This window comes from Pseudophryne corroboree, chromosome 2 (assembly GCF_028390025.1).
Source record: "Pseudophryne corroboree isolate aPseCor3 chromosome 2, aPseCor3.hap2, whole genome shotgun sequence".
Lineage (NCBI taxonomy): Eukaryota > Metazoa > Chordata > Amphibia > Anura > Myobatrachidae > Pseudophryne > Pseudophryne corroboree.
This window is the reverse complement of record NC_086445.1, coordinates 249,274,635-249,562,992: the sequence shown is the minus strand read 5'-3', so window position 1 is coordinate 249,562,992 and position 288,358 is coordinate 249,274,635. Positions and strand designations below refer to the sequence as shown.

General features: G+C 45.8%; 2 protein-coding genes across 9 annotated transcripts in view; one reads left to right on the top strand and one right to left on the bottom strand.

Annotated features, from left to right (window-relative positions):
- The window catches only part of ANKRD52 (ankyrin repeat domain 52), a 148,692-nt gene extending 140,425 nt beyond the window's left edge, over positions 1–8,267 (top strand). Inside the window, exon 29 of one of the 2 annotated variants that reach the window (XM_063952649.1) lies at positions 1,436–8,267. In XM_063952649.1, coding sequence (XP_063808719.1) covers positions 1,436–1,668 — 233 coding nt within the window. In that variant the 3' untranslated portion in view covers positions 1,669–8,267. Of the gene's footprint in view, positions 1–1,432 lie in introns of both variants that reach the window. The other variant, XM_063952648.1, reaches the window with a different exon arrangement.
- A 96,671-nt stretch (positions 8,268–104,938) lies between these two features.
- SLC39A5 (solute carrier family 39 member 5) lies at positions 104,939–231,187 on the bottom strand. 7 transcript variants are annotated; one of them, XM_063952646.1, is made up of 13 exons: positions 231,052–231,187; positions 221,618–221,917; positions 201,534–201,685; positions 183,009–183,213; positions 153,089–153,269; positions 151,838–152,007; positions 150,306–150,452; positions 150,152–150,227; positions 149,493–149,549; positions 127,824–128,039; positions 127,059–127,139; positions 118,025–118,215; positions 104,939–105,878 (listed from the first exon to the last, which is right to left on the bottom strand). In XM_063952646.1, the coding sequence occupies exons 2-13, from the start codon at positions 221,915–221,917 to the stop codon at positions 105,738–105,740; spliced, it is 1,917 nt and encodes a 638-aa protein (XP_063808716.1). In that variant the 5' UTR covers positions 231,052–231,187; the 3' UTR covers positions 104,939–105,737. The 7 variants fall into 7 exon arrangements, with proteins under 7 accessions (XP_063808716.1, XP_063808715.1, XP_063808717.1 ...); XM_063952645.1 differs by lacking the exon at positions 231,052–231,187 and adding an exon at positions 229,104–229,189; XM_063952647.1 differs by lacking the exon at positions 231,052–231,187 and adding an exon at positions 224,515–224,536.
- Between the last annotated feature and the right edge of the window lie 57,171 nt (positions 231,188–288,358).

Sequence of the window (288,358 nt, the reverse complement as noted above, 5' to 3'; positions counted from 1 at the left end):
CTCAAGATGTCTGCATGGATCATAAATGGTTGCTGTTTTAGGAATATGGATTGTCTAAAAAAAAAAAAAATTATAAAAACTAAAGTTAAGAGGCGATAGAAATGACTAAGGGGTTATTTCTTCAGAAGTTCTTGATGTATCCCTCCAAATCATCAACTCTTTTTTTAATATTTCTATACATATATCAACTTTTTTTTTTTGTTTAATAGATGCATGGTTTTCTAGGAGATTAAGGGCGATATTCAAAAAAAAAATTTCACAGACAGTCAGTAGATAGTGCCCCAACAGAGTGCCATCTACTCATGTTACTTTAGACAAGAGATCGGGCACGAAAAAAATTGAATATCACCAGTAAGATGGCGCTATTCAATTGTTGCCCTGTTTGGGTGTGATCAGCTGTCAGCGTCTGCATTTCAGCTCACATTCCCCAGGGGGCGAGCTAAAATGAGTAAAAAGGGACCAGGTTTGAGCACTCAGGTTTTTTCGCTTTGCGCCCATTAGTTTGGTGGCGTTTAGCTGCTTGACGCAGCTAAACCTGACCTCTCTGAGTGTGACAATAGCAATAATTAAGCACAATTGAATATTGCCACCCCGATATCCCATCACTTTAAACAGGAGCCCAGGAGTGATAAGCAATCAATTAAATATAACCATAAGCATGTACTAATATATTATTGGCCAGGGTGATAGCAGTTAGAAGATTCCTTGGGCACGATTCAATTGTTTCCTCCTGATCTCCATTCTAAAGTGATGGGGGGGGGGGGGGGGGGGGGCGGGGGCACTTGGGCATACCAAGCTAATGGGCGCAGCGCAAAAAGTCCTATTTGATCGCTTGAATGGGGCCCTCCTTCATTTCAGCTCACCACCTCCACTGAAATGCATGTGCCAGCAGACGATAATTAAATGGCTCCATTGGGTGCCATCTACTGGCTGCAAGCAAGAAAAACAATCGAATATCTCGCCTTGTGTTAAAGTTAAACCATTATCAACTCTTCATGGGAACAGACCTTCCCCCACTTGCGTAAAATCTCATCAGAACTGAGTTTTTCTAACATCAATCATTAGTTTACTAGATTGGAAGTTCCAGGAGTTTACCATACAAACCTATATGAATAGGTGTTCATAGATAACAGGAGTTGGCTTTTCAAATTTCTTACCCAAACTCCCAAAATTCTAAAAAAGAATTATCCTGTTGCTTAGGGGTAAGCATTTAACTTCACAGATTATTGAAAGCGCACATAGCAGAGCGGGTTGAGCTTTGAATTTTTAACTGCTCAAGAACCTAGGTGAGTGGGGGCCAAATCTGATGGATGCTGTCCTAGTGGTCGTCTGTACAATGGTAACTTATGATTCTGTTACTGTTTTGTAGATACCAGGACCCTGCGACACTGTTTGACAGTTACTTTTTGTTTGTTTTGTTCTTTCTTGACAGCAGGTCACACCCCAGCCTTGGCCTGTGCTCCCAACAAAGATGTAGCGGATTGCTTGGCACTTATCCTATCCACCATGAAGCCTTTCCCACCAAAAGACGCCATCCTCCCATTCAGCTTCAGCCTCCTGAACAACTGCGGCATCGCTGCCAAGACTGCCCTCCCTAATGGTGGTGGCTGTGCCTACGCAAAGGATCGGCATGGTTCCATTGCCATGGATGGCTGCTATTCTGAGTAGCTCCTCCTGCACTGCGGTTACCCAAAACCTTACTTTAATTTATTTAGTGTAATACTTATAGGGCACTTTAAAGGAGAACAAGACACAACAATTGCAGAGGTGTAAGCTGTGCCTGGGCTTTCTTCCTACGTTCACCTGCTCTCTTGAGCTGTCCTGCCCTGCACTGAAGCTTATGTAATATTGTACCTTCCTTGTATATGGGAAGAAAGCCCAGGTTGGGCTTCATGGAGTTTACTGATGAGGTACATCCTTTATTCTGTTCTTAATCAGATTCCCTCGCTTTCACAATGTCTTGTAAGAAGGTGAAAGAAGGGCATCTTCATATTTTTCAAGGTTCAGTTAATGTATTTGCTGCTGTAAGGTCCTGAAAGCCATTATACAGTTTAAGGGTCACAAGGCCTTAATATGAATTTCAGGGGCAGCTTAGCAATTCTGTTTGGGTGGCAGGGACTATACGGGCAAGCAGCACCTTAATTTTCTATTCCGGTCACAAGACTGGAAGCACTCATTTCTATATACAACACTTTGAAACTGTTGCTTTAATGGTTCTCTTACGTAATGCCTAACAGAATTTGGGCACTGCAAATTTGCTTGCTTCTCTTTATGCAAATGAGGTGCTGTAATTTAGCCAGCTGACGGATCTTTAATTGACATTCCCACTATGCACTGCTGCAAGATACCCCTGCCAGTTAGGCACTTTAGTAACCCTGTGTTTCTATGGCTTTTATTCCTTTTTTGGGCTTCCCATCATCTGACTCCACTAGATGTTGTATCTGCCATGTCATCAGTATTTGAATTATTTATACTAATCTTTCGTACTCCTAGGGGGCTGTAACTTTTTTGCAGTCTGTCCTGTGGCTTTCTAGGCTGCATACTTTGTTTTTCCCATCTCTCCTGTCTGGGATCCACATTGTTGCAGTCTCTTCAATTCATAGTATAATTTGCACTTGAATTACACTTTTTAACCTAAAACGATGTTCTAATAGTGGAGTGCGTTTATGTATGAAAGGGTATTTTTAGTACTAGTTGTTTACTTGAGCTTGTATGAATTGAAAGGTTTTTGCATATGTGTTTTAATTATCAAAATATATAAAGAATGGTGCTTTTTTTTTTTTTTGCTTTTTATATATTATTCATGCAATTATTTTAGTATTCATAGAGCAAATATTAGAATGCATTAATCCTAACCGTTCTTCTATATAATGCAATAAGGTAAGGCGTATAGGGACAATTTCAGCTTTGCAAGTTTCCATGACTGTTACTAGGTTTTTTGGGAACTATGGCATTAGCTCCGAAATAGTATTTTATTTTACATCCCCATTCTGGTTTTATGTGTGCCCCTACATACTTGCCCATTTCTGACTTGGTACGTATTTAATGGATCACTTTTTTTTTTTTTTTTTTTGACTTTTTTTGTTTTTGTTTTGTTTTTTATTCTAAGAAAAATATTTAATATTGTGGCTTGTTACGGTTGCCGAAAGAAAAGTAGGTGGCAAAGAGATCAATTGTTAATGTAAGAAGGAATGTACGGTGCTATGAATTTTGGATTTACTTTATTTTTTATTCCTTTTCCTTGCCCATATCCAGGCCATATTTCATTACTTTTTATTTTGCTGTATGATGATATATTTATTTTCATTTCCTTCAAGGGTCCTACTACATTTCATACTTGATGGGATGATACAGGTGAACAACCTTAGCCAGACTTCTGATCAGGCTTTCTATAGTATAGTAGGGTATGGGTCGTTGGATAGACACAACTTAGGTCGATAGTCATTAGGTCGACCATGGAAGGTCGACATGCATTAGGTCGACAGGGACAATAGGTCGACAGGTCAAAAGGTCGACATGGGTTTTTGACTGTTTTTGGCGTTTTCTTCGAAAAGTGACGGGGATCCCCAGTTAGTACACACTGTCCCCTTGCGTGGCGCTTCGGGCAGGGTGCCCTGCTTCGCAGAGGTTACCGTTCCAATCGTAGTACACGTGGATCGTTAAGTATGAAAAAAATCCAAAAAATGAAAAGAAAAAAAGTGAAAAACTCATGTCGACCTTTTGACCTGTCAACTTAGTACATGTTGACATTTTGATCATGTTGACCTAATGTATGTCGACCTAATCTGTGTCGACCTAACGACCGTATCCCGTATAGTAAGACCATAGATACCATAAAAAAATTTCAGCTAGGTCAGATGGAGTACATTCCAGACCAGTGTTTATATAACCTATACTACAATAGCTTTAGATCAGTACAACATATACAAACGCTGTTGTAGTCTTGAATGTAGCTAACATTAGGGACACAAGTTCTTTTTCTTTTTTCTTTTTTATAACCTTTTGTATAACAGGGTTTAGAGAGCCTACAAATCCATGTGACGTTGCCATATATTGCGTACAATGGCTTTCAATGGATCTATAACCCAGAAATCTAATGTTCTCATTTTATTTGCTATAGTCGGTTAGTGTATTCTGCTTTTCATCATGGAAAATCTAACTTCCATTACATCTCCCTTTATAAAAATGTATTCATGTTCCCGATATCATGATTATTTCTATTGCACACTTCATAGTTTACTGCTGTTCTACCATATTAGACCTCTCCTCATTAGATTTAGCTCTTTAAGGGCTCATAGAAACCACACTTTTTTTTTTTCTATCTATAGCCGCAATTAACACCATATAACGGCTACTACAGATTCCATTAAAACCTATGAGCAATGTACAGTCTTCAGTATGAATGCTGGTAATGCCCTGGCTGTAGCAGCAGTCCCACCTTCATCAATGCTGCATTTACACCACTACTTGTCCATTCCTCATAGTTCCATGAGCTCTGACTGTAAGTGCCAGTTGGACACTGTTCTCCAAGTTACAAATTTTTTAAATGGGACATCCATTTATTTTTATTTTTTTATCTTACTGCTTGACTTTTGACAAGACAAGTAGGTGTACCAAAATGTATGGTACCGTGGTGTTAGCACGTTTGCTTTATATATTAAAGAAAAAACATTGAGAATAGGAGTTGCCAAATATGTATTTTAGTGTCCAGGGCCATGACTGTATCAGGTTGATAAATCTACAATGTCTAGGCCGACATAATGGTCAACATGTTTTAGCAACATTTGCATGATTTGCTATCCATGTGGACTACAATTGGTAATAGTAACCTTGCTCGAAGTGTGCCCGCGAGGGTAAAGATTTGTACTGATGATGGTCACATAACATGAAATATAAAAGATGTGGCCTAAAAAACCCTCATTGTCATGTCGACCTAATGCATCTTGACCATATGTTGCTGACTATTGACTGTCTAACTAGACTTTATAGATCTGTTGTACCATACCCGGCCATGACATACTTTTAATTCTGTGGTGTCTTCACAAGTGAGGAAGGACAGAGCCTCATATTCAGACTACACCATGTTCTCAGTAAGAGCTCATGCAACAAAGATTAATAAACACATCTCTTTAATACACATTGGCCACCTTCACCTGATTATACCGGCTATTGTATAGCCTTTAGCTGCTTTCAATCCTCTTATGTTTGTACTACAAGAGACCCTGCCAAGTTGCCTTACTTTGCACTTGCGTGAGGAGCGTCTGGTAATGTCTTATTAGACGTTGCACTAGCTCAGTTATATGAATGATCACAGTAACTTTGGATTAAACAATATCTGAAATGAATGAAGAAGGAAAAACACTGGATTTTAAAGAAAATAAGAGTCATGCACACAAACTCAAACATTGATTTGGAAATATAACATTGAACTTAATTGGACATGGGGGGGGGGGTACCCAATTACCCGCGGTACTGCTGCGGGCGCAAAAAACTGTTGTGTTTGCATTTTTATCACCCTTTCAAATTAGGTCATCCAAAAAGCTGTGGACCACTGTATTATTGCAGGTCTAATTGGCACTTATCGCGGATTATGCACATAATCCCCAATAAGCGCCAGCATCGGGAATAAACTACCGGTTTATCAGGGCTGATGGGATAAATCCCAGTGAACCAATTAGCTGCGGTAAATTTCCGCTAATTGGATGCCGCCCTTTATTTTTCCTAGAAATAACTCTCGCTTCAGGAAATAAAAACGCAGCCATATTTTTATTTGAACATTTTATTTTTTATCCGTTCTTACCTTTTAAAGACGACGTATGCTGTTGAACAGTGTTAAATTTATTCTGTGAAGAAGAGACCGTTTTTAAGATACCACTTTCTTGAACAGTACTGGTTACTGTTATCTGTGCACACCCCCAGTAAAAAAAACAAAGCAAAAAATAAACACTTGTGCATCTACATATGAAGTAGTAGACTCCTTTTTATTTTTATTTTTTTGTCACTCAGACACATGATGATATTACAGTTTTCTTTCCATTTTTTTTTTTTGTCTCTATTTTTTGGGCTTGGGCAGAGGTTTTTGCACTAATTACGACACAGGACTTTCTGAATATTCAGTATTGAACATGTTTGGTCTTGGCAGAATAAAAATAATAATGACAAAAAAAATGTAAGCCACTTCTAATGTTGCAGTTTGGCATGAAACCTGTAGATGGCAAAATCTTATTATCAAGGATTGGAAGTTTCAATTTCCAAAAGAATACGTTTACCAAAAGCACACGCACTGTAGTAAAAATCCTTTCACATATCTATGCCCTTTTATTGATCGTTAAACGAAAGTGTTACTATATTCAGTCAACACAGATTACCTCAGTTTGCTGTTGGTGTTAAAACTTGAATGGCTTCCCCCTTAGTATTTACTGCAAGGGAGAGTCACACAGGCCAGTTTTCATGTTTGCATTTAGTGTTCAATTCCCCCCTCCCCCTCCCTTGCATATAATTTCTACTGTGTGCCTTCTTAAGATGTAGCATTATCTGTAGATTTCTCTTTGTGCAGAGCGGAAGGCCTAGGAATATGTCTACTCTGACTGGATAGATAGGACTGTATTTAAGGACTGCCTCCAGCAATGTTATGTGACATTATACATTTTAAGCTTTTGTCTCGCGTTAAAACGCGTGGGTCCAAAGATGCTGAGCGGTAGTGAAAAGGGCTAAGATGTTTTGTTGTGCAGAGTTTTTGTTTGAACACAATAAATTCCTTGCCCCTCCCATGTTTTTCGCATTACTTTATTGTAACGTAGTGTTCTAGATTGTTGAACCCTTAAATTGTTGGCATTATGTCATGTATGTTAGAGTTTTGCACATAATGATGGGAGATGAAACCCTTTAATGTGGTATTTTGCACTCTATTACTGCCTTTGTAGAATCTGCTAGTCGCTTGTTTAACAAGAGGAACCCACAGTGCTAATTGTTGAATCATTTCACATGTATTTTCTCATCTCACCGGCTGCTTGTTTGATTGCTGTGTGTTTTACATTTATTTTATTTTTATATTCCTTTTCATTTATTTCTTTATCTTTTACTTTTTATATATATATATATATATATATATATATATATATATATATATATATATATATATAATTTATTTATTTTTTTTCCCTGTAGCTTTTTTCCCCCTTCTTTCTGCATGTTGAGAAAATGAGACAATCAAAGTTCTGTGAAAAGGGCTTTTAGCAGATTTGGCCTGGCTGTGCAAATTCTTTCTGCCCCTTCTTTCACTGGTGGGGGCATGTTGCAGCAGTTTTTCCCCTCTACATTTCCTTACACATGTTAAGCAACTCTGCTTGGTCTTGTTCTCCTTTAATGTTTATAAAATGTGCATTGGCAGCACAGTGTGACAATTCCAAGTAATAATTTTTTAGTGTTTTTTTTTTTTGGGGGGGGGGAGGGGGGGGCGTTGCCGGGCGAGGGATAAGCAGCGGACGGTGCATTATATTGCTATTGGAGGGGTCATGTCCGGTTACCTAAGTGCGTTGTTTACAGGGCTGTCCTGAAACTTCCATTCCAATATCCCTGATCCCACCCTACCTCCAAACTGCGCAGCCATTTTCCTTGGGTATTATTTATTCGTGAGAATGGTGACTGGAGTTTTTACACAGCAAGTTATTATGCCAAAGTACCCCCTCCCCCTCCTCGCCCTGTATTCACTCCTGTCCCAATGTGTTCCAGTCCTTCATCTGTTCAGTGAGCATTGGAGGCCAGAGAACTCTTTTCTGGGCCCTATTTTGGGTCTTTCCCTTCTGTGCCACTCTTATAATGGAAGTTTCTTTCAGCTCCTAATGCAAAGCACTTGCTTCATTAATAAGCACTTTCTAATGACTCTGCCACTGCTGCTGGTCTCTGTAGCACTTTGCTGTTACAGTTCAGTCCAAGATCAATGCAACAGTGTTAGGGGTAAGGTGTGTAAGGGTTTGATTTCCCTTAACATGAGTAAAAGGTGAAGGGAGGGAGTGAAGGTTGATCTTTCCTTCACTGCTGTGCTCACTCCTGATTGGAGAAGATGGTATTGATGTAAGGTTAAGTTAATATTTTAAGTCAATTCTTAAAAAGAAACAAAAACAGCACAAATGCATTTCACAAACAGGTTTACTTGCACTGCCACTGTATAAAGAAGGAGCTACATCCATTTTGGATAGCTGTCGTGAGCCATATTGCTGAATGTATCCTCTGACGTGACATACCAAGTTATTAAATGGAAATTGAAACATGGTTGGCACTTATTGGTTAAGCAATGGTTGGTTGCCATTGATTTGAAATATTATTATTTTTTTTTAATCTCTCTAACCACTAACTGTTGTCTTGAGTATGTTAATACACAGGCACACATGAAATGTTCTCACCTCTGGGAGCAAGCTAATATTGGGTACAGGCAGTATCCTGCTCTCTTATACATAGGCTTGTTGAGCTTTGATGTACAGTTACACCTCTTGAGAAGCCAAAATTGTGATCCTCTTACATTTTCTATAGGGGTGAGGCTGCAGATTGATTTTGACCCCATTCCCATATTGCATTAAACTGGACCAAAGCAGGAAAACTACTGGTGTTTTTTGTTTTCGTTTACCCATTCCCCCCCCCCCTCTGAAAGCCTAAACTAAACAATTTAACCTCCTAGAACAGGTTCAGAAGCACACTGTGGATCTAATGAGTGGGCAGATGACAACGCTTGCATTATATGGTCATTCTAGTGTATAAAGCCATTGTAATGACTGTAGCCAATTTTCTGATCTTAACATTTGTTCTAGCAATATATTCTAATTTCCTGATGCGTAATTGGTGGAATTACGGGTGAATTATTTTATTTTTGATGTTTTCACAACTGCAATAAGTAATATACAATTTAAAGGTAACCAAAAGTAAATATTGTAACAGTGCTGCCCTTACCCACTTTCTGCATTGCATAATGTGTGTTTGGGGTAACTGGCGGAGTTTTTCACACCAATTACTGGAGGGTTTTTGATTTTTTTTTTTTTTTTTTATAAATCCCAGCCTGGAAACCAAAAACCACACGCCAAAACTTGACCCATGAAGAACCCTTGTCCTTTATCACAATGCTGGAAGTTCAATGAAAAAGTATAGTGTGGACAAACTATTAGTGCTGTTAAAATCTTCTATACAGTATGTCATTAATCCCATAACGGTATAGTATGCGGAATATAAAGAAGATATCAGTCATCAGGCTCCGAAGGTCTAATATTCTCCTTTAAATGTGAATATTCAACTATATGTATTCAAGACATGTAAAGGAAAAAAGGGGACATTTACTAAGCAGTGATAAGAGCGAAGAAGTTGCCCATGGCAACCAGTCAGCACTGAAGTAACGTCTAGAATTTGCATACTATACTATTCTACAGAGCTGCTGATTGGTTGATGGGGCAACTTCTCCACTGGCTTACTTCTCCACTCTTATCACTGCTTAATAAATGTCCCCCAAAGTCACATAGCATAACTGTTATAACAGTGGGATATAGATTTCCAGCTTGTCCCTCTTATAAATACTCCTACCGAATATGGTGATCTACAACTCCAAACAGACCAAGCATTTCAGAGATGGCAAAGGTGACCTAATTGATCTTCATATGCTCCTCCCCAATTTCAGTTTCCACACAATGTCCCTCAGGGAAAATTGGAAAGACACTCCCAATAGTGTAAACACTTTTTAATAAAATCACACATGCATATACATATAAATACAGCTGTGCAAATTGAACTCTCACCTGCTGAATGTGTCTACAAGTAATAGTAGTAAATGAGCATAGATGGAACTAACCAAGGCATGATGCTTTGAAACAAACACCATTCTGATGTTGAAACACGTTGGAGAAGGAGAGATATCCAGGGTTTTGTGGACACACATTTGGCTGAAAGCATCACCATCCAGGGATGCCTGCTTTGTTTCATCTATGCACATTTGTCTACTATTGTAGACCCTTTTAGCAAGTGAGAGTCCAATTTGCACGTTTTTTTTCTATGTATATGCATGTGTGGCTGTATTAAAAAGTGTTTACACCATTGGGAGCATCTTCCAATTTTTCCTAAGGGATGTTGTGTGGAAACTAATATTGGGGAGGAACATATGAAGATCTGTTTGGTCACTTTTGCCATCTCTGAAATGCTTTATTGTCTGTCTGGAGTTGTGGGCCACTATATTCGGTCGGAGTATATATAAGCGACTGCTGGAAATCTGTTATGCGATGTGACTTTTTCCTTCACATGTCCTGAATACACATGATTAAATATTCACATCTAAAGGGAATATCAGACCTTCAGCGCCTCATGACTCGTGATATCTTCTTTATATTGGTTATGTTGAAGTGTTGGTGATCATTTATACTCACTGGGTCTACGGGCTGTAAATTTGGCACACTTATCACTACCATCTATTATAGATATAGTATACGGAGCTGACCAGTGACTATGCACTATAGGGCAGCCCTTTCTTTCCAGGTCGGAAAAGGAGTGGAAACCGTTTCAAATGTGAATTTCCTTTTATAGTTCCCATAGCACAATAGTAGACGTATTATACAGTTATCCTAGATCAAAGGTCAAAGGTTGATTAAATGCACAGTTTTGTTTTATTGATTGGACAGCTCATAATGTCTTGTAAGAAGAAGGTACTTTCAATGTGAAGTGGTCTTCAATGATCTGTGCTTCATAGCTAGATCCCACCTCACACGTTTTGTATAAGCTTCATACAGGACAGAAGATGTGGCTTCTCTGTAATACACAGTAGTTTGGGGCCCACCCAGAAGTAAAACAGGAGATGCCTTTTGCATAGAAACCAAAGTAGAACACTGAGCTGTTATAAAGTATATAGACTGAATGTTTCCTTTCTGAAAATCTCCTTCCTATTTGTTCTTGCTGCTGCAGGGCCAGTAACCAGTCTAGACTTTGTTTGTTTTGTGCTTCTATTCTTAACTTCAGCAAAAATGTTGTCTTTGTTGGGTATAGTGTGCTTGGCTGTGGTTAAGTGACTTCATTAGCAAAAATAAAACTAGACGCCTCAAATGATTTTAGTAATGACATTGGAAGCACAAATACTATTGTATGGGTGTGTGGAACAATTTATTAATACAAGGAGTTTTGCAAAAATCCAACCTAATAATTGCCTCCGGTCTCCTGCAGTAAGAGGTTTCATCTCTTTTGGCTACCTCTGTTCCTTGTCCTGTTGCCACTGCTGTTATGTTTGCACATTGTCTCTGGTGTAATCCAGAGTTATGGACTGTGGCAATAAAGTCATAATGAAGCTGTATTTGCAATCATATAGTACTTTTATTTGTAATGGAGGCTTCCTGATGGAACCAAACTGGAGCAATCCAGCTTTTCTTTACCCATCTGTATATATCTCATTACCCTGTCTGTAAATGCTGCACCCTTCATAAGTGTTGTAATTAACCTTGAGACCCCTTAGCTGGGACTGCGGTTAATGCAACAGACCTCGTTTTCACAAGTCAGGTAAATGACACTGAACTCTTAGTACTTTCCTTCTACACCTGACATCACATATGCACGACATAATAAACACTAACTGGAGTCTAGTGCTTCCAACCGCTTCCATTGTGTGTATTGGTGGTGACAGTGCAAACTTCCCACATTTGAACCCTTTGATTATTGCAAATGCTTTTTCTTTAGTATTTCAGTGTGTGTGTTTTGTCTGCTGTGAAATCTGTATGCTTGTGGTTTTTCACTAATCTCTTCCAATACGCAAGGAAATAAAGCCTTTTTTTTTCTGTTTAAATTTTTTTGTTTCTTTTAGTAACAAAAATGGCCCTAGTACTTCAGTTGCTATGAGTGAATACGTGTAAGAAAAAAGGGCCACTGAATTGTGGCTTTTACAGTCCTTTCCTCCTTTACATAGGCAAATACTGTTTTTATGTCCCTTTTCAAGTTAGTATCCCACTTCAAGTTGTTGGGCCAATGAAAGATGACTTTAGAAATGTATCTCACTGGTGTTGCATGCCCCAGTGCTTCCATGTTGATCGCTTACATTTTCTGGGGGGGATGGGGGGAGAATAAGTGCTCATTTTGTGTGTTTCAGACCATGCATTGTGTGCGTTGACTCATTTATTACCCTCATTCCACAACTTTAGATATCTGAATCGTACCATAGAAGAACAACTCAGGGATGTTTAATGGCAAAGAATATGGATAGAATCTCACATGTGGCTTACATCTGTAAGTTGTAATAGACTTTAGTACGGTGTGAGTAGTGGAACGCCCAGTGGTGCTGGAAATCCCAACAGTCATATCCAAAACCTGAAAGGTGGAACAATGACAGTATTGCTTGTACCTGTATCATTATTATTTTTTTCTTTAGTCTCAATATGGTTAGTAGTAATAACTTCAGCATAGTTTTATTAATACAGGTTGAGTATCTCATATCCAAATATTCTGAAATACGGAATTTTAGATAGTGAAACCTTTTGTTTTCTGATGGCTCAATGTACACAAACTTTGTTATAATACACAAAGGTATTAAAAATATTGTATTAAATGACCCTTCAAGCTGTGTGTGTATAAGGTGTATGTGAAACATAAATGATTTGTGTGAATGTACACACACTTTGTTTAATGAACATTAATTAAAAATATTGGCTAGAATGACCTTCAGGCTGTGTGTATAAGGTGTATATGAAACATAAATGCATTCTGTGCTTAGACTTAGGTCCCATCACCATGATATCTCATTATGGTATGCAATTATTCCAAAATACGGAAAAATCCGATATCCAAAATACTCCTGGTCCCAAACATTTTGGATAAGGGATACTCAACCTGTAAAACTAAACACTTGCATAGGGTTAAGTGTCCATATTAGGTTCCAGGTTGAAAAGGAACGCATGTCCTAAACCTGAATTAAACTGTTCATTGTTTACACCTAGCATTGATCAGTGTCTTCAGTCTGTCGCAGACATGAAGCATTTATCACATGCCCATATCATATAACTGATCTAATGGTTTTTCACTTCATTTGGTGTTGTAGTGACATTGAATGTAATTTACACTAAAGATGTCTGTATAATCATCATTGTATATTCTAGAATACTTAGTGCATCAATTATGTTCTAATGGTTTTTATGTCTGATATGCATAAAAATATAATAGCTTCAGGCCATTCAGTCTTTTTGTTTTCCCCCCTCCTACCTCTAACATCCTGTATTTGTACGGTTTGCCTTTGGCATTACAGACTATCAATAGGTGAAGCGCAGGGTATCAGTGGTTACTTTGCCTAATAGATGACTGTGGAAAGTGCTTACTTCAAAGGATGGTGACACCAGGAAGCTGACTGGATGTTGCAAGCAGTGTGTTCTAAACTGAAGTGCTCTCATTCGGGAGGGGTTTCATTGTTTAAAAAAAAAAAAATTAAATGCAGTTTTCCAGAGAATGATGTGACACCATCCTTAAGCTTTATATAAACTGATGTTTGAGATGTGTAGTGTGTATGTGCGAGTGTGGCTTTGTTTTTATTATGCTATTAAAATAATCACTTATGCCTTTTGATACTCAGTTTTACTAGTGCTTTATAGATCTTTTCTGTCATTCAATGCATTCAAATCATACAATGCCAGGAATCTGAACAAGTAGTGTTCAAAATAAAAAGTGCTTCAAAGCAGCTAAACATGCAGAACTGGGCCTTCAGGGAACAATAACATGTGAAAACGTCATTCAAACGCTAGTAAGTCTTTTCCACACTTATGCTGGGCTTACACTGTCAGATAAAATGTCTTGGACGGATATTTTATACACCATGCTGACACCATCAGATACCATGACCATACACTGAGAGACCTGCTTTCCTCCCCTGTGAAGAAGCAGGAGAACTGTTGGGTGGGCGGGTGTCTATAGCAGCACATACACTGTTATAGATGCGGCCAGCCAGTGATTGGATCAGTCTGGCATATAGGGAGACTTTTCATGTTTGACTTTCCGATAATCGCAAATCAGCCACAGCCATACGCTATTCAATTACCTGCACAATCTGCGGATTATTGTATAATGCATGCCTGGCTTTAGATGGAGCTGACAACCATGATTTTCCCTAGCTCAGCACTGAGCTGGGAATGTTAAAATGACGTGTTTAGGTGAGCTATATAGCCTACTTTTTAAAACATTGTCTGCAAATTGAATGGGGGAGGAGTTTTCTGTCAATGATAAGCACATGCACGCAAATTCTCATTCAGTATTTGTGCCCATGTTATTATGAACCTCTTCAATAAGAATATACAGAGCTTGCCGGTATAATCCAAGATGCTGCTTCTTACATAGCATACAGTTATTGGGAAGAGGGAGAAGTTGATGCTCTCTGTGGGACACCAGCAGTAAGCTGGTAAAATGTCACTTACTGAACCCGCAGGACAGCAATTTCCCACCTTATGGAATTGTGACACACTTGTCAACCCACATGCCACTATGGCACAACATTGTGAGATTATTGTAATACATAAAACCAGAGTTAAACTTACAAATCAAAAATGTAAAATATGACTAATTTGTTTTCATTTAGGGTTAGGGTAAATATATAATATTGGGATTACATGTAAATGGGATAGGTCGACATGAGTTTTTCACATTTTTTTTTTTTACTTTTTCATACTTTACGATCCACGTGGACTACGATTAGGAATAGTAACCTGTGCCAAGCGCAGCGAGGCACCTTGCCCGAAGGTTCGCTCGCCATGCGAGAGGACACGGTGCACTAATTGGGGTTCCCCGTCACTTTGCGAAGAAAACGACACCAAAAAAAGTAAAAAACAAAACAAACCATATCGTCGACCTAGTGACCATGTCGATCTAATGCATGTTGACCAATAGTGGTCGACCTAATGACCCATACCCCATGTAAATTTTAGTTAAAGCATTGCAGCAATTACTGTAAATTTATGCTCACTATCTGGGCTTGTGTCATGGTCCAAAATTTGTCCTGAAACGCTGGGTGGGAACCACTGCTGCAGGTCCTTACACTTCCGTATGCAGCATGTGAAAGCTCATGGCCTTTCCAGCCATGTTAGTGTGCTGTTTGGAAACCTCTGAGCTGCATACAACTTATGGGGTTCCTATGTTGCAGATACTGTTATCATAAGTCTGTTTTTTGTGTTTTGCTTTTTTTTTCTCCCTGTTTTGAGAATTTGTAGTACTCAATGACAAATCCCATGTCAATCATGCTTTGCACAGTGGGAGTTTCACCAGCAAACCCCTTATCTATAGTTATGTGGGGTGTTGTTTTTTTTTTATTTTATTTATTTTTATTTATATTTGTCTGCTTTTTGTAGGCTGGGCCGAAAGCAATATAGCCTATCCATTGGCTAGTAACTTCACTGCATCAATAGACGTTTTGAGCCTCGTAATGTCATTGCATGACTTTCAGTTGAGCTTACAAAATGGCTGCTTTCATAGGCTGACAACAATTTTTCAGCACAATTTGAGTTTTTTTTTTTTTTATTACTTTCTAGTCTTGAGCTTAGTGGTAATTTGCCATTTCTAAAACAAGTATGGTATGGGACATTTGATCTTTTTTTGCAAAATGTTGTTGAAGTGCTGTTTTTATTTTTTCTTCCCTTTCTATAATAATTGGTGGTCAATTTGGCTGCAACTTACCCATGAGCTTGAGAATCAGGCAGCTATTTATACTTGGTGTGAGAGTGAGACGTTTTAGTATTGTAGTGTTTGTGTGCTCGTTGATGAGGGAACCATAGTTGCTTAGGAACATAGCTTAGAGTACCATTCGTTTTCTATTTTTGGGTTCAAGTCCAGTCTTTCAAACCTAGAAGGGACACATTGTACTGTACCATGCAGATGTAGTAGAGACTTTTTTGCACAACACCTAGACCTCTTGAGACCTTTACATTTCTGTGCGTGTGAGTTTTTTAGGGCATTAATGGCTGTAAGTACTTAACATGTCTCTATTGCTGTTGTCTATTTAGTGATAATGAATAGGAGTATTTCTCACTGAAGTTGCACTTTTATGGCAGGAAACAAGTCTCCGCTGGATGTAAAGTTTGTTTCCTTAATACAAGTCCAGGTATTAATGCGCTTCTGTAACTATAGTGTTGTAGGCTTCTTCTGTAGCTGTAGTTGTCTGCCATCTCCATCCAGCTTGCACAAGTCAACATATTGTGAATAGTCCTCTCCATTCTTTAGATAGGCATGTTTAAACTTTCATGACACTTTTCTCTGGAACAGAGTTTAATTCACAGTAATCGTGTAAGTGCCTATGAGAGAATTCTGTCTGTCGTGCAGCTGTCAGAATCTAACCAGGCAACGGCCAGGTTTCAGCCAGACCGGAACAAAGTAGAAAGTGTTGAAAATTGGTTCTGACAACTGTTCACTGTCCACTGGGCCGGTTTTCAGGAATTCATAAAAATTTTTCCTTTTAATCGAGCAATTTAAATGCAGGTTCCAAAAGAAAGAAAATTCTTTTGCCGTCTCCTCTACAGAGACTGTAATATATTAGATTAAGAATGCACTAGGTTTTTTTTTTTTTGGTTAAGTGAATTTTGCTTCAGCAGTCACTTAAAGCAATTTGTTGTAAATATTCATTATCTCGGAATGGAGGTCAGAATGACTTAACAAGTATCTAACATTTGCGCATCTTTTACTAGATGTTGGCTAGATAAGCAAGTAGTAGGTGTATTATTTTGGGATGAAATCCTGTTTTAAGACTGCAGATGATATGTCATTATACACCTCTAGAAGTACCTTTTATGTAATTGTGGATTCCCTTATTTTGGGGTTAGAGAATAAAGATATTCTATTTTGCCTCAAGCAGAACATTTTAATGTTTGCTGTTAGTTTTATTGTACAGTATTAGTAGTAGTGATAGTAGCATAAAATCCATTACTGACTTCAGAGTAACTTACCCAAAACTCACTCTCGCAACACCACGAGATATTGCCAGACACCTTTTTGCCTTGACTCCCACTAACAGGATAAACCTGGGGAAGCTAAAATGTTTTTGTGTTTGTGTTTTCTTCTCTTTGGAAGAGGTGGGTTCTTGGTCACCGCCCAAGCTCACTAAACCCCTTATTACCAGCTGAAATACTTTAATTTGTGAATGGGGGTTTTGTAGTGCATATTGGTTGCAAAATTAGATTCTTCTGTAATCCGATCGGTCACATGTTTTGTTACAGCTGGGTAATATTGCTGTGATGGCTGTTCACTGCCTCATAGTTATGGTATATCATAGTAACGCAACTACGGAGTGCCTCGTGGCCTCCCTTGCTGTGGCTGTGCCTTTCTACCCCACTTGCAAATGTTCAGTCTTCAAACAATATTACTCTGTTTGTTAGGGCTGGGGTGGGGGGCAAGGGAGAATGTGTGTGCAGATCTACATTTATTTTGTTTTCTGACGCTGTGGGAGTTATAAATTGGGGATCACAATACAGGAGAGTGCATTCAAAACTTGATCTCTTTTCTAGAAAGTTCACTGCAACCAAGTCCTGCTGCTCATATTGTGGCTTTGAATCGATTCTGTTTATTAAAGAGCTTTAGCTTCTAATGTCAGTGGTTTGTGCCTTATTTGTTCTTTATGTATAGTTTGTGAAAATATGACAAAAAAGTAATCTGACTTGAATAAATGCCATCTAGAGAACATAAATATATAATTTGAAATGTCATCTACAAAACACAATTAGAGCAATATTTAAAAAAAAAAAATAATAATCCATAGACAAGACGCATATATATCTTTAAATGACCATTTTTAGAGTTAGACTGAAAAGTGCCCAGCACATTTAGGGGCAGATATATTAAGCCTGAGATGGCATAAGGAAGTGATAAATCAGTGATAAGTGCAATGTGATAAATGCACCAGCCAGTCGGCTCCTAACTGTCAAGTTTGCATATTGAAGCTGATTGGCTGGTGCGTTTGTCACCTTGCACTTATCACTGGTTTATCACTTCCTTACGCCTTCTCCAGGTTAATACATCTGCCCGCTTATGAGGTGTTATTTCACTATCTCATAGGGGCCTCCTCTACATCCAAAGGGGCTCTTTAGCTGTAAGGGAGCTATACCATCTAGCGCTGTGCTATACTAAATGGAAATAAGTGGATTCTTTACCCAAAAAATATATATACAGTACTGTGCATACGTTTTAGGCAGGTGTGTAAAAATGCTGCAAAGTAACAACAATGCTTTCAAAAATAGAAGTGTTAACAGTTTATTTTTATTAAAATGCAAAGGCAATGAACAGAAGATAAATATAAATCAAATCAATATTTGGTGTGACCACCCTTTGCTTTCAAAACAGCATCAATTCTTCTAGGTACACTTGCACACAGTTTTTGAAGGAACTCTGCAGGAAGGTTGTTACAAACATCTTGGAGAACTAAGAAGCATTTTTCATTGGACGCACTCAACCACTTATCCTTTTTTTCTAAAATGTCTATTCTTTATTGGGTATGCATTAAGATAATTCGGGGAATTTGATGAAATATTAAAATATAGTGTGAATAAGAAACAAAGCGTGATATTAAAAACTACTAGTTTCCGATTGGTGATCCCTCAAAGTATGAAACCAAATAAAAGGCTCATTTGCCTATGAAAGAATCAATATTTGTGTCTTTCTTGGTGTTATCCTATAAACTGCCTTCTTTATATAACAGGCTAACAGTATTGTTAATTCTTATTTCTCTGTCAGGCACATTTGCAACACTAAATAAACTAGAGATTATCCCGGTCCAGACTAAAACATAAAAATAGCTCAGAGAAAACCAACTAATACAAAATAGACCCTAATGGATAGCTATCCGTTATGTTGGAGGTGCTCCAGGAATAATGTAACAAGTACACAATTGATCGACGTGTGTGGTAGAACCCACAACTCACCGATAGAAGAAAATTCCTTTGGAGCACTCTTTTAAATAATATGTATGCGATGATGAAATGTTTATTCAATATTAAAACGTAACCTTTATTTTTCAAGTTTAGACTATAAAATACATGGGGTAATGCAATTCAATTAATCTTTAAAGAATTCCCCTAGAAAAAATAATGTTGGACATAGAATTTGTCTACCCATGTCTGTCCCTATGTCACAGAGACCTTCAGAGTCTCACAATGCTCACTATCCAAAATAACAAACACTGGTATCGACATGGAGTTTAACTCCACTGTCGACTACGATAATGCAAAGTTACAGCCAAGATGGCTAGAAGGTATTCAATATATGATTATTGAAATAAAAGATGATTTGCATATCACTGACTCATCTCTCCCTGACACGAGAGTACACATGTTTAAGGGGAAGAATGCTGAGGTAAATTTCCCTCCTCTCATGAGGAAAAAGAGCGGGAATCTCCAGACAAGAGACAGCAGCTTCCCACAAGAGAATTCTCAGGCTGTATCCTTTCCCCACTAGGGCCAGGATATGTTGAGAATCTTCCCCTAGGGTGTCCTGTTTGCACTAGCTATTCTCAGGGATCCTGCAGATAGCGTGCACATTCTAGTATACTACCCAGACCGGCGATTGTGTCGGCATGGGTTTATAGTGCTGTGGCAGAGTGGACAGGTACCTTATCAGCAGAGATTGAGACCCTAGTAAATATATTAAAGATGCTGTCTTAAGTGATAGATATATAGTTATAAAGCATGCCCAAAGAGACATGAGTATACTGGGTCCTAGAGTCAAAGCTATGTCGTTCTCTGCTTGACGTGTCCTGTAGAATATGCATTGGACAGATGATGCCGACTTAAGAGGCATATGGAAGGCTGAGGATTGTGTGGAGAAGGGTTCTCGGGCCTGGTCTCCACAGCTATAGCTGGTAATTCTGCTAGTTTGCCTTATATTCCTGCACAGCCTAAGAAAGCACAACATTATTAAATGCAGCCTTTCGAATAAAGAAACAAAGTCTGAGGTGCGTACTTTCTTGTCCGAGGCGGGGTCAGAGAAAAGAAGCTGCACAACACAGCTAGTTCCCAGGAACAGAAGTCCTCTCCGGCCTCTACAAAAATCACGCCTTCGTAAGTTCAGCCACAAGTGGGTTCACTCCCTGTTAGGTCCCTGGGCAATAGATATTGTGTCTCAGGGATACAAGCTGGACTGTGAGAAGATGCCCCCTCACCGACGGCCCTGCGGGCTTCCCCCCAAGAGAGGGAACCAGTGTTAACTGCAATTCACAAATTGTATCTTTAACAGGTGGTGGTCAAGGGTCCCCTCCTTCAACAAGAGGGTGTTATTATTCGACCATGTTGTAATCCCGAAACCAGACGGTTCGGTCAGACCCATATTGAATTAAAAATCCCTGAACATATACCTGAGAAGGTTCAAGTTCAAGATGGAATCGCTAAGAGCGGTCAGGGCAAACCTAAAAAGGGGGAGACTTTATTGTGAATCGGGACATAAGGGATGCATACCTTCATGTCCCCATTTATCCACCTCATTAGGCGTACCTCAGAATTGCGGTACGGGATTGTCATAACCAAGGTAATGGCGGATATGATTGTGCTCCTGCGGAAGCAAGGTGTCACTATTATCACGTACTTGGACGATCTCATAAAAGCGAGATCAAGAGAGCAGTTGCTGAACAGCGTATCACTTTCTCTGGAAGTGTAACGGCAACACGGCTGGATTCTATATATTCCAAAGTGGCAGTTGGTTCCTACAGCTCATCTGCCTCTCCTAGGCACGATCCTAGACACAGACCAGAAAAGGGTTTATCTCCCGATAGAGAGAGCTCAGGAGCTCATGACACTGGTCAGGAATCTATTAAAACCAAAACAGGTGTCAGTGCATCACTGCACTCGAGTCCTGGGAAGGATGGTGGCATCATACGAGGCCATACCCTTAGGCAGGTTCCATGCGAGGACCTTCCAATGGGACTTACTGGACAAGTGGTACGGATCACCTCTTCAGAGGCATCGGTTAATCCCCCTATCCCCCAGGGCCAGGGTGTCTCTCCTGTGGTGGCTGCAGAGTGCTCACCTTCTCGAGGGCCGCAGATTCGGCATTCAGGACTGGATCCTGGTGACCACGTATGCAAGCCTCCGAGGGTGGGGGGCAGTTACACAGGGAAGAAATTTCCAAGGTCTTTGGTCAAGTCAACAGACTTGCCTTCACATCAATATCCTGGAACTAAGGGCCATGTACAACGCCCTAAGTCAAGCGGAGATCCTGCTTCGCGACCAACCGGTTCTGATCCAGTCAGACCGCAGGGGTTCATGTAAACCGCCAAGGCGGCACAAGGAGCAGGGTGGCGAGGGTAGAAGCCACCAGAATTCTTCGCTGGGCGGAGAATCAAGTAAGCGCACTATCAGCAGTGTTCATTCCGGGAGTGGACAACTGGGAAGCAGACTTCCTCAGCAGGCACGACCTCCACCTGGGAAAGTGGGGACTTCATCAGGAAGTCTTCACGCAGTTTACAAATTGATGGGAACTGCCTCAGGTGGACTAGATGGCGTCCCACCTCAATAAAAAGCTAAAAAAAAGGTTTTATGCCGGGTCAAGGGACCCTCAGGTGATAGCTGTGGTCGCACTAGTAACACCGTGGGTGTTCCAGTCGGTCTATGTATTCCTTCCTCTCATACCCAAGGGCTGAGAATTGTAATAAAAGGAGGAGTGAGAACAATATTCTTTGCTCCGAATTGGCCAAGAAGGACTCGGTACCCGGAGCTGCAAGAAATGCTCTCAGAGGACTCAGGGCTTCTGCCTCTCAGACAGGACATGTTGCAACAGGGGCCCTGTCTGTTCCAAGACTTACCGCGGCTGCATTTGACGGCATGGCGGTTGAACGCCGGATCCTAGCGGAAAAGGGCATTCCGGATACAGTTATTCCTACGCTGATAAAGGCTAGGAAAGACGTGACAGCAAGACTTTTTCACTGTATATAGCGAAAATAGGTTGCTTGGTGTGAGGCCGGGAAGGCCCTACAGAGGAATTCCAGCGGGGTCGATTCCTGCACTTCCTACAGTCAGGAGTGACTATGGGCCTAAAATTAGGATCCATAAAGGTCAAGATTTCGGCCCTATCCATTTTCTCTCAAAAAGAACTGGCTTCACTGCCTGAAGTTCAGACGTGGTTTCGGGGGTGCTGCAATTTTCAGCCTCCTTTTGTGCCACCGGTGGCACCTTGGGATCTTAACGTTGTGTTGGATTTCCTGAAATCCCACTGGTTTGAGCCACTTAAGACCGTGGAGCTAAAATGTCTCACGTGGAAAGTGGTCATGCTATTGGCCTTAGCTTCGGCTAGGCGTGTGTCAGAATTGGCGGTTTTGTCATGTAAAAGCTCTTATCTGATCTTCCATATGGACAGGGCAGAATCGAGGACTCGTCCCCAATTTCTCCCTAGGGTGGTATCGTTTCATTTGAACTAGCCTATTGTGGTGCCTGCGGCTACTAGGGACTTGGAGGATTCCAAGTTGCTGGACGTAGTCCGGGCTTTGAAAATTTATGTTTCCAGAACGGCGGGAGTCAAAGTCTGACTCGCTGTTTATTCTGTATGCAGCCAACAAGGTTGGCGCTCCTGCTTCGAAGCAGACTATTGCTCGCTGGATCTATAGCACGATTCAGCTGGTTCACTCTGCGGCTGGATTGCCGTATCCAAAATCGGTGAAAGCCCATTCCACAAGGAAGGTGGGCTCTTCTTGGGCGGCTGCCCGAGGGGTCTCGGCTTTACAGCTTTGCCGAGCTGCTACTTGGTCGGGGTCAAACACGTTTGCTAAGTTCTACAAGTTTGATACCCTGGCTGAGGAGGACCTTGAGTTTGCTCATGCGGTGCTGCAGAGTCATCCGCACTCTCCCGCCCGTTTAGGAGCTTTGGTATAATCCCCATGGTCCTTACGGAGTTCCCAGCATCCACTAGGACGTCAGAGAAAATAAGAATTTACTCACCGGTAATTCTATTTCTCGTAGTCCGTAGTGGATGCTGGGCGCCCGTCCCAAGTGCGGACTCTCTGCAATACATGTATATAGTTATTGCTTAACTAAAGGGTTATTGTTATGAGCCATCCGTTAAATGAGGCTCAGTTGTTGTTCATACTGTTAACTGGGTATGGTTATCACAAGTTGTACAGTGTGATTGGTGTGGCTGGTATGAGTCTTACCCTGGATTCCAAATCCTTTCCTTGTTGTGTCAGCTCTTCCGGGCACAGTTTCCCTAACTGAGGTCTGGAGGGGCATAGAGGGAGGAGCCAGTGCACACCAGATAGTACCTAATCTTTCTTTTAGAGTGCCCAGTCTCCTGCGGAGCCCGTCTATTCCCCATGGTCCTTACGGAGTTCCCAGCATCCACTATGGACTACGAGAAATAGAATTACCGGTGAGTAAATTCTTATTTTTAATATTCACACTATATTTTAATATTTCACCAAATTCCCAGAATTATCTTAATGCATACCCAATAAAGTATAGACATTTTAGAAAAAAGGATAAGTGGTTGAGTGCGTCCAATAAAAAAATGCTTCTTTCTTCTTTCTATTTTTGGCATGTATATATGGGTCTAAGACTCGCAAGCATTTGGAGAGCACCTGCATATAAGAGTATATAAGGTTAAAAACCGAAGATATTTTCAGTAAAGCAGAGAATACCACGATATATTTAATCTGTATGTACAAAAGAACGTATCAGAAATACTGGTGCGGGATTATTTAAATTTTGTGTGCATCTTGGAGAACTAACCACAGATCATCTGTGGAAGTCGGCTTGCTCATATCCTTCAGTATCCTCGTGTAATCCCGGACAGACTCTATTTTATTGATATAAGGGCTCTGCAGGGGTCATATCTTCACTTCCTCATGTTTGGGTGTCGTACTGCTGCAGAATAAATTTGGAGCCAATCTGATGCTTCCCTGATGTCCCCCCCCTTCCAAATGTGTTCATTAATAATTTCACACAAACAACAATACAGACGCATTAAAAGTACATAATACCACAGAGAACCACTGCAGTGACAGAATACAAAGACAAGGCACAGATATGACTGAACAAGTGCAAAAATAAGTCATGGTGGTTATAGTAAGTGTATAAAAGGAATAGTGTAGACAATATCACATTACCAACTAGAAAGGTGGAGATCTCTGTGTAAGCAGTTCCATGTTGTACCAAATAGTGAGTCTGATCACTTTATGTATGAGATCCCTGGTGGGCAACGGGAAGGTACCAATATATGGCAGCCAGATAGCAAAAAATTTGGAAGAGTGTGATTCCGCATCCAATGAACACTCCACCCAATGCATCTGATAAAGGTAGGATAATTGGGGGAGCATAAGGGTAATAGACACAGGATCCTTATGTACCCATTGGGACAATATAGTTTCTTCGTGGCTGCGCTAATACGTGGCAACAACAATTTGGTTCCTTTGGATAGTGAGGAAGACTGAGTATCATATTGGTTCCAAAAAGCCCAAGCTAGGGTAGTAGTAAAGGAGATATTCAAATCTACATTAATGTAATCACAAACGTCTTTCCATAATGTTTGAATAATTATAGGGAAAGCCCAGAGACAGTGACCAATATCTGCATTAGGTGAGGAGCACTTAAAACACAGGGAATCATCAGAGACGCCAGTAATAAATCTAAGGCGAGGGGTATAATATGCCCTATGTAGAATCTTTAAATGCATATGAGGAAGACACCAAATATTTATTAAGTAACCTATGCCATCTAAGGACAGTTTGGAGATCAGTTCCAGGCAATATGTCTTTCCATTTGGTCAATCCAGTTGTAAGCACCTGGACAGATCAGGAAAGTGCAAAATGGTCAGTAAATCACCATGTGGCAACATAGATTGTGCAAGTGTCAGATTAACATAGTTGTCACAGCCCCCTATCCAGTCTATCGCGTATCTATAATTGGCCGCCAGAGAATAGTTTTCTGGCAAGGCAAGTTTACACCCCCTAATAAAGTTGATTTGTTTTGGTTTAAAAAGTGCGATGCGTGGGCGTTTATTCGACCAAATAAATTTGATGAGAGCCCTGTTGATCACGTGTATATCTCGTTTGGATAGTAAAAACGGAAGCATATGCATTGCATATGCGGAAGCATTGGGTAAAACAGGCGAGGAAAATAATTTCTCCGGCAGGGTTCACAGGTTATCCACAGGATAACAATGGGATATGATAGAGCACCAGCAGATTTGCACCAATCAGTCAAAGCTTTCCGGCCTCCCAGCATGCAACGGGCCCGTCCATATATCCCCGCCCCCTGGCTCAGGAAATCAGTTTGGTGCGGAAGGAGCAGATGGACAGACGGCTGCTGGTTTTTGTGGACCCTGCTGGTCTAAGCAGCCCTAAGCTTTCTTGTGTTATTTTTCTCTTACGTCCTAGACAATGCTGGGGACTCCGTAAGGACCATGGGGTATAGACGGGATCTGCAGGAGACATGGGCACTCTAAGACTTTGAATGGGTGTGAACTGGCTCCTCCCTCTATGCCCCTCCTCCAGACCTCAGTTAGATTCTGTGGCCAGGAGAGACTGGACACACACTAGGGAGCTCTACTGAGTTTCTCTGAAAGCCTTTGTTAGGTTTTTTAATTTTCAGAAAGACCTGCTGGCTACAGGCTCTCTGCTTTGTGGGACTGAGGGGAGAGAGGTCAGACCTACTTCTGAGTTAAGGGCTCTGCTTCTTAGGCTACTGGACACCATAAGCTCCAGAGGCTTCGATTACTTGGTGCGCCTAGCTATGTGTTCCCGGAGCCGCGCCGTCACCTCCCTCACAGAAGCCAGAAGAAAGAAGCCGGGTGAGTATTAGAAGAACAGAAGACTTCAGTGACGGCAAAAGACTTCAGAGTCTCAGAGGTATGCTCCCACACACCAATGGCTTTACAAGGGCGCAGGGGGGTACCCTGGGCAGCAATATACCTCTCCATTAAGCCTGACTAAACATGTATACAGTGCATAGGCACTGTATACGGACCCCTGCCAGCATAAAATGCTAAAATAATAGCGGGGCTGAAGCGCGCAGAGAAGGGGCATGGCTTAGCCCTCACAACATGATACAGCGCCTTTTTCTCCACGGTCCCCGCCAAAACAGTGTGTACAGTGTAAACGAAGGGGGGGACACACAGTGATTAGTGCAATATAGAATGAAATATAGCACTGTCTTAGATAATGGGCATGTAATTATTGAGTTGTGCATATGTCTGTGTTTTCCCTGTCAGATATACCCACTATAGCTTTTTAGTGCACATGTGTCGACGTGTGAGTGCTCTGTCGCAAACCGCTATAGGAATCTGTCGGCATCGCCGACTCCTGTTGATACTTGATTCAGTAGATGCAGTGTCGGCAGGTCGGTAGTTGTATGCTTTTCAAAAGTAAACACTGTAGGGGAGACAGTAGTATGTGGGTGACCCTGTCTGCACCAACTGTTATTACTGGGTGTAAATTAACATGCTGTAACTAACCTGTATATATTTTTATATGTATGGTACTGTTCCCATGGACCTGTAGCTCGAGCACAGACATGGTAGTATTTGTGTGGAAGTGAGATTAAAATTATATATGTATACTTCCCTTGGGGTCACAAGAATGTTATTTTGCCTGGTTACTACTCCCTGCTGTCGACGAATACTAGGTTTTTCTGTCGACCATAAGGTTGCCTGGTTAGATCCACAACTTGGGCATTCAGTACATGGTCATACACATTCAGAACACATTAATGTCACTAGGGACCCGACGGTTCCGGACAATCTGCTTATATGTATTACATACATACATACATACCAGTGGCGTGCGGTGAGGTCAGTGGCTGGTGAGGCACTACAGCCATAATGTCCTCCGAATCCTGCCGATTACCCCTACCGCCGCCGAGCCAATGCCCACTACTGCCCCTGCGTCGATGCCTGCTGCCACCGCCAATGACTTACAAACTCGCCCACCATCAACTGACCCAGCCCTCCGTCACTAATTTGCATCTCAGTCCGATGCCACCAATGCCCGCTGTCTGCCTGCTCATCATACTTGTGATATATTGTACATTTTTATAGAAAAAAAAAATTAGTGTTTGGAACTGGGAAGGGAGTGGGAGGAGGACATGAATGCAATTTTGTTGTCCAGGGCTTCTATTAGTCAAATTACGCCGCATAGTAGCGCCACTTACACAAATTACGCCATGCAGAGCTCCCTTTTACACATTACGGCAGGTAGAGTTCCCTTTTACACATTACGGCAGGTATAGCCTCCTATTACACATTACGGCAGGTAGAGATCCCTTTTTTCTAATTATGGCAGGTAAAGCCCCCTATTACACATTACAGCAGGTAGAGCCAGTGGCGGAACTAGCGAGCGGTGGGCCCAGGTGCGACAAAATGCTTTGGACCCCCTTTCCCATCCAAGTCCACCCCCTCACCCCTGGAGAGGATATGGTGAGGGAGAACTGCTCAGGGCCAGGGAAATGGACACCTAGCAACAGTGCCGTAACTAGACATTTTAGTGCTGTGCGCAGAAACGGCATCGGAGCCCCCCTTATATGTAAAACAAGAGCAGTGCGCGCTGCAGGCACACACAAAATATATAGGGGCGTGGCTTCGTGGGGAAGGGGTGTGGCCACAAAATTATACCAATTCATATAACGGTGCATAGTAGTCTCTATTCAAATTACGCCGCACAGTAGTACCATTACACATTACGGCAGACAGAGCCCCCTTTTTACATATTACGGTAGACAACGTCCACCTTTTTACACATTACAGCAGACAACGTCCACCTTTTTACACATCACGGCGGACAGCGTCCACCTTTTTACACATCACGGCGGACAGCGTCCCCTTTTTACACGTTACGGCCAACAACGTCCCCCTTTTTACACATTACGGCAGACAGCGTCCACCTTTTTACACATTACGGCGGACAGCGTCCCCTTTTTACACGTTACGGCAGACAACGTCCACCTTTTTACACATTACGGCAGACAACGTCCCCCTTTTTACACATTACGGCAGACAACGTCCCCCTTTTCTCTGACGTCCTAGTGGATGCTGGGGACTACGTAAGGACCATGGGGAATAGACGGCTCCGCAGGAGACTGGGCACATCTAAAGAAAGATTTAGGACTATCTGGTGTGCACTGGCTCCACCCCCTATGACCCTCCTCCAAGCCTCAGTTAGATTTCTGTGCCCGGCTGAGCTGGATGCACACTAGGGGCTCTCCTGAGCTCCTAGAAGAAAGTATAGTTTAGGTTTTTTATTTTCAGTGAGACCTGCTGGCAACAGGCTCACTGCAACGAGGGACTAAGGGGAGAAGAAGCGAACCTACCTAAGTGGTGGTAGCTTGGGCTTCTTAGGCTACTGGACACCATTAGCTCCAGAGGGATCGAACACAGGACCCGACCTCGTCGTCCGTTCCCGGAGCCGCGCCGCCGTCCCCCTTACAGAGCCAGAAACAAGAAGGTGGTCCGGAAAATCGGCGGCTGAAGACTTCTGTCTTCTCCAAGGTAGCGCACAGCACTGCAGCTGTGCGCCATTGCTCCTCATGCACACCACACACTGCGGTCACTGATGGGTGCAGGGCGCTGGGGGGGGCGCCCTGAGCATCAATAATAACACCTTGGCTGGCAAAATTAACACCATATATAGCCCCAGAGGCTATATAGGTGTATATTAACCCCTGCCAGAAACGATAAAATAGCGGGAGAAAGCCCGCCGAAAAAGGGGCGGAGCCAACTCCCTCAGCACACTGGCGCCATTATTCCCTCACAGCTTCGCTGGAAGGAAGCTCCCTGGCTCTCCCCTGCAGTCCTGCACTACAGAAAGGGTAAAAAAGAGAGGGGGCACAATTTAGGCGCAGTGTGTGTGTGTGTATATATATATATATATATATATATATATATATATATATATATATATATATATATATATATATATATATATATATATATATATATTGGTGCAAGAGGATGAGGTGTTTGCAAGCGACCACAGGTGTCAAAATTAATAGTATAAAAACCAGGTATTTCTATAAAAGTATATAAAATTTTAATTTCAGAATGCAACACACTAAGAACAAGAGGAGGGTGTATCATAAAATATAAACAATTTTTCAAAAAATGTAGCCTAATCAATAAAATCTGGTATAAAAATGACAGCGGTGAAATTAAAAAATTAAAACACATATACCAAGATTATTGAAAAATACGTAAAAATATGAGAAAAATATATACAGAGTTTACAGGATAAAGGTAAAAAAATATAAAAATATTTGTGAGAGAGGTAGCTTAACTTCAGTAGTGGAGGTATGATCAGAGTAGCACCCAACGCATTTCGTCCCTCAAGGACTTCATCAAGGGGTGGTGAGAGGCTAGAGACAGAACCTATTTATACCTCATGTCTATGGGAGGTATTAACAGCATCACTTCCTGTTTGTAAATTGGTTGATTAATGACATTTAATCAAAATGCATGTATGAGTATATGAACATAAAACTAGTAAGATAGAAGAGCCCACTAATATGTATATATAGGCAGCTATAGGGGAAAACACTCTGTATAGTGATATCCTGTGTTATATAGCACCCTGGTGTGTGCTGGCATACTCTCCCTCTGTCTCCCCAAAGGGCTTTGTGGGGTCCTGTCCTCTGTAAGAGCATTCCCTGTGTGTCGGTACTGCTATGTCGACATGTATGATGAGGATAATGATGTGGAGGCGGAGCAAATGCCTGTGAATGTGATGTCACCCCCTGCGGGGTCGACACCAGTGTGGATGGACTTATGGAAGGAATTACGTGACAGTGTCAGCTCCTTACATAAAAGGTTTGACGACATAGGACAGCCGGCTACTCAGCTTGTGCCTGTCCAAGCGTCTCAAATGTCATCATGGGCTATAAAACGCCCGCTACCTCAGATGACAGATACAGATGTCGACACGGATACCGACTCCAGTGTCGACGATGATGAGACGAGTGTACCCTCCAATAGATCCACCCGTTATATGATTGAGGCTATGAAAAATGTATTACACATTTCTGATGATACCCCAGGTACCACAAAAAAGGGTATTATGTTTGGTGAGAAAAAACTACCAGTAGTTTTTCCTGCATCTGACGAATTAAATGAGGTGTGTGAGGAAGCGTGGTCTTCCCCAGATAAGAAATTGATCATTTCTAAACGGTTAATGGCTGCGTACCCTTTCCCGCCAGAGGATAGGTCACGCTGGGAAACTCCCCCTAGGGTAGATAAAGCGCTGACACGCTTATCAAAGAAGGTGGCACTACCGTCTCCGGATACGGCCGCCCTAAAAGAACCTGCTGATAGAAAGCAGGAAAGTACCCTAAAAGCTATATACACACACACGGGCATTATATTGAGACCCGCTATTGCATCAGCTTGGATGTGCAGTGCTGCTGCTGCGTGGTCAGACTCCCTGTCGGAAAACATTGATACCATGGATAGGGACAATATTTTGCTAACGATTGACCATATTAAAGACGCGGTCTTATACATGCGTGATGCACAGAGGGATATTTGCCGGCTGGCATCAAAAATAAGCGCTATGTCCATTGCCGCCAGACGGGGGTTATGGACTAGGCAATGGTCAGGTGATGCCGACTCCAAGCGGCACATGGAAGTTTTACCCTATAAAGGGGTGGAACTTTTTGGGGAAGGTCTTTCAGACCTCGTTTCCACAGCTACTGCTGGGAAATCGACCTTTTTGCCACAGGCTACCCCACAGCAAAAGAAAGCACCGTATTATCAGGTACAGTCCTTTCGGCCCCAGAAAAATAAGCGGGCTAGAGGCTCATCCTTTCTGCCGAGGGGCAGAGGAAGGGGGAAAAAGCTGCAGCGCACAGCTAGTTCCCCAGAGCAGAAGTCCTCCCCTGCGTCCGGTAAGTCCACAGCATGACGCTGGGGCTGCTCAGGCGGAATCGGGAACGGTGGTGGCGCGTCTCAGGTTTTTCAGCACACAGTGGGCTCTCTCACAAGTGGATCCCTGGGTCCTTCAAGTAGTATCTCAGGGGTACAGGCTGGAATTCGAGACGTCTCCCCCCCCCCCCCCCCCCCCCGCCGTTTCCTAAAATCTGCCTTGCCGGCAACTCTCTCTGCCAGGAAAGCAGTGTTGGTGGCTATTCAAAAACTGTATTCACAGAAAGTGATCGTCAAGGTACCCCTCCTTCAACAAGGAAAGGGTTACTACTCCACAATGTTTGTGGTACCGAAACCGGACGGTTCGGTGAGACCCATCTTAAATTTAAAAGCCTTGAACACTTATATCAAAAGGTTCAAGTTCAAGATGGAATCGCTCAGGGCGGTTATTGCGAGCCTGGAGGAGGGGGATTACATGGTATCCCTGGACATCAAGGATGCGTACCTGCATGTCCCCATTTACCCTCCGCACCAGGAGTACCTCAGATTTGTGGTACAGGACTGTCACTATCAGTTCCAGACGCTGCCGTTTGGGTTATCCACGGCACCGAGGGTCTTTACCAAGGTAATGGCCGAAATGATGATACTCCTTCGCAAGAAGGGAGTTTTAATTATCCCGTACTTGGACGATCTCCTGATAAAGGCGAGGTCCAAAGAACAGTTGATAGGGGGGGTGGCACTTTCTCAGGAAGTGCTACAACAGCACGGCTGGATTCTAAACATTCCAAAGTCCACAGCTGGTCCCGACGACACGTCTTCTGTTCCTGGGAATGATTCTGGACACAGACCAGAAAAGAGTGTTTCTTCCACTGGAAAAAGCAGAGGAACTGTCATCTCTGGTCAGAGACATCCTAAAACCAGGAAAAGTGTCGGTACATCAATGCACACGAGTCCTGGGAAAAATGGTAGCTTCGTACGAAGCAATTCCATTCGGAAGGTTCCACGCAAGGACGTTCCAGTGGGACCTGTTGGACAAATGGTCCGGGTCCCATCTCCAGATGCAACAGCGGATAACCCTATCGGCCAGAACCAGGGTGTCGCTGCTGTAGTGGCTGCAGAGGGCTCATCTACTAGAGGGCCGCAGATTCGGAATACAGGACTGGGTCCTGGTGACCACGGATGCCAGCCTTCGGGGCTGGGGGGCAGTCACAAAGGGAAGAAATTTCCAGGGACTGTGGTCAAATCAGGAGATTTCTCTTCACATAAATATCCTGGAATTAAGGGCCATTTACAATGCCCTAAGCCAGGCAAGACCCCTGCTTCAAAACCAGCCGGTACTGATCCAGTCAGACAACATCACGGCGGTCGCCCATGTAAACAGACAGGGCGGCACGAGAAGCAGGATGGCGATGGCAGAAGCCACAAGGATTCTCAGATGGGCAGAGAATCATGTGTTAGCACTGACGGCAGTGTTCATTCCCGGAGTGGACAACTGGGAAGCAGACTTCCTCAGCAGGCACGACCTCCACCCGGGAGAATGGGGACTTCATCCAGAAGTTTTCCAAATGCTGGTCAACCAGTGGGAAAAACCACAGGTAGACATGATGACGTCCCGCCTCAACAAGAAGTTGAAAAGATATTGCGCCCGGTTAAGAGACCCTCAGGCGATAGCGGTGGACGCTCTAGTGACACCATGGGTGTACCAGTTGGTTTATGTGTTTCCTCCTCTACCTCTCATACCCAAGGTACTGAGAATAATAAGAAGGCGAGGAGTGAAAACCATACTCGTGGTTCCGGATTGGCCGAGAAGAGCTTGGTACCCGGAACTTCAAGAGATGCTTACAGAGGACCCTTGGCCTCTGCCGCTCAGACAAGACCTGCTGCAGCAGGGACCCTGTCTGTTCCAAGACTTACCGCGGCTGCGTTTGACGGCATGGCGGTTGAACACCGGATCCTGAAGGAAAAGGGTATTACGGAGGAAGTCATCCCTACCCTGATCAAAGCCAGGAAGGATGTCACCGCAAAACATTATCACCGCATTTGGCGAAAATATGTTGCTTGGTGTGAGGCCATGAAGGCCCCGACGGAGGAATTTCAACTGGGTCGATTCCTGCACTTCCTGCAAGCAGGGGTGACGTTGGGCCTCAAATTGGGGTCCATAAAGGTCCAGATTTCGGCTCTGTCGATTTTCTTCCAAAAAGAACTGGCTTCACTGCCCGAAGTTCAGACTTTTGTCAAAGGAGTTCTGCATATTCAGCCTCCTTTTGTGCCCCCAGTGGCACCTTGGGATCTCAATGTGGTTTTGGTATTCCTGAAATCACATTGGTTCGAACCACTTAAGACTGTGGATTTAAAATATCTCACGTGGAAAGTGGTCATGCTGTTGGCCTTGGCGTCAGCCAGGCGGGTTTCAGAATTGGCGGCTTTGTCTTGTAAAAGCCCTTATCTGATTTTCCATATGGATAGGGCAGAATTGAGGACTCGTCCTCAGTTTCTCCCTAAGGTGGTCTCAGCTTTTCACTTGAACCAACCTATTGTGGTGCCTGCGGCTACTAGGGACTTGGAGGATTCCAAGTTGCTGGACGTAGTCAGGGCCCTAAAAATTTATATTTCCAGGACGGCTGGAGTCAGAAAGACTGACTCGCTGTTTATCCTGTATGCACCCACCAAGCTGGGTGCTCCTGCTTCTAAGCAGTCTATTGCGCGCTGGATTTGTAGCACTATTCAGCTGGCGCATTCTGCGGTAGGCTTACCGCAGCCTAAATCTGTAAAAGCCCATTCCACACGGAAGGTGGGCTCATCTTGGGCGGCTGCCCGAGGGGTCTCGGCTTTACAACTTTGCCGAGCAGCTACTTGGTCGGGGGCAAACACGTTTGCAAAATTCTACAAATTTGATACCCTGGCTGAGGAGGACCTTGAGTTCTCTCATTCGGTGCTGCAGAGTCATCCGCACTCTCCCGCCCGTTTGGGAGCTTTGGTATAATCCCCATGGTCCTTACGGAGTCCCCAGCATCCACTAGGACGTCAGAGAAAATAAGATTTTACTCACCGGTAAATCTATTTCTCGTAGTCCGTAGTGGATGCTGGGCGCCCGTCCCAAGTGCGGATTGTCTGCAATACTTGTACATAGTTATTGTTACAAAAATCGGGTTTTGCTGTGAGCCATCTCTTCAGAGGCTCCAATTGTTATCATACTGTTAACCGGGGTTCCTATCACGTGTTATATGGTGTGATTGGTGTGGCTGGTATGAGTCTTACCCGGGATTCAAAATCCTTCCTTATTGTGCCAGCTCTTCCGGGCACAGTTCCTAACTGAGGCTTGGAGGAGGGTCATAGGGGGAGGAGCCAGTGCACACCAGATAGTCCTAAATCTTTCTTTAGATGTGCCCAGTCTCCTGCGGAGCCGTCTATTCCCCATGGTCCTTACGGAGTCCCCAGCATCCACTACGGACTACGAGAAATAGATTTACCGGTGAGTAAAATCTTATTTTTACACATTACGGCAGACAGCGTCCCCTTTTTACAAGTTACGGCAGACAGCGTCCCCCTTTTTACACATTACGGCAGACAGCGTCCACCTTTTTACACATTACGGCGGACAGATTGCCCTTTTTTACACATTACGGCAGACAGCGTCCACCTTTTTACACATTACGGCAGACAACGTCCCCTTTTTTACACATTACAGCAGACAGCATCCCCTTTTTTACACATCACGGTAGACAGCGTCCCTTTTTTACACATTACGGCAGACAGCGTCACCTTTTTTACACATTACAGCAGACAGCGCCCCCTTTTTTTACACATTACGGTAGACAGCGCCCCCTTTTTTTACACATTACGGTAGACAGCGTCCCCTTTTTACACATTACGGCAGACAGCGTCCCCTTTTTTTTACATATTGCGGCGAACAGCGTCCCCTTTTTAGACATTACGGCAGACTGCGTCCCCTTTGTATACATTACGACAGTGTACCCTTTTTTACACATTACAGCAGACAGCCCCCCTTTTTTGTACACATTACGACAGGTAGAGCACTTTACACACACACACCCTCTACCCTTAGGGTGTGGTGTAGTGTAGGTGAGTGCAGTGTAGTGTAGTGTCAGCCACTTACATGATTTCTTCTTCTGGCTGCAGGCTCCTGACCCGGCGCTCCCTCGGTCTGTACATTGTACTGCAGGCCAAGGGGAGTGGGGGGGGCGCGGGAGCTCAGCAGTCAGCACGGGGGTCCAGGAGAGGAGGCAGGCCATTGAGCACAGGGTGGACAGAGCGGGGGGCCGGGGCCGAAAACACAAGGGCTAAGGGAGCGGGGGAGGGGGCGCGGGAGCGCAGCTGAGTTTGCGGGGGTTAAGGGAGGGGGGGCCGAGACAGCGCAGTACACAGCGGCTCCCACTGGTCCTGCAAGAGCGGATCGGGGACGGGAGGAGCTGCTGAAAGCAGTGTGGATACGCAGCCACTAGGAATGGGGGCATCTGACGCTGCCCATCTGTTCCAGCCCACCCGCTGCTGCTGTGCAATGATTGACAGGGGTGTGCCTTGATGTGAACTCAAGGCACAGCCCCTGTCAATGAGGCAATTGTGATGGTGCCGCTTTTCATTCAATTTTCAATGGGCTTTTCCAGCCCGTGATTTGGCTCCGCCCCCCTCTTCAGACACTTTATTATTGTCACTGGGAGGCAGCGCTCTCGCTGCCTCCCATAGAGATTTAGCAGCATTGTCAGGTTAAAAATGATTAAAATAATACAAAGTATAATGTGTTATTATCTTTGTATTATTTTAATCATAATGACAGGGGAGGCACTGCCTCCCCTGACTGCACGTCCCTGATAGATACATACATACATAGATACATACATGCATACATACATACATACATACATACATACATACATACATACATACATATATATATATATATATATATATATATATATATATTTATTTTTTAGTATATGTGTATTACAATTTACAATATGTATTTTCATATTACGATTTCTAATGAATGCTGAAGTAAAAGTATTCCTTCTCATGTGCTGGTCGCTCTGTTGATAAAGCTCTAGGTCGGCCGTGACGAGTTGGTCTCAGATCCTCACGAGGAGTCCGAGTGTTTATTCTTTTCCCGCCGCGGATAGAATACTGTGAAAGTCAACTACTGGTCGGCACGGGGCCCTGTCACAAAGGATCGTATACAGGAAGCTAAGTGATATTTTATTTATATGCTTTGAAGTTATTTGTATTACATGCGCATGGGGGAGTGCTTGTATTCGGAAAGGCATCCGATAGAATTACCCTAGAGAAAGAGGGGATGTTTCTTATGTTGGTTCTTCTCTATAACATTGCGGCAGGCTGCCGTGCGTATACAGGAGGTGTGGCCGGGGGAATGCTGAGGCTGACTCCGAGAGATACTGGAGTTTTTTCCCTGTGACTGTGTACCGCTGTTTGGGGATGCCTCAGTTAAGTCACTCTCGGCGGGTACCACTGGTAAGTCTACCTTCGTGAGTTAGATTCCCTCACAACGGTTGGTGACGCATTCTTTTGTGGGATGCAGTCATTTTAACTGGTTCAATACTGTTCTTTTTTCCCTTTCTGTGCGGATAGTGGAAGGTGAAAAGGTAAGAGGTCTGCAGCCTTGTTAGGTTCACAGAAGCGGATATTGTCTTCTGTTTCTACCACATCCACTGCATGTCGCTGGGTCTATCTGGCTGGAGCCCACACCGGTGGGAACTCGTCTAAGGCTCTTCCGTCAGTCCGGGAATGGACCTGGACCTGGGAGTTAATAATAGAATCCAAAGGTGGTCATACTGAAGTTTACAAATGATTCCCCTCACTGATTTTTTAAATAGATCTTACCGATTACCCTCTGGAAGGGGAGGTAGTACGCGACGCCATACCAGAGTTGCGTCAGGACTTTGTCCTGCTGTCCCTGTTAAAAAATAAAAAAAAATAAAAACATTTCTACTTACGAAGTTGAACTACAGGATGGATTCTCTCAGGCCAGGGAGCTCCAGCACGTAAAGGTAGAAAAAGGGTTTAAATGCGTTTTTCTCAGCATTCAGCCTACCTGGGTTGATATCCAGGATTGTCTTTGCCATTTCACCGGAGTGTTGGCAGTATGATGGTTTACTTTCAATAGTAAGAGCCATTGTTATTTTGTACTGAGACGCTCTCCTGATTATGGCGAGGTCAAGAAACAAGTGGTTCAAATCGTTGTTTCTCTCTGACTGTTCTTCAACACAGGGAATGGCTGTTGTTCCCAACGACACGGATGTCGGAGGTGGGTATCAGAGTAGATACTGAACGGTTGAGGTTCTGCGTGTTCCTGTGGAAAGAGGTCTCAGGATCCAGAGTCGGATCAGATTTGCAGTGACAATCCATCAATATGTTCCGTTGATGAAGAAGATGGGTGCGGCCTAAGAGGCCTGTTCGGTGAGCAGGTCAAATGCCAGAGTGGTTTTCACGGGACAAGTTGAAAATGTGGTCCGGGTCTCACCTGTACCGGAATATAATCCTAATGGCCAGGATATCGCTCCTGTGGTGTCTGCACAGTCTAACTTCCTAGAAGGACGAAGGTTCGGGATCCAGGATTAGATCCTGGTGTCCATGCATGCAGATCTCAGAGGCTGGGGAGTAGTCTTTCCAAGGGAAGTATTTCCAGAGGAAAAGGTCAAGCTGGGAAGCTTGTCTGCAATAAGCTTTCTTGAATTAAGAGCTATTTTCAACGAACACATTCTTCGTGATCTGCCCGTGTTAATTCTGTCGGACGACTTGACAGCAGTGGTGTAAGTAAGCCGCTAGGGCGGAACAAGGAGCAAAGCGGCAATGGCAGAAGCCAAAAAAGTTTTCCGCTGGGCGGAAAGACAGGTAAACGCTATAGTAGCAGTCTTCGTCCCGGATGTAGACGACGGAGAAATGAATTTCCTCTGCAGACGTGATCTCCATCCGGGAGAAATAGTAGTCATCGAGAAGTTTTCACAGATGTGACAAGTCTTTGAGGAGTGCCTCAATTGGTCATGTTGGCGTCTCGCCTCAACGAGAGACTTCAGGGATATTGTTCCAGGTCAGGGGACACTCAAGCTATGGCAGTGGATGCCCTCGTGACACCTTGGGTGTTTTCAGTCAGTTTGTGTCCCCTCCGCTTTCACCCTTTCTGAAGGTGATAAACGTCAGAAGAACAAAGGTTCAGGTGATCCTCATTGTTCCGTTCTAGCCAAGGAGGGCTTGGCATCACTCATAGAAGATCCCTGGCCTCTTCCTCTACGTGAGAAACTGTTACAGCAAGATCCGGGCGTGTATCAAGACTTACCGCGGCTGCGTTTGACGGCGTGGCGGTTGAACTCCTGAAATCTTAGCCCGACAGGGTATTCCCTATGAAGTAGTTTTCCACACTTCTTCAGTCTAGAAAAGAAGTAACGGCAAAGGCCTTACCACCGTATTTGGCGTAAGTATGTGTCTTGGTGTACATCCGAGAAGGCTCCTACGGAAGACTTTCAGCTGGGTCGTTCTTCTCCATTCTTTGCAAGAAGGTGTGGATGCAGGCCTAAAGTTAGGCTCCATTTCAGTGCAGTTTTGGCCTTATAAATTTTCTTTAAAAAAAAAAATTGGCCAACTTTCCAGAAGTTCAGACTTTCGTGAAAGGAGTATTGCACATCCAACCTCCAATTGTGTCCCATTGGCACCGTGGGACCTTGACATGGTGTTGCGGTTTCTTGTGTCACGCTGATTGGAACCTTTATAAAAGGTTGTGTTAAAATTACTCTCTGGGAAATTGGTCATGCTATTGACCTTGGTGTCCGCAAGGCGGGTGTCGGAAGTAGCGGCTTTGTCTCACAAGAGCCCCTGTTTGATCTTCCATGTGGATAGAGCGGAATTGAGAACTCGGATAATAGTTCTGCCAAAAGTGGTTTCTGTGTTTCGCAGAAACCAGCCTATGTTGATGTCTGTGGCTGATTCAAAGTCTCTCGATGAAGTCAGGGCTTTGAATATTTAGGTCGTCAATTTGGCTCTGATTGGGGAAACAGAGGTTCTGTTTGTCCGGTGTGCTTCCAGCATGTTTGGGGCGCCTGCGGCTATGCAGTCTGTTACACGCTGGATCTATGATACGATTCGGCGTGCTCGTTCTACGGCTGGATTGCCGTTACCGAAGTCGGTGGAAACCCATTCTACTAGGTAGGTGGGCTGCTCTTGGGCGGATACCCGAGGAGTCTCGGCGGTTCAACTTTGCCGAGCGGCTACTTGGTCGGGTTCAAACACTTTTGCTAAGCTCTACAAGTTTGATACCCTGGCTGATGGGGACCTCTTGTTTGCTCAATCGGTGCTGCAGAGTCGTCTGCACTCTCCCGCCCGGTCTGGAGCTTTGGTATAAACCCCATGGTCCTTACGGAGTCCCCAGCATCCTCTAGGTATGAGAAAATAGGATTTTAATACCTACCGGTAAATCCTTTTCTCTTAGTCCGTAGAGGATGCTGGGCGCCCGTCCCAGTGCGTACTGTCTGCAGTTATTGGTTATGGTTACACTCTTGTGGTGTTTCTTTTCTGTCAGGCTGTTGCTGACCTTATTCATGCCATGGCATGCGGTATCTTATTATTGATTGGGTTGACACACAGGTTGTGTTACATATTTTATCAGCATGTGGCTGTGTATTTTTTCATGCCGTTGGCTGGTGTTCTATTGAATGCCACGTTCTGCGGTATGTTCGTGGTGTGAGCTGGTATGACACTCACCGTGTTTAAACAATAAATTCTTTCCTCGAAATGTCCGTCTCCCTGGCACAGTTTTCTAACTGAGGTCTGGAGGAGGGGCATAGAGGGAGGAGCCAGTTCACACCCATTCAAAGTCTTATAGTGTGCCCATGTCTCCTGCGGATCCCGTCTATACCCCATGGTCCTTACGGAGTCCCCAGCATCCTCTACGGACTAAGAGAAAAGGATTTACCGGTAGGTATTAAAATCCTATTTTATAGTCTTAACTAGTTTTTTTGAGCAATCTTTCTAAACAGCGTCTTATACGCTTAGAAAGAGTCGCTCCAATAACTCACCGCCGGGTCGCGACAACGCTTACCCATGAGTACAGTGCTGTTTCGGCGGGCGTCTATGTCGGATATACTAGCAGGTCCCGTAGACGTTACCAGGCTGTCGCCGGAGCACGGGGAGAAGGTAAGGCATCGATTCTGCTTAGATGGAATGCGGACACAGCCGCACTGTATTGGGAGGAGACTACCACATGGGTGCACCAGCGCTAGGTCTTAGGGATCATAGGCACCAGGAATAGCATGAGGCCGCGATCCCTAGGGTTGATGTCAGCAGGGGGAGTCAGACGCTCTCCTGGTCGCCCCTCCCCCCCGGTTCATGACCAGTTTCTGCCGTGTCTCCTGCCATGAACTGTTTCCTCGCTTCCGTCCCAGACGCTACCACGAGGGGACCTGGTCGCAGCAAAGGTGGCTGTGTGACCGGTGTCTGTTCACTGAGCGCTACCATGAGGGGACCCGGTCGCAATATAGGCGACTGTGTTCACGGAGCATCTGTGTTCACTATAGTTTTATGGAGTGGTAGTGTACACTAGTAGCATCTGGATCCACTCAGCGTTTGCTAACATATTGCTCAATCCTGAAAGCGGGTTCAGTCTCCCTTATCCCACTCTACTGAGTATGGGCTATACAGCACTAAATCTCTATCTACTTAGAGTACGAATAGTTAGATTAGTGCCTATTGCATATGAGTCTATACCATTACTGTTGTTTCTGTCGCATTGCGTCTATACATTAGATATGTTAAACATGATTCAGTAAATGTGTTCTCCTACATACTTAAAGTATTATTGTAGTTATGTACTCATATTGCTTATTATACTAATGTATAACATGTGACTGCTAGTATGATGCTGACTTTACTATATGATTGTCAGTTTGTTTTGCAGATCCTCAATGCTGGTGCATGAGTAGGGTCGGATGGATATCACTTTAAAGAAAAAAAAGGTTAAAGTGATAGACACAAAATTGTGTAGTACACTATGGAAGTGCTGATTATTTATCATGTATTAAAGTGGCAATGGTGAGGACACTCATACCATATTTGAAGCTGTATTATCCTCTTATGATCTGGTTCAGGATGGCTTGTATGCATAATGTTGTAGCTCAGCAGGGATACAAGGCGGATACAGGTACGAGTGTATCCACCTTGGGCTATCTTGGCACAAGCTTTATCCGGTAAGTTAAATGGATAATCCCCCCAAATCCTGTACCAGGAAAAGGGTTACACTATTGGCCCTTACATACAGCAGCTTCACAGAACCAGTGGTAAGTAAACCTTCACCCTCACAGGCTACACATTGCTTAGATTCATCAGAAGATGAAAGCCCAATTTATTCTACTTCATCATATGAAAAAGAGGTAGGTCTCAGCTCTCTAATATAGTGGAGTTGATTAAAGCAATAAAGCCATCTTACCTTAGAGGAACAGCAGAGCTTGTGTTAAAAACCAAGGCATCTGTGTTGAAACATCCTAAAACGGAAATCATGGAAGAGGCTTAGGCTACGCCCAGTAAGAAGTTAGAATTCCTAAGAAATGGAATTCCAATGATCTGCTTCCAGCTGGAGATTGTTTAAAAAAGGGGAGATGGCTCCTAAAGTAGATAAGAAAAATTTAAAATCGAAGCTAATGTAGATTATTCTTGTCTAGGGCTGTTATGAGGCCAAGCCTTGGCTTCGGCTTGAATGACAAAGGCAGTGGTTGCCTGGGCTGATGCAATGGAAGGAGATTTTCCAGTAGAGCAAGAATCTCATATGGCCAATAAAAAACGTCAATGTTCCTGGAAGCATTGGATATGAGCAAAATATTTACTCAGGGGCATCAGTCCTAACTGCAGTATACCTGCTTATAAAGCAGTTTAGCTGGGTACGTGGAAGATCTACAGCCACACGACACTGGATATGCCCAATCTCGCCAGAACTTGGAGGCTATGCAGTGTGGGGGCTCGTGAGTACTTGGATGGGAAACATCTGCGAATACCAGGTGCTGTAGGTGGAATTATTGTCTTTTTCTGAAAATATTCGTTTTGGTAAGAATTGACAGATATTCTGAAATCAGAAGCAGACTCCAAGAAGTTCAGGTTCCTTCCACATACAGTTCAAACCTAAAAGTTCTGTATTTCGGCCCTTTAGTGGTATCTAACAGGTCGTGTTGGTCTTGCACTATCAATGGAAGCCTGTCACAGGTTTGAATCCCACGTCTGTGTGATTGGAAACTAGGAGAGCATTGGGCTACCAGAAGATCTACAGTGTTGGGCCGGGTTAGTACTCGCATGGGAGTCCAGTATCAGTTTTTTGTTTGGTGCTGCAGGAGTCAGACCATGGTCACAGGGCTGCTGTGTTTGGCAGCCCTAAGCTTTATTTTATTTTTATAGTCTTACTACATTGTTTTTGAGTGATCTTTCCTAACAGCGTCTTACACGCATATTGGAAAGAGTCGCTCCAACAACTCTCCGTCAGGCCGCAACAACGCTTACCCACGGTACAAGTGCTGTCTCGACAGGCGTCTGTGTTGGATATACTAGCAGGTCCAGCAGACATTACCAGGCTGTGGCCGGAGCACGGGGAGAAGGTAAGGCATTGGTTTCGCTTAGAAGGGGAATACGGACACAGCCGCACTGTTTGGGGGGAGACTACCAAATAGTAGCTGGCACGCTGCCACCACATGTGCTCCAGCGCTAGGCCTTAGGGATCATAAGGTACCAGGATTAGTTTGAGGCTGCGATCCCTAGGGTTGATGTCAGCGGTGGGGAGTCAGACGCTGTCCTGGTCACCCCTCCCCCCAGTTCATGAACAGTTTCCGTGCGTCTCCCGCCATGAACTGATTGCCTCAATTCCGTCTCAGACGCTACCACAAGGGGTCTCTGTCACAGCATAGGCCTCTGCGTCTGTGTACACAAAGGTTACCGCTAGGAGATCGGGTTGCAGACGGGTGCGTCTGCATGCACTGGCGTTCACTGAGCGTCTGTGTCCACTAAAAAGTTTCCAGAGCGGCAGTGTACACTAGTAGTGTCTGGATCCACTCAGCGTTCGCGAATGTATTGATCGATCCTGGAAGTGGGGTTAGTCTCCCTGTATCCCACTCTACAGAGTAAGGGTTATACAGCACTAAATTTCTATCTACTTTTGTTAGTATGAATAGTTAACTTTAGTGCCTATTGCATATGAGTCTGTGTACATTACTGTGGTTTCATTCGCAATGCGTCTGAATATGTTAAATAACTATAGAACATAATGCAGTAATATGTACTCCTACATACTTGAAATGTGTTCGTAGTTATTATGCTCATATGTCTAATATATAACGTGACTGCTAGTGTGATTGCTGACTTTATATATGTTTGTCAGTGTTTTTCTGAGCCTCAATGCTGGTGCTTGGGTTGGGGTCAGATTGATATCACTTTAATACAGTAAAGTGATTACAGTCACAGATTGTGTAGTATACTGTGTAAAGCTGATTATCATGTCTAAGAGTGGCAAAAGTGACAAGGTTACAATAACTGTAACACCAACACTTATAACATGTTTATCCTGCAAGGTGGGGTTATCCGCTCAGCATCTGGCACATGATGGGTTATGTGCAGATTGCAAGGCAGATCCCTATTCAACGACAAATAGATCCACCTTGGGCTATGTTTGACAAACCTTATCCAGTATAGCTGACAGGTTGGTCCCTACAGCTTCAACCTCAGGATTAGGGTACATTATTAACCCATACATGCAGCTCCCGTCTTATGGTATAGCCCCAACAGCTTCTACAAATCAACAAGCTGATAAACCAAGGGTAAATATATCCTCAAATTCACAGGCTACACAGAATGATACATCAAATGAGGATAGCTCCATTTACTCTACTTCACTATATGAATCGGTAGAAGGTTTTAGCTCAGAGGACATAGCTGAGTTAATTGGAGCAATGAAGGCTATTCTGTCTCTAGAGGATTCAGCAGAGCCAATAATAAAAACTAAAGCACGTGTTTAAACGTCCCAAAACAGTTAGGGTTGAGTTTCCAGGGTCAGAAGAACTGACGGAAATTATGGAGGAGGCTTGGGCTACACCCAACAAAAATATAGAATTCCCAAAAAATGGGATTCCTATTACCCTTTTCCAACTGGGGACTGTTTAAAAAGAGAAGTGCCTCCTAAGGTAGATACACACGTCATTCGATTAGTACGAAAATCTATTTTGCCTTTACCATCAACATCATTAAATTATGTCACAGACAGAAGAGTGGATGGGTTTTTGAAAAACATTTTTTCTCTGTCAGGGGCAGTCATAAGGCCAGCTATGGCCTCGGCCTGGATGGCAAAGGGGGTAGCTGAATGGGTTGACGAACTGGAAAACGGGTTTTCAGCACCTACTAGGGAGCAGGAATCCCATATAGCTCATATGAAACAGGCTGCGCTATTTTTAGAAGAAGCAGCAATGGATATGGGTACTATTGCTTCCAAAGCATCAGCCTTAAAGGTAGCTGCTCACATGGAAAGCTGATTCAGAATCCAAGAAGGTTCTGGAAGCTTTGCCTTTTGTTGGGAACATTCTCTTTTTGGTAAGGAACTAACAGATATTCTGGAGTCAGAAGCAGAATCCAAGAAGGTCAGGTTTCCTGTCAGTTCTAGGCCTAGAGGGCTCAGGGTTTCGGCCATTTCGTTGGCAAGGTAAAACCAAAGGCAAAAATGATTCTAAACAGACCCAGTACAATATGTCTGGTAAAGCAAAGAAGCAATGGGCCACCTTCTAAACCAGAACAGAAACCATCAGCCTGATGGTGCAGGCCAACACCTGGGGGACCTCAAGTTAGGGGGCCAACGACTTCAGTTTGCACACACAGGCATCAGTCGACAACAGATGTTTGGGTGCAAGAAGTGGTATCTCTGGGTTATGGTTTCCCTTTCAAGAAACAGCCTCCTCGAAGCTTCTTCTGCACCAGCCCATCTCAGTAGAGATGAAAGCCAGGGCTTTGCAAGAAGCAGTTCAGAAATTGCTTCAGTCTGGGGTAAATATTCCAGTACCCCCGGCACAACGGGGGCAGAGTTTTTACTCCAATATTTTTTTTTGTTCAGAAGCCAAATGGGTTATTCCGGCCAATTCTCAATCTCAAAATGTTAAACAAATACATTTGGGTCCCAAGGTTCCACATGGAGATGTTACGCTCCATTGTTTTGGCCATGGAACCAGGGGATTACATGGTATCTCTGGATATACAGGATGCTTACCTGCATGTGCCTATAGCATTGTCCCATCAGTGTTACCTCAGGTTCGCCATCCTCCAGCAACATTTTCAGTTCCAGGCCTTACCCTTTGGGTTAGCCACAGCCCCCAGAGTATTTACCAAGATCATGGTGGTTATGGCAGCTTATCTCTGCAAGCAGGGGATAAGGATTTTTCCATACCGCGACAATCTTTTAATCCTGGCACAATACCAGGAATTGCTCTTGAGCCATCTCCAACAGACAATAAATTGTCTACAGAATCACGGATGGCTCATAAATTGGGCAAAGTCGTCTCTGATTCCGTCACAATGGATGATTCACTAGGGGGCAGTATTGGATTCAAGTCTGCAGAAAATATTTCTCTAACGTCCTAGTGGATGCTGGGGACTCCGTAAGGACCATGGGGAATAGACTGGCTCCGCAGGAGACAGGGCACTTTAAGAAAGAATTTGGATACTGGTGTGCTCTGGCTCCTCCCTCTATGTCCCTCCTCCAGACCTCAGTTTGAATCTGCCCGGACGAGCTGGGTGCAACTTAGTGAGCTCTCCTGAGCTTGCTAAAAAGAAAGAATTTTGTTAGGTTTTTTTATTTTCAGAGAGATCTGTTAGCAACAGACTCTCTGCTACGTGGGACTGAGGGAAGAGAAGCAGCCCTACTCACTGAAGATAGGTCCTGCTTCTTAGGCTACTGGACACCATTAGCTCCAGAAAGATCGTACACAGGAACGCACCCTTGGTCGTCCGATCCCGGAGCCGCGCCGCCGTCCCCCTCGCAGAGCCAGAAGACAGAAGCCAGTGTCAGAAGCAAGAAGACTTCGAAATCGGCGGCAGAAGACTCCAGGCTTCATATGAGGTAGCACACAGCACTGCAGCTGTGCGCCATTGCTCCCACACTAAACCCACACACTCCGGTCACTGTAGGGTGCAGGGGGGGGGGCGCCCTGGGCAGCAATTAGAGACCTCTTGGCAAAAGTGGGCATATATACAGTTGGGCACTGTATATATGCATGAGCCCCCGCCATATTTTACACAGAAACGCGGGACAGAAGCCCGCCGCTGAGGGGGCGGGGCTTCTTCCTCAGCACTCACCAGTGCCATTTTCTCTCCACAGCTCCGCTGAGAGGAAGCTCCCCAGGCTCTCCCCTGCAGAATCACGGTAGAAGAGCGTAAAAAGAAAGGGGGGGGCACATAAATTTGGCGCAAAAACAATAGTACAGCAGCTACTGGGTTAACACTAAGTTACTGTGTGACTCCTGGGACATATAGCGCTGGGGTGTGTGCTGGCATACTCTCTCTCTCTCTCCAAAGGGCCTTGTGGGGGAACGGTCTTCAAAAAGAGCATCCCCTGTGTGTGTGGTGTGTCGGTACGTTTGTGTCGGCATGTTTGACGAGGAAGGCTATGTGGAAGCAGAGCGGGAGCAAATGAATGTGGGGTCGCCGCCGACGGCGCCGACACCCGATTGGATGGATATGTGGAAGGTTTTAAATGATAATGTTACTTCCTTGCATAAAAGGTTGGATAAAGCTGAAGCCTTAGGACAGCCGGGGTCTCAGCCCATGCCTGATCCTATGTCGCAGAGGCCGTCAGGGTCTCAGAAGCGCCCACTATCCCAAATTGTTGACACAGATGTCGACAAGGATTCTGACTCCAGTGTCGATGGCGATGATGCAAAGTTACAGCCTAAAATGGCTAAAGCCATCCGTTACATGATTATAGCAATGAAGGATGTGTTGCACATCACAGAGGAAACCCCAGTCCCTGACAAGAGGGTTTATATGTATGGGGAAAAAAGGCAAGAGGTGACCTTTCCCCCTTCACATGAGTTAAATGAGTTATGTGAAAAGGCTTGGGAATCTCCACATAGGAAACTGCAGGTTTCCAAACGGATGCTTATGGCGTATCCTTTCCCGCCAACGGACAGGTTACGCTGGGAATCCCCCCCTAGGGTAGACAAAGCTTTAACACGCTTCTCCAAGAGGGTAGCCCTGCCGTCACAGGATACGGCCACCCTAAAAGATGCTGCGGATAGAAAGCAGGAGGGTATCCTGTAAGTCCATTTATACACATTCAGGTGCCCTACTAAGGCCAGCGATTGCGTCGGCCTGGATGTGTAGTGCTGTAGCAGCATGGACAGATACCTTATCTGAGGAACTTGATACCTTGGACAAGGATACTATAGTACTGACCCTGGGGCATATAAAAGACGCTGTCCTGTATATGAGAGATGCCCAAAGAGACATTAGCCTACTGGGCTCTAGAATAAATGCAATGTCGATTTCTGCCAGAAGGGTCCTGTGGACTCTGCAATGGACAGGCGATGCCGACTCAAAAAGGCACATGGAGGTTTTACCTTACAAGGGTGAGGAATTGTTTGGGGATGGTCTCTCGGACCTGGTCTCCACAGCTACGGCTGGAAAGTCACATTTTTGCCATATATTCCCTCACAACCTAAGAAAGCACCGTATTACCAAATGCAGTCCTTTCGTTCACAAAGAGGCAAGAAAGTGCAAGGTGCAACCTTTCTTGCCAGAGGCAGGGGTAGAGGAAAAAAGCTGCACAATACAGCTAGTTCCCAGGAACAGAAGTCCTCCCCGGCTTCCACTAAATCCACCTCATGACGCTGGGGCTCCACAGGCGGAGCTAGGCCCGGTGGGGGCGCGTCTCCGAAATTTCAGCCACAAGTGGGTTCACTCCCAGGTGGATCCCTGAGCTATAGAGATTGTGTCTCAGGGATACAGGCTGGAATTCGAAAAGATGCCCCCTCACCGTTACCTCAAGTCGGCCCTGCCAGCTTCCCCCTTAGAGAGGAAAATAGAGTTAGATGCAATTCACAAATTGTATCTTCAGCAGGTGGTGGTAAAGGTTCCCCTCCTTCAGCAGGTAAGGGGTTACTATTCGACCATGTTTGTGGTACCGAAGCCGGACGGTTCGGTCAGACCCATATTGAATTTAAAATCCCTGAACATATACCTGAAAAGGTTCAAGTTCAAGACGGAATAGCTCAGAGCGGTCATCGCAAGCCTGGAAGAGGGGGATTTTATGGTGTTCCTGGACATAAAGGATGCTTACCTTCATGTCCCCATTTATCCACCTCATCAGGAGTACCTCAGATTTGTGGTACAGGATTGTCATTACCAATTCCAGAAGTTGCCGTTTGGTCTCTCCACGGCACCGAGAATATTTACCAAGGTAATGGCGGAAATGATGGTGCTCCTGCGACGGCAAGGAGTCACAATTATCCCATACTTGGACAATCTCCTCATAAAGGCGAGGTCCAGAGAGCAGTTGCTGATCAGCGTAGCACGCTCTCGGGAAGTGTTACAACAGCACGGCTGGATTCTGAATATTCCAAAGTCGCAGTTGATTCCTACGACTCGTCTGCCCTTCCTGGGCATGATTCTGGGCATGATTCTGGACACAGACCAGAAGAGGGTTTATCTCCTGATGGAGAAGGCTCAGGAGCTCATGACGCTGGTCAGAGACCTATTAAAACCAAAACAGGTGTCAGTGCATCACTGCACGCGAGTCCTGGGAAAGATGGTGGCCATTCCCTTCGGCAGGTTCCATGCGAGGAGTTTTCAGTGGGATCTGTTGGACAAGTGGTCCGGATCACATCTACTGATGCATCGGCTGATCACCCTGTCCCCCAGGGCCAGGTTGTCTCTCTTGTGGTGGCTGCAGAGGGCTCACCTTCTCGAGGGCCGCAGATTCGGCATTCAGGACTGGGTCCTGGTGACCACGGATGCAAGCCTCCGAGGGTGGGGAGCAGTCACACAGGGAAGAAATTTCCAAGGTCTGTGGTCAAGTCAGGAGACTTGTCTTCACATCAACATCCTGGAACTAAGGGCAATATACAACGCCCAACGACAAGCGGAGACCCTGCTTCGCGACCGACCGGTGCTGATTCAGTCAGACAACATCACCGCAGTGGCTCATGTAAACCGCCAAGGCGGCACAAGGAGCAGGGTGCAATGGCGGAAGCCACCAAAATTCTTCGCTGGGCGGAGAATCACGTAAGTGCACTGTCAGCAGTGTTCATTCCGGGAGTGGACAACTGGGAAGCAGACTTCCTCAGCAGGCACGACCTCCACCCGGGAGAGTGGGGACTTCATCAAGAAGTCTTCATGCAGATTGCAAGTCGGCGGGAATTGCCACAAGTAGACATGATGGCATCCCGCCTCAACAAAAAGCTACAGAGGTATTGCGCCAGGTCAAGAGACCCTCAGGCGATAGCGGTAGACGCACTAGTGACACCGTGGGTGTTCCAGTCGGTCTATGTATTTCCTCCTCTTCTTCTCATACCCAAGGTGCTGAGAATCATAAGAAGAAGAGGAGTGAGAACGATACTCATTGTTCCGGATTGGCCAAGAAGGACTTGGTATCCAGAGCTGCAAGAAATGCTCACAGAGGACCCATGGCCTCTACCTCTAAGACAGGACTTGTTGCAACAGGGGCCCTGTCTGTTCCAAGACTTACCGCGGCTGCGTTTGACGGCATGGCGGTTGAACGCCGGATCCTAGCAGAAAAGGGCATTCCGGATGAGGTTATTCCTACGCTGATAAAGGCTAGGAAGGAAGTGACGGCTAAACATTATCACTGTATATGGCGAAAATATGTTGCTTGGTGTGAGGCCAGGAATGCCCTTACGGAGGAATTCCAGCTGGGCCGTTTCCTTCACTTCCTACAGTCGGGAGTGACTTTGGGCCTAAAATTGGGTTCCATTACGGTACAGATTTCGGCCCTATCCATTTTCTTTCAAAAAGAACTGGCTTCTCTGCTTGAAGTTCAGACGTTTGTAAAGGGAGTGCTGCATATACAGCCCCCTTTTGTGCCCCCAGTGGCACCTTGGGATCTTAATGTGGTGTTAAGTTTCCTGAAGTCACACTGGTTTGAGCCATTTAAAACCGTGGAGTTAAAATGTCTCACGTGGAAGGTAGTCATGCTGTTAGCCTTGGCTTCAGCTAGGCGTGTGTCAGAATTGGCGGCTTTGTCATATAAAAGCCCCTATCTGGTTTTCCATATGGACAGGGCAGAATTGCGGACCCGTCCACAATTTCTGCCAAAAGTGGTGTCATCTTTTCATATGAACTAACCTATTGTGGTGCCTGTGGCTACTCGTGACTTGGAGGATTCCGAGTTACTAGATGTGGTCAGGGCTTTGAAGGTTTATGTAGCCAGAACGGCTAGAGTCAGGAAAACTGAGTCGCTGTTTATCCTGTATGCATCTAACAAGCTGGGTGCTCCTGCTTCAAAGCAAACTATTGATCGCTGGATCTGTAACACGATTCAGCAGGCTCATTCTGCGGCTGGATTGCCGCTTCCTAAATCAGTAAAAGCGCACTCCACAAGGAAGGTGGGCTCTTCTTGGGCGGCTGCCCGAGGGGTCTCGGCATTACAGCTTTGCCGAGCAGCTACTTGATCGGGTTCAAACACTTTTGCAAAGTTCTACAAGTTTGATACCCTGGCTGAGGAGGACCTTGTGTTTGCTCATTCGGTGCTGCAGAGTCATCCGCACTCTCCCGTCCGTTTGGGAGCTTTGGTATAATCCCCATGGTCCTTATGGAGTCCCCAGCATCCACTAGGACGTTAGAGAAAATAAGATTTTACTTACCGGTAAATCTATTTCTCGTAGTCCATAGTGGATGCTGGGCGCCCGTCCCAAGTGCGGACTTCTTCTGCAATACTTGTATATAGTTATTGCTTAAATAAGGGTTATGTTTGGTTGCATCAGGGTTGATCTGATGCTCCGTTGTTGTTCATACTGTTAACTGGGTAAGTTTATCACAAGTTATACGGTGTGATTGGTGTGACTGGTATGAGTCTTGCCCTGGATTCCAAAATCCTTTCCTTGTACTGTCAGCTCTTCCGGGCACAGTTTCTTTAACTGAGGTCTGGAGGAGGGACATAGAGGGAGGAGCCAGAGCACACCAGTATCCAAATTCTTTCTTAAAGTGCCCTGTCTCCTGCGGAGCCTGTCTATTCCCCATGGTCCTTACGGAGTCCCCAGCATCCACTACGGACTACGAGAAATAGATTTACCGGTAAGTAAAATCTTATTTTTTACCTCAGGAAAAGATATCCAAGGTGCAGTTAATGACTTAATACACAGTCAGACAATATCAATTCATGCAGCAGTGCGACTGATGGGGTTGATGGTGTCAACATTCGACATGGTGGAATATGCACAATTCCACTCAAGACCTCTGCAGCAGCTGATTCTGACCAGATGCAATGGAATACATCAGACAATAAAGAAACAAATTATGATACTTCCAGTAAAGGTAAAAAGGTCATTAGCCTGATGGCTGCAGACATCCCATCTAGACGAGGGAAGACCCTTTTGGATATCCGATTGGGAGATCCTAACAACGGATGCCGGTCTACAGGGCTGGGGAACAGAGTCAGGAAGAATATGGTTCCAGGGCCAATGGACCACAGAAGAAAGTCGCCTGCCAATAAACCTGTTGGAACTCCGGGCCATATACATGGCACTGATTCAGGCAAAGGACATTCTGCAAGGAAAACCAGTCCAGATCCGTTCAGACAATGCAACAGCAGTAGAGTACCTCAACCATCAGGGAGGTACTCGCAGCCAAAAAGCAATGAAGGAGGTAAGTCACATACTAAGGTGGGCAGAACTCCATCTTCCAGCATTGTCCGCAGTGTTCGTTCCAGGAGTCCTAAACTGGGAAGTGGACTTTCTCAGTCGCCACACCATTCAAGCAAGCGAATGAGCTCTACACCCGGAGGTCTTTCAGACTCTAGTAGACAAGTGGGAGTTGCCAGAGATGGACCTCATGGCATCCCGTCTGAACAACAAAGTTCCAGTGAAATGGGACTTTCATCTGGCATACCGGTTTCCTCCAATCTCCCTGCTATCCAGAGTGGTGAGGAAAATAAGCTAAGCAAAGGGTGCCGTAATTCCGATAGCTCCGGCTTGGCCCAGAAGGCATTGGTACATAGATCTGCAGAGGATGTCGTTGAATGTTCCAATTCTGCTCCCTCAACGTCCAGATCTACTGATACAGGGTCCTTGTTATCACAGGCATCTGGATCTGCTGTCTTTGACGGCGTGGCTGTTGAAACCTCTATCCTGAAGTCAAGAGGATTCTCATAACAGGTAATTCAAACTATGCTCAGAGCAAGGAAACCCTCCTCCGCTCGCATTTATCACCGAATATGGCAAGCTTATTATTTATTGGTGCAGTGAAAGAAGTATGGATCAAAAATCTTTCAGAGTATCCAGAATCTTAGATTTCCTTCAGGCAGGAATGGATAAGGGTTTGAAGGTGGCTTCCTTGAGAGTTCAAGTATCAGCATTGACTGGTTCCAAAAGAAATTTGCCACTTTACAGGATGTGCGTACTTTTTTCCAGGGAATGCTGCGCTTTCAACCACCCTTTGTTCCTCCTGCAGTACCTTGGGATTTAAGTCTGGTCCTCAAAGCACTTCAGGGTGCTCCGTTTGTTTGAACCACTTAATAAAGTGGATCTTAAATGGTTGACAGCTAAAGTACTCTTTCTACTGACTATGACATCAGCTAGAAGAGTGTCAGATTTAGGAGCGCTGTCGTGTTAGTCTCCTTTTCTGATTTTTTTTTTTATCCAGATAAAGCAGTTCTCAGAACTAGGTCTGGGTATCTTCCTATGTGGTATCTAAATTCCACCTTAACGTAGAAATTGTAGTCCCGACTTTTCAGGTATTGGGACTTTCTGAGGGAGAAGCATCGCTGGACGTAGTCCGTGCATTAAGAATCTACGTGGATCGTACCAGTGCCATCAGAAAGACAGATTCTCTCTTCATCCTCTACGGATTTCACAAGAGGGGATGGCCTGCTACTAAACAGACACTAGCAAGATGACTGACTATTTCAGAAGCATATTCTCGAGCTGATCTCCCTGTTCCGGCTAATGTCTCTGCTCACTCTACACGTAAGATAGGTCCTTCATGGGCAGCACAACATGGGGCTTCAGCAGAACAGATATGTAAGGCAGCCACAGGGTCTTCCATTAACACATTCATTAGACATTATGCCTTGGATACTTTTGCCTCTCATGATGCTGAATTCGGGCATAAGGTTCTCCTGTCTAATCAGGAGCGTCCCCACCACTGAAAATTGCTTTGGGAAATCCCATTGTTATCCTGTGGATAACCTGTGGACCCAGCCGGAGAAATATGTTATGGTAAGAACTTACCGTTGATAACGGTATTTCTCCTATGTCCACAGGGATCCCACCCTGACGCACCTGATTTGAGAATCTTTATACTCACTAACCTCTTCCCTCTTGCATGGAAGGGTGTGCATGTGTGTGCTTTTTGCCTGAATAGGGTTCTACATAATGCTCCTGCCTAAATGCTTTGGAATACAACTAATTTGATAGCCAGTGGGCGGGGTTATATGGATGAGCCCGTTGCATTTTGGGAGGCCTGAAAGCTTGTGATTGTTTGGTGCCAATCTGCTGTCGCTCCATCATATCCCATTGTTATCCTGTGGAAACCTGTGGACATAGGAGAAATACCGTGATCAACGGTAAGTTCTTACCATAACGTATATTTCACCTTCAAAACAGCCTATCTCGGCTATAGATGAAGGCCTGGCTTTGCAAGAAGCAGGTCAGAAATTTGCTTTGTCAGGAATAGTCCTTCCAGTTCCTCTGGCAAACAAGGACAAGGTTTCACTTCAACCTGATTTTAGTCGGAAACCAAATGGGTCATTTCGGCCCATGCTCATTCCTAAAATGCTGAACAAATACATTTGGAAACGTGGAATCGTTACGTTCCTTATGTGTGGAGCTAGGGCTTTATGGTATCCATGGATATACAGGATGCTTACCTACATGTTCCTATACCACTGTCCATCAGTGTTATCCAAGGTTTTCTATCCTCCAAACAGCATTTTCAGTTATAGGCCTTACCCTTTGGGTTAGCTATAGTCCCCAGAGTATTTACCATGAATATGGGGGTAATAACACCTTTGCTTCGCCCCAGGGATTAAGGTTTTTCCCATACCTAAACGATTTTTTCCTGGCACAGTCACAGAGATTGCTCTCTGTCATCGGCAACAGCAATAACGTGTTTTCAGGGGCAAGTGACTTAAATTGGGGAAAATTGTTTCCAGTGTCGTCACAGCGGGTGACGCACTTGGGGGCTGTACTGGATCAGGTCTACAGCGAGTAATTTTTTACCTCCAAAACAAGATATCCAGGGTTCACTATAGGATCAGGACTCGCCATACAGTCAAACGGTATCCATTCATGCAGCAATGGGGGTGATGGGTTTGATGGTATCTGCATCGGCAGGAGAGAGTATGCACAATTCCACTCTAGGTCTCTGCAGCGTCTGATTCTTACCAAGTAGAATCTACAGTCGCACTACACTGGATATGCCCAGATTTCATTTGATCATGGTAGATCAGCAATGTGAGCCAGGTTGGTGCCTGGAGGGACCAGCTGGGAATACAAGGTGTTGTAAGTATTAATTGATTGCATCAGACAATAAAGACGGACTATGGTACTTATGATAAAAGTAAGAAGGTCGTTAGCCCGGTGGTTACAGACATCCCAGCTGGACAAAGGGAAATTCATTTGATATCAGATTGGGAAGATTCTGACACTACGATCAGAGTCAGGAAGATTGTGTTCCCAAAGAGCTGTCTACCGATAAAGGCTGAAAACCGGTGTAGGCACGGTACAGTCTAAAGTGAAAATCAGTCCAGTTCTGCTTAGACAATGCTACAGCAGTAGTGTACCTCAACATCAGGGACGAACTCTCAGTCGAAAACTGATGGTTAAGTCACATATCTAAGTGGGCAGGACTTCATCATCCAACCTTGTCCGCCGTTCTCATTCCCGGAATCCTAAACGGGTAACGGACTTTCTCAAGTTGATACACCATTCAGGGAAGTGAATGGGCTCTACACCCAGAGACCTTCCGGACTCTAGTAAATAAGAGGTGCTTGCTAGGGATATCTCATAGCATCTTGGTTGAACAACAAAGTGCTCACATACGGGTCAAGAACAAAGGATCCCAGGGCGATCGTTGTGGATGCCTTATCAGTGAGATAGGACCTTCATCTGGCGGATGGTTTTTCCTCTAATTACCCTATCACCCTGGGTGGTGAGAAAGTTTAAACAGGAAGACCAGCAGAGAACGGCAATGTATGCTCTACTTCTGCTCCCTCAACGTTCAGACCTACTAACGCAGCGTCCTGGTTATCACAGAGATGTGGATTGACTGTCTTTGACAGCATGGCCATTGAAACCTCTATCCTGAGGTCAAGAAGATACTTTCAGTGTTCAGGGCAAGGAAACCTTCCTTGGCTCACATTTATCACCAAATATGGCAACCCTATATTCATTGGTGCAGTGAAAGAAAATCTACAGCCACTCCACATGGGATATGCCCAATCTCACCAGATCTTGGAAGCTATGCAGTGTTGGGCCTGGTGAGTACTTGGATGGGAAACATCTACGAATACCAGGTGCTGTAGGTGAATGGGACCCTAAAAAAATTTCAGAGTTTTCAGGGTCTTTGCATTTCTTCAGGCAGGAAGGGATGGCTTCCTTGAGAAAACAAGAGTTCCAAACGTAAATGACTAACTTACAGGATGTGCGTACTTTTTTCCAGGGTATGCTGCGCTTTCAACCTTTGGTTGTTTGTCCTACAGTGTCGTGGGACTTGTTTAGTCCTGAAGGCCCTTCAAGTTGCCCAGTTTGAACCACTTAATATGGATCATAAATGGTTGACAGCTAAAGTGTCTCTTCTACTGACTAGGGCGTCAGCTAGAACAATATCAGACTCGGGGATATTGTCATATGTTCCCCAGTTCTGATTGTTTAGATAAAGCAGTTCTCAGAACTAGATTGGTATCTTACTAAGGTGATGACTAAGTTCCACCTTAACAAAGAAAATGTCCCAGCCTTTTAGGTTCAGGGCCTTTTTTGCGAGAGATGCATTGCTGGACGTGATCCGTGCATTAAGGATGTGGATTGTACCAGTGTCAACAGAAGAGCATATTCTCTCTCTATTTTCTATGGATTTCACAAGATAGGATGGCCTGCTGGTAAGCAGACACTGGCAAGATGACTTCGGATGACGAAGCATATTCTCAAGCTGATCTCCCTGTTTTGGCTAATGTCTCTGTTCACTCTACTCCTAAGGTAGGTCCTTCATTGGCAGCACAATGCGGTGCTTAAACAGAACCGGTATGTAAGGCAGCCATGTGGTCTTCCATTTACACATTCCTTAAGACATTATACCTTGGTTACCTTTTGCCTCTCACGATGCTGAATTCGGGTGAAGGCTTCCCCTGGGCATCAGGAGCGTCCCCACCACTAAACTGCTTTGGGAAATCCCATTGTTATTCTGTGGATAACCTGTGGACCCTGCCGGAGAAATATACGTTATGGTAAAAACTTACCGTTGATAACGGTATTTCTCCTAAGTCCACAGGTTCCACAGGGATCCTACCCTGACGCACCTGATTTGAGGATCCTTTTTACTTACCAACCTCTTTCTTCTTGTATAGAAGGGTGTGCATGTGTATTCTTCTCGTGTGATTAGGGTTCTACATGATGCTCCTGCCTTGAGCTTTGGAATACAACTGATTTGCCTGAGCCAGGGGGCGGGGATATATATAGTCAGGCCTGTTGCATGCTGGGAGGCTGGAAAGCTTTGACTGGTGCAAATCTGCTGTCGCTCCATCATATCCCATTGTTATCCTCTGGACTTATGGTAAGAACTTACCGTTGATAACGGTATTTCCCCTAACGTATATTTTGTATAAGTGACACCTTCCCAAATACGAAATCGGCAGATGTTGTCACTTTGCAAATCATCCACCATTTTATTAATAAAGTAAGAAAAATTCAGAGTATAGTTTAGTAAGTTTGAACGAAAAGTGTAACCCAAAATGTGTAATGTGATCAGCAGCCCATTTAAATGGAAAAGTAGAATCCCAACCTCGTTTCGCCTGCGGACCCAGAGCCAATGCCCCAGTTTTATAAAAATTTGTTTAAAAAACAGATATTGGGTTGAAATCCTTCAACACAGTAATTAAGGAAAAGCCGCAGTGGGATCATTAAAGTAAAGCAAGAAGTCATCTGCAAAGGCGGATACCTTCACAGAATACGGGCCAATTTCTATCCCATTCCACACGACTTCCTGTATTCATGTACGAGTCAAGGGCCAGATTAAAGAGCAGGGGAGAAAGGGGCCATCCCTATTGTGTGCCATGAGACAATGTAAATCAGGTGTGTTCAATTCATTAATCATGAGGTGTGCCTGTGAGCTGGCATAAAGCAATCGGAACACTAACAAAATCTACTCCGAATTGTTGTGTATGAAGGACCCTGAGCAAATGAGACCACGCTACACGGTCAAACGCCATATCAACGTCGCAGCTAACTGTAAGAGCTTTGGCAGCTGATGAAATATTAGAACTATATATGGCTGCTGTCAATGTACGAACATTGTGCACTGAGGTTCTGGATTTCACAAATCCAGTTTGAGCCGGATGTAAAATATGTGGTAATGCCAATTGGAGGCGAGATGCCAACAACTTAGCGACCAGCTTTAGGTCCTGATTCAGAAGAGAAATGGGCCGATATGATTGAACATACTGAGGGTTTTTACCAGGCTTCGGGAAAACAACAATTCGAGCATTTGTAAATCCTAGGGTGGGAGGGTTCCCTTGTAACAAGGAGTTAAACAGAGCTAATAGGTGAGGCACCATATGAGGAGCTAATATACGGTAATACTCCGCCCCAAATCCATCACAACCCATGACTTCCCATTATGTAACAATTTAATTATTGCTAACGACTCCGGTTCTGTCACGAGTGTCCGTTCCTCCTCAGTCAACGCAGGTAAACCTTCTTTTTTGAGAAATTGCATCCGGTGGTGCAGCGTATAGGGTTTCATAATAGTTTAAGAAAGCTTCAGATATAGCCTGGGTATCTATGACCGAAGAGTCAGGACCAGTACGTAAGTGTGTGATGTGGGAAGGAGCCGAGCAAGACCGAACCAGATTGGGTAACAATCTGCCTGATTTGTTGCCTCCACGGAAAAATTTGTTCCTTTTGTATATAGTATTGACCTTTATCATGAGGCGTACTGTGACAAATGACATGGCCCAATGTGGGCACTGCTATTAAGTAGTTAGGACTGCTGTATCAGAGAAGCCGTGAAGTGGCCAGCAGCTTAAACATGTGTTTGCAAACATTTGTGACAAATTCTCTGAATTTTATTACCAGATAGATTCAGGGATGGTTACAGGTAATTTTCAGTGTGCGGAAGGGAATTTGGGGGTGGGGATTTGCACCCCCCTTCCTCCTCTTTGTTTGTCTGTCTATGACCCCTCCCCCTTCCAGCACCTGATATATAATTATCTCCAGGTATGATTGAGCAGCTTCCAAATTGTTTGTCTGCTTGTGAGCATGAGGCATTGAATGGGAGCAGCATTTGGAAGGCATGCTGTTCCTTGTAGTGCCAATGGGAGATCCTGGGGGTGGCTCCCTGGTAAGTTAGCTCTCTGTCTGGAAATGTTTTAGTATTGACCTTTATCATGAGGCGTACTGTGACAAATTACATGGCCCAATGTGGGCACTGCTATTAAGTAGTTAGGACTGCTGTATCAGAGAAGCCGTGAAGTGGCCAGCAGCTTAAACATGTGTTTGCAAACATTTGTGACAAATTCTCTGAATTTTATTACCAGATAGATTCAGGGATGGTTACAGGTAATTTTCAGTGTGCGGAAGGGAATTTGGGGGTGGGGATTTGCACCCCCCTTCCTCCTCTTTGTTTGTCTGTCTATGACCCCTCCCCCTTCCAGCACCTGATATATAATTATCTCCAGGTATGATTGAGCAGCTTCCAAATTGTTTGTCTGCTTGTGAGCATGAGGCATTGAATGGGAGCAGCATTTGGAAGGCATGCTGTTCCTTGTAGTGCCAATGGGAGATCCTGGGGGTGGCTCCCTGGTAAGTTAGCTCTCTGTCTGGAAATGTTTTAGTATTGACCTTTATCATGAGGCGTACTGTGACAAATTACATGGCCCAATGTGGGCACTGCTATTAAGTAGTTAGGACTGCTGTATCAGAGAAGCCGTGAAGTGGCCAGCAGCTTAAACATGTGTTTGCAAACATTTGTGACAAATTCTCTGAATTTTATTACCAGATAGATTCAGGGATGGTTACAGGTAATTTTCAGTGTGCGGAAGGGAATTTGGGGGTCGGGATTTGCACCCCCCTTCCTCCTCTTTGTTTGTCCTTTTGTATATCATAAGGAAAACTCGCCCTCTCCGTACATAATGAGTCATACAGTCGTTTAGCATCAACATAGGCATTTCTATTTTCAGGGGAGTCGCGCAACACCAAAGTATTATAAGCTTCCGTCAATGCCCAACTAAGATCATGTAATTGATTATTCAACAATTTACGCTTCCTAGAGCCATACTCTATGATCTGTCCATGAACCACCGGTTTAGAAGCTGACCAAAACAAATTAATATCATCGATCTGTACTAAATTATCATCAACATAATTAAGAAAAGCTTGAGTGAGAAGTGCATTAAAGTCTGAAGAATGCTCCAAATAGGCAGGAAACCACCAGTCATGTGACCGGGGAATAGGAGAGTCTAGGTCAGGCATTCCCAACCATGTTCCTCAAGGCACACCAACAGTGCAGGTTTTAGTGATATCCAGGCTGCAGCACAGATGGTTAAATCAAAATAACAGCCACTAATTAATTCACCTGTGCTGCAGCCTGAATATCACTAAAACCTGTACTGTTGGTGTGCCTTGAGGGGTTGGGAATGCCTGGTCTAGGGAAATAGAAATCCAAATTAGGGCGTGATCAGAAAGCAAAATAGGTTCTATTCTGGACTCAACAACATGGTGTAATAAAGTATCGGCAACCAGCCAAAAGTCAAGTCTGGAGGAGGAATGGTGGGGATGAGAATAAAATGTGTATTCTCTAGACTCAGGATGACAGAGCCTCCATAGGTCATAGAGCTGTAGGGAGGTCAATAAAGTCAATGATGAGGGAATGAGGATACTAGATAAACCGGCCGATGTAGATCTGACAGCAGTGCTAGCAATTCCCCCATACGTAGGATCAAGTATTTATAAGATACAAAACCAGCAAGTAGATTAAATTAGTAACCTGAATGTTCAGCACAAGAGGGATAAGTAACCAACAAATAAAGGATATCTCAATCAGCATCATCCATTCCAGAGGAGGGAGCTGCAGCTAATGAGTCCACAAAGTTCGTAGAGTTAAAGTAATATGATTTTCCATTAAGAGAGACCCGCAGCTTGGCGGGATACAGCAGTGCAAAATGATGACCCAGCTCAAATAGGCGCTTACAGGTCTTTGAGAACTCTCTCTGTTTCGCAGCTACTAGGTAAGAGAAGTCCTGGATCAACAGAATCTTAGTGTCTTGGTACCGTAGATCAAGGTGTTTTCTTTTTTTTTTTCCAAATATGTTTATTAAATACCTCCAAAACATGGTACAGAAATAAGGAAAGAAAAACCGCATACATATCAGACATATCGACATCAAAGTAAGCAGATAAGAAAGGTAAAAGTACACAGCATATATGAGTAGGTGGAGGAAATTTTCCAATTTTCCATAACAATCAACAAGAACAAATTGTAAACCACCAGAAGAGCGGCGGTCAGGCTATAATATATTGAGAATGGGACTGAATATAACTGACTAAAAACTGACACTCAATTCCGGCAGTTCAAATTAAGAAAAAGAAGAGGTAAAAAAGAACATCACAAAAACGTTAGAACAAAAATAAGCAAAAACACCTACCAAGAGCCACAGGCCACCGATCCGTCCATAGAAGTGTCCATCCAATCCGCCAGGGAAGAAACAGCAGAAATAAGAAGAGAGGGGAAAGAAAAGAAGAAGTGTGTGGAGAGGGAAGTACGGATGAAGAAGAGGGAGGGGGGAAGATAGGAAGCTCAGTCAGTTAGAGAAGCTTAGTTATCAAGTTGTCGGAGAGAGTACCAAAAGTTAGATTGGAAACATTTATGTATTGCTAGTTTAGTGTGGGGAGGGAGGGTACAAATGTATTTATCCCAGCACTTAAAGAGTGCAGGAGTCAGGGTTTCCTTGTGGATAGAGGCCTCCAGCCAGTCCATATTAAATAAGAAGAGTAACCTAGAAGTAGCCATAGGGAGAGTCGGAGAGGTAGGATGGATCCATTGTTGCAATATAGCTTTTTTTCCCACTGCTGAAAGTAACACTATCAATTTTTTATCAGTGCGTGGAATTCCAGGCTGGTCCGACAGATGACCAAAGAGGGCCCAGGGAGCAGTGCATTGAAAGGGGATGCCTAGTGTTGAGGTGCCATAATGGTGTAAGGTATGCCAGAATTTTTGAATGACAGGGCAGGCCCAGAGACAATGGAAAAGGTCAGCTTCTACCGTTGAGCATTTATTACATCCGGCCCTATCTGATATACCCATTAGAAAACCTTGTTTAGGCGAGATATATGCCCTGTGTAGCAGTTTATAGGCCATTTCCTGATATATACTAGCCGGTATTAGTTTAAGGGTCATAAAAAAAGTATCTAATAGGGTGTCTACTGTGAGTGTAGGAACTTGGGAGATCCATTTAGCTAGATCAGGAAAATCAGTGTGGGGGTCCAGTTCAGTGCGGATACGCGCATAGATAGAAGATATGGAGTATGTGTTGGAGCGTAATAGGGAGTCTAAGGGGTTAACAAAGTCTTTTCCCGTGAGGTGAGGGAGAACGGATGTAAGATAATGTATAGCCTGGGAGTAGTAAAATCCATGCAGGGGTGAAATTGCATATTTCTCAATAGCCTCCTGGAATGGCAAAGGAGTGTGAGTAGGTGTCATCAGATTATGTAGAGTCTTTAAACCAGAGGAGCACCAAGCACCAAAAGGCAAAGAGGCAGTACCATTTTGGAACTCCAGGTTTCCAAGCAAAGGTAGAGATACTGAGTAATAATATTTGAGACCAAGAGCTTTCCTAGCCATTTTCCACGCTCTAATAGTGGAAGACAATAGCGGGTTATCAAATTGTGAAGATTTTATTTGAGAGGGCCGGGCATGTAGGAGGTAAGCAAGAGAGAGAGGAGCACAAAGCTGAGATTCTAACTTGGTATCTGTGAATACATCGTTGCCACTGAGCCAATCCATAGCGAAACGTAGTAAGCAGGCTAGATTGTATTGTTTAATGTTTGGTAGGTTTACACCCCCTTGGCGCACCGATTGCGACATTTTTTTTAGACTTATCCTGGGGCGCTTACGGTTCCATATAAACTTGGAAAGCAAGGTATTAAGTAAAGAAAAGTCGGAGTTAGTGAGAAGAATGGGAGTCATTTGGAGAATATACAGGAGTTTCGGGAAGCTTGCCATTTTAAATAGGTTGCATCTCCCTAACATATTAAGGGGAAGGTTTTGCCATAGGCTAAGTTCAGTCTGTATTTTATGTATGATCGGGGTAATATTACGTGCATAGAGGGTGGAGAGATGTTGTGGTAGAGCCACTCCTAAAAAGGTGATATGCGAGGGGGCCCATCTAAACGGGAAGGGTCTAATCCAACCCAGTCTCGCCTGGCCAAATATGGCCAGGGCTTCAGACTTGGCAAAGTTAATGGAGAAGCCAGCAAAAGACGAAAATTTGTCAATTGCCTCTACCAATACAGGAAGGGAGCGTTTAGGGTCAGAGGTACATATAAGTAGGTCATCTGCGAAGGCTATAACTTTGAGTACGCGATCCCCAACAACAATGCCTCTAAACCCAGGTAGCAGTTGGATATAACGAATAAAAGGTTCCAAGGCCAAATTAAAAAGCAAAGGGGAGAGAGGGCATCCTTGTCTGGTGCCTCTCTCAAGAAAAAAGGAAGAGGAGGCCACATTATTAACTACCACCTGGGCCATCGGAGCAGTGCAGTGGGTCCGCATTAGACTACAGAAATTAGTGCCAAATTGCTGATGGGAGAGCACTCTAAAAAGGTGTGGCCAAGCGATTTTATCGAAGGCCTTTTCGGCGTCTAGATTAATAAGAATATTGTCTTCCAAATTATGAAGGCGGGTATGGGAAATAGCAGCTATCGCCGATCTAATACCTTGTACAGATTGTCTGCCTTTAATAAAGCCTAACTGGGCCGGGGAAATGAGATGAGGCAGACAAGACTGTAGACGGTTGGCCATTAGTTTGGTAAGCAATTTGAAGTCTTGGTTAAGAAGTGAGATAGGGCGATAGGAACCCACGAGGGAGGGATCTTTACCCGGCTTGGGTATTACGATTATCCGTGCCTCATTGAAGTATAAGGGTATAGTTCCGGAGGTAAAGATATGATTATATAATTTGGCTAGAGTGGGTGTGAGTTCAGCATTAAGTAATTTATAATATTCAGCCCCAAAGCCATCGGGGCCTGGGCTCTTGCCGTTTGGTAAAGATTTGATAGTTGTGAGTATCTCTTCCTCAGTTATAGACATCTCGAGAAGGTCCCTGTCCTCTCGAGAGAGGACAGGAAGCTGAGCGTCATGCAAAAAGGATTCACCTGTCTCCACGTTATCTGGCTCTGCTGTATATAGGGATTTGTAAAACTGCATAAATTCGGCGCAAATGGCTGTCGGATCTGATATAATAGTGTCTGAAGATTTAACCACCTCAACCCATGTGTGCGTGCGGGGTCCCCGAGCGAGGTTTGCCAAGAGTCTGCCCGATTTATTACCCCATCTAAAAAATTTGTTCCGCTGGTAATCATATCGTGTCTGGGCCTGCTCTGTTAGGAAGGTATCATATACTTGTTTAGCAGTCAGGTATGCCTCTTTATGTGCGGGAGTGTCGGAACGCTTATACGTTCTATAGGTTGAGGTGAGAAGGGAGCTTAGCTCATGGAGGCGGGAGTTAAATGTTTTGCGTTTAGAATTTACGTATGAGATAATGTGGCCCCGGATAACAGCTTTAGAGGCGCTCCAGAACAGTGAGACATCCTCCGCCTGGGTCAAATTATCAGCAACGTAAGTGTGCCAAGTGTGTCTAAGGTGTAAGAGAAAATCCTCAGAGTGAGTAAGATAAGCAGGGAATCGCCAGCATTTGGAAAAGCATTGGGGCAACGCAAGCTTAAGAGAAATCATAATAGGGGCATGGTCTGAGATAATAATATTTTTAATCGATGTGTGAGTGACTTTAGGGAAGAGATGTCGGGATAAGAAAATATAATCAATACGGGAGTGCGTAGAGTGGGGGTGAGAGTAGAAAGAGTAATCACGAAGAAGAGGGTGATGGATACGCCAAGGGTCGGAGAGAGCAAGTTGTGAACAGAGGGAGGAAAGAAGATCACAGCCGGATTTGGAGGATGAAGTACTCACCCCAGACCTGTCCATGGACGGATCGATGACCGTGTTGAAATCTCCTCCTAGGATTAGATTAGAGCTCCCCCAAGAAGAAAGTTTCTGTAGGACAACTGCAAAAAAATCCTGTTGAGAGACATTTGGGGCATATAGATTAAGGAGAGTATACAAGACATTATCAATAATCACATCTAGCAAAATAAATCTCCCATTAGGATCGAGAAACCTTCTGCGTATCGAATATTGTAGGGACTTGTGAAAAAGGATGGCAACTCCCCTGGTCTTATTAGAATAAGGGGCCGAGATACAATCCCCGATCCAGGGGGCACGTAGAGTGTTACGGGGATCGTCCAGCCAATGTGTTTCCTGTAGGAAGGTGATGTGAGGGGTCAAACGGTGGAGGTGGGAGAGCACTTTCTTGCGCTTCACTGGAGCGTTAAGGCCCTCCACATTCCATGATACTATATTGAAGGCAAGGAGTGGGGTATCCTCCGCGGCGGGGGGAGTAGGAGCAGGGTCAGCTATATCAGCCTATACCGATGGATGGGAATGCAAGAAAAAATATACTAGAGGTAAAGTAGGGCCCCTGCCCGTCCCAGCGAGCGGGAAGGGGTTGACCCATGGAGGATCGGGGTCGGCAGGTCCGGCAGGTGCAACCAACAATATTAAACAGTAACATAAAAAACAAACAAGAAAAACAAGAAAATTTACAGCTCATTGTATACACAGAGCTGCGCAATTATTCCTCTCCACGTGACCTACAGATGGAGAAAAACATAAGAGAGAAAAACATGTATGCAAGCAATAATAACAGTGCAACAGTCAAGTGGGTAAACTCGAGAAGTGGGCCTTGGCGAGTGTTATGTCGTCGAAGAACAACGGCTTGCCGTCCTCGAAGACCCGCAGCCGGGCCGGGTATAGGAGAGAGAATTTGATTTTGGCATTAAACAGTTGCTTGCACAACGGGGCAAACTCCTTGCGTTTAGCAGCGACAATGGTGGAAAAATCCTGAAATATCAAGAGCCGATCTCCGTTGTAGGTTAAGCTATCCGTCTTCCGGTAGTGGTCTAGGAGTCGAGCTTTGTCGGCATAATTAAGGATTTTCATGATCACCGGGCGAGGGCGACCAGAGTTTGTTTTACGTTCAGGGCCGATTCTATGTGCCCGCTCAATAGCCAGAGGGGCACCTTTGAGATCCATGGCCAGTTGTTGCGGTATCCAGTTAGAAAGAAGATCAAGTAACTCATGGCCTTTGACCGATTCGGGGATACCCACCACCCGGAGATTACTTCTGCGTCCGCGATTCTCCAAATCATCTAGCTTCTGGGTCAGATCCGAAATGTCACTTTGCTGTGAATTAATGGTGAGTTGTGCTGCATGCAAATCATCCTCCAGGGTAGACACCCTCTGTTCGACGTCATCTAAGCGGCCAGAGTGTTGAGTTAATTTGGATAGAGTAGAGTCGATAGCTTCTCTAATGCCCGCCAGTTTTTCATCTAGCAGAGGGCCCAGCACCGCCGCAATATCCGCAGGTTTCATTTTGGGAGGCTTACTGGCCGGAGCAGACTTGCGTTTTTGTAAGGACCTGGAACGGGTGACAGAGCAATCTGAATCAGACGAGTGTCCCCACACAGTATCGCCTCGGGTTGTAGAGGCGGGGTCAGCAATTGACATCGGGGTGGGTATGAGAAATTTTTCCATAAAAATAAGCGGGCAACGGAGGACCGATTTATACAGTAGGAGTCGCCTCACGCGAGGAGTAGGCTATAATGAGGTCACATGGAGAGGAAAAAAAAGGGGGAAGTATAACAGGTTACATCCCAACGAGTAATAGCTCAGGACCGGTAGGCATCAGTCCGTGAACAGCGCACATGGGCGAGGAGAAATGTCACACAGGTGTAGAAGCCGGCATGGGTTTATGGGTGGAGCAGGTGGAGCGAAGCCGTCAGCCGGAGAGTCAGATATGCCAGAAGGCAGTAGGGGGAGAGCTGGTTTTATAGTGATAGGAGCAGCTGAGATAATCAACACGGTGTGTGGTCCAGGGGTAGTGGGCAAAGCAGCTCCCAAGTGTTGTAATCCTGCAGCAAACAGAATAAGAGGAGGTCTCCCAGCCGAGAGAATATCTGGGTACCTCAGGGGTCACAGCAGTAGGTAGCAGGTTCCGAGATAGAGGTGATCGCAGCAGCACCTATTCCAGCAGGGGTGCAGGGTCAGCTTTCTGCAGGGTGAAAGCCCCCGGGTAGATGGCGGCAGGGCTGTTAAAGTTCGCACCTGTTGTTTCAAGGTGTAATATGATGACTCCCCTCCGGCCGCTAAACAGGAGACATGAGAAAAGGCAGAAGTATAGAAATATATTTATAGTGGCTGTGAGTTGTCTAATCTAAAAGTCGCCACAAGAGGGAGCTAGAGTTACAGCCATTTCTAGCTATGGAGTGAAGAGAGAGTTGTGCCAGTCACAAGATGGCCGCCGCCTGTGAATGAGACACGGATCCTCCGGAGGTCCCCGGGTCGTTAATCCCCGCCAGTGAGGGGGGGGAGATCTGTCTTGTAAGGATGTGTGAGGTGGGGGTCGGAGGGCAGGCGCCCGGAGAGGCCGGGGATCGGCAAAGCAGAGCTCAAAGTCCGGGCGGCGCCAACCACAAGATGGCCGCCGGCCGCCAGTCACACTCGTCCCGGCTCTCACCACCCGCAGATTGTCCGGACGCCGGTCTCCTGTGAGGGTCAGTGCCTGATGGGTGAGCTCTTGGGTGCCAGGGAGCGCCGCTCAGGTGGGGGAGGGGGTCCGCAGAATCGCCGCACCAGGTCCAGCGGACCGACGGCTCCACTCTCAAATCGAGGCCCCGGCTTCTTGAGGAGGGGAAGGCCGCAACCTGCAGAAGCCCTGATAAGGGCTCCCCGGCTCCGCAACCGAGCCCCTCTGGTGCTTAGCGGTCAGGGGGGCAGGCGGTCCAGTACAGAGGTGTTTGGGGACCCGTGAAACAGGTTTTAAATAGGTTTTATGAGCGGGGCCAGCAGGAGCTCACAAAGAAGGCTTCCTCTCAGCTTGCAGGCTAGGCCACGCCCCGATCAAGGTGTTTTCTATAAGCTTCCAGCAAACGGACCTTATCAGCATAATTGAGTATTCTCATGATGACAGGTCGAGGCCTATCCCTAGTGGACTCGCAGTCAGGGCCGATACGGTGAACACGTTCCACCAAAATGGAGCCAGTGTCTGAGACACAGCCAAGTTCCCTAGGCAACCATTGGGAGACTAACTTCGTAAGATTTCACAGATTCCGGAAGTCCAATAAGACGAACATTGTTCTGTCTATTTCTGTTCTCCAAATCTTCAAGTTTTTCTTGGAGGGACACCAATTTATCTTGTTCCGTAAGGGACGTCTTAGCCGTGGTTAAGCCATTCTCTAAGTCAGAGATTCTTTGTTCGGCCTCAGAGATACGCTGATCATGAGGAGTCAATTGAGTGAGCAGAGTCCAGGGAATCCTTTAGAGGGGCTAATTTTTGATCCAGCAACGAGGAGAGGATATACCACTTTATCTACGCTTTTGACTCTTTTCATACTAAATCTACACCCCTTGAGCCTACACTGCTTTTCTCACCTGCATTTCAGCAAATCTTCTGCTTGGATTCACTTGCAGTCTCCTCTCCTACTTCCACTTTCCCTCATCCTATTTACCTACTTAACACTATGTCAAGGCTTTCCTATACTCCCCACATCACTCAGTGTCTACCTAATAATGTATCTTTATCCTTCCCCCCTAGTCTCCTACACCACCTCCTCTCTCCCCTCCTCTGTCTCCCCTCCATCCCTCTGTTTCCTACCCCCACCTTTCCTGTTACCCCACTTTCATTCACCTCTGCCCCATAGTCCTGCTACCCCACAACTCAGCCCTGCTCCCTCTCTCCCTTCCCTGTCACCTGCCCACACCCCCATCCACATCACACTGACCTCCCTCCCTGCCCACCTCCTGCAGTTTCCCCTCCTAGCTCAGGCACCCGTACCATCACTACTCTCTCATCATCCCTGCCTTCAAAGTTAATCCCACCTCATCGCTACAGCAACCCTGAAAATCTCATTCACATCTCTCCCACAAACTCATACCCCCTATCCTGTGCACTCTGGAATGCCAGATCTGTTTGTAACAAACTGGTCCCCACTCATGACCTTTTCATTTCCAACTCCCTACACCTACTAGCCATTACTGAAACTTGGATTACACCCTCTGACACTACTTCTGCTGCTGCTCTCTCTGCTGGGGGCCTCACATTCACACACACACCCCGACCTGGGGGTCGCCATGGGGGTGGTGTTGGGGTCCTTTTACCTTCTAGTTACTCCTACCAACTCATACCACCAGAACCATCCCTTATATTCTCTACATTTGAGGTCCACGCCATACGCCTCTTCCAACCAGTCCATCTTAGAGTAGCTGTCATTTACCGCCCCCCTGGCACTGCTTCCAAATTCATCGACAACTTTGCTTCCTGGCTTCCTCACTTCCTCTCTTCTGACATTCCCACCATTATTCTAGGCGATTTCAACATCCCTATTGACATCCCCACACAATCCCCTGCCTCTAAACTCCTTAACCTCACCTCTTCACTTGGTCTCTCCCAGTGGACCTCCTCACCCTCCCATGTGAATGGGAGCTCACTGGATCTGGTCTTCACTCACCGCTGTGATATTTCTGATTTTTCCAACTCCCCATTTCCCCTCTCTGACCACCACCTGCTCTCCTTTAACCTATCTCTCTCGACTTCCCCATCTCTACCTCCTAAGGCTACCATCACTAAGCGTAACATTGAAGCTATTGACACCACATTCCTTTCCTCCCTGTTTGACTCGCTTCTCTCTCCTATTCTCTCTCTCTCATGCCCTGAACAAGCCACTTCCACATACAATGCTTCCCTTACTTCTGCTCTTGACTCTGTTGCTCCACCAACCACTATTCACCCTCGCAAATTAACACCTCAACCCTGGCACACCAAAAGCACCAGATATCTGCAAAAATGCTCACGTACTGCTGAGCGACACTGGAGGAAATCACGCTCTAAGGCAGACTTCCTCCATTTCAAACTTATGCTTTCATCCTTCAGTGCTGCCCTTTCTCTTGCTAAACAGTCATACTTCAAGAACCTCATCTCCTCCCAGTCTTCCAACCCCAGGCGCCTCTTTGCCACTCTCAACTCACTCCTCTGCCCACCTCCACCTCGTCTCCCTTCCTCACTCTCTGCTCTTGACTTTGCCACTTACTTCACATCCAAAATTGACTCCATACGTCAGGACATCACATCACACCAGACCATCAGTAACCAGCCTTCTCCCATCCCTTACCAACCCTCCCCATCCCTCGCACCAACTCTGTCATCTTTCTCCCATGCATCTGGAGAGGAAGTCATGGCCCTCATTCGTTCCTGTCCCCTCACCACCTCCCCATTTGACCCTATCCCCTCCCGCCTCCTCCGCTACCTCTCTTCTTCTGCTTGTTCCCATCTTTCCCACCTTCTCAATCTCTCCCTATCATCAGGCACTGTCCCCTCTGCCTTCAAGCATGCACTCATCTCTCCTATTCTTAAAAAACCTACCCTTGATCCAAACACTCTCTCCAACTACCGACCCATCTCTCTCCTCCCTTTTGCCTCCAAACTCCTTGAGCGTATTGTCTACAACCGCCTTACTTCCTTTCTTTCCTCACACTCACTGCTTGACCTATTCCAATCTGGCTTCCGTCCTCTCCACTCCACTGAAACTGCCCTTACAAAAGTATGCAATGACCTCCATGCTGCTAAATCTAAGGGACACTACTCTCTACTTATTCTACTTGATCTCTGCTGCTTTTGACACTGTGGACCATCCTCTCCTACTGCAAATCCTTCACTCCATTGGTCTGCGTGACACTGCCCTCTCTTGGTTGTCATCCTACCTTTCTAACCGTTCATTCTCTGTCTCCTCTCATGACTCCACCTCCCCCTCACTTCCACTAACTGTAGGGGTACCCAAAGGTTCTGTCCTTGGTCCTCTTCTCTCTCTATACGTCCTCACTAGGTAAGCTCATTAGTTCTTTTGGTTTCCAATATCATCTTTATGCTGATGACACTCAAATCTATCTTTCCTCTCCAGACCTCTCCCCTACTCTCCTCACTCGTATCTCCAACTGTCTCTCTGTTATCTCTTCCTGGATGTCCCAGCGCTTTCTTAAACTTAACATGTCTAAGACCGAGCTGATCATCTTCCCTCCCTCCCGCATAACCTCACCTCCTACAATCTCATTATCTATTGATGGCACTACTATCTCCTCTACCCCCCCAAGTGCGCTGTCTTGGAGTAATCCTTGACTTCTCCCTCTCCTTCAAACCTCACATTCAGCACCTCTCACAAACCTGCCGTTTTCATCTAAAAAATATTTCCAGGATCAGACCCTTTCTGACCCAGGATGCTACTAAGACTCTTATCCACTCACTGGTCATCTCCAGACTGGACTACTGTAATCTCCTCCTGACTGGCATTCCTGACAAATACCTCTCTCCACTCCAATCTATCCTCAATGCTGCTGCCCGGCTCATTTTCCTCACCAAACGCACTACGTCCACCTCTCCTCTCTTACTAGACCTTCACTGGCTCCCCTTCCCTTTCAGAATCCATTTCAAGCTTCTCACACTTGCTTACAAAGCCCTCACCCACTCCTCTCCCATCTACATCTCTGATCTTATCTCGCTTTACACTCCCACCCGTCCTCTTCGCTCTGCTAATGCTCGCCGACTCTCCTGCCTACGGATTACTTTCTCCCACTCCTACCTCCAAGACTTTTCACGCGCTGCACCACTTCTCTGGAATTCCCTACCTCTCCCCCTTAGACTCTCCACCTCTCTACAAAACTTCAAACGGGCTCTCAAGACCCACTTCTACACCAAACCCAGCCAAATCTCATCCTAAACCTCTGTTTCACGCTCTCTATGTACCCCATCTGTCTCACCCCTGTCTGTCTACCCCTCCCCGTTAGAATGTAAGCTCTCACGAGCAGGGCCCTCTTCCCTCATGTGCTTACTCTTTTCTTACTTTAATAATCTTCAACTGCACCAAATCCAGCAGTCTTCTGCCACCTGATACTTATTCCAGTGTCATCTGCTGATGTAGCTATGTTTATTTACCCTGTACTTGTTCTATATTGTCGTCAACTGTAAGTTGCTGTTTTCTTGTTTGATTATTTGTTTATGTATTCTGTAATTGGGCGCTGCAGAACCCTTGTGGCGCCATATAAATAAAGGATAATAATAAATATACGTGATTTCGTTTGTAGAGAAAGATTTGGCGGAATCCATTATAACAGGAAGCGAGGATTGTCCACGAGGACTGGAACTCTGACTATGTGTTGGAGAGGGAGGGTTACTACCAGAAGAATTTTCACAGCCTTTACCCTTGCACGACTGGTTACCCATGAGGGTCTTGGGTATTTTAGACATAAATTTGTCCATAATATAGATAATACACAATGCTTAGGTGGCTATTAAAGAATCAAGTAATATAAGTGCAGTAATACAGGCTAAAGAAAATAGCCGCAGTATGATGGGCTGCCAGTGGAGGAAGTCTGCGTCATGCAAACAATTACATAAGCATGATTTGTGACACCAGACGATATAAATATTACCTTGTGTCCAAAATAAAAATCCAAACACTAGAAAAAAAATCTGGAAAAAAAATCAAAACATTTACAATATAAGTAATACAGAGGGATCCACTCTAAGCATAATGGTCCCAATGTGGAGGCAGAGAAGGAGAGAGATGGGGGCCTCAGACTCGCCACTTTCCTTAAGGATGTCTAGGTGGCAAGACAAAAGGGGTCACTTGTGTCAGCGTATACAGTCCAGCCAATATCCGCAGCAATCCAGTAACAGCTGGAATGAGAGACAAGCAGTCTCTGTGTGGCCATCACTAGATGGCCACCGGGAGTAAGGTGCTGTGGAGCAAGAGTCTCTGAGCCTCACAAGTAGATGCAGCAGGATCCGGAGGAGGAAGCTTAAGTGCCAGCAGCTGGAGGGGTTTCCCGGGAGGGAACAGACCAGCATTGTAGCCGCGATCCCAGACAGAATGGGGGTCTCTGTCCCGCCACCCTGGAAATTCCGCAGCAGGTGCCCAGCGCACGGCTGGTCCTGGCTTCAGGAGAAGTGCAGGGTCGCAACCCGCAGAGACGTGAGTAACAACTCCCGCCCCCGCAAACCCCGCACCACAGTCTCTGGTCACTACAGCAAGGGGGGGCAAAGTAGGGTAGGAGGCAGGCGAGCCGATATTTAAACTTCAGGTTGTATTACAGTAGACGCCAGGCACGAGCTGCACCAGGGCACGTCTTCTCCCTCAGCCTGCCAGCCGGAAGTCCCCTGATGTTTTTTAATGATAGATAAGTACCTGCCTGTATTTCTCAGCATTGAGGACACCATTAATCCTGACCAAATCCCCAACTCAATTTGCTGAAATGCAGCCCAAACTTGCACGGAACCTCCACCATACTTCACTGTTGCCTGCAGACACTTATTTTTATTTTATTGTTTAATTTTTTAATTGACCAGATTACATCATCATACATCAGCCAAGAAGTACAAAGAGTACCACCATATTATAGATGGGTTTGGTATGTATTACCGGTAGACGGGATGGGTGGTATACCATTGGTTGACAGCACGTGCCCCGATGCTGATATTCTGGTGGGTGGTATGCCGCTAAGAGTCCTTGCGGGCTCGATGGCTTGCTGTGCTCGCCACAGGATCTATTCCCACTCTACGGGAGTTGTGGACATCCATGAGTGGGAATAGCCCTGTGGCGCTGGGATTCCGGCTGGCGGGTTTTCAGCTTCAGTATCCTGAACGCCGGGATCCCACCTGCCGGCAAGTTGACTGCATTCCATTATAGAACATGAATAAGGGCCTATAGGCAGTTTAATCCATGAGTATTCAAATTTTTAACATATTGAGTAGTGAGGAGAGTATTCACACATAAAATGGCATGGCTAACCGCAAAGGAAGAGAAATAGTCAAGGGAAGAAGTGAAAGTGAGACAGTAAAAAAGACAGACAGATGGGAGAGAAGAGCCGATGAGGTGTGGCACCTAGTGAAAGATTATATAAAGCTAAAATAGTAGTACATAGTTACCTACAGAACGGGGAGTCGGCACTTTAAGAAGCTAACCAGGACAACCATATTTTATGAAATGACTTAGCCAAATTTTTAATTATGCTAGTCATGACTTCATTTTATATGTATACCAAATGCGAGAAATGATCGACTACAGCGTTGGTGGAGTGGTCGATTTCCATTCGGCTGCAATTTGGTAGGTCATTGCAGAAGCAATATGGCGTGTGAGTTTGTTTTGGTGGCAAGACAACATTGGAAGCCACAGTGGTAGAAGGAAATACTTTGGATCGGAGGAGACAAAGGTAATAAAAGTGAGAGGAGGTTTATGCCAGAAGGATGCTATTTTCTGACACGCCCACCAAATATGAAGAAATGATCCATCTGTGGAGCAGCCCTTCCAGTACCTGTCCGAAAAGTCTTGGAACATTGCCTTCAGACGAGAGGGACCATAATATCAGCGCTACAGTAATTTATATACATTCTCTTTAATTCTAACACATATAGAGCTGGAAGCCGCGTTTCCCATATTTCGGACCATTCTTCATCTATAATAACACCAAGGTCTGCTTTCCAAGCTATATCTTGGAACAGATCTATTATAAGCAGAGCGTAGAGATTAGAAATTAGACTTAGATGAGGTGTGTCTCTTACAGATGGTCTCAAACATAGTAAGAGGTCTGCTGAATACAGTAGGACAGAGGTCCCCAAATTCGGTCCTCAAAGGCACCCAAACAGTCCACGTTTTAAATGTATCCATGCTTGGCCACAGGGGACTTAATTAGCACCTCAGTCAATTGAATTTAACCAATGTGTGCTGAGCCATGGATATACCTAAATCCTGGACTGTTTGGGTGCTTTTAAGTCACCTGTGGCCAAGCATGGATACATTTAAAACGTGGACCGTTGGGGTGCCTTGAGGACCACGTTTGGGAACCTCTGCAGTAGGATGAACCGTAGAGTGAAAATGCCTAATTTGTAAATAGCGAAAAAAGTGTTTTGATCTCTGAGAACAATGGTAAGTTGCTGTCCGTGGCGATGTCACTGAGATAAAGAAAATCCCCCTCTTTACACAAACAAAAAGATGACTGCATACCCCGAATCAAGTTGGGCTGCATAATAATAATTCTTGAAGTTAGGGATGCCTAGGCCTCCGCACGGAGAGGGATGCTGTAATAGAGTCAATTTGACCCTGGGGTGTTTATTAGCCCAAATAAAGCGTTAGATTTGGAATCTTAAAAATGTGAAAATGGAAGGGAATATATATTTTGAGAGTTTGGAAAATATATATAGAAGCAGAGGGAGTATGTGCATCTTTACAGAATTTATTTGGCCTATCCAGGAGATAAAGTGACTGGATTCAGACACATTATTGTACCTCTCTCCAGCCCTTTGGCGAACAAACTGCATTCTGTTACAGCTAAATAGTTAAAATTTTGACTCATTAGTCCAGAGCATCTGGTGGCATTTTTTTTTTTTCACCCCGGTTCCTATGTTTTCGTGCATAGTTATTTGGGATGTAGTTATGTGACCGGTGGTCAGGAGACTGCCGGTCACAACACCTCCCCATACATTCCGCCCCCTTAAAATCCAGACGGTTGTCATGCCAGCTAACATGGACTATTCCCACTTGTGGGTGTCCAAGACACCCATAGAGTGCGAATAGAACCTGGTCGCCACCAAGCTCGCAGCGAGCCCGCAAGATGCTTCTTGTGCTCCCTCCCCACTCTTGCTGGGCACACATACCCACCCCTTGATTTGTTTGGCCTTGTTTCACGTCCAAAGTATGGCTTTTTGGCTACAATTCTTCCATGATAACCATTCTAGCAAGACTTCTCCTAATAGTAGTTGGGTGTGCATGGGTCCCATTGGTTTCTACCAGTTCTGAGCTGATGGCACCTGGATATCTTTTGATTTCAAAGGGAAGTAAGCATGATTTGTCTTTCATCTGATGCAATAAGTTTCCTTGGCTACCTCTGCATCTACAGTCCTTAATATTGCCTGTTTCTTTGTGCTTCTTTGAAAGAGTTGGGATAAGGTTGGTTTATTAACCTAACTGCGCTATCACCCCTTGGTGTCTGATGCATGTAGTCTGGCTTATTAAAGCCTCTGTTGTGTAATGACTGATATCTAACAATGAAATGCAAAGAAAAGGGGAGTGGATATCCCCCTTAACTGCAGCCCCCCCCCCCCCCCCCCTGTCCATATTAACAACCCAGTGCGCAGACCTGGTTCCATCCCGCTTCTCTGAAGGAGCTTTGAAATCTTTGCCTGGGAGAGACTTTGTTGATGCAGTATAACTACCTTGTGTCTTGTTGCTGTGCTTTCTTTCCATGGTGTATGACCTGAGACATGAATCTTCCACGACCTCACCTTTGTAGCAGAGTTTGGCTGTTTCCCACCCAGTTGTAAGCCTCCTACACAGCTGTTTCTATTTCAGTTTATTACTGTTTCAACCTACATATGAAAATGGTGATCATTATCATCTGTTTGGTATGATTGGCTAATCATACATCTGACTATTTCTTTAAAGTCCCTTTGTACAAGTGTACCTAGAAGAATTGATGCTGTTTTCAAGGCAAAGGGTGGTTACACAAAATGTTGATTTGATTTAGATTTAGATTTCTCTTCTGTTCATTCAGTTTGCATTTTGTTAATTGATAAAAAATAAACTATTAACACTTCTATTTTTGAAAGCATTCTTACTATGCAGCATTTTTTCCACACCTGCCTAAAACTTTTATAGAGTATTGTAATTTTTTTCTTTTTGAAGTGTAGGGGGACATTTATGTAAAACCAAAGAAAAAAAATGAAAACCCATAAGTAAGCTGTTATGGTGGAGAGGTGTTCGTTTATTTGTGTTTCTATGCGCCCTCATGAACGCTAAATCATAACTCTCATGCATTGATCTTCAGATTGTTACTACTGTACACAGAAGTCTGAGACCTGTCCCAGGTGCTGTGTTGCTAGGCATCCAGTACCGCACAGCACACCAATTTTTGGCTATAACAAGTGCATAAGGTAGGAAAGTTGCTAAAGAATTCATGCCTGCGTACACACTACATACACTATTCTAATTTTGCCTGGAAAATGAACCCCACACTTTCAATATAATTTTGCTTGACACCCTGGTTGCAAAGTGTCTGCATACACTTGGGCCTCTCCCCTGGTCATTCCAAGACTTTGAGGGACTTATTTTTGATGGATTACACATTTTTCTGGCGGACTCTCAGCAGTCGGCCTGCTACGCGAACCGAACCTGCACATCAAGTTAGGCAGCTTCCCGGTGCGCCTATATTCAGCTCTGAGTAGTGATCAGGGAGTTCCCTTCTTACCTCTCTCCTGGACCAGCTGGCTCTGCTGCTGCTGCTCCCAACCAGTGGTTCCCAGGTACCTGATTTGCCAGTGACTGCTGCGATTCTGGTGCTCCCTGACGAACCTGGCTCACACTGGAATCTTCTGTGGCTGCTGGGGGTGTGGATCATTAGGTCAACCCTGTTTAGGTCGGCAGTGACTAGGTTGACACTGAAGGTTGACACATGACTGGGTCAACGGTATGGAAGGTCGACATGGTCATTAGGTTATCCTGTGGGGTCCTGCTTCTCCTCAGGAAGCCTCTGCTGATCTGCAGAATAATGCTGAGCACAGACCATGCAACACGTCTGCCATATTATAGGAGTGGTGGGTGATTCCAGCATAGACTTTCAAACTTTCCCTCTGCCATAACTCTATTATAGTGAAGAATTGCATTCTCCATTAAGTGGCCTGTAAAATTAGTGATCCCCTGGCTGTTGTTTCCTCATTCATAAGTGTTTCCTCCATAACTAAGTTTTGCAGTTTATGTTGTCACAGATTTGGCCCTAAATGCAATCCCACTACAGGAACTGTGTTTTCTATTTTCCCTCTATTCCTGGGACTGATTATATGGTTTCGTATGTAGATAACCTGACTGCAGTTGTATTTATTTTCTACTATATTATGCTTTTCGTTGAATTGGGGTTCCACCTAGTGGTTCCCTGATGCAACTGCACTTACATTCGTAATCCTTTTTTTTTTAACCTTTTTTCATGTTATCTTGTTCTAAATTTGTGGGCTAAATGTAAAAGCCTGTAAGGTGATGGATTTTACTAGTCTGTCTTTACAAAAAAAAATTGATACTCAGAATGTCTGCTTTGTTCTAAGTAGTAATGTGTTTACCATTGTGATACACTCCATAACAGGCATCTCAAACTTGCAGCTCGACTTGATTAGGATTCATAGTCTTCCTAATCCTGGATGGGCAATGTCCAGGAAATTCCACAGAACTCCTTCATGCCCTTCTATCTGCTGCTGCAGCTCACCTCCTCTGAATGTTCACGCTGGGGGACCAGTGGTGGAGACTTGTGTGGATGGTTGAGTGTAGCCCCCCCCCCCCCCCCCCCAACTGATTTCTGAAGGTAAGAGGGGGTCTCTGGGTAGACAGGAGGTCATGATGGGGTTCTGGGTTAGAATATACGGGCATGAGAGCTTTATCAGAGTGGCAAGAAAATGCCCATTACAATATTGTGGTTTTGGCCATGCCTCCTTATCACACCCCATCAAGAAATCCAGCATAGAGGGTGCGTGTTTAATAAGCTGCCCTATGATGCCTCTTTCAGACTCTAGTTAGCATGGAGAAATAACCATTTGAAACCCTATGACCACATCTGAAAGAGTCTGGTTTGTAATTGAGGCCAAAATACTTGGTTCCTATTCCCTTCTAGAAACCTTTTCTGGTCCTTCGAATATTTCTAAATTCTATCACTCACCTTAATTTTTTACATATTCAAAATTGCAGGAGAAATTCCATACCTCTCTTTCTACCAATCACTTAAACTGAGTCAACTGCATAGTGTTATTATGAAATGTTTAATCCACAGACCTCTCACCCCTTGTGAATCCTTGATCCCATTAACTATAAAGGCCTTGTGTCAGTACAATAAGTACTTCAGTCTTCATTTCCAATCCACGGGACACTCGTGAATCTGCATGGGAGATGGACTTGAAAAATCTCTGGATGATGTGGTCAGGGAGGAGGTCCTATTCTCTCCTAAGTGCTTTTTCCTGCAGACTTGCACCCCATTATATCAGCCACTATATGCCATGTTGCTTTAGATTGGAGGAATTGTTTCTCTTTCACTGTACATCCCTATCCTTTTTCAAGATGTGGGATATATGCTTATCAGTGCTTAAAGTGGTCCTGGAGAGGTGGTGGAACTCACCCCCCCCCCCCTAATCCCCAAATTTGTGTAACAAAGGGATTGTGCATGTCGTAGGTAAAAGGGGGCATGGTCTCAAAAATGGGGCGCACTCACCCAATAGTATCTCCAGTTCAAATTATGCCTCTGTGAATGCCAAATTGTTTCCTCACAAATATTTAAAATGCCCACTCTAATATATACTGCAGACGCCAGGTGCATCTTATTACCATATACGATAAAAGTGCGCTGTACATCGCAAAACACTGCATCCCATAAGAGATAATACACCCACACATTATCTGAGTTCCAAAGCTCATTGATGTATATATTTGTTATTAAAAGGATATGTATTCAATATATTACAATGTACCGTATACACATAATTACATGGTTACAACTCACAGTAAGCAGTTAAAACATACAGTTACAGGCCAGCAAATACATCACCATATCTTTCTCGTATAAAAGTCTCTCCATATCACTCTCTCTCTCTCTAAAATCATGCAGGAACTCCATCATCGTCTGAGACAGAACAGCAACTGGCTTCCTGTGTGATCAGCAATGTGTTATCTAGTTTGGGGGAGGGAACTTACTCATTCATGATGAGTCACTAGTCTCTTTGTATATGCTAAACAGGTTCAGCCTTGGGGATGTCCAAAGGGGCTGGCCTTAGCTTCCTGTCCACTACCTGTTTGGAATATCTAATGTTCTAATAAAAGTGATTTTAGCTTTTATACATTTAATCATAATTATTTGTTGCAATGTCCTACAACTTAATAACAAGTATCAAATGAATCTACACATTAATCTGCTTGCTTTAATACCAAATATGACAGGTGTATCTGGCTTCGTTCCCATAATACACATACATGACATTACTTCATTATATATCATTTTTAAATCATCATGATGTCTGGCGCTTGATATTATAATTATGTACTGCATGAAATAAGTGTCGAATCCATCTCTGTGGCATGTCCGTGTAAATGCGTGTGTTACCATATATTGCTGTGCTCGCTGCGTGTATTTGCAAGTATAGCGACTCATAATGTGTGTAGTTTGTATGTTCTTTTTATGTAATATTTTTGACTTTGACAGTCCACCCTTTGGCAGTAAACAATAACTGCCATCAATTATTGATATAAGAAAAAATATTTCATACAATAATCAGTGACCTAGACACAAGTATGTATGCATTTCGCAAATCAGACACTTGACTATATTTGCGGAAGACAGGGAGGAGGACGAGACATCCTCTATATGCACTCGGCGGTCACAGGACCACTGGTTGGGTGTGGGACAACATTCAACCTATAGAGTATGCTGGGACAGTGCTTTGGCCTATTATGTCTGATTTGCGACGAACATTTCACACATACATGTACCTACGTCTTTGTACACTGATGTTTGGATTTGATTGAGGTTCTGCTGGGTAGATGAAGAAGACACAAACAAATCGTGACAGTGACATATAAAAATTTTATGATCTACATATTCCTATCATTTTCTGAACATTGTTTCCATTTCTGGAATGTATGCTAGGTCTGTTTAATCATTGAACAAGGGTTATAAGTAGTGTCCTTCCTAAATAACATAAACCTTCGGAGTTTGGGGAGAGACACTCATAAACCTTTCTTCCACATATATTAATGAGCTCTTTATCTGCAATGTGTGAATAGCCATTGTCTGATTGTTCCTGATTACCTCTGAACAGGGCCTGTTCTTGCCCTTGTGGCGCCCCGGGCAAAAGTTAGGGGCGTGGCTTAATGTGGGGGCGTGGTCACTCATGCCCCCATTTGTAGCGCCGCTGAAAGGAAATTAAAAAAACAAAAAACAAGGTATACTTACTATACCCCGCTCCTGATTCCAGACCTGCAGACCTCCCCCCGGCGCCGCTCTTCTCCTCGGATCTATGGGAGAGACGTCAGTCATGACGTCTCCCCCATAGCACAGAATAGGCACTAGAGGTCAATTATGACCCCTAGCGTCTGTGCTACAATGCTGTGCGGTGCGCGATGACGTCATCGCGCACCGCACAGCAAAGGTCCTCTCCATGAAGGGAAACTAGACGCTTAGCGTCTGATTCCCTTCACAGCAGGGGGGGGGGACCAGCGCCACAAAGGGAAACTAGACACGTAGCGTCTGGTTCCCTTCTCACAGCGGGGATAGGCACAGCGCGGGGGCACTGCTGGGGGGCACTCTGCACAGTGGCGGATCTTGCCATGGTGCGGCACCCTCCAGATGGCACTGGCGCCCTCCGGAAGGCGGCGCCCCAGGCAAAAGTTCTGCTTGCCCGTGGCAAGATCCGCCACTGCCTCTGAACTCCATAACTACTAGACCTTTAATTTTTCTCTGATTTTAACAAACTGATCGCCTAATCCTGGGATCCTATAAGGAAATCACTCCTTCCTCCAGAACCAGTTCCAGTCCCACACTCGACTCCTCATAAAAAAAACTTGCAAAAATAGAATATCCTGAAAAAAAATGTTTGTCAGCTGGAAAGAGAGAAAAGAGAAGTAGCACAAAACAACTCTTGTTCATAACAAATCAATTACAATGACTGGTCTTTCTGCAATCCTTTAGTACGCTCAGGTAGTGTTCAACAGTGCCGCCTCTCAGTCTTCACGTAACAGAGTCTCTGGTGATACTTTTGCGATCGCACTCCATTTACGAGTTCCTTCCGGACTACCGACTTTCCTGCAATGGGAATCGTTGACCCAAGTCTCTCTCTCGGCTACTTTCACTGGGATAGTGCTGTCAACAAAACTTGGTATGGTCCTTCCCACCTGTCTATTAGGCAACCTGAGCGTAAGAACAATCACACAGTCTCTTGGTTCACAATCAAGACAGTTAGTATTTGGCATACCAGCAATCAACAGTTTCATAGTTCTCTTGTCAAGTTCTCAAATGCTGGCTCATCTCAACAAGGTACAGATGTAGCCACCTTTATCTTGACCGATTCTCCGCCTAGACGGATGTTTAGTCACGCTAAGGCGATAGCTGAGTTTAATCACAGGCAGGCGCGTTGAGGCGGTTCTAGATACTCAGCATGCATTACACATCTCCATCACGGGGTTGCTAATGCTCCACTAATCCAGTACTTTCTATCGTACAGTATAGCGGCGGATTGATCTACAGCTCTGGCAAATGGTCAGTGACGACTGTAATGTTAAAACTGTAGGCATAACGGGAGGCGGTGGAAAAAGATGGTGACCTACTGTAGAGTACTGTATGTGTATGGAGATGCAACTAATTGTGTAAAAGGAAGAATGTACAGTACAATGTATAAACACTGTGCTTTTAAAATACATGTACAGTACATGAGCGTCTGAGTTCCATAAGGCATAATGGGAATGGTGGGCTAGCGGGAGGCGGTGGAAAATACCGTGCTTTACAAATGCGAGCGTCCGAGTCCCCTAAGGCATAAACCAACACCAATGGGGAGGGGGCCGGGTGCTGTTTGCTGTACTTTTACACATGAAATTGGGAATCTCTCATGAGGCGTCGTGGGCTAGCAATGAAGGCTCCCACGCTGGGGGTCCAGGGTTCGAGACCTGATGTGCCTTCTTTTTTTTTTTCAATTGTAATAATATACTGTATTATTTTATTTTCATTGTAAGACAGTCAATGGAAAGGTGCACACAAGTTACATATAAATCAGATTACATCTGCAGGAGCGATTCTTTATGCTAAATGCAACTACACAGCATGCAATGAGTAGAAATGAGTGTATTCTGACGCAACGAATTGAGCAAAACAGTACTGTAGATCTTCGGCATTTGTGTATTGCACAGGACCTGAATTCCCTCCCTGTCTACTGCATGATCTGTGCAGGCTCCCAGGGGGGAAGGGCGATGGGGGTAGGGGGAGACGATGGAAAATACCGTGCCTTTGAAATGCAATTATATGAGCGTCCGAGTCCCCTACGGCATAAACCAACACCAATGGGAAGGAAGTGCCAACCTTTTTTTTTTGTGTTCCCGTGACATTCACTTTAATATTATTTTTTTCTCTCTAATACATCCAATGGAAGGATGCACACAGGTTTCACATAAATTAGAGTAGATCTGCAGGAGCGATTCTTTACGCTAAATGCAACTACACAGCGGCAATGAGTAGAAATGAGTGTATTCTGACTGAGCAAAACAGTACTGTAGATCTTCGGCGTTTGTGTATTGCACAGGACCTGAATTCCCTCCCTCTCTACTGCATGACCTGTGCAGGCTCCCAGGGAAGAAGGGCGATGGGCTAGCTAGCGGGAGGCAGTGGAAAATACCGTGCTTTAGAAATGCGAGCGTCCGAGTCCCCTAAGGCATAAACCAACACCAATGGGGAGGGGGCCGGGCGCTGTCTGCTGTACTTTTACTTTACCATATTCGTGGTATATTTTAGATTGCCTTATGAGACACTCCTGCAGCATTGCCAATGATTTAAGGAAATCCTGTGTGCAAACAGTATCTCTATTGAATGCAAAGTACAGTAAGAGTGCAGTATACAGTATTATCAGAGCCATACCTGACCAACATGATGCCCTTGGCTAGATTTTGGCTGATGCCCTCTTGCACAGATGCTAGTTCCGCCTCTAACCCTGCACCCCTTTCCCAGCACCATCACCCATTTTGGCGCTCCTACCCCCTATAATTTAAGAACAATGTGCACATTTAGTGCCGGACCAAAACAGTGCATGTTCTTGCTGGAAAGGGGCATGGTAACACAATAATACCCCAAGATGAAATGACACAACACAGTACTGCAACTTTATTCACATTATATCATGCAGTAGTGTCTCTTATTCTTGTTACATCATATGATAGTACCACATTACTCCTAACAGTATTGCCCCTTATTCACATTACACCCCACCACATTGATCTTTATTTACATTAGACCACAGGTTCTCAAACTCAGTCCTCCGGACCCCACACAGTGCATGTTTTGCAGGTCTCACAGAATCACAAGTGAAATAATTAGCTCCACCTACTGTATGGACATTTTAAAATGTGTCAGTGAGTAATTAATACACCTGTGCACTTGCTGGTTTACCTGCAAAACATGCACTGTGTGGGGTCCTGAGGACCGAGTTTGAGAACCACTGCATTAGACCATGCAGTAGTGCCCTTTCCTTATGTTACGCCAGAATATATTGTAGTACACCTTATACACATAATGCCGCACATTAGTAATGCATTTCATATTAAAATTTTCAGATTTCATTTCATAGAGCCGCAGTCACACTCAGAATATAGGCATGTACTGTAGCATCTCATTTTATTCAGCAGAAGCTGATTAATCCCGTTTGGTTAGTTTGCCACCTCTGTATATTACAATAGAAAAACATAATAGTGTCAGTGAAAAAAACACCTCATGACAGATACTGTACACAAGCTCATGTCTAAATATACTGTAAGCAGTGATATTAAGCCTTAATGGCTAGGGGACTTGGCCGCTGACTTACTGTACTGTACCACATCCCTGACTTTCATGAACCACACTGTTGCTTAAGCTCCTTGTTTTGGGTCTGTATACTGTACATTATACAGCATTTATTATTTGATCATTCTACGGGACCTCATTGCCTCTGTGTACTGTTATTTTAGCGTGGGGATTGTGACGCTCCTTCAGCATTGCCCCGTAGCCTTCAAGACTTCTGCTATCTCTCACTCGATCTCCGAGCGCTGCCTGCCACGTAGTGGGGGTTCAGGGGCGACAGCCATTTTGACAGTGTGCTATGCGATCGAGTCCGGTGTACCGTAATGTGCATAGACCTCGCTTATCCCTATCGCCCCTGTGTATTTTAGCGAGGGGATTGTGACGCTCCTTCAGCATTGCCCCGTAGCCTTCAAGACTTCTGCTCTCACTCGATCTCCGAGCGCTGCCTGCCACGTGGTGGGGGTTCAGGGGCGACGGCCATTTTGACAGTGTGCTATGCGATCGAGTCCGGTGTACCGTAATGTGCATAGACATCGCTTATCCCTATCGCCCCTATATATTTTAGTGAGGGGTTTGTGACGCTCCTTCAGCATTGCTCCGTAGCCTTTGACGTCCTTGTGTGTTAGCGAGGGGATTGTGACGCACCTTCAGCACTGCCCCGTTGTCCGCAAAATCTATGTTGTCACTCGCTCCATAGCTGAGGGCCTCCATGGGGCAAGGAGTCACAGGCGGTAGCCATTTCGATTGAGTCTGCCCTGCTACAGAATTGTATGTGTACCGTATGGTGCAAAGACCCTTAACAGTACATCCGCTCCTGCAGCTTTGCCTTGGTTTATGTGAATAAAAAAAATTATAACGTGTCTGGAAAAAACTAACATGCGTTCGTACTGTACAGTACTTTAGGAATCGAACACGGGACTCTGAGTATAGGAAGCGGAACACTTCACCACTTTGCCGCAGACAGATGAATAAATCTGTTAGGATGCTAACATACTGTACAATATTCCTAATATCATTAGGCAATAATGAACTTCTAACACGTCCATTTGCGTCAGTGTACACTACTGGGTTTAAGTTGCTTTGCCTGCGGGATTCAGCGTAACGAGACGCACTAGTAAAGTAGTCCTTACTATACAGTATACAGTATTTCAGTATTGTATTTTACGGGAGCCCACATGCATGCGCAGTGGTGATTGTAAAAAGCGACATCTGGTGGATGATCGCAGGTATTACACATAAAGTAACGCCAAACGTCTGTCTCCGTGCGATTAGATAGCCTCTCTGTGACTAGGCGCGCCTCCCTACGCCCCAGTACGCTGCGTATGCTCGATCGGGACAAACGCCTCAGCCACTCAAGATAAAGGTGGCTACATCTGTACTGTACTGTCACCTCATTGGTGCATCTCTGATCATTGTGCTGATCAATCATGACATGAAGTTGTCTTCCAAAAACAACCCAAAAAGATACAAATACCAAAACAAAAACAAATTTCGAAGAAGGTGATTAGTTGAGTGAAGATCTGGGAGTGGTTTCGATGCTACATAATACCAGTGGCAGTATCTATGATCACAATGGTCCAATTTCAAGCTTTGCTCCTACTTCTAGGGGTACCATTATCTACACACAAATTTCTGCACAATTTTTTTCTTTGCGGTAAACACAGCAGCATCCGTGGTGGCAGGAAATGCCTCTACCCAGTTTGAGAAAACATCAGTGCACACCAAACCATAACAATAATTCCTAAGGTGTTAACTGTACGAAGTCAATTTGTATTTCCTGAAAAGATCCGTCTGCAAGAGGGATATGGGATGGCTCTGTTGGTATTGCTTTACCAATATTCTTCCTCAAGCAAGCAAGACAGGTCATTGCTCTCTTACCTGCATAAGAATAGAATCCTGGCGCACACCAGTAAGCTCTCATCAGCCTGCACATACCCTCTTTGCCTAGATGAGTCAGACCGTGTACCACCTCAGCTAGACTTGGAAGGTATGCTCTGGGGGCTACTGGCTTACCGTGTCCACCTGTCCACAGTCCTGAGGACTCCTGGCCATACCCCTTTGTCCTCCAGACTGCCTTTTCCTGTAGGGAACACAATTTTTTTCATTTTAATTTACTATCGTGTGTTTGCAATGTAGAGTACCATGAGCATAACTCAAACGAAAAAAAGAAAAAGAAAACATCTCTCGAGGAGAGAAAGAAGAAGAAAATAAAAAAGAAAATGTCAGGTTTGCCATTCACCAACAGGCATATCAGTGTCTATACAAAATTTCCCTTCACCAGTATTCCCATTCTCCACCCTTTGTGCATGACAAGGCACACTGCAGTAATACTGGTGTTATCGTGCTATTGAGATATACTGGGTTTGGGCAGAACTCTGAAGGACCTAGGCATATGGAGTTTGAACTGTACTTGGGTCCATGTATTGTACCACCCTGTGTGAACGCAAAAGATGAAGAGGAAACTGTAGAGAAACAGAATAGAGGTTGGTGACAGATGAGTTTGTAGAGGTGAAGATTTTATAAAAATGTGACAACTGGATTGGGCACTACGAGGAAGTGATTCTCTACTTGGTCTACTCCCCTTAAAAAATTCTGTGTTTATCGTATCGCTATTGGGACTATCCCAGCCATCAATCCAGTGTCCTGTCCAGAGGCAGAACTCTGGGAGGCAACGGAGTCATCTGCCGCCGGGCTCCTGCTCTGAAGGGGGGCACCTCTCCTCCCATTCTGTGACACCATTCAATTAAGTTTATTGATAGCTGTCACTGTCTTTTCAGTGGCCGACTTCCTCACTGGTCCCTGCACCTTACAAGTCACACCCTCTTTATTATACTGAATATACACATTTTACAAGTGTTACACCCAGGATTAGAAACCACAACCTATTACACTGAAAGAAGACACCTTACTGATGAAACTGTTTGCTCCTGTATAGGAAATATGAGAATTCTAACTATATGAAGATACTTCTCTCACAATTACACGTAAGTTCACATAGTTAGAATTCTCATGCTTCCTCTACAGGAGCAAATAGCTCCATCAGTAAAGTGTCTGCTGTTAGTGTAACAGGTCATGGGTTCTAATCCAGGGTATGACTGCTAAGAAATGTGTGATTTAAAATAAAAGACAATTAAATGTATAAATACAGTATATAAACAATTTTCTGAACACTCCATATACACACACACACACACACACACACACACACACACACATACATATATATAGAAAGGGGGGGTGCAAGTAGCGCTACGACCTTATCTTCAGAGGGTCGCCAAGGTTACAAATAACAATCAGAAATATGATTTTAACAAGTGCACAACTTATATATGTGTATACTTGTATATATACAGAAAAACACTCCTAGAAAGTCCAGTGGCAGCTGCCAGATTTCAAACAGTCCAATTTCCAAGCAAAACCAAAATCTAAGTATTGATCAAGGGTAAATCAGCTACGCCTTCAGTGTTTTTTTCAAATAAGTGACTCAATACAGTGTCCTCTAATACCCAATATGCATACCAGATATAAATGACTGTATGCTTGTAAAGGGATCTTTACAGCTCCGTCTTCATCCTCACTCCACTTTTCCTCTTATGTCCTTCCGGATGTTTGACGTGATATTTTGCGTGGATATGGGACGGAAGGCAATGTATCAGAAAAAAGTGCACAGCTCAATAATAAGGTGACTCTGTGCTAAAGTGCATGAAAAGTGCAATAAACGTGCAAACTGGTGCAAAAAAGTGCTACAGTGCTATGCTGTGCCAAAAATGCTCAAAAATGCTTAAAAAAGAGAGAAAAAGCACCCTGCCATTAATGTGCTTATTTTACCGATGTCAGAAAGGTGCAGCACAAAAAATAAAAAAAAATATATATACAATAATAGATTTAGCAACTGGGCAGCACTCACATTTTTTACTCTTAAGGTGCAATGAATGGGTGGTAGTCTCAATGTTGTTTGTCCCACCACGAATACCTTAAAATTAGAATGCTCCCAGGGGAGAAAAAGACTCTAATAGTGTGATACTATTTGAACACACATTTATTATAATGAATAAAAAACATATAGGTGGACTCGTACAATTTAATAAAAATACAAATGCTTATCTGTCAATCACTGTAAATAGTGGAAAGTCATCAGGCGTGTCCAACGCGTTTCGTCCCATAATTCTATGCTGGGACTTCCTCAGGGGTCATAGATCCTATACATATATTTATCTTAATATGGGAAATAGGGGGGCACCAATACTTATCTTGCCTCCGCGCAACTGTGACAAACTTACGCCACTAGTCCTGTCCATCCTAAGTTCATAGGGAACCCGGTATCTGTGAGATAATTTCCTTTACCTGTGATGGACATGCATCTAGAACAGTAGAATGCGACATTAGTCTTCGTGGGTGTCTAACATACTTTGTACTTCCTGAGCAGGAGCACAGTATATGTATATCATATCTAACAAAATTAAGTTAATCAGGGGCCATTTCTGCTAGGAAAAAGAAGCAAAAGTTTAGAGGCCCCATCTTAACCCCAGCAAGTTTTGTCAAAGGGTAATGTTGCATTTATTTTGTTCTTCCCATTAGCCGAATCTGTGTTTTCTATATGGGTTATGATTCCTTACTATATGTCCCTTGGTCCCGTCCATGTGTTTAATAATGTGGCTTGTGTTTTCTGTCTAGGGGATCTATATTGACTATGTGTCCTACTACTCCTACAATCTCTGGCAAAATGCCCTTCCTTCCTACAAGTGTAACATATTATTGATCATTAGGGATCTGGGGTTTGGACTGATGGGTCTTTCCTGTATGTGCCAGTATACTTACCGTCCTCAACCTCTCCACCTGTTGTTCTCTGCGCCTAGCACTATTCTTGTGATGTTCAATAGCACACTATCTAAGATTAGCTACTGTGACCCCATTCCAATTTTGCAAAGAAGTCTGCACCCTGACACTCAATGTCTTATTGAGCCCGTCCATTTGCACAGAGACAGCCACCTCCCATTTGCCGAATTAGTGTTTACCAGTGATTTTATCCAGATGGAGAGTTTTCTATTACTGCAAGAGACAAAAACAAAAAAAAGTTTAACAAGCTTCTAGGTCATGCAAAGTATTTCATTCAATCCTTCTCATCCCGTATTAAGGGTCTGTACATGGTCCAACAAACATTTCCGAGCTCATCTTGACTAGGGGCATTACTAGGAATGAATACTTCTTATATGGTAACTGAAAGAAATACCCGGGGGTTACCTTGTCTCTGTCCGCTTTCCTACTGGCCAATACTAATGTGCGGGCAGGTTTTTCTCCATTTCTGACGTTACTTTCTTGATTTTTTTTGTTTTATTTTTGGGTTTTACTATATATGTACACAAATGATACCATACTTACTTGTTCCACTGGTCTCAGCCACTTCCCCCACAGGCTACTGCTCTTCTTTTACCGGTTGGATACTCCTCTGGGTACATGACAAATGGCAGAAAACAATCAGGTCACCTTCTCCTCCTAAATAAAACTTCAACATTCATTAGTACATTTATTGGTTACAGTCATATTTTTCATATTTTTATTATTTTCTATAGTTTGTATGCTGGCCGTAACTGCTTCCACATCTACATAAGGCGGTGTACTTGCATTCTCTTTTTTTTCTTCCTACTTGTTTATTGTTGCTACAAGTTCAAACAGTTCTTATATTTCCATTCTTGTCTTGTATGACTTTGGTTAGACATACCACCTGCAATACCTTAGGATCAAACTCACCAACCCCTCTTGCTGGGATCAGTACTAAATGCCGCCGGTCGGAATCCCGGCGGTCGAAATACCGACGCCGGAATCCCGACCACATAATCCCGACAGGGGTGGTGAGCGGAACGCAGCCCCTTGCGGGCTCGCTTCGCTCGCCACGCTGCGGGCACGGTGCCTCGCTACGCTCGGCACACTATTATATTCTCCCTCTATGGGTGTCGTGGACACCCACGGAGGGAGAATATGTCGGGATTGTGGCGGTCGGGATTCCGGCGTCGGTATTTCGACCGCCGGGATTCCGTCCGGCGGCATCTTGACCGCATCCCCTCTTGCTACCACAGGTTTAAACAATTTATATGTCTGACACTTTGTTTTTTGGGATTTTATCAGACATATCCTTATCCTTAAGTTCTGCAATACCTTTGGTTCAAAGCTGCCCACCTTAGGGAATGGTACCCTATCTTTGTCAGTCATACATACCCATTCAGACAAAAAGTCTTCAGCGTGTGGGCCATACCTCGCTGACCCCTTGGGCCGCGGCTCTTCAACCTGAACCCTGGCTACCATACGTCCACCGATTGTGCCATTGGATCCCATTGCGGACTTTTTCCTTTTACGCAATCCCCAATGCACGACACGGATAGACAGTGAAAATTCTCAGAGCTCTTTCACCCACTCCTTCTCCGCTGAGTACCACGACTCACTCCAATAGTGAACACCGCGTACCCAGTGAGGCCCTATTGGTTTCTATTTACTGGAAGTGTTAGGAGTGACTTACCTTTTCCAGTAAATATCTGCCGCTGGAGATTTTCCTGAGAGAGACCAGCGAAAACTCCCTATACACTTATACACAAATCACGCTTGCTTATGCTCTATACAGCACTAATGATACTGTGGTTTTACGCAAAAAGCTCGTAAAAATGGTATCAAGTTGTGCTATATATCACACCCACAAACGCGCGGTCCAATCGCACAGCGTATAGGTACTTGTTACCTATCTGCCGTACAACCACGGGTCAATGTACAAACTGTGACCCTCAGCTCGGAGCGTAACAAAAAACCTTTTTACTTCAATACTACACAATGCACAATTCCCTATTACGCTCCTCTGCAAATCTCACGATTTGCGTATTAAACCTTATACTAACGTGAGTCAGCCGCCTCACGCCACCAAGCCTCCACTCACTTGGTGTACCACACTACGGGATCCCGAATTCCCTGGGTTCAATATCCACTCACTCCTACGTTCACTCAAATACACTGTGGTTTTTCTGTACAGAAAATTTCAATTCATTCAGATAGGCAGCTTTACCCCAGAGGCAATACAGTTTAAACAAAAGTTTTATACTAATCTGCTTTAGAAACCGGGTAGTTTTGTGCTATTGTATTAAATGTCTACTATCCCACCTTTGAACTAAACAACACTATTGTATAATTTGTACTTAGCGCCCGCACTCTTACGCACTTTGCGTAAACACGCGACCGTGCGTGTCTCTTACGCTGCGTGCGCAGTCCTGTACTTTGTCCGAGACACGTGTCCAAAACCCTGCGTCCACAATAAAACAAATCACACAGCTCTATAAATGTGAACAATACTAATTACTATTGCCCACTAGACACAACTTGTTCTGTATAAACTTTTATGCAGACCTGCGTTTGTGTCTTTACACTTACTTCCTTAAAATACGGTTATTTCAAATTTACCTATATAACAACAAATGTATCCTATTTCACACAGATCTATAATGACTCTAGCAATAATCAATAATTTAAATGATATGATTCAGATTGGATAGCTATCTTGCAGAACATACACTGATATAAATATACACATAATTATAATAATATTATATATATGTATCATTCACTGGTCTCCTATGAGACACCTTACCTCTTATTTGCATATCAAAGCCATTTGGTTTTCACTGCTAAGAAAAAGCAGTTACACAGGTTAATTTGCATTTCAGTGGCCATCCTCCCTGTACGCAGATTCTACAAGTCTTGGAAGGAAAAAAAAAAAAAACACCAACTCTTTCTTTCCTTTTTCTATCTGTGTGCGACCCCCTCACTTGATGTAAAGTAATTACGCACAGACAAGAAGGACAGGAGAAAAAAAACTTATCTCACCATTTACTCTCACTAGGCCCAACTGAAACTATTTGTAATTGACTATGGCATGGGTTAAATAAATGCATTGGTAACTCATAAATTGTGCTTGATGTGACCAAGGAAACTGATTATTCGGAGCAGACTGGAAATCAGCTATTTAGAAAATGACCTTCCTAAAATGGCCACTGCTCGTCCCCCTTCCACATCCATGAGGTTTACACAAAATGGTGGACAGGCCATGTGGTTAGTCCAAAATGGAGGACAGACCATGCGGCTTCCTTTGTCACAAAGAAATCACCCATTATACAAGCACCAGAAGTTATTTTAGGCCTGAGTTAAAAAAAAACTATATCTAGGCTATGCAGCAACTTTTAAATTTACTTTTAAACCTACTTAACAGATAAACAATCCAATCTGAATCAAACACAATATGACTTATTTGAACTTTGTTTTGCAACAATAAAAATAAATTTTAGCATCTTAAATATTATGAGAAACGCATTGTCCCCTGAAATTTCATATCATTGGCTTACTGATAACACAACAATACACGTGGATGTTATTCATCAGCGTCGCAATGCGTCCATCAGAGCCGGTCGATCACAGCTGCGTTTGTAATGTACAGTGCATCATTAAGACCCTGATATCGCGGACCAGCCCCCATCTGTGAATGCCAAATTGTTTCCTCACAAATATTTAAAATGCCCACTCTAATATATACTGCAGATGCCAGGCGCATCTTATTACCATATACGATAAAAGTGCGCTGTACATCGCAAAACACTGCATCCCATAAGAGAAAACAATACACCCACACATTATCTGAGTTCCAAAGCTCATTGATGTATATTTTTGTTATTAAAAGGATATGTAATCAATATATTACAATGTACCGTATACACATAATTACTTGGTTACAACTCACACAGTAAATAGTTAAAACATACAGTTACATACAGTTACAGGCCAGCAAATACATCACCATATCTTTCTCGTATAAAAGTCTCTCCATATCACTCTCTCTCTCTCTCTCTCTCTGTAAAATCATGCAGGAACTCCATCATCGTCTGAGACAGAACAGCAACTGGCTTCCTGTGTGATCAGCAATGTGTTATCTAGTTTGGGGGAGGGAACTTACTCATTCATGATGAGTCTCTAGTCTCTTTGTATATGCTAAACAGGTTCTGCCTTGGGGACATCCAAAGGGGCTGGCCTGAGCTTCCTGTCCACTACCTGTTTGGAATATCTAATGTTCTAATAAAAGTGATTTTAGCTTTTATACATTTAATCATAATTATTTGTTGCAATGTCCTACAACTTAATAACAAGTATCAAATGAATCTACACATTAATCTGCTTGCTTTAATACCAAATATGACAGGTGTATCTGGCTTCATTCCCATAATACACATACATGACATTACTTCATTATATATAATTTTTAAATCATCATGATGTCTGGCGCTTGATATTATTATAATTATGTACTGCATGAAATAAGTGTTGAATCCATCTCTGTGGCATGTCCGTGTAAATGCGTGTGTTACCATATATTGCTGTGTTCGCTGTGCGTATTTGCAAGTATAGCGACTCATAATGTATGTAGTTTGTATGTTCTTTTTATGTAATAATTTTGACTTCGACACCACACAGTAGCACAGTCTTATTCACATTACACCACATAGTAGTGTCCCTTATTCATGGTATGACACACATTAGTGCTCCTTATACACAAAGCCCACAGTAGTAGCACCCAAATACACAATGCCCACAGCAGTAGTGCCCCTTATACAATGCCCACTGTAGTGGTAGTGTCCACAGTTGTAGTGCCCCTTATGTAGAGCCCATAATATTGGTGCCCCTTATACAGTGCCCCTTATGTCCTTATTAAATGCCCCTATGCAATGCCCCCTGTAGTTATCCACTAGATTTGCCCCCATTAGATATGCTCCCACTAGATGTGCCCCCAGCTGTGCCGCTGACACACACACACACACACACACACACACACAAAAAAAAAATACAATACTCACCAGCCCCGCTCCTGCTTCTGGACCGCTGCTGACCTCTGCCTGGCACCCGCACCTCTGAACTATGGGAGAGACATCATGACGTCTCTCCCATAGTTCACTCTGTGGGACTCGGGAGCCGGAGCTCAGCAGTGAGCTCCTGCACCGCCTGCCGCTGAGAGGAATTTGCCAGGCGCCCGCTGGTAACACAATCTCAGCAGGCACCTGGCATTTCCCTGGGTTAGGTGAGGCGGAACTGCATTCCTTCTCCAAATGGAACTGACAGAACGCAGTTCCACCCCGTTCCAGCTCACTTTAACCTCTGCCTCCCAGCACTTATAATATACAGCACACAGATCCCCCCCAACACATTTTACCCGCCCCAGCACATATTGTACAGCACACATATCCCCTCCCCCGTCACATTTTACCCCCCCAGCACATATTATACAGCACACAGATCCCTCCCAGCACGTTTTATCCCCCCAGCACATATAATACAGCACATTTTACCCCCCAGCACATTTAATCCCTAGCATTGTGCACATCTTCCATTGTCCACTCACCACCACATGCAGCTCTTTCCACCGGGTCCTCCCGTCTCTGACAGGTCCTTATTATGTAGTGATGAGCGAGGTTCGGTTTTACTCGGTTCTCAAAACGGCATCTTATTGGCTATCCAAAACACGTGACATCTGTGAGCCAATAAGATGCCGTTTTGAGAACCGAGTAAAACCGAGTAAAACCGAGTAAAACCGAATCCGCTCATCACTATTATTATGTGGCAAGAGAGACGGATGTGCAGTGAAGGCACCACTTCCTCTCATTCCCGCAGCCGCGGCCAGCAGGGGGACTTGCAGAGGCGGACTAAGGAAGCGGAAGCCTGTCCAGTGCTGCCCGCCCGCCTGCCCCTTTTTTTAATGTGGGTGGCGCAGCGTGGCGTGCAGCGCTGCCTGAATGTCTAGTGTAGTGGCTGGCTAAAGTGGGCTGGTTCCGCCTCCCAATACAACTGACGGAACACAGTTCCGGCCCACTTTAACTCCTGCTTATCATACTGCTTTCCACCATTCTACATACTTTTTTTTTTCTTTTTTTTCCTTTTAATCCCAACTGTACATTTTTATGAACCTGACTGGATCCCCGTTTCTTTCTACTCCCCTGCCTCATGTGAATTGCCATTCCATCATCAAATTTCTTTCCATCATCCCAAAATGGACCACTACTGATCTTGTTGACTCTTGTTCTATTAGACTTATGATAAAATAGAACACAAAATCAAGATGAGGGGGTCTGATAACAAACTTTGGTAATGAAACCATATATGGGACACAAAGTTGACTCATAGCGCCCAAAGTAGCTTGAGCTCAGTCTCGCTCAGCTAGTGAATAGCCACATGGCACTGGTCAGATCAAAGACTGCATGTCACTGAAAATCCTATGGGGCTTGTCTCATAGCCTGTGAGATGCAGAAATGGATTCAATTCCGGCGAGTTAGTCCATATATTTAAAAATTCAACACCAGGTTAGTTTTGCCCTTTAAATTATTGCTGCTTTGAAAATACAGACTAACTTGTCGGCATCATGCCAATGCTTGCCACTCGGAGGCTATCACATAAGCCCCATAGTCTTTTCTATGGCATACAGGCTTTGATCTGACCAGTGCTGCCAGTGCCATGTAACTGTTCACTAACTGAGCAAGAATCTCTAAGTTCTAACTACTTTTGGGTGCTATGAGTGAACTGGGTGTCACAGTTATCGTAAGTCTTGGTAGATACCTATGGATTTAAGTAATCGTTACCCTAGAAACGAACCTGGCAACATTTTAGAACTGTAAATACAACATTTTCAGAATGCATACTGTAGACACACTACCAGTCAAAGAGTTTTAGAACACCCTCATTTTTACTGGTTTTATTGAGATTTAAGCAACATAGGTCCAGTGAATAACCTCAAATTAAACAAAGGTAAGTGGTAAACTGCTTGGGTTTAGGTTAGCAAACCGTGAAAAACAATGTTTATTTTAGTTATAATATAAAGCCTTTTTATGGGAACAAGCAATGGGTTAGAATTTAAAAAAAGATGCTTGCCTAGGCCATGACATACTGCCAAAGGTCTACTGTAGAATGGAAGAAGGTCTTTTGACTGATTCATCAAAATTAGAATTTTTGGGAAGGACATGTATCAAGCTGTGGAGAAGTAACTCAAAGTAATCAGAATCTGTCATGTATCTAGCACAGTCTTTTAAATTCAAGAAATTGTTTAGTTGCTTTGGACTTTATCTCCCTCCAAGGCTTGATACATCTCACCTTGACACATTACCATAGGATATCTGTTTGTCTTTGATTAGTCGATAGGGTGGTTCCTCAGCGTGAGAGCTTTATTTACATAGAGGCAGCTTGTAAATGACTCCACTTCCTGATGTGTTTAGAACCAAGAGTAATGCTTGGAATAGCAAAATACACAATGTTCTGCTATTAAAAGCATTGCTGTTTTAATTAGTAAATAAACCCATGTAACACAAACTGTCAAGCATGGAGGATGAAGCATGATAGTCTGGGGCTTTCTCCATAGCCTGAGTCAGCGACGTTCCCCCTGAACCAAAATGGCTACCACAGTATTTTACAGCCTCTATGCAATACCTTCTGGTCAATGCCTAGTCCAGTCCTGGACAATCTATGGCTCTGGAGCTGTTGTGAAACAGCATGCCATGCCATAGTTTTGCTATTAGGGAATGCTAAAACTGTGGGAGGGCATGCTGGGAAGTGTAGTTTCACAACAGCTGGAGTGCCACAGGTTGGCCAGGCCTGGCCTAGTTGGTCAAAGGTTCATCTTACAGCCCGAGAATGTCTCAATACCTACCACCAGGCTATATCAGAACTTTTTCTTTAAGTAAAAGATGACGATAGGCTAGAAACCAGAATTATACCCTATTGAGCTGGCTTGGGAAGAACTGTACAGAAGGGTGAAAACAATGCAAAATTACAAGCACAAAATGTTTGTGGAAACTTCTGCAACAAGGAAGTTGCAGACATTGGGCCTAATTCTGAGTTGATCGCAGCAGCAAGTTTGTTAGCAATTGGGCAAAACCATGTGCACTGCAGGGGGGACAAATATAAAACGTGCAGAGAGAGTTAGATTTGGGTGGGGTGTATTCAAACTGAAATATAAATTGCAGTGTAAAAATAAAGCAGCCAGTATTTACCCTGCACATAAACAAAATAACGCACCCAAATCTAACTCTCTCTGCAAATGTTATATCTGCCCCCCCTGCAGTGCACATGGTTTTGCCCAATTGCTAACAAACTTAATGCTGCAATCAACTCAGAATTAGGCCCATTATGTGGTTTCCATGGTAAAAAGAATTCTGCAAGTGTGCTTGGCAGTATATATGCAGTAGGCTGCGTTGATGAGTCACCTATTAACCTATGTAGAAAAATCTGATTGGACATTCCCCCACGCAAGCGATATTATGTGCTCCTGCAGCATACAAATATTCGTGAAGGTATAAAACCAGTAGAGAGGCACTGATTAGATCATTTGCTAATGAACAGCTTGCCTGAAGAGCTAACCGATTTTGAAAAGGGGATCATCGTAAGCTGCTCAATCGGAGGTATGAGTGTAAAAAGCATTGCGGATTTTAGGAAGGAATGCACCTCACCCTGAAAGACCCCCGAAACTGCAACCCAGGGACTAGAGAGTGATACCAGGGAGCTAAGAAAGAACGGGTTATCCCATGCATACCATTGGGCACAAGTTCCAAATGGCGGGGGAGGGGGGGGGGTGTCTGCAGTAAGCACTGCACATGGTGGACCTACACAGTACTGACGTCAATAAAATCTTGGTGATTTATTTGCTGCCAGTATCCAATCACTTTTGTCTACATAGTGTAGATCTGTTTCATTGTTTAACATACCTAAAGGTAAGATGTATTTTAATATAAGACTGACTTGTGTGTGTCGTTCATTGTGCTCATCAAGTGCATCACATCATACATCAATATTTAATTTTTGCACTACTACCCCAGGACCACAGATGTTCCTTGTACCCTACAGTGCACCTAGTGTCTGGAGCTCATACATCACCCACACCATGTGCTTATTTGGGCATGGGAACTCTGTGCCTCTGTTGGTAGGAAAGGGGATTTTCTGCTGCGGGGTACACTGGGCTCCACAGGGAATGACATTGGGGATCTTGACCCGAGGCACCAATAGGCTCAAAGCTTTGACTGTTCCCAGAATGCCTAGCGCCGCCTCCTCTATAACCCCGCCTCCGTACACAGGAGCTCAGTTTTGTAGTTTGTGCCATGCAGTAAGCAGGCATACAACAAAGGGCTGCTTCTGCAGCCCTGAGAAGCTTTTAAAGAAAAATGAAGACTTCAAGGGCTGCTGCAGAGACACTGTGTTACTTAGATGTCAGTCAGACATCTCCTGCTGCAGCTCCATCACCTCCCCCAGCAGTGCTGTACACTCCCGCGCCCTGGTTGCCAGGTACCTACAGCGGAGGCTCCGGTTTTCTTCCAATTAGTCATACACACACGATCGCTGTTCTCTTGGATCGCGTGGCTGCACTCAGGGAGGAGGTAAGTGGGTCCCCCCGGCGGGACCCGCTGTAAATCGCGATCCCGCGTGGCCGGTGACACTGTGGTAGTACAGGGACCCCACTAGATCACCAGGGCAAGGGCACAGGTCGGTTTTCCCTCATAAACCGTTTATTTAAGCCCACAGTACCCGGTGGTGAAGTCCAGCAGGGGGATAAGGCTTTGACCTGTAGACCCTCCCCCAGCCCCAGGGCGCCATTCAGAGTAAATGTTCCCACCCTGGAGCTGCATCTCTCTCCCTCACTCCCTGTCAGCGTTTGGGCGCCATTAGGACAAGCTGAGCTGATCCTGGGACTGTTTGGGCAAATCCTCCTCTGTAAAGCTGCCTGCATGTCAGCGCTGTGCACTTTACAGGACACTGAAGTATTCTACATGTCTGCTGACAGTGTTCGTTAAGAAATAGTGCATTTAGTCAGCGTTATGTAGTACAAGAACCCTGTGATATACATCCAGTCTTTACTGTGCATTGTTATATCTAGTGTATAGCTATACATAGTACTACTCTGTATTGCTAGCCCAGTGCAGTTTTATTGCATGTCATAATTTCTACATTGTACATTGTGACTATGTGTGTGTGCATATAGCTGCTGTGTGACCTCCATTTCGTGTATCTCACTCAGATTGCTATCCCTATATTCTGTAACCTGAGGGGGCTAAGTGCGTCAGGTTTATCATTTAATATAGGTAATTCACAGGATATATTCAGTGTGTATCTTTCTCTGTGATTTTTAGTAGTGATGAGCGGACTCGGTTTTACCCGGTTCTCAAAACGGCATCTTATTGGCTCACAGATGTCACGTGTTTTGGATAGCCAATAAGATGCCGTTTTGAGAACAGAGTAAAACCGAATCCGCTCATCACTAATTTTTAGTCACCATATACCTCTTGAATTCCCTGTTTGTGCTGATACACTGCACAGGGGGTTCTTGTCAGGTATTGTGCTGCTGATATTGGCCCTCATTCCGAGTTGTTTGCTCGCTAGCTGCTTTTAGCAGCATTGCAAACGCTAGTCCGCCGCCCTCTGGAAGTGTATCTTAGCTTAGCAGAATAGCGAACGAAAGATTAGCAGAACTGCTACTAAATAATTCTTTGCAGTTTCTGAGTAGCTCCAGCCCTACTCCTAGATTGCGATCAGCTCGGTTCGTTTAGTTCCTGGTTTGACGCCACAAACATGCCCTGCGTTCGACCAGCCACTCCCCCATTTCTTCAGCCACTCCTGCATTTTTACCTGGCACGCCTGCGTTTTTTAGCACTGAAAACGCCATGTTGCCGTCCAGAAACACCCACTTCCTGTCAATCACACTACGATCACTCGAGCGTTGAAAAAACGTTGCTCGAGCTTGTGTAAATCTACTAAGTTTTGTGTTAAATAACTAAGCGCATGCGCGCTGCGTTTTCCACCTAATCGCTCCGTTGCGAAAAACGGCAACGAGCGAACAACTCGGAATGACCCCCATTGTATGGTGTTGCCTTGCATTGAGCTTTTGGATATGTCAGCTACAAAGGGCAGTGGTGCTGGGGCTGATCCCACATTTCATGGTGGTGATGCTGCAGACACATTTGAGGAAAAAATAGCAGCTGAGGGTTCAGGTTCAGGGGGGCTCCTTACCCCCAAGTGGGACTGTAGCAACGGAGGTTCAAAATGACCCACCTTGGGCTACCTCTCAACGCTTTAGAATACGCTAGTAACTAGGCTAACGCCCCCTATGGGACCTCCTATGCCGGTACAACCGCTTATGGTCCCCGCAGTTAACCCACTATGGGCAGATCAACTGTCCGCTCAGTTACAGCAATTGAACCAATCACTGACTACTCAGAAGTCTAACCCTCGCCCTTCTAAGACCAAGGGGTCCTCTAAATGGGCCATTACTTTCTCACAATCCACCAACGTCCCAGACACCTCGTCTGATGAGGATGGCGTTTATACTGACCCCACAGATTCTGATCCCAACACTTCTTATGGGGAAGCTGTTTCACTGGTGGATGTCGCTGACTTGTTGGAGGCTATCAGGCTTATTCTTCAAATTACTGATGACCCGGAGCCTGATGCTGCCCCTAAGAAACCGGACAGTCTTAAACGTCAGAAAGTGGTTAAACAAGTTTTACCTCATTCTGACCGTTTAGTTGACATACGTCAGGAGTCCTGGGAAAATCCAGGAATGAAATTCACGCCTCACAAGAAGATGCTGGCTCACTACCCCCTCGCAGTGGAGCTAAGTAAAAATTAGGAAACACCCCCGCCAGTGGATTCGCAGGTGGCGCGGCTGGTGGTATCCTCGGCTCTGCCTGTAACTACTGTCACGTCTCTGAAAGAACCGAAGGATAAGCGTGTGGAGGGTTGTTTAAAGGCAATTTACACCCTTACTGGTGCTGCGCATAGGCCCACCATTGCAGCGACATGGGTTGCAGAGGCTGTTGAAGCGTGGGCTCAGGCGCTGGAGGCGGAGTTGCCTTCCAATGATTCTGATCATGCTAGACAATGTCTGTCGTATATTGTCACAGCATCTCATATTAAGGAGGTGGCTTCTGATGCCGGTATTCTGGCGGCCAAGGCTTCTACTACGTCCATTTTGGCTCGCCGGATTCTCTGGTTACGGTCCTGGTCTGTGGATCTGGACTCAAAAGGGAGTACCTCCAGGGTTTTCTTAAAGGGAGACATTCTTTTCGGAGAAGACCTCAACAAGATAGTAGCTGACTTAGCTTCTGCTAAAACAGCATGTCTACCTAGTACTGCTCCTTTGGTGCCGAAGGCCAAGAGTACTCCCTTTCGCTCCTTTCGTCCTTCAGGGAAAGCAAAAGGTCAGGCGTACCCGAAACAGATGCGCAATTCCAAACCCAATAAGTCCAAACCCAAACGGGCATGGGCTGCCCGTCAGCCTGCTTCCAAAACTGGCAAGCCTGCCACATGACGGGGTGGGCCTCCCTCTGGGGGATCCCAGGATAAGGGGCCGACTTTTAGGGTTTACCCAGGAATGGTTGAAGACCACTTCCGATGTCTGGGTACGGCAAGTCGTCACTCGAGGTTACGCCGTATCCTTCAAGAATCGTCCCCCTCATCGATTTTACCTGACAGACGTCCCTTCAGATCAGGTGAAGTCAACAACTCTTCATTCTGTGGTACAGTCCCTCCTAAACACAGGAGTGGTAGTACAGGTGCCTCTGGCTCAGAGAAGCAAGGGGTACTATTCACCGCTGTTCCTAGTCCCGAAACTGAATGGGTCCTCCTGGCCCATTCTCAACCTCAAGTCCTTGAACAAATTAGTGAGGGTCTCCAACTTTCGTATGGAAACTCTTTGCTCTATTGTTCTGGCATTGGAACCTGGGGATTATATGGTCTCCCTGGACATACAGGCTGCCTACCTGCATATTCCCATTGCAGTGTTGCATCAGCAGTACCTGAGGTTTGCGGTTGGCAAACTCCATTACCAATTTCGGGCGTTACCTTTTGGTTTGACCATTCTCCGCGAGTCTTCACCAAGGTCATGGCGGTAATGACGGCTGTAGTCCACTGTCAAGGGGTCAGGATCCTACCGTACCTGGACAACTTGCTGATCTTGGTGAATTCCCCAGAAATTCTCCTACGCCATCTGGATCTGACTATCCAGTTTCTGCAAGCCCACGGGTGGCTCATCAACTGGAAGAAATCTTCCCTGGTCCCTGCTCAGAGCATGGTGCACGTGGGGGCGTTGTTGGACACTCACAAACAGTGGTTGTTCTTGTCTCAGGACAAAGTCCAGAAGCTTCAGGACAGGATTCGATGCTTCCTATCTCGTCCGCAAGTGTCGATACATTCGGCAATGCAAGTGCTAGGTCTCATGGTGTCGACTTTCGACATGGTGGAGTACGCTCAATTCCATTTCCGCCCTCTGCAGAAGCTGATTCTTGCAAAGTGGGACGACCTGCCTCACCGGATCAGGTCTCAAATGATCTCCTTGTCTCCGGAGGTCCGTCTGTCACTGAGCTGGTGGCTTCAGGACCAACAATTGAGCAGGGGTCGTCCCTTCTGGATCTCCAACTGGGTCCTTCTGACGACGGATGCCAGTCTGAGAGGTTGGGCTGCAGTGTTGGAGCAACACTCCCTTCAGGGTTGGTGGACCAAGGAGGAGTCTCTCCCGATAAACATTCTGGAACTGCGGGCGGTGTTCAATGCTCTGAACTTGGCCCAGCATTTAATACAGAACAGACCTGTTCAAGTACAGTCGGACAACGCCACCACGGTGGCGTACATCAATCAAGGTGGCACTCGAAGCCGCATGGCAATGAGGGAAGTATCACGGAATCTTCAGTGGGCAGAACGCCATCTGCCAGCCATATCGGCAGTGTTCATTCCGGCTGTCCTAAATTGGGAAGCGGACTCTCAGTCATCAGGACGTACACACTGGAGAGTGGAGCCTCTATCCATAGGTGTTTCAACTCCTCGTGGACAGGTGGGGCCTTCCAGATGAGGACCTGATGGCGTCTCGACACAATCACAAGGTTCCGGTCTTCGAAGCAAGGACAAGGGATCCTCAAGCAGCGTTCGTGGATGCACTGGCAATTCCATGGAACTTTTGGCTGCCATACGTGTTCAATCCGGTGTCACACCTGCCCAGAGTAATAAGGAAGTTCAAGCAAGAAGGTGAAGTCTTACTTCTGATAGCTCCCGCATGGCCCAGACGGCATTGGTTCTCAGACCTTCAGGGTCTCTCGATAGAGCGTCCTCTTCTACTTCCACAGCGCCCAGATCTCCTCGTTCAGGGCCCCTGTGTATATCAGGATTTAGCCCGGTTGGCTTTGACGGCGTGGCTCTTGAAGATTTCGTCTTGAGGGCCAAAGGATTTTCTGAGGCGGTCATTCAAACCATGTTGAAGGCCCGGAAACCTGCTTCTGCTCGGATTTACCATAGGGTCTGGAATTCTTACTTTGCTTGGTGCCCATCTAACAATCATGACGCTTACAAGTTTAGTACGGCCATTTTACAACAGGGCCTGAACTTGGGCCTTCATCTGGCCTCCAGCAACGTTCATATTTCTGCCTTGTCGGTTTGTTTCCAGAGAAAAATTGCGACTTTACCTGATGTACATACGTTCACTCAGGGTGTGTTGCGGATTCAACCTCCTTATATCCTGCCTGTGGCCCCTTGGGACTTGTCGGTGGTTTTGGAGGTGTAGCAAGGGTCTCTGTTTGAGCCTCTTGAATCTGCAGACCTTAAGTGGCTTTCTCTTAAGGTATTGTTTCTGCTGGCTATTGCCTCTGCTAGAAGGTTGTCGGATCTGGGTGCCATGTCTTGTAGGTCACCATATCTAATTTTTCACCGTGATCTGGTGGTTCTTAGAACACGTCCCAGGTATTTACCTAAGGAGGTGTCTTCTTTCCACCTTAATCAGGAGATTGTGGTTCCGGCCTTAGCATCTCCTGAATTGTCTTACAAAGAGAGGTCTTTGGATGTGATACGGGCTCTCCGTATCTACGTGAAGAGAACTGCCTCCATCAGAAAGTCGGATTCTCTCTTTGTTCTGTTTGGTTTTCACAAACGTGGCTGGCCTGCTCACATGCAGACCCTGGCCAGATGGATTAGAATGGTGATTGCACATGCTTATGTATAGGCTGGCCTTCCAGCTCCTGCTACCATAAAGGCCCATTCTACTTGGTCGGTTGGACCTTCTTGGGCGGGTCGCCGTGGTGCGACCCTTGAACAATTTTGCAAGGCGGCTACGTGGTCCTCAGTGAACACGTTCATAAGGTTCTATGCCTTCGATACTTCCGCCTCCCAGGATGCTACCTTTGGACGCTGGGTTCTTGTGCCCGCTACAGTGCATCCCCTTCCATAAGGAACTGCTTTAGGACATCCCCAATGTCATTCCCTGTGGAGCCCAGTGTACCCTGCGGCAGAAAACAAGATTTATGGTAAGAACTTACCGTTGTTAAATCTCTCTTTCTGTGAGGTACACTGGGCTCCACAAGGCGCCCACCCTGATGCACTTAGCTTCATTGGGTTGGTATGGCATTAGCCGCTCACAATTTCTCCTGTCGTGAGAATGTGGTGTATGTGGCTATTAACAGTTGTCGTCTCTTTTGCCTGCTACTGCAGTGGACTGGTTAACAAAAACTGAGCTCCTGTCCATGGAGGCGGGGTTATAGAGGAAGCGGTGCTAGGCATTCTGGGAACAGTCAAAGCTTTGAGCCTGTTGGTGCCTCGGATCAAGATCCTACTCTACACCCCCAATGTAATTCCCTGTGGCGCCCAGTGTACCTCGCAGAAAGATTTAACAACGGTAAATTCTTACCATAAATCTCGTTTTTGTCAAAACAGACAATCTGCATGGCATTCTTCTTAAAAAATTAATAATAAAACTTAAATGATTTGTGCGTAAAATAAATACATGAACACAAAATATAAAATTTTATTCTTATATATAAGTAGACAAACATACACTTTTTTTTTCTTGCCACTTATATTGAGTGTTTTTCATCAAACTCAAGCATGACAGCTACATTTTGGATAAATACACAGTATTGTGTTTTTTGTATGGAGTGCTCAGAACATGAACTAGTTTATAACTTAAAATGAGGTTTGGTTACTCTTAAGGTGGGTAACACTAATAGATATATCTGCAGATCAATTGATCTGCAGATATATCTATGGACGGATCGGGCAGTGTGCTGTGCATACACACTGCCCGATCCGTCGGGGACTGACGTCATGAACTGGGCGGGCGTGTACACAAGCCCGCCCAGTTCAGCTGTCAATCACCGCCGGCCGCCGCAGCATGTGTACGGGCGGTCGGCCGACCGCCCCGTACACACACAGCGACGCGCCAATATATCGGTAGATATATTGGCCGTCGGCTGTGCTGCGCGGCTGATGCGATACGTCTGTAAACGACGGAGTTCACAGACGATTCGGCCATACAAGAGAACGACCGATATATCGACCAGTGTGTACGGGCCTTTAGATTTGAGAGATTGACATGATGTATAAAACACATATGTTTTCCTGTTCATGTGAGAAGACAGGTATTTTTAGGGAAAATTACTTTAGTCACTTTCTACACATTGCATGATACTAGCTTGTATATGGTATAGGTGGAAGATGGAAGATGTTATGTTCTCAGTACACCCAAGGCTGACAACAGCAGCCCCTGTAAAGTGATTCATTCAAATTTTCATCTCAAGTTTCTAAAAATTCAACACCATCTGGTCCTGGAAGAGAGCGATGCACAGCATTATGCCACATCCTAGCAGGAATCCGGCACTGTGGAGAACGCAATCCACTCCCTCGCAGAGATCCGAGGTATCACCATGTAACATTTGGGGAAGCTGAATACAAACAGACAAGGTACAATGTTATACTGGTTTCATATATAATTCTAGCAGAATAACAATGCAATATTGTATAAAAGAACACATATACAGGTATCCGATTTATGATCTGTAATGCTTAGGGTTGATCACTGTGTATAATAAGGAAGACATAGGACAGATTTATAGATGCTATTTACTATAGTGCTGAAACAAAATAAGGAGAGTTATGGTCGACTTTTGTTAACTCTCTTTCTTCGAAGTCCTTATGGTCTACAGGGGAGACAATGGAGTGTAGGTGGTAGTAAGGACCAGGGCAGCAAATACTTAAAGTTTTAGGTATCCTAGGATGCTTCGGCCCTATACCCCACCCACAGCTCAGGCAATTCAGTTTTGTAGTTTTGTCAACAAGCCCAATGCAGGATCAGGAGAGAAGGAAAAATTGGTACACACAAGAACACACTCTTAAAGACAAGAGAAGGGGGCCGGTAACCAAGGAAAGAAGCCCACAGAAGCCAGGTGCATCAGGGTGGGCACCCTGTGGACCCTATGGATGCTAAAGAGTTAAAAAAAGGTAAGTCTATCAACTCTCCTTTTCTTCTTCAGGGACCATAGGGCTACACAGGGGAGACATGGGGATGTCCCAAAGCAGTTCAAGGGAGGGGACGTTAAGCAGAGAGGAGAATCCGGCGTCCAAATGAAGCATCCTGAGAGGCAAAAGTATCAAAGGCATAAAACCTGAAAAGGTATTGATAGAAGACCGTGTAGCCACCTTGTACAATTATTCGGCAGATGCGCCAAGAGACTTAAACTGGCACAGGAAGGTCAGCCTGCATATACGCCTGTGCGATAGTCATGCAAAGTCATCAGGCCAGTTTGTCAGCAGGTCAGCCTCTCTTGTGGAAACTGTAAAGGACAAAGAGGGAATCCGATTTCCAGAGGGAACTGGTATGATGAACGTAGATTCGGAGAGCCCAGACCACGTCCAGGGAGGCCTCCCCTGCCAAGAGTTCCAGTGAGTGGAAGGCCGGTACCACAATTTATTTGTTAAGGTGGAAACGGGACCCCATCTTTGGAAGGTAACCAGACAAGTACAAAGAACAGCCCTGTCGTGATGAAAGATCAGAATGGGAGAGCGACAGGAGAGCGCCCACAAATCTGACACCCTTCGGGCAGCTGCAATAGCCAGAAGTAAAAGAGTCAACGCTGTTAGCCATTTGAGGTCCACTGATTCCAAGGGATCAAACGGGGGCTCCTGAAGTGCTTGAAGAACCACTGACAAATCCCCCACTGAGCCACTGGAGGGACAATGGGACGTTGAATACAGGGAAAACCCTGAAGAAAGGTGCGAACATCCAGCAGTGGAAAAATTCTGCTCTGAAACCATATTAAGAGAGCAGATACGTGCAATTTCAGGGAGGCCAGACTGAGTCCAAGAGCCAATCCAGCTTAAAGAAAGGCAAGGATTTTGGAAACTCTAAAAAACAGATGGTCATAACGTTGTGCATTCAAATATTTATGCCACACCCGGTAATAGATATGGGCGGAGGCCAGCTTCCACGCTCTTAGCATGGTCTGGACCACAGAGTGAGAGAAACCTTTGGACTTTAGGAGGGCTGACTCAAGAGCCACGCCGTCAAAGACAGACGAGCTATGTCCAGGTGTAGACAGGGACCTTAAGACAGCAGATCTGATCATAGTGAAAGTGGAAAGGGAGAGTCTATGGAGAGAATCTGAAGATCAGAGAACCAGGCCAGAGCTACCAACAGGATGGTGCCTCCTTTTTGCTCGAACTTCTGAAGAACTCACAAAAAAGAAGAGAAACCAAAGAGAGGCAGATGGAAGATCCATTTCAATGTCAGGGCGTCCACGAAGGCTGCTTGGGTTCTTGTGTACTGTACCCATACATGGGAACCTTGTCATGTCATGAGGCAATGAGGTCCACATCCGACAGGTCCCACTTGTCCACCAGAAGCTGGAAGACCTATGGAGCAGGTCCCGTACTAGAGGGAGGGCTCTGTAGACAGCTCATAGCTCCAGGAAGTTAATTGTTAAGCAACTTTCTGCGGGAGTCCAAAGGCTCTGAAAAGAGTGTTGTCTGGTCACTCCGCCCCCTCCACAGAGACTGGCATCTGTTGTATGAAGGACCCAACCTAGAATCCAAATAAGACAGCCTTTGTCCAAGTGCGCCGTCAGAAGTCACAACATTAGAGACAGACAAACTTCTGGAGAGAGGACCATTGTCTGAGACTTGATTTAGATGTGGTAGTCTGTTCCATTTGGACAGGATCAGGTATAGCAGGGGCCTGGAGTGGAACTGGGAATATTCTACCATGTCTAAGGTGGAGACCATGGACCTGAAGACTTGCATGGCAAAGTGGATGAACACTCGATGACTGTGCAGCAACTTGCATAGTCATTGCTGTAGTGCTGAAATTTTGGCTGCTGGCAGAAAAAGCCTCTGGACCTGAGAGTCCAGGAGCGCTCCCAGATACAGCATCTGTTGCGAAGGTGTCAGGGATAACTTTTAGGCTGCAGATGGCAGTGAAGGACCTTCGCAGAGTGTGCAAGGATCAGGTATGGGACTATTCTGATCGTCTGGTGATGCAACTGTGCCGCCATAACTGCCATGATTTTGCTAAAGACTGGGAGCAGTAGAAAGACCAAAGGGTAGTACCCAAAATTGGTAATGCTTCTGAAAGATAACAGATAAGCATCCTGAATGTCCAGGAACACCATAAAGTCCCCACGCTTTATAGCCAGGACAATAAAGTAGGAGGTTTCCAACAAAACCCGAGTACCCTGACAAACCTGTTGAGGGATTTGAGATTGAGAATTGGGCGAAGAGACCCATTAGGTTTCTGAACCAGGAACAAGGTAGAGTAGAAACCTGCCCTGCATTGTGACCAAGGGATTGGCACTATTACCCCTGTTCACTGTAGGGACTGAATGACCAACTAGAATGCCAAATCCTTACTTGGTTCTGATGGGGGACCTGTACAAAAAATAATTGCTGAGGGGGTTGGCTCTGGAATGAGACACTGTACTTGTAAGAGACAACTTCTTGCATCTAAGCATCTGTGGTGGTTAGATGCCAGGACTGTGTGAACTGAACAAGCCGGCCTCCTACCCTGGGATCCACCAGGAGGAGGGCCACATCATCAGGCTGAGTCCTGCTTGGTTCTGGGCTTTGTGTTCTTTGTAGAGGTTGACTGTCTGGAAAAGGACTGACCTTTAGTCTTGCCTTGAGGGCGAAAGTACCAAAAGGTGGACAACCAGAAACATGGAGTAGAGTCTGAGGGCAAGAAAGCAGTCTTCGCGGTCACCAGCGTAGCCACGATTTTGTCCATTTGTGTACCTAAAAGGATAGTGTAAGGCAACAATTCCAAGGCCTTCTTGGAATCTGTTGTTGCTTTCCATGAGCGGAGCCAGAGAATGCGGCAGACTATCACTGAAGTAGCAGATGCCCTGAACGCCAGGAGACCAGTATCTAGAACTGCTTCAACGAGGAAAGATGTAGCCTCCCTGATTTGAGTGATGTTGGAGAGATATATTCCCGGGAAACATCAGGGGTAAGGCCTTCCTCCAGAGCCTCTGACCATCACTCAATAGCCTTGGCCACCCAGGCAGCGGCCATAGCAGGCAGAGTAATAGCTCCTGTAAGGGAATAGATGTATTAGAGAGAGGCTTCAATCCTCGTATCCGCAATCTCCTTTAAGATACATGTCATAACGATAGGTAAAGCAGAGGTTTTAACCAGGTGGGCCACATGAGAATCCATCACTGGGGGAACCAACCACTTGGCACAATCAGCTGCTGGAATAGGGTAAAAGGAAGCCAGGCACTTGGCAGTTGAAACTTTTTACCAGGGGTATACCAAACTTCACGCAGGAGCTCTGTAACATGCGCAGACTGAGGTAATTCAGCTTTACCTATATTCTGGCGCGTAAATTGCTGGGATTTCTTTGGTTGAGGAGCAGGCTCCTCCTCCTCAATATGAAGGAAAGATTTGACAGTTCTTACTAACATAGACCCATCTAAGGTAGACTGACGCTCCTCCTTCCCTGAGGGGGACTTCAGTGAGAGAGACATCAGCCTCCTCTGCCTCAGAATCTGAAAGCTGCATAGACAGAGGAGGGTTTAGCACGCCTAGTGAGTTTAGTGAGCAAGGGTCTTTCACCCTGTAACATCTGCTGAAAAGCAGTATAGGTAAGTAGCCAGACTCTGCACTGAGGTAGAGAGCACATCCACCCAGGAAGGGGGCATAGCTGGGGCTGGCATAGCAGGATGTACCTGCTGGGAGAATTCCATAGAGGGAGCAACCACAGGGGCTGCATGCTATCTGACCCAGAAACTGTGAAAAGGAAGCTCACAGGGCTGGAGGAGCTGGCCGGATACAGCAAGATGCACATAAACATCCTGTATAATGTCCTGAGGAGAGAAACCCGCTGAACAGGACCTGCATGATACCAACAGAGGTGTAGCAGCCTCCTTGTGACCCCTGCCTTTGCTAGACATAGCTACAAATTGTGGAACAAACACACAAAATGGCTGTACTGAGAGTGAAACAATGGCTGTACTAAGATACATTTCACAAACTCAGGTAGCTGCGTAATATTAGAAACCCCTAAACACCTGCTCATAGGGTTGAAAGAAACAAAATAAAAGGTATAAACTGACCAGTAGAAAGATATCAGACAGCATAGCTAGCACAAGTCACAGTCAATGAAGATTATAATATAATGAATTGCAATGGCACTAAAGGTGCATACACATTAGTTTTACCAGCCGAGTGAACCACTTTCCACAGTCTCCTACTGTGGAAAGTGGTTCACCCCTGTGAACATCGCAGGGAAAGGTGAAAATTGGTCACTGTGGATGCACTGAGCGATTTTCCTGCCAGCGATGTTCACATAATCGCTGTGCATACACACTGGGCAAAAACACCCAGTGTGTATGCACCTTAAATCAACTATACAGACCGTAGTGGTCGTTAGGAAATAGCACTGTATAACCTGGCTACATGAAGAGGTATTCACTGAGACTGGACACAGCATTCCCGGAGAACTTTAGCTGCAGAGTGAAAATAGTTACTGTAGGTGTCACGATTCCCGGCGTGCCGATCCTCCAATCTGAGAATTACCACCCGTGACACCTTTCCGGTTACCTCAGCATGCGTGGTAAATCAAAACGATCAATGCCACCAGTAGAAGTACCTCTCGCTAGGCCAACCAGGCCTGGGATCACGCCCAGGGCGAGCTTCTGCTCTCACTTGCACACACAATTATTAATACTTAAAAAATATATCGTTAACACGGGCCACTTGGGCTCTTGGGTTAAAAACACAGAAACCAGAGCTAAAAATGACAGGATTTCATTTAAAAAAAAATCTTCAAAGCTTATAGTTACAAAAAAGGTTACAAGAATATAATAGTTTAAATAGTCACACAAGTTAATACAATTTCAAGAAATAAAAATAGGGAGAAATCACACTGTACAAGTCACCTGCAGTACAGGATGCTGTAGAAGTGAGGCCGCTTCGGGTTTCTGTGTCAGTATAGGACAAAGTTGTTTCCTTGACCCACCTCAAAGATAATAAACAATTTGCATAGCGAGTTTCCTATATTTAAACCTACTGCAATTAACACGCAGCCCCACCGCCTTGGGATTCATTTTTAACCTTTCCAAACCCAGATTTGAATGAATCTCAGCTTACACTTTGGGGTTTCTGATCCATTCTAGCAGGGGTGGATTCCCTTAGCTTTAATTGCTTGTTTGAAGTTGGTGAACTGGTCCTGTAATCAGTCTGGACTAGTGTTTACAACATGCTCTAAGAATACCAAGCAGTACTGAGTCAAAAAACTCTAGCAGTTCCGGGCAGAAAAATTCACACCTTGATAGACATGGGCCAGTATTTACTAAAAATCCGAGTTTTGACGATTTGTGTTTTTTTTTCTAACTCCCAATCCGGGAATTCACTAAGCAGAAAACTCTGCAGTGTCTGGTCTATTTGTAATGGTTTGATTGGCAAAGTTCTGAAATACGACTGAATAGACCATCGGTCAAACGCGGCTGTTATTTCATACAATACGGGTATTCACTATTCATTCGTATTTGGGTGTTAGTCTCTGAGTGCTCAAGTGCGGGTCTATTTTTTTTCGATTCGTTAAAAAAAAGCAGGAAAAAAATAGACCTGCTTTTTCCAGTCGAGTTTGGATAACCATGCACGGATCAGTGAGATCTGTGCATGGTTATCTATGGGAAAGGGTGTGTTTAGTGTCAAAAGTGGAAAAAAAATTGCGTGGGGTCCCCCCTCCTAAGCACAACCAGCCTCGGGCTCTTTGAGCCGGTCCTGGTTGACAAAATATGGGGGGGGGAAATTACAGGGGTTCCCCCATATTTCATCAACCAGCACCGGGCTCTGCACCTGGTCCTGGTTCCAAAAATACTGGGGACAAAAAGCGTAGGGGTCCCCCGTATTTTTAAAACCAGCACCGGGCTCCACTGGCCAGGTACATAATGCCACAGCCGGGGGACACTTTTATAGTGGTCCCTGCGGCCCTGGCATTACATACCCAACTAGTCACCCCTGGCCAGGGTACCCTGGAGGAGTGGGAACCCCTTAAATCAAGGGGTCCCCCCCCCTCCAGCCACCCAAGAGCCAGGGGTGAAGCCCGAGGCTGTCCCCCCCATCCAAGGGCGGCGGATGGGGGGCTGATAGCCAAGTGTAAAAAATGTGAATATTGTTTTTAGTAGCAGTACTACAAGTACCAGCAAGCCTCCCCCGCAAGCTGGTACTTGGAGAACCACATGCGGTGGAAAACCTGGGCCGCTGGTACCTGTACTACTACTACTAAAAAAATACCCCCAAAAAAACAGGACACACACACCGTGAAAGTATAAGTTTATTACATACATGCACACCTCCATACATACATACATACATACTTACCTATGTTCCCACGAGGCTCGGTCCTCTTCTCCTTGTAGAATCCTTGGGGGACCTGTGAAAAAAATTATACTCACATAATCCAGTGTAGATTCTGTCCTTTGTATAATCCACGTACTTGGCAAAACAAAAAAATGGAAACCCGACCACGCACTGAAAGGGGTCCCATGTTTACACATGGGACCCCTTTCCCCGACTGCCAGGACCCCCCCTGACTCCTGTCAAAGAGGGTCCCTTCAGCCAATCAGGAAGCGCCACGTCGTGGCACTCTCCTGATTGGCTGTGTGCTCCTGTAGTGTCTGTGAGGCAGCACACGGCAGAGATACAATGTAGCGCCTATGCGCTCCATTGTATCCAATGGTGGGAACTTTGCGGTCAGCGGTGAGGTTATTTTCGGTCAACCGCTGACCGCAAAGTTCCCACCATTGGATACAATGGAGCGCATAGGCTCTACATTGTATCTCTGCCGTGTGCTGCCTCACAGACACTACAGGAGCACACAGCCAATCAGGAGAGTGCCACGACGTGGCGCTCCCTGATTGGCTGAAGGGACCCTCTTTGACAGGAGTCAGGGGGGGTCCTGGCAGTCGGGGAAAGGGGTCCCATGTGTAAACATGGGACCCCTTTCAGTGCGTGGTCGGGTTTCCATTTTTTTGTTTTGCCAAGTACGTGGATTATACAAAGGACAGAATCTACACTGGATTATGTGAGTATAATTTTTTTCACAGGTCCCCCAAGGATTCTACATGGAGAAGAGGACCGAGCCTCGTGGGAACATAGGTAAGTATGTATGTATGGAGGTGTGCATGTATGTAATAAACTTATACTTTCATGGTGTGCGTGTCCTGTTTTTTGGGGGGTATTTTTTTAGTAGTAGTACTACAGGTGCCAGCGGCCCACCGCATGCTGGTACTTGTGGTTCTCCAAGTACCAGCTTGCGGGGGAGGCTTGCTGGGACTTGTAGTACTGCTACTAAAAACAATATTCACATTTTTTACACTTGGCTATCAGCCCCCCATCCGCCGCCCTTGGATGGGGGGGGACAGCCTCTGGCTTCACCCCTGGCCCTTGGGTGGCTGGATGGGGGGGTACCCCTTGATTTAAGGGGTTCCCACTCCTCCAGGGTACCCAGGCCAGGGGTGACTAGTTGGGTATGTAATGCCAGGGCCGCAGGGACCACTATAAAAGTGTCCCCCGGCTGTGGCATTATGTACCTGGCTAGTGGAGCCCGGTGCTGGTTTTAAAAATACGGGGGACCCCTACGCTTTTTGTGCCCCGTATTTTTGGAACCAGGACCAGGCGCAGAGCCCGGTGCTGGTTGATGAAATATGGGGGAACCCCTGTCATTTTTTTCCCCATATTTTGTCAACCAGGACCGGCTCAAAGAGCCCGAGGCTGGTTGTGCTTAGGAGGGGGGACCCCACGCATTTTTTTTTCAGAATTTTAAAGACTTTAAACACCTTTTTAAGGTACACAATGAAGCCCTGCTTGGCTCTCACAGATCCGGCAGGGATTCCTTGTGTTTTGTCAGGCAGTGTTTTACTCATCACTCCCGTAAAACACTGCCTGACATTACGAATCACATCGACATCGGAAAATACGAATTGTGAAAAGTCGGCAGCTTAGTGAATGACCGTATCAGGATTCAAAAAGTTGCAGTAAAATGCGCCTGATACCATTCGAGATCAAACACCCTTCAAAACGGCAAAAACACGAATCTTTGTAAATATACCCCATGGTGTCTTCCTTGGATTGTATATCCAACAGACCCTGCCCCAACACTTTAATCATGACTTCATAGAGAATTCCAGGGCCATTATAATTTTGTCTCTGGACTCCTGGTGTATATAAGGAAACACTAGCAAGGCAATTAGCTTCCAAACCATTTGACATGCAAACACATTTAATTTGTACAATACACTGAAACATCAATACACCACTCAGAATAATACAAATTCTAATCATGCCCATTCCAATATAAAATTGGGCGTCCCTTACAGTAGGTCACTGAGGAGGGTGAGAGAGGAGCTGCTCAGTAGAAGGAAGACTGCAGTGGAATGGCACTCTGAGCTGGGGAGGGGCCGCAGGGTGGGGGCTGACCTAGCCTATGCTGACATAAACCACAGGTACCCTGGCCTCATTTAATGTAGCCCTGTACCAGTATAATTAGCCATCACGGCCTAGTGGTGTCCTGGACGAACCGTTGTCCACATCAGCCCCTTCGGTCTGTCTCCTGAGACCGGAGGTAGGATTGTGGGGAACCCACCTTACCTGTCCCCACCCTGTGCCAGCTGTAGTCCGGGGTTCTCCTGCGGAGCCGTGCTAGCTGCGCTCCCAGGCAACCCTGCTGGAAGTACCAGACCTGGGGCCAGAGTTTTGGCGCTGACGGGGGGTGATGGAGTAGCAACACCAGTGTCCAGGGGACTGTCTAGCACTGTGCTCAGTCCTGAAGTAAAAAAGAAAAATAATAAACCCTAAAATAAAACTTGATGGTGAACCGGCCTCCTCTTGCCGGCACCAAAACAATACTGAAGTGCTGTGGGTGGGGTATAGAGGGGGAGGGACTGGAGCATCCTGGGATACCTAAATCTTTAACTATTTGGTGCCCGGTCCTTACCACCACCAACACCCTACTGTCTCCCCTGTGGAGAACTATGGACCCTGAAGATGAAAATAAGTATAAACAACATTACAGATTTAATGACTAAATATCTATGGCTCACCATAGCTAATTAATTCAAATTGACTGAGGTACTAATTAATTCACAGGTGGCCAAGCATGGATAAACTTAAAAACTGGACTGTTGGGGTGCCTTGAGGACCACATTTGAGAACCTCTGGACTAAATAGTCTGTACTTTAGAATACAGCCATACATCCAGAAGCAATTGAAACCCCAAGTAGCATATGTTAACTTAAGCAGTGGCACTAATTTAAAAACCATACCTGTAATCAGGGCTGCCAAGAGAAATCCTGGGCCCCCTTGTTCCCCCTAGAGGGGGTCTGACCACAACATGCTGGGGCCATGGCCACACCTCTTTGGAGGCGTGTCTATCACATAAGAAACACCCATTCCAGGGGCACGGCATGCCTCCCAGCCAGGACAGCAGAGAGCCTGTCTGGATCCAGGTACTTTTCAAGGGGCATGGCCTAATCACAGGAGGCGTGGACATGAGCCCCTCCATCAGACCTGAGCCCAGGTAATTTGTACCCTCTCCCCCCTGTCTCGGTGCCACTGCCTGTAATTAGAGTCCTCCAGAAAGATATACTGTATAATTGGGGAAATAAGGGTTGGATCTGGTTAGTTGAATAACATGTCCTACTGCTATTAAAGACTGTGGTCCTGATGCATGATGTGTGCCACACAAAATCCACATTTGCACTGCACATCCCCACAGACACAAAGGCACATATAAATTTTCTCACATCTGACAATTGTGCCTGGACAGTGGAGGGATAAGGCGGTTTAATATGTGCCAAAACAATAAGAGGGTGTTTGTGTAACTGAACAGATGCATCACCGCCCGGTGACTCGTATATGCTTGCTAATAGTCATAGCAATTACCGGACTGATGATTATGACAGTCACCAGCACTAGTTATCCACTTCTGTTTGGAGTGAGAACACATCTCTGAAGATAATAGGTGGCTTCATCACTGAACATACATATAATATACTGCAGTTCTCTTTTTTTGGCTACTTTAATTCTTGGGGAGAAGGCAAGGATGAGGTATAATGGGTGCTTCAAGGTAGCTCGGGTTCAGAAAAGGCACACAGAGGTACTTTATATGAGTGGGCATTATGCGGGGTATATTAGGTAAGTGGAGGCATCAATGGCCTATGGCAGTGGTTCCCAAACCTTTTATTTGAATCATGATGCCCTAGAGCAGGGGTGGGGAACCTTCGGCCCTCCAGCTGTTGTTGAACTACACACCCCAGCATGCCCTGCAGCAGTTTTAGCATGGCCAAATAGCAGAACTGTAGCAGGGCATGCTGGGATGTGTAGTTCAACAACAGCTGGAGGGTCAAAGGTTCCCCATCCCTGACCAAGAGCATCAGAATTTATTTTACGACACCTCTAGGTCAAAAGTTTCTTACTGAGAAATTCTGAAAGAAATATTAAATTAAATAAATCGTGTTTATATGTCAAATTGTGTGGTGAGGGACAGGATTCCCTTCTGTTTGTCCACATATGTTATGACTGACAGCCATCAGCACTGGTTTTGCTTATTACGTTGACCACAAATAATTTGAATTGGTCCTGGACCACCAATTCAAGGGTGCCTAGGATTGAGAACCACAGGCCTGTGCTAAAAACAAGTGGTCTCTCTCTGATTAATAGTAGTGTTTAACTGTTACTGTGTTTGGCAGTTAGAAGGTTGCACACTGAGGGACTGACTCAGATGTATGCTGATGAACACTGACCTTCTGAGTAGCCCTATGTTAGCACAGACTGGCCGATGGAGCCATCTGGATGGTGTATGGCAGGCCTGGCCAACCTGTGGTTCTCCAGATGTTGTGAAACTACATATCCCATTATGCCCTGACACAGTTTTAGTATCCCCTAATAGCAGAGACTTGTAGTTTCACAACAGCTGAAAAGCCACATATTGGCCAGGCCTGGTGTACGGCATCGCAGTAACAGGCACTTACACGTCCCCATAATGGTCGCAATGCACCTATGTATTAGTAGTTATATAGAGTAGTGGATACGGATGTCAGATACCAGTTATTGGGCTAAATAAAATATGGGCTCATAGGGATGATAGATACTTTTAAAAGCAGATGCATGGAGGTGGGGAGGTCTCATAGATGCAGCCATCTCTGAATATGGGCAAAGAGCTGCATTTTATTTATGGCAATGCGGCCAACCTGTGTGCAGCTCTGAATTAAGCCCCTACATATGCGGTATAATTAGAGTTCAGAGATTACAGTGTCAGTAAAATGGAGATGGAAGAGATGACCAGAGATGGGAACAGTGTGTTGTAGGGCCCCATAGCAAAATCTGCGGAAGGGCTTGGGAATGGTGATCCCTCCTCCCCATCCATGTTCTCTTTGCAGATGGTGGGACCCCAGCACCACTGAGCAAGCATTGGTCCAGACCATGTACAGTGAAGCAGAGGTGTAGTACCACCACTGCCAGGTGCACAAGGAAGCCCAACTAATAATATCACAATATAGGACACTAAATTATCACAGAAATAACACTGACGTACCATATCTACAAGTGCCACATATAGAAATATTCCAGCAGTAGCAGAAAATATCCAGGGAGTGACCTGAGCTGAGCTCTGGCTGGCTACTGCTCCAACCATCATACCCAGGTATGACAGAAATGCTGATACAAGGCTGAATAACAGGACCCTCCTCACTGGCACACCAGTCTGCAGCAAGACTGCAAAATCACCTAGGAAAGAAATGTCAGTCATTCACAAAGCAACAAGAACAGGCACCATCTAACACTGCAGTGAAGAGAGACCGCAAATCTAAAGGAATACAGTGACAAAATGTGCTCATCAGATATATTTAGTACATTCAATTCTCAATCTCTACAATTATACAAAGTTATTATTTATTCAAAATTGTACATGGGGGGCGTGGCTTCGGCGGACATGGAGTAGCACACAGGCTGTGTGACTCTCCAGCATCTAGATCCTGTTGCCCCATCCTGTGTCCCCCCCTGGGCCCGAAAACCGCCCCAATACCTGGGTGAAGGTGTGGAGGTGCCCCTGTGCTACTCTGGGATCAGTTCATCCCTCTCCTGCTGCGGCCGGACCGTTCCTGTGTACGGGGATCCTGGACCTGCTGGGTCACGTGGGACGCCGTCTCTCCGCGCTGGAGCTTTGCCGCCGCCTCGTACGCTACACGCTGCCTACATCTGCTTCAGCTGTTCCCCCTGTGCGATACCAAAGCCAGGGAGGCTCCGGTGAGCGTTCCTCCTACCTCTGCCCGGGTGCGTGTCCGCGGGGTCTCCTGCTGTGGCACTGACACGTGTCCCGCCGCCGCTATCCTCCTTCACTCCCGCGGCTCCAGCCTTTGATCTCCGGCTCCCTTATTAGCCTCCTGAACTCTGCTGCTGGGGAGGAGGTGTACAGCATAGGTGGGCTGTTTAGGACTGTATTCCCTCTCTATATTATCAGTGCGGTCCTGCTCTGCTTTGATTTACATTGGGGCTGAGAACCATACTGCATTAACCCCTGGAGGGCCTACTTGTTGCTCTGTCTCAGTGTCTCACACCCTGGGATCCCCTGGGGCTCGGAAGGGCAGGCAGCTATAGGGCATGTTCACACATAATACATGCTGCATGCGATTCCTATGCTGAGGAATACCCTGCTGCGGCTTACCTTCCGGGACACGCAGTGACTGGAGGCTTCTGATATATCTCTACTTTCACAGGCAATCACTGGTCAGTTTTGATATACTACACCTACTCGCAGGCAGCGACTGGACAGTTTTGATATACTATATTGCCCTGCGGGCAGCAACCGCACACTTTTGATATATTGCATTTCTCGGATTCCCGCCATCAGCAGGCTATGATGGTTAGCACCAGAACACTGCGGCCGCAGCGAAATTAGAGAAATATGCCAGGAACACTCCGGCGCGGTCCCAACGTGGGAAGTAGGCACAATCGGCCTAGTTTCCGCCACCACCGTCGCCTTCCAATAGCTCCTCATCCGTTGAAGCTACGGACGCTGCCTTACAGAAAGTACTGGAAGCAGTCACTGCCAGCGAAACCCGCTTGGCCGACAGGATCGGTCAGGTCCAGGCGGACCTTTCCATTATACACCAAGACCTTCAGCAGGTGCGGGAAAGGGTCGGTGAAGTTGAAACTCCCATTTCCACACTGGAAGACACGGTGTCACCGCTTGGTAGACGTACCACTGCTCTGGAGTCCCAAATGACGGAGGTGCACAAGAAGATGACGGATATGGAGGGGAGATTGCGGCGGAACAATGTCTGCTTCGTCGGCCTGCCTGAGAAAGAGGAGGGTGCCTCCCCCGAAAACTTTCTTGATTGCTGGCTGTTGGGTTCGTTTGGAGCGGAGGAGTTTACCTCACATTTTGCAGTGGAGCGCGCTCACAGAGTCCCCATGCGTCCATTACCTCCGGGGGCGCCCCTCCCGTACATTCATAGCCAAGCTCCTTCATTATCGTGATAGGGATGTGATTTTGAAACTGGCCCGCACTAAGGGTCCTCTCAAGTGGAACGGCTCTCCGATTTCAGTTTTTCCAGATTTTGCTATAGACGTTGAAAAAGACAGAGCTCATTTTGTCCCTGTGAAACGCAGGCTGCGAGAACTGAATATCCCCTATGCTATGCTCTTCCCGTCTAAAATGCGGGTGGTTTCAGATGGAGAAACTAAATTCTTCATGACTCCCCGCGAAGCATCGGTGTGGCTAGACAGACGCTTTCCGGCTCGGCGGGCGTTAGCCGCTGATTGAACTCTTGCACTCAGTTTCTCTACTAGCAAGTATAATGCTCCCTGATTACCTATTGCGGTATATATAAATGTGATTTCAGGAGGGAGGTTTTTTTTTCCTGTTGGTGTCTTGTGCTGCGTTGCCCTGCCGGGTCTGTAAAGGCTTTCTGCGGCTCCATGCAAGTCATCGCTGAGGTCATATGGCCATGTGTAGACGGGGAGAGTACTACTTGATGCTTCTGTATTATTGTTATGCTCTATGTTATGGGTGCTTGTTCCGCTGTATGATCCCAGAAATTCTATCCAGTTGGGGTTGGTGTGGTGGCCTAAGGGGGATTCTGACCTTAGCTGGGAGTTTCTCCTGCCTTAAGGTCATTACATTCTTGGCCCCCTTTTGGATTTTGGGATAATGGATTTTGGTTTTGTTTTCTACTGGTAGAACATGTAACGGTATTTTATGCCTTAGTCGTTACTGTTAGCGTTTAGGAAGTTTTGTTCGTTAAGGGAACCAGGTATGCTGCAGGTTTTAAGTGGTATATGGGGTGGGGGTTACTTTAGGATAATGTTATTGTTTTGTTCTCATTTCCTGATGTGCAATGTGCTTGTTCCTGATATGCTTGTGTCACAACTACTAATGGGCATATTTTTCCTGATGTGTGCTGGAGTTGGCTGGTCGTGGGTGATCTGCTTTATTAACATGATGCTTTGTTATGGCTTTGGTTAGATTTCTGTCGTGGAATGTGCGGGGATCAACGACAAAATTAAGCGACCCCTAGTACTTCGACAGATCAAGCATTATGCATCTGATATAACCTGCTTGATGGAAACTCACTTAGTGGGTACTAAAATGATGTCTCTTAAAAGGCCATGGGTGGGCTGGGCTTTCCATTCCATGCATACTGCAGTGTCCCAGGGAGTGTCGATCCCAATTAAAAAAATCTGTTCCCTTTTCGCTTGATAGTGTACAAACAGATCAGTGGGATAGATGTGTGTTCCTAAAAGGTAAAATTAATTCCGTCCCCCTATTGTTGCTGGCTGTATATGTGCCCCCTCCATACTCGCATGACGTACTTAAAAAGGCGTCTGCTTTTATCGCTGCATCCCCTGGGGTAGCTGTTATCTGTATGGGTGACTTTAATAATGTCTTGAACTATGGGATGGATAGGCTGTCTGCGGAATCCTCCAACCCTCAGCCAAAGCGATCTCCGTTTGCAGACACTGTCTCTGAGCTGGGTTTGGTTGATCCCTGGAGATTGAAATATCCCGATTTGAGGCAATATTCGTGTTTTTCACACTCACACTCTTCCTTCTCTCGGATAGACATGGCTCTCCTCTCCCGGGAGCTTGTGCCCAAAGTTTGTGATGTTAAATATGAAACTAGTGGTATTTTGGATCACTCCCCTATATCGTTGCATATTGACTTAGATTGGCAGCGGGGACAGGCAGTGTGGCGATTTAACCCTTTTTGGCTGACGCATATGGGTGAGGGATCAGAACTGGAGGCTAGCTGGCTAGTATTCTTTGCTCTGCATGGAGACACCCCCGATGTGTCTCTGCTCTGGGACACCTTTAAGGCTTCTCTGAGAGGGACTTTGATCAAGAGGGTGGGAAGTCTTAAATACTCCTTTAGAAAATGTGAAGCTGAGCTGGAGGCTCGGGTTGATGCTTCAGAGTTGGTATATTTGCAAGACGGTTTTGATACCTCTAAGCTGGCTTGGCTCCATGCTCAGGGTGAATGGAAGGAATATCTGTGGGGGGAAAACCCAGCACAGGCTTCTCTTCTCCTCGTATGTCCAATATGCTACTGGGGACAGACTGAGTTCTTATTTGGCTAATCTTGCAAAAGGGGACCAATCCTCTCATACAGTAGTGGAGGTTGTGAATTCAGCCAGGACAGTCCTAGACCACACCCCCCAGATTGTAGCGGAATTCGTTTCATTCTATCGGGCGCTGTATAGTTCCAAATTGACCTGTTCCCTGATAGAACTGTGTGATTATTTAAATGGAATTCAACTGCCCTGTGTTTCCAGTTAAGTCAGAGCTCTTCTTGATGCTCCTTTATCACTAGAGGAGATTGAGGTGGCGATCTCTGCCTCCCCTGATGGTAAGGCCTCTGGCCTTGATGGCATTCCATCAGAATTGTTTGTATAAGAAACACGCTAAATTTTTTGCCCCACAATTGCTTACCTTATTCAACACACTCTTTGCCCAAAACATGCTCCCCCCGTCTATGGCGGAGGCATTAATCATAGTGATTCCTAAGCCTGATAAAGACCCCAAGAGGGTTGAATCATACCGTCCTATTTCCCTACTGCCCACTGATATTAAAATCTTAGCCAAGGTTCTGGCCTCCAGACTTAATCAGGTTATAACCCAAATCATTCACCCTGACCAAACAGGTTTTATGCCTGGTAAATCCACTGCTGTTAATTTAAGATGCCTGTTCACTCATTTCCAGGTTACTCGGGGGGAAGCCTGCTCTTCCGTTATAGCCTCCTTAGATGCCGCAAAGGCCTTCGATTCGGTGGAGTGGGCCTTCCTATGGGAAACAATGAGTAGATTTGGCCTGGGCCCCAACTTTATCAGCTATGTTAAGTTATTATATTTCCTGCCCATGGCCAGAGTCTCCGTGAACGGGTATGTGTCGCACTCCTTCCCCCTGTCTAGGGGAACGAGACAAGGCTGCCCTCTTTCCCCAACCCTGTTCACCATTGAGCCTTTGGCATGTTTGATTAGAGCTACTCAAGACATTGTGGGTATTAAAGTGGGCGCACAAGAGGACAGGATAGCACTATACGCTGATGACCTGCTATTATTTGTTGATGATTATGTTTCCTCTATGCCTAAACTCCTCGATTTGATAAATACCTATGGCCACGACTCTGGGCTCAAAATTAACTGGGATAAGTCTACCATTACTCCACTTAGGGGTCCAGTCCCGGTAGCCCCATTGAACCATACCCCGCTTAAATGGGTAGATTCTTTCAAATACCTAGGAGTATGAGTGTCGAATGATCCCTCTACCTATGTTTCTCTTAATATTTTGCCGCAAATTGAGTATCTTAGCTCGAAGGTCAAGGTTTGGGGGACTTTGCCTCTGACGGTTACTGGTAGGGTCAACTTGGTGAAAATTATGTATTTACCTAAGCTTCTCTACGTCCTCCAGCAATCCCCTATATATATTGGCTTAAAAATATTCAAACAGATTGATAGTCTGCTATCTTCCCTGATCTGGGCCAGCAGGAGAGCACGGTTGAGGCTTGACATCTTGTCCAGACCAAGATTGCTGGGAGGTTTAGCTCTCCCTATTTTTAAATTCTATTACTACGTTGCACAGTTGGTACTCCGATACCCTCATTATACACTCACAAATGCTTCTACAGGAGTACCCTAATGGCACTCCCCTACAAATGCTTCTCTGTGGGAACTTTAGATTGTCCAAGATCCCTATAATAAAACAGGCCATTCTTGTATGGAAGCAAGCAGAGCCGGCCATAGGCATAGGCAAACTAGGCAATTGCCTAGGGCATTTGATATGCCTAGGGGCATCATCAGCTTCTGCTGATTAAAATGATATGCGGCATGCCTATATTCTGTATGTAGCATTTCATATGCAGATACAGCCACAGTCTCACACAGTATATAGGCATGCTGCATATCAGTTTAATCAGCAGAAGCTGCTTGTGCATCCTAGCCACATAGCAATGCAAAATGAGATGCATTTTAATTAAAAAAAGGTGCCCGACGTTAGCATTGATGCAAGATTTGTGAGGACACATCTGTATCCAAGCAGAGGCAGAGGTCACAGTGTTAGTGGAAGTGTGAGTGCTGTGTGCATGTGAGTGGGTTGGTTGTGCAGTAGTGTTCAGAATATGTGTAAGGAGCATTATGTGTGTCATGTAAAAATTAATTAATAATGTGCAACATATGTGTAACAGGGTACTACTGTATGTGTGTCATTATGCGTATAGGGGCACTAATAATGTGCAGCAAATGTGTAGGGGGCACTATGTGTGTCATTATGTGTATAAGGGCATTAATAATGCAAGAAGATGCTCCTTTTTGGGCTGTGCGTCAAATGTGCGAACTGTTCCTATTTAAAATATAGGGGGTACAAGGACTGCTATGGGTGAGGGGTGATGGTGCTGGGAAAGACGTGCAAGGTCAGAGGCAGAACCAGCGGTGGTGCTAGGGGGCACCAGCCAAAATCTTGCCTAGGGCATCATATTGGTTAGGGCCGGCTCTGGAAGCAAGTACATGTTATCTTATTAGGCCAAGGTATAGACCCAGATACTCCATTGGACAATGTCCTTAGTTTCCCAGAATTGGCCTCGCTGCAACCTGGGGTGTGACATCCCTGGGTCACTTGTATAATGGCGTTATTGAAATCCTTCCAGCAGCTCCAACAGGAGTACATTATACCCTCTTCTAATTTCTACCGTTACCTGCAATTGAGACATGCGATTAACGCACAGTTTCCCGATACCCCTACAAAGATTATTGACTCCCCAGTCAAGTCCCTTTTACAGAATCTGGGGAATCGACATTTGGTATCCAATATCTATACAACTATACTTCGGCCTCACTACTCTGACCCGCTATTCCTTCTTAGGAATAAGTGGGAATCTGATCTGGGTTTCGTTTCTGATGAGATATGGGAGTCTGTTCTAGGCTCTCCACGACTATCTACCACCACCACTAGATATCAACAAACCCAACTGTTTATTATACATATATGACACCAGTGCGATTATGCCGCATAGGGGGTACTCACTCCACCAGATGTTCTAAATGTGACAATTTAGATGCAGATTTCTGGCACACTCTTTGGCGTTGCCCCAAGATAGCTATATTCTGGTCTGGTGTTATTAACGCCCTGGTGTCGACTGGAATTCTATCATCTGTGTGCTCCCCAGTGACATGTGTGCTATCAGCTATGGAGGAGGATGCTCTAGATCCCCCAGCCAGACGTTACGTAATTAATCTTTGTGGCTTGGCCAAGGTGTGTACTGCCAGACTCTGGTTGGCCAAAGAGGCTCCCACATTGCAGTCCTGGGTTTCGCTTGTTAATGATACGGCCGCTCATGAGAAATATGTATATTTAGCCAGGAAAGCAAGGAAAAAATATCAAGACCTGTGGGGTAGATGGCTTGACTCCCCGCAATCGATGAACCGGAGTGCTTGATTACTTGCCACTGTGTGTCCAAGACCCAGGTGTGTAGTGTATTAAGATATGTACCAGGGGGCTTGAATGAGACTGTCGAAAGTAGATCTGCACCGAGAGAGATGCCTCTCCTTCTTGTGTGTTGTTCCCTGGCGCCCGTGACCAGCCACTCCTATGCCTGTATTTAATGCTGTGTGTAGTGTTGCATAAATATGTTTCATTAATATAGGCGATTCTATGTAATGTGCCTGAATACCATACGATGACCCGTGACACTTCTTAGAATTTATAGATATATGCTTTGGAACTTAAGCCTGCACATCTCTAATGTTATAATTGGAAATTGCTAGTGATGGGAATCTGCGTATTCCTTAAGTTTAGGTAATGTTTATGTTTTAGTGCTTTGTCTCTTTGTTTATTTGAAAAAATGGAAAATCAATAAAAATTATTGAATTTAAAAAATTGTACATGGGGACTCATTGACAAAATGCATGGCCACCTTATACAGTACAAGCACGCATTGGAACATCTCTAAAAACATTACTTCCAACAGCTTGGTGGATCTGATTTGGGAAAATATAAAACTAAGTACATTTGTCAACCTGAGCTGAACAATTTTGATGTGCATTGATGTGGTTGCCCCTGATGCTATTTACTGAGGGTTTTACACTTAAATAAATTGCCACTTTAATGAACAAAAAATAAATAAAATCGATCTGCTAATATGGTTGGAGGGATTAGAGGTACAAAGCTTAAGGGAAGTGTTCAGGTGGATAGATGAGTGTAAGTATATAGTGGGGAATGCATGGGGCCCAGGCAGGGTCATGTTAACGTATAGGCACACTGGGCAAATGCCCAGGGCCCCACGATTTCTGCCTCCCATGCTGGAGGCTCCGGAGCTTCTTGGGAAGCAGGTAGAGAATGCTGCCTGGCCGTTCTGATTGTGAATTACACCCATTCAGGGCAGCCAGGCAACATTCTCTACCTGCCTGCCTGACACTGAATGGCTGTCTGCTTGCTTATTAGTGGATGGCTGGAGCTATCCACCAATCAGAGTGCAGCATTCTCTACTTGCATCCAGCAAGACAGCAAATGGCTGTCAGCTTGCTGATTGGTGGATGGTTGGAGCTCTCCAGCAAAGAGTGCTGACAGCCATTCACTGTATGGAAGCATGTGGAGAGACGGGACTCGGGAGGGGTACTTTAGGATTTATTTATTTTTTATTCCTATGACTGGGTGGGTAGGGACCCCAGTGCATTGCTTTGCCCAGGTTTTTCAATGCTGGGCCCAGGGTTGGGTAAGGTGGTGGCAGCAGCAGCCATGAGAAGTAGCAAGGCAAGAAAGAAGGACACGTGACAATGATCTGTAGATGTGAAATTATTTTTCTCCCATGCTCCTTATGTAGCACTGAAGAACCCCAAGGTGTCTTACAAATCAACTACACTAATATTAATATGTTCAGTGAGTATATATATGTATATTTACAATTATTTATTTATTTATTACTTTGAGAAGCACAACTTTTTGTGTAGGAGAATGGCAGGGAATATTTTTGAACTTTAGTGTATTTGAGGCTCAACGTTCCAACTACAGAAGACAAGCCCTTAGACCCAGGCATTACAAATAGTAGTTCCCATACCTGTTTATTATATGCATCACTCACCAAGTTCATGAGGCAGCTCGTGGCAAAAGACTGCTACTGTGGTGCTGAGGCCACTAGAGAAGCCAGCAGAAAAGGCGGCACCTACAGGAAGCAGGAAACATTACATCTTCTCCATATCTGAGCTTAGCAAAGATAGACATCCACTGATAATAACATCCACTGATAATAACATCCACTGATAATAAGCTCATTATTAACAGGTGTGTCTTTCTGCGTGGAAATATTAACAGTTCTTGAAAATGTTAGGACTGTTATTGTTAAATTGCTCAATACTAATAAGTTCCCTACTGTCAAATGCCATCACTGAAACGCAAGGGCAGTCACCAGAATGAGAGTCACCGGCTGGGCCATCTGAGCAGCTCTTTATAATATGCAGTTCTGGGGCTACAGACCCATCAACATTGTTTAGATGAACACCCCCATTCCCTTACTACTAGAGCCAGGATGGACCCATGTGCGTGGCTCAGGAGTTACTCATGCCTAGCAGTACTTGTAATGGTAACATTTCCCTGCCAATATTTTTTAGAGACAAATTGAAATATTGAATGTAAGGCCGTCATGAGCATTACCAGCGGCTTCTTATGCACAAGAGACATCTGCACACAGAAATGGTAAATTACTATACATAGTGTCCTTAAAAACTTCCTACTGGATTTACCGTTCTTCTACCTTAGTAGAACTGAAGCAGTCAGTCAAAAATAGTTTTACATAATTACTTGGTAGACTAAAGGTCGGAGAGGGTATTACTTATTAGTGGTGCCTCACCTATAGACAAACCATCTGTAAAGTTGTGTATCCCATCTCCAAGTAGAACCATCCATACAAATTCAGCAATGCCTCCTCCTGCTGCACTGTGTGAGTGGCCGGAGTGAGCATGGTGTGAATGCACGATGTAACCACTGGTCCCTGATACCTCTACCTGTCCCTCATTGGTCTGCAGGCTGTCATCCGCTGCTCCCGATTCTTCACAGAACTCTGCTTCTGAAAGAAATACCATTATTCAGCTTACATTTTTATGTTCAATGTGAAAGAAAATATAATAGTCACCTCGGGAAATTTACGAAAGCTCGATTTTGATCAATATAAAATCTAAATCAATTAAAATCGATTCCATTGATGTTAAGTTTCAGGGACTGAAACACACATTTGGGTGATTTATTATTTATTAATATTAATTTCTCTAACGTCCTAGAGGATGCTGGGGTCCACATTAGTACCATGGGGTATAGACGGGTCCACCAGGAGCCATTGGCCCTTTAAGAGTTTAAGAGTGTGGGCTGGCTCCTCCCTCTATGCCCCTCCTACCAGACTCAGTTTAGAACTTGTGCCCGGAGAAGCCGGTCACAGCTAGGAGAGCTCTCCTGAGCTTTCCTGGAAAAAGTTTACTTTAGAGTTTTTTATTTTACAGTGAGACTGCTGGCAACAGCCTCCCTGCAGCTTGGGACTAAGGGGGGGAGCAGTGTCCGCCCTGCGGGGTCTGAGCCACTGACTCCACTGACTGGACACCGAGCTCCAGAGGGGCTGATTGGTCTCCGCAGCAGAGGCACCGCACACCCCAGCAGCATGCCGCGACCCCTTACAGAGCTGAAGAATGTGGTGAGTTAGTCACCGACCCCCCTAGCAAGCGGGGGGCCGGTGTGAAGTGGCGGCAACAGGGGTGGGAGCGCGGTATTAACCGCGCTCCCGGATGGTAACCAGAGGCACACTGTGTGGCGCTGTGAGGGGCACCCTGGGCCAGCACTTACGCCTCACACTTGGTCAGTAAGCCTGTCGGGCCCCAAAGATCCAGCAGCACAACTCCTCAGACCAAAACTTAAACACTGTTGAGCGGGAAGACAGCGCCGTGAAGGGGGCGGAGCTTCTCCTCAGAGCGGACCTGCAGCGTTCCAGCGCCATTTTCCTCCATGCTGCAAGCTGAAGGAAGATCATTATCCACTCCACAGCAGCTCCAGTTACTTTACCGGTACCAGGGGGTTGTAGAAGGGGGAGAGGCTGAATTCTTGACTGTGTGTCCTATTAAGGAGCACAAGTCAGCGCTGGTAAGAGGTGTCTCTTAGTTTAGAAAGCGCTGGTGTGGGTTGGCTCCAATCTCTGTCTCTCTCTTGCCATTCTTGAGGGGGAAACTCTGTCTTACCCCATTGTGTGTGTGTGTGTGTGTGTGTGTGTGTGTGTGTGTGTGTGTGTGTGTGTGTGTGTGTGTGTGGTGTGTTTGGTGGTCACTAGCAGCGTTGTGCAGGGATACAGTGTCATATGCTGCAGAGGATTTATCCTCCCAGGATGATCCCATTCCATGCAATCAGGTTAGCACTGGTTCGGCACAGATTCCAGCAAGGGAACCAGAGTGGTTTTCCTCTATCGGCACTTGGATTTCCCAGATTTCTGACAGGGTTACCAGTAATGAGTCGGCAACCCAGGTCTTACAGTCCTCTATGGCTGTGTGGCCCTTGTCAGGTACCTCGGATCACCCCGCTATATATCCCCACAAACGTGCGCTTGTGCAGGTAACACAAGACGACACGGATACCGATTCTGACACTACAGATGGGGATGGGGATGTGTTGCGGGGGTCCGCATCTCTTGCAAGGGGGGTGCAGCTGTTGATAGAGGCGATCAGGGATGTGTTAAATGTTAATGATACCACACCTGAGCAGGTTGGGGAGGCTTTCTTCACTGAAAACAAGAAAGCTTCGCTAACCTTCTCTGTGTCAAAAGAGCTGAATGCTATATTTGAAAAGGCCTGGTTGAATCCTGAAAAGAAAATTCAGATCCCTAAAAGGGTTCTGGTAGCTTTTCCTTTCCCTGAGGATAGGAAAAAGTGGGAAAAAACGCCTATTGTTGACACATCTGTATCCAGACTCTCGAAGAAGGTGGTTTTACTGGTACCGGGATCTACTGCTTTAAAGGAGCCGGCTGATAGAAAAATTGATAATACTCTGAAGTCAGTGTACACTGCTTCAGGGGCCATCTTATGTCCCACTATTGTTAGTGCATTGATTGCTAAGGCTATAGTGAAATGGTGGCTGCCTTGATGGAGGATTTGGATACGATGGGTAGGGATGACGTTGCATTGCATTTGCGTAACATTCATGATTCTGCAGGTTTCATGGTGGAATCTATGAAAGACCTGGGTTCCATGGCTGCGGGAATTTCTTCCATGTCTGTTTCAGCTTGTTGGGGACTGTGGCTCCGCCAGTGCTCGGCCGACGCGGAATCCAGAAGAGTGTGGAGTCGCTACCCTATACAGGTCAAGCTCTCTTTGGGGAAGCCCTGGATGCGTGGATATCTACCGCTACTGCGGGTTAGTCTCCGTATCTTCCCTCAGCAGCTCCTGCTCCGAAGAGATCCTTCTCCTCAGCTTCGCAGCAGTCCTTTCGGCCCAACAAGCCCAGAAAGGCCAAGTCTCCCGGTTCCTTCTTCAGGGAAGGTAAGGTTAAGTCCAAGAAGCCTGCCACTGCAGGTTCCCAAGAACAAAAGCCTGCTTCGGGTACCCCTAAGTCCTCCGCATGACAGTGGACGGGACGGCCCGGAGGTGGGGCCCGTGGGGGCGAAACTCAGGCTGTTCAGTCATATCTGGGTCTCCTCCGGCCTGGATCCCTGGGTGGTGGATATTGTCTCTCAGGGATACAGGCTGGAATTTCAAAGTCTCCCTCCTCATCAGTTTTTCAAGCCGGGCTTGCCAACTCTGTTGGAGGACAGCACAGTACTACAGGAGGCTGTTCAACGACTGGTAGAGGCACAGGTCATTGTGCCAGTACCGCCGCACATGATGGCAAAGGGTTACTATTCGAACCTTTTCGTGGTACCGAAACCGGATGGTTCGGTCAGGCCCATCCTGAATCTAAAATCTTTGAACCCCTTTCTAAAGGAGTTCAAGTTCAAGATGGAGTCTCTCAGGGCGGTGATAGCAGGTCTGGAAGAGGGGGAATTCCTGGTATCCCTGGATATCAAGGATGCATACCTTCACATTCCAATCTGGCTGCCGCATCAGGCATAACTCTGATTCGCATTGCTGGACTGTCATTTTCAGTTCCAGGCTCTGCCGTTCGGCCTCTCCATGGCACCGAGGGTGTTTACCAAGGTGATGGCGGAGATGATGATGCTACTCCGAAAACAGGGTGTGAACATCATTCCTTATCTGGACGATCTCCTGATAAAGGCATCGTCCAGGGAAAGGTTGCGGCAATCCATTGTTCTTACAACACGGCTGCTTCAGAGTCATGGGTGGATTCTGAATTTTCCAAAGTCACATTTGGAACCAGCCCGGAGATTGTCGTTTCTGGGAATGATCCTGGATGCGGAAGTACAGCGGGTGTTTCTTCCGCGGGACAAGGCGTTGGTGATCCAATCCATGGTCCGGGATGTCTTGAAGCCACCCCGGGTGTCGGTTCATCAATGCATTCGCCTATTGGGAAAGATGGTGGCCTCTTACGAGGCTCTCCAGTATGGGAGGTTTCATGCTCGGACCTTCCAACTAGATCTCCTGGACAAGTGGTCGGGATCTCACCTCCACATGCATCAGAGAATTTGTCTATCGCCAAGGGTGAGGATTTCACTCCTATGGTGGCTCCAATTGCCTCACCTGCTGGAGGGCCGCAGGTTCGGAATTCAGGACTGGGTCCTGCTAACGACGGATGCGAGCCTCCGGTGCTGGGGAGCAGTCACTCAAGGGGTGACCTTCCAGGGAAGATGGTCAAGCCTAGAAGCCAGCCTGCCAATCAACATTCTGGAAATAAGAGCCATCTACAATGGTCTTCTTCAGGCGGCCCCTCTTCTAAGAAACCAGGCCATTCAAGTACAGTCGGAGAACGTAACAACAGTGGCTTACATAAACCGACAGGGCGGAACGAAGAGCAGAGTGGCGATGTCAGAGGTCACAAGAATACTCCCCTGGACGGAAAAGCATGCGTTAGCGCTGTCAGCCATCTTCATTCCGGGAGTAGACAACTGGGAAGCAGACTTCCTCAGCAGACACGATCTCCATCCGGGAGAGTGGGGCCTCCATCCGGAGGTGTTCAAGGAGGTAACAGATCTTTGGGGTCTACCCCAAATAGACATGATGGCCTCTCGTCTCAACAAGAAGCTTCGGCGTTATTGTTCTAGGTCGAGGCACCCTCTGGCAGTGGCGGTGGACGCCCTGGTGTCTCCGTGGGTGTTCCAGTCAGTGTACGTGTTTCCACCACTCCCTCTCATCCCAAGAATCCTAAAGTTCATAAGGAGAACAAGGGTTCAAGCGATCCTCATTGCCCCAGACTGGCCAAGACGGGCTTGGTACACGGACCTTCTGGATCTACTGCAAGAAGAGCCGAGGCCTCTTCCTCTTCGAGAGGACCTGCTGCAGCAGGGTCCGTTCGCCTATCAAGACTTACCGCGGCTGCGTTTGACGGCATGGAAGTTGAGCGCCTGATTCTTGCTCGGAAGGGTATTCCGAAAGAAGTGATTCCTATCCTCATATAGGCTAGGAAAGGGGTAACGTCTAAACATTACCATCATATCTGGAAGAGATATGTCTCTTGGTGTGAGTCCAAGAAGTTTCCTGCGGTGGAATTTAAACTGGGACGTTTCCTCCTCTTCCTGCAGGCAGGAGTGGATATGGGGCTGAGATTGGGATCTGTGAAGGTCCAGATTTCAGCCCTATCCATTTTCTTTCAGAAACAATTGGCTGCCCTCCCTGAGGTTCAGACCTTTCTGAAGGGAGTTCTGCATATCCAACCTCGCTTTGTGCCGCCTACGGCGCCTTGGGACCTTAACGGGGTATTGCAGTTTCTCCAGTCGGATTGGTTTGAGCCTCTACAGGAGGTGGAACTCAAGTTTCTTACGTGAAAGGCGGTCACTTTGTTGGCTTTGGCTTCGGCCAGGCGTGTCTCCGAGCTGGGGGCTTTGTCATGCAAAAGCCCTTACTTGATCTTCCATGAGGATAGGGCTGAGCTCCGGACTCGTCCGCAGTTCCTTCCAAAGGTTATTTCAGCATTTCATATCAACCAACCTATCGTGGTGCCAGTGGCTACTGACTCCTCAATTACTTCAAAGTCCTTGGATGTCATGAGGGCTCTGAAGAGTTATGTGAAGAGAACATCTCGTGACAGCAAGTCGGACTCTCTATTTGTTCAAAAAAATTGTGTGTCCTGCTACTAAGCAGTCTATTTCTCGCTGGATTAGGATCACTATCCAGCACGCATATTCTACGGCGGGACTGCCGTGTCCTAATTCGGTTAAGGCCCACTCTACTCGTAAGGTGGGGTCTTCCTGGGCGGCTGCCCGGGGTGTCTCGGCAACGCAGCTTTGCCGAGCGGCAACTTGGTCGGGGTCGAACAAGTTTGCAAGGTTCTACAAGTTCGATACTTTGGCCTCTGATGATCTGAAGTTCAGTCAATCAGTTCTGCAGGAGCCTCCGCGCTCTCCCTCCCGTTCAGGGAGCTTTGGTACATCCCCATGGTATTTATGTGGACCCCAGCATCCTCTAGGATGTTAGAGAAAATAAGATTTTACTTACCGGTAAATCTATTTCTCGTAGTCCGTAGTGAATGCTGGGGACTCCGTAAGGACCATGGGGAATAGACGGGCTCCGCAGGAGACAGGGCACTCTAAGAAAGAATTAGGACTACTGGTGTGCACTGGCTCCTCCCTCTATGTCCCTCCTCCAGACCTCAGTTAAGGAAACTGTGCCCGGAAGAGCTGACAGTACAAGGAAAGGATTTTGGAATCCAGGGTAAGACTCATACCAGCCACACCAATCACACCGTATAACTTGTGATAACTTACCCAGTTAACAGTATGAACAACAACAGAGCATCAGACAACCTGACGCAAACATAACATAACCCTTAGTTAAGCAATAACTATATACAAGTATTGCAGAAGAAGTCCGCACTTGGGACGGGCGCCCAGCATCCACTACGGACTACGAGAAATAGATTTACCGGTAAGTAAAATCTTATTTTCTCTAACGTCCTAGTGGATGCTGGGGACTCCGTAAGGACCATGGGGATTATACCAAAGCTCCCAAACGGGCGGGAGAGTGCGGATGACTCTGCAGCACCGAATGAGCAAACAAAAGGTCCTCCTGAGCCAGGGTATCAAACTTGTAGAACTTTGCAAAAGTGTTTGAACCTGACCAAGTAGCTGCTCGGCAAAGCTGTAATGCCGAGACCCCTCGGGCAGCCGCCCAAAAAGAGCCCACCTTCCTTGTGGAATGGGCTTTTACAGATTTTGGATGCGGCAATCCAGCCGCAGAATGAGCCTGCTGAATCGTGTTACAGATCCAGCGAGCAATAGCTTGCTTTGAAGCAGGAGCACCCAGCTTGTTGGATGCATACAGGATAAACAGCGACTCAGTTTTCCTGACTCCAGCCATTCTGGCTACATAAATCTTCAAAGCCCTGACTACATCTAGTAACTTGGAATCCTCCAAGTCACGAGTAGCCGCAGGCACCACAATAGGTTGGTTCAAATGAAAAGATGACACCACCTTCGGCAGAAATTGCGGACGAGTCCGTAATTCTGCCCTGTCCATATGGAAAACCAGATAGGGGCTTTTACATGACAAAGCCGCCAATTCTGACACACGCCTAGCCGAAGCTAAGGCCAATAGCATGACCACTTTCCACGTGAGATACTTTAACTCCACGGTCTTAAGTGGCTCAAACCAGTGAGATTTCAGGAAACTCAACACCACGTTAAGATCCCAAGGTGCCACTGGTGGCACAAAAGGGTGCTAAATATGCAGCACTCCCTTTACAAACGTCTGAACCTCCGGAAGAGAAGCCAGTTCCTTTTGAAAGAAAATGGATAGGGCCGAAATCTGGACCTTTATGGACCCTAATTTTAAGCCCATAGTCACTCCCGACTGCAGGAAGTGAAGGAACCGGCCCAGCTGGAATTCCTCTGTAGGAGCCTTCCTGGCCTCACACCAAGCAACATATTTTCACCATATACGGTGATAATGTTTTGCTGTCACGTCCTTCCTAGCCTTTATCAGCGTAGGAATAACTTCATCCGGAATGCCTTTTTCCGCTAGGATCCGGCGTTCAACTGCCATGCCGTCAAACGCAGCAGCGGTAAGTCTTGGAACAGACAGGGCCCCTGTTGCAACAGATCCTGTCTGAGAGGCAGAGGCCATGGGTCCTCTGTGAGCATTTCTTGCAGTTCCGGGTACCAAGTCCTTCTTGGCCAATCCGGAACAATGAGTATTGTTCTCACTCCTCTTTTTCTTACGATTCTCAGCACCTTGGGTATGAGAGGAAGAGGAGGAAACACATAGACCGACTGGAACACCCACGGTGTTACTAGTGCTTCCACAGCTATCGCCTGAGGGTCTCTTGACCTGGCGCAATACTTTTGTAGCTTTTTGTTGAGGCGGGATGCCATCATGTCCACCTGTGGCAGCTCCCATCGATTTGTAATCTGTGTGAAGACTTCTTGATGAAGTCCCCACTCTCCCGGGTGGAGGTCGTGCCTGCTGAGGAAGTCTGCTTCCCAGTTGTCCACTCCCGGAATGAACACTGCTGACAGTGCTTGCACGTGATTCTCCGCCCAGCGAAGAATTCTGGTGGCTTCTGCCATCGCCACCCTGCTTCTTGTGCCGCCCTGGCGGTTTACATGAGCCACTGCGGTGATGTTGTCTGACTGAATCAGCACCGGTTGGTTGCGAAGCAGAGGCTCCGCTTGACTCAGGGCGTTGTATATGGCCCTTAGTTCCAGGATATTGATGTGCAGACAAGTCTCCTGACTTGACCACAGCCCCTGGAAGTTTCTTCCCTGAGTGACTGCCCCCCACCCTCGGAGGCTTGCATCCGTGGTCACCAGGACCCAGTCCTGTATGCCAAACCTGCGGCCCTCGAGAAGGTGAGCACTCTGCAGCCACCACAGAAGAGACACCCTGGCCCTGGGGGATAGGGTGATCAGCCGATGCATCTGAAGATGCGATCCGGACCACTTGTCCAACAGACCCCACTGAAAGTTCCTCGCATGGAACCTGCCGAAGGGAATGGCTTCGTATGACGCCACCATCTTTCCCAGGACTCGCGTGCATTGATGCACCGACACCTGTTTTGGTTTTAAGAGGTCTCTGACCAGAGTCACGAGCTCCTGGGCCTTCTCCTCCGGGAGAAACACCTTCTTCTGGTCTGTGTCCAGAATCATGCCCAGGAAGGGCAGTCTCGTCGTAGGAATCAGCTGCGACTTTGGAATATTCAGAATCCAGCCGTGCTGTTGTAACACCTCCCGAGAGTGTGCTACGCTGATCAGCAACTGCTCTCTGGACCTCGCCTTTATGAGGAGATCGTCCAAGTATGGGATAATTGTGACTCCTTGCTTTCGCAGGAGCACCATCATTTCTGCCATTACCTTGGTAAATATTCTCGGTGCCGTGGACAGACCAAACGGCAACGTCTGGAATTGGTAATGACAGTCCTGTACCACAAATCTGAGGTATTCCTGATGAGGTGGATAAATGGGGACATGCAGGTAAGCATCCTTTATGTCCAGAGACACCATAAAATCCCCCTCTTCCAGGCTTGCGATGACCGCTCTCAGCGATTCCATCTTGAACTTGAACCTTTTCAGGTAAATGTTCAGGGATTTTAAATTCAATATGGGTCTGACCAACCGTCCGGTTTCGGAACCACAAACATTGTGGAATAGTAACCCCTTCCCTGTTGAGGGAGGGGAACCTGTACCACCACCTGCTGGAGATATAATTTGTGAATTGCCGCTAACACTACTTCCCTTTCTATGGGGGAAGCTGGCAGGGCCGATTTGAGGTAACGGTGAGGGGGCATCACTTCGAATTCCAGCTTGAATCCCTGAGACACAATCTGTATAGCCCAGGGATCCACCTGTGAGTGAACCCACTGGTGGCTGAAATTTCGGAGACGCGCCCCCACCGCTCCTGGCTCCACCTGTGGAGCCCCAGCGTCATGCGGTGGATTTTGTGGAAGCCGGGGAGGACTTCTGTTCCTGGGAACTAGCTGTATTGTGCAGCTTCTTCCCTCTACCCCTGCCTCTGGCAAAAAAAGACGCACCTCGGACTTTCTTGCCTCTGTGCGATCGAAAGGACTGCATTTGGTAATACGGTGCTTTCTTAGGTTGTGAGGGAATATATGGCAAAAAATTTGACTTCCCAGCCGTAGCTGTGGAAACTAGGTCCGAGAGACCGTCCCCAAACAATTCCTCACCCTTATAAGGTAAAACCTCCATGTGCTTTTTTGAGTCGGCATCACCTGTCCATTGCCGAGTCCACAGGACCCATCTGGCAGAAATTGACATTGCATTTATTCTAGAGCCCAGTAGGCAAATGTCTCTCTGGGCATCCCTCATATATAGGACAGCGTCTTTTATATGCCCCAGGGTCAGTAATATAGTATCCTTGTCCAAGGTATCAAGTTCTTCAGACAGAGTATCTGTCCATGCTGCTACAGCACTACACATCCAGGCCGACGCAATTGCCGGCCTCAGTAGGGTACCTGAATGTGTATAAACGGACTTCAGGATACCTTCCTGCTTCCTATCCGCAGGATCTTTTAGGGAGGCCGTATCCTGTGATGGCAGGGCCACCTTCTTAGATAAGCGTGTCAAAGCTTTGTCTACCCTAGGGGAGGATTCCCAGCGTAACCTGTCCGTTGGCGGGAAAGGATACACCATAAGTAACCGTTTGGAAATCTGCACTTTCCTATCAGGAGAATCCCAAGCTTTTTCACATAACTCATTTAACTCATGTGAAGGGGGAAAAGTCACTTCTTGCCTTTTTTCCCCAAACATATAAACCCTCTTGTCAGGGACCGGGTTTACCTCTGAAATGTGCAATACATCCTTTATTGCTATAATCATGTAGCGGATGGCTTTAGCCATTTTAGGCTGCAACTTTGCATCATCGCCATCGACACTGGAGTCAGAATCCGTGTCGATATCTGTGTCAACAATCTGTGATAGTGGGCGCTTCTGAGACCCTGACGGCCTCTGCGCTGTAGGATCAGGCATGGGTTGAGACCCTGACTGTCTCAAGGCTTCAGCTTTATCCAACCTTTTATGCAAGGTGTTTACATTATCATTTAACACCTTCCACATATCCATCCAATCAGGTGTCGGCGCCGTCGGCGGCGACCCCACATTCATCTGCACCTGCTCTGCTTCCACATAGCCTTCCTCGTCAAACATGTCGACACAATCGTACCGACACACCACACACACAGGGGATGCTCTATTTGAGGACAGAACCCCCACAAGGCCTTTTGGAGAGACAGAGAGAGAGAGTATGCCAGCACACACCCCAGCGCTATATAACCCAGGAATTACACAGTAACTTAGTGTTTACCCAGTAGCTGCTGTATTAGTGATTTTGCGCTAAATTTATGTGCCCCCCCTCTCTTTTTATCCTCTTTCTACCGTGATTCTGCAGGGGAGAGCCTGGGGAGCTTCCTCTCAGCGGAGCTGTGGAGAGAAAATGGCGCTGGTGAGTGCTGAGGAAGAAGCCCCGCCCCCTCAGCGGCGGGCTTCTGTCCCGCGATTTTGTGTAAAATAATGGCGGAGGCTCATGCATATATACAGTGCCCAGCTGTATATATGCTCTATTATGCCAGGAGATACTCAATTGCTGCCCAGGGCGCCCCCCCCTGCGCCCTGCACCCTACAGTGACCGGAGTGTGCGGGTTTAATGTGGGAGCAATGGCGCACAGCTGCAGTGCTGTGCGCTACCTCATATGAAGACAGGAGTCTTCTGCCGCCGATTTTGAAGTCTTCTTGCTTCTCTCGCCGGCTTCTGTCTTCTGGCTCTGCGAGGGGGACGGCGGCGCGGCTCCGGGATCGGACGACTAAGGGTGAGTTCCTGTGTTCGATCCCTCTGGAGCTAATGGTGTCCAGTAGCCTAAGAAGCACGACCTATCCGCAGTTAGTAGGTTTGCTTCTCTCCCCTCAGTCCCACGTAGCAGAGAGTCTGTTGCCAGCAGATCTCTCTGAAAATAAAAAATCCTAATAAAATACTTTCTTATTAGCAAGCTCAGGAGAGCTCCCTAAAGTGCACCCAGCTCTGACCGGGCACAGATTCTAACTGAGGTCTGGAGGAGGGACATAGAGGGAGGAGCCAGTGCACACCAGTAGCCCTAATTCTTTCTTAGAGTGCCCTATCTCCTGCGGAGCCCGTCTATTCCCCATGGTCCTTACGGAGTCCCCAGCATCCACTAGGACGTTAGAGAAAATAGGATTTTGGTACCTACCGGTAAATCCTTTTCTCGTAGTCCGTAGAGGATGCTGGGCGCCCACCCAGCGCTTCGTTTTCCTGCTAATTATTGTTTGGTTAAGTACCACTTCGTTTAGTTGCGTAATGCATAGTTACTGGGTTAGTAACGTTTCAGCCGTTTGCTAATTAGTTCAAGCTAGTTGTCTTGACGTGCCTGTATGTGTGAGCTGGTATGAATCTCACCACTATCTGTGTTAAGTCCTTCTCTCGAAGTATGTTGTCTCCTCGGGCACAGTTTCTAGAGTGAGTCTGGTAGGAGGGGCATAGAGGGAGGAGCCAGCCCACACTCAAACTCTTAAAGTGCCAATGGCTCCTGGTGGACCAGTCTATACCCCATGGTACTAATGTGGACCCCAGCATCCTCTACAGACTATGAGAAATGGATTTACCGGTAGGTACCAAAATCCTATTTTTTAAATTATAGTAAATGTGTGTTTTGACCCTTGAAGTACAACATCGATTTTGAAAAAAATTGAAGTCGAGCTTTAGTAAATTTCTCCCATACTCTTTACCAATATGAATGGGATGATATGGAAAACGTATGTATTAGACAAGTGGCTCCAAACGCAACCCTTAAGGACAACAGTTCATGTTTTTCAGGTCACCTATTCATTACTCACTGGCACATTTTAAAAGATCCACAGGTGTAGCTAATTATTTCACTTGAGGAGACCTGGAAAATGTGAACTGCTGGGGATCATGGAGGACCGAGTTTTTAGATTAGACAATCACTTTTCTGCAGCAGGTTACATTGGTTTCCACAGGGAAACATCGAGGTGTAGAGTGGATCTTGATCCAGAGGCACAAACAGGCTAAAGCTTTAGGCTGTCCCAGGATGAATTAGGGCCTCCTCTATAACCCCGCCTCCAGGCACTGAGAGCTCAGTTTTGAGTTGGTGCCTGCAGCAGCAGGTCACCTAACAGGAGGGCTGCACTGGGCAGCCCTGAAATGCTTTTTCTGAAGAAATTTCCCATCTTGGCTGGGTTGTCAGTGCTGTATGTCAGTGTGACTATTCAGCGCTACAGCTCCATCCCCTCCCAAGCAGCGTCACATACTCCCACGGCCTGGTTCCCGGGTACATGCGGCAGAGACGTCCCGACTTAAGCTGGGTACATACTGGCAGATATATCTGCAGTTCAATCGATCTGCAGATATATCTGCAGATGGTGGTTGTTCATACACACAGAAAGATGCACCAATATATATTAAAGATATATCTGCTGTTAAATCTATCTGCAGCTATATATGCAGATGGGGACTGTTCATACACACTGAAAGATGTACTAATATATCTGCTGTGTTGCACAGGAGATGCAATATATCTGTGAAATACGTCTTTCACAGACATATTGCTTGTACACACCTGCAGATCAGCAAAAGATATATTGTACAACCAACTGACTGGCCAATATATCTGCCAATGTGTACCCAGCATTAGGCACACAGTCGCAGACCGCTCTCCTGGATCGTGTGGCTGCTACGGGAAGGAGGTAAGAGGCTCCTCCAGACGGGACCCGCCATTAAATCGCATTCCGTCCGTGACCTAGGGAACCGGCGCTTGACCTGTAGCCCCTCCCCCGGCCCAGGACGCCATCTCCTCGCAGATTTTCCACCCTGGAGCCGCCTCACGCTCTCCCTTATTCCCTGACTGAGACGCTGGGAGAAATCTTCTGAGCACAGCGGCTGCTGGTCTCCGTGATTGCAGGGCAAGGTCTCCCTTGTAAAGCTGGAAACACTTGAGTATTCTACATGTTGTGTCACAGACAGCGTTAGTTGAGAAAGTGCGTACCTGTTACAGAATATATTGTACGAATATTCTGATATATCCTCCGGTTCACTATAACTCCACACTATTGTCCCAATAGGAGTCCATACACAAATTAAAGGAGCAATGTCCAAATATTTCAGTGTTCCTGAAGAGACTTGCTTGGATTGATACATTTTTAAGTTTTTAAGTCTTTACAGGCAGGCTCTTCAATAATATGCACTATACAGCAAGGATGGCCAAGTTCTAACAAAAATTATTATATGGCTGATGGGGGAAGGTGTCAAGTAATTCACTTTGCCAGTGGTGCCCAAACACCTAGGTACAGCCCTGATAGTAAATAATAGCAGACTCCAGTTGCGTATAGAGAGGGTTGCTGCTGCACACCATTTGCCCTATAGGCAGTGAACAGTGCGTGAGCATACCCATTCCTATACCTGGGTGTGAGATGGAAGATAATATGACATCTGCTATTGGATCTATTTCTGTGGTGAATCTGATGTTTACAGTGCAGATTCACACAAACAGAAATATGGGGTAAAAAGTACAACATGTTTGTATAAAAACCACATTGCACAGCTCTGTGAGTGACATTTAATGAATATCCCCAATCAGGACATGAGATATAGATTGGATATCCAGTGTGAATGTGCTAAGTCTTCCTGTGACCCCTGATGTTAGATACAGTGCAGGGTGACACTAAGGAAAGTACAGACATTTGATAAATCCAAGGAAAAAGATACCTTATGAGATCCTGTAGATTACTTGCTGGATGATGCTGCCAGTGGAGCTCGCCATGTGCACTATGTGAGCTCCAGGAACTTGTGCCAAGATGCGCGTTTCGCCAGGGGGCTTTCTCATTTGAGAGACCAGGAACAAGTATTGTCATACACATTGTGTAAAATAGTGTTTGTGCCCTTTAATGTTCACTCTGAAACTATATTGATTTTTGTTTTAATTATCAGTAGGCTGATTGCCCTAACACAAGAGAGTACTTATTCTTTTAGGCACATGACATGATTTTACTCTCATCATGGGTGCACTTCCACAGTGTTGTTTCCTTGTACATTTTAGGGCCTAATGCGGTGGTTCCCAAACTTTTTTTTAATCATGGTGCAATAGAGTATCAGAATTTTTTTGCGGCACCCCTAGGCCAAAAGTTTCTTTGAGAATTTTAGAAAACAATAATGAAATGATGTTTGTGTCATCCTTAGTTTCTTTAGTGTGTTGCTGGACAATATTTGCTTCTGTTTATCCTCAGATTTTATAATTGGCAGCCACAAGCACTGTTTTTGTCTATTACTTTGACCAACAATAGTTTGAATTGGTCCTGGACCACTAATCCAGAGCACCCCTGCTAGTGTCCTGAGGCACCCCAGGGTGCATAGGCACACAGTTTGGGACCCACTGGCCTAATGTTTTCTATATGTGGATTTGCCTGCCATGATCAAATCCCAGTGCTTAGAATTCTTTTTGCCCTTTCCTTGGTTTAGTTTTACCCTAACACTGTCATTCTTTACACTATCTATGTGCTGTTGCAGTGTTTACAGCTAGACACATATTGAGCTCTTCAGTAAGGTTAATGCTAAAAGAATACAGATTATTTGAGTGCTACAAAAATGGGTTGGTTGTGATGAAAATAGCATAGGTAAAAGTTTGCAAAGGGTGTAAAAGATGCGGCACTCAAGATACAGTCACGGAGACACAGTGTGTAGTCAGCGTTTCAGACCTTTATCATTTGTCATAAATGATAAAGGTTTGAAACGTTGACTACACACTGTGTCTCCGTGACTGTATCTTGAGTGCCACATTTTTCAAAGGGATCTGTATGTTGCCCGAGGGCTGTGATGAGGGCACCGGATCAAGTCATGTAGCAACTGGGAGTGCCGAGTCTCTGGAAATATTATATATATATATATATATATATATATCAGCATATTATACATAGTGAGTATATAACAACCTCTTAAATATTATCCTACAGTCTATTTCATTGACATATCTATATATAAGTTAATATCTGTATTAACTTATATAATACATTAAATAAAAAAAAAAAGAAAGGATATGACTGTATGCTTGCATAAGGTAGAGTTTGGCAAGCATATATCCATAACCCTTTTACTGTAAGCATAACCATATCAAATTACATTAAAGACATCTACAAAAACAAGTCAGATAAATATTGCTTGTGAACGCTACACCTGTGACTACGTTAATCAATCCAAAAATGTTTTCAGGTGGTTTCCTATCTTGTAAACATTACCATTTTATTTGTACCAACCAGAAACCATTCCACTCAATATGTGTTTGTTGCTGTGATGTCCTTATTATAATTTACTTTCATTTAAAATGTTGCTCATTTTATTAATTATTGAAAATCTTAGTGCGTTTAATATCACTACTCGAGTGACTGATTGCTATTATAACCTCATACAGTACTACATTTATCTATTATGACTTATATGTATTACGTTTGTGAGGATACGGATTCTCTGATCACTCAGGTAAACAGTTTAGTAAAGTGGCAAACGCCATTTATTGTAAATATACACACACAGTACACTAAAACAGTAACTATTACATGCCAGGATGGTATCTTACTTACTAAAGGTGCATACACACGGAGCGATATAACTGAGCGATTTTGACTATATAGTCAAAATCGCTCAGAAAGTTAGTGCAGATCGCTCCGTGTGTATACAGGCAGTGATAGCGATGCGCGTCCCCGCTAAGTCGCTATCGCTGGGAAAAATAGTCAGTGCCGGCAAGTCAATTTTGGCTATGTCGCTGGTAAAGTTAGTTAAAATCGCTAGAGGCCAGCGATTTTTCCCAGCGATAGCGATGTTGCAGGCGGCGGTGGTGCGGGCGGCGGCGGGTTGTGGCGGCGGTGCGGGCGGCGGCGGGTTGCGGTGGCGGTGTGGGCGGCGGCGGTGCGGGCGGCGGCGGGTGGCGGTGTGGGCGGCGGCGGTGCGGGTGGCGGTGTGGGCGGCGGAAATTTACCTTTCTCTTGCAGAGTTTGGCAGCGGAGCGGTACCAGTTTCAAAAATGGCGCCTCAGCGTCATTTTTGAAATTCAAGATGGCCGCCGCGAGCCAATCACGGCTCGCCGCGTCATCGCCCCGCCCCCTCCCGCTGACTTATATAAGTCAGCGCGAGGCAGCGGCTTTCAGTCCGACGGCGGAGGAGGAGCGGAGAAGAGCTCCTGAAGACGCCGTGGAAGTCCTGGATGGGCGGCGGCTATGCAAAAGAGCTTAGCAGCCGCCGCCCACCAGGTGAAGACGCCGGAGCAAGACCCCAGAAGCCCTGGGGAGGTGGCGCCCCCCCAGGTGAAGACGCCGGAAGCCCTGGGAAGGCGGCGGCCATGCAAAAGAGCTTAAAGGCCGCCGCCCCCAGGTGAAGACCCAGTTTAATAAAGGATTTTTAAAAGAATGTGTTGTGTTTTTTTTTTTATATTTTCTTTACAGGTGGACTACAGGTGCCAGCGGGCCCTTTATGTCCGGGCATGCTGGCACTTGTGGTTCTCCAAGTGCCAGCATGCTGGGGCAGGCTTGCTGGGACCTATAGGCCTCCTGTAAAGAATAATATTACTATTGAAAGGCTATCAGCCTCCCATCCACCGGCCCACGGATGGGGGGGGACAGCCTCGGGCTTCACCCCTGGCCCTTGGGTGGCTGGAGGGGGGGACCCCTTGATTTAAGGGGTCCTCACTCCAGTGTACCCCGGCCAGGGGTGACTAGTTGGGGGGGTAATGGCACGGCCGCAGGGACCAATATAAAAGTGTCCCCCGGCTGTGGCATTATCTCCCTGGCTAGTGGAGCCCGGTGCTGGTTTTAAAAATACGGGGGACCCCTATGTCTTTTGTCCCCCGTATTTTTTAAACCAGGACCGGACGCAGAGCCCGGTGCTGGTTGTCTAAATATGGGGGAACCCTACTCATTTTTTCCTCTGTATTTTAACAACCAGGACTGGCTCAAAGAGCCCGAGGCTGGTTTTACATAGGAGGGGGGACCCCACGCAAATTTTTTTTTTTTAACTTTTAGCTATTTAAATACCAGCCACCCTGTAAATTCATCCTATATATGACACTCATCCCCTTATTTAAATGAGATAGTCAAAATCTCTTGCATAGTTAGACAAAATCTCTGGTAAAGTTAGTCAAAATCTCCTACTGCCAGTTCAAGGGAAAAGTTAGTCAAAATCTCTCATAGCCAAAATCTCTCCGTGTGTATGCACCTTAAGTCCCCACAGTAGTTTAGAATTACAGTCTCCTGATGTCACATGCCAGCAGTAGTTCTGTGTCCCCTGGTCTTGGATACCAGCTCACACAGTGCCCTTTGCCACTGACAGCAACGCAATGCCTAGTCAGTGTCTCCACTCCAGAGATACATCCACTCTCTCTGTCCTTCTGTGTAGATCTCTCCCTCAGTGCACGTCCAGTAGCCTCTTGAAACCAGCGGATCCCAACAATGCTTCTAGGCCTCAGCACACTGGCAGCACTCTCTTACCAGTAGCTTTCAGAAGCCAAACACATCACTCCTCTCAGGCCAGGAACTTCCATGCACTCTCTGTTTCCATAGCCTCTGTTATCCTCAAACCTTTGTCTGTCCTACCATAAGGCGACACCTTCTGGCTCTGTATTGGGTGGGTTACATTAAAGGGGCTGACTACAGAACACTTTCAGATAGACCTACTTTCACATGCCCAGGCATGTCCTCTAGCACACAATAGATGTTAATTAAATGAACCTTAATTAATCTGATTGTGTGGCCTGGAATCCATTGTCTGGGGAAGAATGAGGGGGGTGTATGGACTGACATCTGAGACTGGCTGTATCTCCAACAGCAAACAAACAGGTTATCAAAGCAGTCACATAGGGGGGAGGGGACACACACATTATTTTACAAACTATAATACAATAACCAGTACATTCATATATATACATCTTCATATGCATTCTGTACAAAATATCAGGCTAGACATATTATTCCCTGATAAGCACAAACACATATAACAGGGGGATAATGTTTCACAATAATATGTGATGTCCAGTTCTATTGTGAATCCAGGCAGCATGCTGTATAGGTGATAACCAAGTTCTGTCCTGTCTCTTTACACTAACGCACTGAATCCAGAAACAGGCTGGCAAAAAGTACTCCTCATGAGCCAGCTGGGCTGCGTCCGTTACAGACCTCCCCTACTTTTTCCAGCCGCTGCGATTCAGTGACAAGAGTAACCCATTTGGGATGGGCAGACATCACATCTGGACCGCCTGGGTCAAACAAGTGTGGGCTTACGTTTCCATCTGGCGGTAGAGGGTCTGGGCTCAGCAGTTCACAGTTTTTAAGACCCCCTCCAGTATTCCAGGCACTGTGTTTAAACAGCCTGATTAGTGGTGGGTAACCCCTATCATCAGAGGTGCTTCCCTCGCCACCCTCCTTTTTGGGTGACAACACTCCTTTTATATTTGGCGCATAAGAGTGGGGAGTGAGCTGCATCAACAAAATCTGGTCTCTGGGGTCTTCACTCTCCCTCCCCAACACTATATTCCCTGGGAACTCCACCTCCATCACCTCTGGTGCATCTGGACAGTGGCTTGCCTCCCCCTCCCCCATTTTGAGAGACGTTACTCCCTCTACTTCTGAGGTATCACAGGGTAGCACAATCTGCATCACCAGCCTTGCATCAGGAAACCTGGCAGGGATAGTCAGTGGCTGGGGCCCTTCTTCTGCACTTAACCACTGGGATGAATTTGGCTGCAGGGGAGCAGTGAGTAACTGTAATTCTTCTCCACGTGCTCCCCCCTCAAAAGCCTCTACCCCCTCCCTTGGGTCTGAAATGTCTTCTACGCCCTCAATTGATAATTTCTGGGCCTCCCCTAGCATAGCAAACTGGACAGATGGTTCAGGTGCCACTGACAGACTAGACCTCACCTGCAGCGTTGAGTCCTCGGCCCTTATCAGCTCCTTGGTACCCTTGACACCAACATGTTCTTGGTACTGGCATTCATTCACCAGTTCCTCATCTTCCATCTCTGAAAATGGAAAGCTTGGAAGCTGCACTTCTCCCAGGTCTATTGCTGTATCAAGCAGATCACGACTCTGGGTCTTGTCCTCTGTGTGTGGTGCATTGAGCCCTCCCACCACAGGCACCTTAGCTGACTGGTTAGTACTTTGTAAAGGAATGCTATAACTCAGCTGTTCCTCAGATATTTCTTGCATAGAATAGCACAGAGTAGCATTCACTGCACTTACCCGCACAGTATGGTCCAGACTCCATGTACGCCTTTCTGGGGATAACTGCCTCCTGGAGTCATCCAACACACCTTGCTCCCTGGTCTGTTCACGCCACCTTAGAGTGGATTCCATCAGCCGACTGTTCGAGCTCTCCATCCTCTGACCCAGTCGCTGGCTTGGCAAATCTCCTCCATGCAAATTTTCAGACACCAGGTTGAGTTGCTGGCCCATTTCCTGGGGCACATCCTGATGGGACAGGGGAGTCTGTAGAGTATTGGACACTGTAGGACTGTTTTCTGGTAATCCCAGCATCTCCTTTATTACCCGCATCCGATCCTCGGGTGTCGCGCCATCTCCCAGCGCTTCTAGACGGGCCTGTAATACCTCCGGTGTCCTTTCAAACGTTTCTCCAACCTTCCCCTCTCCAAGGGCTTTCAGACAGGGTTGTACTAACCCTCGGGATCCCACCTCCGATCCTCCGCTCTCCCTGCGGTTACTGGCATCGAATGTCCCGGCTGAAGGTCTCAACCATTCCGTCACTTGTTCCTCGTCGTCCGACTCCTCAGAGTCCTCCTCCTCATTATCAGGATGTTCTCGATCCCATAGAACCAATCTTGCAATTAGGAATTCCTTTACATCCGTTACGGTCACCTTAATACCGCGCGCTCGACAGACCATATGCAGGAATCTCTTGTTGAGGTTTTTGTACACCTCTGTTTCTGCCTCCATAGTGCTGACTTTCCAAACGTACTAACAACTTTTCAGCAAGATACCTGGCTACTGTGTGCCAAACTGTTTACAAGGCTCTTAGGTGTACTCCGCTGACACCTCTCGCAGCCTTACCCAGGGTAAACTGGGACTGAGTGATCCCACTGCTTGCCACCAATTGTGAGGATACGGATTCTCTGATCACTCAGGTAAACAGTTTAGTAAAGTGGCAAACGCCATTTATTGTAAATATACACACACAGTACACTAAAACAGTAACTATTACATGCCAGGATGGTATCTTACTTACTAAGTCCCCACAGTAGTTTAGAATTACAGTCTCCTGATGTCACATGCCAGCAGTAGTTCTGTGTCCCCTGGTCTGGGATACCAGCTCACACAGTGCCCTTTGCCACTGACAGCAACGCAATGCCTAGTCAGTGTCTCCACTCAAGAGATACATCCACTCTCTCTGTCCTTCTGTGTAGATCTCTCCCTCAGTGCACGTCCAGTAGCCTCTTGAAACCAGCGGATCCCAACAATGCTTCTAGGCCTCAGCACACTGGCAGCACTCTCTTACCAGTAACTTTCAGAAGCCAAACACATCACTCCTCTCAGGCCAGGAACTTCCATGCACTCTCTGTTTCCATAGCCTCTGTTATCCTCAAACCTTTGTCTGTCCTACCATAAGGCGACACCTTCTGGCTCTGTATTGGGTGGGTTACATTAAAGGGGCTGACTACAGAACACTTTCAGATAGACCTACTTTCACATGCCCAGGCATGTCCTCTAGCACACAATAGATGTTAATTAAATGAACCTTAATTAATCTGATTGTGTGGCCTGGAATCCATTGTCTGGGGAAGAATGAGGGGGGTGTATGGACTGACATCTGAGACTGGCTGTATCTCCAACAGCAAACAAACAGGTTATCAAAGCAGTCACGGGGGGGAGGGGACACACACATTATTTTACAAACTATAATACAATAACCAGTACATTCATATATATACATCTTCATATGCATTCTGTACAAAATATCAGGCTAGACATATTATTCCCTGATAAGCACAAACACATATAACAGGGGGATAATGTTTCACAATAATATGTGATGTCCAGTTCTATTGTGAATCCAGGCAGCATGCTGTATAGGTGATAACCAAGTTCTGTCCTGTCTCTTTACACTAACGCACTGAATCCAGAAACAGGCTGGCAAAAAGTACTCCTCATGAGCCAGCTGGGCTGCGTCCGTTACAACGTTAATGAAGTATACTATCCTATATATTATATATAAAATATAAATCTTGTATGTGTTTCACTATTCTATAGACAAATGTCTCTACTTTATGCCTATACCACAGGAGTAACAAAGGGATCCCCAAACTGAAGCTTCCAGTCAGACACAAGCTCCCAATATTCGGTGAGAATCTTCTTGCATCAAGAAGACATTCTCAGAACTAGTACAAATTCCAGAATCTCCAATCATGTACTTACTTGTACTCATTTGTTTATCTAGTCTTAATGGGCGCTGCAGATCTCTTGTGGCGCCATCTAAATAAAGGAGAATAATAATAATAATAATAATAATAATAATAATAATAATACTACTACTGCTATGTGTCTTTCCAGGTATAGATAACCTCTCTAAACTACAACTTTAAATTGTAACAATCATTCATATTGAGGGATTGCGCATGACTTGTATTATTGTCAGACATGACTTTTCTACTTCTGTTAGAGTCAGGGCAAAATGTATCTAGGGGGTTATTCAAGTTTGTTAGCAAATCAAAAAAGCACACTAATGGGCCAAACCATGTTACACTGCAGGTGGGGCAGATGTAACATGTGCAGAGAGAGTTAGATTTGGGTGGGGTGTGTTCAAACTAAAATCTAAATTGCAGTGTAAAAATAAAGCAGCCAGTTACCCTGCACAGAAACAATATTACTCACCCAAATCTAACTCTCTCTGCACATTTAACATCTGCCCCACCTGCAGTGCACATGGTTTTGTCCAGTTGCTTGCTTTTTTAGTTTGCGAACGCTGAATAACCACCTTAAAACGGTCACTGTAATGTGTAATTGACTATAACTACCTTGCTTGAACAATCTGCCTTTCCATATGAATTCTCTAAATGCAGAACTCTATTACTTACCAACAGGGAGGCCAAGGTCCCATAATACTGTGGTGCAACCTTCATCCTGAATGGGCTTTTTTGTCCGAGGATGTTTCTAAAGGTAAAGCAATTATTAATACATACATTGTGCAGAGCATCAGCATGCATGTAAATCTGTTACGAGTCATGTCACCTTCTGCCTTCTCTGTCTCAGGAGACCTAACAGATTTTCAATGAGGAAAAGTACGTAGATTCCACACAGTACACACAACCCTTTGAAAACAGGTGCCATAGGGTGGAGTCCATTATGATGCTTATCCTCTGTCTGATCTTCCTGTGCCTGTAACAAGATCATAGTACATCAGGTATTGGAGTGTCAGTTCTCTTAACTACTTCTCTCAGCCTCAAGTGCTAAGAAGATGGAGAACTATCTCACATTAATTTAGTGTGTAATGAAGTTGCTACATATTCCTCTGTTGCGTGCATACAAAACCATATATTTTCAATGTCATGTCAATTAACTGGCAAATAGTCATTTTGTTGCCATTGGGATCAGTGATTTTCTATTCTAAGTTACCAAGGTTGGCTTCTTACTTGTGTGGCTGGGGGATCTGTAAATGTGCACGTGCACGGGTCACGGTTCTGAGCATGCATACAAATTAACAAGCTTGGCTGCAGCCCCTGGAAGCCGGGTAAAGTAGCCGTGATATCAGGGTAGTGGCTTCCTATTGGAAGAGCTCTATTCTCAACCACCATCATTAGGAGTTGCTATGAAAGCTATAGCTCTCACTGGCTGTCTGACACAGCCTCTTCCCACCCCACCTCCAGCGCTTTGTAGATATGGCACCAAACTACTCCCTCCAGTCAATGCCCAAAGCTTGTGCCCTCACTGCCATAAGCCCTGGGATTGTCGTGCACCCACCCGTCAGAAAGAGAAAAAGAGACAATGGCCAACGTCAGGCACAACATCTAGAGACACTAAGAATGACAGGTCTGTAATACTAGTCTATGTTCAAAAAGTGATATGTTGGTGCTGCATAAAAAAAAATGCTAATAATGCTATTGTGGATCCTATTATTAAGGTTTCTAAATTTACTACTGCAGCTCCTAAAATAACTCCCAGAAAACGGTCACTTGCAACCAGCACCCCCCCCCCCCCCTCCACCCCCGGAACGCCTCCCTCCTGTCAATCTTCTCACAGGGCAACAACGTGCCTGCGCATTGCGTCCACCGCGCATGCACAGTACCGACCCGTTTGCACTGCTGAGAAAAACAGCAGCGTGCGAACGGGTCGGAATGACCCCCAAAGTCCCACAACTCAGGCAGCTCGCAGGCTATTACATTTAGCCTAACAAATGGAACACAGTTTGCCCTGATAATTCTTGGTGTGATAAGTTATATAATGTTAGTCAATGCTATTGAGGATGAATTAAGCAGTATTGTATAAGAAAACGAGAAGTTCCAATTAATTAAAGGATGTGTATGTGACTGTAAAGTACAGGTTTCTGAGGTAATGTATGTAGCTTTATAGGATGGTTTAGTCATGGACAAAAACTCCAGAACATATTGAGCAGTGTCTTTATAATGAAACATACAAAGTCCTTATGGTATGTGCAACAAAGTAAGCAGAACAAAAAAATACAACATAGGCTATGCCTCTGCACTTTTGTGCTGTGAGATGTAATTATGTAATCCAATAATAAAGTTTAAGAGAAGAAGACATACATGTGGCAGAAGGTGCAATAAGGCATCACCGCAGAGGGTCCCGACAGCTAAGGCCACCAGGAACCTGAGTAGGTAGCGGAACAGCGGGCGTCTGAGAAGTGGCATAAAAGCCACAGCAAGAAGAGAAGGGGCAGTGATCGCTGTAACCGCAACTGCCCCCCAAGCCAGGACTGGAAGACAGAAAAGATCAGAATCACAAGGTGCAAAATACATCATGACTTTATAGACTGGACTTCTCGTACTTTGCTGTACACAGAACAGTGACAAAAAGTTACTCAAACATATCAGTATTCTGCCCATATTAAATATATCTGTTGTTAAAAGAATGGTATTACATTTATGAAATCTTGCGCTTGACTTGTATAAACTGGTCAGACAATGTAATGGTACAGTTTAACCTGAACATGTACGTGTCCCCCTCTGGGTGAATTTGCTAAAAAGTTCCGTAAAGTTGTGTCTATGTACACAGAGAAATACACTTACAGCACTATACAACTTGTGCTGCCTCAGCGATTAGACTTCTCTCTGGGAATATGTGTCACTCAGTAAGATCATCTCAGATCTAATTGGGGATTAATAAAAAAAATGATTGCCCATGTACCATACCTTTATTAAGACTATTGACTGCAACCTGAAGTTAGCATACCGTCAGGTTGGTCTTCAGTTTGCCGGCTGTCGGAATCCCGGCGCACAGTATACCGGCAGCGGAATCCCGACAGCTGGCATACCAACACTTTATCTCCCTCTTGGGGGTCCACGACCCCCCTGGAGGGAGAATAAATAGCGTGGTGAGCGCAGCGTGCCCGCAAGGGGCTCATTTGCGCTCGCCACGCTGTCGGTATGCCAGCGGTCGGGATTCTGGCGCTGGTATGCTGGTCGCCTGGAGTCCGGCCGCTGGCATATAATACTACACCCTACTTTTCTTACAGCTGGAACACAAATCCCTTAGGAAGGTGGTGATTATTGGCCCAATGAACCACCAGTTCTAGATGTCCCACTACAACAGCTTGTGAGCATGTGATGTTTCTAACAGGATAATATCTGAGTAATACAACTTTATCAGTCTTGGCAGGGGCAAATTTAGGGATCTGGCCGCCCATAGACACATTATCAGTCGCCCCAGCAACTATCATCCCTAGGCACGCGCCTAGTGGGAAATCCACCACTGAGTCTTGAGTCTATGGGGGACATTTACTAAGCAGTGATAAGAGCAGAGAAGTGAGCCAGTGTAGATTGTACTACATACTGTACCTGTTAGTAGTGACTGCTGGGATTGTGTCTGATCTGGGGTCAGCTGATCATTGTGCTGAATGCACACACCACTGTCAATCTGGTATAGTAATGCTGGGCACAGAAGGGTGAACTGCTGAGGTGTGATTTCTGACACCCATCCAAGGCCAAAGTTCAGGAGCAACTGTGTTACATTCAGGCACTGTAGTGGACATACACATGGCAAGTGATTAAGAGGAGCAAGGAAAACCATGAAGCAGTGATCTCCGCATATTATAAATATATATATATATATATATATATATATATATATATATAAATCTTTTCTTTTTTTTTACCAAGTTCTGGTTCACACAAGCTGGCAATACACACTGTAATTCAGGTTGGTTGACACTACTATTGAATAACCGATTCTTGGGACAATAAGGTCTCCAACACGGAAAGCTAGACACAGATCAGGCTCATTTAGAAGGAAGGACCAAAAAAACAAAAAACAAACCCATGACAAAAGTACAACATTCCTTTCCCCCAAAGTTAGCACATATAGGTCAATTATTACCCTTTATTAACATAGTGCCAATATATTATATAGTGCTTTGCAGACAATGTTTAATCATTAAGATCTAATTCTCTACAAATCAAACTCAGACCCTGATATCGACCTGTCAAAAGGCCTTTGGATTGTACACCCTTTGGACACCCAGAGGAAATGTGCAGTTTAATTTGCTGAATCCAATGCTGCCCATCAGTACAGTCATCGTTGCCTCTACCAGGCCTGAAGAACAAGCAGCACTGCAGGTTGCGGGTATGCACCGCTGGCCAACGCAGGTTTAAACCCTGAGGATCCCGCGGTTTGGTAACCTGGGATGGGCTTCCCTAGCTGGAAATTCTTTACCCAAAAGCAGACTCACCCTATTCTTCCTTCAACCCTGCATCCACTTGACAGCAGTTCTGTATTAACTTACCTATTTTCTACATTCCTTTCTAACTATATATTCTGTGAACTCTCATCAATGATTCTGGGGACCCAATTATCAATAACGACCTACTACCATACCACACTGTATATGCCCAATCTTGTTCGGTCTGGGAATATATAAAGTGTAGGGCCAAGGGAATACCTGGTGTTGTAGGTCTGGGCAAACGGAACCCCTCCAGTCTAATATTGACAGCAGATTCACCATCTAGCTCTCTCTCTCTATTAGGTTGATTCTTCAACTGTTGGCATCCAACCAGACTACTTACCATTTAAAGTACCGCTGGGGATACCCTTTTCATTACAGCTCACGCACAACGGCAAAAATTTCACTCTCCATAAACCGGCCTACCTTCCTCTCCTCGATCGTTCTCCAACCAATTAAGCTCCCTGACTGGGAATCATTCCATGGTCAGTTAGAGCTCCCACAACTCCCCTCCAAAGATGACCTTTGGCAACAACCCTCCACCTCGAGGACAAGGCGCAAATCCCCATTACAGTCTCACCTGCAGAAGTGCCTTGAACCTCCATTACAAGACTGATCGTTGCTGGAATATTACCTGCTTTCGGGGGTAATTCCAAGTTGATCGCAGCAGGAATTTTGTTAGCAGTTGGGCAAAACCATGTGCACTGCAGGGGAGGCAGATATAACATGTGTAGAGAGAGTAAGATTTGGGTGGGTTATTTTGTTTCTGTGCAGGGTAAATACAGGCTGCTTTATTTTTACACTGCAAATTAGATTGCAGATTGAACACACCACACCCAAATCTAACTCTCTCTGCACATGTTATATCTGCCCCCCCCCCCCCCCCCCTGCAGTGCACATGGTTTTGCCCAACTGCTAACAAAATTCCTGCTGCGAACAACTTGGAATTACCCCCTTCATTCTATGACATGGCTAATTAGATGCTTTTTTGCTTGTTACATTTTAGTTCATGGTTTGCTAGAGATGTCTATATTATATTTTTTCCCACTTAATGCAACGCCTTATAGAGGCTCAACTTCTACTGCTGTTTATATATGTTATTGGTTTAACACAATTACCGCTGTTTGTGTCGGGAATTTCCCTTACGCTAGGTATCCTGTTTGGTATCTGTTCATTCTCAATGTTATCCAAGTTAACTAAATTTGTCGTCACGGTCTCTGGCCCCCTTCTACCCCCTATACGCTGCATTTCCGATTTTATTGGACCATGAGTTGGTTGGAAACCACTCTTTGCTCAATTGCAGTCTATCTTTCATTACCACTTGTTTTAGGTTTTTGTCTTTTTGACTTATATTTCCAATGCACTACGTCTGAGTTGTTATTTCTTACTCTTCCCCTTCTTTTTCTTTTACTCACCATGGGAACCAGTGAACCGAACCTTTCTCTTGTATGTCCTCGTATATGCTTAATCCCATGACAGGCCACAACAATTTAAAGATCGTTACTTTAATGTTAAAGGACTAAATATACCAGACTACTTACCGTTACCTTCCTATTCTTTATTAGTTTTTGTACAGTCAAGATATTACAATACTTATGCATCAAAAGGCAAAATTGATTAGGTACTGAAAATTATTCTCTATCCGGTGGCAGTCTAAACCCCACGCTTCTACACACTTTATTTAGGTTTCTTACAAATTGATGCACTGGACAAAGGGGGTCATTCCGAGTTGATCGTAGCTGTGCTAAATTTAGCACAGCTACGATCATCTTACCAGACATGCGGGGAAACGCCCAGCACAGGGTTAGTACGCCCCGCATGTCAGTCCGGCCATCCTCGCACAAGTACAAAGGCATCGCACAGACACATCACTGCCCCGGGTTACAGTGGTTGCGTGTGATGCCCTGCATGGTCCGGCCACGCCTGCGTTGGCCGGGCCGCACCCCGAAAACGCCGGTTAACGCCGCCGTGCCGCCCCCTCCCACCGCCGTGCCGCCCCCTCCTGCCCGGCGAACGCCTCTGCCTGTCAATCAGGCAGAGGGGATCGCTAGGTAATGACGGACTTTGGCCGCCTGGCATGTGCCAGCGCACTGCGGTGCCGGCGCATGCGCAGTTCCAACCCAAACGCTGCGCTGTGAACAACTGCAGCGTGCGATCGGGTCAGATTGACCCCCAAAGTACTTCTCACAGAGGGACACATTTATTAAGCCTGGTGAAGTGATAAAGTGGAGGGTGATAAAGCACCAGCCATTTAGCTCCTAACTGTCATTTTTCAAACCCAGCCTGTAACATAGAATATAGGATCTGATTGGCTGGTACTTTGGCCCTCATTCCGAGTTGATCGCTCGGTAATTTTCTTCGCATCGCAGTGAAATTCCGCTTAGTACGCATGCGCAATATTCGCACTGCGACTGCGCCAAGTAATTTTACAATGAAGATAGTATTTTTACTCACGGCTTTTTCTTCGCTCTGGCGAACGTAGTGTGATTGACAGGAAATGGGTGTTACTGGGCGGAAACACAGCGTTTTCGGGGCGTGTGGATAAAAACGCTACCGTTTCCGGAAAAAACGCAGGAGTGGCCGGAGAAACGGGGGAGTGTCTGGGCGAACGCTGGGTGTGTTTATGACGTCAAACCAGGAACGACAAGCACTGAACTGAACGCAGATGCCGAGTAAGTCTGAAGCTACTCTGAAACTGCTAAGTAGTTTGTAATCGCAATATTGCGAATACATCGGTCGCAATTTTAAGAAGCTAAGATACACTCCCAGTAGGCGTAGGCTTAGCGTGAGCAACTCTGCTAAATTCGCCTTGCGAGCGATCAACTCGGAATGAGGGCCTTTATCTCCATCCACTTTATCACTTCACCACGCTTAATAAATCTGCCCCAGAGTTATGTATTATCCGAAACTAAAAAGTGTAAATATACACTATATCTTGTGTTAGAATTGTTATAGGAGACTTATTTGAAATTGAAACGTAGTAAAAGTTATGTTTTAAAGTTTATAATTAATCTTTTTCCAATAGCTATCTAAGAGTGTGCCAAAAAGAAGTCTTCTTTCTTGTTCTTTGTATCTCTATACCCAGTAAGCAATTACGGACTTCATGGTGCACCACCAACAGGCATTATAGAGACGGTTTCATTCAATTATTGAACCTATGCATGCTTCATAACCTGTGCGGAATCACACCAGCCCAGTGAACTCATATATATTATAAAATTTCTATTATTTTTTTCTGTCATTTATTTCGCTAGTAGATCTGAAAGCTCAAGTCAGGTCTTCAGTTCCACTAAACATACACGTACCAATGAGTCGCATCACATATTTGCAGCTCCACCAAGATTGCAGCTCCACCAAGATTGCAGCTCCACCAAAATTGTAATTCCCCTACCAGACAATTTTGCTGGGCAGCAGAGTGTCACTAGGGTGAAATTTTTTTAAATCATGGAGATAGGATGTTTTCTACTATAAGTAGTGATAGAAAAGCAGCCCTATCGCCACTTTTTCACAAATGTGTCCATTAATGATATGAATTAGAACAGCAGGCCTGAAACTGATTCTGATTCTAATTCAATGTTTCTGATCCTACACACGCCCCATTCTGCGCATGTGCAAAAATGTGTCCCTGTGGCATATGGGGGGTGGAGCAGGGGGCGAAAACCTGGACGGTTTTGTAGGCCTTCCAAGCCCAGGTTCTGCATTGTTGATCGCGGACTTCCTGGAACCAGCAGAGCAGTTCTGACTGTTAGTCTGTGTAAGCTTTGGCTTCCGCAGAGTGGCCCATAACCACGACCATTCCGATTGTGCGTCTTCAGACGCAGCACTCGGATAGCAGATGCTGGCAGAAGGCGTCTATTTCATACAGATGCCACCTGCTGCATTTGAATGTTAGTTGTACGGTATTGTACAGCTGCTGCTTTGCGACTGTGCAATACTGTCCACATCAGAATCAGGCCCAGAGAGTTCAATTAATTTATAACATTAGTACCTATGCAAAAATATATTAAAAAAAGGTCCTTCGATAAAGGGCTAATGTGAGTAACATGTTTTTTTTTTTTTATGTTAAGCCTGGAGAAGTCAGAGACATAATTGTATATGTGAATATTTTGTGAAAACAGATATGGTAGCGCCAAAGAACTCTTAGAAACAGACATCATATCGCACAGATTGTCATGATGAGCATTTGGGATTAGGAAATGGAGACCAGAAGTCAGAGAAGACCAGCTCACCAAGAGGCAGCTACAGGAATAGCAGACATCCTGAGGGACAGAGCCGGCCCTAACCAATATGATGCCCTAGGCAAGATTTTGGCCGGTGCCCCCTAGCACCACCGCTGGTTCCGCCTCTGACCTTGCACCTCTTTCCCAGCACCATCACCCCTCACCCATAACAGTCCTTATTTTGGTGTTTGTATCCCCTATATTTAAATAGGAACAGTTCTAACATTTGGCGCACAGCCCAAAAAGGGGTGTGTTTCTGCTGGCAAGGGGCATGGCCACACAGTGGTAAACCCAATTCCAATTACGCCACATAGTACTGCAACTTTATTCACATTTGATCATGCGATAGTGTCCATAATGCATATTACATCCCACAGTAGTATTACTTTACCTTATAAATATTACTCCTCACAGTAGAGCCCCTTATTCACATTACATTACATCACACTGAATTGCTCCTTATTCACATTACACCACACCCTATTGCTCTTTATTCATATTAGACGACACAGTAGTGTCCTTTCTATACGCAACGCCACATAGTAGAGCACCTTATACACATAATGCCACACATTAGTAATGCATTTATCCACATAATTCCACACAGTAATGCCCTTACACATTATTAATGTCCTTATAAACATAATGCGCCTTACACATTATGACAACCTTTATTAATGCCCTTTTACACATAATGACACACATAGTGCCCATTACACATATGTTGCACATTATTAATGCATTTTTACATGACACACATAATGCTCCTTACCAGTGAAATGCGGTGGGGTGAGGCAGGTGAGGCAGAGCTTTTTCTGTCATACTTACGTTTAAACCAGAGTTTTGACTGAATAAAGTATATGAAAAATACTAATAATTTGTTTGAAATATCTTCTTTGCGTTATTCTAATAATTTTTATAGCCCAAACTCTGGAGTAAAAAGTCTATGGCAGGTGAGACAGTGCCTCACCTGTGTATCTTTTCAGCACATTTGTGATCAAAACTCACCAAATTTCCAGGAGTTTATACTGCTGCACCTGTGTATAATGCCCAGATGTACCCTTTGGCTCATATATTGCATGAAATTCTGGCTCTAGGGTTAGCCAGTGCCTCCTGAGCCACTTAGCTCACCGCACGTCCCTGCTCCTTACACGTATTCCGAACACTACTGCATAACCAACCCACTCACATGCACCCAGCACTCACACTGCCACTAACACTGTGACCTCTGCCTCTGCTTGGATACGGATGTGTCCTCATAAATCTTGCCTCAATGCTAACGTCGGGCACCTTTTTTTTATGAAAATGCATCTAATTTGCATGTGGCTAGGATGCACAATCAGATTCTGCTGATTAAAATGATATGCAGCATGCCTATATATTGTGTGAGACTGTGGCTGTATCTGCATATGAAATGCTACACACAGAACATAGGCATGCCGCATATCATTTTAATCAGCAGAAGCTGCTGAAGCCCTTAGGCATATCAAATGCCCTAGGCAATTGCCTAGTTTGCCTATGCCAATGGCCGGCTCTGCTGAGGGATAGTCCACTATTAATGAGAACATTACCTATCAAATCACTGGGAGCCAGAACCTCATGGGTATTAGTGGTTTCTAGAAAATAATAGGCTGCATGCACATCCACGTCAATTTCTGAAAGATCTATTAAATGAGGGTACCAGAACATGTCACTGGTAAAAGAACTGGAAAGTCGGTGCAGACTCCTCAACCCCCTTAACTTACTTTGCCACTCACAGTGATAACAGGGAAAAAGACAGACAAGAGGCATTGCTCAGTAAGTATAGAAAAAATAAGATTTTACTTACCAGTAAATCTATTTCTCGTAGTCCGTAGTGGATGCTGGGGACTCCGTAAGGACCATGGGGAATAGCGGGCTCCGCAGGAGACTGGGCACTCTAAAGAAAGATTTAGTACTATCTGGTGTGCACTGGCTCCTCCCTCTATGCCCCTCCTCCAGACCTCAGTTAAGGAAACTGTGCCCGGAAGAGCAGACATTATAAGGAAAGGATTTTGGAATCTCGGGTAAGACTCATACCAGCCACACCAATCACACCGTATAACTTGTGATACACTTATCCAGTCAACAGTATGAACAACAACAGGGCATCAACAATGGATGCCAACATAACATAACCCATTATTAAGCAATAACTATGTACACGTATTGCAGAAAGTCCGCACTTGGGACGGGCGCCAAGCATCCACTACGGATTATGAGAAATAGATTTACCGGTAAGTAAAATCTTATTTTCTCCGACGTCCTAGTGGATGCTGGGGACTCCGTAAGGACCATGGGGATTATACCAAAGCTCCTAAACGGGCGGGAGAGTGCGGATGACTCTGCAGCACCGAATGGGCAAACTCAAGGTCCTCCTCAGCCAGGGTATCAAACTTGTAGAATTTTGCAAATGTGTTTGAACCCGACCAAGTAGCAGCTCGGCAAAGCTGTAATGCCGAGACCCCTCGGGCAGCCGCCCAACAAGAGCCCACCTTCCTTGTGGAATGGGCTTTCACTAATTTTGGATGCGGCAATCCAACCGCAGAATGAGCCTGCTGAATCGTGTTACAGATCCAGCGGGCAACTGTTTGCTTTGAAGCAGGCGCACCCAACTTGTTGGGGGCATAAAGGATAAACAGCGAGTCAGTTTTCCGGACTCCAGCCGTTCGGGCTACATAAATCTTCAAAGCCCTGACTACATCTAGTAACCTGGAATCCTCCAAGTCACGAGTAGCCGCAGGCACTACAATAGGTTGGTTCAAATTAAAAGATGACACCACCTTTGGCAGAAATAGGGGACGAGTCCTCAATTCCGCCCTGTCCATATGAAAAACCAGATAGGGACTTTTACATGACAAAGCCGCCAATTCTGACACACGCCTAGCCGTAGCTAATGCCAATAGCATGACCACCTTCCACGTGAGATACTTTAGCTCCACGGTCTTAAGTGGTTCAAACCAGTGGGATTTTAGGAAACCCAACACCACGTTGAGATCCCAAGGTGCCACAGGTGGCACAAAAGGGGGCTGAATATGCAGCACTCCCTTAACAAACGTCTGAACTTCAGGAAGAGACGCCAGTTCCTTTTGAAAGAAAATGGATAGGGCCGAAATCTGGACCTTTATGGATCCCAACTTCAAGCCCATAGTCACTCCAGACTGTAGAAAGTGCAGAAATCTGCCCAGTTGGAATTCCTCTGTAGGGGCCTTCCTGGCCTCACACCAAGTAACATATTTTCGCCATATGCGGTGATAATGCTTTGCTGTCACGTCCTTCCTAGCCTTTATCAGCGTAGGAATAACTTCCTCCGGAATGCCTTTTTCCGCTAGGATCCGGCGTTCAACCGCCATGCCGTCAAACGCAGCCGCGGTAAGTCTTGGAACAGGCAGGGCCCCTGTTGCAACAGGTCCTGTCTGAGAGGCAGAGGCCATGGGTCCTCTGTGAGCATTTCTTGCAATTCCGGGTACCAAGGTCTTCTTGGCCAATCCGGAACAATGAGTATTGTTCTCACTCCTCTTCTTCTTACGATTCTCAGTACCTTGTGTATGAGAGGAAGAGGAGGGAACACATAGACCGACTGGAACACCCACGGTGTTACCAGGGCGTCCACAGCTATCGCCTGAGGGTCTCTTGACCTGGCGCAATACCGTTGCAGCTTTTTGTTGAGACTGGATGCCATCATGTCTACCTGTGGCAGTTCCCATCGATCTGTAATCTGAATGAAGACTTCTTGATGAAGTCCCCACTCTCCCGGGTGGAGGTCGTGCCTGCTGAGGAAGTCTGCTTCCCAGTTGTCCACTCCCGGAATGAACACTGCTGACAGTGCTTGTACGTGATTCTCCGCCCACCGAAGAATCCTGGTGGCTTCCGCCATCGCGACTCTGCTTCTTGTGCCGCCCTGGCGGTTTACATGAGCCACCGCGGTGATGTTGTCTGACTGAATCAGCCCTGGTTGGTTGCGAAGCAGGGGCTCCGCTTGACTCAGGGCGTTGAATATGGCCCTTAGTTCCAGGATATTTATGTGCAGACAAGTTTCCTGACTTGACCACAACCCTTGGAAGTTTCTTCCCTGAGTGACTGCCCCCCACCCTCGGAGGCTCGCATCCGTGGTCACCAGGACCCAGTCCTGTATGCCGAATCTGCGGCCCTCGAGAAGGTGAGCACTCTGTAGCCACCACAGAAGAGACACCCTGGCCCTGGGTGACAGGGTGATCAGCCGATGCATCTGAAGATGCGATCCGGACCATTTGTCCAACAGACCCCATTGAAAGATCCTCGCATGGAACCTGCCGAAGGGAATGGCTTCGTACGATGCCACCATCTTTCCCAGGACTCGCGTGCAGTGATGCACCGACACCTGTTTTGGTTTTAAGAGGTCTCTGACTAGAGTCACAAGCTCTTGAGCCTTCTCCGTCGGGAGAAACACCTTCTTCTGGTCTGTGTCCAGAATCATGCCCAGAAAGGGCAGACGCGTCGTAGGAATCAGCTGCGACTTTGGGATATTCCGAATCCAGCCATGCTGTTGCAACACCTCCTGTGAGTGCGCTACGCTGATCTGCAACTGCTCCCTCGACCTCGCCTTTATGAGGAGATCGTCCAAGTATGGGATAACTGTGACTCCTTGCTTTCTCAGGATCACCATCATTTCTGCCATTACCTTGGTAAATATTCTCGGTGCCGTGGACAGACCAAACGGCAACGTCTGGAATTGGTAATGACAGTCCTGTACCACAAATCTGAGGTACTCCTGATGAGGCGGATAAATGGGGACATGCAAGTAAGCATCCTCGATGTCCAGAGACACCATAAAATCCCCCTCTTCCAGGCTTGCAATGACCGCTCTGAGCGATTCCATTTTGAACTTGAATCTTTTCAGATAAATGTTCAGGGACTTTAAATTTAATATAGGTCTGACCGAACCGTCCGGTTTCGGTACCACAAACATTGTGGAATAGTATCCCTTCCCCTGTTGAGGAAGGGGAACCTTTACCACCACCTGCTGGAGAAATAGCTTGTGAATTGCCGCTACCACTACTTCCCTTTCTATGGGGGAAGCTGGCAGGGCCGATTTTAGGTAATGTTGAGGGGGCATCACCTCGAATTCCAGCTTGTATCCCTGAGACACAATCTGTATAGCCCAGGGATCCACCTGTGAGCGAACCCCCTGGTGGCTGAAATGTCGGAGACGCGCCCCCACCGCTCCTGGCTCCACCCATGGAGCCCCAGCGTCATGCGGTGGATTTAGTGGAAGCCGGGGAGGACTTCTGTTCCTGGGAACTAGCTGTAAGGTGCAGCTTTTTTCCTCTGCCCCTGCCTCTAGCAAGAAAGGAAGCACCTCTGACCTTCTTGCTTCTTTGTGCGCGAAAGGACTGCATTTGGTAATACGGTGCTTTCTTCGGTTGTGGGGGAATATATGGCAAAAAGTTTGACTTCCCAGCAGTAGCTGTGGAAACCAGGTCCGAGAGACCGTCCCCAAACAATTCCTCACCCTTGTAAGGTAACACCTCCATGTGTTTTTTGGAGTCGGCATCACCTGTCCACTGCCGAGTCCACAGGACCCTCCTGGCAGAAATTGACATTGCATTAATTCTAGAGCCCAGTAGGCAAATGTCCCTCTGGGCATCCCTCATATATAGGACAGTGTCTTTTATATGCCCCAGGGTCAGCATAATAGTATCCCTGTCTAAGGTATCCATTTCCTCAGACAGATTATCTGTCCACGCTGCTACAGCACTACACATCCACGCCGACGCAATTGCCGGCCTCAGTAGAGTCCCTGAATGTGTATAAACAGATTTCAGGATACTTTCCTGCTTTCTATCTGCAGGATCCCTTAGGGTGGCCGTATCCTGCGACGGCAGGGCCACTTCTTAGATAAGCGTGTCAGAGCTTTATCTACCCTAGGGGAGGATTCCCAGCGCACCCTGTCCTCAGGCGGGAAAGGGTACGCCATAAGTAACCTTTTGGAAATCAGGACTTTCTTATCTGGGGAATCCCACGCTGTTTCACATAACTCATTTAACTCATGTGAAGGGGGAAAAGTCACCTCTTGCTTTTTCTCCCCATACATATAAACCCTCTTGTCAGGGACAGGGTTCACCTCTGATACGTGTAAAACATCCTTCATCGCTATAATCATATAACGTATAGCTTTTGTCATTTTTGGTTGCAATTTTGCATCATCGTCGTCGACACTGGAGTCAGAATCCGTGTCGACATCTGTGTCAACCATTTTGGATAGTGGGCGCTTTTGAGACCCTGAGGGCCTCTGCGCTGTAGGATCAGGCATGGGTTGAGACCCTGACTGACCCGAGGTATCAGCTTTATCCAACCTTTTATGTAAGGAGTTTACATTATCATTTAACACCTTCCACATATCCATCCAATCACGTGTCGGCACCGTCGGCGGCGACACGTCAGTCAACTGCACTTGCTCTGCCTCCACATAGCCCTCTTCGTCAAACATGTCGACACACGCGTATCGACACACCACACACACAGGGGAAGCTCTAAATGAGGACAGGACCCCCAAAAGGCCTTTTGGAGAGACAGAGAGAGAGTTTGCCAGCACACACCCCAGCGCTATATAACCCAGGGATTACACAGTAACTTAGTGTTTACCCAGTAGCTGCTGTATTATGATTAATGCGCCTAAATTTATGTGCCCCCCCTCTCTTTTTTACCCCTCTACCGTGATTCTGCAGGGGAGAGCCTGGGGCGCTTCCTCTCAGCGGAGCTGTGGCAGGAAAATGGCGCTGGTGAGTGCTGAGGAAGAAGGCCCCGCCCCCTCAGCGGCGGGCTTCTGTCCCGCGATTTCTTGTAAAATAAATGGCGGGGGCTCATACATATAACAGTGTGCCACTGTTTATATACAGCATTCGCCAGGAGGTAACAATTGCTGCCCAGGGCGCCCCCCTCTGCGCCCTGCACCCTACAGTGACCGGAGTGTGTGGGTTAGTGTGGGAGCAATGGCGCACAGCTGCAGTGCTGTGCGCTACCTCATGTGAAGACAGGAGTCTTCTGCCGCCAATTTCGATGTCTTCTCCGCTTCTGCCGGCTTCTGTCTTCTGGCTCTGCGAGGGGGACGGCGGCGCGGCTCCGGGAACGGACGACAAGGTCAGGTCCTGTGTTCGATCCCTCTGGAGCTAATGGTGTCCAGTAGCCTAAGAAGCGCAACCTATCCGCAGTTAGTAGGTTTGCTTCTCTCCCCTCAGTCCCTCGTAGCAGAGAGTCTGTTGCCAGCAGAAGCTCTCTGAAAATAAAAAACCTAACTAAAATACTTTCTTATTGAGCTCAGGAGAGCTCACTAAAAGCACCCAGCTCTGTCCGGGCACAGATTCTAACTGAGGTCTGGAGGAGGGGCATAGAGGGAGGAGCCAGTGCACACCAGATAGTACTAAATCTTTCTTTAGAGTGCCCAGTCTCCTGCGGAGCCCGCTATTCCCCATGGTCCTTACGGAGTCCCCAGCATCCACTAGGACATCAGAGAAAATCGAAATACATATAGTAAACAAGGAATGGTGCTGTTATCTTATCAAGAGCTCCAGTGCATTATAGGGGGTGCCATCAGCATATCAGACTCCGTACTAAATCAACAGCACAAGCATTCCCATCACATAACAAGCACTTTAAAGTCATAAAATACGTTATGGCAGCTCAAAGTCTATTAGCAAATAAATACTGGTAGCCAGCAGAGGGACACATTCTGAAGTAGGAGCAGCAAATGCTGACATGTTTCATAACCCATTGACTCTTATCTCTTATCTCTTATATATCTGCCCAGATCTGTGATTCTGTGACTCAGTGTATAACTCAGTGTATAACTCTAACAGGGTCTGCCCTTCTGAATCACTGTAAGCTAGAAACACACACACACACCCCTCCCACAGGTCCACGTCATTACTAGCCCTGGGCCAGATACACAGGCTGCAGCCATATGCCGTGGTGGTGACAGCTCCATAAGCAGGGGGGTTACAGCGCGGCTCCCCCTCCTCTCCCCCCCCTTCCACAGGTTACACAGCCACTTGGCCAGATACACAGGCTGCAGCCATATGCCGTGCTGCTGACAGCTGCTTACTTGCGGGTTACAGCCCAGATCCCCATCCCGTCTCCAGGGACGATGATGGCGGCTGCTGGTGTGGCATGCGGAGGGTGGCGTTGCACTGTGAAACCGATACTTGGCCAAGATCCTGGTGGAAAACACAGCGCGGAAGCAGCGACGCGAGGGCCGGCCGCAGCCAATGGCTTGACAGTGGCGGCTGGTAATATCATAGGGTCGGGCATTCCGCTGTGCTCTGGCGGCTGCTGCTATACACACAGCGTGGTGGCAGCGGTGACGTCACGGGGGCGGGGTTTCCAGTGTGCTCCGCCGGCTGCTGCTGTACACACAGCGTGGTGGCTGCCTGGTGCTATGGTGTAGTGGGGACAATATCATCGCTTCAGGTACTATTACATAGCAAACATGTTATTGCATAGTCTTTGTACTCTGCTGTGGTACAGCCAATGGGGCGCAGTTGTTAACAGGATGTCACACATAGTATTGCGCCAGCCGGCAGCCCAGGTGTATGCATTACATAAACACTACCAAACTGCTGCATGCATGCCCACAGGGTACAGGGCAACCCCGGTGGGTCCCACTGCCAACGGCCAGCCCCTTCTCTATGGATCAGGATCTACATTGTGCAACTATACATATGATGCATTATACTGCACAGCAGGCTTGGACTGGCCCACAGGGGTACAGGGGAAACCACCGGTGGGCCCCACTGCCTGGGGCCCCACTCAGGGACGTGCGGTGAGCTAAATGGCTCAAGAGGCACTGTCTAGCACCAGAGCCAGAGTTACATGCAATATATAAGCCAAAGGGTACATCTGGACATAATACACAGGTGCAGCAGTATAAACTCCTTGACATTTGCTGAGTTTTGATCAGAGATGTGTGGAAAAGATAGGCAGTGCCTCACCTGCCATAGACTTTTTACTCCATAAATTTGACTATAAAAATGATTAGAATAATACAGAGAAGATATTTCTAACATATTCTTTGTATTTTTCATATACTTTATACAGTCAAACCTCTGGCACAAACGTTAGTATCAATAAAAGATACAGAAAAAACGTAGTATCTGCACACTTGTAAGTAATATATTAGGTTGATATTGTGAATGTATGTGGTTTAACCACTTAACTGAGGATTTTTCCCTTCAAAAGCGTTTAAAGCATTGTTTTTTTAAATTTATTTTATTTAATAAAGTTGTAAAAGTATTTTTTTAAATATTTAAACATTATATTATATTATATTATATACATCTGCAAAACGGATCTTCTCGTCAAAAACGGGGGGACAGGGTGGGACGGCGCAGTTGCATGAAATCTGACCATGCCAGTTAAGTGGTTAATTCCATACAACCACTGGTGAAACCCCTTTCTTATATCGTAAACAATATTTCATAGGGGGTGCTGTCAACTACAGTATATATGCAACATAAATTGAAGAAAAAGAAAAGAGAAACCAGTATTGTTGACGCACTTGAGAAGGACTGATTTATCATAAAATATAACCTTTAACGTAATACAATTAAAATAGGATATATCGTGTTATCCCAAACTGCAGTGAAACATAAGGGTTAAAATTAGAGATGAGCGCCTGAAATTTTTCGGGTTTTGTGTTTTGGTTTTGGGTTCGGTTCCGCGGCCGTGTTTTGGGTTCGAACGCGTTTTGGCAAAACCTCACCGAATTTTTTTTGTCGGATTCGGGTGTGTTTTGGATTCGGGTGTTTTTTTCCAAAAACACTAAAAAACAGCTTAAATCATAGAATTTGGGGGTCATTTTGATCCCAAAGTATTATTAACCTCAAAAACCATAATTTACACTCATTTTCAGTCTATTCTGAATACCTCACACCTCCCAATATTATTTTTAGTCCTAAAATTTGCACCGAGGTCGCTGTGTGAGTAAGATAAGCGACCCTAGTGGCCGACACAAACACCGGGCCCATCTAGGAGTGGCACTGCAGTGTCACGCAGGATGTCCCTTCCAAAAAACCCTCCCCAAACAGCACATGACGCAAAGAAAAAAAGAGGCGCAATGAGGTAGCTGTGTGAGTAAGATTAGCGACCCTAGTGGCCGACACAAACACCGGGCCCATCTAGGAGTGGCACTGCAGTGTCACGCAGGATGGCCCTTCCAAAAAACCCTCCCCAAACAGCACATGACGCAAAGAAAAAAAGAGGCGCAATGAGGTAGCTGTGTGAGTAAGATTAGCGACCCTAGTGGCCGACACAAACACCGGGCCCATCTAGGAGTGGCACTGCAGTGTCACGCAGGATGGCCCTTCCAAAAAACCCTCCCCAAACAGCACATGACGCAAAGAAAAAAAGAGGCGCAATGAGGTAGCTGACTGTGTGAGTAAGATTAGCGACCCTAGTGGCCGACACAAACACCGGGCCCATCTAGGAGTGGCACTGCAGTGTCACGCAGGATGTCCCTTCCAAAAAACCCTCCCCAAACAGCACATGACGCAAAGAAAAAAAGAGGCGCAATGAGGTAGCTGTGTGAGTAAGATTAGCGACCCTAGTGGCCGACACAAACACCGGGCCCATCTAGGAGTGGCACTGCAGTGTCACGCAGGATGTCCCTTCCAAAAAACCCTCCCCAAACAGCACATGACGCAAAGAAAAAAAGAGGCGCAATGAGGTAGCTGACTGTGTGAGTAAGATTAGCGACCCTAGTGGCCGACACAAACACCGGGCCCATCTAGGAGTGGCACTGCAGTGTCACGCAGGATGTCCCTTCCAAAAAACCCTCCCCAAACAGCACATGACGCAAAGAAAAAAAGAGGCGCAATGAGGTAGCTGACTGTGTGAGTAAGATTAGCGACCCTAGTGGCCGACACAAACACCGGGCCCATCTAGGAGTGGCACTGCAGTGTCACGCAGGATGTCCCTTCCAAAAAACCCTCCCCAATCAGCACATGATGCAAAGAAAAAGAAAAGAAAAAAGAGGTGCAAGATGGAATTGTCCTTGGGCCCTCCCACCCACCCTTATGTTGTATAAACAAAACAGGACATGCACACTTTAACCAACCCATCATTTCAGTGACAGGGTCTGCCACACGACTGTGACTGATATGACGGGTTGGTTTGGACCCCCCCCAAAAAAGAAGCAATTAATCTCTCCTTGCACAAACTGGCTCTACAGAGGCAAGATGTCCACCTCATCTTCACCCTCCGATATATCACCGTGTACATCCCCCTCCTCACAGATTATCAATTCGTCCCCACTGGAATCCACCATCTCAGCTCCCTGTGTACTTTGTGGAGGCAATTGCTGCTGGTCAATGTCTCCGCGGAGGAATTGATTATAATTCATTTTAATGAACATCATCTTCTCCACATTTTCTGGATGTAACCTCGTACGCCGATTGCTGACAAGGTGAGCGGCGGCACTAAACACTCTTTCGGAGTACACACTTGTGGGAGGGCAACTTAGGTAGAATAAAGCCAGTTTGTGCAAGGGCCTCCAAATTGCCTCTTTTTCCTGCCAGTATAAGTACGGACTGTGTGACGTGCCTACTTGGATGCGGTCACTCATATAATCCTCCACCATTCTATCAATGTTGAGAGAATCATATGCAGTGACAGTAGACGACATGTCCGTAATCGTTGTCAGGTCCTTCAGTCCGGACCAGATGTCAGCATCAGCAGTCGCTCCAGACTGCCCTGCATCACCGCCAGCGGGTGGGCTCGGAATTCTGAGCCTTTTCCTCGCACCCCCAGTTGCGGGAGAATGTGAAGGAGGAGATGTTGACAGGTCGCGTTCCGCTTGACTTGACAATTTTGTCACCAGCAGGTCTTTCAACCCCAGCAGACCTGTGTCTGCCGGAAAGAGAGATCCAAGGTAGGCTTTAAATCTAGGATCGAGCACGGTGGCCAAAATGTAGTGCTCTGATTTCAACAGATTGACCACCCGTGAATCCTTGTTAAGCGAATTAAGGGCTGCATCCACAAGTCCCACATGCCTAGCGGAATCGCTCCCTTTTAGCTCCTTCTTCAATGCCTCCAGCTTCTTCTGCAAAAGCCTGATGAGGGGAATGACCTGACTCAGGCTGGCAGTGTCTGAACTGACTTCACGTGTGGCAAGTTCAAAGGGCATCAGAACCTTGCACAACGTTGAAATCATTCTCCACTGCACTTGAGACAGGTGCATTCCACCTACTATATCGTGCTCAATTGTATAGGCTTGAATGGCCTTTTGCTGCTCCTCCAACCTCTGAAGCATATAGAGGGTTGAATTCCACCTCGTTACCACTTCTTGCTTCAGATGATGGCAGGGCAGGTTCAGTAGTTTTTGGTGGTGCTCCAGTCTTCTGTACGTGGTGCCTGTACGCCGAAAGTGTCCCGCAATTTTTCTGGCCACCGACAGCATCTCTTGCACGCCCCTGTCGTTTTTTTAAAAATTCTGCACCACCAAATTCAAGGTATGTGCAAAACATGGGACGTGCTGGAATTTGCCCATATTTAATGCACACACAATATTGCTGGCGTTGTCCGATGCCACAAATCCACAGGAGAGTCCAATTGGGGTAAGCCATTCCGCGATGATCTTCCTCAGTTGCCGTATGAGGTTTTCAGCTGTGTGCGTATTCTGGAAAGCGGTGATACAAAGCGTAGCCTGCCTAGGAAAGAGTTGGCGTTTGCGAGATGCTGCTACTGGTGCCGCCGCTGCTGTTCTTGCGGCGGGAGTCCATACATCTACCCAGTGGGCTGTCACAGTCATATAGTCCTGACCCTGCCCTGCTCCACTTGTCCACATGTCCGTGGTTAAGTGGACATTGGGTACAACTGCATTTTTTAGGACACTGGTGAGTCTTTTTCTGACGTCCGTGTACATTCTCGGTATCGCCTGCCTAGAGAAGTGGAACCTAGATGGTATTTGGTAACGGGGGCACACTGCCTCAATAAATTGTCTAGTTCCCTGTGAACTAACGGCGGATACCGGACGCACGTCTAACACCAACATAGTTGTCAAGGACTCAGTTATCCGCTTTGCAGTAGGATGACTGCTGTGATATTTCATCTTCCTCGCAAAGGACTGTTGAACAGTCAATTGCTTACTGGAAGTAGTACAAGTGGGCTTACGACTTCCCCTCTGGGATGACCATCGACTCCCAGCGGCAACAACAGCAGCGCCAGCAGCAGTAGGCGTTACACGCAAGGATGCATCGGAGGAATCCCAGGCAGGAGAGGACTCGTCAGAATTGCCAGTGACATGGCCTGCAGGACTATTGGCATTCCTGGGGAAGGAGGAAATTGACACTGAGGCAGTTGGTGGGGTGGTTTGCGTGAGCTTGGTTACAAGAGGAAGGGATTTACTGGTCAGTGGACTGCTTCCGCTGTCACCCAAAGTTTTTGAACTTGTCACTGACTTATTATGAATGCGCTGCAGGTGACGTATAAGGGAGGATGTTCCGAGGTGGTTAACGTCCTTACCCCTACTTATTACAGCTTGACAAAGGGAACACACGGCTTGACACCTGTTGTCCGCATTTCTGGTGAAATACCTCCACACCGAAGAGCTGATTTTTTTGGTATTTTCACCTGGCATGTCAACGGCCATATTCCTCCCACGGACAACAGGTGTCTCCCCGGGTGCCTGACTTAAACAAACCACCTCACCATCAGAATCCTCCTGGTCAATTTCCTCCCCAGCGCCAGCAACACCCATATCCTCCTCATCCTGGTGTACTTCAACACTGACATCTTCAATCTGACTATCAGGAACTGGACTGCGGGTGCTCCTTCCAGCACTTGCAGGGGGCGTGCAAATGGTGGAAGGCGCATGCTCTTCACGTCCAGTGTTGGGAAGGTCAGGCATCGCAACCGACACAATTGGACTCTCCTTGTGGATTTGGGATTTCAAAGAACGCACAGTTCTTTGCGGTGCTTTTGCCAGCTTGAGTCTTTTCAGTTTTCTAGCGAGAGGCTGAGTGCTTCCATCCTCATGTGAAGCTGAACCACTAGCCATGAACATAGGCCAGGGCCTCAGCCGTTCCTTGCCACTCCGTGTGGTAAATGGCATATTGGCAAGTTTACGCTTCTCCTCCGACAATTTTATTTTAGGTTTTGGAGTCCTTTTTTTACTGATATTTGGTGTTTTGGTTTTGACATGCTCTGTACTATGCCATTGGGCATCGGCCTTGGCAGACGACGTTGCTGGCATTTCATCGTCTCGGCCATGACTAGTGGCAGCAGCTTCAGCACGAGGTGGAAGTGGATCTTGATCTTTCCCTAATTTTGGAACCTCAACATTTTTGTTCTCCATATTTTAATAGGCACAACTAAAAGGCACCTCAGGTAAACAATGGAGATGGATGGATTGGATACTAGTATACAATTATGGACGGGCTGCCGAGTGCCGACACAGAGGTAGCCACAGCCGTGAACTACCGCACTGTACTGTGTCTGCTGCTAATATATAGACTGGTTGATAAAGAGATAGTATACTCGTAACTAGTATGTATGTATAAAGAAAGAAAAAAAACCACGGTTAGGTGGTATATACAATTATGGACGGGCTGCCGAGTGCCGACACAGAGGTAGCCACAGCCGTGAACTACCGCACTGTACTGTGTCTGCTGCTAATATATAGACTGGTTGATAAAGAGATAGTATACTCGTAACTAGTATGTATGTATAAAGAAAGAAAAAAAAACCACGGTTAGGTGGTATATACAATTATGGACGGGCTGCCGAGTGCCGACACAGAGGTAGCCACAGCCGTGAACTACCGCACTGTACTGTGTCTGCTGCTAATATATAGACTGGTTGATAAAGAGATAGTATACTCGTAACTAGTATGTATGTATAAAGAAAGAAAAAAAAACCACGGTTAGGTGGTATATACAATTATGGACGGGCTGCCGAGTGCCGACACAGAGGTAGCCACAGCCGTGAACTACCGCACTGTACTGTGTCTGCTGCTAATATATAGACTGGTTGATAAAGAGATAGTATACTCGTAACTAGTATGTATGTATAAAGAAAGAAAAAAAAACCACGGTTAGGTGGTATATACAATTATGGACGGGCTGCCGAGTGCCGACACAGAGGTAGCCACAGCCGTGAACTACCGCACTGTACTGTGTCTGCTGCTAATATATAGACTGGTTGATAAAGAGATAGTATACTCGTAACTAGTATGTATGTATAAAGAAAGAAAAAAAAACCACGGTTAGGTGGTATATACAATTATGGACGGGCTGCCGAGTGCCGACACAGAGGTAGCCACAGCCGTGAACTACCGCACTGTACTGTGTCTGCTGCTAATATATAGACTGGTTGATAAAGAGATAGTATACTCGTAACTAGTATGTATGTATAAAGAAAGAAAAAAAAACCACGGTTAGGTGGTATATACAATTATGGACGGGCTGCCGAGTGCCGACACAGAGGTAGCCACAGCCGTGAACTACCGCACTGTACTGTGTCTGCTGCTAATATATAGACTGGTTGATAAAGAGATAGTATACTCGTAACTAGTATGTATGTATAAAGAAAGAAAAAAAAACCACGGTTAGGTGGTATATACAATTATGGACGGGCTGCCGAGTGCCGACACAGAGGTAGCCACAGCCGTGAACTACCGCACTGTACTGTGTCTGCTGCTAATATATAGACTGGTTGATAAAGAGATAGTATACTCGTAACTAGTATGTATGTATAAAGAAAGAAAAAAAAACCACGGTTAGGTGGTATATACAATTATGGACGGGCTGCCGAGTGCCGACACAGAGGTAGCCACAGCCGTGAACTACCGCACTGTACTGTGTCTGCTGCTAATATATAGACTGGTTGATAAAGAGATAGTATACTCGTAACTAGTATGTATGTATAAAGAAAGAAAAAAAAACCACGGTTAGGTGGTATATACAATTATGGACGGGCTGCCGAGTGCCGACACAGAGGTAGCCACAGCCGTGAACTACCGCACTGTACTGTGTCTGCTGCTAATATATAGACTGGTTGATAAAGAGATAGTATACTCGTAACTAGTATGTATGTATAAAGAAAGAAAAAAAAACCACGGTTAGGTCACTGGTATATACAATTATGGACGGGCTGCCGAGTGCCGACACAGAGGTAGCCACAGCCGTGAACTACCGCACTGTACTGTGTCTGCTGCTAATATAGACTGGTTGATAAAGAGATAGTATACTACTAATATTATATACTGGTGGTCAGGTCACTGGTCACTAGTCACACTGGCAGTGGCACTCCTGCAGCAAAAGTGTGCACTGTTTAATTTTAATATAATATTATGTACTCCTGGCTCCTGCTATAACCTATAACTGGCACTGCAGTAGTGCTCCCCAGTCTCCCCCACAATTATAAGCTGTGTGAGCTGAGCAGTCAGACAGATATATAATATATATAGATGATGCAGCACACTGGCCTGAGCCTGAGCAGTGCACACAGATATGGTATGTGACTGAGTCACTGTGTGCTGTGTATCGCTTTTTTCAGGCAGAGAACGGATTATAAATAAAAGTGGTGGTCACTGGTCACTATCAGCAAAACTCTGCACTGTACACTACTGAGTACTCCTAATGCTCCCCAAAATTAGTAAATCAAGTGTCTCTCTAATCTATTCTAATTCTAAACGGAGAGGACGCCAGCCACGTCCTCTCCCTATCAATCTCAATGCACGTGTGAAAATGGCGGCGACGCGCGGCTCCTTATATAGAATCCGAGTCTCGCGATAGAATCCGAGCCTCGCGAGAATCCGACAGCGTCATGATGACGTTCGGGCGCGCTCGGGTTAAGCGAGCAAGGCGGGAAGATCCGAGTCGCTCGGACCCGTGAAAAAAAACATGAAGTTCTGGCGGGTTCGGATTCAGAGAAACCGAACCCGCTCATCTCTAGTTAAAATCACAAACATAAACAAATATGTGAAAAAAATAAAGAATGTGAATAGAATATTAAAAAGCGTGTCCACGTGTGATTATTAATGTATGACACTATTACCACTGTGTAATTATCGAATTGTTTCTACCATTCAGTTATTTGGCTTGTATTGAAATGATATCAAAGACTTATTTATTTTATAATGTATTGGAATCCGCTCCTTTGGTATATTAGTTTCCACAATATCCTGGCACAAAATTATCCATCCACTCATCCAAAATACCTCATAGGGTCATTTCCATAATATGGAGGCTGCGAAAATAGGTGGTTACAAATAAATATCAATTATTCTCCAATTAAGGATTATTACATTTCACAGTATCTTTAAATATTGTTGCTGAATATCCACTCTGTCTATAATCGCGGCTATAATATTCAGAGATTTTACTATATTGGGATCCTACACACTCACTGTTTTTACCATTAAAGGAATAATCCTTATTTATTTGATTCAGAGTGTGAGTATGGTTGTTTTTAGGGGTATAGCAATCCCAGTTTGAATATCAAAACAACCAAATATGTTAGGATCCTTTGCACTCACTATTGAGGAATTTCTCAATAGTGAGTGCAAAGGATCCTAACATATTTGGTTGTTTGATATTCAAATTGGGATTGCTATACAGAGGCGTATATCTAGGGTAGGGCGAGTGGGGCACGTGCCCTGGGCGCCTTGGCAGGCCCAGGAGAGGGGGGCGCCGCCGACGGCCAGGGCATCATGCCCCACTCGCCCCCGTCAACCCTAAATGTGAGGGGAGGAGAGTGCAGCGTCTCTCCCTCCCCTCACCGCCGCTGCCAGCACTAGCAGCGCTGCCAGCAGCGCTGCAGTGTCCGGTCTCCGGCGTTAGCCAATCAGAACTTGCGGACCGGCTCCTGATTTGCTGCCGGTCCGCGAGCTCTGATTGGCTAGCGAACCGACACCAGACACAGCCGCCGGAGACGGGACGGGAGACCTGGACGGAGCGGTGAAGGGAAGGAGAGGCGCTGCGCTCTCCTCACCTCACATAAGTGGCCGGTGAGTGAACTGGGGGGGGGGGGGGGGCACGGGCACAGTGGGGCATGTATCTGGCACCAAATGGGGCATGTAACTGGCACTGAGTGGGGCCTGGCACTGTGGGGCATGTATCTGGCACTGTGGGGCATGTAACTGGCACTGTGGGGCATGTATCTGGCACTGTGGGGCATGTATCTGGCACTGTGGGGCATGTAACTGGCACTGTGGGGCATGTATCTGGAACAATGGGGCAATGTAACTGGCACTGTGGGGCAATGTATCTGGCACTGTGGGGCAATGTAACTGGCACTGTGGGGCATGTATCCGGCACTGTGGGGCAATGTAACTGGCACTGTGGGGCAATGTAATTGGCACTGTGGGGCAATGTAACTGGCACTGTGGGGCATGTATCCGGCACTGTGGGGCATGTATCCGGCACTGTGGGGCATTGTATCTGGCACTGTGGGGCAATGTAACTGGCACTGTGGGCCATTTTCAGTGACTACACCCCTTCTGGAGCGTGGCCACACACCTACTGGTGTGTGGCCACGCCCATTTTTCGGTGCGTGCACATGCTTCTTTTTGTGTGTGGTTTTTTTTTTTTTTGGGGGGGGGGGGGGGGGGGCGCGGTGCCATTGTACATCTTGCCCTGGGCTCCAAAAACCCTAGCTACGCCTCTGCTGCAATACCCCTGAAAACAACCATACTCGCACTCTGAATCAAATAAATAAGGATTACTCCTTTATTGGCATAAACTTCTAACCAAATAAATAAGGGTTATTCCTCAATAGCGAGTGTGAAGGATCTTAATATATTTGGCTGGTTGATATATGAGTTGGAATTTTAATACCCCTCAAAATATCTGTACTCACACTCTTAACCAAACAAATAAGGATTATTCCTTTAATGGTAAAAACAGTGAGTGTGTAGGATCCCAATATAGTAAAATCTCTGAATATTATAGCCGAGATTATAGACAGAGTGGATATTGAGCAACAATATTTAAAGATACTGTGAAATGTAATAATCCTTAATTGGAGAGTAATTGATATTTATTTGTACCCACCTATTTTCGCAGCCTCCATATTATGGAAATGACCCTATGAGGTATTTTGGATGAGTGGATGGATAATTTTGTGTCAGTATATTGTGGAAAATGATATACCAAAGGAGCGGATTCCAATACATTATAAAATAAATCAGTCTTTGATATAATTTCAATACAAGCCAAATGACCGAATGGTGGAAACAATTCGATAATTATACAGTGGTAATAGTGTCATACATTAATAATCACACGTGGACACGCTTTATATTATTCTATTCACATTCTTTATTTTCTTCACATATTTGTTTATGTTTGTGATTTTAACTGTTATGTTTCACTGCAGTTTGGGATAACACGATATATCCTATTTTAATTGTACAGTATTACATTAAAGGTTATATTTTATGATAAATCAGTCCTTCTCAAGTGCGTCAACAATACAGGTTTCTCTTTTCTTTTTCTCCTCCAAACGTTAGCATGATAGGAAAGGCTCTGCCTCACCTGCCTCACCCCACTGCACGTCACTGGCCCACCTCCTGCTCTGAGGATCAGGTTCCAGACTGCACTTGAATGATACATTATCATACCCTCCAACTGCACCTTTTTAGCAGGTACAGTACCTTTTTTTTATGGTCTGTACCGATTTTTGGCTCTCCAAACTTCCATTGACAGTATAAGAAAAGGGCGTGGCCCTTTACCCGTGACCACGCCCCCTTTTCTAATTTGTACCGATTTTTAGGTGTAAAATGTTGGAGGGTATGCATTATACATATGTTACCTTATACTGGACTATGGTGTATTTTCTACAGTGCATTGCCGTTATTAATCTGGGACATTATCATGCATGCAGCAGCTGAATTTACTGTATATATTTATGAAGGGGCCCAGACCATGCACTCTCTAATGGTTAGTCAAACCAGTGAGGTGGCAGGCCACACCCTCTCTTCAGACTGGCCACACCTCTAAACATGGCCCCCTACCACCGCATTCCCTCGGTGGGCCCTACATGCCCCAGTGTGACACTGCTGCACAGGACTAGGGTGTATTCTCTACAGTGCATTGCTGCTACTAATCGGGGACTGTATCATGCATACACTACTAACTCATTTTATAACGCTGGCCGGGTCTGTAGCAGGGACTGCCCTTCTGCATCACAAACCAGGGACTGTACTACACTACGTGATTCATCGTGGCCTGCAGCCACTATTCACGCCTTTGCAAAGAGTTACGTCCTCTTGACCATCGCACGCCATTTGGCCATGCAATATTTAACCACTAACACAATTATGATTGCAGGCCTGTTGCATAAAGGGGGTCATTCCGAGTTGATCGCTCGCTATCAACTTTTTGCAGCGCAGCGATCATCTCAACCACGGCTAAACTGCACATGCGTATGCACTGCAATGCGCAGGCACGTTGTACGAGTACAAGCGGTTTGTTGCTGAGCGATGGCTTTAACAAAGAATCCATTCGCACAGCCAAACGCACAGCGATTGACAGGAAGAGGGCGTTTATGGGTGTCAACTGACCGGTTTCAGGGAGTGGTTGAAAAAACGCAGGCGTGTCCAGGCGTTTGCATAGCGGGTGTCTGACGTCAAATCCGGACCAGACACGCTGAAATGATCGCAAGGGCTGAGTAAATCTAGAGCTACTTAAAAACTGCACACAATTTTTTCGGCCCGGTCGGCAGCACGCGCATTCGCACACATGCAAAGTGAAAATGCACTCCCCCATAGGCGGCGACTATTTGATCGCAAGCCAGCAAAAAGTTGCTAGCGAGCGATCAACTCGGAATGACCCCCAAAATACTAAGATTTCATGCACAACGGGCGTGCAGGGGTTTAGGGGGCGTAGCCCCTTACGATGGTGTGAAGAGTGCCCGTAGGGCGCGATGAATCACCTAGTTTATAGTAATAGTTACTTTTATTACAGAATAGAACTTTTATAACTGGGACAAGTTCTTGGTTTATGTGCACCAAACCTTGTGTACAGTTTTTCCGAGTGTGCAAGGGCAGATTTGCATTTCCAGAGTTACCTGCAGGGAATCCTAGATGACCATGCCTTATGCAATTTCAAACCCCATTTGTGTGGGCATGCAGTGATTCCATTCTGCCAGTGTTGTGAGCTTCCAGCAGCAGTGATGGGGAAAATGGTGATGAATGTCAGTATGACATCTAATGCTAGCCATATATCAGATCAACTTTCCTCCAGCCATCCAAATGACCAACCGTCCAACTTGTCAGTCCATCTAAAACGCTGCCCAACACACCTAACCAACTTTTTTATGAGCCCAGCCAACCATCCAACTTTTTCAGCAGACCCGCCAACTTCTCCCCAACTTGTGATGTCACAGAAGTAGGCGGACAGTAAGTGCCTACTTCTGCATGTTTTGAATGAAAAAAATAATAATAATATACATACACACATTGGTGGTTCTACCTCCTCCTCACAGACAGTGCAAGAAATTGTAATTTCTAATTTTGAACTTTGGTCACAGCAGATGAAACCAACCAATATATTAACCTAGTCCTACCACTGTAGGGAAGATGTATCAATTCTTGGAGATTCCTATAGCACCTCATAGAGTAAGCTGTATACCCAGCCCGACATTGCTGCAGATGGGACCCTGAATTCAGCAAGTGCATACACACTTGCTGATGCCGTGTCCGATGGTGGTAGCCACGTGACATACTGCAGAATACAGCATGTCATCGCTAGCTGCAGCAGGGCCGATGAGGGGAAGGGGGGGTGGCGATGGGTCTCGCTAGTGACCCGCAGGGGCACGCAAATCATGATGCTGCCGGAGGGGATCCACCGTCGCTGATCTGGGGCTGACAGGTGCAGCCCGGCAGTGATGGTCACAAGAATGGTTGACAGAAGTAGGCGGATACTGCCAGTCAGTGTCAGTCTACTTATCGTTCAGTTGGGGGCAAGGGCGTAGCTACCATAGGTGCAGGTAGTGCAGCTGTTATGGGGCCCACACCTGAGAGGGGCCCACCTTCCCTGTCAAAGTTACATGTGTGGCACAGTATACATTTTTTCACCATTGGCAGATACATAGGGGCACTTACAAACTTCTACCTTGGGGGCTACAATATATCTCGTTATGCCCCTGAACCTGCTCATTGTAATGTGGTATAAAATGAACTGGAGGGCATTATACTGTTACATAATTGAAACTAAAGCACTGTAATGTGGCACAATATAAAGTGGAGGCACTGTAGTGTGGCATAATATGAACTGTATCATAATGTAAATTAGGGGTACTGTGTTGCGCAATGTTTACTGGCAGCCCTACAATGTGACATAATGTGAATTAGAGCACTACTGTGGTTCATAAAATATACTAGGGCACTACTATGGGGCATAACATTAACTAAGGCACTACTATGGTTCAGAAAATGAACTAGGATACTATTATGAGGCAAAAAAAGAAAAATTGCTGTGGAGAGGTGTCTCTCTTGAAGCATTGCTACAGGCGCCCTTCAAAATGTTGCTATTGGGCACAGTTCCCTCTACACTAGAACTATTAGTTGGGGAAAATCAAACTTAAACTTGTGTGTGGGAGCTGATTATCGTTTGCTCCCATACACTGCCAGATTATCATTCCAACCAGTCAAAAAACTTGGCTGGTTGAAACGATATCGTTCTGGTCTATGGCTAGCATTAGAATGGATGACCTGCAGTGCACAAAAGTCTATTTGTGACAATAAAGCAGCTCAGCCTCTCCAGGTTAGAATCAAATCAGGGCCCTTAACTGGTCATACATCAGACCAACTTTCCTCCAACTATCCAACTGACCAACCATCCAACTAAAACAGGGCCACACACAGCTAACTAACTTTTTCATCAGACCAGCCAACCTGCCAACTTTTTCAAGGGTGTAGTTTAATAGATCTACAGTAAAAAGAAGATAGGTCGACCCCAAATAGTCAACATGCAAAAGGTCGACATAGAATAAAAAAGGTCGACAATAAAAAAGGTCAACAGGTATAAAACTCGACATAAAAATTGTCAACACAATTTTTTTGTGTCATTTTGACATTTTATCTGAGCCAAATTAGTGTAAACGAGTACGCTCTTCAGGCTTCGGGCAAGGTGCCTCATTCTGCTACTGCTGCGCTCGGCACAGGTTACTATTTCCTATCATAGGCCACATGGATGGTAAATGATGAAAAAGTAAAAAACAAAAACTTGTGTCGACCATATGTGTGTCAACCTTTTGAACCTGTCAACCTTAAGCACTGTCTGCCTTTTTGGGGTTCACGTATTTACAGTTTATCTTTTTACTGTAGATCAACCGGATACTTTTTTTTGTACATCAGCCAACTTCTCACTAACCTGTGATGTCACAGAAGTAGGGGGACAAAGAAAAAACTTTTGTATGTCTAGTCATTATTTTGAAAATGTTAAAATGTACACTTTGGACGGGATGGTGGTCGGGATCCCGGCGGTCAGAATATCGACGCAGTGATCCCGGATGCCAGAATGCTGGCATGGGGCCGAGGGCTATTCCCACTCTTGGGTGTCCACGACACCCACAGAGTGGGAATACAACCTGTGGAGAGCGCAATGAGCCACCGAGCCCGCTGCGGGGTGAGTACAGTGAGTCCACAAGTGGACTATATTGCGCTCCCCCCTGTCGGCATTCTGGGGGCCGGGATCCCGGCGTCAGCATGCTGACCGTCGGGATCCCGACTGCCTGGGATCCCAAACCCAACCCCTTTGGACTAACCTGCTGCTGTCTCTCCCTCCTGCCACCAGCACACAGCTATCTGTGTCAGGAGCAGCATCTCTCCAGAATGTCGCCCCCTGCCAGCACCACCACTCCAGGTGGTGCCCAGGCTAAGATGCAGTGAAGCAGTAGCAGCTGCGGTCAGTGTCGGACTAGGGCATGAGGGGCCCACCGGGGGAATGCAGTGGTAGAGGCCCATGTTTAGGGGTGTGGCCAGTCTGCAGAATGGGTGTGACCTGCCACCTTATTGGTTTGACTAACCATTAGAGAGTGCAACGTCTGGGCCCCATCATAAATATATACAGAAAATTCAGCTGCTGTATGCATGATAATGTACCAGATTAATAACGGCAATGCACTGTATAGAAAATACACCATAGTCCAGTATAAGGTAACATATGTATAATGTATAATTCAAGTGCACAGTCTAGAACCTGAAACTTAGAGGTGGAGGTGTGGGCCCAGGCAGTGGGGCCCACCGGTGGTTTTTCCTGTACCCCTGTGTGCCAGTCCAAGCCTGGCTGCGGTACCAGCTCTCCGAGAGGCTGTCCTATGTGGAGGATTGGTGACTGTCATAAAAGTAGGCGGACACTGCTGGCTACTGTACACATTCTTATTGTTCAGTTGGGGATAAAGTTTCCCCTACACTAGAACGATTAGTTGCAAACGTGTGATTTTTCCAGCTAGTTGGAACGACTGTTTTTTGCCTTTTTTGGCGTGTGGGAGCAAACAGCTGATTATAGTTTGCTCTCACACACTGGTTGTGTATCATTCCAAACAGCCAACTGGTTGGAACAAAAATGTTCTGGTGTATGGCCAGCTTATGAGACAGGCTAATGTGCCATTATGTTGCCAGTATCCTGGCAGTGCACATGTTAATGATGTGTGCTGCAGGGACACTAAGCAATTATTGGTAATATTAGATTTGCAAGCACTACATATTGTTAAACAATTACTAAGCATGTTACATGTTTCTAGGGTATTGCCTGGCATATTACATAGATCATTCAGGATATACATTTATTCTTCTCGAAAGTCTTGCAATGCAAGCTGACTTACATCTTCATGTTGATGACCCTTGTCAGTATGATGAAGTTGTAGTAGCTGCTGTAGAATGTCTCCGTGGGGCCATTGTCCATGTAGTCGGGGTACATTAATTTCTTTGCCAATATGCATCGTGGACTTTCTGTGCTCTGGCTTCATTGTTGATGGATGTTCTGTGTATTCCTGAGGTGCTCTATCTGAGGAGCTATTTACAGTGTCACTATGGAAATGAAATCGGATTAATGTTCTTCTTACTTTGTTAAATCCATTTATTTGAGCCCATAGGGGGCATAGGATTCATTACACTGGGTATAGGCTGGTTAGGGAGCGAGGCAGGCACCAAGAAGAGTTACTTTCTTCTTCTCAGCACAGCATGCCTCAGCTTCCCTGTCCCCTATATCCCACCCCCAATCCAAGGCCCACCAGTTTTACTTAGCAAGCCCGGGCAGAAGCGGGAAAAGAGGAGACAGGAAAACCACATCACCATTAGAGATACACTCACAGGATGACCGGCCACACACCACCACATATAGGAAGAAGTTCCCACAGGAAGAAGGAGCAGAAACCTCCGCAGGGGACATAACCTTCGCCATTAAAGCAGTTCAGCGAATGGGTGATGAAGCATCTGTGGGAGTCTGAACAGTGATCATCCAGAGGCCCGCCCATAGGCCTGCGGAGAGTCCACAGAACAACAACGAGGATACCACCGGAGTCACAACAGAAAGGCCTGAAGGACCATGCCCAGGTGATCCCAGAATCTAGAAACCACAAGAAGTCCAAGCCAGTGCAAGGAATCGGCCTGTCTGAAAGAAACAGTAGCAAGGGGACAAAGGTCCACCAGGGGAGCCAACACAGCTGCCCTGTGTCCTACGGTCAAAAGGAGCCGAGTGGAGGGCCCGAGGTACCTAGGACATGCCCCTCAGAGTAACTGGGCTTATCAATAGAAGTTGAACAGGAAGACAGGCCTGAGAAGGATCAGATGACTGACAATTGATCCTGCTGACTGTGAAAAAACGGACTGACAGAGCCAAGACCCTTCTTCTAGAAAAGGAAGGATCACCAAGCGCTCTAAAAAATATCAGGCCGGAGCAGTCTCCCAGGCTCTGTGGAAAATCCTGACTGTAGGACGGAGGTCACCAGAGCCATCCCTTAAGAAAATAGGAATTTAATACCTACCGGTAATTCCTTTTCTCGTAGTCCATAGGATGGTCTTAGTACCATTGGGTATAGATGGGGTCCATTGGAGCCTGGCACTTAAAACATTCTTCAGAGCATGCTGGCTCCTCCCCTGTATGCCCCTCCTGCAGACTCAGTCTAGGAAAACTATGCCCGAGGAGACGGACATACTTTGGGCCTAATTCAGACCTAAATTTAGCACATCTACGATCAGCTTCCCTGACATGTGGGGGGACGCCCAGCACAGGGTTAGTCCGCCCCGCATGTCAGGCCCTACCCCGCCACACAAGTACGAAAGCATCGCTCCTGCGCACTAGCAAGGAGCTACTCGTTGCTGTCTGGGACGCAGTGGCTGTGTGTGACATCATGCAGCTGCCACGGCCCGCCCCCACATGGTCTGGGCACGTCTGCCCTGCCCAGATTGCACCCATAAAACGCCAGCCAAATGCTGCAGGCCCGCCCCCTCCCACCCAGCAACTGCCTCTGCCTGTCAATCAGGCAGAGGCGAAAACAGGGCTGAGACGGCCGTCAGCTGTCTGGCATGCGCAGGCGCATGCGCAGTACAGACCTGTTTGGCTGCTGTGCGAAGACACACAGCAGCGATCAGGTCTGAATTAGGCCCTTTGAGAGAAGGAAAATAGACACAAAAAGTGATGAGAACCGAACCAGCACACAACACAACAAGAGGATAGCCATGGTAACCACAACTTGAAACAAGGGACAGCAAAAGCAGACCCAACCAAGAAATACAAGAACAAGGTTGCAGGAAATTAAATGAAGCACAGAGGCTGGCGCTCAGTATCCCCTACGGACTACGAGAAAAGATTTTAATACCTACCGGTAATTTCCTATTTTCTCTAATGTCCTAGGGGATACTGGGATGGTCTTAGTACAATGGGGGAAGTTTCAAAGGTCCCAGACCGGGTGGGAGAGTGCTTAGACCCCGGAAAAACCGAGTGACCAAACTGAAGGTCCTCTTTAGCCAAGGTATCAAACTTGTAAAACTTTACAAACATGTTCGAACCAGACCAAGTAGCTGCTCGGCACAACTGTACAGCAGAGACACCCCGGGCAGCCGCCCATGAAGAACCCGCTGACCATGTGGAGTGGGCCTGAACAGATCTCGGCAGCAGCAAGGATGCCAAAGAGTAAGCCTGTTGGATGCTTTGAAGCAGGACATCCAATTCTGGCAGCGTCATAGAGAACAAAAAGCAAGTCAGATTTCCTGTGACGAGCCGTTCTCTTGACATAAATCTTCAAAGCCCGAACCACGTCAAGGGACTTTGGCGTAACTGACGTGTCAGACACCACGGGAACCACTATCGGCTGATTGATGTGAAACGCAGACACCGCCTTAGGCAAAAACTGTGGGCGAGTCATGAGCTCCGCCCTATCTTCGTGGAACACCAGATAAGGGCTCTTACAGGATAAGGCCTCCAATTCCTAAACACGCCTTGCAGAGGCCAAGGCCAACAACATGACAGTCTTCCAAGTCAAATACTTCATGTCCACCCTATGTAATGGTTCAAACCAATCCAATTGGATCAAGGTTAGGACCAAAAGGGAGGTTGAATATGAAGGACACCCTTCAAAAATGCCTGGACCTCTGGGATCACAGCCAACTGCCTTTGGAAGAAGATAGACAAGGCCTAGACTTGAACTTTAACGGAGCCCCATATCCAAACCTGCCTGGAGGAAGAGTAAGAACCGGCCAAGATGAAAATCTACAGAATACTGTCGACCCTCACACCAAGAAACATATTTCTTCCATATGCGGTAGTAATGTTTCGATGTTACCACCTTCCTGGCCTGGACCATAGTCGAGATAACCTTGGCTGGAAGCCTTTTCCTGGCTAAAATCTCACTTTCAACCTCCATGCCATCAAACGAAGCCGCGGTAAGTCTGGATAGATGAATGGCCCATGCTGAAGAAGATCTTCTTGAAACGCTAGAGGCCAGGGATACTCGAGGGACATGGCCAGGAGATCTGCATACCAAGCCCTGCGAGGCCAATCCGGGGCAATATGAATTGCCTGAACGCTTTCCCGTTTTAGTCTTTTGAGAACTCTAGGAATAATAGGAAGTGGAGGGAACAGATAGATGAAGTGGTAAACCCACGGCGCTGCCAGAGCATCCACCGCTGCAGCATGTGGATCCCTTGTCCTGGAGCAGTAGCAATACAGCTTCTTGTTGAGGCGAGAAGCCATCATGTCGATCAGTGGGCAGCCCCACCGTTGAACCAACATTTGAAACACCTGCGGGTGAAGGCCCCATTCCCCCAAGTGCAGATCGCATCTGCTGAGAAAGTCTGCTTCCCAGTTGTCTACTCCCGGAATGAATGTGGCCAACATGGCCTTGGTGTTGTGTTACACCCAGAGGAGTATCCTGGACACTTCCAGCCCTGCTTTTTGTTCCTCTCTGTCGGTTTATGTACGCCACTGCTGTGGCGTTGTCCGACTGGACCTGTATGGCCTGATGTTGAAGGAAGTAAGAGGCTTGCAGAAGGGCATTGTAAATTGCCCAGAGTTCCAGAATGTTTATTGGAAGAGAAGCCTCTTGGGGAGACCACCTTCCCTAAAACCTGAGTTTCTTGCGTCACAGCCTCCCAATCGCGGAGGCTTGCATCCGTTGTCAACAGAATCCATGACTGAATTCCAAACAGTCGGCCCTCCACTAGGTGAGAGATCTGCAACCACCATCGAAGATAGATCCTTGCCTTTGGGGAAAGGGATAACCTCTGGTGACCATGACCACTTGTCCAGCAAGCCTAGCTGGAACGGATGGGTATGGAATCTTCCGTACTGAATAGCCTCGTAGGAGGCCACCATCTTGCCTAGTAGGTAGATGCAATGATGCACCGAGATCTTGTTTGGTTTCAGAACGGAGTGGACCATAGACTGTATTGTCAAGGCTTTGTCCATAGGCAGGAACACCTTCTGAGATACTGTGTCCAGTATCATCCCCAGGAACTGAAGTCTCTGCGAAGGCTCCAGGTGTGATTTTTGTAGATTGGGAAATCCACCCATGACCTGTGAAAAGTACATAGTCAGGTTGATGCTTTCCAACAACTGAGCCCTGGACACAGCTTTTATGAGGAGATCATCCAAGTACGAGACAATGTTCAACTCCAACACGCGGAGTTGCACTATCACCTCCACCATAACCTTTGTGAACACTCTCGGTGCCATGGGGAGACCAAAAGGCAAGGCCCGAATCTGGAAGTGGCTGACCTGCAGCGCAAATCTGATGTAAGCCTGATGAGGCGGCCAGATCGGGATGTGAAGTTACGCATACTTGATATCCAGGGATACCAGGAACTCTCCTTCCTCTAGGCCAGAGACAACTGCTCTCAGAGATTCCATTTTGAACTTGAACACCTGTAGGTACGGGTACAGAGATTTGAGGTTCAAGATCGGTCGTACCGAACCATCCAGCTTCAGTTCCACAAAAAGGCTTGAATAAAACCCTTTGTTTTGAAGTAGAGGAGGGACTGGGACAATAACTTGCGTTAACAGCAGTTTTTGTATTGCGTCTTGCATGGTAACTCTTGCCACATTTGAAACTGGTAAGCCCGACTTGAAGAACCTGTAATTAGGGAGTTTCTGAAACTCCAACCGGTATCCTTGTGAGATTAGGTCTCTCACCCAAGGATCCCGGCAAGACTCCGCCCAAACCTGTTGGAAATATTGAATCGAGCACCCACCTGAAAGTCCCCCTGCAGCTGGGGCCAACCGTCATGCGGAGGGCTTCGTTGAGGAAGAACCTGAATTCTGCTCCAGTGATCCAGCAGCCGCTGGTCTGCGAGATTTACCTCGATTTCCTCTAGCTGCATTTGAGGCACCCCTGGCTCTGGCCTCTGAATCGGACCACACGAAAGGACTGTAGAGAGGGGCCGGGGTAAACCCGTCTAGCTGAAGGAGCCGCAGACAGCAGATAGGTGGACTTACCAGCCATTGCTTGTGAAATCCACTTGTTTAGTTCCTCACCAAACAGAGCCTCCCCTGTGAAGGGAAGATTCTCCACACCCGTCTTGGACTCAGTATCTGTTGTCCACTGTCGCAGTCATAGTGCCCTGCGAGCCGACACAGCCATAGCTGTGGCACGTGAATTGATTAGGCCAATCTCTTTGATTGCCTCACTCATGAAGTTAGCAGAATCCTGAATATGTTGTAGGAGCAGTTCATCTTGAGGCATAGTGTCAAATCCCTCTATCACATTACCAGACCATTTAACAATGGCCCTAGAGATCCATCCATAAGCAATGGTGGGTTTTTGTGCGACTCCCACTGCAGTGTAAATAGATTTGAGTGTAGTCTCAATCTTACGATCAGCAGGGTCTTTTAAGGAGATAGCACCAGGTACAGGCAGTACAATTTTACGTGACAGCCTGGACACTGAGGTATCCACAGCTTGAGGATTCTCCCACACCTTCCTATCCTCAGGGAGGAAAAGGAAGGAGGATAGCAACCGCTTAGGGGTTTGAAATATCTTGTCAGGATTAACCCACGTCTCTTTAAAAAGGGTGTTTAATTCCTTAGAGACAGGAAAGGTGGCAGTAGACTTTTGTTTTATATTAAAAACAATTCCTCATCAGGTTTTGCCTCTTTATCAGGGATGTTCAGGACCTCTCTAATAGAATAGATAAGCGCTTCCACACCCTGAGACAGAGTACTGTCTCCTTTATCAACCTCTACTTCCCCTTCCTCCAAATCTCGCATCTCAGCATCAGAGTCAGACTGGAGCACATGGGGCAGTGTGCGTTTCTGAGAAACCAGCATAGGGGGATGAGAGGCAGGTCTGAAATCAGACGTCTGAACCAGGAAATCATCCATAATTTTTTTAAACATTTGTCTTTCCTGCCTGGCAGCAGCCAGTTCAGATAATATGTTAGACATCATCCCTTAAACTGAATCCAGCCATTCTGGTCCCTGTGTACTGCTTCCCTGTGAAGGGAGACTGCACTGAGTACACAACAGGGATAACCCTGGGGTGGGGGAAAACTTTGTGCTACAGGACTGACATATAACTGTCTTGCCAGACATGTTTATACAGCAGAACACACACACAGGAGCAGTGAAATATACACAGTAACCCAGCTTACAACCTGGATGGAGAGACACAGAGAGGGAGATAAACCAGCACACTCCTGCCTCAATCAGCTAAAGCAGTGCTTTGCCGGGCAGAAAAATAGAGCCTTAGATAAGGTAACTAGTTTTTACAGACAATATATTGCTCCCCCCTTCTATAAACCCCTCATGTACCAGTTTAAGATGTTTTTGATTGTCCTTGGAAGAGCAGCTCATCCCGGAATGCAGACTGTAGTGTGTGTCAGCATCCGGAGTCTTACCGGTACGCTGGGGCCGCGGGGCTGGCTTCCTTGGCGATGTGCGGGCAGCGGCGGAGGTGGGCTGCTGCGCCGGATCCGTGGGAAGCAGTAGCGGCGGTCCGCTCGTAACTGCGGGACGCCGCTACAGCGGGTCGCTCTTGCTGAGCCATTGCTAGGAGACCAGGGGCAGTAAGCAATGGGCTTTACAAAAAGGTCTGCATTACTGGGCGCTGCCATGTTGGAGACCAAGTTTTAAGCATAGTTCCTGATTCCTGTTTCTTCCAGCCAATCCAGGGGAAGCTCTCCCTTTAAAAGGGGGCTGGTTTAGGACAGGGACGCCAGTGGTTCAAGTTACAACCCTGTTGTAGGTGCTTTAGCCTGTGCTCCCAGGATTCTTGCTGTATTCTGGTTCCTCCTGATCCTGCTTGGTCAGTTCTCTGTTGCTGCTGCAGCCCTGCCGTTTCTAGCCTGCTACTGCCTGTGGAAACGCTCCTGGAAAACCCGGTCCAGTAAGACTCTTTGGGCAGATTATTATCTTCAGCCTCGTTTTCCAAACCACAGTTCACAGTCCTTGTCTCCAGCCACGTCTGCAACCACCATCCACAGTTCCACAGTTCATCATCTACAGTCTCGTCTTTCAATCACAATCCACAGTTCTTCGCCTCCAGCCACATCTTTAACCACTATCCACAGTTCCGCAGCTCATTAATCACAACCTCGTCTTTCAAGCCACAACCCGCAGTTCTTTATCCGCAATTACGTTCCTTAACCATCGTGCTCCAGCCTAGGTTCTCTACCTCAACCCTGTACATAAATACTTTCCATTGACTCTCAAACCCCGCCTACGTTCTTCATTGCTCCGTGTCCCATGCGAAGGAACTATATCCAGCCCCCTCATCTCGTTCATTCACAGCCTGCCACCTCCTCGGGCAAATCTCAGCTGCCGGATCCTCAAACTTTGCTAGACGTGACAGTGTGATGCAGCAGGAAATGGCGCCTCTGAGCCGCTGATACTACTCTCAGGGGAAAGCCCCACCCTGATAATGGCGCGTGGTCCCTGTACATTATTATACTGGCAACTCTCTTTAAGTTACAGAAAATGGGGTTAAAACCCCTTTGCTGTGTCAGCGCCAGTGTGGGTATATGCTGCCAAGTGAACCAGGGACCCGCTAGGTCCCACGATGCAGGCAGACTGGTGCCAGCCAGTGCTGCCTGAAAATAACAAACTAAAAAAACTTTGAAGAAAACTCTCTGGAGCTCCAGAGAATTCACCCGGCTCTTTGGGCACATTTTTCTAAACTGAGTCTGTAGGAGGGGTATAGCAAACTCTGAAGAATTTTTAAAGTGCCAGGCTGGAATGGACCTCAGCTATACCCCATGGTACTAAGACCATCCCAGTATCCCCTAGGATGTTAAAGAAAAGAGACGGTTTTGACCAGGATGCCGACCAAGGCCCTGAGAACTGAGGAGGCCGATCCAAAGCCAATTGAACATCCTGTCCTCTATCCGCTTGGACCCGTGGATGCTTCCAGAGGGATGACTACTGTGTGAGATATGAACAGGGGAGAAACTTATGTAAGTCATTGATGCAATTACCAGAAAGGGTGCAGGATCACAGCATGGGAACCAGAACTCGGCACCCAGAGGACCTGCAAGACCGAATCATGTCTATTCCTGAAAAGTCCAGCAGTTGAAACCCCTCAGTGTGTGGATCCTCAAGAAGAGAGACTGAGCCAAGCGCTCAGCAAAGAGTCTATGGCTCCCAGCCCTGGATGGGGAACTGGCGAACCGGAGGTGTCCTGTGTCCGTTATACCTGTGACTATAGGCAGAGCCGGCCATAGGCATAGGCAAACTAGGCAATTGCCTAGGGCATTTGATATGCCTAGGGGCATCAGCAGCTTCTGCTGATTAAAATGATATGCGGCATGCCTATATTCTGTGTGTAGCATTTCTTATGCAGATACAGCCACAGTCTCACACAATATATAGGCATGCTGCATATCATTTTAATCAGCAGAATCTGATTGTGCATCCTAGCCACATAGCAATGCAAATAAGATGCATTTTCATAAAAAAAAAAAAAGGTGCCGATGTTAGCACTGAGGCTGGATTTATGAGGACACATCTGTATACAAGCAGAGGCAGAGGTCACAGTGTTAGTGGCAGTGTGAGTGCTGTGTGCATGTGAGTGGGTTGGTTGTGCAGTAGTGTTCAGAATATGTGTAAGGGGCATTATGTGTGTCATGTAAAAATGTATTAATAATGTGCAACATATGTGTAAGGGGCATTATGTGTGTCATGTAAAAATGTATTAATAATGTGCAACATATGTGTAATGGGCACTATGGGGTAAATTTACTAACATTCGTAATTTTCGGAAAAAGGTCAAAGTTCAATCACGAATGACATCGAAAGTGTAAAACTGCAACTTTTTGAATTGATTACGACTAATTTACTAAGCTGTCGTATTCGGGTTTTTCTTTTGTTCCGATGTCGATGTCATTCGTGTTTTTTTTTCTATTTTTACGGCAGTGATTAGCAAAACACTGCCGACTTTTTAAAAATGAATCTCGGCCGGATCTGTGTGATCCGTGCTGGGGTTCATTTTTTTTTTTTTTTTAAATTAAACAGTGTAAAATTAATAAAAAAATTGCGTGGGGTCCCCCCTCCTAAGCATAACCAGCCTCGGGCTCTTTGAGCCGATCCTGGTTGCAGAAATATGGGGGGAAAAATGACAGGGGTTCCCCCATATTTAAGCAACCAGCACCGGGCTCTGCGCCTGGTCCTGGTTCCAAAAATACGGGGGACAAAAAGAGTAGGGGTCCCCCGTATTTTTAAAACCAGCACCGGGCTCCACTAGCTGGACAGATAATGCCACAGCCGGGGTCACTTTTATATAGTGCCCTGCGGCCGTGGCATCAAAAATCCAACTAGTCACCCCTGGCCGGGGTACCCTGGGGGAGTGGGGACCCCTTCAATCAAGGGGTCCCCCCCCCCCCCAGCCACCCAAGGGCCAGGGGTGAAGCCCAAGGCTGTCCCCCCCCATCCAATGGGCTGCGGATGGGGGGGCTGATAGCCTTTGTTGTAAATGAAAAGATATTGGCCCTCATTCCGAGTTGTTCGCTCGCAAGGCGATTTTAGCAGAGTTACACACGCTAAGCCGCCGCCTACTGGGAGTGAATCTTAGCTTCTTAAAATTGCGAACGATGTATTCGCAATATTGCGATTACAAACTACTTAGCAGTTTCTGAGTAGCTTCAACCTTACTCGGCATCTGCGATCAGTTCAGTGCTTGTCGTTCCTGGTTTGACGTCACAAACACACCCAGCGTTCGGCCAGACACTCCTCCGTTTCTCCAGCCACTCCCGCGTTTTTTCCGGAAACGGTAGCGTTTTTATCCACACGCCCATAAAACGCAGTGTTTCCGCCCAGTAACACCCATTTCCTGTCAATCACACTACGATCGCCGGAGCGAAGAAAAAGCCGTGAGTAAAAATACTATCTTCATAGCAAAATTACTTGGCGCAGTCGCAGTGCGAACATTGCGCATGCGTACTAAGCAGAAAAACGCTGCGATGCGAAGAAAAATACCGAGCGAACGACTCGGAATGAGGGCCATTGTTTTTAGTAGCAGTACTACAAGTCCCAGCAAGCCTCCCTCGCATGCTGGTACTTGGAGAACCACAAGTACCAGCATGCGGCGGAAAAACGGGCCCGCTGGTACCTGTAGTACTATTACTAAAAAAATACCCAAATAAACACAAGACACACACACCTTGAAAGTAAAGATTTATTACATACATGCACACAAACATACATACATACTTACCTTATGTTCACACGCAGGTCGGTCCTCTTGTCCAGTAGAATCCATGGGGTACCTGTAGAAAAAATTATACTCACAAAATCCAGTGTAGATCGGTCCTCTTCAAATCCATTTGTAATCCAGGTACTTGATTAAAATAAAAAAACGGACAAACGAGCCACGCACTGAAAGGGGCCCCATGTTTTCACATGGGACTCCTTTCCCCGAATGCCAGAAACCCACTCTGACTTCTGTCTAAGTGGGTTTCCTCAGCCAATCAGGGAGCGCCACGTTGTAGCACTCTCCTGATCGGCTGTGTGCTCCTGTACTGAGTGACAGGCGGCACACGGCAGTGTTACAATGTAGCGCCTATGCGCTCCATTGTAACCAATGGTGGGAACTTTCTGCTCAGCGGTGACGTCACTTTAGGTCAACCGCAGGGCAGAAAGTTCCCACCATTGGTTACAATGGAGCGCATAGGCGCTACATTGTAACACTGCCGTGTGCCGCCTGTCACTCAGTACAGGAGCACACAGCCGATCAGGAGAGTGCTACAACGTAGCGCTCCCTGATTGGCTGAAGAAACCCACTTAGACAGAAGTCAGAGTGGGTTTCTGGCATTCGGGGAAAGGAGTCCCATGTGAAAACATGGGGACCCTTTCAGTTCGTGGCTCGGGTATCCGTTTTGTTATTTTATTCAAGTACGTGGATTACACATGGATGCGACGAGGAGCCTGGGACCCTGGATCTGGTGAGTGTAATTTATTCAACAGGTACCCCTTGGATTCTACTGGAGAAGAAGACCGACCTGCGTGTGAACATAAGGTAAGTATGTATGTATGTTTGTGTGCATGTATGTAATAAATCTTTACTTTCAAGGTGTGTGTGTCTTGTGTTTATTTGGGTATTTTTTTAGTAATAGTACTACAGGTACCAGCGGGCCCGTTTTTCCGCCGCATGCTGGTACTTGTGGTTCTCCAAGTACCAGCATGCGGGGGAGGCTTGCTGGGACTTGTAGTACTGCTACTAAAAACAATATCTTTTCATTTACAACAAAGGCTATCAGCCCCCCCATCCGCAGCCCATTGGATGGGGGGGGGACAGCCTCGGGCTTCACCCCTGGCCCTTGGGTGGCTGGGGGGGGGACCCCTTGATTGAAGGGGTCCCCACTCCCCCAGGGTACCCCGGCCAGGGGTGACTAGTTGGATTTTTGATGCCACGGCCGCAGGGCACTATATAAAAGTGACCCCCGGCTGTGGCATTATCTGTCCAGCTAGTGGAGACCGGTGCTGGTTTTAAAAATACGGGGGACCCCTACTCTTTTTGTCCCCCGTATTTTTGGAACCAGGACCAGGCGCAGAGCCCGATGCTGGTTGCTTAAATATGGGGGAACCCCTGTCAATTTTTTTCCCATATTTCTGCAACCAGGATCGGCTCAAAGAGCCCGAGGCTGGTTATGCTTAGGAGGGGGGACCCCACGCAATTTTTTTTGAAAAAATCATCACTTTCCCACCTTTTCCCACTGATATACATGCACGGATCTCATGGATCCGTGCATGCCTATCCAATCACGAATAAAAAAAGCAGGTCTGTTTTTTTTTAAGCACTTTTTTACGAGTTGTAATTTTTCACGGCAGTGTTTTGTTTTTTTTGCTTTGCACTTCTTAGTAAATGACCGAGATTCATACTTAAACAGCCGCGTTTTGACCGATGGTGTATTCATTCGTGATTTTTTTTCCTAGGACTTTCAAATATTACGAATGCCCTCATCACTGCCGTGATTTGAGTTTAGTAAATTACCGAGATGACACTTTGATGAAAAAACGGCATCTCGGTCAAAATCGGGACCTTAGTAAATTTACCCCTATGTGTGTCATTATGTGTAAAAGGGCATTAATAAAGGTTGTCATAATGTGTAAGGCGCATTATGTTTATAAGGACATTAATAATGTGTAAGGGCATTACTGTGTGGAATTATGTGGATAAATGCATTACTAATGTGTGGCATTATGTGTATAAGGTGCTCTACTATGTGGCGTTGCGTATAGAAAGGACACTACTGTGTCGTCTAATATGAATAAAGAGCAATAGGGTGTGGTGTAATGTGAATAAGGAGCAATTCAGTGTGATGTAATGTGAATAAGTGGCTCTACTGTGAGGAGTAATATTTATAAGGTAAAGTAATACTACTGTGGGATGTAATATGAATTATGGACACTATCGCATGATCAAATGTGAATAAAGTTGCAGTACTATGTGGCGTAATTGGAATTGGGGTTACCACTGTGTGGCCATGCCCCTTGCCAGCAGAAACACACCCCTTTTTGGGCTGTGCGCCAAATGTGCGAACTGTTCCTATTTAAATATAGGGAGTACAAACACCAAAATAAGGACTGTTATGGGTGAGGGGTGATGGTGCTGGGAAAGAGGTGCAAGGTCAGAGGCGGAACCAGCGGTGGTGCTAGGGGGCACCGGCCAAAATCTTGCCTAGGGCATCATATTGGTTAGGGCCGGCTCTGACTATAGGAAACCTCCGCCCCAGCGCTGAGGACTGGCATCAGAGGTAATCAAGTCCTCATCTTGAATACTGAAGGACAGGAACAGCAGTCCAGGCTGTACTTGAGACACCATCCTGTGAAAGAGTGGTGAACTCTTTGTGAGAGGACCAGTATCCTGAAATTGTATGTGCCAATGAGACCTGGTCCAAGTTTAAAGGACAAGGGCGGAACTGAACCGATTCCTTCCTGTGTACACTCTCCAAGGACTGAAGATAGCCCGAATTCTGAACAGCAGGGCTCGCAACCAGTGCTATAGGAGAAAGATCTACTGGACAGCTGAACTGTAGATGTAGCCTATCTTGTGATGGTGGAAGACAAGTCTGCCCCTTGAGTTTCTAGTCCCTAGGCTGAAAAGGCTCCACCATCTTATGAATGTGTGCTGTTCAAGAACTCTGGAGACTGAGCTCAGAGAAGGAAGTTGACCAAATGTTGCGAATGCCTGACAGCCCTGTGACGCAGATGTGCAGCCACAACCAACCACGGATGTTGTTGACTTGAACAGCCATGTCGGAACTGTAGTAATGTACTTGCATGCCCAACCTGAGGACATAAAGACAAACAAAACAGTCACAACTCCATCTTAAATGCTCTGGAATGCCTTATAATCTCCCGGTGGTCAAACCCGCAGTAGGAGGACTCCTCACAGAACCAGGGGAACTGAAGACCCAGTCAACAACTGGAATGGAGAATAGGACGATAGGTGCCGTGCACAGTTGAACCTGACACAGGGATGCTGCAGAAAGTCCCCGTAAAGAATGGGGAGCCGGGGCAATGACCCTGGAGTCCAAGAGGGAGTCCACTGACTTCTAAATACCTTCAGCCTAACCGCAATCCCACAGAGTACAGAGGCTGAAACCACTGAGGAGGGTCTAGCCTAATTCAAAGCGAAACCCTGAGAGACACCCTCTTTGACCCAAGTGTCCGGTGAGGTCCCAATCCGCTGTGGAGATGTAGGCCGCCATTCCTGGGAACCGCCCGGATGAGGACCTGCCCATCACACAGTAGGGCTGTAGCCGGTCTGGGAGCTGGATGTCCGGTTACCCAGGGCCCTCCAGTGCAGGGCTGCAAACCCCTGTCTGGAGCTAGATACCGGAAAGTAGCCGGACTCCTAAATCTGCCTTGCCGGCAAAGGAAGTCAAGGACCGAGCTGGTGCGGCAAAAGTAGAAACATTGTTATGGAAGCTGCCAGCATGGAAACCATCTTGTCTGGATCCTGACACAAGAAGTTATCGTCTACTGCAATGCAGGCGGCGCAGGGAGGAACCATCCAAATTTTGGTAGGGGTGGAGTCCATATGCCAGGAATGGAGGCACAAGGTGCTCCCAGTAAGTACCATGGAAACCAACACCCTGAAGGATAACCCTCCAGTGTCCAAAGCCTGCAGCGCCTGGTATGCCAAGGTAGTCTCACATCCAAGCACTAACCAGGCCAAACCCTGCTTAGCTTCCAAAAACAGATGAGATTGGGCATGCATAGTTTAGTGTAGCTGTAGGACCTGGTTGCACTTACCGAGTAGGTGAATTCCCTTCTAGACGTAAACCCAGACTGAGCAACTCTATTTTGCTGGCCTCAGAGGTAAGGAGCTTCAGTGTTACCACCCAGCTACCAATGGCTTTAACTACCTAGGCGCCTGAAAAAATGGAGTGGTATAGGATAAGACCCAGAAGCACAGCCTGTGTCCATGAGAGGACCAGTGTAGTGCTGCATGGAGCCTTGTAAGGCGGGGACAAGGTCTGTCCCCATACAATGGCCACAACACTGTGTTAGAATTTCTGCTGACTGTAGTGGCAGATCTGGGGTCTCTACTTCAGTCTGAGAAGAGCAGTCCCCAGAACATACTACCGATCTCCTTCTGTCGGATCCAGTGGATCTCTGAGGGACCAAGTATCAATATAGGTTAACAAAAGCTGCATGCCCTGGGCACCACAGAAAGTCAGCTGATACTATGTACCAGTTAGGAGGTCTCTAGGTGAGCCAAAGAAAGAGTCCTTCTGTACCTGACACCCAGGGCCCTGCCCAACGAGCAAGAGAGATTTGAACTGCCCCTCATGCTGTGCAGCTCTAGCCCCCTAAACTTATGGGGACTATACCCCCAGAGGAGTAGTCCATCCCCAACTTTCGGGAGGGGTACTGGTGCAGAAGCATCCTGGCTGGCCTAGCTGTGTCAAGCAGCAGCTGCACAGAGGTGGTCCGTGCGAAGTACTGCTTCCACAGCAGCCACCCGAAGCCAGCACCATAGCTGGAGGGAGCGGGGCAGTGGAGGGACCAGGTGAGTAATTAGCTGCGGCCATACCTATGACAGCATGTTAGCTCAAGCCGGCTTCTGAGAGGGTGTTGCAGCTGCAGGCATGTCCCGTGAAGGAGCTAGTAAGCAATGGACACCCAGGCTATCGCTGTCAGGCCCCCGAGAGAGAGAGAGAAAGAGAAAAAAAAAAAGAGCGAGTGTGGACATGAACTGTGGAAGTGCGAGGCACTAGCTTCCGTGGTAACTGGCATCTGAAAGACATACAACGCAGTGCCAAACCAAGTGTCTGACACTAGTGAAACAACAGAGTGCATGACAAAATAGGAGTAAGAGAGAGTAAAGCATATCTTAACAGTTAGTGGGGTGGCGGCAGGATATCCATAGGTTATGTACAAATGGATATAAACTTTCAGACCCTTAGGCAATTTCCCCCAAACATTGGGAGGACATACAAACTCCACACCAGCTGAAAGTAAACAGGCACACAGAACTCTCAATGCACAAATAGTGGGCAATTATACTAAACTGTCCAGCTATAGACAGCAGGAAGGCGTGATGCAAGGACCAGGATCCAAGAGCAAGGTACGGGGGAGACAGTGCCCAAACCTTCCTCTCCTTAAGTGCTGGTGTAGTAATGTGGTAAATCCACAACCACAGTACTCCTGCTAGTGCAATGGCTTTAACCTCCAGCACCTGGTATTCCATCCAAGTACTAACCAGGCCCAACACTGCTTAGCTTCCAATAACAGATGAGATTGGGCATGCACAGTGTAGTGTAGCTGTAGGTCACTTTAAGTATCAGGTAAAGGACACAAAATGAGAGTGAGGAGAAGTAATCCTAAAGGCAGGCAGAAAGCATGGCTTCAAGCAAGCCTCAGGGGCGAGGGAAGGGCTACAGGCTAGGCTCACCACACCCCCAGGTGCAAAACCGCAGGGACCAAGCTCTGAACTGTGGCAAATGCCCTGGTGGTCTAGTGGAAAAAAAGGCGCAGTTTACCTGGGCCTTCACTGCACCCTCTAGCAGGGGGGAACGGTTTCCTGCAAACAGGGACCTGGTCTTACTCTCCATTCCGGCTCCATTTGCGGCTGTGGTCCTCCAGAGCACCTCCATCCTGGAGGTCCGCGGCGGAAGTCACCGACCCAGGCGCCGGTGCTGCCGCCAGCGGCGCCGGGTGTCTTAGCGGCTGTGCGGGCTCTTTGTAGCATCTGCCCGCACCACTAATCAGGGCTGAAATACACCCCCCTCTTCTAAAAGGTGCCCCCTGCCCGGCACCAAATAAAAAACTGGTGGGCCTTGGGTTGAGGGCGCGATATATGGGACAGGGAAGCTGAGGAATGCTGGGAAGAAGAAAGTAACTCTTTGGTGCCTGCCTTGCTCCCTGTCCAGCCAATACCCAGTGTAATGAATCCTGTGCCCCCTAATGGATGGGGGGAAAAAAGCTAGGTTTTAATCATTGACAATATTCAAATCACCAGAAGAACAAGGGAAACTAAAACAAGATGTTTTGTGTAATTCAAGGGTCAGTAGCAGTAATATGTCCCATGATTCCCAGTGTCTCCCCATTAGTCTCTACCTTCCTACTGTAGTTGTCTACCTATATCAATCTGTATCTGTTGACAGGAATCCACCCCCATTGGCAAACAATGCATAGATGTTAATTACACATATGAAACCATTTCTAGGGGAAAAAAACCCATCAACCCCACTATAGCAATAGTTAACTGGGAAGTTACTCTACAGACCTGGAATCAAATGGTTTTGGGGCTTTTATTGACAGAAGCGTTTACATACAGTGAAGAATATTTCTAAAAGTAGAATAACTAAAACAATGTAGTGAAAAGTGGAGATGACTGAGCATTTCGTATATTTTCCTATGGTATTCTTGCATTAAGTACACTTTTTACCCCCCCCCCCCCCCCCCCGTTTACCGCATTTTCCGAATGCGCTAAACGCCGGCTGCCGGAACAGCGCCGTGATACCCCATAGATCCCTCCCAGCATGACCAGCGGCCGCCCCCGTCACTCTGTGCATGTGCAGAATGACTCCCGGGGCCAAAACCCGGAAGTCAGGGAACCGCCGGAGATCGTGAAAGACAGCTCCTATCGGAAGAGCTATCCTTCGCAATGCTAGTTGCATATGTAAGTATGCGACGATCGGCGGCGATGTAATTTACTACATTGCGCCCAGTGTAAGACCTTGTGGAAGTTGCTTACAATTCTATACGTTTTTTAATGGGGTTTGTACTGTCATGTGACCGAGGTCCAAATGTATTAAGCCTGAAAAGTGATAAAGTGGAGAGTGATAAAGTACCAACAAATCAGCTCCCTGTCATTTTTCAAACACATCCTGTAAAATGACAGTTATACAGCGGATTGGCTGGTACAGTACTTTATCACTCTTCACTTTATCACTTTTTAAGGCTTTATAAATTTGGGCCCGAGTGTCTTTTGTCAACTCTTGTCCCAAACACACCTGTCATGCAGGGCCAGGCAAAGGACGGGTGTGACCAGTGCTGTACAAGTGTGGCCAGTGCCATGTGGGTGTGACCAGTGCTGTACAAGTGTGGCCAGTGCCATGTGGGTGTGACCAGTGCTGTACAAGTGTGGCCAGTGCCATGTCAGTGTGACCAGTGCTGTGTGGGTGTCGCCACGGCTATGTGGGTGTGACCAGTGCTGCGCAGGTGTGGCCAGTGTCATGTGGGTGTGACCAGTGCTGTGTGTGGGTGTGGCCAGTGCCATATGGGTGTGACCAGTGCTGTACAAGTGTGGCCAGTGCCATGTCGGTGTGACCAGTGCTGTGCAAGTGTGGCCAGCGCCATGTCGGTGTGACCAGTGCTGTGCAGGTGTGGCCACCGCCATGTGGGTGTAACCAGTGCTGTGCAGGTGTGGCCAATGCCATGTGAGTGTGACTAGTGCTGTGCGGGTGTGGCCAGTGCCATGTGAGTGTGACCAGTGCTGCGCAGGTGTGGCCAGTGCCATGTGGGTGTGACCAGTGTTGTGTGAGTGTGGCCAGTGCCATGTGGGTGTGACCAGTGCTGTGTGTGGGTGTGGCTGGTGCTATGTGGGTGTGACCAGTGCTATGTGTGGGTGTGGCCAGTGCCATAAGGGTGTCACCAGTGCTGTGTGTGGGTGTGGCTAGTGCCATGTGGGCCATGTCTCCCAAAATACAGGAGTAAACAAATTGCATCATTTTGTGAGAAAAATAGCTGGCTGGCGGCCGGTCATCATCATACTGTCATGTTGATAGACCTATTTTTATTTGGAGGCCTGGAACTGTAGTGCCAGTATGTAGCACCATTGTTAATCTGGCTCTGCCGCCATGTCAGGAGTAAGGGCGGTGCAATGTTTAATAACATGTTAATAACATCCATAAAAAAGGCTATAGAGTACAATATTGAGCTGCAAATAAATGTGACATATTTGAAATACCTCCTATAATTCTTGGCCTGAATAGGAGTTGAGGGGACTGATAAGTGGTCCCAAGTGGAGTGCACGTGTCTGTGTTTGTTTTCCTGAACATCGAGTATATCCAGGTGGGAGACGTGATCATGTCCCAGTTCTGGATGCTGTATCTGTACAACCTATGGGCATAAAATGAGAGTATAAGAAAACAAAATTATTGCCTATGAATTTAAAATCCTGCTAATTCTGGTAACGAACAGTTTCAGTCGCTTAAAGTAGCCTCACAGAAAGATATTTTTAGTTTTCAAAAACATCACACATGGGGGTCAATACAATTAGCTGCGAATGGTGCGAAGTGCTGTTGCCGCAGCATTTAAACACCAACAACAGCATCCGATCTCGCACCCTTGGCCGCCTGGATTCTGTCTGAATTTGCACAAAATTGCTCTCTACCCTATGAGAGAGTTCAGTCCGCTGCAAAGTGCGGCCGCTGCCGCCAAGATTCGCTCCCACAATATCATCGTGGCTAGTTGGATTGACTCCATGGGGGTAATTCCAAGTTGATCGCAGCAGGAAATTTTTTAGCAGTTAGGCAAAACCATGTTCACTGCAGGGGGGGCAGATATAACATGTGCAGAGAGAGTTAGATTTGGGTGTGGTGAGTTCAATCTGCAATCTAAATTGCAGTGTAAAAATAAAGCAGCCGGTATTTACCCTGCACAGAAACAAAATAACCCACCCAAATCTATCTCTCTCTGCAAATGTTGTATCTGCCCCCCCCTGCAGTGCACATGGTTTTGCCCAACTGCTAAAAAATTTCCTGCTGCAATCAACTTGGAATTACCCCCCATATTCTGATGTGGAGTTTGTGCCTTGGTTAATGTCTTTATCCAGTCCAGGCAGGGTTTAGGTCTCCACCTCTTACGGAACTTGAGCACTGTAGATGGTAGGATTGATGACTTAGGGGCAGAGCCGGCCCTAACCAATATGATGCCCTAGGCAAGATTTTGGCTGGTGCCCCCTTGCACAGACGCTACTGTAGTTCTGCCTCTGACCCTGTACCCCTTTCCTAGCACCATCACCAGGCCCGGTGACAGGGGGGGTCAAAGGGGACAATCGTCCCGGGCCCCAACGTTGTGAGGGGCCCCGAGGTCCGGCTGCGGCAGTGTGGCGGCTGCAAGCTCATCATGGATGGAAGTAATTATATACATCGCAGCAACGAGCCGCCGCACCGGCCGCCCGCTGTGTAGTTAATAGCAGCATGATGCTGCTATTAACTATACAGCGGGCGGCTGGCGCAGCATCGCATTGCCGCAATGTATATAATTAGCCAGCACTACAAGAACAGCGGCACCCCTGTGGTAACCCCCCTCTGCCCCAAGGTCAGCTGTGCAATGACGTCGCTCTCCTCCCGGCCCGCCCTGTCTCTGCTGTGGCAACTACCTGAGAGGAGCGGCCGTGCAGTCTGCAGAAGCAGGACTGCAATTAAAATGACTGCCAGGCTGGCGAATATACAGAATAAAACAGCCTGAGGCAGGCAGGCTAGCAGCTTGTGGGGAGACTGGTCTGAATAGCGGCGGCTGTGTGCTGGTAAGTGTGCGCTCTTCTAGATTTTGGGGCTTTGAATTTGGGCACATGTCATAGATGCATGAATGCAGGCCTGGCGAAAGGGGGGGGGTCAAAGGGGACACCCTTACCGTGCCCCGAGGGTCAGAGTACTTTTAGTACTTTTACAACTAACTGCCTGTCTGTCACCAATTTAGTTAACTAAAGCCTAGTACACACTAGGCGATCCCTGCCGACATTGGCGGCGGCGGGGACCCGGCCGGCATTGGCAAGTGCATACACACTTGCCGATGCCGGTGAGGAAGGGAGCGATGGCGGGGGGGAACAACGGCAGCATGGCTGTAGTTAACGAGGACCTTCCTCATCTGTACAAGTTCAGACGAGGGAGGGGGGGCGTTAACGTTGTGCGCATCGATAGCGACATTGAGTGTACACACTAGGCGATATTGTGAAAGATCTTGCTCAAATCAGCCCTTCTGAGCGAGATCTCTCACTTTCTCGTCTAGTGTGTATAGGACTAAAGTGTCTGGCCGCAGAGTCCTCCCTTCCCCCCTCACTTGGTCCCGTCCCAGTGGTGCATGCAGCCGTCACGACATCATGACTATGACGCTACATCGCCTTCCATGTCTCTTGCCATTGAGGAGCATGCCTGAACCAGCCAAGCCTCCTGCCAGTGTTGGGCACAGGTGTGTGACAGTGCATTTACAGACTGAGGGGGTGGGGGCCCCCAGAGATATCAGTGTATGGGGCCCCAAGATTTCTGTTGCCGGCCCTGACCATCACCCCATAGCAGTTCTCAATTTGGTGCTCCTACCACCTATATTTTAAATAGAAACAGTGTGCACTTTCAGTGCGCAGCCCAAAACGGTGCATGTGCTTGATGGGAAGGGGCATGGCCCCCAGTTGAAATTATGCCACACAGTAGTACAACTTTATTTACATCATACAGGTTGAGTATCCCATATCCAAATATTCCGAAATACGGAATATTCCGAAATACAGACTTTTTGAGTCAGAGTGAGATAGTGAAACCTTTGTTTTTTTGATGGCTCAATGTACACAAACTTTGTTTAATAATACACAAAGTTATTAAAAATATTGTATTAAATGACCTTCAGGTTGTGTGTATAAGGTGTATATGAAACATAAATGAATTGTGTGACTGTAGATACACTTTGTTCAAAGCACAAAATTACAAAAAATATTGGCTAAAATGACCTTCAGGCTGTGTGTATAAGGTGTATATGTAACAAATGCATTCCGTGCTTAGACTTGGGTCCCATCACCATAATATCTCATTATGGTATGCAATTATTCCAAAATACGGAAAAATCCGATATCCAAAATACCTCTGGTCCCAAGCATTTTGGATAAGGGAGACTCAACCTGTATCATACAATAGTGTCTCTTATTCTCGTTACATCACATGGTAGTACCACATTACTCCTCACAGTAGTGCCCCCTATTCACATTACACCACACCATATTGCTTTTTATTCACATTAGACCACACAGTAGTGCCCTTTCTATACGTTTCGCCACCAAGTACTGTAGTACACCTTATACACATAATGCTGCACATCCGTAATGCATTTTGTATGCAGATAGAGCCGCAGTCACACACAGAATATAGGCATGCTGCATATCGTTTTAATCAGCAGAAGCTGCTTGTACCCCTAGGCATTTGCCTATGCCTAGGGCCGGCTCTGCTTAGGGGTCTGTTTACTAAGCCTTGGATGGAGATAAAGTGTCACAACTGAGGGTTTTGGCTGACAGGAGAAAGCCTCAGTTGTAGGGGCTGAGAGGAACTTAAACCGGGGAGGTTTAATCAGACCCCTGGACATGTAAGTGTTAAAAGGAAACCCGAAGGTGTGACCATGACAACCAGGTAAAAGTCAAAATAAAAGTTTATTAACAGACTCCATGTAAACAAACAGCATTCAAGGTAAATAATGGCAATGATAAATAATATGATTCCTGGAGCACTCTGACCATGAAATGGTTACACAGGACACTGGTAGGTAAGAACAGCTGTTACAGTCCTTAGATGGAATAACCTTACCAGGCCTGGCTGTAGTAGTGAAGATATCCAAGGAACATGCCAGTAGATGGAACAGATGAAGTTGGTAACTTGAATCAGCTGTTGTAATTGCTGGATGGAACCAGCCAGGTGGTAAGACACGGAGTGGATGCGGAATGGAATCAGCCAGATGATAAAGTCACTGAATGAATGCTGGGTGGAACCAGCCAGGTGATGAAACACGGAGTGAATATAGTAAGATGCTAGGGAGCGTGGAAACAGAGGAATTGAAGGATGATTACCGGTGGTAATGGATACTGCTGGAAGCAGATGAAATAGCTGGAAGCTGGAAACTGGATCAGCCACGGAGGACTGTAGAGTCAGGCTGCACCATAGGATGGTAGGCAGGTGCGGGTCTCTTTGGTGGAACCTGGAAACACAACCACAGGAGAGAGACTGGAACAAGGTATGACAAACAAAGCACTGACGATTTCCTGGCCCAGGCACAGGATACTTATACCTGCAGCAATGCAGGCATTGGCTGGGCAATTATGCAGATTTCCAGAGGCAGTGGATTGGAGGAACTGAGACATGTGATTGGATCCAACATGGCTGCGCCCATGTTAGAACTTGGAGGGAAAGCTAGTTTGGAAACCATGCGGAAACACAGCAGCAATGGCGGCGCCGGCCGCAGAGGACAGGAGACGCCAGACCGACAAGTGCACGCCGAGACCCGTGGACGACAGCGGAGGCCGCGGCAGACACGAGGCACCACCCCGACAACCCGCAACTACAACACAGGAGCGGCGGCGGAGGCCGCGGAGGACGGGAGACGCCATGCAGGACCCAAACATGGCGGCACCGTGACAGCGTCCCAGCGCGACAGGAGGGACACGCAGCACGTAGAGACAGATGGGATCCGGCCCTGGAACGCCGAGCCAGCCCCAGGAGACACCCGAAAGGCAAGTAATGGCGTCCAGATACCCGGATCGTGACAGCACCCCCCCCTTTAGGAGTGGCCCCAGGACACTTCTTAGGTTTTAAAGGAAACTTCGAGTGGAAATTCTGGACCAAGGCAGGAGCATGGACATCAGACGCATTGGTCCAAGAGCGTTCTTCAAGACCATAGCCCTTCCAGTCAATAAGATAGTGCAACTGACCGTAACGGAAACGTGAGTCCAGAATATTGGCCACCTCATACTCGACTCCCCGTTGAGTCTTAACTTTAGGAGCTGGAGGAAGTGCAGAATGAAACCGATTCAGGATCAGCGGTTTCAACAAGGAAACATGGAATGTCCTGGGTATTTTTAAGAAGGGAGGTAACTGGAGTCTGTAAGCAACAGGATTGATGACTTGTTCAATTTTAAAAGGACCGATGTAGCCAGGAGCAAATTTCATGCTGGGAACTCTCAACCGCAAATTCTTCGTGGACAACCATACTTGATCACCCACCTTGAGAGCAGGAACCGCTCTACGCTGCCTATCAGCAAACATCTTGTACCTAAATGATAGAAAAAAGAATGGGTACCAGCGCTGGCTATATGAGGTCAAGTTGATATACTATCAGCAGTAGTAAATATAATAATCACATTAATATTTAAATGATAATAATAATAATAATAATAATAATAATAATACTACGGATGGTTTGTTCTATGTAAAAAGATAACATTTAATAACATCTCATATAAGACAATGCTAAAAGAAAAGGAATTCCTCTTGCCACTAGGTGGCGATAAAAAATTGGATATAGCTTATCTGGGCAGAATTCATAGGTTCCACAATCTCCTATATTAAAGTATGTCCAATCCCCAGGCTAGGACAGCCTCCCTCTGTGCATTCACTTTACTGGATGGATATTTACCAGATCCCCTTGTTGAAGTGCATCAGCCTTGGAACAAGTCCGTATTAGAGCTGTAGGGGTTTAGTCAGTTGATGAAGAAATCCAGTGATGGGAGAAAAGTCCAGATTGTGCCAGGGGGGACACGGCTATTGCAGGCCGATTGGGAGAGTGGAGTCCAGATAAAGCAGATAATTTGGATCCAAATGGAACAGGCTCAACGCGTTTCACTGGTGTATTCCAGCTTCCTCAGGAGCATATAATCCATGTGTTTAGGGTACTCTATTTATACCCTTACTAATAAGTCCATTAGTGTCACCTGTTTAGGTGATTCCTAGTGCATAGAAACAAACCATCCAAAATGCTACAAAGACCACTCAGTCCAAGTTGCACATTAGAAATCTAGTCAAAAATCATATTAAACTTAAAAAACGAGTCTAAATACCTCTTTTAAACATATAAAAAGTATATAAGATAATGTCGATCATGTGACCTATCTCGTCACATGATCGGCAAAAAAGGCAGTCCTATTGGTCCATATACATGTCATTCAATATTCGTTTGGGGAGCGTCCACGTGACGTACATCATCATGTCACGTGGGCGCAACCCACTACTTAATTCCCCTTCATAGAGAGGCCCTGGAAGTATCCAAGGTCTCTTCACTTGTGGAGACCTAAGGGAAACACTTCTCCGTATCCCAATGTTGTTTAACGGGCGCGTCCACGTGACGCGCATCGTCGCGTCACGTGATCGCAGCCTGCTCATAGGTTCCCCTTCCAAGTGGAGACCCGGAAGTCCACAGGGTCTCTTTATATGTTGTACACTTCGTCTTGTGTCCTTCCCGTGTATCGGCTCCCATACCGCACGGTTGCTATGGAGATCAACATAACATTACAGATCCCCTGAATTTATATATGGTTAACAAATTGCAAAATATATACCTTGTGAGAAATCAGGAATAAGAAACAATAATAAAAGGCAATGCTGATGAAAGGTAATCAATCATAATTGTAAGGATTATTAAAAACAGTTCATCACACGATAGACAGATCCATTTTAAGTGAGGAAAGGCCCAAATATTTTTTAAAAATATATTATAGTAATAGCCATCAAGAAAAAATAGCAGTTGTACTTTATATAGTCCCTGAATAATTATACTTAGAAATCATTCTGATGGCTGAGATTGTTAATTTATTAACAGATATGTAATATTAAGAATATCAATATATCAGCATATCATTATACCATGTCCCAATAGAAATGATCATATTCGTAAATTAGTCTGGTCTAATAGGTCTATTAATAGGAGATCGATGTTAGGGTTCATAATATGCTGACCCTGATGTCAGTAGTGTTATTATCAGTCCTACCATAAATACCCTTATCAATGGTATTAGTATAGAGAGAATGTGTACGTGTGTAAATGATGGAGTTGAATGAGTCCTAATTTGGGAAGGGGGGGGAGGGGAAATTGGAGGGAAGGGAGGGAGGGGGGGGGGGGGAAGGAGAGAGAGATCTTAAATGACAGAATTCAGTTCTATGGCCTCATTTAGTCCATCTGGATGCAATGAGTTATATTTGAGCATCCAGAAGACCTCCCTACGACATAGTCGATTAAACCTGTCGCCCCCTCTCTCTGTTGGTGTTATATGTTCCAAACACACAATGGAAAGACAGGCAGGATTGCCCTCATGTTTTGCTAGATAATGTCGTGAGACACTGTGTGTCGTTAACTTGCGTATTATGTTACGGCGGTGTTCCATAAACCGTGTGTGTATCGCTCTCGTAGTTCTGCCTACATAATTTAGGCCACACCCGCATGTTAGAACATATATCACAAATCTTGAGTCACAGTTCATAAAGGACTTGAGGGTATATCTCTCAGAGGAGTCAGGTAAAGAAATATATGTAGTTTTGCGGTCCATATGATGACACATAGTGCATCTGGTCTTACCGCATCTGTGAGAGCCTACTGGTTTAGTAGTTAGCCAGTTTGAGCCCTCTCCTTGTCCCTTCTTTAAGACAGGTTTAAAATGGCTAGGTGCCAAGATAGTTTTGAGGGCTCTGTTTTTCTTATATATAATTTGTGGTCTATTGGGTAATATGCTCCCCAAGACATTATCCTGTTTTAGTATCCTATAATTTCTACTGACGATAGTTCTAATTTCGTTGGCACATCTGTTGTATTTACAGATAAATGCCAGTTCTCTTTCTTGTGTGTCATTTTTAGTAATTTTAGTTCTAGAGGGGAGGAGTAGATCTTGTCTATCTATATTCAGAACCTCCCTCAAAGCTTTATCAAGGATATGTTGCGGGTATTCTCTGTTTTTGAAAGAATCTATGAGTTGGTTGGCTTGTGTTTTGAACATATCTAGGTTTGAACAGTTGCGTCTAAGGCGCATTAGTTGCCCCTTAGGAATATTGTCCTTCCATGGGGCATAGTGAGCACTTTTGTAATGTAAATATGAATTAGTATTCACAGGTTTAATATAGTTGGATGTAATGATAATATTTTCTCTTATCTCTAGGGTCACATCCAGGAAATTTACACGGTCCCTATCATATGTGAAAGTGAAATTAAGATTGTGCATGTTAGTTTGTAGCTGTGTGACAAAAAGGGTAGCAGATGAAAGGTCCCTGTCCCAAATAATAAATAGATCATCTATGTACCGCCCATAGAACACCAGGTTCGCCTCCCAGGTCGCGTCCCACACATGGGTGTCATCAAAGTCCCCCATGTATAGGTTCGCGTAACTGGGGGCGAACCTAGTTCCCATGGCGGTACCTGTGAGTTGCAAATAATATTTGTGATTAAAGGTGAAATAATTATGTGTAAGAATAAAGTGAATGCATTGTGTGAGAAAAGATTGATGCTGTTCCTCAAGCACTTGTGTTTTCTGTAACAAGTCTGTAATGACTTTAATACCCATGATGTGCGGTATATTTGTATAAAGTGCCTGGACATCCAGGGTAAGGAAAGCATACGTCTCCTTCCACTGTATGTGTTGAATCTTGTTTAAAAAGTCTTTGGTATCTCTCAGATGTGATTTTAATAGTGGTACATGTGGTTGTAGAAAGGCATCAATATAAAAAGAAAGGTTTGCAGTTAGTGAATTGATGCCAGAAATAATAGGGCGTCCCGGTGGTGCAGTGAGGGACTTGTGAATCTTAGGAAGAAAATAAAATAAAAAGTGGGGGTGGAGTGAACTTTCACTCCTAGAAAAAGGCCTAAAATTCTCTCCATCCAGTGACCCCAACATCTTTGACCTGTACGTTGAACTCAATAGGTTTATCCGCACCCTGTGTAGGAAGAGGTATTTTGCAAAGAAAAACCTCTTGGCTAAAAATGATGATTCCCTACCCATAGTACTGGACAGTTCAGACCACCACATGCTGGCAGTACTAGAAGAACTGTGGGAAGAAAATCACATCTGAGAGATACCAAAGACTTTTTAAACAAGATTCAACACATACAGTGGAAGGAGACGTATGCTTTCCTTACCCTGGATGTCCAGGCACTTTATACAAATATACCGCACATCATGGGTATTAAAGTCATTACAGACTTGTTACAGAAAACACAAGTGCTTGAGGAACAGCATCAATCTTTTCTCACACAATGCATTCACTTTATTCTTACACATAATTATTTCACCTTTAATCACAAATATTATTTGCAACTCACAGGTACCGCCATGGGAACTAGGTTCGCCCCCAGTTACGCGAACCTATACATGGGGGACTTTGATGACACCCATGTGTGGGACGCGACCTGGGAGGCGAACCTGGTGTTCTATGGGCGGTACATAGATGATCTATTTATTATTTGGGACGGGGACCTTTCATCTGCTACCCTTTTTGTCACACAGCTACAAACTAACATGCACAATCTTAATTTCACTTTCACATATGATAGGGACCGTGTAAATTTCCTGGATGTGACCCTAGAGATAAGAGAAAATATTATCATTACATCCAACTATATTAAACCTGTGAATACTAATTCATATTTACATTACAAAAGTGCTCACTATGCCCCATGGAAGGACAATATTCCTAAGGGGCAACTAATGCGCCTTAGACGCAACTGTTCAAACCTAGATATGTTCAAAACACAAGCCAACCAACTCATAGATTCTTTCAAAAACAGAGAATACCCGCAACATATCCTTGATAAAGCTTTGAGGGAGGTTCTGAATATAGATAGACAAGATCTACTCCTCCCCTCTAGAACTAAAATTACTAAAAATGACACACAAGAAAGAGAACTGGCATTTATCTGTAAATACAACAGATGTGCCAACGAAATTAGAACTATCGTCAGTAGAAATTATAGGATACTAAAACAGGATAATGTCTTGGGGAGCATATTACCCAATAGACCACAAATTATATATAAGAAAAACAGAGCCCTCAAAACTATCTTGGCACCTAGCCATTTTAAACCTGTCTTAAAGAAGGGACAAGGAGAGGGCTCAAACTGGCTAACTACTAAACCAGTAGGCTCTCACAGATGCGGTAAGACCAGATGCACTATGTGTCATCATATGGACCGCAAAACTACATATATTTCTTTACCTGACTCCTCTGAGAAATATACCCTCAAGTCCTTTATGAACTGTGACTCAAGATTTGTGATATATGTTCTAACATGCGGGTGTGGCCTAAATTATGTAGGCAGAACTACGAGAGCGATACACACACGGTTTATGGAACACCGCCGTAACATAATACGCAAGTTAACGACACACAGTGTCTCACGACATTATCTAGCAAAACATGAGGGCAATCCTGCCTGTCTTTCCATTGTGTGTTTGGAACATATAACACCAACAGAGAGAGGGGGCGACAGGTTTAATCGACTATGTCGTAGGGAGGTCTTCTGGATGCTCAAATATAACTCATTGCATCCAGATGGACTAAATGAGGCCATAGAACTGAATTCTGTCATTTAAGATCTCTCTCCTTCCCCCCCCCCCCCCTCCCTCCCTTCCCTCCAATTTCCCCTCCCCCCCCTTCCCAAATTAGGACTCATTCAACTCCATCATTTACACACGTACACATTCTCTCTATACTAATACCATTGATAAGGGTATTTATGGTAGGACTGATAATAACACTACTGACATCAGGGTCAGCATATTATGAACCCTAACATCGATCTCCTATTAATAGACCTATTAGACCAGACTAATTTACGAATATGATCATTTCTATTGGGACATGGTATAATGATATGCTGATATATTGATATTCTTAATATTACATATCTGTTAATAAATTAACAATCTCAGCCATCAGAATGATTTCTAAGTATAATTATTCAGGGACTATATAAAGTACAACTGCTATTTTTTCTTGATGGCTATTACTATAATATATTTTTAAAAAATATTTGGGCCTTTCCTCACTTAAAATGGATCTGTCTATCGTGTGATGAACTGTTTTTAATAATCCTTACAATTATGATTGATTACCTTTCATCAGCATTGCCTTTTATTATTGTTTCTTATTCCTGATTTCTCACAAGGTATATATTTTGCAATTTGTTAACCATATATAAATTCAGGGGATCTGTAATGTTATGTTGATCTCCATAGCAACCGTGCGGTATGGGAGCCGATACACGGGAAGGACACAAGACGAAGTGTACAACATATAAAGAGACCCTGTGGACTTCCGGGTCTCCACTTGGAAGGGGAACCTATGAGCAGGCTGCGATCACGTGACGCGACGATGCGCGTCACGTGGACGCACCCGTTAAACAACATTGGGATACGGAGAAGTGTTTCCCTTAGGTCTCCACAAGTGAAGAGACCTTGGATACTTCCAGGGCCTCTCTATGAAGGGGAATTAAGTAGTGGGTTGCGCCCACGTGACATGATGATGTACGTCACGTGGACGCTCCCCAAACGAATATTGAATGACATGTATATGGACCAATAGGACTGCCTTTTTTGCCGATCATGTGACGAGATAGGTCACATGATCGACATTATCTTATATACTTTTTATATGTTTAAAAGAGGTATTTAGACTCGTTTTTTAAGTTTAATATGATTTTTGACTAGATTTCTAATGTGCAACTTGGACTGAGTGGTCTTTGTAGCATTTTGGATGGTTTGTTTCTATGCACTAGGAATCACCTAAACAGGTGACACTAATGGACTTATTAGTAAGGGTATAAATAGAGTACCCTAAACACATGGATTATATGCTCCTGAGGAAGCTGGAATACACCAGTGAAACGCGTTGAGCCTGTTCCATTTGGATCCAAATTATCTGCTTTATCTGGACTCCACTCTCCCAATCGGCCTGCAATAGCCGTGTCCCCCCTGGCACAATCTGGACTTTTCTCCCATCACTGGATTTCTTCATCAACTGACTAAACCCCTACAGCTCTAATACGGACTTGTTCCAAGGCTGATGCACTTCAACAAGGGGATCTGGTAAATATCCATCCAGTAAAGTGAATGCACAGAGGGAGGCTGTCCTAGCCTGGGGATTGGACATACTTTAATATAGGAGATTGTGGAACCTATGAATTCTGCCCAGATAAGCTATATCCAATTTTTTATCGCCACCTAGTGGCAAGAGGAATTCCTTTTCTTTTAGCATTGTCTTATATGAGATGTTATTAAATGTTATCTTTTTACATAGAACAAACCATCCGTAGTATTATTATTATTATTATTATCATTTAAATATTAATGTGATTATTATATTTACTACTGCTGATAGTATATCAACTTGACCTCATATAGCCAGCGCTGGTACCCATTCTTTTTTCTACTATTTAGTTTTTGAGGAACTGACCTTCCTCTTACCTGCTGCTGTTGGCCGCGCACCCGCTTATTTGTTATTTGTACCTAAATGAGGCTTTAAGCAGGGCTGCGCGGACATTCTTCCAGTTGTTTGAAAACTGACGCAAGGTGACATCCACTGCTGGAACAAAAGTTGCTGGAAGCGGTTGGAATTCTGGAACCTTAGGGTGAAATCCATAGTTGATGAAGAATGGTGTTGAGGAGGATGAGGAATGGTATTGATTGTTGTGGCTAAACTCGGCCCAAGGAAGGAGTTGAACCCAGTCATCTTGGGAGGAAGACACATAAATGCGGAGGAAGGCCTCCAAGTCCTGATTCACCCTCTCGGTTTGACCATTGGTCTGAGGATGGTAAGCTGTAGAAAACTTTAACTTGACTTGGAGGGCTTGACACAAACTTCGCAAAAATTTGGCTACAAATTGTACTCCACGATCAGAGATGATCTCTTCAGGAAGAACGTGAAGTCGGAAGATCTCTTGGATAAACACTTGGGCCAACTTGGAAGCTGACGGGAGACCGGTGAGGGTTATGAAATGTGCCATCTTGGTGAACCGGTCAACTACCACCCAGATGGTATTAAACTTATTGCATATAGGCAGATCTGTAACAAAGTCCATCGACAAATGGGTCCACGGTCGACTGGGAACAGGTAATGGAACCAGTTGCCCCGCAGGAGACTGGCGGGGAACTTTGTGTTGGGCACACTTTGGGCAAGAGGCAATAAACTCCTTGACGTCCTTCTTCAGAGTTGGCCACCAGTAGGACCTAGAGATAAACTTGAGGGTTTTCTGAATGCCTGTATGTCCGGCAAAACGGGAAGCATGGGCCCAATGCATGAGCTTCTTCCTTAACACCAGCTTCACAAAACTTTTCCCTGGTGGGGGCGTAGAGTCCATCCCTACCGTGGAGAATGCCAACGGATTAATAATAGGATGCTTGTCTGAAGACTCTGACTTGTTTTCTTGCTCCCAAGAGCGGGAAAGGGCATCGGCCTTGCGATTCTGAGAGCCCGGACAGAACTGGAGTTTAAAGTCGAACCTGGAAAAGAAAAGTGCCCATCTGGCCTGACGGGGGTTAAGACATTGTGCGCCTTTCAGGTATAAAAGATTCTTGTGGTCGGTAAGTATCGTGATTGAATGAGAAGCTCCCTCCAACAGATATCTCCACTCCTCAAGAGCGAGCTTGATGGCTAGCAACTCCTGGTCGCCAATGGCATAGTTGCGCTCAGCTGGGGAGAACTTCCGGGAGAAGAAACTGCAGGGATGTAGATGGCCATCTTTAGCCCTCTTGGATAACACCGCTCCTACTCCAACGGAGGAGGCATCCACCTCTAAGATTAAAGGAGAGTCGGTGTCGGGCTGTTTCAGAACTGGTGCAAAGATGAAACATTGTTTTAGAAGATGAAAAGCTTGCGTAGCTTCTTCAGACCACTTGGACGGGTTAGCACCCTTCTTGGTTAATGCAGTGATAGGCGCCACAATGGTGGAAAAGTCTCGTATGAACTTTCTGTAATAATTAGCGAACCCTAAGAACCTCTGGACCCCTTTGAGGGTTAAGGGTATCGGCCAATTCTGGATTGCTTGTAGTTTCTCAGGATCCATCTCTAGTCCGGAACCGGACACAATGTAACCTAGGAACGGAATGGATTTAACTTCAAAGACACATTTCTCCAATTTGCAATAGAGATGATTGACACGAAGACGGGACAGAACCTCCTTTACCCAGAACCGATGTTCCTCTAGATTATTGGCAAAGATGAGGATATCATCTAGATAAACCACGACATGGCGGTATAAGATGTCTCTGAAGATCTCATTCACGAAATGCTGGAGCGTTGCTCAATCCGAAGGGCATGACGAGGTACTCATAATGTCCATCACGGGTGTTAAAAGCGGTCTTCCACTCGTCACCCTCACGGATCCGGATGAGATTGTAGGCAACCCTCAAATCCAACTTTGTAAAGATGGTTGCTCCGCTGACTCTATCGAAGAGCTCTGTAATCAAAGGTAAAGGATACCGGTTCTTGACGGTAATGTCGTTCAGACCTCTGTAATCGATGCACGGTCGCAGACTACCATCCTTCTTCTTAACGAAGAAGAAGCCTGCGCCAGCTGGAGAAGAAGAAGGTCGGATAAAACCTTTCGCCAGGTTCTCTTTGATGTACTCCTCCATGGAGTGCGTCTCAGGCAGAGACAACGGGTAAGTTCGGCCTCGAGGTGGAACCTTCCCTGGAATGAGATCAATTGGGCAGTCCTATTCTCTATGAGGAGGAAGGATATCAGCAGAAGCCTTACTGAACACGTCCGTGTAGTCTTGATATGGAGGAGGTGGAACATCAGACGACCTGGGGAAAGAAGAACAAACAGGAAGCACTTTGGACAAACAAGTCTTAGCACAGGAGGGACCCCATGCTAGTATTTGCATAGTCGTCCAGTCAATCGACGGATTGTGGAGACGGAGCCATGGAAGGCCAAAAACTACTGGATGTGTGGCTCTTGGAATCACTAGGAAGGAAATAAATTCTGCATGAAGAACTCCCACTCTCAGACAAACTGGTAGAGTCCTTAGAGAAATAACTGCGTCGAAAATCTTGCTGCCATCTACTGCAGTTAAGGAGATGGACGAAGGAAGTCTCTCGGTGGGTAGGGACCACAGTTTAACATAAGCTTCGGTTATGAAATTCCCAGCTACTCCGGAATCAAGGAGGGCAATGACGTTCCTGTAACGTTGAGCAATTTGGAGCGAGACTGGGAGATTACAATCATGAGGAGATGGAGAGGAGATCATTACTCCTAGCCGGCCCTCTCCTTGGCGAGCTAGGATTTGGAGTTTCCCGGACGTTTGGGACAGGCATTGATAATGTGAGACGGAGCTGCACAATAGAGACAGAGAGACTCAGAGAGACGTCTTCGGCGCTCAGCGGGAGATAGACGGGAACGGCCAATTTGCATGGGCTCATCCTTGGATGGAGACGGTTGACGAAGAGGAGGAGCAGAAGATTTTGGAGCAGACGATCTTCCTCGCTCGGTTGCTCTCTCTCTGAAACGTAGATCAACCTTCGTGCAAAGAGAAATTAGCTCATCCAACTTAGAGGGCAAGTCTCTGGTAGCTAACTCATCCTTGATACATTCTGATAAGCCATGCCAGAATGCAGCATAAAGGGCCTCGTCGTTCCATGCCAGTTCGGATGCCAGGATTTTGAACTGCATGAGATACTGTCCCACAGTACGTGTTCCCTGGCGTAAACGGAGAATCTCAAATGAAGCAGAGGTTACCCGGCCTGGCTCGTCGAAGATGCGCCTGAATGTTGCCACAAAGTCCGTATAGGAGGACAGCAGGAGATCAGACTTCTCCCATAAAGGTGATGCCCAGTCAAGGGCTGAGCCGCTGAGAAGGGAAATGATATAGGCAATTTTAGTACGGTCGCTGGGGAAATTGCCAGGCTGAAGCTCAAAGTGGATTTCGCATTGGTTAAGAAATCCCCTGCAGAACCATGGAGATCCGTCAAACTTTGCTGGCGTTGGGAGATGAAGACGTGGAATGGAAATGGGTAAGGTGGGTGGGGTTACAGCTGGTGTCACTGTAGTGGACGCACCGGACGTGCCAGGTCCACGGAGGGTCGTTTGAATCCCATCCAGCCGCGTAGAGAGATCCTGGAGACAGCGGATGATGTGGCCTTGTGCATCCTCCTGAAGTTCGAGTCTGGCTGCCAGTTCTTGCATCGTCCTAGCCGCTTGATCCTGGTCTCCGGCTGGATTCATATGGTCAGTGCTTACTGTCACAACTGCGGGTTTTGGCTGACAGGAGAAAGCCTCAGTTGTAGGGGCTGAGAGGAACTTAAACTGGGGAGATTTAATCAGACCCCTGGACATGTAAGTGTTAAAAGGAAACCCGAAGGTGTGACCATGACAACCAGGTAAAAGTCAAAATAAAAGTTTATTAACAGACTCCGTGTAAACAAACAGCATTCAAGGTTAATAATGGCAATGATAAATAATATGATTCCTGGAGCACTCTGACCATGAAATGGTTACACAGGACACTGGTAGGAAAGAACAGCTGTTACAGTCCTTAGATGGAATAACCTTACCAGGCCTGGCTGTAGTAGTGAAGATATCCAAGGAACATGCCAGTAGATGGAACAGATGAAGTTGGTAACTTGAATCAGCTGTTGTAATTGCTGGATGGAACCAGCCAGGTGGTAAGACACGGAGTGGATGCGGAATGGAATCAGCCAGATGATAAAGTCACTGAATGAATGCTGGGTGGAACCAGCCAGGTGATGAAACACGGAGTGAATATAGTAAGATGCTAGGGAGCGTGGAAACAGAGGAATTGAAGGATGATTACCGGTGGTAATGGATACTGCTGGAAGCAGATGAAATAGCTGGAAGCTGGAAACTGGATCAGCCACGGAGGACTGTAGAGTCAGGCTGCACCACAGGATGGTAGGCAGGTGCGGGTCTCTTTGGTGGAACCTGGAAACACAACAACAGGAGAGAGACTGGAACAAGGTATGACAAACAAAGCACTGACGATTTCCTGGCCCAGGCACAGGATACTTATACCTGCAGCAATGCAGGCATTGGCTGGGCAATTATGCAGATTTCCAGAGGCAGTGGATTGGAGGAACTGAGACATGTGATTGGATCCAACATGGCTGCACCCATGTTAGAACTTGGAGGGAAAGCTAGTTTGGAAACCATGCGGAAACACAGCAGCACTGGCGGCGCCGGCCGCAGAGGACAGGAGACGCCAGACCGACAAGTGCATGCCGAGACCCGTAGACGACAGCGGAGGCCGCGGCAGACACGAGGCACCACCCCGACAACCCGCAACTACAACACAGGAGCGGCGGCGGAGGCCGCGGAGGACGGGAGACGCCATGCAGGACCCAAACATGGCGGCGCCGCGACAGCGTCCCAGCGCGACAGGAGGGACACGCAGCACGTAGAGACAGATGGGATCCGGCCCTGGAACGCCGAGCCAGCCCCAGGAGACACCCGAAAGGCAAGTAATGGCGTCCAGATACCCGGATCGTGACATAAAGTAGACGGGGAAAAAGTACCAGCCAATCAGCTCCTAACTACCATGTCACAGGCTGGGTTTGAAAAATGACAGCTAGGAGCTGACTGGCTGGTACTTTATCTCTGTGCAATATACCTCCATCCAAGGCTTAGTAATTAGACCACTTAATTCCCTAACAGTTAGTGAGCCACACGCTGTCTTACACCCCTTTTCCATGGACAAGAAAATGGCAGGTTATTGCATGTGAATCCAGGATTTTTGTCAGTGGAATTGGCTCATCCCGGGTCCAGTGACCTATGAATCCAACCCTGCTATCAAATAGGGTATTTTTCCAGGAAAGACCCGGGTAAGACTTGTGCTAAGAGATGATCGCATCTCCAAGCGCCGGGGCTGCACTTACTGTATGTGCAGTGATGTAGACGAACCAGCAATAAGTGGGCCATGCCACCAGTCTGAAATGGGTCTCAGCTGGGTCGCATCCGGGTTGGTGCAGTCTACAAAATCTTGGGTGCGACCTGGCTTTTCAAATTAAATGGGATATTATAGTTCTTTTACTCTGTCCACATAACCTATGTCACCCATCGGTGTAAAAGGGTCCCTGAGAAGAAAAAACAGGTCGATTGACCCGGCAATCCAACCCGGGCAGCGAACACTGTTGGACCCGTGTAACGGGACACTGTATGGAGAGCTGGCTCTCCGGCACTTGGAGATTATGGGGTCTCTTCATGAAGCAGTGAAAAGAGTGGAGAAAAGGACCAATGGTGAAGTTGTCTATGGCAACCAATCAGCTTTCAAGGAAGCTTTTATCAAGTACATTCTATAAAATGTAAGGGAGCTGCTGATTGGTTGCCATGAAAAACTTCTCCACTGGTCTGTTTCTCCTCTCTTTTCACTGCTTCATGAATAGATCCCTATGAGATGAATTAAGCAGTGATAAAAGTGGAGAAGTGAGCCAGTGGAGAAGTTGCCCATGGCAACAGTGACGTAACATTTATAATTTGTATACTATAAAAGTATACAGAGCAGCTGATTAGTTGCCATGGGCAACTTCTCCACTTTTATCACTGCTTAGTACATGTCCCACTCAGTCATCTCCTAGCACTGGCAGAGGGAAGTCTGGCAATAACCCACGTTCAACTTGAGTTGTAAATGGGTTTTCAAAACACTGTGACACATCTTGAAACCCTTGTTCAGTGACCCGGGATTGCAGTGGAAATGGGATATAAGAAAGCAGTGGCGTAAGTTCGTCTCAGTAGCCCGGAGGCGAGATAAATATTGGTGCCCCCTTAATATTTAGATAAGTAAGTGTGTGTGTGGAGTGTTCTAAAAAAAAGTGTATATACTGTATATATACACATTTCATTGTCTTTTATTTTAAATCACACATTTCTTAGTAGTCATACCCAGGATTAGAACCCATGACCTGTTTCACTGACCGCAGGCACTTTACTAATGGAGCTATTTGCTCCTGCACAGGAAGCATGAAAATTCTAGCTATATGAAGTTACGTGTAATTGTCAGAGAAGTAACTTCATATAGTCAGAATTCTCATATTCCCTATACAGGAGCAAGTAGCTTCATCAGTAAGGTGTCTGCTTCCAGTGTAATAGGTCATGGTTTCTAATCCTGGGTATGACACTTGTAAAATGTGTACATAAAGTATAATAAAAAGAGTGTGATTTGTAAGGTGCAGGAACCAGTGAGGAAGTTGGCCACTGATAAGATAGTAGCAGCTATCAACTTAATTCAATGGTGTCACAGAATGGGAGGAGAGGTGCCCCCTTCAGAGCAGGAGCCCGGCGGCAGATGACTCCGTTGCCTCCCAGAGTTACGCCTCTGTAAGAAAGGTCTCAGCCTAAAAAGATATATTTGTATTGCCAGACTGGTTGTGCTCTTTCCTGTGTGCAGATGCGGGAAGGACTGCTGCACCCTCATTTACCAAGTCTCCCCATCTGCTTTTTATTTGATATCTAATGCTGTCAATTAAACTGAGTGATAATGGAATTATCATTATAAAGCTGTATTGTATTCCATAGGTTCTCAAATTCGGTCCTCAGAACCCCAAACAGTTCATATTTTCCAGGTCTCCTTCCAGAATCGCAAATTAAATAATGAGCTACACCCGTGGATCTTTTAAAATGTGTAATGAATACACCTGTGCACCTGCTGGGTAACCTGGAAATCGTGACTGTTTTGGGTCATGAGGACTGAGTCTGAGAACCGCTGTTGTATTCTAATCACATTGTTCCTTTGTGGCTCCATTTATAACCTCAGGGAAATCTTATCCCACTCCTCTCTACCTGTACAGAACAGATATACCGTACACAGCAGGATACGGTCATTAGGTCGACCACACTTAGGTCGACAGTCATTAGGTCAACCACTATTGGTCGACATGGTCACTAGGTCGACATGTACTAGGTCAACATGGAAAAAGGTTGGCATGCGTTTTTCACTTCTTTTTTTGTTGTTGAACTTTTTGATATTTTGCGATCCACGTAGATTACAACTGTTAATAGTAACCGGTGCAGAGCGTAGCAGTAGCGGAGCGAGGCACCTTGCCCGAAGCATAGCGAGGGGACACAGTGCACTAATTGGGATTCCCCATCACTTTACAAAGAAAACTACACCAAAAAAAGTTTAAAAAAACCCTCACGTCGACCTTGTTCAGGTCGACCTAATGACCCATACCCGTACACAGCTGCAGGAACAGTTGCTGCAATTATAATATAAGCTAGATTGGCTCAAAATAAAGCCACTCATCTGTATTCATTTTCTTCTGCTTTCCAAAATAATTTCCTCTGGATAATTTTCATAGGTCAGCCATTCACCTGAACTCTACCGAGGCCCAGGTTCTTCAGCAGCAAAGTGAGACCCTGGTAAGTCAATGTGTCGTTCTCGCCGTACAGGTGAAACAGCTGCTTTAGGTAATATCCTTGTTCCTTCAGTGCATCTTCCAGAGAGGATGAACTTTGATTATGTTCAGGTGTCTGGAGCAGTAGATCCTGTTCATGGGTCTGGTATCTGTGCAATGTGAGATTCTGAACATTAGCTGTGCACTGGCATGCAGGTAGATGGTAGGAAGTCCAAAGGCCGAACATGAGCACAAACCACGCTTTGTAGAGCAGCATCTGAAATACAGGAGCATTGAAATGTAGCACCAGTAATTATACATATGGCTGGCAGTCATTTTCAGTTACACAAGGCAATGGAAACAAGGTGCAGCTGTAACTCTTTAATCAGCATAGAAATATAGTGGGGTGGTGGTTATTATTACTGCCGCACAACACTGAGGTCATGAGCACAATGCCTAGTCATGGCCTATATGTGTGGTGTTTGTATGTCCTCACAGTGTTTGTGTAGATTTGATCCCATACTCCAAAAACATACTGGTTGGTTAACTGCATTCTGAACAACATAACATTAGCGTGTATGTATGTGATTGTTATATCCACTGCACTGGCATATTTTATAATGGGTACAGTGTGCGCACATGGGCACCCAGGGTCCTGGGGGCCCACACAGCACACAATGCACCCATTTTTTCCTCAATACTTACCCTCCAGTGTCCTGCAGCAGCAGCGGTGCAGAAATCACCATCAAAATGGTGTGGTGCCCATTTTCCCAGCATTTCACATATGCGCAGTAAGAAAATCATGGGGAAAATGGCTGCCGCACCATTTTCACTGAGACCTGCGCATGCGCACTAGACTCTGGGACAGCTCTGGGGTCCTCTGGTGACCCTAGTGCCCAGAGTCTACAGCGCAGCCGGCTACAAAGATGGGGGCCCAGATAGAGTGTGCACACGGGCCTCCCCCTCTCTTGAAGCGCCCCTGATCCACTGTGCCAGAATGACATATATATAGGCTTACCATACCATACCTTTAAATCGTGACGCTCATACATTACACAGACTTCATGGCTGGCTAGTTCCACGCCTGCATTTTACCTTGTTTTAATTAGTCACAGAAACTGTGTAATCTAGGAGTGTCGTGGTTTAAAGGGATGGTATTGTAAGCCTTTCTTTAGAGATCTATGAACTAAGCCTAGGGGAGAGAGATAAAATGGACAGAGATAAAGTATCAGCCAATCAGCTTCTAACTGCCATGTTACAGGCTGTGTTTGAAAAATGACAGTTAGTAGCTGATTGGTTGGTAGTTTACATCTCTCCAAGGCTTAGTACATATACCACTAAAGGGTCTATTTACTAAGGGGGACATTTACTAAGAAGTTATAAGAGCGGAGAAGAGAGCCAGTGGAGAAGTTGCCCATGGCAACCAATCAGCACTGAAGTAACATCTATAATTTGCATACTATAAAATTATACAGAGCTGCTGATTGGTTTGGTCCGCTCTTATCACTGCTTGGTTATAAAGTACCAGCCAATCGGCTCCTAACTGTCATTTTTCAAACACAGCCTGTGGCATGGTAGTTAGGAGCACTTTGGCTGGTACTTTGTCTCCAGCGACTTTATCTCCATCCAAGGCTTAGTAAATAGACCTATATCTGCCAACCCCAGTTTGAAATTTTTCACTTTTATATTTAATCTATGTTACATGTATGTAGAGAACTGGCCATGCTGCTATATACTGCTTCCCATATTATTTTCTATGAGTACAGTCATACAGTATATAATGGCTGATTCTGAGTCGGACACCGTCACGGCAGCCTACGGACTTAGATATGCTAAGTAAGCTATCTGTGCATTTATGTTTGTATTTGCTTGATTTTATGCATCCCAGTCACACTGCCTATGCATTTTGATTCACGTTTTACCTGTCATTATTAGTACCTGGGCCTGCACCAGCCCCATGTTGGGTGCAGAAGATCTGCCTGAAACAGTCGCCCATCTGCATCTGACGCTTAAATACTTAAATCAAGCAGGAAAAAAATCAAGCCTCAAGGCACACTAACAGTGCAGGTTTTTGTGATATCCAGGCTTCAGCACAGGTGACTTAATTAGTAGCTCAGTTATTTTGATTTAACCATCTGTGCTGCAGCCTGGATTTCACTAAAACATGCACTGTTGGTGTGCCTTGAGGACCGTGGTTGGGAATGCCTGCTCTAGAGCAGGGCTGGCCAAACCGGTCCTCGAGATCTACCAACAGTTCATATTTTCCACGCCTCCTGGAGATCTGTAGAATGGTCAGTTAGGAATGAATGCAGCACATCTTAATTAGTAATGACTACACCTGTGCACCAGCTAGGTGGTCTGGAAAATGTGAACTGTTGGTAGATCTCGAGGACTGGTTTGGCCAGCTCTGCTCTAGAGCAGTGGTTCTCAAACTCGGTCCTCAGGACCCCACACAGTGCATGTTTTGCAGGTAACCCAGCAAGTGCACAGGTGTATTAATTACTCACAGACACATTTTAAAAGGTCCACAGGTGGAGCTGTAAAAATTCAGTGGGAAGGTCAGAATGAAGAAGTTAGAGTGACCATTTTATCCCTTTTACCTGGGACGCTCATGGATTACACAGGTTCTGTGGCTGATTAAAACCAGCTGAAATGTAGGCTTGATGTCAGCCACCCACTTGTGTAATCCATGAGTGTCCCAGGTAAAAGGGATAATATGGTCACTCTAAAGAAGGGGATTTTCGGACTATGGGACTTATTTAGGTTTGTTGGCAAACCAAAAAAAGTGAGCAATTGGGCAAAACCATGCTGCACTGTGTGTGGGGCAGATGTGCAGAGAGAGTAAAGCTGGGCATACACTATACAATTACATACCTCCCAACATGACCCTCTCCAGGAGGGACAAAACGCTCTGCTTCTGGACTTTTATCCTAATTTATGATTGCCATCACCTGTGTTGAACAGCTAATGGATAAGAAAGATGTTTCAGCACAGGTGATGGCAATCATAAATTAAGTGGGAAGTCCAGGAGCAGAGCATTCTGTCCCTCCTGGAGAGGGTCATGTTGGGAGGTATGTAATTATCTGGCAGAGAATATGCCAGATCTGGCTGGTTGGAATGAAATTCTGGTAATGGATGAGGGCAAATGACAATTGACCATTTGCTCCCAAACACTGTAAAATGGACAAAAACTGTCATTCATACAAATTGGTTAAATCATGGACAGGTTTTGCTCATTTTCCAGTGTCTGGAAGCAAATAGTCGATTGTCATTTTCTCTTATCCATTACCAGATTTTCATTCCAACAAGCCAGATCTGGCAGATTATCCCTACCTCCCAACATTTGCTGTCATGAAGAAGGGACATGTCGCGTGCCGCCGAAAAAGGGGCATGGCCTATTGAAAAGAGGGCGTGACCTCACGTGGATGACGCGATCGTGAGCCACGCCTCCAATTTTCGTCACAGTGGTAGCATGGCCAGCGCTCTGTGAGCTGCTGGACATGCCCCCAGTCCTTCTGCCTCACTGGAATAGCAGACCCTCCAACATGACCTGCCCCACTAGGTACAAAATGCTCTCTGGACTTCTCTCTTAATGTATGATTTCCATCACCTGTGTGGAACTAGTTGAATGATAGGAAAGCTGTTTCTTCACAGGTGATGGCAATAATAAATTAAGAGGGAAGTCCAGAAACAGAGCATTTTGTACCTAGTGGGGCGGGTCATGTTGGAGGGTATGGAATAGACGCTGTGCGCAGGAGCACAGCGTCTATTCACCGCTGCTCTGCTCTGAACTGAGTAGAGCAGCGAGTGACAGGGAGACTCCCAACTGCCCCCCACCGCGGGACACTGCGGCCCGTGGGAGGGACAGCGGGACAGACCCAAAGAAACGTGACTGTCCTGCGAAAATCGGGACAGTTGGGAGGTGTGGATTATCTGCCAGATAATTGCATAGTGTACTGTATGTCCAGCTTTAGATTTGGGTGGGGTGTGTTCAAACTGAAATCTTAGATTTCAGTCTTAAATTGCAGTGTAAAAATTAAGCACCCAGCATTTACCCTGCAAAGAAACACTATAACCCACCCACATCTAAATCTCTCTGCACATGTAACATCTGCCCCATCTGCAGTGCAACATGGTTTTGTCCAATTACTTACTTTTTTGGGTTTGCTAACAAACCCGAATAACCTCCTATGCTCTGAGGATGTCATCAAAGCTTACAAGGAACAGGAAGCAGAAGGAAGGGCATAAACTGATAACACTTGTCTTGCACCTGTTGCCAGAGAAATACAAAGCTTATTGGGGGAGATGTACTAAGCCTGAAAAGTGATAAATATCACTGTGATAAAGCACCAGCCAATCGGCTCCTAACTGCCATATTACAGGCTGTGTTTGAAAAATGACAGTTAGGAGCCGATTGGCTGGTACTTTATCACTGTGATATTTATCACTTTCAGGCTTAGTACATCTGGCCCATTGTGTGTAAGAAGGCAACCTTAACAACGTAGTGGGCCCTGGGCAAAGTAATGCACCAGAGCCCCTACCCACCCAGCCACAGGAATAGATTTTTTTTTTTTTTGTAAATCATAATTTAACTCTCCTGCTGTCCCTCCACAAGCTTCCATACAGTGAATGGCTGCCTGGATTCTGATTGGTGGATTGCTCCAGCCATCCACCAATGAGCATGCTGATAGCCATTCACTATATGGCTGCAGGCTGGAAGGCAGGTAAAGAATGCTGGCAGCTCTAACTGTGTGTAATTCCCCATCAGAGCAGCTGGCCCACATTCTCTACTTGCCTCCCAAGAAGCTCCTGAGGCACTAGCCCAGGTTGCAAATGCCCCCTATCCAGACCACTTGAAGGCCCCTAGAATCATAGTGACCTGGGCAGCTGGCCAGTGTGCCTATATGTTAAGATGGACCTGCCTGGAAGTGGTGGATATGTGGTCAGTCTGCCAGAAAATACTGTGAGTTTGGTATCAGCCTACAGCCATGAGTAACAATTTCCATATTGAGCTCAAGCTCTAGAGTTTCCAGAGCTTTCCCTATGTTTACTCATGTCTCCTACCAATGAGGGAAATTCAGATTAAGAACACAGTGGTCCAACAGCTAAGCAAGGCTCTGCCTCAATTGGTTATCCAGTTATTTCTTTATGAAGATAAAAGAAATATACACACTTTAAATGCTTTGTTACTGTTGGGTCACAAGAGGCCACTGCTTCTCTCTTCCAGGAAGCGTAGGGAAATCGGGACAGCAGACTGACATTGCTGGGTCCTCTCACATCCAGGATCTATAACACCTGGACCCCCTGCAATGACCGTACTTCTGCCAGTGCTTTCAGGAACATTTTCCTGTAAAGGGGCTAATATTGGATACAGCCTCCTCAGCATTGTCTTACAATATAACAGTATTAAACAGAGTATGTGTGTAAAAATGCTGTTATTACTGTAGCTACAGTTGCAAAGTTCATTCACCCTTATCATGGTATAACCAATGACCCTAATCATGGAAGCGGTGACCAGAGCCAGAATACCAGTGCCGTATACACATTTATACGTGTGTTACATAACATGTCTTCATATTAGAACATTTTTCCTTACTTAGCAATCTGTGTTCTCCAGAACAAATGTCATTATAAAAGCCAATACACTGTTTTTTTAAAACCTGAGAATAGCATAGACAGATTATATATTCTTATATCTATTTGTATTCTTTATATGGGATGCGGTCAAGATCCCGCCGGACGGAACCCCGATGGTCGAAATACCGACACCAGGATCCCGACCGGAACAATCCCGACATATTCTCCCTCTGTGGGTGTCCATGGCGAGCCCGCAAAGGGCTGCGTTGCGCTCGCTCCCCTGTCGGGATTGTGCCAGTCGGGATCCCAGTGTCGGTATTTCGACCGCCAGGATCCCGTCTGGCGGGATTACGTACTGATCCCCTTTATATAGCTCCACAACTAAATGAGCAGCAATAGATGTACAGGAGAGAGACTGATGTGGAAAATATCCAATAAAATGAATACTTTAGTTATGTTCAGACTTCTCTGATTTAGAGGGCTATTACCATACCAGATGTTACCCGTCACCATCTGTATATGTACGGACTTACGGTCGCGCACACGCACTAGTTTCCTCAGGAAGATACTGCAAGTATTTCACCTCTGCATTAAGCTCACAGTGAAAGACTTTACAATGGGAAAGAGCCTAACTCTAATGACAACATCCTGACAATGTTGATATTTCACCTGTTGACATTCTGAGACTGTGGACATGTGGACAATATCAACATTATGGTGCTATCCATGTTGTTGCTGTCACCCTTTACCTAATCCACTTCGTCAGGACAGCCCCTTCCCAGCAAACACATTTTCTAAATTGGAGCTTCAAAATGCCATATGATTTGTTGCTAATACTAAATAGGCCTCTAAAGGTGGGTACACGCTAGGCCATGGGTCTTCAACCTGCGGCCCTCCAGCTGCTGTGGAACTACACATCTCAGCATGGCCTGCCACAGTCTTGCTATTAAGGCATGCTAAAACTGAGGCAGGGCATGCTGGGATGTGTAGTTCCACAGCAGCTGGAGGGCCGCAGGTTGAAGACCCATGCACTAGGCGATGTGCTCCGTGAGCGACATCGCCTAGCGTGTCCCCTCCCGGCCTGTGCCGACCGACAGCGGTGCATACACACTGTGCGATATCGCTAACGATATCACACAGTGACATCATGCCCACGACCGGGCTGTACATGCAGCTTTGGATGATGAGTCCAAATTAAGCTGTATGTACAGCCAGCGCTGAGGGTCATTAACGACCCGCGGAGCCGCGCATCGGCCGTCAGCTGGATACACACTGGGCGGTATAGAAACTATATCGCTCAGGAGGGAGAAAAATCGTTTACCATATCGCTAAGTGTGTATGCACCTTAAGACTTTGTTATAAAATCGGAAACATGAGACCAACCATATTTTTTCTTTGTAGTACATAGGCTCCCCCCATTTATCAAGCCTTGGAGAGTCATAAAAAGCACGGTGATAAAGTACCAGCCAATCAGCTCCTAACTGCCATGTTACAGGCTGTGTTTGAAAAATGACTGTTATGAGCTGATTGGTTCGTGCTTTATCTCAGTGCTATTTATCACTCTCCAAGGCTTGATAAATCTGGGTCGGGGTGTGAATTAACATAACAAAAAATGTGCCATGTAAAACTGGATTGCACTACCAAATTTTTTTTCAAATGTTATAAATTGGTGTATAAAGAGGTGCAATGAATTGTCATTTTCGCCCACGATATAAGGAAGGAGAGTATTGTAGTTGTTTCCATATGTCTGAGATTATTAGTAGAAAAATATAAAATAACAATATAAAAATGGCGCATACTCTCTTTAATATTAATAAAGTGCACACAATACATATCTACAAATATACCAGTGTCTGTACCGGTGTGCTGTTGTGAGACACACTTACCAGTTGTAGGAACAGTCCTGCGGAAGCTGGTGCTCATGCTCTTCCCTGCTACACAAAGAAGCTGTCACATGTCCCACTCTAGCCCACATCAAAGCTGCAGTCACCCGTACTGTTTGTTTTTCCACCCCCTAAACTTGGCCACTGACATACAGATTAGCCTTGGATGGTGGAAGGGGCAGTACCCTGACTCCAACATACATAGGAAAGTTAATGTTTAAGTCTATCATCAAACAGTTTTCCAATTTTAGCCTCCTGTTCCTGAATGTAGAGACTAAATATATACATACACAAAAACAGGTACATATTAGAGTCTACTCTGGCACAGACCCAGCGATAGGAAGACACGTAAAAAGTACAGTATAAACATAAAACCTCATTACCACATCTTACAAAACATCTCAATCATAAATCTACTATATAAAAGTGAAAATTTGTCTCTATATATATATGTCTTGCTATACAAATCCACAGTTTACAAGTGAAGATTGTGAAATTTGACATACAAGCGTATTAAAACATCGCAGAGGCAACTGAAAAAAATTGAAATCCCTAGCGCCCCTAGGGGGGCAGACAGCAGCACAGAGTATATCAGGAGACGGCATAACTCCGGAATTGCTGGAGCAATGTACTCACAAATTGGTACACATATGCCTTACAATCTGGGAGCAAACACTGTGGGGGTCAGACACCCCTAGCACCCCTAGGGGGTGGGCCTGCAGCACAGAATATTTGAGGATACAGCATAACTCACGAATGCCTAGACCAATTTTAAACAAACTTGCTACACATATGAATTACAATCTGGGAACAAACACTGTTGGGGTAACACACCACTAGCACCCCTAGGGGTGGTCCAGCAGCACAGGCTATTTCAGGACATACATAATATGTCAGTGATGATTTACAAAATGTTCTATTGTTTTGAAGTTAAAAAAATAAAATGCCACCAAAGCAAACAGCTACAAATGGTGGAAATCAAAATAATTCCACAAGGAATAAAATGTTAGCGGCAACCTGTGTGTTTAATCTTTACATTGATGTTTGTAAACTTTCTTAAAATTCTGGGCAACGCCGGGTACTCCAGCTAGTTAGTGTGTGTGTGTGTGTGTGTGTGTGTGTGTGTGTGTGTGTGTGTGTGTGTGTGTGTATATATATATAATTATATTTGTCTTCTTTCAACAGAGCATGTGAATAATGTTCATAAAAATGTACTACTCTCAATACAAAAGTATAACCCTGACAAATGACATTTTAGCACGGACTTGGATCAGTATCATATGTATATAAATGTACATTAGATACTGGATAAGCACAAAACAATTTAGTCATTTCCACATGATACAGTACATCTTTCTGGTGCTTACTGTTAGATGCAAGTACAATGGTCATGATATTTTTATCGTACATAAATCTTTCTATGTCTTAGAAACCCGGGGCGTAAGGAGTTTAGGGTGTGAGTGTGTATATATATATATATATATATATATATATATATATATATAATACATGGAGCCCTGGCGATTCACTGTATAATTGTGTGTGTGTGTGTGTGTGTGTGTGTGTGTGTATATATATATATATATATATATATATATATAAAAAAACACTTACAAAATTCTATAATGAATCGGCAGGGATCCATCTATGCTGTGTGACAATGGCCAGTGGGTAAGGGTCAGACTGGATTCAGCCGTCTGAAGCATGCAGAACCAGCTTTCTCTGGTCCCAGACCACAGTCCATTGCTTGCTGCAGTGCAGACTGAGCAGTACCAGGCTGGAGCCGTCCTGTTCCCTATTGCAGGTGTTAGCTGGACTCTTGAGACAGAGCTAAGCTGGAAAAGCAGCAGTGAACAGGTGCTGCTGTACATGCAGGTGCCTCTTCAGGGCTTGGAACTCCATTGCCTCAGGGAGTTCTGCCCGTGTTAGAAACAAATAGTATAGTATTTACCTTTCATTATTGCAGAACTGCTCTGTAATTCACCTCCCTTGGTAGCATTGGCTTTCTACACCGCTAAATACAAAAGAATCATTTGATTTGAAAAAAAGGGACTTTGTACAAAAGTTACAGGCTGGGATCCAACTGAATTCACCTGTAACTTCCTCACTTACAAGTGAGAGGACACGGATCATTAGATCAAAATGCAATGGCAAGAAATTTACAGTGTGAATAATGGACTTCACTCTGCAGACACTAGTGCCACCTGTTGGTAGAACTAGATCTGTACAGATAACATGCCTCATAAATCCTTCATGTATATATTGTGCTCACACAGTTATTGGGTACAAAGGTGTGTGTAATAATAATAATAACAACCATTACTGCTTTCTCAATAGCACACATAAAGTTGAAAATAGCAACCTGTATGCTCCCATAGTAACGTAAGGAAAACTTACAATGGGTGCATAGGTAAGGATCATTTACTAACAGATATAGAAGTATGAAACTAATGGGCATATTCAGTCAGCAGCAGCTCCAGCAGAAGCCTCACATGCTACCATAATGCAGGCTATCTGGGCAGAATAACCTCTCTTGTATTTGCTCATACCCCATAGAGCTGCAAATATGCGGTTCTAATGAAACTAAAATTGCCCTTTAAATAAAAACTGTCCTTTAAAAGAACAATTTCATACTTAACAGATACCTCAACAAGCACCATGTATATGTACTAGCTGTATATTATCACTCTATTGACTTTATTGGGTGTAGTATGGTTTGCTGGCAGTCGGGGTCCCAGCGACCAGCATACCGGTACCGGAATCCCGACCGCCAGCATACCGACAGCTGGGCGAGCGGAAATGAGCCCCTTGCGGACTCACTGTGCTCGCCACGCTGCGGGCGCGCTATCTATTCTCTCTCCAGAGGGGTCGTGGACCACCAAGAGGGAGAAAAGATGTCAGTATGCTAGCGGTTGGAAATCCGGCGCCGGTATGGTGGTCGCCGGGAGGCCGGCTGCCAGCAACCTGAAGACCACCCGACCTTATTGCATACAGAAAGAAGTTAGCCATCTTCTAGGTAGCTATGAATATACTGGGAGCAGCCCAAGTACTGGCAAGGGCATACTCCCTATGGTCTTATCCTGTGACATCATCACACTGTAAATTGTAAAGCTCCTGATCAGGCTTTTATTTACCTCAAAAGTGAATGCTAGATATTTTACAACTGTATGACAAGCAGTACAATGGTTCCCAGTATCAGCTCAGTGTGCATAGTGCTCTTTGTATATGCAATAGTAATCAACCACTGGGACAGATATACAGTATTTTAACACTCATGTCAGGAACACACCTCAGTCTGGATGGACCTGTCTCTGTGACGTTTCCTCACTGACACTTTGTGTTGCAGGAGTCACATTAGCTTCCTATGACAACTGTACTATATGATTGGCTGGAGAGGGGTTATGCGCCAGTATGCCCATCATTAGACAATGAAATAAATCTTGTGGGATGATAGAGTATTGTATAACGCAGCTAATGACTTAGAGACTTCCACAATGCAAACTTGATGTAAAAGGCATGCTTGTTTGCTGAGCTGTCCAAATGCAGAGTTGCATATGCAGCCACACCACCACCACTATCTATCCAAGTCTAAAATTTACAGCAGACAGCCAATGACAGAACATCTTAACTTCTAAACCCAGATGGGAAACAGTGGTTAAGTAGAAATGAGGTGAGGGGGAGAGCAGTTATGAAATGGAGTTGTGCAGCCATAGGGATTTCCAGATTTGAACATAAAAATTCTCTATCAAGAAAAATTGGTTGATAATGGTACATTTGACTAGCAGACATCTTCCCTCCCCCAATTGATGCACACTGATATCTGAAATGGGCAGTCGCTTAGCAATATTATTAGCAGTTATTATTTATTAGAAGTTTCTTATATAGCGCAGCATATTCTGTTGCGCTTTACGATTAGAACAACAGTTATAGAACAAAACTGGGCAAAGACAGACAGAGATAGAGGTAAGAGAGCCCTGCTCGCAAGCTTTCAATCTATAGGGAAATAGGCATTGATACACAAGGATAGATGCTACCTGTTACATAATGGTCCCCCAGATTGCTAGGTTCTTAATGCATTGTATGATATGTTCACCCAGCAATGTTGGAAGACAAAATGTGAGGTTATGTAGACTGTACAGAGAGGGTGTAACTGGATAGGGAAGCCCTGAAGGTTATGTGGGTGGGTCTGGAATTTGATAGGCTTGTCTGTAGAGATGAGTTTTCAGGGAACGTTTAAAGGTTTGGAGACTAGAGGCAAGTCTTACTGTGCGTGGGAGGGCATACCACAGAGTGGGTGAAGCCCGGGTAAAGTCCTGTAATTTTGAGTGGGAACAGGTAATACATGTGGATGAGAGACGCAGATCTTGTGCAGAGCGGAGAGGTCTGGTAGGGAGATATTTTGAGATGAGTGAGGAGATGTATGATGGTGCAGTTTGGTTAAAAGCCTTGTATGTAAGTAAAAATATTTTATATTTAACACGGTAGAATACCGGTAACCAATGGAGGGACTGACAGAGCGGATCAGCAGACGAAGAACGTCTGGCGAGGAAGATTAGCCTCGCAGCTGCATTCAAAATGGATTGTAGTGGTGAGAGCCTATGTTTGGGAAGACCAGTAAGGAGACTATTACAATAATCAATGCGGGAGATGATGAGTGCATGGATTAGAGTTTTTGCAGTGTCTTATATAAGATAAGGGCGTATTTTGGATATGTTTTTAAGGTGCATGTAACATGATTTAGAGACAGATTGAATGTGTGGAACAAAGGACAGTTCAGAGTCAAGAGTGACACCTAGGCAGCGAGCTTGTGGGGTAGGGTGGATAGTTGCATTGTCGACAACTATGGAGATATCAGGTTGGTAACTACTCTTGCCTGGTGGGAAAATAATTCTGTTTTGGAAATGTTGAGTTTGAGGTGGTGAGAGGACATCCAAGATGAAATGGCAGACAGGCATCCAGTGACACGAGCCAATACAGATGGTGATAAATCTGGGGAGGATAGGTAGATTTGAGTATCATCAGCATATAAATGATATTGAAATCCGAAGGAGCTGATTAGTTTACCAAGAGAGGAGGTATAGATTGAGAACAGCAGAGGACCTAAGACTGAGCCTTGTGGTACTTCAACTGATAGAGGTAGAGAAGAGGAGGTAGAATCAGAGAAGTGACCACTGAAAGAGCGATTAGATAGGTAGGATGAGAACCAAGTAAGGGCTGTGTCCTGAAGACCTAGGGATTGTAGTTTTTGTATGAGAAGAGAGTGGTCAACAGTGTCAAAAGCAGCAGAGAGATCTAGAAGAATTACCGTATATACTCGAGTATAAGTCGACCCGAATATAAGCCGAGGCACCTAATTCTACCACAAAAACCTGGGAAAACTTATTGACTCGAGTATAAGCCTAGGGTGGGAAATGCAGCTCTAGCCGTACACAGCCCTCAGTGCCAGATATGCCCTCATAGTGCCAGATATGCCCCCACAGTGCTGCCAGATATGCCCCCACAGTGCTGCCAGATATGCCCCCACAGTGCTGCCAGTTATGCCCCCACAGTGCTGCCAGATATGCCCCCACAGTGCTGCCAGATATGCCCCCACAGTGCTGCCAGATATGCCCCCACAGTGCTGCCAGTTATGCCCCCACAGTGCTGCCAGATATGCCCCCACAGTGCTGCCAGATATGCCCCCACAGTGCTGCCAGATATGCCCCCACAGTGCTGCCAGATATGCCCCCACAGTGCTGCCAGATATGCCCCCACAGTGCTGCCAGATACGTTCCCTCCCCAAGTGCCAGGTATGCCCCACAGTGTTGTTACTTACCCCTCCGTCGATCCCGCGCTGTCTTCTGGAGGGACACGAAGCACACAGCGTGCGCGGCTCTCCTGTGTCCCTCCTGCATCTTCGGCGGCCGCGGCGGGTCTATTATAGGAAGTGCCGGTTCGTGATAAGAGGTCACGAACGGGTATTTCCTGTAATAGAACCGCCGCTGCTGCCGCCGGAGATGCAGGAGGGACACAGGAGCGCCGCGCGCTGTGCGCTCCATGTCCCTCCTTCACACTGCTCTGCCTCTGCCTGCACTGACTCGAGTATAAGCCGAGGTGGCTTTTTCAGCACAAAAAAAAGTGCTGAAAAAGTCGGCTTATACTCGAGTATATACGGTAGTAGTGTGTAATGGCCTTTTGATCTAGCAGTGACTAGATCATTCACTACTTCATTCACTACTTTGGTCAGTGCCGTCTCTGTGGAGTGTTGGGCACGAAAGCCTGACTGAAGTGGGTCCAATAAGTTGTGGGAGTTAAGAAAGTGTGTAAGGCGAGTGTAGGCAAGTCTCTCAAGTAGCTTGGAGGGACCTGGTAGCTGAGAAATGGGATGGTAGTTAGAGAGTGTGTTTGGGTCAGAGTTGTGTTTTTTTAGAATGGGAGTAATCTCTGCATGTTTAAACAGAGAAGGAAAGATACCAGTAGACAGAGAGAGATTACAGATTTTAGTTAAGGTTGGGATGAGCACAGGAGACAAAGCTTTACTAATCTGTGAGGGTATAGGATCAATAGGAGAGGTAGGTGTGTCACTGACAGATACAAATAGGAGAGGTAGAGAAGTAGGAGGATGAAAATAGTGTTGATACTTCATCTTCACTTGTGGGATCAAATGAAGAGAAAGTGCCAGAGGCTTCAGGTAAGGAAGAATTGCCACTCTTTTAGATTTACTCTGAGGATTATTACAGAACTAGGCAGTGGGGAGAAAGCAGCTCCATCCTAGGTAGGAGAAAATGCAGTAAGGGGCAAACTAGGGATAACCAACGCCGCCAACCTAAGGGAGACAGAATATAAAAATAAATAAAGGCTTAAGAGCCATATGTTGGAAATATAAACAATTCCAAATAAAAAAGGCAGAACCAGCATATGAAATAATGCGTAGACATACACTGAAACAAATAATAGAACAATAGTATAGTGTTCTACTAAACCATTAAGGAGAAAATATAAGCAACTTATCAGTCAATAGGCTTGGCTGACCTAAGCACAACAATGCCATAAACAGAAGGCATAAGTGGGTGGGTAATCCCCTGTATCAGGAAATTCAGCTAAGTGGCATGTAGGGCAGCCAACACCAATAAGAATGGAAGCATTGCAAACAAACAAATCAAACAATTGTAAACTTTGACATGGAGAAGCAAAACCGTGCACTTGTTAAAAGAAAAAAATTTAAGCCAACTATAAGAGAAGAGTCCTAAACAACAAGTATGCAAGAAAAATAAAACATCAGGTAACAGCAGCAGTCATGGATGACCCAGAGTCAGCAAGAAATTTCTTGAAGCACTGAACCCATTGCCAACACAGTCAGGAATATTGAGTACTTTGAGATTCAAGGCTGAGCAAAAGCCTCCAAGGATAGAGGGAGTGTCAACATAAAGCCCCATTTACTTTAAATGTCCCACTTCTAGATTTCCGTAGCCAAGGGCTTCAACCATCTATGTTGTTGGAGGGTCCGCCATGCTAAATTTGGGTAAATTTGTACCTTGTGATTACTGAGTTCCATGTCATCAAAGTTCCACACCTTTCAGAGGATATCTTCTTTTTGTGAGAAATAGTGAAGTAAACAGATCACGTCTCTAGGTCAGTCACCAGTCTGACCTTTCAGGCAAAGGGCCCTATTTGCTCTATCAAATTCAATAGTATCATTAGGATCCAAGTTTAAAATCTCCCCAAATTTTTTATTAAGGGCATCGATAAGACTTTGGATGGGCACATCTTTAGGGAGGCACGGCACTCGTAGGTTGTAGCTGTGGCCATGATTATCAAGATCAGTAGCGGATCTTGCCACGGGCAAGCAGGACTTTTGCCCGGGGGCGCCACTTTCATTGTGGGACTGACACAGACGCTAGGGGTCATAATTGACCTCTAGTGTCTGTCTATGCCAGATCCGAGGAGAGGAGCGGCGCCGGCGGAGGTCTGCAGCGGTCGGGAGCGGGGATAGTAAGTATTAATTTTTTTTTCTTTTTCAGCGGTGCTACTTTACTGTACAGGGGGCATAACTGACCACACCCCCTGTATGAAGCCACGCCCCCACTTCCCGCCCGGGGCGCCAAAAGGGCAAGAACTGGCCCTGATCAAGATCATCCAATTTTACTTGCATGGCCCTCAAGGCGGTAGTTTGTTGCATGATAGTGTTATGCAATTGGATGAGAAGATCATCAGACTTGTCCTTTTCCTCCTCCGAGGTGAAGGCTCTAGCACCAAGATGTAACATATCCACATGAACATTTGCGAGTTGAGACTGTATAGATTCTTGGACTTGAGACTCAAGTTCCTGCAAGTCCTGTTTAGAGGGGAGGGCCTGAACATGAGTATTTCACTGGGAACTTGAAGAAGCGGGTTAGCTGTATAAACTGCTGCTGGGGTATGAGCCAATTAAACTTGAGAAGCAGAGACTTCTAGCCCCGCCCCCAAAGGAGATGGCTGCAGCCTGAAACTGCTCCTGGAAGCCAGCAGCTTTCCATCCATTTTTGGACCCATTGAAGGCCCCTGACAGCCAGAATTTCGCCACCACTACACTGAGGAGTGTCCCTGGAGTATATGGAGAAGTTTCTGACTTGCTCCATGCCCAGCAAACAACAGCGCCAGCGCCAAGAGCAGGAGAGGCGCGAATCTAAGATGACCTCCTCACAAACACACTCCCAGGCTCCTTATCCCCCTTCTTCAGCAGCTACACCTCACACTGAGAGTCCCAATGGCTCCTACATTTGCATCTTATGCTGACATTGTACAGGCTATTAAGGATACCATGACCCCTATGATGCAGGAACAAGCTAACTCATTCAGGCAGGCAGGCAGGCACTGCAGGAGTCTAACAGTAACATTTTACAGCTGCAGAGACAAGTGCAAACTACTGATGACAGAGTGGGAGAACTGTTCCAGGATGTGTTTACTTTGAAGCAGCACTATGATACCCTTTACAAACAACATCTGTAAGTTATTAACAAGCTGGATAATTTAGAAAATCACTCCAGGAGAAACAATTTGCGCGTTGTGGGTTTGCCGGAATCCATTAAGGGTGAGTCCTTGCCCCGATTTGTTACTACCTCCTTGCTGTAACTTTTAGATATTGCTGACGATTGCTCCGATATGGTAGTTGAACGGGCACATCGCCTTGGACCGCCTTGTAATAACCCTAATGCCAGACCGCGTGTGGTGATCTTCCGGTGTCTCAATTTCCTGCATCGTGAAGCTATTTGGCATGCATCTAGACGGAAGAGGTCCTTGGTTTATGATGGGCACAAGCTGTTTGTTTTCCAGGACTACTCTGCAGAAGTTACGGGTGCTCGCAAGGCCTTTGCTCCTGTATGTGCTGGTCTGGTCAAGGATAACAGGCATTCTGCTTTATTGTTCCCGGCACGTCACTGTCTGTTTACTGAGGATTCTTTCCGTGACTTTTCTACGCTAGAGGATGCCACCGCATATTTACAGGAAGTCGCTGACGACGCTGATGGTGACTCTTCTCATGCGGACACTTAGGCGTGACTGTCCTTATTGTTGATTTTTACACTTATCTACAGTTGGCACACCTACCTCTGAGCTCCTATAAGTGCCTGATATCCTTTTCCTTAAATTGCATTTTTCTCTATAGATTTGCTCCGTTGCAAATTTAATTATTAATATGACTTGTTCTTCTCTCATGCTGCTATGATGATTAATTGATATGTTGTTGGTGGTGACGATTATTCGTTACTGGTTATATGCGCCCTTATTACCTTATCTGATGTTTTTTTAAGCTGCTGCTCCTTTGGGCACACTGCATGTATTAGCTGCTGCTCCTTTGAGCCCTTTCCTCCATGTTTATGCTTTCTGCTCATATTGAAGTTTTTCTTTCATATTGCCTGGAAGTCCTGTTTCTTTGCCTGCTGGCCTGCTGTTGTCTTGCCGAGCCCCCCCCCCCCCCCCCCCTTCCCCCTTCCCCCCTTCCCCCCATGGTTCTCCATTCCTATTTTTTCTAGTTTTTCTCCTATCCCCCTGCCATAATTTTTCCTCTTCCCTCAATCACTGTAATGCCTTACTGAGACCTGTTTAAAGTTCTCTTTATCCTGCAGGTTGCACATGATACCTTTTTTACATTTCCTGTTCTTATTGAGTATTGTTATACTTATTATGCTGAATGATGCCTATATTCTCATGCCCTCTCTGCCATGGCCCCCCTGAAGAGTAGTTCATGGAATGTTGACAGAATTAACTCCCCCATTAAGCGTAAAAAAATATTTACTTATTTACGTAAATTACATGTCGATATTGTAATGTTGCCGGAAGCGCATTTGTTACCCCCTGAGATCCTTAAACTAAATTGTATGGGTTATACCATAGGTTCTCAAACTCAGTCCTCAGGACTAGTGATGTGCACCGGACATTTTTCGGGTTTTGTGTTTTGGTTTTGGATTCGGTTCCGCTGCCGTGTTTTGGATTCGGACGCGTTTTGGCAAAACCTCCCTGAAAATTTTTTGTCGGATTCGGGTGTGTTTTGGATTCGGGTGTTTTTTTACAAAAACCCCTCAAAAACAGCTTAATTCATATAATTTGGGGGTCATTTTGATCCCATAGTATTATTAACCTCAATAACCATAATTTCCACTCATTTTCAGTCTATTCTGAACACCTCACACCTCACAATATTATTTTTAGTCCTAAAATTTGCACCGAGGTCGCTGGAAGCTAAGCGACCCAAGTGGCCGACACAAACACCTGGCCCATCTAGGAGTGGCACTGCAGTGTCAGGCAGGATGGCACTTCAAAAAATTGTCCCCAAACAGCACATGATGCAAAGAAAAAAAGAGTCGCACCAAGGTCGCACCACAGGTATAGAATGTAGATGGATAGTATACTTGACGACACAGAGGTAGGTACAGCAGTGGCCTTCCGTACCGTACTGCTATATATACTGGTGGTCACTGTGTCAGCAAACTGCAAAACTAAAATGCACCACAGGTATAGAATGTAGATGGATAGTATACTTGACGACACAGAGGTAGGTACAGCAATGGCCTTCCGTACCGTACTGCTATATATACTGGTGGTCACTGTGTCAGCAAACTGCAAAACTAAAATGCACCACAGGTATAGAATGTAGATGGATAGTATACTTGACGACACAGAGGTAGGTACAGCAGTGGCCTACTGTACCGTAATGCTATATATTATATACTGGTGGTCACTGGTCAGCAAAACTCTGCACTATACTCCTCCTATTGTCAGGAACTGGTGCAGAATCCGGAATTCGGGATCAGGTACCAAGTGGTTGACGTTACCCAGAACAGAGGCGCAGAATCTAACACGCCGGATGGTTTTCACCAGGGAACCCCGCAAGGGGATATGGGCTTCGCGGCTTCCGACGTGCAGGTCGCGGCCCCCTGTCTGGGTCACTTGATACCTGAACTGGACTAGAGTTATGGTAGAGGTGTTGTATATGATCAGCCCCAGGGATACACAGGAACAAACAGGAACTGGAGAAGGTGGCAGGGTGCACACGGCCAGATGGTACGCTGGGGCTGTGGAGATGGAACAGCAGCAGGCACTCCAGGGGTGACACAGGAGGTAGCGGCACACGGACGGACTGGGGTGCAGACACTTGGAGACAGGGTAACGGCAGTCGGCAGACTAAAGTCGTCAGCAAGATGTTGAAGCTGGAATTCAATACTGGAACAAGGCAATACCCACTGGACAGATGAACTGAGACCAGAGAGGAACCAGAGAGCAGAACACCACATGGAGTAGCTATAACTGGCAAAGCTTCTTGGGATTGAGAGGCTTAAAAGAACAGGCTGGACCAATCAGTTGTGAGCACCAGACAGGCCCCCAGTAATTGATATAACATGCAGCTGCAGTGCAGACTGAGCAGGCTGACAAGCTGAATAGTAGTTTTCAGGTAACGAGCTGTAATTACAGAATCCAGACACCTGTGAAGTCAGTTGCTGAGTGCAGGAGCAAAGGCATTGGGAGACAACTATACAGGAGCTAGCTGTGACCTGTAGTTCCACAAACTGAAGCAAAGGTAATTATAACAATAACAAAACATGAGTGCTCAGGATTGTAACAGTACCCCCCACCCCTTGAAGAGGGGTTAAGAACCCCTAGAACCAGGCTTATCCGGAAATTCACAGAAGAAAGACCTCTTAAGTCTGGGTGCATGAAGAAACCGCTCTGGTACCCAGGTTCTCTCTTCCGGACCGTAACCCTTCCAATGCACGAGGAAATGAACTTGACCCCTCCTGAACTTGGAATCCAGAATCTTTTCCACAACAAACTCCTTGTGACCTTGGACTAACACAGTGGCAGGCCTTCTGGAAGGAGATCTTCTAAATCTCTGGGACACAAATGCTGGTTTCAACAAGGAACAGTGGAAAGTGTTATTAATCAAGTGATTTTGGTAAAAGGAGTCGAAAGGCTACTGGATTAATCTGTCTAATAATCCGGAATGGACCAATGAACCTAGGCCCAAATTTTTGAGAGGGCTGGCGTAACTTGATATTTCGAGTGGACAGCCACACCATGTCACCCACTTTAAAAGTACAAGGTCTTCGTCGTCTGTCAGCAAATTGTTTGGAACGAACAGAGACTTGGTTGAGTGCCAGACGTACTCTCCTCCAAATTTTCCTCAGATGAGCTACAGGATCAAGGGAAGAAGTCTGTTGCTGCAGGATGTCAAAAGCGTTAGACCTAGGATGGAACCCAGAGAGACAAAAGAAGGGTGACATGGATGAAGAAGAGTGACTGGAATTATTATATGCAAATTCAGCAAATGCCAGATGGTCCATCCAATCGTTATGGTACTTGGAAACATAACAACGGAGATACTGTTCAAGAGACTGGTTCACTCGCTCAGTCTGTCCATTGGATTGCGGATGATAACCAGAGGACAGACTAAGATTAATATCCAAGGCTGAACAGAAAGCTCGCCCGAAAATTGAGCAATAAACTGAGTTTCTCTGTCGGAGACGATGTCCTGTGGTAATCCATGTAATTTAAAGATATGTTGGATAAACAAGGTTGCCAATTCCCTGGCACTGGGGAGCTTGCGAAGAGGAACAAAGTGAGCCATCTTACTGAACCGGTCTACCACAACCCAAATGGTATTGTACCCCAATGACTTGGGAAGATCAACCACAAAGTCCATAGAAATATGGGACCAAGGTCTTGAGGGAACCGTAAGAGGCGTAAGATGTCCCATGGGAGCTTTACGAGGAGTTTTATGTTGAGCACAGATCTCACAAGCAAGAATGAACTCTCTAACATCTTGTGCCTCCATTCTTCTAGAGCCCACTCAGTGGCGTAACTACTGCCCCCGCAGCCCTCGCGGTGGCTTGGGGGCGAGGGGCTGCGGGGGCGCCACTGATTTAGAGCAGATTGACATGCGGACGAGCGTCCGCATGTCAATCTGCTCCTGCTAACCCTCCCTGCTGTGTTGGAGGGACACTGAGGGCACAGCGCGCGCCTCTCCTGTGTCCCTCCTGCATCATCTTCGGCGGCCGCGGGTCTAATAAACGAAGTGCCGTTCGTGAGCTCTGATTGGCTCACGAACCGGCACTTCGTTTATTAGACCCGCGGCCGCCGGAGAATATGCAGGAGGGACACAGGAGAGGCGCGCGCTGTGCCCTCAGTGTCCCTCCAACACAAACCAGCGGGGGAGCGGCGGCGGAGGGGGAAGGGGGCATATATGGCACTGGGGGGGAATATCTGGCACTGGGGGCATATGTGGCACTGGGGGGGTGGGGGAATCTGGCACTGGGAGCATATCTGGCACTGGGGGGGGAATATCTGGTACTGGGGGCATATGTGGCACTGGGGGGAATATCTGGCACTGGGGGCATATGTGGCACTGAGGGGAAATATCTGGCACTGGGGGGGGGGATATCTGGCACTGGGGGCATATGTGGCACTGAGGGGGAATGGGGGTATCTGGCACTGGGAGCATATCTGGCACTGGGGGGGAATATCTGGCACTGGGGGCATGTGTGGCACTGGGAGCATATCTGGCACTGGGGGGGGGATATCTGGCACTGGGGGCATATGTGGCACTGGGGGCATATGTGGCACTGGGGGGGGGGAATCTGGCACTGGGAGCATATCTGGCACTTGGGGGGAATATCTGGCACTGGGGGGGGGGGTATCTGGCACTGGGGGCATATGTGGCACTGAGGGGGAATATCTGGCACTGGAGGCATATGTGGCACTGGGGGGGGTATATGTGTACCTGGCACATAGGGGGGGGGGGGCTATATTGTGCACTGGGGTCATGTGAGTACCTGGCACCGTGGGGTAACATCTGGCACTGGGGACATATGTGGCACTGGGAGCACAGCCCTAGCAACAAGCACTACCCCCTAGCAACGAGCATGACACCCAGTGCATGATACCCCTGGCAACGAGCATGACACCCTGAGCATGAAAACCCCTGGCACCGTGCATGGAACCAAGAGCATGAAACCCCTGGCAACGAGCATGACACCCAGTGCATGAAACCCCTGGCAACGAGCATGACACCCAGTGCATGAAACCCCTGGCAACGAGCAGGTAATTTAAAAGTAATTAGAAGCCTTACTGTACGACTTAATGTGTAATGGGCATTACGGTGTGTGGCATAATGTATCACGGACATTGCGGTGTGTGTCATAATGTGTCACAGGCATTACGGTGTGTGGCATACTATATCATGGGCATTGTGGTATGTGGTATAATGTCTCAGGGTCATTGCAGTGTGGCATAATGTATAACGGGCATTGCGGTGTGTGGCATAGGGTATAACGGGCATTGCGGTATGTGTCAGGCATTACGGTGTGTTGTATACTATATCACGGGCATTGTGGTATGTGGTATAATGTATCAGGGGCATTGCAGTGTGTAGCATAATGTATAACGGGCATTGCGATTCCTGTCATAATGTGTCGGGGGCATTACGGTGTGTTGTATACTATATCAGGGGCATTGCAGTGTGTAGCATAATGTATAACGGGGCATTGCGATTCCTGTCATAATGTGTCGGGGGCATTACGGTGTGTGGCATAATGTGTCGGGGGCATTATGGTGTGTGCATTTTGTGTCATGTGCATTATTGTGTGTGGCATAATGTCTAAGGGCCATTGCAGTATGTGGCATAATGTATACTGGGCATTACTATAAGGAGGAAAAATTACAAATAATGTAAGGGGCATGAATCAGGATTATTTTTCTTTCCCGTGGTGGCTAACGTCTGGGCGTGCAGGTTGGAAAACTGGGGTATAACGTAGTCTTTTCCTGCAATACCACGCCCTTTTATGTGAAGCCACGCCCATCCCAACGAAGCCACACACCCTATTTTGCGGCGCGCGCACATTTATCCCTTTAATAGTGCCAATTATGAGGGATGAGGGGGGGGAAGGGGCGCCGAAGAATTTTTTGGCTTGGGGGAGAAAAATTTCTAGTTACGCCACTGAGCCCACTTGATAGCAAGCAGTTCACGATTTCCAACATCATAGTTGGCTTCAGCAGGAGAGAACTTTCTGGACAGAAAAGAGCACGGGTGAAGTTTAGAATCCACTGGATCTTTCTGTGATAGGACTGCTCCCACTCCCACTTCAGAAGCATCCACTTCCATAACAAAAGGCAGGTCAGGATTTGGATGACTAAGAACAGGTGCAGATATAAAGGCTTTTTTTAACTTGAGAAAAGCTTGTAGAGGTGAAGGTGACCAATGTGACGGATCCGCACCTTTCTTGGTCAAAGCAACAATAGGTGCAACAATGTCTGAAAATGAACGAATAAATCTCCTGTAATAATTAGCGAACCCAAGAAAGCGTTGTATAGCTTTATGGTTAGTAGGTTGTGCCCAATCTTGAATTGCTTGAAGCTTACTGGGATCCATGGAGAACCCCTTGGGAGAGATGATGTATCCTAAGAAAGCGACTTCCTTCACTTCGAATTCACATTTTTCTAACTTGGCGTATAGATGGTGCTCCCGGAGCTTTTGCAACACCATCTGGACATGGACTCGATGCTGCTCCAGTGACCGTGAATATATCAGGATGTCATCCAAGTAGACCACAACCACAACAAATTTTCCCAGGAATTCTCGGAGCACATCATTGATAAAATCTTGGAAGACGGCAGGAGCATTTGACAATCCAAATGGCATAACAAGGTATTCATAATGCCCAGAATGAGTGTTGAAGGCCGTCTTCCACTCGTCACCGGCCTTAATTCGTATGAGGTTATATGCCCCCCGAAGATCAATTTTAGAGAAGATTTCCGCCATCCGGAGTTGATCAAACAACACGGAAATCAAAGGCAAAGGATAAGAATTCTTAACAGTGATTTTGTTGAGTCCTCTATAATCAATGCATGGACGTAAGGAGCCTTCCTTTTTTGCCACAAAGAAGAATCCTGCTCCTACTGGTGATTTTGAGGGACGAATAAACCCTTTGCTTAGGTTCTCCTGAATATAGTCTTCCATGGCTTTAGTTTCTGGCAAAGAAAGAGCATATAATCTACCCTTAGGTAATTTATCTTCGGATACCAGACTGATGGCACAGTCGTAAGGTCGATGGGGGGGGAGAGTATCCGCCTCTTTCTTGGAGAAGACATCCGCAAATGAATGATATGGAGTCGGTAGCCCCTCTGGTATAACTTGAGAGCATCGCACTGGCAAGGACAGACATCTTCCTGTACATTCTGTTCCCCACTGTAAGAGTTCTCCTGTCTTCCAGCAGATGGATGGATTATGGGATTTCAACCATGGAAGCCCTAGGACTATGGAGGCCATGGGGCAATTGACAAGGAGGAAAATAATCTTCTCCAAATACAGAAGACCAGTAGTTAAATGAACAGGAGGAGTTTGCTGAGACACTTGCCCACTGAGGAGGGGGTTACCGTCAAGGCCACAAATAGTCACAGAAGGCTTCATCTTTAGTATAGGAATGTTCCAGGACCGGGCGAAAGAGATATCCATAAAGTTGGCAGCTGCACCACAATCAACAAAAGCCTTGACTGCAACTTGCTGAGTGGGTAGACTAATTTGAACTGGAAGCAAGACTGAATTTTTTGGAGAGATTCCAGCCAGACCCAGGAGTAACTCCCCTTTTACCCCTGGGTCTTGTTTTTTCCCGACTTCAGGGTGCAAACATTAGCAAAATGACCCTTTGCTCCACAATATAAGCATAGGCCCATCGATCGCCTACGAGATTTTTCCTGAGCAGAAAGACGAAAGGCCCCAATCTGCATGGGTTCACTGGAATCTTCGGCTTCTTCCAAGGCTACTGCTGAGGGAGATGGTGACCCTCCACCTTTCTCCATCCTCCGTTCCCTGATCCGACGATCTACTCGAATTGCTAACTGCATGAGCTTGTCCAGGGTTTCAGGAGTAGGATACTGGACAAGGTAGTCTTTAATTTGCTCAGTGAGGCCTAAGCGGAACGGACTTCGGAGGGCTGGGTCATTCCAACCACTATCACCTGCCCATCTGCGAAACTCAGTGCAGTATACCTCGGCCGTGTTTTTCCCTTGTCTCAGGGCTCGTAAGTGAGCCTCTGCAGAAGCTGCTCGGTCCGGGTCATCATAAAGAATTCCTAGGGCGCTAAAAAAGGCATCCACTGTGTGCAAGGCGGGATTCTCCGATTTCAATCCGAACGCCCGGGACTGGGGTTCCCCCTGCAGGAGGGAGATGATGATACCTACTCGCTGAGCCTCAGAACCAGATGATAATGGCTGGAGTCTGAAATATAGCTTGCAGCTATCACGGAAATTCTGGAACTGTTTCCGGTCACCTGTAAACCGATCTGGAAGATGCAGCTTTGGTTCAGGCTCAGGAGCTCAGGTTACAACCAATGACCTGCTAGTTTCTTCCTGGGTGGAAACTCGGAGCTTTAGATCTTGCAGTTGCTGCATCATATTTTGTATTTGACCAGCCAAGATTTGAACCGGATTTTGCTGTGACGGGTCCATGCCCAGGAAGTGGTGGGCCAGTTATAATGTCAGGAACTGGTGCAGAATCCGGAATTCGGGATCAGGTACCAAGTGGTTGACGTTACCCAGAACAGAGGCGCGGAGTCTAACACGCCAGAAGGTTTTCACCAGGGAACCCCGCAAGGGGATATGGGCTTCGCGGCTTCCGACGTGCAGGTCGCGGCCCCCTGTCTGGGTCACTTGATACCTGAACTGGACTAGAGTTATGGTAGAGGTGTTGTATATGATCAGCCGCAGGGATACACAGGAACAAACAGGAACTGGAGAAGGTGGCAGGGTGCACACGGCCAGATGGTACGCTGGGGCTGTGGAGATGGAACAGCAGCAGGCACTCCAGGGGTGACACAGGAGGTAGCGGCACACGGACGGACTGGGGTGCAGACACTTGGAGACAGGGTAACGGCAGTCGGCAGACTAAAGTCGTCAGCAAGATGTTGAAGCTGGAATTCAATACTGGAACAAGGCAATACCCATCGGACAGATGAACTGAGACCAGAGAGGAACCAGAGAGCAGAACACCACATGGAGTAGCTATAACTGGCAAAGCTTCTTGGGATTGAGAGGCTTAAAAGAACAGGCTGAACCAATCAGTTGTGAGCACCAGACAGGCCCCCAGTAATTGATATAACATGCAGCTGCAGTGCAGACTGAGCAGGCTGACAAGCTGAATAGTAGTTTTCAGGTAACGAGCTGTAATTACAGAATCCAGACACCTGTGAAGTCAGTTGCTGAGTGCAGGAGCAAAGGCACTGGGAGACAACTATGCAGGAGCTAGCTGTGACCTGTAGTTCCACAAACTGAAGCAAAGGTAATTATAACAATAACAAAACATGAGTGCTCAGGATTGTAACACCTATATAATATTATACTGGAGTTCCCCAGTCCCCACAATAAAGCAGCACACTGAGCACAGATATGGAGTGTTTTTCAGGCAGACAACGTATACTGGTGGTCACTGTCAGCAAAACTCTGCACTGTACTCCTCCTATATAATACAGCTGCTCCCCAGTCCCCACAATTAAGCAGTGTGAGCACAGATATATGCAGCACACTGAGCACAGATATGGAGTGTTTTTTTCAGGCAGAGAACGGATAAAACTGGTGGTCACTGATCAGCAAAACTCTGCACTGTACTCCTCCTATATTAATATAAAGCTGCTCCCCAGTCCCCACAATGATATAAGCAAGCACAAATATTTGCATCAACTCAACAATGAATAAATGGAGAGGACGCCAGCCACGTCCTCTCCCTAACATTTCCAATGCACGAGTGAAAATGGCGGCGACGCGCGGCTGCTTATATAGAATCCGAATCTCGCGAGAATCCGACAGCGGGATGATGACGTTCGGGCGCGCTCGGGTTAACCGAGCCATACGGGAGAATCCGAGTATGCCTCGGACCCGTGTAAAAAGGGTGAAGTTCGGGGGGGGGGGTTCGGTTTCCGAGAAACCGAACCCGCTCATCACTACTCAGGACCCCACACAGTGCATGTTTTGTAGGTCTCCTCCCAGAATCACAAGTGAAATAATTAACTCCACCTGTGGACCTTTTAAAATATGGCAGTGAGTAATAAGTACACCTGTGCAACTGCTGGGTTACCTGGAAAACGTTGACTGTTTGGGGTCCTGAGGACCGAGTTTGAGAACCTATGGGTAATACTGTCATCTCCTCAGCTTCATACTCTTCTAAGAAGAGGGGTGTTGTGATCCAACCAAGTACTCCTGGCACTATGATTGATCAGAAATGAACGCTGCAACTCCCACGGGTAACTGGTTTTAACCCCTTATATAGCAAACAATAAATAAACAATACAGGGAATGTGCAGTCCAATCTGATGTGGATTTTAACGCACACATATAAATTCTAAATTTACATACATTTTTGATACCTGCATTTCATGCATTAATGAGCCTTATCATATGCACATGTCCTTATATTTAGTAGTAGCCACAAGAAATCATCAAATATAGATCTGGGCAAGTGCTCTATCTGACCTGGTCGCACAGTGTGACCAGTCAGATAGAGAGTGTTAAATGCTTCAATAATGCATGAACTGCTTGAATACTAACAGGAGCCTTTAAAAAAAGGTCCAGATCTATATTGCATGATTTCTTGTGGCTACTACGTAACTATAAGGACATGTGCATATGATAAGGCTCACTAATGCATGATTTGCCTGAATAGTTAATCACAGCCAAGTAATAAGTATTGCATGTTGCTGATTGTAAAAGGAGGAAGATAACAGCATTAATAGAAATATATACATGCTTGTGTGAGCCAAAGTGTCCTCAAATAATAATTTTAAGCAGGAGAAGCAAGATTTGTGAATATAAATATCAGGGTGTTGCTTAATATATAGAGTGCAATTTAATAACAACTCTTCTATAGAGGAGTAGGTTGTTATTATTATTATTATTATTATTATTATTATATTTTTCTGTAATTGTCTGTATTTTAATGTTTTTATGTGATGCTGACCGGTATCAAAAATGTATGTAAATGTTGAATTTATATGTGTGAATTAAAATCCACAACAGATTGGACTGCGCATTCCCTGTATTGTTTATTTATTGTTTTCTATATAAGGTGATAAAACCAATTACCCTTGGGGGTTGCAGCATTCATTTATGATCAATCATAGTGCCAGGAGTACTTGGTTGGATCACCCCCAACAATAATGGATGAATCCAGATGTACAGAAAGTTTAGCTAACAACGATTGAAAAAAAAAAAAAAAAAAAAACGGGAAGAATAAACATTTGGGGCGTAAAGATTACAGAGAACAAACTTGTCCCCCATGATTTGTATCTCAGTTATGGTATAACGAACTGAAGGGTCAGCGTAATCCGAAATCCCTTTAGGGGAAAGTCATTTACTAATTAAGGTAACAACACCCCTCTTCTTAGAAGAGTATGGCGCTGAGGACATGACAGAATGTATGGATAGACAACACCCACCGACCCTCCCTCATACTCCCCCTTCTCTGGGTAACCCTCGGCTGGCCTCTGACCTCCGGCTGCTGGATATTTGGAGGGTGTTGCATCCCACGGACAGGGATTATACGTGTTTGTCAGCTGCTCACGCCACTTTGTCTAGAATAGACTATCTGTTGCCGTCTGAATCTCTGTTAACTAGAATTGAATATTCTGGCATTGAACCCATTGGCCTCTCGGACCACGCTCTGATATTGTTCACTCTGGCCCCAGTTATTGATTGTGGATCTTATAGGCCGTGGCGCTTCCCGGCATTCCTTGCTAATTCAGTTGCGTTTCGTAATATGCTGGTGGCAAAGTGGTGTGAGTATGAACACACTAATGCTGAACATGTGGGTAACCCCTCCCTGTATTGGCAAACTGCAAAATCTGTCTTACGAGGTGAAATAATTGCTTTTGTCTCTACATATAAAAAAGATAGTAGCCAGCTTTATTTGCATGTCCAATCTGAGCTTATTTCCCGATATACTATTTTAAATCCCACCCTTCTCCTGTCAGTACGGAAGCTTATAAAAAGTCCAAAGCTCTCTTTAATATAGTATTGGATCAATTTGTGTCACGCCATACTTTTACTAGGAATTGTAGATTTTATAAACACGGCAATAAATCTGGACGCCTTCTCGCTAATCTAATTCGCTCTCATACTACCCCTGCCTCTATTATTTCACTTTGGTCCCCTGAGGGTGCTATGATTACTAAAGGATAGGATATAGCTGATTTGTTTGGGACTCTTTATAAGGAGCTGTACTCAGACCCTCACATTGATGCCAACGAGAAGCGGGCTTTTTGGGATCATGTCACCCTTCCCACTAACTCTCCTGAGCAAGCATACATGCTCATTGCTCCATTATCTTGAAAGATGTAATATCCGGTATTAAGAAACTTAAATCATTAAAAGCCCCGGTCCCGGATGGCTTTTCTGGTGAATTTTTCAAAATACTACAGGATAAGATTTGCCCATCTCTTGTCTCTTTCTATAATTCCATTCTCACTGACAACTTTCTACCACCTTATTTTAATTCGGCCATCATTAAAGTGATCCCCAAACTGGGCCGTGACCCACTACTCCCTGCATCTTATAGGCCCATTTCTCTACTAGATGTAGATTACAAGCTTTTTATGAAAATTCTTTCTGATAGACTGAAATTGATTTTAACCACCATTATTGATCTCAACCAAACTGGTTTCATATGGGGTCATCATTCCACTGTCAATATATCTAACAGTGATCTAATCAGTTGTCTGCCTTGATACCTTGTCTGCCTTGATTCCTAGTTCTGTCCCCCAGGCTATTGTGTCATTGGATGCAGAGAAGGCATTCGACCTTGTCACGTGGGATCATCTGTATCACACTTTAACTACATTTGGTTTCCCTTCTCAGTTTATAGCTTTGTTGTCCACCTTGTATTCCTACCCAACACCCCAGGTATCCAGTAATGGTTGTGTTTCTGCCTCCTTTGATGTGTGCAGGGGCACTCGCCAGTGGTGCCCTATATCGCCCTTGCTTTTTGCAGCTGCATTGGAACCCCTGGTGATTGCGCTTAGGTCTTCAATGTATTTCTGTGGTATTGCCGTTGGACCTGTGGAGCTCAAGTTGTACCTATTTGCGGATGACATGCTCCTCTTTGTAGCAAACCCCCTCTCTTCTATCCCGGCCATAATCTCTCTGTTAGCTTGTTTTAGTTCGTTTGCAGGATATAAGATTAATCTTTCTAAGTCTGAACTGATACCAGTAGCAAACATTTCTTCTACAGATTTAAAACACTCTGTATATAGCCATTTCTGAATTACTCACACCCACTTTAAGTATTTGGGTATTAATATCCCCATTAGTTTGTCTTCCCTGTATCGCCTTAATTACACTATGGTTCTTTCCCAACTGACTAATTTGCTGGATGCCTGGAAGATGTTACCCTTGTCTCTTTTAGGTCACATTGCTTTGATAAAGAGTGTAGCCTTCCCTAAATTGTCCTACCTCATTCAAATGCACCCTATTTGTTTGACCCTCTCAGATATCAAAGCTTTTACTAAATTGTTCACCTCATTTTTATGGAAAGGAGGTCACCCTCGTATTGCTGTAGGTAAATTACATCTTCCTAGGTCTAAGGGAGGCCTCAGCTTGCCTGATATGCTCACCTTCATGAGGGCTGTGCATTTCAGATATATTAGTGATTGGATTTTAGATAGGCACACTTACACCCAACCACAAACTGAGTCTGCTATGTTTGCTCCGTTTTCCGCAGCCGCTCTCTTCCACTCTCCAAAATGCCTTATTCCTAGCTATGGCCCTCATTCCGAGTTGATCGGTCGCAAGGCGAATTTAGCAGAGTTACACACGCTAAGCCGCCGCCTACTGGGAGTGAATCTTAGCTTCTTAAAATTGCGACCGATGTATTCGCAATATTGCGATTACTAACTACTTAGCAGTTTCAGAGTAGCTCCAGACTTACTCTGCCTGTGCGATCAGTTCAGTGCTTGTCGTTCCTGGTTGACGTCACAAACACACCCAGCGTTCGCCCAGGCACTCCCACCGTTTCTCCGGCCACTCCTGCGTTTTTTCCGGAAACGGTAGCGTTTTCAGCCACACGCCCCTGAAACGCCGTGTTTCCGCCCAGTAACACCCATTTCCTGTCAATCACATTACGATCGCCGGAGCGAAGAAAAAGCCGTGAGTAAAAATACTTTCTTCATAGTAAAGTTACTTGGCGCAGTCGCAGTGCGAACTTTGCGCATGCGTACTAAGCGGATTTTCACTGCGATGCGATGAAAAAGAACGAGCGAACAACTCGGAATGAGGGCCTATATTTGGAATAATGTGTTATTTTGGGACACTTATATGGCTTGGCGAGGCATACGTGCAACTCTGTCTAGGCTTTATGACTGCTTTAAATATGCTCACTTCCTGGGTAACCCTCTGTTCTCCCCAGGCCTGGATAACTCCTTGTTCCTTCACCGGAGGAAGAAGGGGATTGCCAAGGTTAAAGATGTCTTTGACTTTTGATATCCCCCATAAACAATTTAACATGTATCTTTAGGTTGTGCATTATGCCTGACCCATTATGTCACAGTGTAGAGCCTTTACTTCCCCTGATGTACTGCATAACTTACTGTCTTTTATATACTGCTTCACCCGTATAAGACCAAGTACCTTAGTTTGGATCTTGTTGGTACCTCTCCCTCTCGTGCATGGAAAAGGACTCTAGCACAGGCATTCCCAACCACGGTCCTCAAGGCACACCAACAGTGCAGGTTTTAGTGATATCCAGGCTTCAGCACAGGTGACTTAATTAGTAGCTCAGTTATTTTGATTTAACCATCTGTGCTGCAGCCTGGATATCACTAAAACCTGCACTGTTGGTGTGCCTTGAGGACCGTGGTTGGGAATGCCTGCTCTAGAGTCTTGGAAGGTGGATATACCAACATTATCCAATCTGGATGATCTCCATGCACACTATGACTCCACTTTAAAATTTCTGCGCTGTACTTAGCTACAGGATGTTCATATTAAGATGATTAATAGAGTATACATTTCTGAAGCCTGTAGACAGCATATGGTAGCGGATGAGTCTGGTAACTGCCTCAAATGTAAGCGCCCACAATCTTTGGTTATGCCCCAAAATAAGGAAGTTTTGGGGTAAACTAGTGGTTTATATTAATGATGTTTTTCACTTACACCTTACAAGTAGCCCTTTAGCTCTCTTATGTGCTAATTTTAAAGAATGGGACCTTGGGCCTAATAGGAAGCATGTTATCCCTCTCCTAACCGTAATTGTCACTTTAGCAAAGAAGGTTCTTTTATGCAACTGGACCGTGCCTACCCCTCCATTTTTTGGTGCAGTAAAAACATTGTTACTTACTACACTGTATTATGATAGGCAGCCTATTATGCTGGCTTTGGAAAAAGGAGTAGTCATCTTTTATGGGAAATGGGGATCTTACATTGATTTACTTGATTCTGATACGCAGTCCAAAATACTGAAGGTATTCGAAACCACCTCCTGGTATTTGTATAGGAATATAACCTGACAGAGCTTAATGTCCTCCGCTTAGGCACTCCTATGACTTTCTTGTACTTAACATGGCTTAGTGTTTAGGGTGACCCTATACAGGATATTATGCCCTTTGCTACTCAAATTGATCTCATAACATTGCAGTTTTGATTGATTGTTCCCCCCTTTTTCTTTCCCTCCTCTTTACCCCCATCCTCCTCTTTCATTCTGTTTTTTGTTGTATTTTATGTGGGTTTTCTATCACAGTCAATTTATGCTTCCCATTCTAGTTGGATCTAACTGGATCTCCTTTATCGTATTACTTATGTCCTCATGTGTTATTATGTTTCCAGTAGGATCACGGATCTGTGGTTCTCTTTTATTGTCTGTATTACGCTTTAGCTTGTTCCTATTGTCTATATATCCAGTGCATTCTTTTTTGTACGGTTCTGTCTTGATTCAGTTATGCTCAGAGCCGGCCATAGGCATAGGCTAACTAGGCAATTGCCTAGGGCATTTGCTATGCCTAGGGGCTTCAGCAGCTTCTGCTGATTAAAATGATATGCGGCATGCCTATATTCTGTGTGTAGCATTTCATGTGCAGATACAGCCACAGTCTCACACAGTATATAGGCATGCTGCATATTATTTTAATCAGCAGAAGCTGCTTGTGCATCCTAGCCACATAACAATGCAAATAAGATGCATTTTCATAAAAAAAAAGGTGTGTCCGACGTTAGCATTGATGCAAGATTTATGAGGACACATCTGTATCCAAGCAGAGGCAGAGGTCACAGTGTTAGTGGAAGTGTGAGTGCTGTGTGCATGTGAGTGGGTTGGTTGTGCAGTAGTGTTCAGAATATGTGTAAGGAGCATTATGTGTGTCTTGTAAAAATGCATTAATAATGTGCAACATATGTGTAAAGGGCACTATGTGTGTCATTATGTTTAACAGGGTACTACTGTATGTGTGTCATTATGTGTATAAGGGCATTAATAAAGTGTGGCATATGTGTAAGGGACATTATGTGTAAAAGGGCATTAATAAAGGTTGTCATAATGTGTAATGTGCATTATGTTTATAAGGACCTTAATAATGTGTCTCATATGTGTAATGGGCATTACTGTGTGGAATTGTGTATAAATGCATTACTAATGTGTGGCATTATGGCCCTCATTCCGAGTTGTTCGCTCGTTAGCTGCTTTTAGCAGCATTGCACACGCTAAGCCGCCGCCCTCTGGGAGTGTATGTTAGCATAGCAGAATTGCGAACGAAAGATTAGCAGAAATGCGAATAGAAATTTCTAAGCAGTTTCTGAGTAGCTCGAGACTTACTCCTACACTGCGATCAGTTCAGTACTTTTCGTTCCTGGTTTGAAGTCACAAACACACCCAGCGTTCGCCCAGCCACTCCCTCGTTTCTCCAGACACTCCCGCGTTTTTCCCTGACACGCCTGCGTTTTTTCGCACACTCCCAGAAAACGGTCAGTTTTCGCCCAGAAACACCCACTTCCTGTCAATCACACTACGATCAGCAGAACGATGAAAAAACCTTGTTAGGCCGTGAGTAAAATACCAAACTTTTGTGCAAATTTACTTGGCGCAGGCGCACTGCGAACATTGCGCATGCGCAGTTTGCTACTAATCGCTCCGTAGCGAAAAAAAATAACGAGCGAACAACTCGGAATGAGGGCCTATGTGTATAAGGTCCTCTACTATGTGGTGTTGCATATAGAAAGGGCACTACTGTGTCGTCTAGTGTGAATAAAGAGCAATAGGGTATGGTGTAATGTGAATAAGGAGCAATTCAGTGTGATGTAATGTGAATAAGGGGCTCTACTGTGAGGAGTAACGTTTAAGGTAAAGTGATACTACTGTGGGATGTAATATGAATTATGGACACTGTCGCATGATCAGATGTGACTAAAGTTGCAGTACTGTGTGGCGTAATTGGAATTGGGGTTACTATTGTGTGGCCATGCCCCTTGCCAGCAAAAATACACCCCTTTTTGGGCTGTGCGCCAAATGTGCGAACTGTTCAGGGACGTGCAGTCAGGGGAGGCAGTCCTCCCCTGTCATCAATGATTAAAATAATACAAAAAGACACATATGACACAGAATGTGTCATATGTATTTTCTTTATAATAATCTAATCATTTTAGATGATTAAATTAGTTTGGGAGGCACTGATAGCTAGTGCCTCCCGCTGACAGTGTGAACGGGGACAGAGCGGGGGGTGGAGCCAAACACTGTAAAAGTCCATGTAAAAAAACACTGAAACCGGCACTTCTACAAGTGCCTCGCTGGCAGGGAAAGCATGCCCCTGCCAGCGAGGCACATGTAATTGGACAGCGGATCCAGTGCTGGATCCGCTGGTCCAATCACACAGTGGGACAAGGAAGGGACTCAGAGCTCTCCCTTCCACCACTGAGTACCCGGTGATGTGCAGCTGGAAGAATCAGCGCCCAGAGCCGGCCCTAGCTTCATCTAGGTGCTGGCTCAGCAACCACTACTGCTCTGTGGGGCACCCGATGTTCGGCGCCGCTGGCGGCTCTGCTCTTGCATATCTGAGCAGAGCCGCCTGCTGTAGCACCAGAGAGGGAGCGGAGTGTGTGTGTGCACTCCAGATGCGGGTAGCCACCGCCGGAAGGTCCCTGTCGTCAACCACCGTAGTGTTGTGGGCTCCCTGACCACTGGCCCTAGCAGCGGCTTTGCTTGCTACCGCCCCCTCCTCCTGAGATGAGTGGCCAGACATTCCATCTGTGCCCTTCAGGGTCACACTACCCGATGACCCTCCAAACTACAGGCTGCCATCCTGGAGCTGCCTGCTGAGACCATCCCGACCACAGGCTACTGAGCTGGAACTGCCTGCAGCAGCACCCAGCCAGTGTCCAGATTACCCCCGTGCAAGAGCTGGACACGGACACGTGGGTTCGGGCACCAGCGCCTAGCAGTCATTTTCCTCCAGGTGAGATGTGAGCTGAGGGGGGTGAGCACCAGGAATAGGCCAGCGCTATCACTCCTCTCTCCTGTCCCCTATGTCCTGTCCCTGTCACCCCGCTCTCCTGTCCCCCCCTGTCCTGGTCCTATGACCTCTGTCCTATCACTGTCCTGTTCCCTCAGTCCTATCACCTCTGTACTATCCCCACTGTATTGTCCCATTCCCCACTGTCATATCCCTGTCCCTATCCTCTCTGACCTTGCCCTGTCACCTCTGTTGTGTTCCTGTCACTCCTCTCTCCTGCCCCATCTGTCCTGGTCCCTCTCCCAGTCATCCACTATCTCCCTTGGGAGGAGGGGGGGCATCAGACAGAATCTTGCCTAGGGCATCAAATTGGCTAGGGCCGGCTCTGGTTATGCTGTACCCTATTTGAGGTGATGCTGTAAACTGCTTTGTAATTTTGAAAATAATACACAGATTAAAAAAAAAAAACTTGAGAAGCAGAATCCAACAGAAAAGAGGGCACTCTGGTGGTGGAGCTGATTTCACAAAAGGACGGAGGTCAGAGCAAGGAGGCTGGATGAGTGGTCTTTCAAGATCTCCCTTATGTGAACTTTTTATCCCCTTTTTCATCGGGAAAGCTTGATAAAAGGATCTACAGAAATAATGACCAAGACAAAGGCTAGCCGAGGTTACATGCCCTCATTAAGTGGCCAGTGGCATTGCAATAGTTACATGGCATCTGATAGAAACCAAAGCATGGGCTGTCGCATATGACAAAAAACAAACAGGCAATACAGGGATGGTGAACACAGACACACGTGCACACACACGGGCGAAAAATGGGGGCATGGCTTCATACAGGGGCGTGGTCATTTACCCCCCCTGTAGAGTTGTGCCCCCATTTGTGCCCCCAGTAGCGCCCGCATTTGTGCCCCCAGTAGCGCCGCTTTAAAAAATAAATAAAAAAATGAATACTTACAATCCCCGCTCTTGAGTCCCGACCGTTGCAGACCTCCACCGGCGCCGCTCCTCTCCTCGGATCTATGGGAGAGACGTCATGACGTCTCTCCCATAGCACAGCATAGACACTAGAGGTCAATCATGACCCCTAGCGTCTGTGCCAGTCCCACAATGCTGTGCGGTGCACGATGACGTCATCGCGCACCGCGCAGCCGAGGTCCTCTCTACGAAGGGAAACTAGACGGGTAGCGTCTAGTTCCCTTCACTGTGGGGGGACAGCGGCACAGTAGCGGATCTTGCCATGGTGCGGCGCCCTCCGGAAGGCGCTGGCGCCCTCCGGAAGGTGGCTCCCCGGGTAAAAGTCCTGCTTGCCCGTGGCAAGATCCGCTACTGCATTAGGGGCAGGGAGAGAAGCGGATGACCTCAGCAGGGAAGGCTGCATGTATATAGAAAAAGTCACAGTCACGGTGGGAGACAACAATCTGAATCCAGGTAGGTGCAGCCAATAATAAGGAGCAGTTGTAAAGGAGGACATAGCAGGTTCAAGAGAAAGTACTTGCAGTGAGAAGAGCAGTCCAGCAGGGTCTGAATAAAGAAGGTCTCTGCAGATGGCTGAGCAGGTAAGATGTACCAGTGGCACTGGAGAGCAGGGGTGTATCTACCCATTGGCCAGCATGGCACTCGCCAGGGGCGCCAGGCAAGGAGGGGGCGCCGCCTGGTGGTGCCTCCCACGGCCAAAGGGTAGAAGAGTAGTACGGTCAGATTGTACCTGGTGAGAGTCTGTTACTGTCGGCACGGTGCCGGTGTAAGTCAGCACCGCACTGCACTAGTGATCAGACTAGTGTCCGGCAGCACCGCACTTGTAATCAGACTCAAAATAAACTACAGCTCCCAGCAGCCCTTGTTGCTGGGAGCTCCCGGCAGCAATGGCTGCTGGGAGCTGTAGTTTATTTTGAGTCTGGTTACAAGTCTGATTACACTGCAGCATCACAGCACAAAGGTAAGATATGGATGGGGTAACGGGGGACTTATGTGGAGAGGAAGGTGGTTAATATCACACTGTTATGGGGGGAGACCTATGAGGAGTTGGGGAAGGGGGTAATGACACTGCTATGTGGGAGTGGGAGACCTATGAGGAGTGGGGGAAGGTGGGTAATGACACTGCTATGGGGGGGGGGAGACCTATGAGGAGTGGGGGAAGAGGGGTAATGACATTGCTATGTGGGAGTGGGAGGCCTATGGGGAGTGGGGGAAGGGGTAAAGTCACTGCTATGACGGGGAGAACTATGGAAAGTGGGGGCACAGGGGAATATGACACTGTTATTGGGGGGATACATGGGGGTTTAGGAGCAGCTGATAACACTTCTATTAGGGGGTAGGGCATGAGGCAGAGACACATGGGGAGGGGGGCTCGGGGGGCTAATTGCTCTGCTATGGGGGAGGGGGCATAGGCATGCACAGGCACACCCTGATGTTGGGCACCCCCCACATGCCTAGTCAGATACTGCACAAATTTTTAATATAGAACCAGCCCTGGCCAGCACTTGGTGATTAATTGCACATAATACACACTGTGCAGTCACAATGTGTGGGTACCATCTCTTCCCGGCTCCCATTGTGACACTGTCCGCCGTGATTCCTATCCTGCCAATGGAGCGGACACCGCATACCAGGAGAAGGTTCTGTGTGTGAGCTGTACTGGCTGATAGGTGGAGATCTGTCTCAGGGGGATGGGGGAATCTTCTATATTGGGAGGAGGGGGCTATTCTGTGCTAAGGGAGATAATGTGTCTGAAAGGAAGGGGGATCCCTGTACTAGGGGGAAATAATCTGTCTGAGGGAGCAAGGTGCAAGGGAGATGGAAGCTGGGACCAAGGTACAGGTGTGAGACATGGAAGGTGGGAGGTGTAGGGGAGATAGAAGGTGGGAGCGAGGTGCAGGTGTGGGAGATGGAAGGTGGGAGCGAGGTGCAGGGGAGAAGGAAGGTGGGAGTGAAGACGAGGTTTGAGAAATGGAAAGTGGGAGCGAGGTGCAGGGGAGGTGGAAGCGAGGTGCAGGGGAGACGGAAGCTGGGAGTGAAGATGCGGTTTGAGAAATGGAAGGTGGGAGCGAGGTGCAGGGGAGGTGGAAGGTGGGAGCGAGGTGCAGGGGAGACGGAAGGTAGGAATGAAGACGAGGTTTGAGAAATGGAAGGTGGGAACAAGGTGCAGGAGAGATGGAAGTTGGGAGCGAGGTGCAGGGGATACGGAAGGTGGGAGTGAAGATGAGGTTTGAGAAATGGAAGGTGGGAGTGAGATGCAGGGGAGGTGGAAGGTGGGAGCGAGGTGCAGGGGAGACGGAAGGTGGGAATGAAGACGAGGTTTGAGAAATGGAAGGTGGGAGCAGGGTGCAGGGGAGATGGAAGTTGGGAGCGAGGTGCAGGGGATACGGAAGGTGGGAGTGAAAAAGAGGTGTGGGAGATGGAAGGTGGGAGTGAGGTACATGGGTGATGGAGAGAGTGAGAGGTGCGGGGGTGTGTGAGACTGAGAGATGAAATGAGGGACTGAAAACTACAGGGCTAAGAGGAACAGAGGGCATGAGAGGTGCAAGGGGATAAGTAAGGGAAGGAGGAAGTTCAGGCAGGGGTGACATATGAGACATTAAGGCGTTTGGCATCCCGGCTGTCGGAAAGCTGACGCCAGCATCCCGAAACTGCTCGGAATGTTGATGCTGGCATCCCATCAGATAGCGATGCAGAAAGCCAAAATCCGGATCGAGTTGGTGCCAAAGTCTCCACTGGCAAGCCGTGTGGGAGGCTTAGGCTGCAAGGGTGGGAGGGTTAGGGATAGGCTGTAGGGAGGGAGATTAGAAAGGGTGGGTTAGGGTTAGGCACCACTAAAGAGGCTGGGGGGGTTTAGGGTCAGGCTGTGGGAAAGGTGGGTTAGGGGGGAGGGATGATGTAACGTGAATATGAGACACTACTGTGCGGTGTAATGTGAATAAGGGACACTACTGTGTGGCATAATTTAAATTGGAAGTACTATTGTGTACATGCCCTTCCCCCACAAGACCATGCCCCATTTCCAGTACTCACACCTTAATTCAAATGCAGGGGGTGGGGGCGCCTTCCCCTTACTTTGCCAGGGGCGCTCAAACCCCTAGATACGCCCCTGCTGGAGAGCAATACTGTCCTGACAATCACACTTGGTGGTCCGTCTTCAGCAGCCATGGGGACCCGGGTGGCGGGAATCAGTGCCAGTGAAAGCTCCAGACCAGGGACGTGCGGTGTGGTAAATTGCTCAGGAGGAACTGGCTAGCACCAGAGCCAGATTTACATGCAATATATGAGCCAAAGCGTACATCTTGGCATTACACACAGATGCAGCACTATAAACTCCTGGAAATTTGGTGAGTTTTGATCAGAGATGTGTGGAAAAGATAGGCACCACCTCACCTGCCATAGACTTTTTACTCTAAAGTTCTGGCTATAAAAATTATTATAATAATGCAAAGAAGATATTTTAAACATATTCTTTGTATTTTTTATATACTTTATACAGTCAAAACTCTGGCACAAACATTAGAATGACAGGAGAGGCTCTGCCTCACCTCACCACAAGTCACTGCTCCAGACAAGCAGTACTCAATAAGCTGGCAGCAGTGCCTTATCAGTGGGAGGATTGGACAGGGAGAGGTAGACGGAGGGCCAGAGAGCTGGTAGCAGGCAAGTTAGGCAGAAAGTCACCAGGGTCTCAGCACCGCACCTCCACAAGTCCAAGCGGCACAGTCAGGGGAAAGTCACTGTTGCAGGATTCTCGGGCCATGGAGAAACAGCATAATGGCTGCCACAGAGAGGAGCCGTCTTGTCGCAGGAGAGGGCAGCCGAGGTCAGTTCAGTCATGAAAAGGAAAGCCCAGTAAGAGCCCTAATATTCCCCAGACTCTGGTGAGTGGTAAACTGCAGCCGTGTAGCCCAAGATGGGGGCCTCTGGAGAAGTGTGTAAGCAGGAGATGCCGAGTGGGCCTGTAGAGATGGGACTGTGCTCACAGAAATTAGAACACACCCAGAGCAGAGTGGAACAGCTGACCAGTGGAGATGGCACAAGAGGACAGGGATCAGCAGACACTACACATAAATAAAAACAGAGCACCAGGCTGCTGAATCCACCATCTTCTGCCATCAGGACAATCGCCACCCCCACCCCCTTCCCCCTGATGAAGATCTGTATTTAGCTTAAGCAGTGTCAGCCATTTTGTTAAGTAGCAGCCATGATGTAGTGAAGTAGAAGTATGCTTTGCTGGATAAATCATAATAATGCTGACATTTCACAGTTAGTACGTTCTGTGTGAAGCAAGGTCGTAGCTATAAGTCTTGAACCACAAGTTTTATATGTTGTCAATTAGTTTTATTTCAATGGTCATGTATACATAGAAAACAAAGAAATAAAAACACTCAAAATACTTTTTTATTGCTGAACTATGCTTTTGGCAGGTACATTATCATTGGGCAAAATGAGACTTTAATATGATAGATATGGTTCACACAATGTATAATTAATGTGTTCTCTCTATGTCAAAGAACCGCTAAATCTTCTATAAAAATTGCTTTATATAAAAGCACTGCTAGTCACAGATATTTCATTAACTTCCACATGTATATAGGGGATGCAGTCAATTTACCTACAATCAAAATCCCGACAGTCAAAATCCCGACAACCATTGACCGACGTTCATAATCCCGACAAGGTCAAAATCCCGACATGGTCAAAATACCAACATTTAAAATGTCGACAGGTCAAAAAGTCGACATGAGTTTTTCATGATTTTTTTATTGAAACTGACTTGTTCATACTTTACCATTCCAGTGGACCTGGAGGGGGAACATAATAGTGTGCCGAGCGCAGCGAGGCACCGTGCCCGACGTAGGTTGACATGGACACTTATACAGTGTCCATGTCAACCTATGTCGACATACACACACAAAAATTGAGAAGCTTGTGTTGACTTTTTGACCTGTCGACATTTTAAATGTCGGTATTTTGACCTTGAAGGTATTTTAAATGTCGGTATTTTGACCTTGTCGGGATTTTGACTGTCGGTCAATTGTTGTCGGGATTTTGACAGTCGGGATTTTGATTGTAGATATTTCATACTGATCCGGTAAATAGAAATTTACACTTACACTAAATATAAGAGAAATGGCAAATATAAAGCGTAAAGATCAACTGTTGTAAATAGGCTTAAAAATAAATACATTAAAAGTATTACAAGGGTCATTTATGAACCACAAAAAGTGCAGATACACAATGCTACATTATGTGCACAGGTGTGCCTACTTGTCTGCCTAGCGCATTTTAAGGTACATACCAGGGACGTGCCTGGGTAAATGGCTGAGGAGGCACTGGCTAGTACCAGAGCCAGATTTACACACAGTATATGAGCCAAAGGGTTCATGTGGGCATTATACACAGGTGCAGCAGTATATACAAGTGGGCATTATACACAGGTGCAGCAGTATATATATGTGGCCATTATACACAGGTGCAGCAGTATATACATGTGGCCATTATACACTGGTGAAGCAGTATATACTGTACATGTGGGCATTATACACAGGTGCAGCAGTATACACAGGTGAAGCAGTATATACGAGTGGGCACTATACACCGGTGCAGCAGTATATACATATGGGCATTATACACAGGTGAAGCAGTATATATGAGTGAGCATTATACACAGGTGCAGCAGTATATACATGCGGGCATTATACACAGGTGCAGCAGTATATACATGTGGGCCAGTGGTGCAAGTAGAAAAAATGTCTTACAGGTACTGTGTGGCAAAAAAATGGGTGTGGCCAAATGCCACATGGGGCATGGCCAATGAAAATGGGGGCATGATACACATATGGGGGGGGAGCAAATACACATATGACCCCAATAGTGCCAGATACACGTTGCCCCACAGTGCCAGATACACAAATGCCCCGAGTGCCAGATATACATTGCCTCACAGTGCCAGATATGCCCCCATTGCCAGATACAGAAATGCCCCAGTGCCAGATACACATGTCCCCCCAGTGACAGATATGCCCCCAGTGCCAGAGAGAGATGCCCCCAGTGCCAGATATGCCCCCCAGTGCCAGATACAGAAATGTCCCCCAGTGCAAGATATGCCCCCAGTGCCAGATACAGAGATGCCCCCAGTGCCAGATACACATGTCCCTGCAGTGACAGATATGCCCCAGTGCCAGGTTCACATGTCCTCACAGTGCCCCCCCCCCCTTCCCCTGTTGCTTACCGTGCTGCTGCTGTCCTGTGTGTTAGGGGAGGAGAGCGCAGCGTGCACCTCTCCTACTCCTCAGTCTCCGGTGGTGGTGTGGGTGACTACTTTCAATTAGGCGCCGATCCATGAGCCAATCAAAGCTTGCAGTCCGGAAGCCAATCAGGAGCCTTGGCTTCCGGTCCGCGAGGTCTGATTGGCTCACGGGCCGGCACCAAATTGAAGGTAGACACTGAGGGGCAGCAGAGGCGCATGCTACGCTCTCATCCCCTCAAGTAGCAGCGGCGCGGTGAGCAGCAGCGGAGGGAGGGAGCGGTGGCCCGGCGTCGGTGGGTACGGCGTACCCACGGCTAAATTCTTAAGGGTACGCCGTACCCACCCACTATACATAGGTGCAGCAGTATATACATGTGGACATTATACACAGGTGCAGCAGTATGTACATGTGGGCATTATACACAGGTGCAGCAGTATATACTGCTGGAAATTTGGTGACTTTTGATCACAGGTGTGCGGAAAAGATAGGCAGGGGAGGCACTGCCTCACGTCATAGACTTTTTACTTTAGAGTTTTAGACTATAAAAATGATAAGAATAATACAAAGATATTTGTAATATATTATTTGTATTTTTCATATACTTTATATAGTCAAAACTCTGCCGTATACGTTAGCATGACAGAAAAGGCTCTGCCTCACCTGCCTCCCCCCACCGCACGTCACTGGTACATACTACCTAGGTGTACCGCCCTGAAAATGGCGAGTTTATGGATACAACGAAAACGCACATAAGACAGAGGGAAATGTCACTCCAAAAGTCAAATCTACGTATATTTGAGGATCAACCCCTTCATTCGTTTCATCTTTTCAAAATACTGCTCATTTTAGCCATATCTAAAATTGGGACGTCTTTATGGAGTGTCACTTTTGTGTATTTTATGCTTTTTTATTTTCATTGTTCAAAATGTACCTGGAAGGTGCACAATGTGCTCTATTATGTGTAGGACAAAGCCCAAAAGCCAGCATCATATGTGCCTAACCTGTACTCACAAAGGAACACCTCTGAGAGTCATCCAACGTTTCTTATTGTTCATTGGGAACTGGGTGCATTTACACATAAATAGACGGTATCGGAATCCTGGCAGTCAGAATACTGACGGCATCTTGATGGATCCTGTAGACTATTTCAACTCTAGCCCTAGCTAACCCTTCCCGCAGCCTAACCCTAACCAACAACACAACATACAAGGACAGCGCTGGCACTTTCACATTAAAAATGATTATTTTTAATATCACATATAAAATACATCCACATTAATAATACCATCTAATACCTTATAAAACAATTAAGATGTATAACTCTCAAATTATTTCCTTTAATCACCCATCAGAGAATTTGTATAGTCCTCAATTTTATCTATGCATGCAGCTGAATACTTGAACTGAATGGTACAGATAGATACTGTTGTCCCAACTGTAACTTTCTTTATTTGATTGTTACAGTTCTTGTGTTATATTGTAACTTATCCTGCTGCTCATCGAGCCTCAACTAGTTTCTCAGGCCACTGTTTTTAACACACAACCGATTAGATGCAATTTCGTATCACAGTTCCATCACACAATTGTGGTGATTAGTGGTCGGCTTATATATATTTTGGCTGGAGCTCATGAGACTTTTGAAGATATTTGTCTACACATAAATGTGGAGCTTTACACGTTCTATATGATACCTCTCCTGGCTGTCGCTTCCAAATACAGCCTTATCTGGAGTCCACCGGCTCGTGGATAACAGGTTTGATATCGGATGTTTTCCACATGTAAGTCTTTCTCTGGCCAGCCAAAAAATAGGTTTAGATATCCAACATCTCCTCTGCAATACGTCTGACAAACGCATTTCTCTGCTTTAGATATTCAACTCAGCGGCTTCCTCAGTGTCAAGACACTGAGGAAGTGTTTTGAGGATGTTTTCCGCGTGTAAGTCTTTCTCTGGCCAGCCAACAAATAGGTTTAGATATCCAACATCTCCTCTGCAATACGTCTGACAAACGCGTTTCTCCGCTTTAGATATTCAACTCAGCGGCTTCCTCAGTGTCTCCATAACCCTGAATATCCTTATCCATTAAGAATTTATCTAACCCATTCTTAAAGGTGTTGACTGAGTCCGCCATTACTACTCTCTCAAGCAGGGAATTCCAAACACGTATTGTCCTTACTGTGAAAAAAACCTTTTTGCCGCTTTGTGTGGAATCTCCTCTCCTCTAACTTGAGTGTCCACGTGTCCTCTGTGCTGATCTTACCAAAAACAGGTCCCGCGCAAGCTCTGTGTATTGTCCCCTTATATATTTGTAAATGATGATCATGTACCCTCTTAGTCTCCTCTTTTCCAGTGTAAACATGCCTAGCCTTGCAAGCCTTTCCTCATATTCCAGCGTCTCCATGCCCTTAGTTTGTTAATAATAATAATTATAATTATTATTATTATTATTATTAATTATTAATATTCCAATATGAAGAAAACATCCAACATAACTTGCAATCAATAAGAGTATGAACAAAAGTGAAAAAGGAAAAGTTATTAAAAGTCAGACTAAAGGCGGTATCCTATTAGCTCTGGTGAGTTATTGCAGCTATGAGTCCCCAGGACCTATCCAATTTGGAGTCTCCCGGGGCTATCCAATTAGCCCCGTAAGCCAACACTTATCGGCACGCAAAGCAGAATCCCCAAAAAACAGCCTTAGGAGACCTGTTTTCGGATGGTAACACATTCTTCCACGATATTATCACAGATTCCATGTGTTATCGGACGATAACAGGTGATTTACCACACAGTAAAAATGGCCTGTAATTGGATAGCCCGAGAGCATTATAGAGCTAAAAAAAGCCTGTTATTACCATGAGGTAAATCACCACATAATACCGCCCTTAAGGCGAGATGTTTCAATGATTGTGCTAGAAAAATTAGTTGCAAACTGATTTGTTGCTTTGGGCGGGTGTAGTAAGATATACCGGCGCTCAGGATCTCAACCGCCGGAATGCTGGCAGCAGGGTGAGCGCAAAAGAGCCCCTTGTGGGTTCGCTGTGCTCACCACACTGCAGGCACGGTGACGCGACGCTATTTATTCTCTTTCCTGGGGTGTCGTGGACACCCCAAGAGGGAGAATAGTTTTCGGTATCCCGGTGCCAGTATGCAAAGCGCTGGGATCCCGACAGCCGGAATATCGAGTGCCTCCTACTTTGGGCAACGTCTCCACTTTGTCTTTCTCCACTGCTTGATATATTTCACCCTATGAATGACAATAAATTAGGGAAATGATAAAGTATAGTAGAGTGGATGCGTTTCTGGGCAGTTCCTGGACAGGGTTACCAAATTTTATATCTTAATTCTCAGGATTTTTATTTTTGCTACACAGTACCTAGTGGCTAAACTTATTTGAGATATTCTTTATAGGTAGGATTTGCCAATCGTTAAAATTTCTGATGAAGAAGAGTCCGTCATGGATCCAAATTGAATTTTTAGTTCAAGTTTCCTATATTTATGAGCTTCCACATCTCATAGGCTCTTTGGGGGAGATTCAAATGTTTGAAAACTTGGTTGGGTGTCTGTTTTTTCCTGTCTATTAGATAGGAAAAAACAGACTCCCAACTGACTTTTCAAACATTTGACTCTCCCTCTTTTTGTGACCATCATATGTGAAGTGTAATCTCAGTTCAACACACTCTCCACTGCAAGGACAAGGGATTTGTAATATGTGGTGGGCTTTTTGGAAGATAGAAAGTAATAATTAACTGCTACCTATGAATCTTTATCTATTATAAATACAGATGGAGCCTCGCTCAACAAGCCACCTCTGCTATTGTTCTCAGCTGCAATACAATACAGAGAGAACAATACAGCAGGGGATTAAGTGCGACTGCCCTGGATCAATTAATCCTATTAAAGGGATAGATGAGAAGGGCTCCATCTGTATGGACATTTGCTATATTCTCTATTATTTTGCTACAGACACCTGTGAATTACCATTTTCACATGTGAATTACTTTCAATCCTCTGCTGTATGGTAACATAAAAGTTATGGTAGACTTACCATAGTTAACTCTTTTTCTTTGCGGTCCATCGGATCCACATAGAATACCTTGGGGTGTAGGTGGTTGGAGAGCTTTTGAGTTCCCAGGATGCTCCGGTCCTCCCCCCCTATACCCCGCTCCCAGCCCAGGCTATTCTGTTTTGTGAACAAGCCCAAGGCAGGAGCAGGACAGGAGAGAAGGAAGACTGGTACACACAAGAAACACACTCTCACGGTGATGAAGAAGCCAGGTGCGTTAGGGTGGGAGCCCTGTGGATCCTATGGACCTCGAAGAAAAAGAGTTAACTATTGTATGTCTACCATAACTCTTATTTTCTTCGGGGTCCCAAAACAATTTTCTTAAGGGAGTGGATGCTCCTTAGCAGACAGGAAAATCTGGCGCCTAAAGGAGGCATCCTGAGAGGCAAGGGTATCAAAGGCATAGAACCTAAGAAAGGTGTGGACTGAAGACCACGTGGTTGCCTTGCACAGTTTTTCCTCAGACACGCCACAACGGACTGCCTTCGAAGGACCCACAGAGTGAGTAGAATGGGCAGAGACTATATCCGGTACAGGGAGGTCAGCATGCATGTAAGCCTCTGTAAGATAGTCATGCAAAGCCATCCGGGCAGAGTTTGCTTGTTAGGAGGCCAGCCTCTCTTGTGGAATCCATATGGGACAAAGAGGGAATCCATTTTCCTGGTGCACTTGGTACGATCAGTGTAAATCCGAAGAGCACAGACCACATCTAAGGAGGCCTTCCCCGCTGAGAGGTCCAGGTATTGGAAGGCTGGAATCACAATTTCTTCATTAAAGTAGAATCTGGACACCACCTTGGGGAAGTAGCCAGTCCAGGTCCGGAGGACAACCCTGTCTAGATAAAAGATCAGAAAGGGAGAGCGACAGAAGAAGAGAACCCCCAAATCTGACACCCTCCAGCCAGAGGCAATAGCCAGAAGAAAAATAGTGTTTTCTGCAGTAGCCATTTGAGGTCAACAGAGTAAAAAGGTTCAAACGGGGGCTCCTGTAGAGCCTGGAGAACCAACAACAAATCCCACAGAGCCGCTGTACGGACAAAGGGAGGTTGAATATGAAGGACACCTTGTTGGAAGGTGTGAACATCAGGTAGTGAAGCGATTCTTCGCTGGAACCAGACTGACAGAGCGGAGACATGCACTTTCAGAGATGCCAGACGGAGACCGAGATCCAATCCAGCTTGGAGAAAGGCAAGGACCCTGGAAATTTGAAATACCAGAGGGTCACAGCGTGACATGGGAAGTGTGCCAAACACGGTAATAGATATGGGCTGAGACAGGCTTCCGTGCCCTGAACATGGTTTGAATCACAGAGCAGAAGAAACCTTTGGACCTTAGGAGGGATGATTCAAGAGCCACGCCGTCAAAGACAGGTGAGCTAAATCTGGGTGCAGACTGGGACAATGAGAAAACAGATCTGGTCACAGAGGAAGTAGAAAGAGAGCGTCTATGGAGAGACTCTGGAGATCGGAGAACCAATGGCGCCTGGGCCACTTCACTGCCAGGGCATTCACGAAGGCTGCTTCGGGGTCTCTTGTCCTGAATCCATACACTGGAAGTTTGTGGTTGTGTCATGAGGCCATGAAGTCCACGTCCGGTAGGCCCCATTTCTCCACCAGCAGCTGGAAGACTTCTGGGTGTAGAGCCCACTCTCTGGTGTGTACGTCATGACAGCTAAGGAAGTCCACATATTAGTTGAGTATCCACGGGATGAACACCACCGAGATGGCCAGGAGATGACGTCCAGCCCATCTGAGAATGTGCGCCACTTCCTGCATCACCAACAAACTGTGAGTGCCTCCCTGATGATCGAGGTAGACTGCCACAGTGCCGTTGTCGGACTGGACTTGGACAGGCCTGCCATGGAGTATGTCCCATTACATAGTGAGTGCTCTGTAGACAGCTCAAAGTTCCAGGATGTTGATTGGCAAGCAACTCGCGGTGGGAGTCCAATGGCTCTGAAAGCACCCCACCTGCAGAGGCTGGCATCCATGGTAAGGAGCGCCCAATCTGGAATCCAGAGGAGGCAACCCTTGTCCAAGTGGGACATCTGTAGCCACCAGAATAGAGACAGGCGAACTTCCGGAGATTGGACCATTGACTGGGACCTGATCAGATGATGTTGTCCATTCCACCTGGAGAGGATCTGGTGTTGAAGGGGCTGAACTGGATTTGGGCATATTCCACCATGCCGAAGGTGGATACCATGGACTCCAAGACCCGCATTGCTGAATGGATGGACACCCGGCGACTGTGGAGTAACTTGCGTACTCACGTTTGCAGTGCGGAAATCTTGTCTGTTGGCAGGAAAATCCTCTGTACCTTAGAATCCAGGAGAGTTCCCAGATGCAACATCCTTTGAGAAGAAGACAGGGAGGACTTCTTCCAGTTGATGAGCCAGCCGTGTTTGAGGAAGGCAATAGTCTGCTGAAGATGGCAGTGAACTCCGGAAAGTGTGCCAGAATCAGCAGGTCGTCTAGGTAAGGGAGTATTCTGACCCCCTGACAATGAAGCTTGGCCGCCATAACAGCCATGATTTTGGTAAAGACCCGAGAAGCTATAGAAAGAACAAAAGGCAGTGCCTGAAATTGGAAATGTTGCTGAAAGACAGCAAACTGGAGAAACCATTGATGAGAGGGCACTATGGGCACATGCCAGTAAGCATCCTGAATATCCGGACACACCATAAAATCCCCAGCCTCCATTGCTAGGACAATGAAGCAGGGGTTTTCCATACAAAATCTAGGCACTCGGATAAATCTGTTCAGTGACTTGAGATTGAGAATATGTCGATGAGATCCATTGGGTTTCTAAACCAAGAAAAGGGTGGAATACAAACTAGAGATGTGCGGCGGGCACTTTTCGTGTTTTGTGTTTTGTTTCTGGTTCTATGCTCAAGTTTTGGATCTGGATAGAGATCCTACTCCTTCAGTGGCTGCAGTCTGTAGGAGTAGGATATCTATATCTGTGCCTAAAAGGAATCCCATATGGTCTCTGATCCTATAAGGGAAGTGGTTAACAAGTGGTCCCCACTAGTGATTTTCCAATTATTCTATCGACACCTTTACTATCGTATTTACTCTCAACAGCTGTCTGGGTTGGTAGTCGTCTACCAACCTTTTAATTTAGGCTTTCCCCTGTTGCCTAAGAATAATGGCACGCTGGTGGAGTTTAGTCTCACCTCCAGTTATTGGATTTTACCCCTGAAGAGGTCATGTGGAAAGGACGAAACACGAAGGGTATTAGGTGATTGGACCCACTGTTTACATTAAGAACACCCACCACAGAGCTCACACCCTAGGGTGGTTGGTGGCATTCTATAACATCTGTTCATATGTAATGCTGGTTTCCTGAAAACACCTTTTTATGATATAAAACAAAACTTTTTATGTATCATCTTTAATGTACCACCCTGTCTGAATGTCATGATTAAATTTCAGATGTTCTATTAATGAAAGGCCTTGGTTCCATGTGTTGGGTGTATACTTTGGTGTGAGGGTATCTTTCAGGTTAAATACCCATTTGGCGACCAAAAATAATTTATCGAACAGTCTCAGATTAGGGTCTCAATCAAGCTTCTTTGGGAAATATATTGAAATACTTGAACGTTGGTCTTCTAATTTCTGTATGTGTGGAGATATAGCGGCCTGTGGTTTATATTTCCATATTGTTCTTTTGTTCCCGCTATTAGGGGAATCAGTGTGAGGTGCTGCAGATCGAAGCATGTGAAAAAGGTTTTGCTTCTTATATATATATATATATATATATATATATATATATATACACTGCTCAATAAAATAAAGGGAACACTAAAATAACACATCCTAGATTTGAATGAATGAAATATTCTTATTAAATACTTTGTTCTATACATAGTTGAATGTGCTGACAACAAAATCACACAAAAATTATCAATGGAAATCAAATTTATTAACCCATGGAGGTCTGGATTTGGAGTCACACTCAAAAGTAAAGCGGAAAAACACACTACAGGCTGATCCAACTTTGATGTAAATTCCTTAAAACAAGTCAAAATGAGGCTCAGTAGTGTGTGTGGCCTCCACGTGCCTGTATGACCTCCCTACAATGCCTGGGCATGCTCCTGATGAGGTGGCGGATGGTCTCCTGAGGGATCTCCTCCCAGACCTGGACTAAAGCATCCGCCAACTCCTGGACAGTCTGTGGTGCATGGAGCGAGACATGATGTCCCAGATGTGCTCAATTGGATTCAGGTCTGGGGAATGGGCTGGCCAGTCCATAGCATCAATGCCTTCATCTTGCAGGAACTGCTGACACACTCCAGCCACATGAGGTCTAGCATTGTCTTGCATTAGGAGGAACCCAGGGCCAACCGCACCAGCATATGGTCTCACAAGGGGTGTGAGGATCTCATCTCGGTACCTAATGGCAGTCAGGCTACCTCTGGCGAGCACATGGAGGGCTGTGCGGCCCCCAAAAGAAATGCCACCCCACACCATTACTGACCCACCGCCAAACCGGTCATGCTGGAGGATGTTGCAGGCAACAGAACGTTCTCCTTGGTGTCTCCAGACTCTGTCATATGTGCTCAGTGAGAACCTGCTTTCATCTGTGAAGAGCACAGTGCGCCAGTGGCGAATTTGCCAATCTTGGTGTTCCCTGACAAATGCCAAACGTCCTGCACAGTGTTGGGCTGTAAGCACAACCCCCACCTGTGGACGTCGGGCAATCATACCACCCTCATGGAGTCTGTTTCTGATCGTTTGAGTAGACATATGCACATTTGTAGCTTGCTGGAAGTCATTTTGCAGGGCTCTGGCAGTGCTGCTCCTGTTCCTCCTTGCACAAAGGCGGAGGTAGCGGTCCTGCTGCTGGGTTGTTGCCCTCCTACGGCCTCCTCCACGTCTCCTGATGTACTGGCCTGTCTCCTAGTAGCGCCTCCATGCTCTGGACACTACGCTGACAGACACAGCAAACCTTCTTGCCACAGCTCGCATTGATGTGTCATCCTGGATGAGCTGCACTACCTGAGCCACTTGTGTGGGTTGTAGATTCCGTCTCATGCTACCACTAGAGTGAAATCACCGCCAGCTTTCAAAAGTGACAAAAACATCAGCCAGAAAGCATAGGAGCTGAGAAGTGGACAGTGGTTACCACCTGCAGAACAACTCCTTTATTGGGGGTGTCTTGCTAATTGCCTATAATTTCCACCTGTTGTCTATTCCATTTGCACAACAGCATGTGAAATTGATTGTCAGTCAGTGTTGCTTCCTAAGTGGACAGTTTGATTTCACAGAAGTGTGATTGACTTGGAGTTACACTGTGTTGTTTAAGTGTTCCCTTTATTTTTTTGAGCAGTGTATATATATATATATATATATATGTAAAATTTAGCAGTTTCCTGAATCTCCATATAAATTAGATTATTATTTATTGTGCTTACTGACATGCTCCTTGTTATCCACCACGTTAGCAAGACATTATATTTGTATGTTTATATTGTAAAGATAAGTAATCTTTTTCTTAATGTAAGTTTACTTGTTTAGTAGCTTGATATAATGTGTTCAACAGTAATGAGATGAGGCAGTCATCATCATGTTATTAAGATGACGTAAGACCAGTGTAATATTCAGCAGATGAAAGCAAGGTCAGATAGTTTTGTTTTATTTACTTCTATGTTCTCTTTGCAGAAGCAGCCAGGTCTGTTACACGTTGCACTTCACTCTCCTCTTCTTTCGTGGACTGTATACAATAAGCTATTCTCATTCACAGCAAGTTCAAAGGGCTGGCATCCACTTGGCTTGATTCAAGTAGACCAAGCGGGTTGGAGTTGCGTTACTCCCCCCCCCCCCCCCCCCCAGCATACCGACCCCCCAGAATCCCGGCAGCAGAATGGCGGTGTGTGTGTGTGTGGGGGGGGGGGGGGAGCGAGCACAACTAAGCCCATTGCAGACTTGCTGCGCTCGTCACACAGCGGGATCGCCACAGATTCTATTCCCGCTCTATGGGTGTCGTGGGAATAGAGCATGTTGGTTGGCATTTCGTGTGCCGGTATTTCTAACATTCAGGATCCTGGCATCGGCATGCTGACCAACGGGATCCTGAGCGCCGGTCAGCTAACCGTATCCCAACTGAGCAGGGGAATGGATTGCAGTTTGGAACATTTGAACATGAGGACACTTTACTGGATGTGTTCAAAATATTTGTGGCATTGGGAGTATTTACACATTATACTTTATAATAGCATCGCCAGCATATCCTATTGACAGCTTTATTGGTAGGGGCCCTCACAATCCTTTATCTGGCCATGGGATCGCCCACCTATGGCTGCAGGAAGGCAGTCTTCCTGCAGGCCGGGTTCAGTGAAGCTGTGGCTTCTCTTCTCTCCCACGGCTACAGGAGCCCTCCAGCCTGTGCTGTCGGCATAAGTTATATCCATTTCACTATATGTCATATCCATTTCACTGTTACATCCATCTCGCTATATGTCATATCCATCTTGCTATATATTATATCCAGACAGCAGCATTTAGGCATATATCATATCCAGAAAGTTGTAATTTTGAACTGAATGGCTTCTCATAAAGAAGGTAACTTTTTTAACAGGGTTGTTGACTTACAGCTCTGCTTATATTGTGTATTGTGGCAATTGCAGTTCAACAAGAGCCTCTGTATCTGTATGTGACTAAACCTGACATACAGTACATACTAATTTTCTCCAAATAAAATAATATATACTGTATGGATAAACAGTAAAACATACACACAAACAAAGCAGATATATCAAATATTGATATGTTTTCAAAATAATTTGAAAGTAATATTTGCAAACTGCAATATAAGGGCATTAAAAATATGTAAAATGTGCCAACATGAAGCAAGGTACGCAACATGAATGAAAAAAAAATACACAAAAGTGCAGACTCTAAAATAATAAGAAAACTGAAAAGAAAATAAGGAACAGCTGTTAAAATATAACTTTCTTTTTCTAATACAAGTTAGAATAGTTAACATTGCAGAACAGCATTAAAAGCATTCAAATATGCAATATCTAATAGACCAAGTTAGTACAATTATTTTTTTAATTAAGTAGAGTGATTTGTAGGCCTTGGCAATGTCATAGAATTAATCTCCATGTTTGAAGGTAAGGTGACCCTAACTCCTGAGAGGAAATTGTCACTCGGACTTCTATATGACCCCCTGATTGCTTTCTCAGATATCATTGCATGAATAGTAAGAGAGGGGTGTTCTACCACTACACTAGTTATACCAGTTGTGTTAATATGTAATATTGCAGAACTGCTACTCCGCCGTTTTAATGGGAAATTGTGTATTTTAAGGCTATGGGGTAAATTTACTAAACATCGATTCTGATCAATAAACAAATAGTATGTTATTAAATGTGTTATTAAAACCCTTGTGAGGCCATGCACCCTTTTCGGACAGGTACAACTTCAGCCTAGGCCCTAAACAATGAGACAGGATTATAATGGTATATTTATTGATAAATAAGCTGTTAGGACAGGAAAGACTATACATTATTCACTCTGGTATTATCTACCTTTCTGTGGAGATGAATCAAAGACGGACAGAGGGCCTAATTCAGACCTGATCGCAGCAGCAAATTTGTTAGCAGTTGGGCAAAACCATGTGCACTGCAGGGGAGGCAGATATAACATGTGTAGAGAGAGTTAGATTTGGGTGGGGTGTAATCAAACTGAAATCTAAATTGCAGTGTAAAAATAAAGCAGCCAGTATTTACCCTGCACAGAAACAAAATAACCCACCCAAATCTAACTCTCTCTGCACATGTTATATCTGCCACACCTGCAGTGCACATGGGCCCTCATTCCGAGTTGTTCGCAGCAGTTCATCGCATCGCAATCGGTGAAAATCTGCAAACTGCGCATGCGCGAATGTTACATTGCGCGTGCACAAAGTCAGCGTTATGACGCTTGTGCAAAAATACTAACTGATTTTCAGTCCGTACTACTCTAACGAAAACAGGGTGTGACGGAGGCGGTGCGGAGGCTTGGTTTCGCTATCTAACTAAATGGGCGTGAAAGTGGGCGGCTAGTGTGGGAGTATGCAAACAGCAGTAGGAGTGTTTTGTGCAGAAATGCGTAGCAGATGGTTATAAGTACACAACAAATGTTTGCTAGCTAAGAGTAAAGGGCCCTACACACTGGCTGATCCGCCGCTGAGCTGCCCGACGGTGGATGCGGCCGACGAGCGACCCAGCGGCGGGGGGGCAGTGACGGGGGGAGTGAAGTTTCTTCACTCCCCCCGTCACGCGGCTCCATTGAAGTGCAGGCAAATATGGACGGGATCGTCCATATTGCATACCTCCCAACTTTCTTTACTTGTGGAGCGGGACACTCGCGCGGCGAAGCCGCGCGCTCTCCCGAAAAGGGGGCATGACCTATGAAAAGGGGGCGTGGCTTCGCGGAGGACCCGCGATCGCGAGCCACGCCCCCATTTTCGTCACTGAGGGGGCATGCCCAGCGCTCTGTGAGCCGCTGGCATGCTCCCTCTCCCTCTGACTCCACTGAATAGACGCTGTGCGCATGCGCACAGCGTCTATTCACCGCTGCTCTACTAAGCAGAGCAGCGATTGACAGAGCCTCCCAACTGACCCCCCCCCACCGCGGGACACTGTGGCCCGCGGGTGGGACAGCGGGACAGTCCCCAAAAAACGGGACTGTCCCGCGAAAATCGGGACAGTTGGGAGGTATGCATATTGGCCTGCATGCACAGCCGATGGAGGACCAGCGATGAACGAGCGCGGGGCCGCGCATCGTTCATCGCTGGAGCCTCCACACTGAAAAATATGAACGAGTTCTCGTTCATTTATGAACGAGATCATTCATATCTTTCAAACAAATCGGCATGTGTGTAGGGCCTATAAGTCTGCAGCTACTCAGCCCTTGCGAACTACTGCTACAAGTGTGTCTGCCCTATTTAGCAATTAATTGGCAAACTAAGTGACCTGTTGAGCAATTAATTGGAAAACACTGCAGTTACAAATGACTCTTACCAGCAATTGTTTTTACACATAACAATTTATCATTTACCATGTCAATATCTGACACACTCACAAATAATGTACTGGTTTTTTTTGTTTTGTTTTTTTGAAAATACTTTGCTGTTAACAGCATTTTTTTTTAAACAAATTTTTTCCTTCATCAAGTGTGAATAAACAAACTTATTAACTACATTAGCTAAATGCCAACATGCCATGTTTTCCACATTGCCATCTTCCTTTGTACATACCAAACAACATAAGCCACATAATGCAGCCTACGCTTAATGTTACTTACCAACACACTTATTATTGTTTTGGAACATGTGACCATTTCTAATACTATGGCATGTTGCCCCTAGTAACCCAAGTTGATTTCAAAGTTGTTGTTTTTTTCTAGGCACAGTAAAGTGTTGTGAAAGCCAAAAATTTTCTAAATTAGAATATTCAATGTTTGTAAGAATATTCTATGTTTGTTCCCTTGTTCCACAAATGTAAATATGCAATGTCAAAGTTTACTGTACACATTTTTCAAGAGTGCATAACCTTAAAATAAACACACAAGCATTTATTTTTTATTTTTTTTTACTTAAGAAAATAAAGAAAATCAAAAAGCCAACATGGCTAGAAATTAGCATGAAAATAAAAATTGGACATAGCAACAAACAGCTGCCAGTGGTGATTTTTACATAACAGAACCCAGTACTGTGGTACCCCCATCTACTGGCCAAATACAATTTATAATAACAAATAATAAAATGTTGTGAACCACCAGCCAGAGGATACTTTTTGGAAAACTGAGGTAGATTCTGGGCACAATACACAAACCCAAACATACACAGCACGCTAGGAAGAGGAAGATGGATCAAGTGTACAGGAAACTAACTCACAGGCTACAAAACAAAAAAGAATACAACAACCCCCTTTCAGTATGAGGGAGTTGTCCATTCTGGCCACACAAGCCCCAAAAAAATACATAAAGGCAACATGGAAAACATGGGTGCTAGGCATCTGGAGAGACAGTACTTTCTCTTCTTTTGCCCCGCCTGATGTGGTTGGTCATGGCTCGGTCTGCGAAGTGGCCTTCGAGGGCCCTGCCCAGTGGGATCTTCTTCCTGGGCTGGGGGAGGGGGCAGATGTGGCTGGCTCCCTGCCACTGTGGGCAAGGTGGCCAGCGATATCCTGGAGCTCTTGCACAACAGAGCTGGCGAGTTGTTGGACCGAGAAGGCGAGTTCGGCTTGGCCCTGCCTGATCTCTGCCAGACCTTGGCAGAGTTGAGCTACACCTTGCCCAACACAGGTTGTATGCTCAGTGAGCCGGACAGATATCTGGCTTACCTCCCGGATCATCCTGTCCTGAAATTGTGTCAGCTTCTCACCATAACTGGCAATTTCAGACAGAATGGCCGGGATAGCAGAGGGTTGGGTGGGGGGGCCAGTTGGAATCTGGACAGATGGAATCTGGCAGCCCACACTGGAGGACTCACTAGGTCCCCCCACCTCAGCCTCAGCCGGATACCCCTCCTCTGACTCAATCTGCTCACCCTCCTTTGCTGTGTTATGTTAAAAGCAAATAGAAGAATGAGAAAAAAGGACAGAAAAAAAGACAACTTTGAAAACACTAAAAAAAACAACAACTATGTGTGTTAACTTACCTGCAAAGTCATGTAGATTAACAATTTCAGGCAGGTCCGTGTCCATATGAGACACCCCACCCGCCTCCTCTTAGCTCACACAGTCCATCGCCAGCTCCTCAAGGTCTGTATACTCCACAGTGGCAGCGGGACCTCTCACTGTTGCCCTCGAGGCATTCCACTCCGCAGACCTCTTGCCCTTCAGGCGGGACTTGAAGTCGGCCCAACTACATATGTGATTAGAATTAGGGGTAAGGGACATAAAAGTTAAGAATACCTGTTTTGTTTGCTTGTACACATGTTATGTATTTGGTTGCTATAGGCAACATCACATATAGCTAATTTTTTAATAATAAATCGGACATAAAATTGTGTCAATATACACTTACCGTCTTCTAACTTCCTGTGGGGTGTGGACAATTGAGCCGACTTCATTTACAGAATCTGTAATGTCCCTCCAGATGCGATCTTTGGTTGCAGCACCCATGTTTTTGCTGCCTCTATGTATTTTGTCCATGGCTTGTGTGACCAGAACTCGCAGCTCCCTCTTAGAAAAGGTGGTGGAGGGGTGACAGTGTGTTTGGGCCTATTTATCATAGTCATATTGTTTTAATATTTACAGAATTACAAAATTTAGTGTGCCAAAGTATGCAGTTTGTTGTGTTCTTCCTTTGCGGGAATATTCGTTTAGTTTGTAAGTTACATGTCGTTGCCATTGTTTACTGAATTTGTTCGTTTATTTTTGTAGTAGTCCATACTTAGTAGGTTAAATATGTATTGTTGAAGTAATTTTATGGGTTTGTTGGCTGTGTTTCTTTTTGTTTTGTTGGTTTCATGGAAAACAATGTTGTAGCTACGTAGGTAAATGTGGTTTAATGACATTTTTAATTGTGTTTGTTCCTGTTTTTCATCATGAAGATATGGAGTACGCTCCTGCAGTAAGTGTTTGAACTGCCATACACGTTATTTTGGCAATGTGTGTTGTTAATTGATTGTGTGTTTTAATGTTTCCTACCTTCATTTGAAGATGGTGATGGCCATATATGTGGGTGCTGAAGCCCTCCCATCCCAACCGGTGGAAGTCCTCCCACCCCAACCGGCTCCTCATCCTCCAAGGCAACGGAGGCGTGCAAGGCCACCAATTTTCCGTACCCGTGTCACCCTTTTTGGGATGCCTGATGATGTGGTATTGCGCAGATACAGGCTGCCACCTCATCTAATCCTAGACACTCTCTCCATAATAGAGAGTGATCTAGAACAATCCATTAGGTATCCTACAGCAATACCAGCATTGACACAATTCCTTGCTGTGTTACATTTTTTGGCCACTGGTTCGTACCAGCATGTAGTTGGGGATCTGGTTGGCATGTCGCAGGGCCAGTTCAGTAAGGTCCTGCGGCGTGTCAGCCAAGCATTCATAACCAGAGTGAAGCAATTCATAACAATGCCTTTGGATGCTGGTGCCCTGGCTGTGGTGAAGCGGCAATTTCAAGAAGGGGGTAGTCGCTTCCCACATGTTATTGGGGTTGTGGATGGGACACATGTTGCCATTGTTGCACCAAAACATAATGAAGAAATCTATAGAAACAGGAAACTGTTTCATTCTCTGAATATCATGGTTGTTTGTGGCCCATCCCTCCAGATCCTGTCCCTGAATGCTAAGTTCACCGGGAATTCCCATAACGCACATGTGATTCGACAATCAGGGATATGGCAAAGATTAAGAATGATGGAAGGCCAAGACATGTGGCTATTGGGTGAGTTTTTTTGGGGGGTGTTTTTGAACAGTCATATTGTTGTAATTACATATTTTAATTTAGCTTTAATCCTTTTTCTCTTCTCATATTCTAAAACAGGAGATCGTGGATATCCTTGCACCCCCTGGCTCATGACTCCTTACAGCAAACCCAGGCCAGGACCACAGTCGGCATTTAACTCCGCGCTTACTGCCACTAGACAGCTGGTGGAGCGCACGATTGGGGTTCTTAAAGGGCGTTTTCGTGTGCTCCACCGCACTGGTGGCGACAACATGTATTCGCCGGAGATGGTTAGTAAAATTGTGGTCCTGTGCGCTATACTCCATAACATTGCTGTAAGGATTCGCGTAGAGCTTCCCCACTTGGAGGAATTGCCGGATGAGAAGCCAGGGGTTGGACGGGCCTTCCGTGGCGGGAGTCTTAACCAGCGGGGTCATGCCGTAAGGGCTCAAATTGTACGGGAGTATTTCAGGTATGTTTATGTTATGTTCATAATATACTTTAATTTTTAGTTTTATTTTGCAATCTGTCTGTACATGTAGGGTTTTGTTCAATGATGGCATTTTGTTTGCTTTGTAAAGTTCTGAGTGTTTTGCTAGTGTTTTCTGAGTATTTGATAAAGTGTCTGAGTACAGATTTGTTCTGTACTGTTCTCCTTATCATGTGTATATAGTTTGTTTTTTTTCTACAATGGGATTACTGTTCCATTCTGTTTGATTTTATGCAGTTGTGGGCGTGTTTATTTGGTATTATTCAATGTGGGTTTTTTATATGTGTAATTGTGTTCTAAAACAAAATTAAAAGCACTTTTTTTTTGTGTGTGTGGCTCTGTTTACCAAACAAATGCCACAACATCTGCCCCAAAAAAATCTACTTTGTGTAGCTGATTGGTCCTGCAAAATGTGGTGAGTAAACTGGTTTAAACTAATTTGTGTATTTACTAATCCCCTAAAGATATATCTAGATATGTGTGTGTATATCTCTGTCTTTCATTCTCTCTCTCTCTCTCTCACTCTCTCGTGAGCAAAAAAAAAAAAAATATATAGGATTTACACCCAATTAGTTTTAAGGTATGGTATTTCCTATAATTAATTAATAGAATCTAATAGATGATAAATTTGTCCATAGTGGATTTCTTTCCAGATATAGGAGATTCTGAATAATCGTACTTTAGAGGTATGTCCAGTCAATATTTGTAGTAATGACGACAATAATAACAATGTTTTATTAGTTCCTTAAAATAAACACATCTAAGAATGTGTTATATACATATTTATTTCAGGTTACTTATGATCCTTTATATTAATTCATCATGAGTAAATTAGCCTTTTCCTATATTCGGTAGGTATTGTTTACATACCACATACATATAATTTTCCCAATTTAAAGTAGCAGTTTTTCTCAAATAGTCCACTATTTTTATTTCCCCCCCAAACAAGTTACCCCTGATGAAGTCGATAAGACGAAACGCGTTGGGTTTGTCAGTCAGAGAATCACAACCTAGTCTGTAAAGATACTCCCTGTCGAGCTCGCACCTTGCAAAAGGTGAGGGGATATCTAGATTCCACCTTACAAACGTGTTGGCTGTGTACTCTTTTAGTTGCATTTTATTGACACAATTTTATACTTTGAACTGTGTATACGTTATTAATATAACTTTTTACTAATTGGCCTGTTGGCCTCTTGTTTGGGTGACTATTTGGTGAGGGGTGTCTGTTACAGGTCCCAGGATTTAAATACCCTCCAGTCTACATTCCGACGAAAATAACGCTGGAAGAACTGTGTAATTACATTCCACTTTAGCGCACTTGGGAATTTGTTTATTCTTGTATGCTTTTGAGGTCTCCCAACAAAGATCTCTCCCGTGGTGCCGCTTCTAGGTTGGCGCGAGATAAAGATACTACTGTGTTATATATATATATATATATGTTTGTCTTTTGTTTTTATAAATTTTAGGGGATAATGCTTATTGGTTCTCAAACTCGGTCCTCGGGAGCCCACACAGTGCATGTTTTGCAGGTAACCCAGCAGGTGCACAGGTGTATTAATTGCTCACTGACACATTTTAAAAGGTCCACAGGTGGAGCTAATTATTTCACTTGCGATTCTGTGAGGAGACCTGCAAAACATGCACTGTGTGGGCCCCCGAGGACCGAGTTTGAAAACCTCTGGTTTAGGCTGTCCACTCTGGGTCAACACTCATTAGGTCGACAGGGTTGCCAGGACAACATGGTTTATATGTGCTAGGTTGTCAGTGAAACAGTTAGACCTGAGGGTATTTTGGTATGTTGTTGTCCTTTTTAACTTGTGCCTGGGTATGCCAATATTTGCACAGTCAACTCGCATGCTTCACTTTGTTTGACAGGCTTAGGACAAGGTGAGTCGCTACACTACCACATACATCGTAAGCATTTTCGATTGCAATTGGAGTACATGTGCTGCATGAAGTGAAAATAAACTTACACATTTGTCATGTATACATACATAACATGTTGATCTTGTGACATTTAGAATTAGCACATGTCGACCTACAGAGGCTGACGTCCATCCAAAGCTAACTGAAAAATGACTGCCTAACAATAGTGTGTTGCAAAAACAAACATAAAATATACAGTGTCACATGTAAGGGGTGTGGATCATTAGATCGACAGTGTGTGGGTCGACAATGTTTAGGCCCAGCAAAATGCAACAGGCAAGACCACAGTCTGGAACCTGATCCTTAGGCTGCTCATGCATGAAATTTGGCCCACTGGTGCTTTCCCCTGTATCCCTGTGTGACAGTTCAAGTGTGTTGTTAAAGTGACACTTAAAAAATGTTGATTAAAAAAAAAAAAACAAGACCTGTTTGACCTTATGTAGTAAGGCAGGCTTTCAGGGAGTGTGGGCATGCTGGGATATGTTGTCCTTCTGAAGATGTTGATATGCAGTGTGATGATGCAGGGCCAACCCCAAAAAAAGACAAGTCTGGGTCACTCCAGATGTGAATGAATCCCAGCATGGTGTGGTACACTTTTAACATGTTTTATTTAAAAAAAAAAAAAACATTGCTGAGCATGCTTGTGTGTTGGTCTGCTACTGTTTTATCATTAAAACATCCATGATGCAGTCACTTTGCCATTAAAAAGTGTGCTTTGTGCCTTGCTTGTATAATAGGTAATGTAAGTTAGTAATGTTTATTTTGCCTCTTCATTTCAGATGTTGCAGTTGGAGATCCCACAACTTTTCCTGGAATTGTGGCCAGCCTCAAAACCAATTTGAGGGCCTTGCTGGCTGATCTAGAAAAATTAGAAAACTTTTTCTAAAAATAAATAAAAATAATAGTTTGTTCCAAAAAAGTTGATTTATCCAAAAAGAAAAAAAAATTGCAAAAAATAAATAAAATTTTGTTCAAGTTAAGCGGGTGTTGTGTTTATTAATGCTATAAAGGAACAGCAGATTGGCGAGCAGAAATTGGTGACCTAAAACATTTCACACCTCTTACTTAAGAATAGTATTTTTATTTAAAATAAAAAATAGAAAATGTTATGACAGTTAGGAGCTTATTGTTTAGAAAAACATGTAAACACGTTTGTTCACACACTACACCTCTACACAAAAAGCAGCAATTTAACATTAGGCCAGGCACAGTTACCACATCTATTTCACTTATTTTAAAAACAACATGTTAATGGGCAATTATGCCTACAAAGTGTTCTGCAGGTATTCTTTGACGACTTACTTGGTCATGACCATTATCATTCATTACACTAATTGGAATCGTAATTGAGGAAGGCTTGTTGAGTTTGAACTGAAAGGTGTTGAAATTAAACTTTAAAAAAAAACATATTGCTGTGCAGTTTTTATCAAAAGCGTGTGCAATTTTGCAAAGATGGGGGGTAATTCCAAGTTGATTGCAGCAGGAATTTTTTTTAGCAATTGGGCAAAACCATGTGCACTGCAGGGGAGGCAGATATAACATGTGCAGAAAGAATTAGATTTGGGTGGGTTATTTTGTTTCTGTGCAGGGTAAATACTGGCTGCTTTATTTTTACACTGCAAATTAGATTGCAGATTGAACACACCCCACCCAAATCTAACTCTCTCTGCACATGTTATATCTGCCTCCCCTGCAGTGCACATGGTTTTGCCCAATTGCTAACAAATATCCTGCTGCGATCAACTTGGAATTACCCCCATTGTGTACATCTATGAGAAGTTCGGATTTTTACGATGGTGTGTGTGGTAATGCGATGGGATCGCATTATTGCGATGTCATTTGGCATACGCCTACTTTGTGTAATACTGCATACGAAATAGCAAAAATACGTTGGGGGCGTATATTCGCTATTGCGCAGCGTGTTCGCAATTTTGCGTATACCTTGTGCGAACAAAAAAAAAACCGAGCAACTCGGAATGACCCCCATGGTTTTGCCCAACTGCTAACAATTTGCTGCTGCGATCAACTCTGAATTGCACCCAAAGTTCGCTCTGACTTGGGACAAAGCATTAATGCAAAATATGCGAATACTGCAAGTGTTAATAGCCTCCCGCATGCTTGTGTGATCCGCTGCTGCCTCCAAGGAGGCAGCATAGTATCACTCGCATGACCATGAGTAACCTTTCTGGGGTCAGGAAATCTGTGTCTGAATATGTAGACCTTGGCACACCTACAAAATGGAGGCAACAGAACCCCGCTATGTAAAAGTGTCCCCATCGCCACCCCTGCTCCACCCCCCAAACACCCACAGCATGTCAATCACATGCGCTGATCGATAAACATCAGAGTTGTGCATAAACCAGAGGTTCTCAAACACAGTCCGCAAGGCACCCCAACTGTCCAGGTTTTAGGCTTATCCATGGCTCAGCACAGATAGTTAAATCAAATTGAGAACCTCTGGCATAAACCATTATTTTACATACAGCTATGAATCAGGCCCTACCTCATTTTCTATAGGATTATTTTACTTTTATTTATTTATGTTTCTATGAATTAATGAGGGACGGCATGTACAAGACAATACTTTGAAGTATTAGATCCTGCATAGGTATAGCTGGTTTAGTGAAACAAACTAACACATTAATGTACTTATAACTTCTTACTGTATGTGTCAAATGCTGACAAAGTGCTACTTGGCACAGACATAACTATGAAAACACATTGAATTGGTATTCCCTCCATCAGTGGCGTAACTAGAAGTTTTTCTCCCCCAAGCCAAAAAATTCTCGCTGCTGTGAAGGAGGGACAAGGAGGGCACAGCGCGCGCCTCTCTCATGTCCCTCCTGCATCTCCGTCTCTCTGGTCTAATAAAGGCAGTGCCGGTTCGTGAGCCAATCAGAACTCACGAACGGCACTTCCATTATTAGACCAGACGGACGGAGACGCAGGATGGACACTGGAGAGGCACGCGCGGCGCGCTGTGCCCTCCGTGTCCCGTTACAGCAGGGAGGGAGAGGAGACAGCAGATTGACATGCGGACGCTCGTCCGCATGTCAATCTGCTCTAAATAAGTGGCGGCACCCCCGCAGCCCCTCGCCCCCAAGCCACCGCGAGGGCTGCGGGGGCAGTAGTTACGCCACTGCCCTCCATGAAGTGTGCTGTAGATCACACAAACAGACATTTCATCTGTAAGATAATTCCATCATATTTGTTTTCTATTCAGTAGCCTAAAGTAAACATCAGTTTGTCCCCAGCTCTCTCCTTCTCTCAAGATAAATTGTTCTTCCTATTGGTAGAATATTGGAAAAACTGTATTTTTTCTCTGGCTGTATTTTGAGATTAAAGGGCTGCAGTTAGTGTAATCCATAAATATACGGCTAGCGCTTGCTACAAAAGAATGTAAAGGGACATAAGGTGTATATATTATTAAATTATCAAGTCTTAAAAAGCAAACCAAATGTACCTATATACAGAACACCGGGTCAGTGGCAGTGTGAACGGGTTGCCGGGGTGGATGTGACCCGGGACCCGTTCACTACATAGGGAGAGGCGGCGCGGAGATGAGCTAATCTCCCGGCACCGCCTCCGCCCCTGACGCTATGGCAACCCTACCTGGCATATTGCTGGGTGAGGGAGCCAGTTGTTAGGATCAAATGCCACCCCCATAAGGACCCGTTTCCAATTCCCAGGTGGGACCCGGCCTTTATGATGTGACAGGGGTAAGAGAGTATGTATGCAGACCTTAATAAATCATGCCCATCATTTGTACTATATGCAGCAATGCTGAAGATGATACTCTTAATGACAGAGGTAATGCATATAACCAGCCGTGTCTTTCATCAGCCACTTTGTACAAATATGTTAGCATCCACTTTAAAGTACAGGATGGTCGCTGCTCCAAAGTTCCACTCATCAAATGTATCTCAGAAGGAAACATAAATGACAACATGTATTCAAGAGCTGTCTTAACCTATATAATCGTTGACCCGTTCTCCTGATATCGGATGAACAGCCGACAATTGTATGGGTGTGTATGCAGTACGGATGCAGGAGTGTTAGCTGATAAACGGCTTAGAACGCTCCTGGAATGGTCAGGATCAGGAGGTCGCATATTATGTGCTACACAGCCAACCACCCAGATCCCGATTGTGGAACCGCTTACCTCACTGCTGCAGCCTCACATGGGGTCACATTGGATACGATCGGGAGCGTTTAACCCGTTCAGCCTAGGATTGGTTATGTGTGCACCCAGCTATTCCTTTCCTAATATAGGGGTCTATTTATTAAGCCTTGAATTAATATAAAATGGACAGAGAAAAAGTACTAGCCAATCAGCTCCTAACTACCATGTCACAGGCTGAGGAGCGGATTGGCTGGGACTTTAGGGGTCATTCCGAGTTGATCGCTCGCTAGCAACTTTTTGCTGTGCTGCGATCAGATAGTCGCCGCTTATGAGGGAGTGTATTTTCGCTTTGCAAGTGTACGAACGCTTTTGCAACCGATGGCACAAAAGTTTGTTGCAGTTTCTGAGTAGCTCTGGACTTACTCAGCCGATGCGATCACTTCAGACTTTTTGGTCCCGGAATTGACGTCAGCCACCCGCCCTGCAAACGATTGGACACGCCTGAGTTTTTCCAAACACTCCCAGAAAACGGTCAGTTGACACACAAACGCCTTCTTCCTGTCAATCACCTTGCGATCGGCTGTGCGAATGGATTCTTCGTTAAATCCATCGCCCAGCACCGATCCTCTTAGTACCCGTACGACACGCCTGAGCATTGCGGTGCATGCGCAGTTTTGCCGTGTTTTAACCTGATCGCAGCGCTGCAAAAAGTTGCCAGTATGCGATTAACTCTGAATGACCCCCTTTATCGCCATCAAAAGGTTTAGTAAATAGACCCTACAGAGAGCTCTCCTTAACGAACACACCAAAACTGTGTCAACTCACTTTGGAGCATATTTATCACTGAATATTTGCAGCACCACACAAGAAAAAAAATAGGATTTTAAATTACCTACCGGTAAATTATTTTCTCGTAGTCTGTAGAGGATGCTGGGGTCCATATTAGTACCATGGGGTATAGACGGGTCCACCAGGAGCCATTTCGCACTTTAAGAGTTTAACAGTGTGGGCTGGCTCCTGCCTCTATGCCCCTCCTACCAGACTCAGTATAGAAACTGTGGCCGAGGAGACGTCATACTTCGAGAGAAGGAATTACACAGATAGTGGCGAGA

Bases quoted from the DNA above. Each gene is read 5' to 3' on its own strand.
- SLC39A5 (XM_063952641.1), bottom strand. From the start codon at position 222,444: ATGATTTTCTTACTGCGCATATGTGAAATGCTGGGAAAATGGGCACCA. The intron at 152,008-153,088 runs GTACAGTATGTA...TCTGTCTTCCAG, and splicing joins CCAGCAGTCACTACTAACAG to TCCTGGCTTGGGGGGCAGTT. The intron at 150,453-151,837 runs GTATGTCTTCTT...ATCTTGTTACAG, and splicing joins TATTGCACCTTCTGCCACAT to GCACAGGAAGATCAGACAGA.